A 259,999-nucleotide genomic window follows, 5' to 3' on the forward strand; every position below is an offset into this window, starting at 1 on the left:
GCTGAGGGCTGCAGAGGCGAGGGGGAGGAGCTCTGGTAATTAACAGAGGCACGAGGGATGGACAGGAGGCATTGGCCCTGACAGCCTGGAGCAAGATTCTAGAAGAGGAAGCCCTTGTGCCAGCCGTCTCCAAAGTCCTGCGGTTCACGTATCACACTAGCTTCGATAGTGCCTATCCCAGGACAGTCATGCGGCCAAGGAGAGCCATGCACCAACTCCTTAGGCTTGGGCTAGTACCTGAAAAGCCCCACCTAGACGACTTGGCTGACAGGGAAATCTGGGGCGTCCTCCTCGCAGGGTGTGGTGATGCTGGGTGGAACCGTTTACCAATGACTGCAAGTCAGCCTTGTAGACCCAGCCCCACCCCACACCTGCAGGTCAGAAGGACCTTCAATGAGCCCTCCGGGTCCTGGCGTGCACCTTCCAGGCTCTGGCTGGGCCCTGGGCCTGTCACCGCTGGTAAGTCCTTCCTATTAGGCTGGAGTGGGGATGTTCTCAGCCATGGGAACTTGGCCTCCCCACCCCACCTTCCCCAAGTCCTCGCCAGGCACTCAGGACCCAGCAGTATGTAACTCAGAGGGATCCCAACCCATAGTGGCTGCTCCTGTGCAGGAAACAGACCATAAATAAGCGAGTACACGTTATGTATAATTGTTGGAAAGAATCAGGGTCAGGGCAAGGAGGTCCTGGGGAACCCCAAGTTGCAGACGACAGGGAAGGAATCAGATAAAATAGCTGAGCTGACCTTGAATGAAGCCTCAGTGCTGAGCCCTCATCCAAGTGCGTCCTTCTGTCACGGGCTGGAAGGCACCTGGTGTCTCAGTGAGAAGTCCGTTCTGCTGCTGTTGTTGGTTTTTTCTTCTTTTGGCCATACCACATGAAGTGTGGGATCCTAGTTCCCCAATCAGGGATCAAACACACGTCCCTGTCCCTGGAAGCAGGGAGCCTTAACCACTGGACCACCAGGAAAGTCCTGAGAAGCCCTTCCTGGACTTCACATCTGTCCCTCCTTCCCCCTCAAAGAGCAGGACCAGCTGGCTCTCCTGCAGCTGATCACCAAGGTGGCACACCTGTCCCGCTCACGGGCTGCACACCTGCTCCTTCCTGGTCTCCAGGTGGAGTCACCGTTGGCACAACGACCTTTCTCAGCCATCCCATCTGGGGTCCCAGCCAGCGTGGCATCCTTTAGATCAGTCAGCATTCTGGGTTTGGAGCAGCAGAAATAGACTCCAGATGATCTACGCAGAGGATGAGTTTAGTCCAGAGGATGCTGGTTAGTTCACAGGTGTGGAAGACACACCGGGAAGTCAGAGGCCAGAGCATGACCAGTTCCCCAAGCTGGAGGACAGGCTAGTGAGGAGTGACCACGGCTTCCTTTGAAGGCAGAGCCCTCGACTGCCTCCCTGCTGACTCTGCGTGCTGCCCACCTGGAAATCCTTGCACATTTCCTGCTTGTGTGGGGTCCACAAGACAAGCTCACATCTGATATCCACTGAAAGTTTGGGGTTCCCCAAAGCCACCCTTAGGTTTGATGATTTACTGGGACTCCCAGGACTCAGAAAAGCTGCTATGCTTGGGCTTACAGTTTATTACAACAAATGGAATCCACAGGATGGAACCCACAAAGGGAAGAAATGCCCGGGACCAAGTCCCAGGGAGCCACGTGTGGGCTCCCAGTCCTGTCCTCCCTGGCGCAGCACTAGATTCTCCCAGCTGTGACGAGTGACCGTTCATCAGAGGCACAGTATTGCCGACCAGGGAAGGGTCACTGAGACTTGGGGTCCAGGGTTCTCACTGGGTTTGGTCATGTAGACATAGCTGGCTGCTCACATGGTTGACCTTAACATCCCACCCCTCCAGAGGTCAGGCTGATGCTGTGTGGCCAAAGGCCAGACCGTAAATCAGATAGTAGGAGAGACTGGTCCCAGGTAAACAAAGACACTCTTATCAGGCAGGACCACCCCAGCGCTCAGAGGTCACCTCCCTGAAGCTGGCAAGGGCCAGTCCTTAGGACCTTGGGAGCTTTTGGAGTGGGGACAAGTGGGACTTTCTGAGTTAACCCTTTCTGGCCCATGACTGCTCTAAACACGGCTTCTGCTCTGTGTCAAAACCAGGCACAAGTATGTCTGGGTGGCCAGAGCTGGGTCCCGTGTTGCGGGGGCTGAGAGGCAACATCTGGACTTAGGGTAGACAGTGAGACGGAGGCTGCCCCTCACCCCACTCAAACAGGGACTTGCCCGAGCACAGGAGGGTGCTTCTGCTCCCTCACGTCAAACGGTCCTTCCGCTGTGAAATGATGGATCCAGAATCTCACACGTGAAGGTTTGAGGTCCTGGTCTGCCAAGTGCGGGATCCGCCTCCATCTTGTTCTGATTCCAGAGGACCAGGCTTGGGGACACGCCTATTCCCCGCTGCTTTGCTGCAGTCCACATGGGTAGCAGCGACCTCAGATTCTTCCAGGCTTGGAGACCTGAGCCCACTGGAGCCTGGAGTCTTTGCCACGTGAGCTCTGGCGCCCTTCAGGTGCCCACCTGCTGCTCTTGGCATCATGGGGTCTCCTGGTAGGAGCAGGATAGCATCTTGCGTCCCAGGCAACACGACATAATCACATAGACTGGGGTCTGGGCTGCCCACTGCCTGGGTGTCCCCTTACTCCCTGAGGTGTTCAGCTCCTGGTTCCCCCACACCCGTCCACCCATCAACTGTACTTGAGTCACCCCTTTGGGTCCACAGAAGTGACCCTTCCAGCACGTGCATGCCCGGGTCCCCTGACCTCACCCCATGCTCCGCCTCATCCTGCAGCAGGGTATCCTTCTGCACCTCAGTTTCAAGCCCCAGCTCCAGAACCTTGTCCAGGTGTACCCCCTCCTTCCTCTGCTGCACCAGTTCCAACCTGTCAGCCCCACGACCCCTGCCTTCTCACTGTCCACTTCTCTCTCACCCGCTGCTCCTCGGCAGGTAAACCTCAGTGTCACTTCTGCACAGATGTGCTGACTCCCTCATGCTCCCCCTTCATTGTGCTTTGCTGAGAATCTATCACTCTGGTTAAATGCAACCATTTGCCTGCTCTCTGCGCCGTTCAGCTGAAGTTGGCTGTGGGGAAGATAAGAGCGAAGTGCTGATGGTTCTCACTTTAAACTCATGACTGCTGATCCCCCAGGAGGGCCGTCCGGAAACTGTCAGTCCTGCGTTGCCCAGATGTGTTCTCTCTGACTCTGTCCTGACCACTGTAGCACCAGTCTCCTCTCTTCTCCAACATCAGTCACCTCCTCCCCAGACTCACTCTTGCCCCACCACCCGCTCTCCTATTTCAGCAGTTGGAAAAGGGCTTTCCCAACCCCAGACACAGCATCTGCCTGCTTCTTGATCTACTGTGAGCCCACCTGCCCACAAGGGGCCAGCTGCCAGGCTCCTCTGGCTCCCTGGGCTGGGGCTGAGCATCCCTCACACCTGTCCCTCGATGTCCCAGCAACCATCTTTCTCCTGCATCATCCACGGTCTCTCTCTAGATCTATCTACATACATCAGCCCCATCCCTCATCCCTCATTCGCCCGGCTTCTGTTTTTCTTTCTCTAACCTCCTGTCTGTCCATGGCTGACTTCACTCCTCCCCTGCGTTCCCTCTGGGCTCATCCTCTATCCTGTTCATCTCTTGGGACCACACCAGCTTCCCTGTCTCCCAGGAAGCCCACCACGCTCCCTCCTTGGGCCTCGGCAGGGGACCACCTTCCTCCTAGGACTGAACAACACAGCTCTCTCCCTGGGCTTCTTTGATCAAAACTCTCTCCAAAGCCTAGGGCTGACCTCACAGAGTATCACCTGAGCAGGACCCAGGCCCCCAGCCCAAGGGACCACACTTAAGTTTAATGCTCTGTGGTCCCTGTCTTGAAACTTCTCATGATTTTGTCCTTGAACTTGCTTTGTGAGTGGAGTTGGATGGGATGGAAGGTCCGTCCCTCACCTCATGGACCCAGGTCCTGGCTCCCCGCCCTCCATGGGGCCTGGTGTGAGCAGAGGGACAAGTTGTCCTGGGAGCCTACCCTGCCGTGACTCAGTGTGGGGAAGGGGTGGCTGTCCTGTCAAGATGGTAGCTTGGCAGCAGGTGGGTGCAAGCCTTCTGCTTGGGGAACCACATGGTCCCAGTGAAGAAATGTTAATTCCCTGGAGATTACTCATCTGCTGTGGTTCATGGGGTGTGGGCCTGGGGGAAGAGGAGACACCTGGTCCACCTCCCCGAGACCCTGTCGCAGCTGTTGGACCTTAGGAGGAGAATCATCAGGTGTTAGGTCCCAGAGGACACCCATGTGGCAGGAACAGGCCCCACAGTCATCCCCGTGCCTAGGACTCCTCCGAGTATCAACCACACCCTCCATCTTCTGTAATTATGAGCATTCGGGGCCTCATCGACCCGGAAGGACTGCCTCTCCCAGGTTCCCGATTCCAGGAGGCTGTAAACTGCTCACCTGAGTGCCCCATCACGTGCAAACCAACCAGCCTGAGCCCCACCCCAACCCTCTCTGTGAGCTCTCACACCGAGGGCAGGGACAGTCCCATGTCCAAGAGCCCTGGAGTGACTCAACCAGCCACCGCTGGGCTCCCCGGCCTCCCCCATCCTTCCCTGGGAACCCCACTAAAGGCTCTGACCCTGGCTCCCCGACCCTCCGCCTCCTGATCTCCCCATGGCCCCTCCTCCTGGGAGTAACCCCCTCCTGTTCAGTTCAGTTCAGTTCAGTTGCTCAGTCGTGTCCGACTCTTTGTGACCCCATGAATCACAGCACGCCAGGCCTCCCTGTCCATCACCAACTCCAGGAGTACACTCAAACTCATGTCCATCGAGTCGGTGATGCCATCCAGCCATCTCATTCTCTGTCGTCCCCTTCTCCTCCCGCCCCCAATCCTTCCCAGCATCAGAGTTTTTCCAGTGAGTCAAGTCTTCGCATGAGGTGGCCAAAGTATTGGAGTTTCAGCTTTAGTATCAGTCCTTCCAATGAACACCCAGAATTGACCTCCTTTAGAATGGACTAGTTGGATCTCCTTGCAGTCCAAAGGACTCTCAAGAGTCTTCTCCAACACCACATTTCAAAAGCATCAATTCTTCGGCGATCAGCTTTCTTCACAGTCCAACTCTCACAACCATACATGACCACTGGAAAAACCATAGCCTTGACTAGAGAGAACTTTGTTGGCAAAGTAATGTCTCTGCTTTTTAATATATTTAACTTATATGCAGAGTACATCATGAGGAACGCTGGGCTGGAAGAAGCACAAGCTGGAATCAAGATTGCCGGGAGAAATATCAATAACCTCAGATATGCAGATGACACCACCCTTATGGCAGAAAGTGAAGAGGAACTCAAAAGCCTCTTGATGAAAGTGAAAGAGGAGAGTGAAAAGGTTGGCTTGAAGCTCAACATTCAGAAAACAAAGGTCATGGCATCTGGTCCCATCACTTCATGGGAAATAGATGGGGAGCCAGTGGAAACAGTGTCAGACTTTAATTTTTGGGCTCCAAAATCACTGCGGATGCTGATTGCAGCCATGAAATTGAAAGATGCTTACTCCTTGGAAGGAAAGTTAGGACCAACCTAGATAACCCCCTCCTGTTAGTGGCCATCATCTCCTGATCCGCCAGCCTGGTGGTACCTCACATTTCCCATCAGGACTCTGTGCTTTATAACATTGCTCAGACAGACTCCAAGATTTGTGGGTCCTCTCTTCCCTCTCTGACTTCCCTTGGTCTGGGTTGTATTTTCTCTTGGGTCCACTGAGGGACGAGCCACATACGTCATGTGTGTACGATGATGCTGTACACGGATTATATGCTCTGGCATGTGCATTACATGACATAAAAATGAAAATTTTTACAAAATTCATGCTAATAGTGTCAACTTTTTATTTAGTTAGAATGACGTTAAATAACAAATGAAAAACACCGTGACAATTAGAGAAACAGGAAAAGAAAGAAAAACTCTTGTTCAGTGCCTACAACTCTTTTCCCGTGTGTTTTCTTTTTTAAGAGTTTCTTTTTCTTTTTTTAAATTTGTATTTATTTATTTAGTTTTGGCTGTGCTAGGTCTCCATCGCTGCGTGTGGGCTTTCTCTAGTTGTGGTGAGTGGAGGCTACTCTTCATTGCGGAGTGTGGACTTCTCGTTGTGGTGGCTTCTCTTGTTTTGGGCTTCCCTGGTGGCTCAGATGGTAAAGAATCTGCCTGCAATCCAGGAGACCTGGGTTTGATCCCTGGGTCGGGAAGATCCCTGGATGGGTATGGCAACCCACTCCAGCCTGGAGAATCCCAAGAACAGAGGAGCCTGCTGGACTACACCCCGTGGGGTTGCAAAGAATTGGACGCAACTAAGCATGCATGCATGCTCTTGTTGCAGAGCCTTTGGCAGGCTCTAGGTGCGCAGGCTCAGTAGTTGTGGCCACTGGCTTAGTTACTCCACAGCATGTGGGATCTTCCCAGACCAGGGGTCGAACCTGTGTCCCCTGCAATGGCAGGCAGATTCTCAACTACTGGACCACCAGGGAAGTCCTCCTGCATGTTGTGAACAAGGGATTTTTCTGTTTAATTTGAACCCTGGGCCCCACAGATTTGGTAGCCAGCCCACAAGTGCTGTGTTTCATCACGGACAGCTGTTCACCATCTGCTCCACGTTGCTGGAACGGAAGCTACCCAAGGGTGGGAACTTTCTGAAGCCCCAGACAGCAGATGGGTGCTTCGTTTGTGCGGGTACCAGTGTTTTGGGTGTTGGCAATAGCGGTGCTGCTGTATTTGGGGTGGGGTGAATAACGGTGTCGGTGTTGGTGACAGTGATGGTGGTGAGGGAGTGGGGATGTCTGCTTGGTTTTGAGGAAAAGGACTCACAGGAACATCCCTCATCTCTGGTTCTTGTGTGTCTAGGCACAGGGCTCTTTCCAGGCAGTGGTGGAGCTCTTCTGGGTTTCTGCCTGTATCATTCAGGCTGCCAGCTGGAAACAGAATTCAAACAAAGAAAACTTGTAAATAGACGACTTCAGACATGCAGGCAAGGCAGAGCGGTGCTGAGGAGCCGGGAACTGGCAGGAATGGGAGGCTTCACCTCCGAAGTAACAGGGCAGTGAGCACTGGGGACCGGGAGGGGACACCCTCCTGGCTGGTCGGCTGGCCAGAGCAGAAGCCAGTGGACAGGGAGCCTGGCAGGTGCAGTTGTCAAGTTGTCTCCCCCTTGGCAAGGCGGCCGAGGATGGAGGATGGACTGGGCAGTAGGCTGGGTCGCACACTGACTGGTCGCACAGCAACCCAGCCCAGGAAGGACCATTCCCACATTCCTGCACCTTTGTGGGGAAAACCTGGAGTGAATTTGGGGATGGTGCTCTCAGCAAGTGCTCGTGAGTCCCAGTCACAGTGTTGGGTTCCCAGCCACCTTTGGGGACACTGGGGTCATGATGTGAAAAGAAAGCAGGTAGAGGTGTCCCCATGGTCTCAAACTCATCTTTGGAAGTCCCCCAGCTGATGCCCTACTGTTCTGGAGCTGGGCCCCCACCTCAGACTTCAGGGAAGGCCTGTCCAGCCCAGACCTGGGGTCTCATGACCCCCACCCTCCATGCTGAGGATGGTTGATCATCAGCGATCAAGAAACAGTATTAAGGCACCAACAACTCATCTGTTTTTTGTTGTTTTTCCATAACCAGCCCGCCCTACCCCAGCCCTTCTGTTTTGTTTCACAGCAGCCTCCTGACGCAGCCCACCAGGGCTGCAGGCGCTGCTCTGTCCCACCACCTCAGCTCTAGGCTAGTCCCGTCTCAATTGTGGCAAATTCCTCTTACTGGTGACCTAACCCCATCTTCGAAGTGGCAGCATTAAGACCTCAGGTTCCTCCAAGGGAAGCTTGTAATGGGGAGTGTTCCGGCGGTGAATAGGGCTGCTGCTCCCTCCATCCTGGGGCTGGGGCGGGACTCGGGCCGCTGGCAGGGCAGGAAGCCCTTCGGAAGTTGCTCTCAGCTGCACCTGCTCCGTTTCTCCAGGGGGTTTTCGGTTTCCTCTTTCTCTATACCTCACTTCTCCTCTGGCCTGGGCCCAAGCTAGAGAGACAGATGCTGGGAGCTTGGGGGACCTCTGCAGGGGGACCAGTGAGCTCTCAGCTGGCCCTGGTGCTGGCCTCTGGGGCCACCTCTCCACCCCTATTGCACCCGCTGGAGAAACACCTGTCCTGGGAGGGCAGCACAGGAGAGGAGAGGCTGGGTCCAGGTCACTCCCAACACTAGCCCTCCGATGGCAGCACAGGACGGACTCCCCACCTTGGAAGACCCGCCCCTGGCGGGTGCAGCTTCTTCTGCCCAGCCCCCCGTCCAGTAATGCTGTTCCATCTTGCACACGCCACGAACACACACATGGATATGGAGAGGAGGACACACGCAGATCCACATGTGTACTTCAAATGCAGAAACATGAGCACACCTGCACACACATACAAGACTCTCACATATACACACACACTCAAACACACACTCTCACACAAGCACACATGGATACACACACTCTCACACACACCCCCAAGCACATGCAAACACCCCCTCACATACACACACCCACACACACTCACGCCTACCCAGGCCCAGCTGCAACTCAGACATAGACGTCCACACTTATTTCCAGACGCTCACAAACACATGGGTGCCCAGATTCAGACTCACACGCCTGACTCCAGCCCCGCATGCGCAAATAGTAGCAAATCCACGTGCCTCGTGGGCCTCTGTGTCCATAAGCAGAGGCAGACATGTATGAACCCGCACGCACACCTGCGTCTCCTTGTGCACGTGTGCTCTGTGGGTCCATGTGCTGTGTCCACGTGTGCGTCCATGCGGCATGCACGTGTGATCACAGACAGACAGGCCGGAGGACACAGCCTGGGCACATAGCAGGGCCTGGCTCCAAGGCTTCTGGGGGGGTCTTTGTCTCCCCTTGGATTGAACAGCCCTGCTTCTGTTCTAGAAGGTGGGGGTGGGGCGAGAGGCTGGCTCCTCGCTTAAACGCCTTTGGCAAAACTCCCGAAGGCAGGGAGGAAGCAAAGGCTTGAAGGCCATGCTTTGGAGCAGAAGCCCCGGAACAGCTGCAGCCCAGCCCTGCCCCGGGCCCCACTTGGCAACGTCTCCCTGCAGTGGCGAGCAGCCTCAGAGCTGCCGGCTCTGGAAAGGCAGGTGGTGGCTGCTGGGCTGCAAATGCTAAGTCCCCTCCCTCCACCTGGCAACGCAGGAAGCAGAGCCTGGGAGCTGATGTGGGGTCTCAGGGCCGGGCCCATGCTTTGGCTGAGCTTTCCAGCTGGGGACCTGGGCTCGGCACAGGGTGGTTGGGGAGAGCAGCTGGCAGCAGTGTGTGCCTGGGCCAGGCGGGGGCTGGTCTTCTCCCCTCCGCCCCTATGCCCGTGGTGCCCGAGCTCGATGCCAACTCTCGCAAGAACAGCCCTATCCACTAAGGAGCAGGTGCTTGCTAGAGATTCCATCCCAGGAATCCCGTTAGGAGCTAGGGGGCCTGCAGCAAGTGGGATTTCATTTTATCATGACTTTAAAGTGAACATTTTCACCCAGCTGGGCTCCAGGGGCAGATCCAGGTGCTGGGCGAGTAACAGTGAAGACTTTCAGCCTTTGTACAAGGGAGTGACAAGCCTTGCAAGCCTTTGTCTGCTGTGATTTCACCACAAACCAGGCCACTGGAAACAAGGGCAGTTTATCCTCTTGCACTCTGCCCGCCAATACAGGAGATGTAAGAGAGGCAGGTTTGATCCCTGGGTCGGGAAGATCCCCTGGAGGTGGGCATGGCAACCGACCCCAGTATTCTTGCCTGGAGAATCTCATGGACAGAGGAGCCTGGCTGGCTGTGGTCCATAGGGTTGCAGAGTTGGACACAGCTGAAGTGATTTAGCACGCACACATGCACAGATGTGGAAACGTGCACAGAGGTACTCAGCGACTTGTCCAAGGTCCCTGAGGGAGCAGACACTTTCCAGCTCCCGGCTGTTGAGTAGCAAACCACCCCAAACTTAGTGGCACACAGCTACAACAGCACTGATTTTTTTTTATTGTGTGTGTGTGTGTGTGAATCTGCAGTTTGGGCAGGGCTTGTTGGACAAATTTTTCACTGCTCACTCGGCAGGAGCTGGGGCTGAGGTCATCTCCCAGGTCTGGGCTTGCCATGTCTCCAGGGCTTCCTCACAGCATAGTGGCCAGTTCCAGGTACAAGCATCCAGAGCACAGAGAGAAACCCAGGTGGAGACTCTGGTTATTAACAACCAAGCCTCAGAAGGCCGTAGCATCCTTTCTGACCACTCTCCTCACTGAAGCAGCCACAGGGGCCCATCCAGTTTCAAAGGGAGGGGACGAGGCTCCATCCATGGGTGCGTAGCAGGTTGCAAGGTTCTGAAAGCACATGGGGGATAGAAAATATTGGGTTGGCCATTTTAAAAATAATTTTTTGTATTTACTTATTTTTGGCTATGCTGGATCTTCATTGTTATTGGGCTTTTCTCCAGCTGCAATGAACCGGGCTACTCTCTAGTTGCAGTGCATGGGCTTCGCACTGCGGGGGTTTCTCTTGTTGCAGAGCACAGGATCTAGGACTCCGGTGCTCAGTATTTGTGGCTTCCGGGATTTAGAGCACAGGCTCAGTAGTTGTGGCACATGACTTAGTTGTTCGATGGCATGTGGGCTCTTTCTGGATCAGGGAGCAAACCTGTGTCTCCTGCATTGGCAGGCAGATTCTTTACCATGGAGCCACCAGTGGCTTCTGAGTTGGCCATTTTTGTTGTAATCTACCTATAGTCTGGGTATAAACCCAGGTTTTCTAGATCCAGAGCCTATGCTCTCAAACACGAAATGGTTTATTGAGCACTGACTATGTGCCAGGCCCTAGGACAGGCGCAGGCCTTTATCTGCACCATCACTGTCATCCAGTAAGCTGCCTGGTCAGGGGATGACGTCGCCTGGTCCTTTGCTCAGAATGTGGTCAGTGCAAACATGGAACCCACACACCACCTGAAACAGACGTCACACTCCAGGGCTCCTCAGGCCACATCCAGCTCACAGACACATTTTGCCTGGCTGGCAGGATGTTTCTAAAAATGGAATCTTCACCCCCAGGACCAGGCTTGCAGCTTCTCTTGGAGGATCAGATGTGTCATGCTGGTCATTCCTGCAGGATGATAGTCAGTTGGTGCCATGTGGAATGGCTGCCCCTTACACGTGGGTTCTTGGTCTGACTTGGAGAAATCTGTACCAACGCTCATTGGAGTCACACCAGGCTCTTCCCCTGCCTTGCAACTCCTTTTGAAACCTGCCTCTTCACTTTCTCCTGTGACCTCAGCTTTGGTAGCCTGTCTGGAAAGATGCCACAGTCAAATGAGAAGAGCATGGGAGTGTGCAGGTGTGCACAGATGTGCTCAGATATGTGTGTAGGTGTGCACTCAGGTGAGTGCAGGTATGGGGGGTGCCAGGCCCAGGAATCCAGGCACTTCAGCATGTCTTACCTTAGGCTCCTGCAGCCTGAGGTCTAGTGTGGGAGGTCTGCTAACATCTTATGACCATTTGCCCAGGAAGCGGACAGGGGTTTTGCCCAGCTCTTTGCCACGCCACAGACTCTTCTGGCCCAGGCAGGGCTCCCCTGGCTGGGCCCAGGCGGATGTCCTCACACAGCCACCTGGTGGTTTCTTCCGGGAGCGCAGGAACATGCCAGGCCACCCAGGATGGCCCCAACATACCTGTGGCTGCAACCGGCCCAGGATGCAGACTCAGTGGGGGTCCGTGCCCAGAGCCCTGCTCTCAGGTGCATGTCTCAGTGTCTCCCAGGGCACAAGAATTGGCCTGGCCCAGATGCCTCACCTCCCAGCCTCCCTTACCTTCTGCTTCATCCTCTTCTGGGCACTATTATTCAGGAGCTATTGGGAAGAATTTGGAGACTGAAGAATGGCAGGCACCTCTGGGCTAGAAGCCAGTGTGTTTATGCTCAGTCACTCAGTCGTGTCTGACTCTGTGTCCCCATGGACAGTAGCCTGCCAGGCTCCTCTGTCTATGGAATTTTCCAGGCATGAGTAACGGACCAGTTGCCATTTCCTTCTCCACGTGATCTTCTTGACCAAGAGATCGAACCTGTATCTCTTGTGCCTCCTGCACTGGCAGACGGATTCTTTACCCAGACCCTGTCGCTAAAACACAGAAAAAGTCCCGCTGACGGGAGGATGCTTTCAGGAAGTTGGTGTCCTGGAAGCCGCCCCAACAAAGCTTCCATAGCCCGGGAGGACTCCCTGACCCTCCAAGCAACCGTCTCCCTCCCTGGTGGGCGCCTGGGCCGACTCCTCATCCCAGGTGCAGGGGTCACCCAGCCACTGTGGAGTAGGGGCCCAGGAAGACAAACTGAGATGGTGACTGGTCTTGTGTCCTTGAAGAGGTGTGAGCAGCCTCAACTGCCCCTGACCTCAGTGCTGTTTGCCTGGACTGCCTTTCGTGGTCTGCTAAGGCGATGCCCTAGCATGCTGGCTTCTGATCTGTGCTGGCACCACACCACTTCTGCCTCTCCACCTGCTCCAGTCCTGACGGCACATGTCCTCCCAATTCTTTCACTCATTCACCCACTCATTCATCCAGTAGCCACCGCCCACCGCGCCCCGCCCCCCACCGGATCAGAAAAAGCACACACCTAAGGTCAGTTACCTGGGACTTCCACCCTGGGGAGGGAGTTGGTCACTGCGTAAAGAGATTCATTACAAGTTAATTTCAGGGAGTGACGAGTGCCCTGAGATGGGCTGCAGAGTGATGGGTGTGAGATGTTTCAGATGGGGTTCCAGGAGGAGGAGCTGAGTGAGCTCAGACCTGCAGAGGGGCACCCAGACAAGTGAAAGAGGGGAGGGCCTGGCAAGTGTAAAGGCCCCGAGGCAGAGGCAAGCGTGGTTAATGCCGAGGACAGAAGGCCACCCGGTCAGGGAAGTGGGGAGATAGCCTTGCAAGCCGTCCTGAGAGCTGCGGAAGCCCGTGGGGGTATGTGCAGTCTCCTTCTGTGGTAGAGCCCTCAGAGAATGAGCTCTGGTGGAGGGTGGTTTTCTCTGGCCTCTGGAGGCCTGCCTTAAACTGCTTCCCCAGAGAACAGAGACTGATGTCTTGGATCAGTTTCCTGTGGAATCTAGTCTTCCCTGGGGAGGTGCTGAGCATCTCCTCTGCTAGTTGGATCCTTGTCAGGGACACTCGGTTCAGGGAATATTCTAAACCAAAAGGTAAACGAGGAAGCTGAGACTAGCTGAGATGAATTCCTGACGTTGGTCTGCGTCTTTTCCCACATAAATCCTTCTTTGCGTTCATCAAACAGCCACAAATCCCTTCTCGGCCTCAGGTGGAGCGGGATAAAGTGTATGGATGAATCCACAGGGTGAGTAATCCAATCCCAGGCCTGGTGCTGAGCCTCATACCGTTGCCCTGGGCAACCGCTGGAGTGGGGATGTTGTCTGTAACCTTAAAAACTGATTACTGGCTCTCCCCCTGCGCCTTCAGTCTTAAAGCGGATTAAGTGGGAGGGCTAGCTGGCTTAGGGGCTCAGTTGAGGCATCTGCGTTCCCCTTTTCTGCAGCAATTAACTCACTTAGTACCTGGGAAATGTGACAGACAGGGCAGAGGCTGCTTGTGTAAAGGGTGCGGTGATTGGAGCTGGGGTGTGGGTGTGTATCTGCTCTCAGGGGGCTTTGGGATTTGGGGTTTCCCATGCAATCTCCTCACTTCCTTCCTCTGCTAGTAGGAGAGTCCCAGAGTGTGGGAGGGACCCAAGTCCAGAGGGAGGTCTGGGATAGTCCCATCTTAGGTCAGGACAACCTCATCTTCAAGCTGAAAGGCAATCAGACCAAGACACCTCGCAGTCTCCTAGCCCAAAGATCACTTTCAGCATCTTCAAAAAGTGGCCTAATCTGGCCACTTCTTACGTCCTCCACTCTGCTTCGTGCTGCTGCCATCCTGACCTGACCTGGAGCAGTAGGCAGCAGCTGCTCTCCCATCTCGACTCTTACCCTCTGTGTGGGCTTCCAGCTGATTAATGAACTTTCTCTGCCGGTGGTCACGCCCCATGTGATCCCTGCCCCTGGAGTGTGGGTGGGCCTGTGACTCACCTCCAGCCAATAGAAAGCGGCAAAGGTGATAAGAGGTCCCCTTCTAAGTAGGGTTGTAGAAAGACTCTGGCTTCCGTCTCCTCCCCTTCTCTTGCGCTCACTGATGAAGCCAGCAGCTGCCACATTGAAAGCAGCCTTGTGGAGAGGCTCATGTCACAAGGGACCAAGGACGGCCCTTCCCTGCTGAAAGCCGGCCAGGAACTGAGCCCTTGGAGGAAGGGTCCTGCCAAGAAACCCTGAGTGAGCCAGAAAGTGGACCCTTCCCCAGTGAAGCCTTCAGATGAGACCTCAGCCCACCGACTTCCACTGCAGCCTGCGAGGGACCCTGAGCGGGCAAGCCTGCTAAGCCACACCATGTTCCTGACGTGAGAAAATGTGAGGTAGTGAACTCAAGTTTTAAGCTGCTGATTTTGGGGTCATTTGTTATGCAGCCACAAATAACTAGTACATGCCCCACATGCTATTCTCTGCTGGTAGTCAGACTGCTCACATCACTCATCTGCACACAGTCCCCAGGGTCACCATCACACTCTGAGCAAAGACCTGAGCCCTTGCAGCAACCCTCACTCCTCACCCCTTGATGTGGACTCTAAAGTGCCACCCCTTTGCCCCTCTCCTCTGGCCTCATGAGTGTTGGGATGTTCTTTGGACATTTCAAACTGCATCTGCCTCAGGGCCTTTGCACTGGCTGTTTCCTCTGCCTGGGATGCTTTTCCCTGAGCTGCATGACTAGGTCACCCTCTCACTTTTCACATGGCTCCCTACTTAACCTTACCCCCTCCCACTGCCCTGTCCCTTCCTCCTCCTTGTCAGCACTCAACACTCTTTCCTGTCTCCCCTCTCTTGCTGCTGGGATGTGTGGGCCATGAGAACAGTGGTTTCTGTGTGTGCCTACTTTTTCTCCCTGCTGAATCCCTATGGCCCGAATCAGTGTATGACATAGAGCAGATCCTCAATAAGCATTTGTTGAATGAATTGATGAATGAATAAGGGAGCAGAGGATGAATCCAGTCAGCCCAGCAGCAACTGCCCTCTCAAGCTTGGAAACATAGATGCTCTACACATCCTTACTGAGTGGATCTGTCCCATGGAATACAGGTGAGGATGTGAAACTCTGACCCTCTCAGAAGAAACATAGCTCTGTTCCGATGATGCTCGGACAAAGAAAGTTGGGCAGGAGGGCGCCAGCATGCAGTGTCGGGTGGGCCAGGCATCAGGTACCCCCAGAGCCGTCTGGCCACGGTGCTGGCCGTGGATGGCTGAGCTGTGTTGCTGCTTCCTTTGCATGTTGTACAAATGTCTATTTTGCAGCAACACTCCAGCTCCAATTCTTTTCTCTTGATCTTCTTCTTAAAAAAAAAAAATCACAAGAAACAATTTTTAGCTGCACAAGTTTAAGCCTGAATCCATTCTCGTAAACAATTCTGTAACAGCAAGTGACTCCCCTCCCTCACCCTGTGACGTGTGTCGGGAAACCGCAGGCATCAGGAGACAGAGCCGAGGGCGGGTGGCCGGGGTCTCGAGCGGTGCACGTGCTGCTTGTCACCACGTCACCTTTTCCTGCCCACAGCCACGACCGGATGGGTGGACAGAGTGCCCATCGACCTGAGCCCTGAGTGAGTTCAAGGCACCCCCGGGAAGGCAGTGGCTTGAATGAGAAGAGGGCCTTCAGCACTTTTGTTCCATGAAGACCGGGGATGGTTGGTCAGGTGCAGCGGAACCTAACCAGCCCTGACTGCTACTGAAACAGCCACCCAGAAGCCATGCTGCCATAACAAGAAATAAACACTGGAAAGCATGTGTCGCTGGCTTAGGAGGAGGGTGGAGAGAAAGCTCTGAGCTCCACAGAGGGAAGTGTCTGGTCAGATGTGACTGCAGGGCTCAGACCTCAGATGGTGAACTGAGTGAAGCCATAGTTCCAGGGAAGAGACTGTCAGCAGGAGCTGATGGCAGCTGTCTGCGGCCAAACTCAGGCAAGAACTGGCCAGCTTGAGGCAGGAGTGAAAGTGAGGAAAGGGCTTCCACCAAGTTGAAAACTGACTGAATTTAAGACCCCTTCCCCAAGTGAAAGTCAATTATTTTTTTATTTTTTATTTTTAGATATAGTAACTTGTTTAATTCTTTTTTTTTTTATTTATTTTTTATAATTTTTTTTTTCTTTACAGTTAAAAGTATTTTAAAAAGCCGATTTAATTAGAGTTGAGTTAAGGGAGAGGCATCGTGGCTAAAGGCGTGTCCGAGTGCAGAGGTGACAGGGGCGTGGGGCTTTCTCTTGGACATGGCAGTGGGGGGCAGAGAATGTGGGTACTCACTGACAAAGGAGGACAGGGAACCTGGCCTTACAAACCTGAAGGCTTTGGTGCCAGGACTAAGGGTACTGTTGGCATGGAGCTGACCAGGATCAGAAATAAGACACTTGATAAGGTTCTGAGGGACCTTCCCAGGTGGTGCAGTGGTAAATAATCTGCCTCCCAATGCAGGAGACACAAGAGATCCGAGTTTGATCCCTGGGTTGGGAAGATACCCTAGAGTAGGAAACTGCAACCCACTCCAGTGTTCTTTCTTGAATAATCCCCTGGACAGAGGATCCTGGAGGATTACAGTCCAAGGGTTTGCAAAGAATTGGGCATGACTCAGCCACTGAGCATGCGCGCAAACACATACACACACACACACACACACACACGGTTCCAAGACAGTGGTGATGACAAAACAAGACCCGCTTAGAAGAAGAGAGGAATGGGCATGTTTGGGACAAGCTTGTACTAACTGCCTGCGACCGGAGGACAGGCTGAGAAACTGTCATCCCTGGGGGATGTCTGCCCCAACCCCATGTCACACAGGCCAAGAAGATGTAGGAAAGCCCCAAGTTCCCAGAGGGCTGAGCCAGGGCCTCAGAGGATGAGTGCATGGGGACTGCCTCCAGGCAACCCAAACTGTGCTGCAGGGAGAAACACACACTGCAGGGGCTCAGAGTGTCCATCCGGGGGGCTCCCTTTCCTATGACAGCTGGGCCTGTTGACGGTCGTTTTCCTGTCTTTGTTCCATGCAGCATTGAGTGTGTGCAAGGAAATTATTTATCTTTCTAGTTTCAGGGTCTTCAGATGCAGAGGTGCCCCATGTGAACAGGGTACAACAGTACGAACCCCCCAGGTTTTGCCCAGAAGCCCTGGTTGTATGTGGCTGGAATTTTGGAGTCATCTTGCTTGGGAAGATGAGGGACAGAGAGTAGAATTAGCTGGCCTGGAGTCATCCAGGCTGTTCACAAATTATTTGGTCTCCTTTTTCAGACATCCAAGAGAATTCCCCTTCCCTGCTCCCTTGAAGTTTGGCCTGGCCATGTGACCTGCTTTGGAAAATGAAACGTGAGCCTTTAAAGGTCAGTTTATGGTGTTTCTTAGTTCCTGCTTTGGTGATTGTGGAAGTGTGGGTCACCCTGGGTTCCTGGCCCCATGTGATTACCCAGAGCTGAGGGCCCTGTGGCCCATGCTGGACACATAGTGTGAGCAAGAGATGTACCTTTGATGTGTTTGGCCATTGGTATGGTGGTGGTGGGGTGTTTCTTACACAGAAGACCCTGTTCTAGCCTGACTGATATGCTCTGTTGAACACGAATATAGGGCTGTCACTCTGCTCTTGGTTCGGGGGAAGTGGGCACAGGACTGCTTCCCAGTGAGGTTCAAAACACCTTACTTCGAGGTTGTCAAAGACAGTGTAAAGAAAGTCTCCAGGTGTGCTCCGTGGTGAGGCACAGCTCTGGCTGTGAGAGCAAGGAGTCTGGAAAAATGGGATAATGAGGTACCCAGGGCTCTGTCATGGGGGAGCGGCAGGCCTGAGTCCTCTCCTGAGCATGTTCTGGATTGGGGCTGATGAATGAGCAGTGAATCTTGCCCTTCCCACCCTCATCTGGGGGACCCCCTAGTCCACCCACTGCCTGGGGTGATGGACCTTCCTTAGCAGCCCCCAGAGTTCCCGAGGGATCACACTCTTACAGAAGTCACCAGGAGCCTTGGCTGTGCACATGCTTTGAGATGCTCTGATTAAATTCTACCCACAGCGCATCGTGTTTACCAGGTTGTTAATAATCATGATGCTGGGTATGTACCTCCCCATGGAAGAAGGCTACTCCCCGGATGGATTATGGATCTGTTCACACACGATTTCCATACATCTTTAAAGATTACCACTTTAACAGCTCTTGGTATAGACACCAGGAGGCAGTTACATTTAACAGCGCATAAATCTAATTCCCTCTGCACTCAATTTTCTCAGGCTGCAGAATCAATTTGAGTCTGTCAGGATTTTATTCCAAAGTCTATTAACACCCGGCTTGTTCCCTCCATTTCTCGGCTCTCTCTCTCAGCAGTCTCCCCCCGTTTTCAGGGACTCAATCCTACAGAAAAAGATGCCTTGCTGATACACAGGAGCAGCCTTTATCTCTTTACAATGGGATCTAATTAGGCATAAAGCAGACCCAAAGCTTTGACAATTAGGCCTGGGCCCTGGAGGTCACGTCCTGGGATGCAGCCTGCCTGAGTCCATCTCACCTCTCAGGGTCAGCCTTGGACGCTTTCTCCCTGCACTGCAGTGGCAGGGACCGGCATGGAGTGGGGTTAGTTAGCAGGAGCTCTTTCCAGTGTCTTTTCTGGGGGGTCAGGGGTGTCTGACGTGTTTAAGTTAGCCCCATCTACTTCCAGGTGAATGTTTCTTCAGGGTGGGATGAAGCTTGTGCTGTCTTAATGATAACCTAGGGGCCCACAGCCATGTCTGAGCATCTACACGCAGTCGTCATTCAATGCACTCACATCCATCCCTGAGATGTAAGTATATTGTTATTCCCGTTTTATGGATGGGAAACAGACCCAGAAGGAGTAACTCACCCAGGGTCACACAGCTAGCAAGAACCAGAGCAATTCACTCTTTCCTGCTAATCTTTGTCCAAGTCCCTTCCTGTCCTGGGGGCACCACACCATCTTGTGTGTGCATCTGTCCCCTCTTCTGCTAACAGTCCCACTGTCTCCATTCAGAACTGTCACATCCCCCTACCCAGATCTGCTGACTGGCTCCTGCCCCAGGCCTGGTGGCAGGACTCCTCTCCCTGAAGCTGAGATAGGTTTAGGTGCAGGACAAGCTGTTGATCTGAGCTGCAGCAACCAAAGTTGGGCCTGGAGTTCTGGGTGGCACTGATGGAAGAGAGGCCTGGGGGCAGCAAGCAGGTGGCATTGCATCAGGAGAGCTGCTGGAAGTCACCTGGAGGAGGTCCCGGCTGAGAAGGGAGCCGTGGGACAAACAGGGCTGCAAGGGAGAGAAGAGGGGAGGGCGGAGGGGGAGGAAGTGGGGAACGGAGAAAGGGAGGAGAGAGGCAGAAAGAGAGAGGATTTTGTTCTGATAATATTATTTGAACCTTTCTCATTTACCCCATCCATTGGCCAAATGAGGCCGTCAGCCTGGGGTCACTGCTGCTCCTTCCGGCCCAGGAGGACCCGGGAAAAAATGATATTGTGATCTTTGTTGTTGTTCAGTCGCTCAGTCATGTCTGACTCTTTGCGACCCCATGAATCACTGCACGCCAGGCCTCCCTGTCCATCACCAACCCCCGGAGTTCACTCAAACTCATGTCCACAGAGTCGGTGATGCCATCCAGCCATCTCATCCTCTGTCGTCCCCTTGTGATCTTTAGATTAATGTAATCTCTTTATCCCGTGGGGATCACTTGATTCCCTGTGACTTGGCTTCTTTGGCTGTGAAATAGGGATGATGTTTGTGGTAGTGCTACTACTGATGGTGATGGTGATGATGACGGTGGTGATGGTGTTGATGACGACGGTGGTGATGGTGAGGATGATGGTGGTGGTGGTGATGGTGGTGATGATGACGATGACGGTGATGGTGACGGGCGGGATAGTGAGGATGTTGGTGATGATGACAGTGATGATGGTGTTGATGATGACGGTGGTGATGGTGAGGATGATGGTGATGGTGAGGATGATGGTGGTGATGGTGATGGTGGTGATGATGACGATGACGGGGATGGTGACGGGCGGGATAGTGAGGATGTTGGTGATGATGACAGTGATGATGGTGTTGATGATGACGGTGGTGATGGTGAGGATGATGGTGGTGGTGGTGACGGGATAGTGAGGATGTTGGTGATGATGACAGTGATGATGGTGTTGATGATGACGGTGGTGATGGTGAGGATGATGGTGATGGTGAGGATGATGGTGGTGATGGTGATGGTGGTGATGATGACGATGACGGGGATGGTGACTGGCGGGATAGTGAGGATGTTGGTGATGATGACAGTGATGATGGTGTTGATGATGACGGTGGTGATGGTGAGGATGATGGTGGTGGTGGTGACGGGATAGTGAGGATGTTGGTGATGATGACAGTGATGATGGTGTTGATGATGACGGTGGTGATGGTGAGGATGATGGTGATGGTGAGGATGATGGTGGTGATGGTGATGGTGGTGATGATGACGATGACGGGGATGGTGACGGGCGGGATAGTGAGGATGTTGGTGATGATGACAGTGATGATGGTGTTGATGATGACGGTGGTGATGGTGAGGATGATGGTGGTGATGGTGATGGTGGTGATGATGACGATGACGGTGATGGTGACGGGTGGGATAGTGAGGATGTTGGTGATGATGACAGTGATGATGGTGTTGATGATGACGGTGGTGATGGTGAGGATGATGGTGATGGTGGTGATGGTGAGGATGATGGTGATGGTGGTGATGGTGAGGATGATGGTGATGGTGGTGATGGTGAGGATGATGGTGATGGTGATGGATAGTGAGGATGTTGGTGATGATGACAGTGATGATGGTGTTGATGATGACGGTGGTGATGGTGAGGATGATGGTGATGGTGGTGATGGTGAGGATGATGGTGATGGTGGTGATGGTGAGGATGATGGTGATGGTGGTGATGGTGAGGATGATGGTGATGGTGATGGATAGTGAGGATGTTGGTGATGATGACAGTGATGATGGTGTTGATGATGACGGTGGTGATGGTGAGGATGATGGTGATGGTGGTGATGGTGAGGATGATGGTGATGGTGGTGATGGTGAGGATGATGGTGATGGTGGTGATGGTGAGGATGATGGTGATGGTGATGGATAGTGAGGATGTTGGTGATGATGACAGTGATAATGATGATGATGGTGGTGATGATGTTGATGTTGATGATGATGTTGATGTTGATGATGATGGTGATGGTGATGATGTTAATGGTGATGGTGGTGATGGTGAGGATGATGGTGGTGGTGAAGATGATGGTGAGGATGTGGATGGTGATGATAAAAGTGATGATGATGATGATGATGGTGATGATGATGTTGATGATGATGACGGTGATGGTGACGATGGTGATGATGATGATGATGGTGGTGGTGGTGATGATGGTGATGGTGATGATGATGATGATGGTGGTGATGGTGAGGATGATGGTGGTGGTGAAGATGCTGGCGAAGGTGATGGTGAAGATGTGGATGGTGGTGATGAAAGTGATGATGCTGATGATGGTGATGATGGTGATGATGATGTTGATGATGATGGTGATGATGGTGATGGTGATGGGATAGTGAGGATGTTGGTGATGATGACAGTGATGATGGTGATGATGGTGATGATGATGTTGATTATGATGGTGGTGATGGTGATGATGGTGATGGGATAGTGAGGATGTTGGTGATGATGACAGTGATGATGATGATGATGGTGGTGATGGTGTTGATGTTGATGATGATGGTGATGATGATGATGATGGTGGTAATGGTGAAGATGATGGTGGTGGTGAAGATGCTGGTGAAGGTGATGGTGAGGATGTGGATGGTGGTGATGAAAGTGATCATGATGGTACTGATGATGGTGGTGATGGTGTTGGTGATGGTGATGGTGAGGATGGTGGTGATGATGATGACAATGATGGTGATGGGATACTGAGGATGGTGGTGATGATGACAGTGATGATGATGATGATGGTGGTGGTGATGGTGATCATAAGACTGCATGATCTTAAGCTAGTGGAACAGGATGTTGAGGTGAATTTTCTCCTGTTGTCCTAGAGAAATAACTAAGACCCAAGAATTAGAACAAAGGAGTCAAATTCCCCCTGTTTGAAAGTACCGAGCGATCAAGAGATGAGACTGGCCCAAGGGGAGTGCATCCTGTCCTACCATCACCATCCCCCTGCCCAGTGAGTCCATGTAAAAGGGTCAAGGTCAGGGACCTTTGGGGCCATGCAGGATCCCTTCCTCCAAGTGACATCAGGGGCTCTGAGAGAGCATCTTGTGAGCAGCTGTTCCCAGAAGGGAAGTCTGCCATGCATTCTGTGGCTCGATGCTTTCAGAGTGAAGATGCCTACAAGCCACTCAAAGTGTGGCTACAACCCAATGTGGTGAAAATGTTCTTGCCATGTGCCGTGTAATGTTTGGGGACATGAATGAGTAGACTGGATTAAAAATGGCTTCAAAGCCCCTATACTTCAGTGAAGAGGTGGGGTCTGCTTCTCCTCCACTTGAATTTGGGCTGGCCCTGTGGAGCCTGACCAATGAAATGTGGTGTATAAGTCACCATCCAAGGCTAGGTCTTAAGAGATCCAAGCTTCCACCTTCTCTACTTGGAATGCTCTCTCTTGGATGTTGGCTGCCCTGCAAGAAATCTGACCTGCTGAAGAGAAAGGCCCTATAGAGAGGACTCTGAGCCACCATGGACTTTCCAGCCCCAGATGAGCTCCCAGCTGATTGCAGCCCCATGAGTGACCCCAATCAATGCCCATGGAGCAAAAGAACTGTCTAGTCGAGACTTGCCCAGTTCTCAATTCGTAGGATTGTGAAATAAAATGATTCTTTGGAGTCATCAAGTTTTAGGGTGTTTCCTTGTTTAATATAATTTTATTTGTTTACTGGCTGTGCTGGGTCTTTGTTGCTGCACGTGAGCTCTCTCTAGTTGCCATGAGCAGGGTCTACTCTCTGATGGTGGTGTGTAGGCTTCCCATTGTGGTGCCGTCTCTTGTTACTGAGCACGGGCTCTAGGCACTCAGGTTTCAATTATGATGGCTCCTGGGCTGTAGAGCACGGGCTCAACAGTTGTGCACGGGCTCAGTTGCTTCACTGCACGTGGGATCTTTCCAGACAGGGCTCGAACAGGGATTGAACTCAAGTCCTTGCATTGGCAGGCAGTTTCTTTACCACTGAGCCACCAGGGAAACCCCTGGGCTATTTCTTGTAGAGCAAGAATCATTGCAGCAGTAGACAGAGACCAGAGCTCTTTTCTGGTCTGGAGATGCCTGAAGGAGAGCCTGGTGCCATCAGAGCTTGGAGGAGCCGTGACACACGTGTCCAGGAGGAAATGGGGTAATGCCTACCCTGTCGCAGGCCTTGGAAGCTGGGGGTGATGAGTCCCTGTGACATCTGTGAAGGAGTCTCCTCAGGTGAGAGGGGGTGCAGGGGCCAAGAGGCTGCTGTCCTGTGGTAGACTGTGCCGTTCCAGAACCTTCTCTGCCCCTTCCCATGAGAGGATGCCCCTCCCCATCATGAACATTGGGCCTGGCTGTTGGACTCATTTTGTCTAACGAAGACCGAGAAGGAACTGATGGACCACTTACAAGCAGAGGTTTGAGAGCCTGGCTCCGCTTCTGCTCTTTGCCATGACAGTGAACGCTCCCGCCTGGCTGTTTTCCCTGCCTGAGTCCTGGAATTAAGAACAAATGGGAGTGAAACTGCAGCCAACCTTCAACCAACATAGAACAAAAGCGAGAGATAAAGCTATGCATGTGAGCTACCGAAGTACAACCTAGTGTGAGCCGATCAACACACATCCAAAGAGATGGACAAGCTGCCCTGTAAGGAACTGGGAGGACGCACCATTGGGGTTCAATGGCGCTCTGGGTTCTCAGTGATTGAGGGGGTCAGGCATGAAGTTGACCACCACTTCTGGCAAACACAGCCTCCCTCTGGGCAGGGCCACCCTAGCAAGGCTCCTTCTATCCAGCCTCATCAAAACATTCATCCTTGTGGAGTTCTTGCTTCTCTCACTTTCCAGGAAACATTGTCCCATCCTTGGTAATTGAGACCCAAGGCCCTTCTCTGATGGGATTTCTGAGGCTCTGGTGTCTGCTGAATCAGTGGAGGTCCCTGCCCCCATCTTCTGTGACCGAAGAGAGGAGAGGACTGAGATGGGGGCTGTGGTGAGGAAGGTCAGGAGAGATGGGGTGGGGGAGACTGGAGGGGGCCTGACTCTGCCCCTCCAGGCCGTGGGTGTTTACATCCTCGGCACTTGTTCATAAAGCGAGCACATTCCAGACTGTAGGAATCAATTTCTTTAGAAAAGCTTTGCTTTGTCAGAGCAAACCTTCCTGTTACTGCAATCACCAGGGTTTGATACCGCTGTGCCAGGCAAGCGTTAGCTCCTCCTCCTTGTCAGGTTCTTTTCCACCACCCTGACACAGAGGGCAGGTAATGTTTCTAATGGCTGTGGAACTGCCCACCTGTTCCGGGAACAGGGTCGCCCCTCCATCTCTTTATTATGTGGATCCATCCCATAGTTTTCAGGTGGGTTCACCTCCAGGGTGGCAAATGAGAGCTCCCCTTCCTCTTGACTGACTGAAGAAGGACCAATGAGATTAGATCAAAGATACCCAGGTCTCTTCACCTGGAATTAAAGGCTATAAGAAAGAGGTCAGTTGCACCTTATGGCTGTCTCTTAATAGCACATAGGGCTTCCCTGGTGGCTCAGATGGTAAAGAATCTGCCTGCAGTGAGGGAGACATGGGTTGATCCCTGGGTCAGGAAGATCCCCTGGAGGAGGGCATGGCTACCCACTCCAGTATTCTTTCCTGGAGAATCCCATGGGCAGAAGAGTCTGACAGGCTACTGTAGACGCTGATTTTTTTAAAATATTTTTTTGATGTGGACCATTTAAATAATCTTTATAGAATTTGTTACAACATTGCTTCTGTTTTATGCTTTGATTTTTTGGCCACAAGGCTTGTGGGATCTTAGCTGCCCTGTGCTTGTGGGTGCTCAGTTGCCAAGTCGTGTCTGACTCTTTGTGACCCCATGGACTCTAGCCCTCCAGGCTCCTCTGTCCATGGGATTCTCCAGGCAAGAATCCTGGAGTGGGTTGCCATTTCCTTCTGAAGAGGATCTACCCAAACCAGGGATTGAGTCATATCTCCTGCTTGGGAAGGTGGATTCTTTACCACTGAGCCACGAGGCAAGTCCCTCAGCTCGGCAACTAGGGATCAAAACCCACACCCCTTGCATTGAAAGGTGAAGTCTTAACCACTGGACCACCAGGGAAGTCCCTAGATGTTGGTTTCAAAAGAGAAAAATGATATAAAGAGAAGCAGAGACAGACAGAGGCCCAGATGTTTTAGCCCCTCATACATGATGTAAATGATCTCTTCCTTGGCTTTCATTTATTTGTTTGTTGGAGCAATTTGAATTGAATTTCTGTCACTTATAACTAGTCCATCTATTCAGTGGTCAAATTCCTACTCAGTTCAGTTCAGTCGCTCAGTCATGTCAGACTCTTTGCGATCCCATGAATCACAGCACACCAGGCCTCCCTGTCCATCACCAACTCCCGGAGTTCACTCAAACTCATGTCCATTGAGTTGGTGATGCCATCCAGCCATCTCATTCTCTTTCATCCCTTCTCCTCCCGCCCCCAATCCCTCCCAGCATCAGTCTTTTCCAGTGAGTCAACTCGTCGCATGAGGTGGCCAAAGTATTGGAGTTTCAGCTTTAGCATCAGTCCTTCCAATGAACACCCAGGATTGATCTCCTTTAGAATGGACTGGTTGGATCTCCTTGTAGTCCAAGGGACTCTCAAGAGTCTTCTCCAGAACCACAGTTCAAAAGCATCAATTCTTCAGCAATCAGCTTTCTCCACAGTCCAACTCTCACACCCATACATGACCACTGGAAAAACCATAGCCTTGACTAGACGATCCTTGGTTGGCAAAGTAATGTCTCTGCTTTTTAATATACTATCTATGTTGGTCATGACTTTCCTTCCAAGGAGTAAGCATCTTTTAATTTCATGGCTGCAATCAGCATCCGCAGTGATTTGGAGCCCCCCAAAATAAAGTCTGACACTGTTTCCACTGTTTCCCCATCTATTTCCCAAGAAGTGATGGGACCAGATGCCATGATCTTTGTCTTCTGAATGTTGAGCTTCAAGCCAACCTTTTCACTCTCCTCTTTCACTTTCATCAAGAGGCTTTTGAGTTCCTCTTCACTTTCTGCCATAACGGTGGTATCATCTGTGTATCTGAGGTCATTGATATTTCTCCCGGCAATCTTGATTCCAGCTTGTGCTTCTTCCAGCCCAGCGTTCCTCATGATGTATTCTGCATATAAGTTAAATAAGCAAGGTGACAATATACAGCCTTGACGTACTCCTTTTCCTATTTGGAACCAGTCTGTTGTTCCATGTCCAGTTCTAACTGTTGCTTCCTGACCTGCATACAGGTTTCTCAAGGACTGCCAAATGACGGTGGTGTGGGTGGGGCTGTAACTAACAGTCTGGGCCCCCTGTTAGTTACAACATTAGTTATAATGTTAATAGCCGACATACAGGTGGCCAGTCACTGGGGCTGAGTGCATCTCACACATGCCTCCATCCAGCCCTTTCAGTGGCCCCAGGCAGTGGGCACCACAGCCCATCTTCTGTGTTTAGATGAACAAGCAAGTACAGGGCTAGAGAGTAAGTGAACCCAGGCCTTCTGTCCTAGGCTGCTTCCCTTCCTTGCCCGCCCTCCCCAGCAGCTGGGCTTATGGGGAGGGAGGCGACCAGTTCATCTGACAGCAAGAGTGATGAAGGGACTAAATCAGGCATGCTCAGGTTAGGGATGGGTTTCAGAGCTCTGGATGGAAACCAGACGGAGTTTGGTTTCCAGATCCCAGCCCCCTTGGTAGCGTGGAAAGGTTACCACCTCTTTCCAAGAGGAGAAATTCCAGTTCATCTCTTCTGTTCTGGGGAACCTCTTGTTTTCAGAAAGGTAACAATTTGGTTTCTGCTTGCAGGGCCCCTCCTGTGGTTCATTGGGCGCTGAACCTACAGGTGGAGGAAAGATTTGCAGCAGATCAGCACTGACACTGTTAGCAACAACTCAGTTTCTTTTTAAGTGTTGATTCTATCTCACAGCTAATTAGTTTTCCTCCAAGATGCCAGCCTCTCATTTTCCTCTTGTCTTTTGGATACACTTATGTTCCTTTTCATAAGCTGATATAAGGGTTTTGTTGCCTGCTGACGGTGCATTTCACTTAGTAGGTATCTGCTTGACATACGGCATAGATTCTATTTGATGTAACTTCTTGTTTGCTTAAGCATTTGCATGGCTATTAGCGCTTTGAGGTCAACATCTGCTCCTCTGTGTGTGTGCATGGTGCATGTGTGTAAGTGTGTGCAGTGTGCGAGTGGGGCTAGGTAGGCGACTCCTGGGGGGACTTGCACACACAGTCACCAAGACTGTTCACAGAGCCTGGAGGACAAGGTGTGCATGTCAAGCATCCCACCTTCTCTCTTTTTATTTATTTATTGATTTTTGGCTGTGCTGGGTCCTTGTTGCTGAGCGAGAGCTTTCTCTAGTTGCGGCGAGCAGGAGCCACTCTCTTGTTGCTGATCTTGGTTTTCTCATTGCAGTGGCTTCTCTTGTTTCGGAACATAGGCTCTAGGGCCCACGGGCTTCAGCAGCTGCGGTTCCTGGCTCTAAAGCACAGGCTCAGTAGTTGTGGTGGACAGGCTTAGTAGCTCTGTGGCCTGGGGGAATCTTCCTGGGATCAAACTGCGTTGGCAGGTGGATTCTTTACCACTGAGCCACCAGGGAAGCCCCCACCTTCTCTTAATTAGCATCTGCCAGAGAGGCTAAGGTAGGGAGACCACTGCAACCATTTAGTTGCAACACCCTGATTACCCGGCCTGAGCTCCTGGGTAATGAGTCTAATGAGTCTGAGTCTCACCACTTAGGATTTGACCAGAGCCGAGCAGATGGGTGGTTGCTTAGGAGACCTGGTTGCGCTCGCCTCACTGGGCCTGTTCATTTCCTCTTCCATGAATGTTTAGAGAAAAGCTGAACCCTGAAGGACCTCCCTGGTGAAGACAAGTGTCTGGGTGTGCTTCGCTAGAACAAAGTCCAGCCCACGCTGCAACCATGTCCTGGGTGTGTTTGGAAAACCTATGAATCTGGGAGAGAGGGGGACCGGGAGCAGTTGAGGTGGGCCTAGGGGCCCTGAGTCCTGGAACATTCAGCCTCCCATGACACAGGCTGTTCATCAGTGGGCCTGTGACAGAATTGAACTTGGGTCTGCTTGCCCACGAGCAGTAAAGCCAGTCTACAGATACTGCATCGTGGTGAAGGAAAGCGCAGTATTTATTGCAGGTGCCAAGCATGGAAAAGTGGCAGCTAAAGTTTAAAAGACATGAACTCCCTGATGGGTTTCTGGAAGTCATTTTTTTTGTTTTTTTTGGCCTTGTGACATGTGGGATCTTAGTTTCACAACTGGGGATGGAAACTGCACCACTTGCAGTGAAACTGTAGAGTCTTAACCACTGGATTACCAAGGATATCCCCCCAGGAAGCATTTAAAATTTATTTATTTATTTTTGGCTGCACTGGGTGGGTCTCCATTGCTGTGCGTGGGCTTTCTCTAACTGCAGTGAGCAAGGGTTATTCTCTAGTTGTGGTGTGCGGGCTTCTCCTTGCAGTGTCTTCTCTTGTTGCAGAGCACAGGCTCTAGGGCACACAGGCTTCAGCAGTTGCAGCACACGGGCTTAGTTGTCCTGCAGCATGTGGAATCTTCCCAAACCAGGAATCAAACCCACGTCTCCTGCTTTGGCAGGCAGATTCTTAACCACTGGACCACCAAGGAAGTCACTGGGAGGCATTTTAAAAGGCCAGGTGGGGGGATGTCATGGATTTGTGATCAGCTCATGCACAGTTCTCTGATGGGTTGATGGTGATGTCATGAGGGTTCACACTGCTAATCCTCAGGCATCAGTAGGTTTGGGGGATACGTGCTCATGGTCATCAAGTAGTTAACTTCTTCCATTGGATGGTGGTTTTAGCATCTGTAAAACAACTCAGGAAGTGTGCATCAGATACTGTTATCTAAGGACTTCAGAGAGGAGCTACAGCAGAGGGTGTAGGGAAGGCCCCATTAAGTCCTGCTCAGATACAGGCCCTCCTTTAAGCAAAAGAAGGCAGAGAGTTACGAAGGTTTGGCAGCTTCCACACATGCACTTTTGGGAGCCCTGAATTGCCATGTAAGAAAGTTAGCTACCCAGACCGCGTGGAAAGACCGTAAGATGAGACCACATGAAGAAGCTGAAGCCAAGTCCTCCTAAAACCCAGTTCCTCTGTTGAGCGTATAATTAACCTCTCCAATCAAAACTATCCCCTTTTTTTGTCCTGCACTTGTTACCTACTCAAGATTAAAAGTGTGAAAGTGTTTGTCACTCAGTCATGTCTGACTCTTTGCAATCCTATAGACTGTAGCCCGCCAGTCTCCTCTGTGGGTGGAATTCTCTAGGCAAGAATACCGGAGTGGATTGCTGTTCCCTTCTTCAGGGGAATCTTCCCAACCGAGGCATAGAACCTGGGTCTCCTATATTGCAGGCAGATTCTTTACCATCTGAACCCCAAGGGAAACTCAAGATTGAGGAGTGTGAAAGAAAAGGGGGTGTTGTAACTGGATCATGCGGGCGGTGGGGAGGTGGATACCCAGACCACCCGTGTAGTCTCACTTGGGACAGTCAGGAATGGCCTGAGCATTTGCAGTCAGGAACATGAAAGCCTGCCCACGGTGGGCTGGGAATAGCATCTCCCCAGATTTGCTGGGAACATTTCATCACGGCTCTATCCTGGCAGGACAGGAATCCAGGCTGGATGGAGGACCTTACCCCTGCTCTCCTGTCAGCCAAGCCCCGATCCTGCACGGGGCCTTACCTGCAGGCCTCGGAGGCAGCCCTCCGCCCCAGGAACTGGTGGGCCTGCCAGGTCTTACTCCAGCCGCGACCCCCAGAGCCCCAGCAGAATGTCAGTAGCTCCTCCGGGATGTGGTGACCAGTCTGTGGAGCCATCTTCTCCCTCCTGATTTGTTTGGGACCCTAATTTACTATCCTGCCAACTGAGAGCAGAAGATCAGCCAGAGAGTGGGGAGCTTGGTAGAACAGAGAAAGTGTATCGAGAACTGGAGTCCAAGACACGCTTGTCTTGGGCAGAGCTCGGTGCTTGATCTACCTGGTGGTGGTGGTGGATACAGAGGGTTTGCAGATGAGGTGTGTATGGGTGCCACAGACTCTGGGAGGGAAGCCGGAGTGAGGGTCCTGCTTGGGTGGGCTGCAGGGGATTCACTCCACCTGTGCCCCTGGGGAGATGCTATTCCCAGCCCCCCATTCCCCTCTCATTTCACCCGTGGGAGGCTGAGGCTGGGGCGGACAGTGCACTGGGGCTGGACACTGGGTGGGACTATGCCTCCCTCTGACCCTGGCCTGCCGGGGTCCATGCGTGCATCATGACAGTCAGAAAATAAGCTTCAGACTTCCAGTCCTTGCTCTGCCCTCACTAACCACGCAGCTTTAACCGCGTTATTGACCTTTTGGGCCTCAGTTTCCTCATCTGTGAAATGGAGAGACTAATTTTATTCACCTCCTAAGGTTCCTATGAAGGATTCAGTGAAATAATCCAGAGGTCCCCAACCTCCAGAATCTAATGCCTAGTGATCTGAGGTGGAGCTGATGCAATAATAATAGAGATACAGTGCAAAATAGTTACAATACACTTGAATCACCCCCAAACCATCCCCTCCACCCACCAGGTCCGTAGAAAATTGTCTTCCACAAAACTGGTCCCTGGTGCCACTGAGGTAACCACCGAAAGGACTTTAAATAATGGCAGGCATGTAGGAAAAACCCAGCAAGTGTTAGCTATTACTTTATCTGAAAAAGCTATCGTTGAAGTGGAGGATGGTGATAATTTGACTTAGAAGCGGGACAGGGGAATCCTTCCTGTAATTAGCGGTCATTAGTTTTGTAAAATACGTGTTGGTTTCATTCCTGAGTTCACACACAGGGTATGAGCTCCTAGGAGATGTGTGGCCTTCCTGAAGACAGCTCCACCTGAGACCCCCCCAGTGTCCTGGGGTAGGGAGTGGCCTTCCCTGTGTGAGGACTTACCCCCCAGGTGCCCAGGGCATGGCTGGGGGTCCGATCAAGCCGGGCTCCCACATCCTTTTCCCGGGAGGGGCCTGGGTGGGTCTGCTGCTTTCACCCTCTAAACGGGCTTGTTAGGATATCGGCAAGGGCCCATGGATCATGCTGCCTCATTAGCTTTCCATTTGGACTCAGCAGCCAGTGGGAGCCCTCCCCATGATGCAGAGAGGACGTTTGGTGCAGGCTTCATGCACAGCCTCATAAAAGCCCCCCCTTGATATGCTGTCCTCATCACTTCCCATCACAGCAGCCTTGCCAGCCTAATCAGGGCTCTCCAAACCCTTCAGACCACAGCGGTTGCCACGGTGACAAAATGGCCCATAATAGTCCCTGCCTACTTCAATAAAGGAAGGATGGGATGGAGGTTTCCAAGGATAATGAGCACTTTGGAGGAAGTGGGAGAAGGGGTGCTGGTGAGGTGATGAGGATGCTGAGAGCCCCCTACTCTCAGTGGGCACCTCCCCATTGCCCATCTCGGGGCTGGGACTGTGCTGCTGGTACCCGTTCAAAAGCCGGCTCTCCGGAGAATGCCACCATAAACGTGCACTCGTGTTGCAGTCCTGATGGGGGTGTGGTAGCACGCAGCTCACAAATCAGGTCCACATACTGCGTCCTGATTCCACAGCCGGCAGGTCCCCACACAAAGCTCTTGCGGGTCTTTCCGACTCACCGCGGTCCACCCACGTTCTCGTCTGCTGCGAGTGTGGCTGGAAGGTGCACGCTGACACCCGCTTGAGCTCAGGAGCAAGAGGGAAGCGTAGCCACAAATGCTGAAGGCAGAACGTCCCCAGGCCCCCTGTCAGGACACGTGTGGCTTCTTTGCTCAATTGAGTACGAATTGTAGACTTTGGACGAACATCGTGAGGCTTCTGGGTGCTACTCACAATGTAATGGCTACAAACCTTTTCCGGTTTGATCTGCGTGGTTCACCTTTTAAAGTCTAGACAATCCACAGGGTCCTCTGGCCTGGCTGGTGGCAGATGCTAACGGCCCTGGTGTGAACACTCCCACATGGCCCGTTTCCAGCTTCCCTGTGAGGGGGGAAGGTGAAAGTGTTAGTTGCTTCAGTCATGTCTGATTCTTTGTGACCCCATGGACTGTAGCTCTCCAGGCTCCTCTGTCCTGGAATTCTCCAGGCAAGAATACTGGGGTGGGCTGCTGTTCCGTTCTCCAGGGGATTTCCTGCAAACCGGGGTCTCTTGCGTTGCAGGCAGATTTGCAGATTCTTTACCATCTGAGCCACCAGGGAAGCCCTCCCTGTGAGCAGGCAGCACCAGCCAGCAGCTCAGGGGCGCCTTCCCGTGTGCTTCTCCCTGAGAGACCAGAGCCATGCCTGGGCTTGAACTTGTGTCTCAGCCAAGGGCTCTGGCACATTTGGGAAAACACTGAGCCTCCTCACACCTCTGCTTTCTCCTTAGTAAAATGGAGGTGATTACACCTAAAAATGATCTTCAGACTATTCGGTGACCAGTTAAGCATCTACCAACTGGAAGAGCACAGGTTGGAAGGGAGAGGGTGGCTGTGGCTTTAGGGGCTCTTGGAGGCCAGAACAGTGGCCTTGAGCAGCTGGAGGCGGGACACATGCTGGTGTCTGACATCCAGGTCAGCCACACCGGCCTGCAGTGCGAGGGAGCCCCGGCCCACGCCTGCTGTCTTTCTGGGAGGCAGTGACTGCAGAGCGTGGAGGGTGTCACAGGATCAGCGGCACCCGGGAGGACAGTGGGAGGCAGCGGAGTCACCCGTCTCCCCCGACCTCCCAGTCTCTTTCCTTGCCTCCCTCCCGACCTGCTCCTGTCTCTCCCCGTCTCGTCCGTCTCTGTCCCCCCTTCTCTCTGTCTCGCTCTTTCTGTATCTCTCTTGCTGCCTCGCTCCTTCTCCCTCTCTCAGCCTTTCTTCCCGCATCTCTGTCTCCTTCTCTCCGTTTCTCACAGCTCATCTCAGGATGAGGGTGACAGGCTGAGCCTTGGGCTGCCCTGTGCTTGCTCTATGACCGATGGGACAGTTTGAGCTGAGGACTGGGTCAACCAGCATTTGTCTCGTCTTCACAGGGCTCAGGGCCTCGGCAGTGGGAGGGAAATACTACCTGATGCCAGTCATGAATCAAGATGAACCAAGGTGAATCCGCGGTGGACAAGAGCTGAGGCAGGGCCCCTCGGTGGTGGAGTATGTCATCAGGGAGGGCCACTCGGCTGCCTGGGGGATCCTGGGGATCCCTCCAGATAGTAGGGGTGGCTTGGGAGCGGCAGGATTGGGAAGAGGCCAGATCGAGGTGGAGGATGGATGATGACACCCTATGCCCATGCGTCCCTCATGGGCAGGCGGGGCTGTGAGAGGCAGCCCAAGGTCCTTGTGGTCGAGTTGCCTTGATGCCCCTTCACCTTCTGCTCAGAAGTGTCCTCCCATCTCAGGGGGCACCAGGATGGACCTCCACCTGCCCGCCTGAGGGCAGGAAGCAGAAATGGGGACCTGGTGTCCGTGTGAGGGGCAGAAACTGTGGGACTCGCCCTGGCTTTCGGTTGGGGAATCGGCTTCCTTGTCACTGTGTCATGCGAGGTCTGCGGGGCTACAATCTCTCCTGCCTGTGGTCACTCACTTGCTGCCCTGGAGGTTGTGTCTGGGCTCCTGGACACCTGCCTTCCTTGGTTGTGCCTGAACGGCACCCATAGCCTTGTCCACTTCTTCCCATCATAGCGCTCCCTGCCTGTATCTTTCCCCAGGGTGTCCTCTGCTTAAAGGGTCCTCTCCTTCCATCTATACTGCCCTTCCCCCAGCAGGTCCAGCTGCGGTCTTGCCTCCTACAGGCAGGCTTCCAGGACTGCTCCTCACTGTTGCCTTCTCTCCTTCCTCTTCCTCTAGGAACACCCAGCATGACCAGCTCCCCTGCTGAGGATTCCTGGGGGGGCAGGGCTAGGTTTTCCCTTTCAGGAGTATTGAAGTGGGATGATTTGGGTCCCCTCAGTTCACATCCATCTGGAGCCTCACTCACCAAGTAACCCACTTGATAAAATCTGTACCAGTTAGTGTGGGGAAACGTGCACCATGCCGATCTCCAGGGCGGAGCAGCTTTGCAGAGGCAGAGTCCCTAATGGATCAACAGGCCTTGGACTTTAAGCTGCTGCTCAGCTCTGCTGAATACCTGTTGGTTAAGTGAATAATTCACCGTGACATGGTCCCAGCAGACTGTTGGAGCAGTGCACTTGGGGTTCCAGGGGCCCTGGGTGGGCCGGGCTCCATGGCCCATTAAGGTTCTGGCCTTTCCCTGGGTCATCCCTCCAGTCCTCCCTGGAGTGAGCGCCAGGCCCCAGGGGACAGGAGCCTGCTGCCTGGTCCCCTGAGGCTAAGAGGCTGTGCTCTGCAGGTTCATCCTCAGAAACTCTGAGCCAGGACTACCCCAGTGCTCCAGTGGTTAGGAATCTGCCTGCCAATCCAGGAAACACGGGTTCGATCCCTGGTTTGGGAAGATTCCACATGCTTCGAGGCAGCAAAGCCCGTGCGCCACCGCTACTGAACCTGTGCTCTGCAACAAGAGAAGCCGCCACGGTGAGGAGCCCATGCCCCACAACGAGAGAACGCTCTTGTGCAGCAACAAATATCCAGGGCAGCCAAAATACATAAATAAAAACCTGAAACTTAAAGAAATGTAGAGCCAGTGAGTTCTTGACCCAAGCCTTTATTAAGCCCTTACTGTGTGCTGGGTACTGTCGTAGGAGCTGGAAGTGGCTGGAAACCAGAGGACACGTCTCTGCTTCATGGATGCCAGGCAGGAGGCAGAGAAGCACCAGGAACAAACACGTGACTAGGATGGAGGTGGGTTGTGCGCATCGCCCAGAACGGGCCAGACATCCAGAGACCGCTCCTTTGCCATCGGCTGGGAGCTCCGCGGGGCCTGCTGCTGGGAGGTACCTTTGATCATAAGGGGTGTCCCAGCTGCCCTGCATTGCCCTGAGATGAAGGCACCGGATTGATGCCCTGTTAGAAGGCAGCTCGGCCCAAACTGCCAAGCCATTGGCAGGTCCTAGGATGCAGAGGGCACTGGCCTGTGCCATTTCCTCCCCTGCAAACCCTAGGGCCAACTTTATCATTAATTGGAAAAAGTAATAGAGATTTGGTTAAAAACCGTAAGCAGTACAAAGAGAAAACAGAAGCGTAGCATGTTTGCTCCCACTGATGCACCTGAGCCCCTGCCTGGAGACAACTGCTGTTTCTAGAGTCCTAAGGTCACATGGACAGGGCACAGCCAACACCCCACATGGGTCCGCGGGAACATCCACCCCTCCTCCACCAGCCCTGCCCTGGGAGTCCTCAGGCGTAGACGGGACACAGCTGCTGCTTCCAGATGCTCCTTTCCTTCCACTCACTCCTCCCACAGACACTCATGTATCCCCCTCTGCCAGTCAGGCAAGCTTCTTGGTCCTGAGAGTGTGCCCCCGCCTGTCCCCTCAGGGGCCCTGTGGTCTAGGAACCACGGCTCCCCACCCACAGGTGAGGACACTGGGCACAGAGAGGCCGAGCCAGCGCTGTGGTTGCCCAGCCCCCAGGCAGCAGGGCTGGGATTCTGAGCTGCTGTCCACACTCACCGACAGGGAACACAGCACCAGTGCCCTGGGGACTTTCTCCTGGTGGAGACGGGCGAGGGTGCTAAGGGGTCCTTGACTCTCAAGGTGGACACAGGCAAGGCATCCTACCCATGGCCCCCTGCAGCATCGCCCCCTAGGTCCCCTCCCCTCAAAGAGGGGTGATTTTAGGCAGCTCTGTGAACTGACCGGGTGAGCCAGGTTCAGAACATCAGAGCTCTGGAGTCTTCACAGGGGTGGGCCACCTCCTGTCTTCTGAGAGCAGGGGTTGAGTTTTCACACCTGGTCCTGGATGGATTAACGGGGGCACAGGGAATTGCAGGGTTCCAGTTCCTAATTCCTACCTGAATTAGAAATTCAGGAGAATTCCTGCCCCCCTGCCCCAGATCAGGAGAATCAAAGTCCTTCTCAGGTCACTGCGTTCACATGAGGTGGGGACAGGACTGTGGCTCTGCATGGAGGTCCCTGCCACCAGGCAGGGCTGCTCCAGGGCTTCCGGGACAACAGCAGCAGAATCACCCTGGAGCCTGTTAGGACTGTAGCCCGTCCCCTCGCCCCACTCTGAGTAGTCGAGGTCTAAAGAGGGGCTGGGGAGACACGTGCTACATATGCATGAAGGAGTTGGGGGTGTCCATGGGCTCCAGTCTGAACCACTTTCTATGATCAGCAGACAAACCCCCAGCAATAAGGGCTTGCTGGTGGTGTAAGGCTCCAGTCGCCAGGGTCCTTTCTGCTCCAGAAAGGCTTGGTACACAGCATGGCCAAGCACGACACCTAGTGGATGAAGGGGACATTGCTCCTGGGGCTCCCTCACTCTGGGTAGACCCCCTCAGCCTGCCCAGCCCCAGTGGCTCTGGTTTTTCCCAGTGCCTTCTATGTATGTGTGTGGGGGGGAGTGGGGTGGGCAGGGGGCGGGTGAGGAGAGGGCAGGAGCAGGCACTAGAACGCACTGTAGGACTCAAGACTCAGGACTCTCTTCTTTCCCCAGAGAGACAGCACAAAAGCCTGGCCATCTGGAGACCAAGTCCTGGCCCTGGACACAAGGGGCTTGGCTGTGCTTTTGCCCAAAGTGGTGCATGCCTGGTCCCAGGAGATGGAGAGTTGGGACCGTCGAGCATGCTTGGTGTGGGGGGTGTCCCATGGCCTCAGCTGGGAGGGGCGGGTCTCATGGGGGAGCAGGGGGAGTCTCCCAGGCTGGGATGCTCCACCTTCTTCCTGGCTCCTGGCAGCTGTCCGGGATCTCGCTCAGGTGGGTCTTGCCCAGGTTCTTCCAAGACAGCAACCACCAGCTCTTCCTACTCCCACCTGGTCTGTTCTTGCGCCCACCTGGGTCTTCAGCCCTGCCTGTGCCTTCTCCAGGTGGCAGACCTGCTGGTGAGGACAGCCACATTCCTCGCCACAGCTCTGAGACCCAGCAAACCCGGAAACTTCCCCAGGGCCCAGCAGGAGTGACGAGACAGGCCTGTGAAGGCCCTGGGGTCACAGCCTACAGCTCCCCTCCCCTGAGGGTGGGCTGACTGAGTGACCTGCTTCTGGACAAAGAAGAAGCCTGGCCGACACCTTAGCCCAGGGGTCAAGATCAGCGACAGCGAGTCACACTGACAGTGAGCACCCCAATGCTACATGCTGGGAAGGCACCTCTTCTCTGTGCAATTACCCCAAACCCACCACCCCAGAGAGTCATGAGAAAGCTCCAGAGCATGTGGATGGAGGGATGGTCTGGGAAGTGCCTGGCCCCTGTTCCCCAGAGTTGTTAAGGTTGGACAAACCATGGGAAGACAGCTAGATGGCAATGTGCCATGGTCCCCTTCCCTTTTGACCTTGAACAGTGGGAGGTGAGGTGTGAACCTACCCACAGGCATGGGCCCATCTGCCAACAGGGAGTGAGGGCATCCAGGTGAGCTGGGCTGAGGCACCTGCTGAGGACTAGGGGCAGGAGGCCCTTGGGCACGCAGGACCCCATGTGGCCCCTAGATGGCAGCAGCGCCCTGCAGCCTGGACACTCTCCCCAGATCCTGGAGAAGGGCAGGGTGGTCTGGCTAGTGGTGGGTGGTCCCCGCCACCCTTCCAGGCAGGACTTGTGGGTCTGAGAGCTAAGACGGGCAGAGTCTTGATTTGGAGAGCAGTGGGGTAGGGAGGGGATTGGGCATGTGTGTGTGTGTTGGGGGGAGGACAGGCAGCTTCCTCTCTGAGACCTGCATTTTCCAGGAGGTTTGGCACTGAGTGACTGTTGTCTCTTTCTGATTTTTAGTTTTTCTGTCTCTCGTTCTCTTTCTCTGTCTCTCTCCTGACATCCTGGCCCCTTTACCAGACCCTGAATAGACCATCGGAGCAGAATGCCAGGTTCCCACTTTCTGTGCCTGGTCTCCTTGTCTCCCTGGAGCTGAGAGCCGTGCTACTGGGCAGAGCTGCTGTTGTAGGGGTTGGGGGAGCTTCTGGGTGACAGTGCTCAGACCCTGGGCTGGAGGACAGGAGCTGACCACATGTGTGTCCAGTAGTTAAGTGACACTTAAGCCCTCCTGTCCCTCCCCTGGGCACTGGGTCCCGTGTCCAAGCCCAGTCATGGGGTGACGTGTCCAGGCATGGCCCCCCACACTTCTGGAATCACACTGTCCTCAGATGGATGAAAAACCAAGGCCAAGCAGGTGGGCCCTGCCCCGAGCAGAGTCTGGATGCAGACCCGGCAGCCCGCCCAGGTCCTCATTTTACCACCTTGACCTCCAGTGTCTGTTATTTCACAGAGTTCTGCTGAAAGCTCCACAGGCTGAAGGCCCTGCTGTGTCCCAGCTCCGCACTGGCTCAGACCATGGTCTCTGGGTCAGACCCTAGGCCCTGGTACTCATGCCTTTGCGACACTTCTGACTTGTCCCTGAGACATGCTGAGCAGCCTTGCCGAGAAGCCCACGTGTGATTGGTCCAACATCTCCAGACCCACGGCTGTTGTCCCTGACCCCTGTCTGATGCCCCCTGACCCCGGACCCCTAATTTCTGGCTGATAAAGCCTCAAGACAAAGTGGATAGAGTTCCAGCCCAGCTGGGTGATTCATCCATACTCCCTTCCATAAGCCAGGGCACCTGCCTGGGGCAGAGCTGGGCAGTTTGGCAGCTCTCTAGTTTTGTTTGTAATTAAAGGAAGCTTCTGTCTGAAAATTGCTGGCTGCTTTGCCACATAGGCAGCAAATTATCTTTGAGTGGATTTTCTTTGTTCTGGGAAGTCACTTGATTTGCTACACTGTGTATTGTGTGTGTGTGTGTGTGTGTGTGTGTTCAGGGTGACCAGAGGTTAGGAAGAGCCTGAGGTGTCTTCCACCCATTCCAGCCCCACACCCTTTCCCCTCTACTTGTCTTGCTTGTATCAGGGGTGCCCCACTGCTCTGTAAAGTGCCCTCAGCCTTGGCCCCCAGGGCATGGGGGGACGAGGCTGGTTCACCGTGTGTCCCTGCTTCTCCTCAGCATCTTTCCTGAGTCCTCTTGGTCCTGAGGTCTGGGGCAGGTAGACAGAATGACCAGGAGCAGGGAGGGCTGGTGGACTAGTTGGGGGAAGATGAGCATGGAGGTGTCAGGTAAAACCGGAGATACCAATGACATGCTCGTGTTCCCATTCAGCAGGGTTGATGCGAGAGGAGTGGGCCTGAGGAGGAGGAGTGTCCACGGAGTCTTGAGTGGGTGAGATCTGTCCAGCTCTCCCAGTGGGTGAGATCTGTCCAGGCCAATGTTTGGGGGTCACCTCTGGTGGTTGCCATGCTCCAGCCCTGACCTCCCGAGTCCGTTCCATCGTCCAGGACGTGAGCGTCAAAGGGCAGCAGACAAGGATCAGTAAGCACCAATAGCAGGACCCTGGCTGGACCCTGGAGTTGGAGAACAGAATTCCTGGAAGCCTGGACTTTAATTACCTACTCAAATAAATTAATCCTTATTTCTTTTTTACTTAAAGCACTCTGATCTATATTTCTGTCCCTTGTAATTAAAAGACATCTGGTGGCCCGTTCCTGCTTTTGGTGAACGAGGCCCTACCTCCACACCACCTGTGGACTTCCCACCTGCACAAGCCAATGACTTCCCTTGTTTTACTGAGACCAGCTTAAAGAGAAGGTTCCTGCCACTAGCAGTGAGGACAGACCTATCTAATAAGTCACCTGGCCTTTGTGTTGTGGTTTGGGGCCCAAGTGAGCAGGTTCTTCCCATGGGAGCTTCAGGCACCATCTTGAACTTCTCATAACATGAGCATCTTAAATGGACCCTTTCCTTCCGCACGTGCTGCCCATACTTGCAGAGTGACTTCCCTCTCTCAGCTCCAGTCAAAGACTCCAGGTCCCGTTGGAGCCTGTGCTTTGGGTGCCCGCCTGCTGTCTCCGTGTTTTAGACCCTGGAGCATCTTTTGTGATGCCGACCCCACTCCCCAGGTGCAGAACGCCTTCTATAAATGGGAGAATTTCTCTCTTATCACACAGGTATTAAGTTCTTGAGGTCACAGAGGCATTAGAATCCACCAGATGTCTTTTAATTACAAGGGACAGAAATATAGCTCAGAGTGGTTTAAGTAAAAAAGAAATAAGGGTTAATTTATTTGAGTAGGTAATTAAAGTCCGGGCTTCCCAGGTGGCTCAGTGGTAAAGAATCCACCTACCAATGCAGGAGACACAGGAGATGCAGGTTCAATCCTGGGTCAGGAAGATCCTCTGGAGAAGGAAATGGCAACCGGCTCCAGGATTCTGCTGGGGGAATTCCATGGACAGAGGAGCCTGGCAGGCTACAGTCCGTGGGATCTCAAAAGTCGGACACAACTGAGCAATCAAAGTCCACAGGATTTTGGAGGGCTGGTTCAGGCCCTCATGGAGTGTGCAGGTCTGCTGTTTTCCATCTGCGGAATTTCTTCTTCTGGGGTGGCTTCACTCCCAGCAAGCTGTGGGTGGTAGTACACGTGGTCCCCACAGGTTACAGCCCTGCAGCAGGAAGTCTGTGCTCCCTGCAGTTTCAGCAACAGTCCCAGGATGACTCCAGTGGCTGCAGACCACGATCTTGTCCATCCTCAAGTCAACACTGTGACTTTGATTAGCCCGGCCTGGATTCAGTGGCCATCCCAGAGCCACAGGAAAAGAGTGGCCTGGAAGTCAGGGAGCTGCTGCTGGGAGGAGGGATGCTGGGCAAGCAGGCAGCAGGTAACTCTCACCTGGATGCTCCTGGCCTTAGGTTTGTGCTGTCACATTAGGAGAACTTGGTCAAAGGGCAGGAAATGAAACGCTGTGTTCAAAATTCTGTTTTTCATTCATAAATCACAATTAGCTAACTTACTATGAACAACTGTGCTTGGGGCAGGGGGAGTCTCAGCTATGGAAGTAGATGCAAGAGAGGACACAGGAGTGTCGTCGCCCAAGTGGCATCTGGGGATGTCCGAGGCTGCCGGGCCTGGACAGTGGCCTGCTTGGTCCAGGGGCTTACAGAGGAGATGGCTTAAACTTTCTGGATTCTCTCTCTAGGGTCTCAAGTACCATTCCATCCTCAGGCTCAGGCTTACTCCAGCACAGTGATCTCCTTCAGAGTCTGGTCTGCTGTGCACTGATTGATGTTGTAACTTACCCCTTAATGTGATGGTGATAGGAGAAGGGCTTGGGAGGTGACTAGGTGAGGAGGGTGCAGCTCTCATGGATGGAGTTAGTGCCCTTATTAGAGAGGCCCCAGGGAACTGCCTTGTTGCCCTTTCGTCTTGGCAAGAAGATGGCCAACTATGAGCAGGTTCTCATCAGATGCTGAATCTGCAGGTGTGTTGATCTTTCAGCCGCCAGAACAGTGAGAGAAAACTGTCCGGTGTTTTGTAGGCCACTCTGTCTGTGGTGCTTTGTTATAGCAACTGTTACAGCAGACATGATCCCAGCTCGCTTTCTGCTTGGTGTGTAATGAATCACCCCCATCTTCTGAGAAGGCTGTGGTGGAGAGTCCCCAGTCTCCATCCTCTTTTCCTCCATAGTCACAAACCCTCTGACTCCCACCTTCTAGCCCCTCCCAAACCCAGGTGTGCCCAGGTGACTAATTCAAGCCAGTGGTTCAGTCGGGGGTGGACCCCTCCTCAGTCCCTCCCATCCTGCAGCCAGATGGTGGCCTTGTGAGTAGGACGGCTGATCCACTACAGGAGCGCTGGGTGAGTCAGCAAAGCCTTCATGGCAACATTTCATCCCATGCGCTGTGCCAGGAATGCCATGCTTACGGTTCCGGGTGATGATCTGCACTCACCTGCTGTCGTCTCAGAGAGACACTGCCAATGGAGGTTGCGGTTATTTGCACTTGCTGGAATTCTCATCTTTTGTAGCAATGGGCATTTTTTCCCACTCTGAATTTCCATTCCTAACATTGCAGTTGATACCACTTTCTTTTTTCTTTCATTGAAAAGGGGGCTTTTATTAAGAGAAGCATTTCACTCTGAAATACGAAACAGGAAAATTAGAAATAAGGAAACAATTCCAGCTTTCTGAGCAAGCATTAAGATGGAGAATTTCTCAAAAGCAGAATCCTGAGGTCCCAGTGGCGTCTGATGACATCCTCTGACTGCCCTGATGCTCTCCGATGCAGGCTTTGGGGAGAGCAGTTTGCCACGGATTTCCCCATGTCCTCCTTTGTTCTCAAAGGATGTGAGTTTGCAACCAGCAGAAATCTGAGCATTGATGCTGCAGTGTGTGACTCTGTAAACAAAGAGGAGAGGTTATAGACCCAGGAGGGGGAGGAGCTGAAAAGGAGAACTTTGACCTCCCCTTTTCTTATTTTATTCTTTAAAAAATATTTATTTATTTATTTGGCTGGGTCTTAGTTGGAGCATACCGGATCTAGTTCCCTGACCAGGGATTTGGATCTAGTTCCCAAACCCAGGCCACCTGCCTTGTGAGAGTGGAATCTTAGCCACTGAGCCACCAGCGAAGTCCCCCTCCTCTTTTTTTGGTTCAGTTCAGTCGCTCAGTTGTGTCTGACTCTTGGAGACTTCATGGACTGCAGCACATCAGTCTTCGCTGTCTTTCACGGTCTCCCGGAGCTTGCTCAGAATCACGTCCATCAAGTCGGTGATGCCATCCAACCATCTCATTCTCTGCCGTCCCTTTCTCCTCCTGCCCTCAATCTTTCCCAGCATCAGGGTCTTTTCAAATGAGTCAGTTCTTCGAATCAGGTGGCCAAAGTATTGGAGTTTCAGCTTCAGCATCAGTCCTTCCAAGGAACATTCAGTACTGATTTCCTTTAGGATTGACTGGTTGGATCTCCTTGCAGTCCAGGGGACTCTCAAGAGTCTTCTTCAACACCACAGTTCAAAAGCATCAATTCTTTGGTGCTCAGCTTTCTTTCTAGTCTAACTCTCACATCCATACATGACTACTGGAAAAATAATAGCTTTGACTAGACTGACCTTTGTTGGCAAAGTAATATCTCTGCTTCTTATACTGTCTAGGTTGGTCGTAGCTTTTCTACCAAGAAGCAAGTGTCTTTTAATTTCATGGCTGCAGTCACCATCTGCAGTGATTTTGGAGCCCTCCAAATAAAGTCTGTCACTGTTTCCATTGTTTCCCCACCTATTTTCCATGAAGTGATGGGACCGGATGCCATGATCTTAGTTTTCTGAATGTTGAATTTTAAGTCAACTTTTTCACTCTCCTCATCCACTTTCATCAAGAAGCCCTTTAGTTCTTCTTTGCTTTCTGCCATAAGGGTAGTGTGGTCTGCATATCTGAAGTTATTGATATTTCTCTTGGCAATCTTGATTCCAGCTTATGCTTCATCCAGTCAGGCATTTTGAATGATGTACTCTGCATAGAAGTTAAATAAGCAGGGTGACAATATACAGCCTTGATGTACTCCTTTCCCTATTTGGAACCAGTCTGTTGTTCTATGTCCAGTTCTAACTGTTGCTTCTTGAACTGCAAACAGATTTCTCAGGAGGCAGGTAAGGTGATCTGGTATTCCCATCTCTTGAAGAATTTTCCACAGTTTATTGTGATCCACACATTCAAAGGTTTTGGCATAGGCAATAAAGCAGAAGTAGATGTTTTTCTGGAACTCTTTTGCTTTTTCTATGATCCAATGAATGTTGCCAATTTGATCTCTGGTTCCTCTGCCTTTTCTAAATCCAGCTTGAACATCTGGAAGTTTATGATTCACGTCCTGTTGAAGCCTGGCTTGGACAGGCTAGTGTGTGAGATAAGTGCAATTGTGTGGTTCGAACATTCTTTGGCATTGCCTTTCTTTGGGATTGGAATGAAAACTGACTTTTTCCAGTCCTGTGGCCACAGCTGAGTTTTCCAAATTTTCTGGTATATTGAGTGCAGCACTTTCACAACATCATCTTTTAGGATTTGAAATAGCTCAACTGGAATTCCATCACCTCCACTAGCTTTGTTTGTAGTGATGCTTCCTAAGGCCCACTTGACTTCACATTCCAAGATGTCTGGCTCTAGGTGAGTGATCACACGATCGTAGTTATCTGGATCATGAAGACCTTTTTTGCACAGTTCTTCTGTGTATTCTTGCCGCCTCTTCTTAATCTCTTCTGCTTCTGTTAGGTCCATAACATTTTCTCTTTTTTCAGTCTGCTAATATTTTGAATTACTTTCACCTCAACTCAGTGAAATGGCTTCTCCAGAAAGAGAAGCCGGCATCCCTCATCCCTGCTCCTTCTTCTTGCCCTTCCCTGGACCGTGGGGTCAGGACTCATCAGGACAGAAAGGCTGGGCAGGCAGGTGCCTCCTGGGGCGTGCCCCTCCCCCTCCCATTCCCTCCCTGTTTCCTGCTGGCTCAGCAGGCCTTGGCAAAGTCAGAGAGGTCTATGAGCAATGATCACAAAGGGCATACGCTGTGTGGGCAGCAGCTGGAAAATACCCAATTCTGACTCAGAGGGTCAGTGCCAGGCCCTACTGCTTTAGGGGTGATGCACAGGCCTGGTGCTGTGCAGAGGGCCTGAAGCCACAAACCCCTCAGGGGCTACCAGAAATCTGACAGCACCCTCTCTGCCCTCCTAGTCTGTGGGACGTGGCCACAGGCACAGCTCCCCGGATCTCGCCTCTTGCGGGGAGGGTGCCCTGGAACTTTCTGCTGTATCTTGAAACCACCTCTCAGCTCTGCATCCTTGAGGCTGCTCCAGGCTGTCCCAGGCTGCCACCGACGGCCGCAGGAACAGCCAGATTTCCTCCTCATGTGAAAGGCTCTGTCCTCTCGTTTCCTGAAAAACCCCATTGGACCAGCCGAGGGCATCAGCCACTGTGAACCAGTCCACAGTGATCCAGTGGGTCATGTGACCAGCCAGTGAATCTCCAAGCTGGGTCACATGACTGGCCTCTAAGGTAAGGGTCAAGCTGGGACCACGCGGCTCAATGAGGGAGAAGCAAGCCCCAGAGGGAAATGGGGGCTGTTGCTAGGAGAAAGGGTGATGATTGGTCAAAGTGTTCCCCCCTCAGCAGGGCAGCACAGGGGAGAAGATGCTATCCCCATGGACACACTGCTCCCCACGATGGTGAGTCCCGCTGCCCAGCTGGTCCCAGGAAAGTGGCTTCTGTGTGGGGCCACGAGGGTCCCCTCTTCCTCATCTTCCCCACCTGCACTTACTTGTTCCAGATCACGTGCATCCAGAGTGATGGATTCATGGGGAATGGGGAGAGGGAGGCTCAAGAGGGAGGGCATGGCTGGTGTGTGTTGTAAGGCAGAAACCAACACAGCATTGTAAAGCAATGATCCTCCAGTTGAAAACTTAAAAAAAGAAAAGTTTGAGGGGAGCGGAAATAAGGACGAAGTAAAAGAGGAAATTTTATCAAGAAGAGGAGCTGGGGGAGGAAAAGCACCTCCAAAAATCTGTCTGAATTGTCAATTCAAAAGTCCTGTTTCAGTCCGTGCGTGCATGCCTGATCGCTTCAGCTGTGTCCGGCTCTCTGTGACCCTGTGGACTGTAACCTTCTAGGCTCCTCTGCCTATAGGACTCTCCAAGCAAGAATACTGGAGTGGGTTGCCATGGCCCCCTCCAGGGGATCTTCCCAACCCAGGGATCGAACCCATGTCTCTTATGTCTCCTGCATTGGTAGGCAGGTTCTTTACCACTAGTGCCACCTGGGAAACCCATCAGAGAGCTCCCCAGATATTGCCCTCCTTCCCATTTTTCATCGGTCTCAAATTCTCTTTGGAAATAGATGCTGTATAAATAATAAATGAAGAAAGAAAAGAATGATGGATTCAGACCCATTTTACCCGGACCCCTCAGGCTGTTTGAAGATTCACACTGAGGTCCCACCTCTTGGGCACCCTTGGTCCTGTGTCTTGGCTGTTGCTGGGCAGGTGCTGTGCCCTGGCCTGGGAAGGACAGCAACTGGGATTCAATGGCAAACCTAAACCCCTCTGGTGACTTCGTTCCCACAGGTTGGGTGCTCCACAGGGTCCCTGACCCGTGAGAACAGGGTGCTGTGGGGCCAGACGTGGCAGGTGATGGGTTGAGAGCACCCTGTGGGCAAATGTGTTCTGGGAATGCCTCCCTCCAGAGGGTCGTGCCCCACAACTCCCAGCGCCAAGGGGCCTGAGCACAGACTGGGGTCCCTGGGGACACAGGGGTCACGTGGGGGGTGGGGGAGGATCCCAGGAGATTGTTCAGCTCAACAGGAAAGAAATCTGTATGGAGACAATGGCAGAACTCCCTCTGATATTTACAGAGGCACTTGAGACATTTGGGGTTGGAGGATTGACTCCACCCAGGAATGCTGTGAGAGTGAGCCAGTCTGACTTCTGGGGTGACCCTTGGGAGCCCCCTGACTCACAGGGCAGGGGGGCTGTGGGGTAGATGAAGGCACACTGCATTAGGGATGGCTGATATGGGATCAAGGTGGTGGTCGGAGCTGGCAACTGGTCATGAGTGGCCTTGACATTCCCCCCGCCCCGAAGCCCTGGGCTGTGCTGGGAGATGGAGGTGGGCAGAGCCTCCCAGCTCCCCACGTGGCCAGGCCCTCTACAGATCCATCACGCTGCAAAGGCATCCTTGGGGCCTCCCCCTGTACACATGGGCCATTTCAGAGGAAGAGGCCTTTGATCTGGGCTCCTCCTCTCCCTCAGGGGAGCAAGCTGGGCCTTGTGGGCCCCTCTGTCCATTGATGAGATGCACAGGACACCAGGTGTGGTTCCAAATTTCTAACTGCCTCAAATTTGCAAATTGGTCACGGTCACTGCTGCCAGGGGAGGGGCAGGCGGGGTGCACAGCCTTTGGGTGTGGGGTGAGGTCGAGCTGGTCTAGGAACTAGGTTGCCTGAAAAGAAAGCCTGAGAAAACTGTCTTGATAGAGGGAAAACCCAGGAGTCCATGAAAGTGAAGAGTAAGAATTTAATGAGCCTTATAAAAATCCCACATTTTTCAGGCTAATACCTCGAGAACTCCACAAGAGGGAGAAGTATTTCTCACAATCAATACTTCTTGCACAATAAATCCAAGCTGCCTCTGGAGAAAAGTGCTTTGTTATCGGCCAGATCGAGCATGAAGTCTGCCCACGTATCTGGGAGGATGCCTCTGGGTCAGGGGGCAGGGACTCAGCAGAATGGGGGCTTACCTTGTAAGAGGACTAGCTCTGCCCCTGACCTCCCCAGCCATGGGCAAACTCTGACCTGACAGCCCCGGTAATGGGCCAGCTCTGACCCTGATCTCACCGCCCAGGGTGAGGGGAGGGTGTGTCTCTCTCTCATTTGTTGTTCCCCATAAGACTTCCTCCGTGAGTCCCTCAGCTCTTCACTCTGGATGATCTCTGGGTTGTAATCTTAGTCTGCACTGTAAGGCTGGCCCCACCACCCTCAAGGCTGTGAGATGCCCCTAGTAGATCTGGAAACAGTACCCCAAATCTCAGGCTTCATGAACCGACAGACCAGGACTGATGCACTTCTGCTAATCATCTTCTCTGCCCCAGGGACCCAGGAGGGCAGGAAAACGTCATGTGGAATGTAAACTTGACCTGCCCTAAGCTCATAATTGCCAACCATAAGGGCTCTGGGCACCTCAGTCCAGCTCACGGGGGTGATTTCACACCTCTTCTCTCCTCAGGACCGTCAATACACGTCCCTATTCCTGCTCACTCTCAGCAGGCGACCTCTCCCACTTTACTGAAAGGATTAAGCCTCTAAGATGGAAAAGGCTTCAGTGAGAGTGGGTTCAGCTGCATAGAACAGAAACCGAGCTAACAGAGATACAACCATTAAAACTAGCGGCGTACCAGGGCATGAGGTTGGGAGGGGTCTGTCCTGGAAGGGAGGTGTGCTGTACATCATTGGCAGTGTATACAACTGTGCATAATTATAACAATAAGTAGGCTGACTTTTACTCAGTCTTATGATTAATATTGCATAGGAACCTGGAATGTTAGGTCCATGAATCAAGGTACATTGGAAGTGGTCAAACAGGAGATGGCAAGAGTGAACATTGACATCTTAGGAATCAGTGAACTAAAATGGACTGGAATGGGTGAATTTAACTCAGGTGACCATTATATCTACTACTGAGGGCAAGAATCCCTTAGGAGAAATGGAGTAGCCCTCATAGTCAATAAGAGTCCGAAATGCAGTTCTTGGATGCAATCCCCAAAATGACAGAATGATCTCCATTCATTTCCAAGGCAAACCATTCAATATCACAATAATCAAAGTCTATGCCCCAACCAGGAATGCTGAAGAAGCTGAAGTCGAATGGTTCCATGAAGACCTACAAGACCTTCTAGAAATAACACCCAAAAAGTATGTCCTTTTTGTCATAGGGGACTGGAATGCAAAAGTAGGAAGTCAAGAGATACCTGGAGTAATAGGCAAATTTGGCCTTTGAGTAAAAAATGAAGCAGGGCAAAGGCTAACAGAGTTTTGCCAAGAGAACACACTGGTCATAGCAAACACCCTTTTCCAAAAACACAAGAGAAGACTCTACACGTGGAGATCAGCTGGTGGTTAATACCAAAATCAGATTGATTATATTCTTTGAAGCCAAAGAGGGAGAAACTCTATATAGTCAGCAAAAACAAGACTGGGAGCTGACTGTGGCTCAGATCATGAACGCTTTATTGCAAAATTCAGACTGAAATTGAGGAAAGTAGGGAAAAACACTAGATCATTCAGTTCAGTTCAGTTCAGTTGCTCAGTCATGTCAGACTCTTTGCAACCCCATGAATCACAGCACGCCAGGCCTCCCTGTCCATCACCAACTCCCAGAGTTCACTCAAACTCAGGTCCATTGAGTCAGCGATGGCATCCAACCATCTCATTCTCTGTCAGCCCCTTCTCCTCCCACCCTGAATCCCTCCCAGCATCAGAGTCTTTTCTAGTGAGTCAACTCTTCGCATGAGGTGGCCAAAGTATTGGAGTTTCAGCTTTAGCATCAGTCCTTCCAATGCACACCCAGGATTGATCTCCTTTAGAATGGACTGGTTGGATCTCCTTGCAGTCCAAGGGACTCTCAAGAGTCTTCTCCAACACCACAGTTCAAAAGCATCAATTCTTCAGTTATCAGCTTTCTTCACAGTCCAACTCTCACATCCATACATGACCACGGGAAAAACCATAGCCTTGACTAGATGGACCTTGGTTGGCAAAGTAATGTCTCTGCTTTTTAATATGCTATCTAGGTTGGTCATAACTTTCCTTCCAAGGAGTAAGCGTCTTTTAATTTCATGGCTGCAATCAGCATGTGCAGTGATTTTGGAGCCCCCAAAAATAAAGTCTGACACTGTTTCCACTGTTTGCCCATCTATTTCCCATGAAGTGATGGGACCAGATGCCATGATCTTTGTTTTCTGAATGTTGAGCTTCAAGCCAACCTTATCACTCTCCTCTTTCACTTTCATCAAGAGGCTTTTGAATTCCTCTTCACTTTCTGCCATAAGGGTGGTGTCATCTGCATGTCTGAGGTTATTGATATTTCTCCCGGCAATCTTGATTCCAGCTTGTGCTTCTTCCAGCCCAGTGTTCCTCATGATGTACTCTGCATATAAGTTAAATAATCAGGGTGACAATATACAACCTTGACGTACTCCTTTTCCTATTTGGAACCAGTCTGTTGTTCCATGTCCAATTGTAACTGTTGCTTCCTGACCTGCATACTGGTTTTTCAAGAGGCAGGTCAGGTGGTCTGGTATTCCCATCTCTTTCAGAATTTTCCACAGTTTATTGTGATCCACACAGTCAAAGGCTTTGGCATAGTCAATGAAGCAGAAATAGATGTTTTTCTGGAACTCTCTTGCTTTCTCCATGTTCCAGCAGATGTTGGCAATTTGATCTCTGGTTCCTCTGCCTTTTCTAAAACCTGCTTGGACATCTGGGAGTTCACGGTTCACATATTGCTGAAGTCTGGCTTGGAGAATTTTGAGCATGACTTTACTAGCGTGTGAGATGAGTGCAATTGTGCAGTAGTTTGAGCATTTTTTGGCATTGCCTTTTTTGGGGATCAGAATGAAGATCAGTGGAGAAATAACTCCAGAAAGAATGAAGGGATGGAGCCAAAGCAAAAAAAATACCCAGTTGTGGATGTGACTGGTGATAGAAGCAAAGTCCAATGCTGCAAAGAGCAATATTGCATAGGAATCTGGAATGTTAGGTCCATGAATCAAGGCAAATTGGAAGTGGTCAAACAGGAGATGACAAGAGTGAACGTAGACATTCTAGGAATCAGTGAACTAAAATGGACTGGAATGGGTGAATTTAACTCAGATGACCATTATATCTACTACTGTGGGCAGGAATCCCTTAGAAGAAATGGAGTAGCCATCATGGTCAACAAAACAGTCCGAAATGCAGTACTTGGATGCAATCTTAAAAACGACAGAATGATTTCTGTTCATTTCCAAGGCAAACCATTCAATATTACAGTAATCCAAGCCTATGCCCCAACCAGTAATGCTGAAGAAGCCGAAGTTGAACGGTTCTATGAAGACTTACAAGACCTTTTAGAACTAACACCCAAAAAAGATGTCCTTTTCATTATAGGGGACTGAAATGCAAAAGTAGGAAGTCAAGAAACACCTGGAGTAACAGGCAAATTTGGCCTTGGAGTACAAAATGAAGCAGGGCAAAGGCTAATAGAGTTTTGCCAAGAAAACGCACTGGTCATAGCAAACACCTTTTTCCAGCAACACAAGAGAAGACCATTCAGGTATGACCTGAATCAAATCCCTAACAATTATACAGTGGAAGTGACAAATGGATTCAAGGAATTAGATCTGATAGACAGAGTACCTGAAGAGCTATGGATGGAGGTTCGTGATATTGTACAGGAGGCAGCGATCAAGACCATCCACAAGAAAAAGAAATGCAAAAAGCAAAATGGTTGTCTGATGAGGCCTTACAAATAGCTGAGAAAAGAAGAGAAGCTAAAGGCAAAGGACAAAAGGAAAGATATACCCATTTGAATGCAGAGTTCCACAAAAAATAGCAAGTAGAGATAAAAAAAGCCTCCCTCAATGATCAATGCAAAGAAATAGAGGAAAACAATAGAATGGGAAAGACTAGAGATCTCGTCGAGAAAATCAGAGATGGCAGGGGGACATTTCATGCAAAGATGGGCACAATAAAGGACAGAAATTGTATGGACCTAACAAAAACCGAAGATATTAAGAAGAGGTGGATGAAGCACAAGCTGGAATCAAGATTGCTGGGAGAAATATCAATAACCTCATATATGCAGATGACACCACCCTTATGGCAGAAAGCAAAGAAGAACTAAAGGTCTTCTTGATGAAAGTGAAAGAGGAGAGTGAAAAAGTTGGCTTAAACCTCAACATTCAGAAAACTAAGATCATGGCATCTGGTCCCATCACTTCATGGCAAATAGATGGGGAAACAATGGAGATAGTGACAGACTTTATTTGGGGGGCTCCAAAATCACTGCAGATGGTGACTGCAGCCATGAAATTAAATGACACTTGCTCCTTGGAAGAAAAGCTATGACCAACCTAGACAGCATATTGAAAAACAGAGACATTACTTTGCTAACAAAGGTCCATCTAGTCAAAGCTATGGTTTTTCCAGTAGTCATGTATGGATGTGAGAGTTGGACTAGAAAGGAAGCTGAAAGCTGAAGAATTGATGCTTTTGAACTATGGTGCTGGAGAAGACTCTTGAGAGTCCCTTGGACTGCAAGGAGATCCAACCAGTCAATCCTAAAGGAAATCAGTCCTGAATATTCATTGAAAGGATTGATGCTGAAACTGAAACTCCAATACTTTGGCCACCTGATTCGAAGAACTGACTCATTTGAAAAGACCCTGATGCTGGGCAAGATTGAAGGCAGGAGGGGAAGGGGATGACAGAGGGTGAGATGGTTGGATGGCATCACCAATTCAATGGACATGAGTCTGAGCAAGCTCCGGGAGATGGTGAAGGACAGAGAAGTCTGGTGTGCTTCAGTCCATGGGGTTGCAAAGAGTTGGACACGACTGAGTGACTGAATGAACTGATGATTAGTATCCAGTTCCCTCCAGGAAATGGACACCTCATCACCTTCACATAGGGCATGTTTCTCCTCACCCCTGAAATGTCACTGAATGAAGATTTGATATCATCACACATTATAATGTCTAAATTATAAGTCTAAAGGGAAGCAATTCTAAGTTTGGTGAGGGAGCCCAATTACTGTCACATGTCTGTTTTCACTTCCTCATTCTCAGTGTGCTTGCCTCATGAACACAAAATAGTTGCCATGGCTCCTAAGGTCACATTCTCATTCATTGACATTTACGGCAGGAGAAGGGGCCAAATGGAAAAGGAGGTTTCCTCTCAGGGTAAATATTCTTCTAGAAATCTTCAACAGACTTCTTTGTAGGTTCAATTGAACATAACTAGTAATGCTTGGGCTTCTCTGGTAGCTCAGCTGGTAAAGAATCCACCTGCAATGCAGGAGACCCCAGTTCAATTCCTGGGTCAGGAAGATCCCCTGGAGAAGGGATAGGCTACCCACTCCAGTATTCTTGGGCTTCCCTGGTGGTTCAGAAGGTAAAGAATCTGCCTGCAATTCTGGAGACCTTGGTTTGATCCCTGGGTTGGGTAGATCCCCTGAAGGAGGGCATGGCTACCCACTTCAGTATTCTTGCCTGAAGAATCTCCATGGACAGAGGAGCCTGTCATGCTGCAGTCCATGGGGTCACAAAGAGTCAGAAATGACTGAACGACTAAGCACAGTACAGCAATGCTTAGCTGCAAACAAAGTTTGAAATAGTTCATATTCATCAATGGGAAATGGTTTCTTATTTTGATGATGGCTTAATGCTTAACTAAACTATAATTTACTCCACAGCTCCTGACATTTGCCGTCCTGGACACAGTTGGGGTTATTTGCAAGGAAGAAGGAGAGCGGTGGCTGCAGGGAATTCTGCCTTCTCCCCTGCTGTGATGGAAAGGGTAACTCTCCTGTCAGCAGGCACACTTGCTGGTCCTGGGTCTCAGCCCTGCCGTCTTTTCAGGGCCTTTCTCCCTGTTTCCCTCCTTTCTGTCGCTCCATCTGTGTCTAGCTGCACCACGCTTAGCCATCCTCACTCATGGAGAAGGGCTGCTTCTCCAGCCCTTCACAGCCCACATTTTGAACAGGTTGACTCCTACTCCTGGCCTCTTATCACCCCCCAACCCCCGGGTCCCTGTTCACTCCCACCACACACAGCTTTGCACCTGCCTCCTCTGTCTGAATGTCCCATTTGTTCCCACATCGCGGAGCCAACCCCGCTCAGCCCTCCAATCCCATCTCAAACATCAGCTCCTCCACGAGCTCTGATCCCAGACCTAGACTCCCAGCGAGGATGTCTTTCAACTAGGCATGAAGTCACTGATGAGGATGACTAAACCCATTTCTCTCCTCCTGTACGCCTCCCGTAGTTTGGGGACCACTGTCACATAAGCTCAAGGCTGGTGGTGGGCGGGAGAGCAAGGGCCTGACCTTCCAGAAAGACCTGTGTCCAGCACACAGGGCTTCCCCGTCTGTACACAGGTTGTGTTCCTGAGGGACCAGAGCTCCTCAAGTTGTCATTTTGGTTTGTTGGCACTGAGGATTTTCCAGCTCTCACATAAGAATCAGTTTTTTTTTTTTCCTGACCTACTTTGTTGGAAAAAGAGGCTAAAATAAATCCACAGAGTAAAAACACCAGAGAGAAGTGAAGGAAAAAATTTATATTTGTCAAAGTAGCTCTTGTCTCAGCCTGCAGAAAAGCACGCTCTGTCTCCTCTCCTTCCTGGATGAAGCCGCTGTACTCAGGGCTCCAGAAGGACATGCACCAGAAGCACCAAGTGAGTCCTGACTAATGCCACCCTGGGTGGAACTGTGACGATGGTGACATCACAAACTAGAAACACCCAGATTCCCCAAGGCCCCTGCTGGTGCCCTTGGCCTGAACAACCCACACACAGATGGGGTGGCCTCAACAGTAGATACTTGGAGTCTCATGTCTTGGAGGCTGGGAGTCCAAGATCAAGGTGTCACAAGGCTGGTTCTCTCTGAGGCCTCTCTGGTTGGTGTATAGATGGCCGTCTCCTTGCTGTGACCTCATTTGCTTTCTTTATGTATATCTGCATCCCGATCTTCTCCTCCTCTTCTTTTTCTTTTTAAAAAAGGTTTATTTATTTGGCTGCGTCGTGTCTAAGTTGCAGTACTCTGGATCTTCACTGCTGTGTGGGGGATCTTTCATTGCAGCACATGGGTTCTTCGTTTTGGTTTAGTTGCCCTGTGGCATGTGGGACCCTAATTCCCGACCAGGGATCAAACCCACATGCCCTGCATTGGGTGGGTTCTGAACCACTGGAACATCAAAGAAGTCCCATGATCTCCTCTTCTTATAAGGACACCAGCCACACTGGATTAGGGCCCACCCGTATGACCTCATTTACCTTGATTATTTCTGTAAATATCCCATCTCCAAGTACCATCACACACTGAAGTGCTGGGGGTTAGGACCTCAACCTGTGAATTTTGAGGGACACAGTTCAGTCTACAACATTCGCCCTGCCAACACTTGGATCTCCAGACTTCTGACCTCCAGACTGTGAGAGAATACCTTCCTGTTCTTTCAGGTCCCTCAGGATGTGGTACTTTACCACATCACCCTAGAAAACCAGTATACCACCTAACTGAGAACATCCATAAAGGGCTTTGCATGAGCAAGATATAAGCTTTTATTGTTAAACCCTGAGACTTGGGGTTTGATGTTTCAAATAGCCACCTCTGAGTAACAAAACAACTTACAACTAGTCTTTATCTCAAGACTGCCTGTTTCCTACCCACAGTCATAGCGACAGGGGCCCCAGAAACATAAACCATACCCCACTGCTCCTTTACCCGCTTGCACTGTGCAAAGTTTAGCCTCTTTGCTCTGTTCTGACATACAATGTGCAAGCAGCCAGCCAAGGCCGAGGGACCCTTGTGGGAGAGGAAACCTTGGAAACTCATCTCAGAAAGAAATTGGCCCTCATTTAGTTTTAGACAGGCACGGAAGTCATTTTCCATTAGTGCAGCTAAATTTTCAGTGATTGGGGTCCTGAGGTCAGAGTTGCTGCTGAGGGAAAACGACTACTGGTGCTGAAACTCTAAGTTACTTAGTGGATGGGAATCCCATATCCAGGCATTATTCAAGTGAGCATGCCTGTGTGACTTTCTGGGTTCTGCTGACCCCACTCAGACCCCAAATGTGGTCTCAACACACAGCTGCCCATCCCCAGGGCCCATAGGCACCTGCTGCACCACTGCTTCCTGGGGACAAGTTTCTAGTCACCAATTTTTCTGCAGGTCCAGCGGTATGTACTCCTGCTTCTTTGCATGTCTACTAATTTGTGATTAGATGCTGGACATCGGGGTGGTAAGCAGTCAGTGACTGGATTTGTTAGCTTCAGCTCCTTGGTTGCTTGCTTCCTGGCCCATCCCTGTAGGGTGTCCCCTCCCATATACAGGAGTTAATTTTCAGCCAGACTCAAGGGGAGCCTTGTGCAGGTTTCAGGAGCTTTTCCACTCCACTTACCTTATGAACCCTGCCTCCCTCTCCAATCTCTGTCTCCCCAACACAGCCAGCCATCTGTGCTCTGTGTGGCTCCCTGGAGAGCATGCTCAGTGCCTCTAGCTTGAGGTCAGAAGACAGTTGCCTCATATACATTGTCTGGTTCTCTGGTTGTCGATGGCCACGGACACATTTGTTCTAGGGATTCCAACATGGCTGGAAGTGGAAATGACATTGTGGGTTTGAATCCTCCCAGGAAAATTGCTTTCTTGTCTTTTGAAACTGGCAGTGGTTTGGAGTTCAGGTGGTCATCTCTTGCAGCACCTCCAGGAGACAAACAGTCCCAGCCACACCTTCATGGTTGGAGCTCCGCATGGACCCAGCCAGTAAGCAGCTCAAAACGTCCCTCTGTGTGTCACTGCCCAGTACTTGATTTCACCAACACCCTCAGTGAGCAGCTAGATGTGTCCTCGTAGTTGGATGGGGCCATGCGGCCAGAATAGCCAGGGAGTCGTGAGGCCATGCGGGTCATCTCCAGTGCGTATGATTCCCGATGCTGGTGCCAGCCCATCTCTCCCCTGCCGGGACTGCAGAGTTTTGGGTTGGCACCACCCACGTCCCATCCCTGGAGTGAGATCAAGGCCTCAGCCACAATGGACATGCAGTGTGAGGAGGAAAGAAACCGTGTAGTTTGGAGCAACCGAGATTCGGAATTTACCGCAGCTGCAGAGCAGCTCATCCCACTCAGCTGACACTCTTCCTGAAACTGTTCAGGCTTTGAAGAGGCCAATGAACACAGAGGAGGCATGCAGTCCTTGTTGGGGAGATGAAGGCACACACGTTTATGGACTCCTTCATGCATGTGGGCCCAGAGCAGGCTCGGCTTCCGGGATGCAGTGTAGAAGTTCTGAGCTCAGTGACAAGGAGGGGCGCTGAGAAACAGGCTCAGTTCCCATCACTGCCCGGCCTGTGACTTGTCAGGGGAAACACTTCAAATTTCCAGATGGGATTCTGTTTCATTGTCGACGCCTGCAGCGAGCTTCCAAGACCCCCACTCCAGCCGCCCTCGTGGGGGGATTCCTAAGCTCCTGTGCAGCCAGATGGCCCTCGTGACGTCTCATCAGAGGTGCCCCTGACTGTGGAGCGAGGAAGTGGACTCTGTCCAGCTGAGCTGGCCCGGGGGCAGCTGTCAGGAAGCCATGGCTGTGGAGTCAGGCAGGAGGGTGGTTCAGAACCCGCAGCCATTTCTGTGGGGCCAGCTGTTCCTTTTCAACCCCCGAGAGTCCCAAGACCCAGCCTTGTCACCTGGCTGTAGCTATTCTGAGAGGAAAGAACTGTCTGGGTATGAGGAACTCCGAGGCCCTGTACTGTCTGTCTCCTAGGGGCCCCCAGCATTTCCCACTCCTCCATCCTCCCTCCCCGCCTACTGGCTCCAGGGCCCCCACAAGGTTATCAGTGCCCAAAGCTGCAGGGAGAAGCTGTAGTCTATTAAGATTTAAAGAGATTTAATGTAACGAGACAAGCAAGAGAAGGAATTTAATTTAGTGATAAAAAAGTAATCAAATCTCAACTTGTGGACAGAGAACAGTTGCCCGAATTGCCATTGTTCTCACACATCCATTATAAAGCAATTAACTTGGGCGGCAGCTGGTTTTCCAGAACCACAGGGCAAGGTCCCTTCTGGGGGCCGCTGGGCCATGGGGCCGTGGCCACCCGGGAATCCGCACAACCTGAGAACGAAACACTGCCAAGAGCCTGAGATTTATCGCGGGACTTTGGGAGGTTCCTCTGCTGTCCTGTCCAGCCCAGCCGCCAGGTTTCTGACCTCACTTAAAGGCTGTGTAGGACCAAGGTCGGGGCCTCCTGCATCCCTCCAGTTTTAGGAATCATGTCCGTGGGTTTGCTTCCATGGCGGCAGCGCCCACCGCTTCCTCCTGCTGGTCCGTCTGTCCGCAGTGGGCAGCCGGGGAGGAAGGGGGAACAGAGAGAAAGGAGGCGAAGGTGCAGCCTTGGCTCTGGGAAGAAACATGCTTTTCCAGGCTCCACGTCAGGGGCGGCAGAGCCTTGCTTGTTACCCCGTATGACATCCTCTCTCCTTTCCTCCACCCACCCCGTCCCCACGCTAGTCCGTCCAGGCTGGGGCCTGGTGCCCAGGGGTGGCTGAACCTTGGGTCCATCTTCCACACAGAAACCCCCCTGCTTCCCAGCCATGGCGCTGGAGACCCCCAGGCCCAGAACTCCCTGCAGGACCCTCATGGCCTCGTGGATTTGCCTCCACGCTACCCAGGCCACCCAGACGTGCGGAGGTCAGTGGAGCACCTGGAAGGGCAGCTTCAGATGGTCCCTCTTTCTGGGGCGGGGTGATTCCCACACTGCTGCAGAAGACTCCTGGATTGAGGTGAAATCCATCAAAACGAGAATCAATGGAAAACAGTCTGAAGGACCGAGTTGAAATCCCCCTTGCCTTCTGAAAATTTGAAAGGATAGAATAATACACAGAGATTCAGGAGGCTGTAACCCGGCATTAACAACTGGTCAAAGCTTGGCTAGTGCTCCTTAGACCTTCTGCATTTGTCCTTTGCAGAAAGGTTGTTGTTGTTCAGTCGCTAAGTCGTGTCCGACTGTTTGCGACCCCCTCGGACTGCAGCTTATCAGGCTTCCCTGTCCTTCCCCATCTCCTGCAGTTTGCTCAAACTCAGGTCTGATGGGTTTGTGATGCCATCCAACCGTCTCATCTTCAGTTGACCCCTTCTGCTCCTGCCCTCAATCTTTCCCAGCATCAGGGTCTTTTTCAAAATGTCGTCTCTTCCCATCAGGCTGCTGAAGTACTGGAGCTTCAGCTTCAGTCCTTCCAATGAATATTCAGGGTTGACTTCCTTTAGGATTGACTGGTTTGCAAAAAGGTATTCTATGTAAAAGGCAGGTTTGTGCATTACAAAGAATTTAATCAATGCAGAAAGTACAAAGATAAAAATGCAAAAACTCACTCCAAGTACCTTTGCTAAGGAAAATCTGCTGTTAATATCGTTAATATTCAGTGATGGTTACTCCAGGTAGGACCTGTGTGGAGAGAGACAAATAGAACTGGTGAAAGTGTGACTCGACTGCAGATATTATTCTCAGTAAGAGCTGCATTTCATGTACTTGAATTTAAGGCGAGAAATGGAAATTAAGGAGTTTTTGAAATGCAAATAAATATTTCTTTCTTTGTCAACTGTTACTTCTTGAAAGATCTCTCTTTTCAGTTTTAAAGAGTGTATGAGGGGGACTTTCCCAGTGGTGCAGTGGCTAAGACTCCGCACTCCTGATTCAGGGGACCTAGGTTTGATCCCCGGTTGGGGAACTAGATCCCACCTGCCATAACTAACAGTTTCATATACTGCAACTAAAGAGCCCTCATGTCACAGGGTAGATCAAAGACCCTGCATGCCGCAGCTAACACCTGGAGCCTCCAGATAAATAAATATCAAAAAACATTAAAAATTAAAATAAAAAGTTGATGAAGGACAGTCAAAGCTTTGCATCCTTTTTTAGAAATACATGGCTTAGTTTTAGATGATGTGGCTGTCACATAGGAAGAATTAGTGTGACATAACAAGAAATATATATGTATTGCAGATGCTGCTGCTAAGTCGCTTCAGTCGTGTCCGACTCAGTGACCCCATGGACTGCAGCCTACCAGGCTCCTCTGTCCATGGGATTTTCCAGGCAACATATGTATTGAGTCCTTGCTAAACCATCCCTTGACACCTCTGCCATGATGAATGTCTTTTGTGTATTGATAGGATGACCAGTGGCTGGGGACCCCTGAGAGCTTCTGGATGGAGCAGGTGACTAGGGAGCAACCACGTGACTATAGGACTGGACTGTAACAGCCCCACCCCCCAAGCCCTGGGTGGGGGAGAGGGCTAGAGATGGATTGAGTTCAGTCACCAATGGCTGATAATCTAACCAATCATGTCTACATAATTAAAAGTGAAAAGACAGCAAATGTTAGTCTGTCAGTCGTGTCTTACTATGTGACCCTATGAACTGTAGCCTGCCGGGCTCCTCTGTCCGTGGAATTCTCCAGGCAAGAATACTGGAATGTGTAGCCATTCCCTTCTCCAGGGGCTCTTCTCGACCCAAGGATCGAACCCAGGTCTACCACATTGCAGGCAGATTCTTTACCATCTGAGCCACCAGGGAAGTTCAAAGCCTCCAAAAAAAAAAAAAAATTCGCCAAAGGAGAGGGTTGGAGAGCTCCCAGGTGGGTGAATAGTCCAGGTGCTGGGAGGTGGTGCCTGGAGAGGCCAAGAAAAAGAAGAACAGTTTTTTTTTCATTGGAGAACAGTCTTCTTCCTGTTTTGCGCCCTTCTACCTTCTACTTTTGTTGGTTATATTCTCGCTTTTATGTGGTCCCACTTTTCGTGCACACACAGTCTATCAGTCATGTCCAATTCTGTGCAACCCCTTGGACTGGAGCCCATCAGGCTCTTCTGTCCATGGGATTTCCCAGGCAAGAATACTGGAGTGGGTTGCCATTTCCTCCTTCAGGACATCTTTCCTATCCAGAGATCAAACCTGCATCTCCTGTATTGGCAGGCAGGTTCTTTACCACTGAGCCACCTGAGAAGGCTCTACTTTATAACACTGATATTCTGTTCTCTAATGATAATTCCAAGATAACTTTTGATTGGAATGTTTCAGGAAAGGGGGCCCCTTCCAGGGCATGAGAGTGGGCCTTTGTCTAACACTTGTAAGTGAATTGTCCAGGGAGACACAGGAGCTGACAAAGCAAGGGACTTTATTGCGAACAGGCACCCAGGTGGAAAACAGCAGGATATGGGAACCCAGGAAGACTGCTCTGCCACGTGGCTCCCATCTTGGGTTTTATAGTAATGGGGTTGGTTTCCGGGTGGTTTCTGGCCAATCATTCAGATTCAGGGTCTTTCCTGCTGTTGCGTGCATTACTCAGCCAAGATGGACTCCAGTGAAAAGAGTTCTGTGAGGTTGGTAAGACATATGTGAAACAGGAGGGAAGGAGGCAGGGCACAAACAGAGAGACATAGTCTGAGGACACAGTTTAAATTGAGTAGAACCAAATAGGTTCAAGGTGGCAGATGAGTCAACTTCCCCTCGATCTGGAACCTCAGTATATGCTCATTGTAACACATCAGCAAGCTAAATGACACACCCACCAGCACCGTAACAGTTCCAAGCCTGGCCATCAAAGATCAAAAACTGGGCAGTGGCCCAATTCCCAGAAACCCTTGCCCCTTTCCTGAAACAGCTGGACGAATCCTCCCACTCATTAGCTTATGAGATGAACCAGCTCCTAAAAACTATCCACATCATATTCTGAAGCCACTCTCAACTTCTGAGATGGCCCACACTCCGTGTGTGGAGTGAGTTCCTCTCTAAATAGAGCCACTTCTTACCTATCATTTTGTCTCTCGCTGAATTCTTTCTGCAATGAGGCATCGAGAATCTGAGCTTCACTCTCAGCCTTACCGCAATCTTTTGAGAAACCTCCGTGCCATGAGAGCAAAGAGGAGGAAGAGGCAAGTGCACAGGCTCAAGTGCAAAAGAAGAAAGATGAGGCAGAGGCCCAAGTAAACTTGTACACCCACGGAAGCCACAGAAGCAGAAACAAGGGAAGCCAGGGGCCAGGGACGCTGGTACAAATTGTTGGACTGCATGCCTACAAACTAGAACTTGTCTCAATGGATCTGGAACATCTATAGCCATTCTGATTACCTCGACCGCCTTGGAGAGACTCACCTTGCTCATATCAAAGCAGTCCCTTTTGGTTCTTTGCCCTGGACCTGTGATATTATGGACTAGTTCTCTTCTCAGTTGTGGCTGAATGTAACATGCACAATAAAGCATCTCTTTTGCTGTCTTAGCTGAAAAAAAAAAAAGAATCAGAGCGTCATTAAGTCCTGAAACCAGATGTGTGATCTCAATTAAAAGACAGTGGTTTCAAGTCCCAATCTGAGTTACACAGTATTACATGGACTGATGTCTCCTTTCTACTTTTGACCTTTCTTGGATACTTCCATTTGGTGGTAGCTAGTCCATGGGGTCGCTAAGTGTTGGACACGACTAAGCGACTTCACTTTCACTTTTCACTTTCACACATTGGAAAAGGAAATGGCAACCCACTCCAGTGTTCTTGCCTGGAGAATCCCAGGGACGGGGGAGCCTGGTAGTCGGACACGGCTGAAGTGACTTAGCAGCAGCAGCAGCAGTTATTTCTGCATTCCTTACCAGGACCTCCTCTTGTAAGAGAACTCATGCCAATCGCTACTATCTGGCCTGGCTAGTGTGGGCAGTTTCAGCCAATGTTTCCCCTAACATGTATGTCTGTCAGTGGCTCCAATGCTCACCACTAACACTGTTGCTGTAGCTACTTTATTGCTGAAATTTGGCTCCACTCTGGATTGCATTGGTGGGGAGGCTCTGTGTTTTCAGGAAGGGTTTGTGGGTGCTTCAGTTCTTCATGTTGGGGAATGCATGCTTCTGCCTGTGTACTTGGGTGTATCTCATGGGTGTGATTTCTGTGGGTCCTACAGCCTTAGTCATGGTTTTCCAGTGGTCTTTTTTCTAAAGGTTGATGGGAACCTCTGAGGCCATTTTGGCTTTTCTTTTCTTTTTATGTAAATGATTTATTTTTTTACTGCCTAAAAGATTCTTCTTTGCCCTTGGTGTTCTTTAGCTTAACTATTAATAAGATATGTTGCAGTTTGGGCTACTTCCTATCAGAATTTCCTGGGAAACAATATCCTCTTTAGATCTGCCAGTTCAGTGTGGTTCACCACTGTTATCTCAGGGCAATTTCTTGGGTTCTGTCTTTGAAGACATTATATCTTCCACATGTTGGGTTCTTGCCTTCAGGGAAATTGATTTTCCTTATATTGAATTTTCTTTGTACATCTTCCATATTGATTAGCTTCTCTCTTGTCTTTTTTTTAATGTCTTTTATTTTTGGCTGCACTGGGTCTTCATTGGTGGGTGTGGGCTTTTTTTTCTCTCTCTAGTGTGGTGAGTGGGCCTACTCTTAATCGTAGTGTGTGGTCTTCTCATTGCAGTGGCTTCTCTTGCTGCAGAACTCCGGCTCTAGAGAGCGGCAGGCTTCAGTAGTTGTGGCATGTGTGCGCTTAGTTGGCCCACTGTATGTGGGAATCTTAGTTCCCCGGTCAGGGATGGAACCCAAGTCCCCTGCATTAGCAGGAGAGTTCTTAACCATGGGACCACCAGGGAAGTCCCTCATAATTGTCTTTTCCATCTATATTTAACTCTGCTTATCTCAAGCCTTTCATCTATGACAATAATTTGATTTTCAGTGGCAAGTAATACATATAGAAATGATAACTGAGCTAAAAAATTTAAGTTATGTTACCGAACTTAGGTTCAGCTGCTCACTGCTTGAAAGCCAATACTCAAGAGACAAGTATTGGTTGGAAAGGAAAGATTGCTTTATTCAAGAGGCCAGCAACCTGAGGAGAAGGTGGACTCACGTCCACAAACCAAATGTGAAGATTCCGCTTGGTCATGAAAGTTTTTAAAAGGAGAGTCATTTGGGAAGCAGGGTCAAAATTTCTGTTCTCTTCTGCTGTGTGTAGGCTTTCTTCTGATTGGTTGTTGGTGAGGTAACAGGGTGGGGCTCCAGGAATCTTATTCTCAGCCTGAAGTTACCATCCTCTACCTGAGTGGATGCCTTGGTTCCTACAGATCTAGGCAGGCCAAAGGCTAAAAGAGTTCTGTCAAGAGAATGCACTGGTCCTAGAAAACACCCCTTTCCAACAACATGAGAGATGACTCTACACATTGACATCACCAAATGGTCAATACTGAAATCAGATTGATTATATTCTTTGCAGCTGAAGATGGAGAAGGAAAAACAGTCAGCAAAAACAAGACCCAGAGCTGACTGTGGCTCAGATCATGAGCTTCTTATTGAAAAATTCAGGCTTAATTGAAGAAAGTAGGGAAAACTGCTAGGCCATTTAGGTATGACCTAAATAAAATCTCTTATGATTATACAGTGGAGGTGACAAATAGATTCAAGGGATTAGATCTGGTATACAGAGTGCTTGAAGAACTCGGGGGTTCTTCTACATTGTACAGCAGGCAGTGATCAAAATCATCCCCAAGGAAAAAAATTGCAAAATGGCAAAGTGGTTGTCTGAGGAGGCTATACAAAGAGCTGAGGAAAGAAGAGAAATAAAAAAGAAAGAAGAAAGGGAAAGATATACCCAACTGAATGCAGAGTTCTAGAGAATAGTAAGGAGTGATAAGAAAGCCTTCTTAAGTGAACAGTGCAAAAAAGCAGAGGAAAACAATAGAATGAGAAAAACTAGAGATCTCTTTGAAAAAATTGGAAATATCAAGGGAATGTTTCATGCAAAGATGGGCACAATAAAGGACAGAAACAGTAAGGACCTAGCAGAAGCAGAAGAGATTAAGAAGAGGTGGCAAGAATACACAGAAGAACTATACAAAACAGGTCTTAATGAGCTGGATAACGACAGTGGTGTGGTCACTCACCTAGAACCAGACATCCTGGAGTGTGAAGTCACATGGGCCTTAAGAAGCATTACTATGAACAAAACTAGTAGAGGTGATGGAATTCCAGGCTGAGCTATATGATTATTCGGGTCATTAAAAGATAATGCTGTTAAAGTGCTGTACTCAGTATGCCAGCAAATTTAGAAAACTCAGCAGTGGCCAAAGGACTGGAAAAGGTCAATTTTCATTCCAACCCCAAAGAAGGGCAATGCCAAAGAACATTCAGATTGCTGTACAACTGTGCTCATTTTACCTGCTAATAAGGCTATGTTCAAAATCATTAAGCTAGACTTCAGCAGTATATGAACTGAGAACTTCCAGATGTACAAGTTGGGTTTAGAAAAGGCAGAAATATCAACAACCTCAGATATGCAGATGCTACCACTCTTATGGCAGAAGGTGAAGAGGAACTAAAGATCCTCTTGATGATGGTGAAAGACAAGAGTGAAAAAACTGGCTTGAAACTCACATGAAGCAAACTAAGATCATGGCAAATGGAAGAGGGAAAAGTGGAAGCAGTGACAGATTTTTTTTTCTTATGCTCCCAAATCACTTTGGATGGTGACTGCAGCCATAAAATTAAAAGACGCTTGCTCCTTGGAAGGAAAGCTATGACAAACCTAGACATTGTATTAAAAAGCAGAAATATCACTTTGTTGACAAAGGTCCGTATAGTCAAAGCTATGGTTTTTCCAATAGTCATGTATGGGTGTGACAGTTGGACCATGAAGAAGGCTGAGCACCGAATAATTGATGCTTTTGAATTGTGGTGTTGGAGAAGACTCTTGAGAATCCCTTGGCAGCAAGGAGATCAAGCCAGTCAATCCTAAAGGAAATCAGTCCTGAATATTCATTGGAAGGACTGATGATGAAGCTGAAGCTCCAATCCTTTGGCCACCTGAGGCAAAGAACTGACTCATTAGAAAAGATCCTGGTGCTGGGAAAGATTGACGACAGGAAGAGAAGGGGATGACAGAGGATGAGATGGTTGGATGGTATCGCTGACATGATGGACACGAGTTAGAGCAAGCTCTAGCAGTTGGTGATAGACTGGGAAGCCTGGCATGCTGCAGTCCATAGGGTCACAAAGAGTCGGACATGACTGAGTGACTGAACTGAACTAAACTGAGAAGACACTTGAGAGTCCCTTGGACAGAGAGGAGATCAAACCAGTCAGTCCTAAAGGAAATCAATCCTCAAAATTCATTAGAAGGGCTGATGCTGAAGCTGAAACTGAAGCTTCAATACTTTGGGAAATACTTTTGAAATCAGGGAAGAGCTGATTCATTGGAAAATGTCCTGATGTTGGGAAAGACTGAAGGCCAAAGAAGAAAAGGGCAGCATAAGATGAGATGGTTAGATAGCATCTCGGACTCAATGGACATGAATTTGAGCAAACTCTGGGAGACAGTGGAAGACACAGGAGGCTGATATGCTGCAGTCCATGGGGTAGCAAAGAGTTGGATATGACTTAGTGATTGAACAACAACAACCTTTGTTACCGCAACCCCTTCCTTTTCTGATTAGCTAGTGTTTGAGTCTATCCTTTGGAACTCAGGGAAGGTCAAGGAGGATGGATGAAGCCTATTTACTACAAACAAAAAGCAGGAGACATGGAAAGGATTTGTATCCAGAAGCCTCACAGGATGCTGCTCTGTTTCATTAGTAGACTCTAATAAAATTACGAATCCAGGCAAGGATTATAAAATGGTGTTAAAATGACTCAGTGAATGATTAGTGAGGAGCTGTGTAGTCATAAAGTGGCAAAGTAACACCATAAAGACTACTTTCTGAAGGGGAGCTTTAAGAGATAAGTGAAAAGGGAAGGCTCAGATTGTAGTCTGAAATCAGGGGTTAATCTCCACCTCCCTAACTGTAGGACATTACCCTGTGATTCAACAAGAAATACACAAAAGAGTCTGTGGAGTATGAACACTCCAGAATTTTCATTTGAATGCATCAGCGACTGGAAAAAAAAAAAAGCACAACCCAAAGGTTGAGAATTAAGTTTCATTTGGTGGGCATGCTGGGAAAGATTGATGGCAGGAGGAGAAGGGGATGACAGAGGATGGGATGGTTGGATGGCATCACCAACTCAATGGACATGAGTTTGAGCAAGCTCTGGGAGGTGATGAAGGTCAGGGAAGCCTGGCGTGCTGCAGTCCATGGGGTTGCAAAGAGTCAGATACAACTTAGCGACTGAACTAAGGACTTAACAAAAGACTGAACTAAGGACTTAAGCCTGGAGACAGTCTCTCAGAGAACTCTGAGGGACTGCTCTGAAGAAGTAAGGGAGAAGCCAGGATATATAGGAGTTTTGCAAAAAAACAAAAAACAGGTAGTTGGAATATCAAAAAATCACTGTTAATTGAAAAAGATAAGACATCTCAAGTTAAAGAATTTAGTGCGTATGGGGAGTTTCAAAAGTCTGGCTTTATTAAAACCATTCCTTTGTTATGCACCTTAGCTGGTAAAGAATCCACCTGCAATTCGGAAGACCTGGGTTTGATCCCTGGGTTGAGAAGATCCCCTGGAGAAGGGAATGGCTACCCACTCCAATATTCGGCCTGGAGAATTCCATGCACTGTATTGTCCTTGGGGTTGCAAAGAGTTGGATAGGACTGAGGAACTTTCGCTTTCACTTAGCTATCTAGGGCCAATGTTCTGGTTTCTCCATCCTGAATCCCCTAAGGGTGCTGCTGCAGTGGCTGCTGGCTTGAGGGGTGAAGCATCCTTTTTTTTTTTTTTTTAAACTGATATGGCCGGTGATATGCTTCATCCACAGCATGATGCCACTTCTAGCTTATAGATAACACCAGAGATAGAGGAAAGAGCTAAGTTTCAAAAAGCAACCAGAAATATAGAAGTCAAGGCATTCTGCAGAACAAATGTCCTGAGTGTCTTCAACAAGGGACTCTGCTAGATTAAAAAAAAAAATCAAGAACATAACAACCCAGTGTGATGTGTAGCTCTTGATACTGTCTTCAACCAGCGAATGGGATAATTTTAGGTCAACTCAGAAAGTTTAAAAATGGTCTGGGTATTCAATGAGATTAAAATACAGATAGTGAAATGGAAAGATGGAAACCACTGACAGATAAAAACAGGTGACAGAGTATAGCATGGCCTCAATTTGGTATTTCGTAGAAAGAAAGAGATGCTGTAAGTATAAAAATAGAGATAGCTGGATGATGGATATGTGAAGCTCAGTTTTTAAAAATTTTGCTTGTGTTTCTTGATGTTCTACCGTACATATCTACTACTATAATAATAAAAGGGTTATTTTACAAATGAAAACAGGGTATGAAATTCTGAAAGAAAATAAATTTTCAGTATTATTATTATATCTCTTACTACTTTTAGCTTACTTATTAGACCCATAATGTTGTTATTTTGGTCTTCAATTTGTCTCCTTAGATCTGCAGTCTCTCTTTTCAACACTTTATTATTTTATTATCTCATCTTAAACCCTTAATTCTGCTTGTTGAATTTGTGCTACCCTTGTTTTCCCATGAAAAAATTACGAGAACCTTCCTCCAACCCTAGAATTAGGTTAGTTTCTTCTCTTTGTGCTCTCCTCTGCCCGTCTTATGCATGTGTTCTCTCTGTCTCCCCTGTAGTGTGCCGGGCTTAACTTGACCCAGGTATCCAGGCCATAAGTTCCCAGACCCTCTGTTTTCTCTGATGTGATGCCCCTGGTCTCCAGCTTCAATTTGGAGATTTGCTCTTCTGGGGAGATGGAGTTATGGATAAGAAGAGCACCCTTTTATAGCATATTTGATGTAGCAGTTGCCATTACACGACTATTACATATTTACTCTCATCTTTCTCTTTTCTTACAAAACCTTGATTTTGTTGAGGGAAGCAACATGCTCAGCTAAAAACAGACTCTGTTATCCACAACTTCCCCTTAGGCAAGGGTTGCCATGGTTATGGTCTGTATAAATTTGTGGGTAGTTTTCTTTACAGATCCAAATGCTATCTTTCTCTCTACTCCTTTCTCTTTCTCCTTTCTTCCTGAAACATAGTTTGATGGCTGGAGCTACAGCATCCATCTTGCAACCATGCAGAGATCAAAGACATTCTCTTGCAGAAATCTGTTATGACATCCTAAGACCATCAAAGCAAGGCCAAGCAACTGCCCACTTCTAGATCCCTTACTGTATGTATGAGCTCTCTGGAGATCAGGTTGAAATGTGGATTCTGGTTCAGCAGGTCCAGGGAGGGGCCTGGGCATCTGTATCACCAAGCTCACAGTTGCCACTGGTGCTGCCAGCATGGGCCACACTCTGAGTAGCCAGTGTTTAGGCGCGCTGTTCCATCACGTTTCTCGCTGAAGCCACACTCCTGCATAGTGTGTGGGCTCTGCTGTCATCTCCTGCCATAGAGTGAGCTCCCTGCAGGTTTCATTTCACTTGGGCTATGGGCTCTGTGTGGGGTCCTGGAGCTTTAGTTCCATCTCACCACCACAATCCCCCAGTCTCACCTGTGTCACTGGCTGTCATTTATTCAGATATCAGCTAGAAGAAGGAAGAAACAGAAAAAAGTATTTGCTGTTTTCCAGATTGGGAATGTTTATGAGAAGTCTTGGGGTTTTGCTAACTCACTAGTCTTCCTCTTTATAATAATTTATTTTAGTATCAAAATGACAATGAAAATTTGGAGGGTGTTGCTCTGAAGCTGCTACAGTGAGTTATCACCACCTATTTATCTTTTTGAGCACATATAATTTGTCCCCATCATTCAGTTTCCCTCTGGCGCATTGATGTTGGTAGTGAGCCCACGCCGTCTGGAAGGACCAGCTGCTACTCTCAGACTGGACAAAGATGCCTGTCTTTGTTTTGCAGAGATTCTCAACATCAGCTGGAGGGAGAGAAGAACGGGGCCACAAATCAAGTCTCTGTGACTGGTTGGGGCTTCCCTGGTGGCTCAGACAGTAAAGAACCCACCTGCAATGCAGGAGACCTGGATTCAATCCCTGGGTTGGGAAGATCCCCTGGAGGAAGGCATGGCAACCCACTCCAGTGTTCTTGTCTAGAGAATCCACATGGACAGAGGAACCTGCTAGGCTACTGTCCATGGGGTCACAAAGAGTCAGGCATGACTGAGTAACTAAGCACAAGCAGAAGACTGGGTTATGAGTCGAATCCATCAGACACATGCTGAGATGGATCAGGGAAGACAGCTATGCAGTCAGAGAGGCCCACTCTTAATTCTCTGGACAGTCTCCTCCCCTGGGAAGAAGGAAACGGACAAGGATATCACCACACCCATTGTTGAGGCTCAAACCAAATACAACAAACCACCCAAATATGCAGTTAGTCACTTTGGCCCTTTCAAGTTGTCAGGTTGGTTTATTTCTTTTCCTTGGTTTTGTCTCATCATAACAAAAATTTGGAGCAAGGGACCAAAGCGTGTAGAACAGACAAGTTACAGCTCAGTTCAGCTCAAGCAGACAGATCTTTTATTAGTCCAACACTCCCAAAGGAGTCCTCCTCATCTTTTTCATTGAGCCTGCTTGGCTTCCCCATTTTATACTTCCAGTCTCCTCCTTTTGGTTATGCCTGGTGCAAAGTAGGGCTTGTACCCACCACCAATCAATGAAAGAGAAAGCAAATGGACATATGTTCAAGGCTGATTGGCAATTATAGGTTATATAACAGCAAGTTGTATTGTTTATGTCTTTCCATAGTTCCATCTGTTATAATTAGATGTAGAATATTCCTGAGCCCTTAATGGGTTCCTAACTGCCTAAGGTTACTTGGGGAAGCCCCTGTGGTCATTTTGTACCCACTGTGTGCCTAGGGGGCATGTGCAGGAGTTGAAAAAGTCTCTGTGGCTATTCTGTAGCATATCTGTGAGCTCTCCTGGGTATGTCTGGGATGGAGTTTAGAGATGGGCCTGCATCCCTTTCAGCCAGGCCTCCCCTGGTTGCTCACGTCTAACTTCTTACCTAACAAAGCTGCAGGATTCTTTACTCTGCTTGCTCATTCATTTGGTCACCCACTGGCCACTGAGCACTGGGCACATTGCCCTCTGTGCTGGGAGTAAACATGATAAAAGTCTTGTGGGCTTTCTGTTTTAAATTTTTTAATTATTTATTTTTGGCTGTTCTGGGTCTTCACTGCTGTGCTCAGGCTTTTCTCTAGTTGCGGCAAGCAGGGGCTACTCTTTGTTGAGGTGTGCGGGCTTCTCACTGTGGTGGCTTCTCTTGTTGCAGAACACGGGTTCTAGGGTGCATGGACTTCAGCACTTGTGGCACATGGGGTTAGTTGCCCTATGGTGTGTGGAATCTTCCTGGACCAGGGATCAAACCAGTGTCCCCTGCACTGGCAGGCAGATTCTTAACCACTGGACCACCAGGGAAGTCCCCTCATGGACATGGTCTTCATCCTCAGTGGGCTTCTGGCCAAGGGTGGCTCATCAAAACATTGTCTGCTGTTCTACACTGTGGAAGAGCTAGAGGGAAGGGGTCAAAGTGAGTAGGAGGGTGCAGACCAGAGGCCCCTCTAGGTCTGGGGTGTGCATAGAGGCTTCTCCAAGGAAGTAGGCCTGACCTGAGTGTCACATGTGATTGGAGAAGGTGGTAAGAGTGGCCTCGGCCAAGGGCTTGGCTTGGGCCATGTCATGAGGAGGGACAGACTCGGCGAGGTCCCAGAGCACAGTGGTCAGTGCGGGGGACCAGCTGTGTTGTAGCCTCGGGACCCTACCCTCCTTTGCCATTGATTCGGCTTTCCATCTTGTCCAGAGATGATTGCTTAGAGAGGTGGGACTTGCTCTGGTCAATAGGATGACAATAGATGGGACACTGCAGTGTCTGGGAGAAGTGCTTGCACCTCTGCTTTCTTCCCTCCCCCCACCGTCACCATGACAACATCCAGGGCTGAGGTTGCAGGATGAGAGACAGGAAGCAGGGCCCAGTCATCCCAGCCTAGACCAGTCTAGACCAGCCAGCAGCCCTCTCACCCTCGAAGAGTGAAGGGGCCCAGGCTGGACCAGGAGAACCACCCCCCCTCATACACAGAGCCCAATTTACTCATGGATCTGCCGACTAGTGAGCTAAATGAATATTGCTGAAAACCACTGTGTTTTAGGGTGAATTGTTAAGAAGATGACTGTGGCAGAAGCTAACTGACTGCCCAAGGCAGAGTCAGAGGGGGGCTGATGATGGGGAGTTGACCTCAGGTGGCCTGTGGGGTGTGCACAGCGAGGCTTGAGAGGTACTAAGGAGTCCAGTCGGGTCACGTGGTTACTTTCACTCTGCAGGCACTTGTAAAGCATCTCTTATCGTGAGGACGGACTCAGGAGACTCTGTTCCATAGGTGGTAGTCCAGCTTTGAGGGACTGGGGAAGGCAGCAGGCATAATGATTTTCATCCTGGAAGTTAGTGGATTTTAGGAGGCTCTTAAATAAATTGCCTAGGAATAAAGATGAACCTCTTGGTTTACAGTGAAACTTCAATTGTCCTGACTGAAACATTTGCTGAGATGTGGTCCCAGGAAGGGGTGAGCTGCCCAGCTCAGGAGGAGAGCTGCTGGAGTGCTGGCAGAAAGGCTAAAGGGTCTGCTGTTTAAATACGTGGTGTGTAAAGAGGTACATTACTGGTGACATTTTGGCCATTCTTTGTGTTTTAATATGTGCAGAAGTAAAGCGTTCTTTTCCCTGATCAGGTTACAATAAACTTAGCTTTATTGTGGATAATTTGTAAAATGAATAGAAGTGTGAATAAGAGAATGTGTGCTGCCTGTAAGGCTATAACTCAGCAGAGATTCTATTTGCATTTCAGTGCAAACAGTGCTCCTTGCATTAACAAAATCCAGCCCAAATTCCACATGACATGTTTTCTTAAAAAATTCAATCTAGGACTTCCCCGGTGGTCCAGTGGTTAACAATCCACCTCCCAACACCGGGGACATGGGTTCAATCCCTGATCTGGGAAGATCCCACATGCCATGGAGCAACTAAGCCCCAGTGCCACAAGTACTGAGCCTGTGAGCGGCAACTACTGAAGCCCTGGTGCCCTGGAGCCTGTGCTCGGCAACTAGAGAGTGGACCCCGCTCACTGCAACTGGAGGAAGCCCGCTCACAGCAACGAAGACCCAGTGCAGCCAAAAATAAATATAAATAAGTAATTTAAAAATGCAATATATCCTGAACGTTGTATTTCTTACAACATGATTCTAATGGTCACAATGTATTCCTTTGTGAAACGGGTCCTGCTGGTTTGGACAGCCTCTTATTCCTGGACTCTCCTCTCTCTGACGCTGTTGGTGCTGAGTGAGTCTCCGTGGTGTGTCCCTATGGGCAGCTGTCCTAAAGATCAACGGTTACAACAAAAACGGGCCATTTCACACTTGTCTCTGGGCCCAGTGTGCTGAGCTGCAAGGCCTGATCTGGCCATTGCTGGTGGCATGGCAGAGGGGTGTGGGTTCTGCCACTCAAGGGCTCTGGAAGCTTCCGTTCACACCTCATTGCTCCAGGTGAGACCATATCAGAGCCTGCCATCAGGAGACAGAGATATGTAACTCTTCATAGAGGGCCAGGAAATATCAGGGGACAGTCATGCAATCTATCCCGTTATAAAGAGCACGGTGATACACACCCTTGTGTAGATTCATTGTGCCACCTCTGCCAGTGTCCTGGGGCTGCCATCACACAGCAGCACAGAGTGGGCTCAACATAGCAGACGTTTATTCTTCCATCATTCTGGAACCTGGAAGTCTGAAGTCAAGGTGTCTGCAAGTCTGTGCCCTAATGGGGGGCCTTTCTTGCCTCTCCTAGATTCTAGTTGGGTCCAGCAACTCTTGGCATCCCTGGGCTTGTGGCCACTTTCCTCCAGCCTCAGCCTCTGCGGACACACAGCTTCTCTCTGTGTGTGTCTCTATGTCCAAATTTATCTTTCATTTATTTTTTCAATTAAAAAATATTTATTTGGCTATCGGGTCTTCATTTTGGCACACATTTTCTTTGTTCATCATGATGGATCTTTTGTAACACACACGGGCTCCTGAGTACTTGGGGTCGGTAGTTATGGTTCAGGGACACAGTGGCTCGGTGGCGCGTGGAATCTTCCCAGACCAGGGATTGAACCCGCATTACAAGGTGGATTCTCAACTACTGAACCACCAGGGAAGTCCCCAAATCTCTCTTTTAATAAGAACACAGCTGTATTAGATTACGATGACCAGAACAACCTCATCTTAACCAATTATATCTGCCATGACCCTATTTCCAACCAAGGTCACCTGCTGAGTTTCTATGGGTTAGGACTCCAACATATGAATTTTGAGAGGACACAATCCAACCCACAAAAGACTGTAAATAAGAAATTTTCCTGCTCCTCATCACACTGGGAAACACTGGGGCACATGCCATCCTGTTTTGGGTCCCCTCTGATCAAGGGTAACTCAGAAGCATATAAAAGAAAATATTTTCTCTTGCAGTAGTGAATGCTTGGGAACTATATCAACAGAGTGTAACAAATTAAACCCCTCCCCCCCGCTAAGCCAAAGGGCTTCCCAGGTGGTGTTAGTGGTAAAGAATCCACCCGCCACAGGTTTGATCCCTGAGTCAGGAAGATCCCCTGGAGGAGGGCATGGCAACCCATTCCAGTATTCTTGCCTGGAGAATCCCATGGACAGAGAAGCCTGGCAGGCTACAGTGCATAGGGCTGCAAAGAGTCAGATATGACTGAAACAACTTAGAACACACACATACCCCCGCTAAACTAGCAGCCTAAATCATAATTACTATCTTGCACTTTTTTCTTTTTTTTTTGCATCAGAAATTCAGGAGAGGCCTGGCAGGGTGGCTCCAAGCTCAGGGTCTTTCCTGAGGTAACACTCAGGTTTCTAGCAGGGACTGCATCCTTTGAAGAATGACTGAGGCTGATCTACTTCCAAGATGGCGCTCTCACAGGGCTCTGTGGGGCCTTTCCTTCCACCCAGAGTGAGCAATCCCACAGGACGTGGAATATGGGGGAAGCTGGCACATCTTTTATGATCTGCTTTTGGAAGTCATGCTCCACTGTTTCTCCCAAATGCTACTGGTGTCACACATCGACCTGATTTTACATGGGAGGTGTTTCCCAGGACACAACCAGCAGGAGTGGGACTTTCTGGGGAGGCTGGACACCACGGTCGAGTTTCATGCCAATTGGCTCAATCATTGAAGCTGAGGATTGATGGTGACTGCAGAGTGACCCAGGATGCCAGGCCCTGAGAAGACTGATCAGGGAGCGGAAGCTTGTCTTGTCCAATCACATAAAAGCTTCCCTCCTCCATCCATCTGTAGTCTTGGCCATCAGTCCCTCATATGAACCCCTCTTTCAAATGCCCCCAATCCACAAATTTTCCCTTCAAATGACTACTCAGGATTTCCTCACTGGTTCCTTCTTCCCTGCCAGGCAAGGTAGTAAACTCAGCTGGTGTCCCTCCTTCCTCCTCCTTCTCCATATCCTCTCCCCATTCATCCACCTCTGCCTTGCATCCCTCTCCTCTTCCCTCTCCTTCCTCCCTTTCCACTCATGAGCAACAGTGAGAGATGCTCCTATCTTGCCATAGGTGAACTGACTTTATGGAGGGTAATCTACTTTACTCCAAGTCTCCAACTTTGGTCCTCTTTTTCAAGATGTGTTACTTTGGCTAGTCAGTGTCCGTTGAGATTCCATATGATTGTAGGATAGAGAAGTAGGACCTTATAAAAATTAAAAAAAAAACACCTCTTCTATGTTTTGAGAGTGATAGGATACTATCGAGAGGGTGAAAAGACAACTCACAGAATGGGATAAATATTTGTAAGTTATATAGATTAGTGTCCAGAATATAGCAAGAACTTCTAAAACGTAACCGAAAGCCACAGAAAAGCTGATTGAAAAATGGACAAAGAAGTTGAAAAGCTATTTCTCCAAAGAAGATATCCAAATGGTCAATAAGCCCTAAAAAAGATACTCAACATCACTAATCATTAGGGAAAGGTAAATCAAAACTACAATGAGATACCACCTCATACCCATTAAGACTGCTACTCTCAGAAAGAAAATAAATGGTGGGGGAAAAGTGGAGAAACTAAAATCCTTGGGCAGTGTTGGTGGGATGTAAAATGGTGCAACCTCTGTGGGAAAATGGTGGTTCTTTAAAAAATGAAAAGTAGAACTACCATGTGATCCAGTGGTTCGACTTGTGTGTATACCTCCAAAAGAATTGAAAGGAGGATTGAAGAGATATTTGCACACCTATGTTCACTATTATTCACAGCAGCATGGCTCACAATAGTTAAAATATAGGAGCTTTCCTTGGAAGGAAAGCTATGACAAACCTAGACAGAATATTAAAAAGCAAATACGTCACTTTGCCAACAAAGGTCTGTGTAGTCAAAGCTATGGTCTTTCCGGTAGTTTGGATGTGAGAGCTGGACCGTAAAGAAGGCTGAGAACCAAAGAATTGATGCTTTTGAACTGCGGTGTTGGAGAACACTCTTGAGAGTCCCTTGGATTGCAAGGAGATCCAGCCAGTCCATCCTAAAGGAATTCAACCCTGAATATTCATTGGAAGGATGGGTGCAGAAGCTGAAGCTCCAACACTTTGGCCACCTGATGCAAACAACGGACTCATTGCAAAAGACCCTGATGCTGGGAAAGACTGAAGGCAAAAGGAGAAGGGGTTGACAGAGGATGAGATGGTTGGATAGTATCACTGACTCAATGGACATGAGTCTGAGCAAACTCCAGGAGATGGTGAAGGACAGGGAAGCCTGGTGTGCTGCAGCCCATGGGCCTGCAAAGACGTGGACATGACTGAGCAACTGAACAACAACAGGAGCAACCCAAATGCCCATGACCAGATAAATGGATAAGCCAAACGTGGTATACACACACAAGAGAATACTATTCACCCTCAAAAAGCAAGGAAATCCTGACACTTGCTGCAACACAGATGAACCTTGAGGACAGGCTCGGTGAAATAATTCAGCTGTGAAAGGACAAATCCTGCACAATTCCACATATCTGAGGTCCCTACAGCACACAAATCCATGGAGACAGAAAGTTAGAATGGTGGGAGCCAAGGGCTGGAGGAGGGGGATGGGGAGTTGGTGTTTAGTGGGGACAGAGTTTCAGTTTGGAAGACGAAAACTTTCTGGAGATGATGGTGGTAATAGCTGCACCTTATTAATGTAATTAATACTTCTGAACTGCACACATAAAAATGGCTGCTGCTGCTGCTGCTAAGTTGCTTCAGTCCTGTCCGACTCTGTGCAACCCCATAGACGGCAGCCCACCAGGCTCCCCTGTCCCTGGGATTCTCCAGGCAAGAACACTGGAGTGGGTTGCCATTTCCTTCTCCAATGCATGAAAGGAAAAGTGAAAGCGAAGTCGCTCAGTCGTGTCTGACTCTTCGCGACCCCATGGACTGCAGCCTACCAGGCTCCTCCGTCCATGGGATTTTCCAGGCGAGAGTACTGGAGTGGGCCATTGCCTTCTCCTAAAAATGGCTAAAATGGTAAATTTTACATTATGTGCTTTTTTACCACAATTTAAAAAAAATGCTAATCACATCTAAAAATATATCTTTCCATCATCAACTAAACTGGTTTTGACCAAAAACTGAGTATGCAGAGATGGAGAAGGGTCAGATTCCTAGAAGGGAAGTTGGGTTCAGCTGCAGCTGCTTTCATAGATCAGTCAATAAAGAATCTGCCTGCAATGTAGGAGACCCAGTCTTGATTCCTGGGTCAGGAAGATCCCCTGGAGAAGGAAATGGTAACCCACTTCAGTATTCTTGCATGGATAATCCCATGGACGAAGGAACCTGGCAGGCTACTGTCCATGGGGTCGCAAGAGTTGGACATGACTTCGGGACTAAACCACACCACCAAAACTGGAGAGGTCAGTGCTGAGCAGCCAAACCCAAGGGTGGAGCAGGCACATAAAGACCCCCTGAAGCACTGGCCAGCCCCACGTGGGAGGTGGGCACATCCTTGTGCTGACATGGCTGAAATCCCACACCCCTGCACAGTTCTGTCTACTCTCTCTGGGAAGGGTTTAGGTAAGACTAACCTTGACAAGTCCGGTCCTGTCATCCCCACAAGGCTAGAGGGGACCAGAGGTGACCCAGTGAGAGGGGAGAGGAGAGCATGGTGGGAGGGCAGGTCCCAGTGGGCTGCGAGCCCGCCACCTCTCATCCCCCCAACCCTCCCCCACCACCTACAGAAGGTGAGCCCTAGGGACCAGTGGCCATGACTCCGGGAGCTGACTCTCAGGGAGCCACAGCCCGTTGTCTTGGCTTCCTCCTGGGGACAGTGTCCCTGAGGCCTGCCTTTTGTTTCTTGGGCTAGGGGAGGCATTGAAAAGCCAGGTGAAGGTGGACATAGTTGCCCCCAGAAACCTGTCCCAACCAACACTCAACCACAACCACACGCCTGCACTCCACTCCCGATGCCCACCCTCTCCCATCCTCAAAGATTTTCTTCCTGATGGGCGAACCTGGGCCCCTTCCCTCACCATCTCTCTGCTTTGCAACCTCCGTGCCTACTGCCTCGGGGGTTCCGCTAAGAAGGATCGCTTCTCTTTTAATTGAATGTGGAAATGTGTTCCATCCAAGCGGCGCTGTTATTATTTGGTGTTGAATTTCAAGTAAAATAAAAATTGAGATTCCCAGCACTGGCTCAACTGCAATCACGAATTTCATCTCTGTTTGCCACATGGTGAGTCATGCGTTTGTGGAACAGTCACGCTAATGCATTCAGAAATGTAATTACAGTTGGAAACATAAATTAGCTGCTTCTTTTGTGGGGCTGGATCCAAAGGTGAGGGCGGGGTATGTGTACTGTGTATGTGCGTCTGCACATGTGAGTGTGTGGGTGTGTGCACAGGTTTATGTGTGTGTGTATGCACACGTGTGTGTGATGCTGAGAGCTCAGCAGCTTCTCTGCACACCGGGGCCAAATCAAATCTCCAAGACAGAGTTTCAGGTGAAGTAGAAAAGAATAGCTTTACTGCTTTGCCAGGCAAAGGGGGCCACAGTGGGCTAATGCCCTCAAAATCCATGTCCCCACTTGGAGATGATAGTGAACAAGTTTTATAGTAAAAGAGGGTGTGATCAGCTCATGGACATTTTTCTGATGGGTTGGTGGTGAGGTAAGTAGAGTAGGAGTCAACAACATCAACCTTCAGGTTTAACTGGTGTGGAGTCTATTTGCTTGTGGGCAGCATACCATTAACTCCCCCCACCTGGAGGGGGTTTCAATATCTGGAAAATAGCTCAGAGGTACCGTTGTGTGCATTTGTTGATGGGGAAATAGGACCTTGCCCAAGGCTGCACTTGACAGTTTGTTTCCCCTGGGTCTTGCATCCCCTCCCTTCCCCAATTAACAACTGCTTTAATCTGCGCATTGGAACTCAGGGAAGGTCATGGAGGGTGAATGAAGGCTGTTTCCTATAATCAAAGAAATGGCGGAGGGCTTCCCTGTTGATTCAGAGGTAAAGAATCTGCCTGCCAATGAAGGAGACGAGGGTTCGATCCCTAGTCCAGGAAGATCCCACATGTTGCGAGGCAACTAAGCCTGTGTGCCACAACTATTCAGCCCGTGCTCTAGAGCCTGGGAGTGCAACTACCGAAGCCTGCTTGCCATAGAGCCTGAGCTCTGCAACAAGAGAAGCCACCTCAATGAGAAGCCTGCTCACCGCAACTAGAGAGCAGCCCCCACTTACTGCAACTAGAGAAAGCCGGCATGCAGCAACAAAGACCCAGCACAGCCAAAAACAAACAAATAAATTAAATTAAATTAAAAAATGGGGGACATAGAAAGGCCTTGAGCCCAGGAGACCCACAGGGCCCTGCACGGTATCATGTGTGCATGTGTGTATGTGGGGTGTGTGTGTGCATGTGTGTGTGTGTGTGTGTGCGCGTGCACCTGTCAGCAGGTATTTACTAAATGCAACTCTCCTCTTGCTCCACTTTGACCTGTCCCCGGGCAGACCAGGGTAAACCAGCAGGACAGCCCTCTGTGTTTGGATGGGGCCCTGGGTCTGGCTTCGCTCTTCTTGGCTGCAGAGGTGGGTATGCTGGCATTCAGGGAAGATGGAAGCCATCCCCAAGTGTCCATCTCAGAATCTTGTTGAGGTTCTGCTCTTTGGGACAGAAAGAGTGAGTGGTAATGGCACCAAGCTGGATGGGCTTGGGCCCTGGGTGCCCAGGAAGGCTTCACTGGGAGTGGCCGCCCACCCTCCTGGTGGGGCCACCATGCTGCCCCAGGCCTGGACTTGCCCCTTGAAGGCAGTGTCCAACCAAACCAACAGCAGTTGGCAAAAAGGTGGCTGACACTCTTGGTTGCCAGGCAACCTTCCCCCTGGCTAAGCAAGCCCTAGTTTTGCTCAGGCTTCGGGCAGCGCCAATGTGCTTGGGGGAGGTGGTGCCACACCAGCCTGCTCTTCCGTGGATGCAGCCCGTCCTACAATTCAGTTGGCCATGCCGGGATTGGAGAGCCCAGAAGCGACCCAACAGGCCACCGTGCCAATGGGACTCAGGGAGAGTCTGCCAGGAGCTTCTGGGAAGTTGACTGCACTCTTAAAAAGGACACAAGGAAAAGACCGACTCCTGGAGGCTTCCTTGGTGGCTCAGAGGTTAAAGAATCTGCCTGCAATGCAGGACACCTGGGTTTGATCTCTGGTTTGGAAAGATCCCCTGGAGAAGGGAATGGTAACCCACTCCAGTATTCTTGCCTGGAGAATCCCCATGGACAGAGGAGCCTGGAGGGCTACAGTCCACGGGGTCTCAAAGAGTCAGACATGTTTGAGCGACTCACACTTGGAGGATTTTAGATGCTGACACATGAGGATGGGCTGCCTGGAACTTGGAGGAGGCTGTGAAGTCCCGAGAAATCTTCATTAAACCACACAGATGGACCTGCCCACAACCAGCCGGCTTTTACAGTGCTTGGATAAGAGATAATTAATCCCTCATTCTTTAGGGGCTTTTCAGTTGGTTTTCTGTTCCAGCTGAGAGCATTCAGATGGGTTCAAGGACAGAGAACATCTCATGTGGAATTTTACACACAGTCCAGAGTTAAGGATTCCTAACTTGAAGGCATATCACCTTGTCCACTTTCCTACAGAACAGACGCTGACCTCATCAGAGGAGTTCATGAGAGCTTCTTTCTTCTCCATTTTCAGGGATGGTGTGAATAAAATATAAATTCTCTTCTTTACAGGTAAGGCTTTGACTGCCCACAGCTGAACAAGGCATACCTACCGGTGGATTTCAGGCCTTGCTGGACACTTTCTCTGGACCCCTGGAGACTCATTTGCAAATTCCTTCTTCAGCCATAACTGCTTTGGGTGTTAAGGTTTTGGAATGGGCCCCCAGGCTGGGGCTGGAGATGCTCTGGTCTCCCCGCAGAATTTGGCACAGTCCCGCAGAGCCCGCTTGTCTGGGCTGGGTTAGAAGAAGGTAGTTCAGCTCTCATTTTATTTGTCTGGAACACAGGTTGGACCAGATCAGAGGTTACAAAATGTCTAGCATGGGTCCCATCTGGGTCACAGGACATGGTTTTCTTTTTCCTATCTCTCTAGTGTGTTAGAAAAGTATTTAAAAATCTCAGATTTTTCTTAAAAACCAGGGTTTCTGGTTTTCTTTAAAAACCAGCATTCTAGCAATGTTGAAGTATGGTTAGGGCTGGCTGCGGCTAAGTGGGGGCTGTTGCCTTTTGTGGGACAGGCGTCCCCCACTTTGCCACAGTCCATGCCCTGCCACAAGTCTGGGCAAAGTTGACATTCATAATACCTGTGCTGGCTTTCCCCCCACCTCAGACTTTTCTATTCACTCATTCACCCAGCAGCTATTTATTGAGCATCTATCAGGTGCAGGCATGGCACACTCTGGGTGCCTGGTAAACCCACTGAGCATAGACGCCTGCTCCCTAGAGCTGCCCTTACCTGCCAAGCACATCTGGGCTTATGACCCTCAAGCCCAACTTTTTCAAGAGCTCCTGAGGTCTAATGGCCTGTGAGCCTGCCCTTCCCTCCCCTGTGGTCACTGCACAGGCATCTGAGACTGGCAGCCTAGGGGGCTGCCAGGGCCAGCTTCACTCACCTGGACAGGCATTTGTGCCCATAATACCTTGCAGTACTGCCAGTTGGGGTCTTCAAGACTGAGGGCACCATGTCCATCAAGTCACAAAGGGTCAGCGATGAGGAGACCAGTGCCCAGCATTGCCCCTTCTGCTAACAGCACCCTGGATCTCCTGTGAGGGCCCCTTCTCTCCCTTTTCCAGCCTGGTGTTTCAGGTGACATCATCCCTGAACCCACAGTTGAGCATGTGATCCAGCCTGGCCAATCAGAGCTTCAGCTTCCTCTGACCAGTTGGTTCAGGGAAAGCCATGTGACCCAGTCTGAACCAATCAGAGCTCTCCATCAGAAGCTTCTGTCCCAAGTGCTTGGACACTGCTGGTGGCATCTGGTTACCAGGAGGGGAGAGGTGGGAGGGACATAGAGCTAGTGCTGTGAAATCAGAGTCAGGAGAGACTTGGTCTCCATGACATTGGTGGGGCACCTGGATCAAGGTGTGCCTGAAGTTCATGATACCCATTTGGCCACATGTACCAGTATATTCTCTTTTCTGATTTAAGCCATGTTCAGTTGGGTGTGACTGCCACTTATAGTGACTGAACAAGCCCTGCTGATGAGACCTATATCATTTTATTTATTTAAAAAACATTTTTCTTATTTTTTAAATCTTTTTAATTGATGTGGACCATTTTTAAAGGCTTTATTAAATTTGTTACAATATCGTTTCTGTTTTATGTTTTTTTTTGGCCACAAGGAATGTGAAGTCTTAGCTCCCTGGCCAGGGATCGAAGCCACATCCTCTGCATTGGAAGGCATAGTCTTAACCACCAGGCCACTAGGGAAGTCCCACTTACACCATTTTAATATGAGAACCTGAACTTAAGGGAAGAGAAGCCTGTTGTCCAGGGCCTCATGGTGAGCCAATGGTGGAAATGGAGGCAGAATTTTGCCTCCTTGAGCCTCTGCTCTGTGCCCTGCTGGCCCACAGAGGCTGGTGCTTCCATCCACATCTGCAACCCCCGGGGGAATGTACACTGCCATGGATAGCCTCTCCTCATAGCTGGTGTGAGGCTGGACCCTCCTGTGGGGAGGAAGAAGCATTCTGCTGCCACTGATGAATAACCTTGGACCACCCCTCCTCCATCCCCTGGCGGCTTCAGGAAGAATATGGGAGTCCTCACCTCACGACTGGTTCAAAGGCAAGCACGGTTTGTTGAAGTCATCTTTGCAGAACTGGCCTCAAAACCTCAAGGTCAAGGCCACCCTCTGCCCTCCCCCTCCCTGACCTGTGAGCTGCTCTGAAATAAGAGGTTTCATCTGAGAAGGAAAGTGAGAAGTCTGTGCTGAGAACCCGTGATGTTGTTGGGCTTCTGGGCCCAGCAGTGGGGGAGGGGGCGGGCTGAGATGCACAAATGTTCAGAGAAAATGCAAAAGTTCCTTTTGTTTGGATTATGCAAATTAAGAGGAAGTGGTGCCGGTGCCTGTCTGCTGGCACCACAAGCACATCCTTGGCGCCCACGGGAGCATCTCCCTCTTCACTACGCTGCCCGAGACAGGGACCTGTCCTGTGGTGCCCAGGCTGCCGGCATTTGTGCTGCTCTCAGAGGTAGACCCTCCCCAGCTCTGCCTGCCACCTTCTCAGATGACCTGGAAGTGGTGGCCTGGCTCCTCAGGTCTATTTGTCCCCTAGGCTGAGCAGGAGAATTTCTGGGTTAAGCTGGAATGAACAGCTTCCCCCCTTCTCATGCTGGCTGAGGCCCATCGAAGGCCACCTCGACGCTTGCTTGTGCCCCAGCTCTAGAGAGATCTCCCACAAGAGAAAGCCTGTCTTTCTCTTATGTTGAGTCCCAATTACTTGGCACTTCTCATTATTTGGTTGGAAGCCTGTGTCATCAGGTTTCCTTGGCACTAACCTGGTCACTGGTAAAGGCCTGGGATTACTTTACAATATTGTAGTGGTTTTGCCATATATTGACATGGATCAGCCATGGGTGTACATGTGTTCCCCACCTTGAACCCCCCTCCCACCTCCCTCCCCATCCCATCCCTCTGGGTCATCCCAGTGCATCAGCCCTGAGCACCCTGTCTCATGCATTGAACCTGAACTGGTGATCTGTTTCACATATGAGTGTAGGGTCACCTGCCTGTGTGCCATGGTGTGTAGACCTGAGGGGGTGAGTCTCACAGGCAGCACATAGCAATTGAGATTATGTTTGGCCGCACCTAACAGAAACTCGATTAAGCAAATAGGGACATTGAGGATGTCATTGAGAACTCAGCTTCATTTCTTTCTCCACCACAATTAGTGTGTGTGTTTTTTTTACCTCATGGCTACAAAATGGCTGCTGCACCTCCAAGCATTATGTCTACATTCAAAACAGGAAGAAGGAAAAGGGGACGGACACATCAAATCAGAAAGAAAACCTTTCCCAGAAATACGCAGGAGATCTCTACTCATTGGCCCAAACTCTGCCGCATAGCCTTGCCTCACTGCAAGGGCACCTGGGAAATGTAGTTTTCTAAAGCTGTTCCACTGCCCCCCAGACCAAACTGGGGTAATATTAGGAGGGGGAGAGTGGATCTAGGTAGACACCTGGCTGCTGTTGCCACACACACTTTGGGGAGAAATTATATCAGGCTGGATAAGACCATGATACCAAGTTTTCCATTGAAAGGGGCCAGGTGGAGAGGGGGCATTAGGCATGAAGTCAGGAGGCCAGCATGAGAGGAACAATAGTAAAAAGTGAAAATGGATATTTTTTGGTTCATTACAAAAAGTTAATAGACTTTATTTCTTAGAGCAGATCTAGGTTTACAGAAAGATGAGGGGAGAGTGCAGTGTTCCCACATAGCCCCTCCCCACAACTTCTCTTCTTATTAACATCTTACTTTAGTGGGTACACCTGTTACAACTACTGAACAAATACATGATCATTAATTAAAGTCTGTAGTCCATATTAGGGTTCACCTTGGGCTGTACATTCTATGAAAGTGAAGTGAAAGTGTTAGTTGCTCAGTTGTATCTGACTCTTTGTTATCCCATCGACTGTAGCCTGCCAGGCTCCTCTGTTCGTGGAATTTTCCAGGCAAGAATACTGGAGTGGGTTGTCATTTCCTTCTCCGGGGGATCTTCCCAACCCAGGGATTGAACCTGTGTCTCTTGCACTGGCAGGTGGATTCTTTACCACTGAGCCACCAGAGAAGCCCTGTACATTCTATAGGTTTTGACAAAAGCATGGTGTCATGTCTCTGCCATCATAGCGTCACACAGAAGAGTTTCACTGCACTGCCTGGACCAGTGCCAACTCTGTTTATTTAATCCTCATAAAACTCCATGAGGGGACTTCCCTGGTGGTACAGTGAACAAGAATCTGCCTGCCAATACAGGGGGCACGGGTTCCATCCCTGGTCTGGGAAGATTCCACTTGCTTCTAGAGCTCTTGAGCCACAACTACTGGACCCTGCATGCCACAACTACTCAGCCTGAGTGTTGCAATACTGAGGATCAAGAGCTTAGAGCCTGTGCTCCACAATAAGAGAAGCCACCGCAATGAGAAGCCTGTGCGCCACAACAGAGTAGCCCCACTCACCGCAACTAGAGAAAGCCCTCTTGCAGCAACAAAGACCCAGAGCAAACAAAAATAAATAATAATAATAAACCCACAAGGAAGTTTGTGCTCAGTTCACAAGAGAGGAAACTGAGGCACGGAGATGTGGACTATGTGAGCCCAGGCCCATCTGGCTACCCAGGATTAGATTTCAGTCTGGCTGATCCAAGCTTGAACCTGGAGCCATTGCTCTGTGCAGAACTGAAGGAGTGAGACCCCTGTGGGGGTGGAGGTGGGGCTAGCAGGGACAGAGGATGTGCCCTGAGCCTCAGATGGCCCTGGAAGCAAGATCAGAGGAGTTGAAAGTGTTGCCAGCTTGGGACCCAGTCAGCCCTCTCCTGGTGGTTCTGCAGCTTCCAGTTCTGCTGGGGTAGAGGGAACCCAGGGTGGAAGGGGAGCCCATGTCATGGCCCACCCGCCCGCTCACTCGCCAGGAAGCAGTCACCAGGCAGAGCAAGCCAGCCCTGCCGAACAGAGGGATGTCACAGCCTTTTCTCTCTTGGGCAGAGGTGGAGAACAGAAATATTTCAGATGCAATTTTATTCGTCTGTTCTGCTGCCCCAATATGCCCGTTCATTCTCCAAGGCAGGGCCGGGTTTGCTGAGTAAACATCGTACCTGACAGTTGCATCAACAGCGCTTTGTCTGTAATTATTACACTTAGTCCAGGTGTAATTACCCATAATTTGAGGAGGGAAGTAATCATGTACTCGCCTTGCAATTTGCAGTAGTGACTTAGACAGATGCACCATCTCTTACTGCAGGGAGTCCCGGACTCCCAAAGAACCTGAGGGGCTCTTCTAGGAGGCGCCGGAATTGCATGCGGGCACTGTGCTGGGTTGAGGATGGGGTGGGGCAGCGGTTCTCAGCGCCACCCTGTGGGACCTTCTGGGAGTGTTTCCCAGGTCTGGACTTTGTGGCACTGCCAGACCTGCCCGCCCCCACACCCATTCCCAGATATGGCCAAGCCTTCTGTTCTCCCGGTCCTGTGGGCTGCCTTCGCGTGCACATCGCCTGGGCACCTGGCCGAGTGCCACATCCCGTTTGCAGTAGGAGCTCTTCCCTTTCCAGGTGGCCAGAACGATCGCCTTGGGCAAACGATCACTTGGAGCAAGCCCTCGTTTTGCAGGGAGGACTCACTGAGGTGGCCTCTGGTTGTGATGGGGCTGTGTGTCAGCGGACTCCTGAGGCTTGAGGCTGGGCAGGACAGCACCACCTCCAGGGAAGCAGCGACAGATGCTTGGAGCCTGAAATCTTGAGGAGGGGGTATGTGGGAGTGATGAGGGCGGTTCTGGGAGAACACATACTGCTGGGCCCAGTTTTTGGACTTGGACTCTCTTTAGCAATTTGCTGAGATAACCTGTTTTGGGAAACTTGAATGAGAAGGTGGAGAGGAAGCACACGACAGCAAATGCATCTTGCTGGACAAATGTGGCAGGTGAAACGATCAGGGGTCGAACCTGGTAACGTCACTTTTTTTGTCCCTGCTTCCCCATCAGCCAAAGTGCATCCCCTTCCCCGCCCTGCCCCCAGACCCCGAGCTCTCTGGGCAGAGCCATGCCTTGTATATCTTGTATATGTTGGTTTTTCCTGCTTCTGCCCCCTTCCTCTTTTAATACTCAAGGCTATCACACCCGCTCTGGTGGGAGGCATTTTCCATAGATGGCTGCAATGTATCTCCTTGGATCAGCCTCTGTAACAAAGTGCTACAGTCTGAGTGACTTAAACAACCTACATTGAGAGTCTCTCTCACTTCTGGAGGCTGGAAGTCTGACGTCGAAGTGTCTGCAGGGCCTCTGTCTCCTGAGGTCACTCTCCTTGGTGTGCAGACAGCCGTCTTCTCCCTGTGTGCACACATGGTTGTCCTCATGACCTAGTCTCTCCGAATAAGGACACTGTTGTGTTGGATTAGGGCCCACCCTCACCCTAACTGGATCATCGACAAAGGCCCTGCCTCCAAATAAGGTCACAGCTGACCTATTAGGGTAGGTGGTTGTTCACTTGCTCAGTTGTGTCCGACTCTTTGCAAACCCATGGACTGCAGCACGCCAGGCTTCCCTGTCCTGCACCATTTCCCGGAGCTTGCTCAAACTCAGGTCTGATGAGTTTGTGATGCCATCCAACCATTTCGTCCTCTGTCATCCCCTTCTCCTCCTGCCCTCAATCTTTCCCAGCATCAGGGTCTTTTCTAATGAGTCAGCTCTTCGCATCAGGTGGCCAAAGTATTGGAGCTTCAGCTTCAGGATCAGTCCATCCAACGAATATTCAGGACTGATTTCCTTTAGGGTTGACAGGTTTGATCTCCTTGCAGTCCAGGGGACTCTCAAGAGTCTTCTCCAACACCACAGTTCAAAAGCATCAATTCTTCGGTGCTCAGCCTTCTTTATGATCCAACTCTCACATCCATACATGACTATTGGAAAAACCATAGATTTGACTATACGGACATTTGTTAACAAAGTGATGTCTTTGCTCTTTAATATGCTGTCTAGGTTTGTCATAGCTTTTCTTCTAAGGAGAAAGCATCTTTTAATTTCATGGCTACAGTCACTATCTGCAGTGATTTTGGAGCTCAAGAAAATAAAGTCTGTCACTGTTTCCATTCTTTCCCCATCTATTTGCCATGAAGTGATGGGACTTGATTCTATGATCTTTGTTTTTTGAATGTTGAGTTTTAAGTCAGCCTTTTCACTCTCCTCTTTCACTTTCATCAAGAGGCTCTTTAGTTCCTCTTTGCTTTCTGTCATAAGGGTGGTGTCATCTGCATATCTGAGATTATTCATATTTCTCCTGGCAATCTTGATTCTAGCTGTGCTTCACCCAGCTCAGCGTTTCTCATGATGTACTCTGCATAGAAGTTAAACAAGCCGGGTGACAATATACAGCATTGACTGGGGTAGGACTCCATCCTATTTTTCTGAAGGATACAAACAGCACTCCCATTGTCCATTGCTGCCATTGAGAGGTGGGGTTCTGGCCCCCTCCCTAGGTAGAAGTGATGTCACGTGGCTCCTGGGGCTAGGTCATAAAGATGAGGCTTGTCTCTGAGGTACATGGTCTCAGAACATTTACCTTCACACTGTGAGGAAGCTCAAGCTGTGCACAGAGAGGCCACATGGGTTCAAACTGAGGCCCCAGCCAACAGCCAGCTCTAGCTCACCAATCTCCCAGTTCATGCCAAGCCATCCAACTGATGCCCTGTGGGACAGAGATGAGCCCTCCCTAGCAATCCAAGCCCAAATGCATGTTTGTGAACAAAATAGATGGTTGCTTTCATTGTATGCCATTAAGTGGCTTGTTAGTTATGCAGCAACCCCCAAGGAGGCCTCAGGTGAAGGAGTTGCGGGTTGGGGTGGGGACTGGGAGCTTGGATAACAAGGGACAGGGCTCCTTCCAGCATACTTGGTGGCAGGAGTGGGAATCTCCTTAGCTGCCTTCCAAACTAGCATGGCATCATGGCTTGGGGCCAACTGTCTGGACCACAATACAGAGCCCAGAGCCTCTGTGGGCCTGGACCAGCACCCTGCAGCATCCACAGGACTGCGCAGGACTAGCATTCAACAGTGCCACCTGGTGGCACTAGGCCCTATCCCACCTGAGCTCTCTGTCCAGCATTTGGAAACAGGGCTTGCTCCTTTGAACTGACCTCCCACCCACCACTACCACTGTGGTTTGTGGCAGCTGGGAAAGCCTCCAAAGAGATACAACAGGCTTACTGTGACCACAGTGAATCATATATCAACCCAAACTGGCAGAAACTCAGTTCAGCTGGGGTCACCAGATGGCTTATGTAACTGAAGATTCATGTTATGTAACTGAAGATTCATGAAGGACAGGTGGAGCTTCAGGCATAGCTTTATCCAGGCACTGAAATCACGCTGTCAGGAGTTTTCTCTCCCCAGCTCTGTCCTCTCTGGTTTAGGCTTCATCCTTAGGCAGGCTCTCTCCATGAAGTGGCCTCTGGAGGTCTTTCTCTCTCAATAGCTGGGGCAAAGATCCTATGGATGCATCTGACCTTGCCTGACTGGGTTGTGTCCTCTTGAACCAATCCCTGGGCCAAGGAGTGGAATGTGTGGATTGACCAGGAGACAATCCTGGAAGCAGATAGTGAGGCTGACCTCACTCACAGCCTGGGTACTGAGAGCTGGGGCTGACTCCCCCCAGGAAGCTGTGCAGCTGATACCCTCAGGAGGGGCACTGAATTCTGAGAGGGTGAGACGCAGGTGTCTGTCACACAGGAATGAGGTCAACTGCCTGATGGATGGTTAGCTGGAAACAAAGGGACTATGTGTCATTTTCTGTTTTCTGCACTGGTAGATGGTCATTGCTGCCACTTCTCTCTGTTGGAAACAGGGCTTCCTGCTCCAACTGCCAGACACCAGAGGTGGGAAGAGTCTGTGTCCACCTCTACCGCTGTTTCTCCTCCTTCCTGATGCTTTGGTCCCAACGGGGTGGGACCAGGCCCTTCTGTGTGTCAGCTGAGGGCTCCTGCTTATATTACTAATGACAATATCCCCAGGAAAGTCCTTGGGGCCCCCTTACCTTTGCCCTTCATGGAGTCAAGGAACAGAAGAGGTCAAGAGATGGGAGGAGAAGGTGATTCTCCTTCATGGCTAAGGGGGCTCCTTGGCAGAGCCGAGCCTGACAGCATACTCATTAAGACCAAGCATAGCCTCCTAGTTGCTTAATTATGGGCTTCATTAAAAGGGAAGATCAGTAACCAGGGTAATAAAAGCTGGAAGATAATGGAAACAATTAAACTGCTTTGTCTTAGGTGACATAAAAGGATACATCTGTCTGATGAATCCTTCCTTGAAGCCAAGCTTCCTGGCTTTTCCATATGGGCAATTTGGGTTGAATTAAAAATGATTGTATATCCAGCACAGTGTCAAGATCACAGACGGAAGCTTCAGGAAGGGTAACATGCCCACTCTGACAATTTCTCTGATTTGGGAGTGAATCCCTTGTTTGGAGATCAGTCCCCACGGAGGAAACCACAGAGAGCCCATCTGTGTCATCTGAGTCCACGGGGCCTGTGTGTGACCTTCCATCTTTCATTCATTCAACAAACATTTGCATTCTGAAGATGCAGTGGTGGGTGGGGATGTTAAGTGGCCTTCCACTGTAGCAGGAGAGACAGATGCTAATCGAATAAGCACACCATTACATTTCTGTACTCTTTGCTAAATGCTCTGAAGGAAAGCACATGGGACTACAGAGAGAAAAACAGGAAATCCTAACATGCTGGGAGGAAGGCTAAGATCTGAAAGATGAGCAGCAGTGAAGGTGATGGAAGGGAAGCAGATGGAGCGGAGCGAACCACAAATGCAAAGGCCCTGAGGCAGGAGAGGGCCTGGCACGTCCAAGGAACCACACGAGGACCAGGCAGTTAGAGCACAGTGAGAAGGGAAAGAGGTACAAGATTGTTGCACTGAGAAGGCAAAAGGAGGAATGAGTTTTTCTCTTTCCCTTTCCTGAAAACAAAGAAGATAAAGAGAGCAGTAAGCAGGCCTGAATATTCCTAGCTGGTTTGTTTGTTTGAACTTTAACTGCTCCTAACTTTGCATTCTGTAACTAAGTTTGTTTTTCTACCCCCTAACTTGGTGGGAGATACAATTCACATTTTTTCCTTTGACTCTATGCTAAATACATCCTGTATCTGGTGTTTACCCTTACAGCACCATTCTCCTTATAGTTACATATCACAAAGAAGGCTGCAGAGCCACCGAACTGCCAGACTCAATGACTGGGTTATTGAAGCCAGTTTATGACTGTCTTTGAAACAATGCAAGAGGAAGAAATCAAGATCCTATCACCTTTGTTCCTCATCACTGACTCCTGACTGTGAGCCCTTGCCTTATATAAACCCCTAGACTCCTCATGGACTGGGGGCACAGTTCTTGAGGCATGAGCCTACCGTGTTCCCCTCTCCACCAGCTAAGAGTAAAAGCCACCTTTCTATTTCCCTCAAACTCTGTCTCCATATTTTTCATTCAGCTTCAGTGGACAGAGAAGGCCAAGATTTTGGGTGGCAACAAGATGAGGTGAGGGGCAGGAGGCCTGGATCCCCAGGCTCTTGGGCACAATAGCAAGGACATGAATATTATCCTCAAAGCAGTGGGGGCTACTGGGACTGTTGGAGCCAGAAGCAAACATGTGGATAAGAAGTCCCATGAGGACAGAGGGGTAGGGGAGCCTGAAGAGTGTGAAATATACTCAGCTGAACCTCAAGGTACACTCTCGAGAACACTGGGCTCACAGGGACGCTGTTGCTTCTCCATCCACAGGGATGGCTCTCCAGAAGACGTGATGGCAGAAAGAGCAGGACTGGTGTGATTCTGCAGATGAGGGGGGAAGTGGAGGCGTGAGTTTGGGAAGGCTCTTCATCCAGTGGCCACACCTGGGGGGACCACCTGCCTGGATTACCCAGCGACCCATCACGCCTTCGGCACCCACTAAACAAACACAGGTGCTTTCTCATGAAGCAGGTCACTGGGTTACCTGAGAAGAGGGAGACAGAACTTGACAGAGTCCCAGGGACCCAAATCATCACCCAGTGGGAAGCAGGGCCCCAGAGAGGTCAGCCCAGGGAGAGAAGGTTTGGTCTGGAGAGAAGAGGATGCCAGTAGCTGGACAGGGCTCAGGCAGAGGGGATAGCTGGGTGGGACCTGTGTTCCGTGCCAAGCCTTCAGGGTCCCTGAACTCTGGGCTGTCACAACCTGGGGGACAACCGATGCTAAGATGACTGTTCTCTGGTTTACCTGTGATCCAGGGGCCATTCTCAGGTCAACCATGATATGTCCAAGACCTATGAAGGCCAAACATGTCTTCCAGTACATTCTTCTTCCTTTGTCAGATGTGTCTTCTCTGTCTCCACCTGTGTTGTTCTAAGGATGGCTTTCCACCAAGTGTGCCTCCCACCTGGGAAGAGAGGACTTCCTGCTGGACATCTGCATGGGAGAGCCGGCATTACTCTGTCACAGATGATTAACCAGGATGTGTCACATGACCATACTTTGCTGCAAGGGAGGCTGGGAAATGTAGTTTTTTTCTGGGTTCTGTCACTAGGTAGAAGACCCAGAGGAGAGATTTGGAGAATGAACTGCTCTCAGACTTTGCCATAGAGACCCAGTCTTGTGGAGTGTGGGTTTGGGGGTTTGACATGAAGGAAGCAGGGAGAGGAGAAAGTTGACAGAGGAAGTCAGAGAACCCAGGGCATGAGATGGAGAGGGGCTTGGCAGGACCCACAACTCTGGTTTCCAACACCCAAGGTTCACTCCATTCTTCTCCAAGTTAGAGTTCATGAGGTAATACATACTGCATCCAACTAAATGAGTTCAAGTGGGGCTTTTTCCACTTACCAGCAACAGCCTGAACAGCATGTGGGCCAAAGGATCAGCCCAAGCTGAGGCCCCGCACCCTCCTCTGTGACTCTGCAGCTTCCCCACCTCCCCCACCCCAGTCTGATGTCCCAGGCTGCTTTGTGGAATTCCCAGGGTGGGTCCTGCCAGTCTGGACCCTGCTCATCCCATTCAAAAGGCCCTTTACCTGACCCTCACCTGTTACCTTCCTCTGCACCAACCTGGCCCCTCAGAGTCACACCTGTCTTCACCTCTCAGAGCCCTTTCTGTTCTAGAATATGCAGGGTTCCTCCTCTGTGGGGAGAGTGTTTGATGAAGGCTTTTCTTTGTTTCTTGTTTCTTTTCTTCTTTTTTTGGTTTGTGTTTTTAAAGGACCGAAACCAAGCTGCTATGTGTCACGGGAACATATGAAAGGAAGCGCGTATTTTCCACACACAGTTGCTCCCAATCTCAGACCCCAGGAATGCAAAGTTTTAGAAAGTAAACACCAATGGATCTGAGACGGAACGTTCCAGATGGCGGGGCTGAATTGGTGGGACTGGCTCCCTCGGAAGTTGGAACGTTCCCCGCTGAACAGAAGGCTCCTGAGTCACTCTCCGCGGTGCCTGGGGAGCTCCCACCTCTCTTCTCCTTCCTCTTCTCTGAATGTCTCCCCAAGAGTCCAACAGAAGCAGAGAAGGACCATGAGACTCAGGTCCAACCTCCAGCATTCCTGCCTCCTCGGGGACATGAAATATAGGTGCCTGGGTCCGGGCAGTTCTTCCTATGAAGGAAGTGAGGTTGAGTGAGAGTCTGTGGCCATGGAGTGGTCCTGGCTGGATTCCCACCTGCAGGTTCTTGCAGGATCACCAAGTTTCCAAAATTCCACCTGCTCAGGGGCTGCTTGGTGAGTGGGGACTGTGGACCCACAGACTTCTTCCAGCTCACTGAGTTTTCCTGTGATCAAAGTTGAAATGGTTTCAGAGTCCTTAGAGATCTGGTAGCTCCGCACCCAAAGGGTAGGGTAAATGAAAGATATTTCCTGCGTATCAATAAACAAATGATGTTGCAGCCATCAAGCCATCACATTACAGGCTCCCCAACAGCAAACCCTGAGGGAACTCAGGATGGAGGCAGGATGACTCCCATCTAGCAGCCAATAGCTGTTGCCACCCTGACGGTGCACCCTGAGGGTACTCAGGATGAGAAAACATAGGATACTGGCCTCAGATAGCTGAAGTGCTTATCAGAGGAATGATTTCAGTGAGCCCAGACTTTGCATCTTTCCATACATGGAAAAGTGCTAAATCCCTTAACTTGAGATATCTGGTTTTCCTTAATTAACAGTACTCTTTTGATGTTCTCAGGACCAGATCTTTGGTGCAGAAACTCTTACATATCCTGATCCCTCCCTTGCCTCTTCAGAATTTTCTCAGAGGCTGTGTCCTGGGCTTGCGACCTCAGTTTTGTCTGCTGAATAAAACATTGTCTCAACTTTTAGGCTGTGAATTTATTCAGTCGACAGTAGGGTGCAGGGGCTCTGTCTGCTTTTAAATATGTGAGGAGATAACATGGGCATTGTCTATTAGAGACCAATGGAACCAGACACGTTTTCTAAAGCTACTTTTATGTAAGATTGAGAACATTTAACACCAATGAAATGTCAATAGTTCACGTCAAGGTTCGATCCCATGTTATGTTTACTGGGAGCAGGTTTAGGGTGTTGATGGGTGGTGGTGAGAGGGATCTGAGGACGCTTGGCAACATCACGAGGCCAGACTTCGAGAATTCTTGAGATGGCTTGGCCCCAAATGGCATGCAGGGGTCCATCCCCGGGCATGTGCAGGTCTCACTTCAGGTCACAGACTAACTGAAAGGACTTCGGGTAAACTGAAAGTTTCATCACACACAATAGAGAAGGAAAAAGTATGTCTGTAAAAGTCTGTGTTTTCAGGTTCCTTTGGCTTTGAGTGGTGAAAAATAGACTTGAACTACCTTTGGCAAAGAAGGGATGTGTTGAAGGCTGCCTCGGGGACCCAAGCGGGGACAGATGGCAGGGCTCTGGCTCTCTCAGTGCAGCTTTCAACTGATCCTTCACTACAAGGGGCTCCCTCCCAGGGAGGACAGGCTAACAGCCCCAGTCTCAGTGCCCTCAGGGTCTAGAGGCTCACTCAGGTCTCAGCCCCCCCCCCCCCAACACTCCCTCAATGCCCCCGCCGTGGAATAAAAACCTCAGGAGAGCGCTTACCCCGGGCTGGGTCAATCTGCATGAGTTATGAGTGGAAGTAGAGGCTGCTCCGGGGCCATTTGGTGGAATGGAGGGAGTCCCCAAGGAAAGCAGGTGGGTGGGCTTTCTTGCATCCAACATCTGCTCTGCCCCGCTACCCTCACCAGTGCCTGCATCTGCTGGCTCGGGCACCATGGTCTTTCCTGAAACCAACCAGAGTTGTCCCAGGATTCTCCAGTGATTGTGCCCCATCTCCATTCATGACTTAGAGCTAAAGGATCAGTGTGCCTCAGCCTGGACAATTAGAGGTTGTGTCCCCCTGCATATGTGGCCCCTCTAGAGAAGAGGACTCTGGAATGATGGTCCCTGCTGGGCTTGGCTAGGCACTTCCAGCCCCACAGAGGTGAGCTTGGCCAACCTGGAGCCAGTGTGACGATGTGTGCTCCTGGTGCTATTTTTGGATCCTTGATCAAGCCATGCCTGAACCCCACCTGCCTCTCAGTTACAGGAGCTCATAAATTCCATTTACTCTGCTCAAGCCCCTCCAACTTGGGTTTTCTGTTATTTGTCACAGATAATCCTGACCAGGAACTTCCCTGGTGGTCCAGTGACTAGAACTCTGTACTCCCAATGCAGGGAGCCCAGGTTCAATCCTTGGTAGGGGAACTAGATTTCACATGCTGCAACTAATAGTTCACATGTCACAACTAAAGATCCCGCATGCTGCAATGAGAATCAATGATTCCATGTGCCGCAACTGAGACCTGGCACAGCCAAATATATAAATAGTTCTGACCAACCTAACAAATATTGCCTCAGAGCATCACATCAGCAAATGTAAAACATGCTGGCTGCTGGGAGAGTTACAGTATGAATTCTCAGAAGCTTAATACAAAAATATTTAGTGCATTAAAACCTCATGTCTCTCTCTATACAATGGAATATTCAGTTCAGTTCAGTCGCTCAGTCGTGTCCGACTCTCCTCGACCCCATGAATCACAGCACGCCAGGCCTCCCTGTCCATCACCAACTCCTGGAGTACACTCAGACTCATGTCCACAGAGTCGGTGATGCCATCCAGCCATCTCATTCTCCGTCGTCCCCTTCTCCTCCCACCCCCAACATTTCCCAGCATCAGAGTCTTTTCCAGTGAGTCAACTCGCCACATGAGGTGGCCAAAGTATTGCAGTTTCAGCTTTAGCATCAGTCCCTCCAATGAACACCCAGGACTGATCTCCTTTAGAATTGACTGGTTGGATCTCCTTGCAGTATAAGGGACTCTCAAGAGTCTTCTCCAACACCATAGTTCAAAAGCATCGATTCTTCGGTGATCAGCTTTCTTCACAGTCCAACTCTCACATTACTCAGCCATAAAAAGTGAAATAATGCCATTTGCAGCAACATGGATGGACCTAGTGATTATTACACTAAGTGAAGTAAGTCAAACAGAGAAAGGCAAATTACTGTATGATATTACTTATATGTAGAATCTAAAACACGACACAAATGAGCTTATCTAAGAAACAGAACAGACTCTAGACATAGAAAGCAAATTTATAGTTACCAAAGCAGAAAGCAGCTAGAGCAGGGATAAGTTTGGGATTAGCAGTACACACTACTGTATATAAAATAGATAAACAACAAGGTCATAATGAATAGCACCAGGAAATATAGTTAATAACTTGTAATAAACCATAATGGAAAAGAATATGAGAAATAATATATATGTGTGTATATATATTAATACAAATATATGTGCATGCATGCATGCAAAGTTGCCTCAGTTGTGTCTGACTCTGCAACCTGTGGGTTGTAGCCCATCAGGGTCCTCTGTCCATGGGATTCTCCAGGGAAGAATACTGGAGTGGGTTGTTGCACCCTCCTCCAGGGAATCTTCCTGACCCAGGGATCAAACCTGCACATATTATGTCTCCTGCATTGGCAGACAGTTCTTTACCACTAGCATCACCTGTGAAGCCCCTACATGTCTATATATGTAAATAACTGAATCACTTAGCTGTACACCAGAAACAAACACATTATAAATCAGCTATACTTCAATAATAAAAAATGGTAAAAGAAAATAAAGTTCCTGTTATTATCCAGTGTAGGTCACCAGGGCCTGGTTGGCAGGTGTGGCTTGATCCTGAGTGGTCATGGAGTGACCCAAGACCCTCCCGTGTCCTAGAGCTCTGTCCTCTGACCTCTGAATCTTCTCCATTCAGTCAGAGGTGGGACAGAGCCAGGATCAGGTCCAGGCCTGGAAGGGAAGCGCATCATCTCTGCTCATACACCATTGGTCAGAACTCAGTCGCACAGCTACACCTGGCAGCAGGGGAATCTGGGAAACATAGTTCAGCTGTGTGTCCAGGTAGAAGAGGAGAGAAGGCAGCCTCCTCCCCCTTCTGCTGCTGGTCTGCCCATTTGTTGGTTTGTTCCTTGCCGCAAGCTGAATGATGCTCAGCGCTGGACACACCTCCTGCTCCTTCTCAATCCCAGATGTCAAGCTGACCTGCCCCAAATTTCTCACCATCCAACCCTTATTACGTAGCTTTCCACACCTGGGACCTTTTTAGACTAACAGAGGCATGTGGAACGTTCTGAAAAAATCTGGTCACGTTTTTGTGGAAAACATTCGAGGCACACATCAAAGGGAAGCTGTTCCCACTGGTAAGCCAATAGATCAAATATTTCCAAGTGGAGTGGCGGAGGCAGACTTGTTTGCGTTATTGAGGACGTTCATGGCTGCCTGGAGAGGGAGAGAAGCTTAGCAAAGTCATTTCAGAGCCTGAGCTGCTTGATGATGACCCTTTGGGAGTCCTGTTTTCATTGTGGCTAGCGAGCTTTGGAAGCCAGTTTGCAGAAATTCTGTCTCTTTCTCTAGGCTGGTCCTGAAAACATGAAAGGATAATAGTCAGAATAACACAGAGTCTAAGTGAGGCCCAAGCCCACTCATAGACCCACTTCTCGCATATGTCAGTTTCTCTATTTCTATTCCTGCCTCACTTCCTTCTTCCCTCCTGCGCTAGCTCAGGACCTGCAGCAGCTCTGGAACTGCTAGGCATGGGGATACTGGCAGGAGGAGCGGAGATTTAAATTCATCTGCTTGAGAAAGAGTTTCTTTGGGAAGGAACATACGGTACTGGTTCAGTCACCGTCCCTGATCCTCTTTCCTGCAAGGACAGAGTCTAGTCTTGGGGGCCGTGGGGAGGTACATAGAGGAGGGAGGAAGGAGGGAGAAGGGGCATTCCTGGGCATTTGACAGGGTCAGGGGAGGGATGGGGACCCTTGGTTCTTGGCTTGGAGACTCGGGGCAAGGCAGCTAGGAGTCTGAGGGAGTCTGACTCATGATCCAGCAAGAGAGTTGTGCACCGACACTGTTTTTACATCTGCTTCTCATTATTTTCAGCGTCTGTAAGTCAGTCTCTTGGTGCCAGTTTCTGGAATCTCCACCTTATCTGGACTTCCCAGGTGGCTCAGTGGTAAAAAATCCACCTGCCAATGCAGGAGACATAAGAGACATGGGTTCGATCCCTGAGTCGGAAAGATCCCCTGGAGGAGGGAATGGAAACCCACTGAAGAATTCTTGCCTGGAGAATCCCATAGACAGAGGAGCCTAGTGGACTCTACAGTCCATAGGGTTGCAAGAAGTCAGATACGACTGAAGCCACTTAGCACACACACACACCACCTTATTTATCTATTATGGCAACTGAAAGCCTCAAAGGAAGTGAGCTCTGCAGTAAAATCCCCCTGCTTCTTGTCTCATACTCGTAACATCTTGAGTGATTTCTGTCGTGGCCAGTGTGTGTGAACTGTGTGTGGGAAGCAGGTCCAAACTCTCTCGCTCATCTTTTCATCTTCAGACTTTAAACATCCATTTTACAGATGAAAAAATCTGACATTTGTTTCTGGGACCAGTACTTCTGAAACAACAACAGAAAAAACACTATACCTGGGAGGCTGACCATCTTACGATGATAGCTTGGTCAGGGAGGGCTCCTTGCATGTGAGGCAGGGGTCTTGGGTTTTTATATGACTCCCTAGGGCAGAGAGACTGAAATGATCCCGTAATCTCACTCCCAAGGCTGCCTCTAGAGCTGTGTCAGCCTGTCTGGGGGGCCATCAGGCCTTCCCAGCCTTAACTTCCAAGGAACCAGTGCTCATCCCCAGAGGGGCAGAGTTGGCTTAGCTGAGAATCCTGGAGGACAGATTCATGGTGAGGCAGGGCCCAGGGTCAGGAGAACATGCTGGTTTGCCCGTTTTGCCCAGGAACCCCAACCAGAGCTCAGTGGGTGGGGGCAAGGCAGTGCCCAGACCCCAGAGTATCCACCTCTTACAGATGTTGAAGAGACAACTTGGGTGACAGCTTGTGCTGTTCATCAAGGTAAGAACACGTGCCCCATTTCTTCGGGCAGGAACTTGAAGCTGAGAGGATAAGGTGACCTGTGAACCCTGCAGAAGCCAGGCTGGGCTGGAACATTGCCAGAAACCTCTTGAAGGAAAGGAATGGAATATTTCAAGCTATTTTGATTTTTAAACAAACATTTATTGATTAATGGGTTTGGCTCCCTCAGGTCTTAGTTGTGGCTTGTGGAATCTTCGTGCGTGATGCGTGATCTTTTGTTGCAGTGCTTATTCTCTCTAGTTGTGGTGCTTGGGCTCAGCAGTTGTGGATCAGGGGCTTAGTTTTACCATGGCATGTAGAATATCGGTTCCCTGACCAGGGACTGAACCTGCATCTCCTGCACTGCACGGTGGGTTCTTAACCACTGGACCACTAGGGAAGCCCCCCTAAAGCTATTTTGATTTTAAGTGACAGAAACCCAACTCAAAATGGCAGAAGAGCAGATTTATTGGTCATGAGAGTGAATTCAGGTATGACTCGGTACAGGGGCCTGGGGCCTCCCCCGCTGCCTGTCCCCTGCCTTCCCCTGCTGAGCTCTTCACTCTCAGCCAGGCTCCCCAGTTGCTGTGAAGATGATCCCCAGCTGCTCCTTACCCTTAGCCTATCAGATGTGCAAACTGCCTGGGCAAGAAGCACCATTAGCCAGTCTTCCACAAGCAAGTCCAAGAATTGAGTTGTGCTGACCTGTCGTGGGCTCAGTATCCACCTTCAAACAAGCTCCTGGGCCAAGGGCATGGAATATACTGACTGACTGAAGGGGCCCTGGACTGTTTTGGAGCTGGAAGTGGGGTCTACCTCACCTCTTAGTGGACTGAGAATAGGTGGTTCCTTGAAGAAATCCTGGATGCCCAGTCAGTACCAGACAGCTAGACAGAAAACAGTGGCAATGAATATCCTTCCATAGCCAGACATGGAGCCTAAGCAAGATGCACCATGTGAGCAGATTTCACCAACATATCTTTCCCAGGTCTGTGCAAGATGGGAGTTCTCAACACAGGGTTCCAACTCCGCCTTCGCCCACCATTGCTCTCACCCCCACCAGCTCTGACCCAGTGGCACGAACTAGTACTTGCATGAGCCAGCAACACTTGGGTACATTGAAAGAGCTCCGAAGAGGTCAGAGATAAAGAAGTGAATCTGGTGAAAGAATGACTCTCTCTCTCTGTGTACACATGCATATATATATGTAGATTGGTGGAGGAGGTGGAGATGGTGATGGTGATGATGATAATGATGGTGATGGAGGTAGACATGCTAATGGTGATAGTGGGATAATGATGGTGATGGTCATGGTGGTGGTGGTGGTGTTGGTGTTGGCGATGCTGATGGTGGTGGTGTTGATGGAGGTGGTGATGGTGACGGTGGTGGTGGTGGTGATGGTGGTGATGGTGTTGGTGATGATGATGGTGATGGTGGTGATGGAGATGGAGGTAGACATGCTAATGGTGATAATGGGATAATGATGATGGTGGTCATGGTGTTGGTGTTGGTGTTGGTGATGCTGATGGTGATGGTGGAGGTGGTGAAGGTGGGTGATGATGGTGGTGGTGGTGGTGATGGTGGTGGTGGTGATGGTGGTGATGGTGGTGATGGTGATGATGGTGGTGTTGGTGGTGATGGTGGTGTTGGTGGTGATGGTGGTGATGGTGATGATGGTGGTGATGGTGGTGGTGGTGGTGATGGTGGTGATGGTGGTGATGGTTGTGATGGTGGTGGTGGTGATGGTGGTGATGGTGGTGATGGTGGTGATGGTGATGATGGTGGTGTTGGTGGTGATGGTGGTGTTGGTGGTGATGGTGGTGATGGTGATGATGGTGGTGATGGTGGTGGTGGTGGTGATGGTGGTGGTGGTGATGGTGGTGATGGTGGTGATGGTGGTGTTGGTGTGATGGTGGTGGTGGTGGTGGTGGTGGTGATGGTGGTGATGGTGATGATGGTGGTGTTGGTGTGATGGTGGTGGTGGTGGTGGTGGTGGTGATGGTGGTGGTGGTGATGGTGGTGATGGTGATGATGGTGGTGATGGTGGTGTTGGTGATGGTGGTGATGGTGGTGGTGGTGATGGTAGTGTTGGTGGTGATGGTGGTGATGGTGATGATGGTGGTGATGGTGGTGGTGGTGGTGATGGTGGTGGTGGTGATGGTGGTGATGGTGATGATGGTGGTGTTGGTGTGATGGTGGTGGTGGTGGTGGTGGTGGTGATGGTGGTGGTGGTGATGGTGGTGATGGTGATGATGGTGGTGTTGGTGTGATGGTGGTGGTGGTGGTGATGGTGGTGGTGGTGATGGTGGTGTTGGTGGTGATGGTGGTGATGGTGATGATGGTGGTGATGGTGGTGGTGGTGGTGATGGTGGTGATGGTGGTGATGGTGATGATGGTGGTGTTGGTGTGATGGTGGTGGTGGTGGTGGTGGTGGTGATGGTGGTGATGGTGGTGATGATGGTGGTGGTGGTGGTGGTGGTGATGCTGATGGTGGTGGTGGTGATGATGGTGATGGTGATGGTGGTGATGATGGTGGTGATGGTGGTGGTGGCGGTGATGGTGGTGGTGGTGGTGGTGTTGGTGTTGGTGATGCTGATGGTGATGGTGGTGATGGTGGTGATGGTGATGGTGGTGTTGGTGATGATGGTGATGGTGGTGTTGGTGTTGGTGATGCTGATGGTGGTGATGGTGGTGGTGATGGTGGTGATGGTGGAGGTGATAATGGTGGTGATGGTAGTGGTGATGGTGGAGGTGATGATGATGTTGATGGTGGTGATGATGGTGGTGATGGTGGTGGGTGGTGGCGGTGATGGTGGAGGTGATGATGGTGGTGATGATGGTGGTGATGGTGATGGTGGTGTTGATGGTGTTGATGGTGGAGGGTGATGGTGGAGGTGATGATGATGGTGGTGGTGGTGGTGATGGTGGTAACAATTTTGCTCTTGGCACAGCAGATTTGAAGAGGGGGTAATGGTTCTATAAAGATGATCCAAAACTTAAAAGGTAAAGTAACAGACTTCCCTGTTGGTGCAGTAGATAAGAATCCTCCTGCCAATATAAGGACATGGAGGTTCAAACCCTTCTCCGGGAAGATTCCACATGCCTCAGAGCAACTAAGCCCATGCACCACAACTAGTGAAGCCCATGAACCTAGAGCTTGAGCTCCGCAGCAGAAGAAGCCACCACAACGAGAAGCCCATGCATGACACTGAAGATTAGCCCCTGCCCTCTGCAATGAGTAAAAGCCCGCACAAAGCAATGAAGAACCATTGCAACCAAAAAAAACCAAACAAACAGGTAAAGTAACTGACCGAAGTGGGCCAGATGGGAATTGTGGCAAACTGGACTTTGCACATCCTTCTAAAAGGAACAGTACTTTCTCAGGCCCATCTACTTTTTCCATGAGGAAATAGGAGCCCTATGTGGTGACATCTCTCAGTACTTCTAGAGACACCAGAAATCCTGTTTAATGTGAAATATTCTGATTTGCAAGTATTGACAAATATTTCAAATTTTTGAAGAAATGTTAGTGGACAAGAGAAAACAGATCTGCTGAGAACACTTGTAAGCAGTCTTTGAAATGAATCTGTAGTGATGGAGGTAGAGTAAAATCAGCAGGACTTTGTAGGCAAGAAGACCCTTAACCTCTACTGCCCCAGTCTGGGGAGGCAGGGCAAGGTCTCTCCCACGGCTCCAGCCTCCAGGGACTCCATGATCCCCCAAGTCCATCTCCTCCTCATTTCCAAGGCCTCGGGGTCCAGACCCCAGGGTCTCCAGGGCATCCTCTTCTCCCTGGCTTGGTGGGAATCATGGCAGTAAGCTGTGTGTATAATCTGGTGTTCACACTGAAACAGAGAGTGTTTGGGAAAACTTAGTTCCACAGAAGCCTGTAATTGGAGCCTGTGGGAACACTCACACTTATTGAGCAATAACGGAAAGCTCTCTTGCTGTTGTCAGGAGAAATTTTGGGAGTTTCATTACAAAGCTCTCCGAGAGCACCCTGCCCCCACTTCAGCCCCTTGAGAGAATGAGGAGGACGTAGAGCCCTGAAAGGGGCTTCCCAGGTTGCCCAGTGGTAAAGAATCCACCTGCCGATGCAAGAGATGTGTGTTCAATCCCTGGGTCGGGAAGATCCCCTGGAAGAGGAAATGGCAACCCACTCCAGTATTCTTGCCTGGTGAATTCCATGGACAGTGGAGCCTGGGAGGCTACAGTCCATGGGGCTGCAAAGAGCTGGATACAACTGAGTGACTGAGCACACACCTACAGAGCCCTAAAAGGTGATCTTCGCTGGGCTGGGCTGAGAGGAATCCCCCTTCCCTGGGCCATGACCAGTAAAGGAAGGAACTCTGGGTTAGGGAGATGGCAACAGATGAGCTGCAGTTTACTTGAAGTGGCAGATAAAACAGGCCAGGAGCTGGGGGCTCCATTTTCATCCTGATTAGTAATCAGTGATGGCTGATATTTTAATATTAACACACTGGGTTCCTCCAAAGGGCCCGGCCCTGTTATTTGCCTTTTACACTCATTCATTCTTTTTTTTGTAGCCCCAGACTTTAATTAGGGGAGGAAGGATCTACTAGAATAAGAAAAGGTACAGTGAGAGTGGGAGCAAAAGAGCCTTAGTAGGCGGGAGACCTTGGCTGGGACATTCCGAAGGACTCACCTATCCACCTTTAGAGTGGGCACTGCACTGACAGACAAGGAGAAACAGCGGCCACTCTCTGCTCACATCATCATGAAGCACGTGAACTTGTGGCATAAAATCTTCTCCACCTCATCAGCCTGTTCCACAGCAATGCTGACCTGGATGGAGCTGATGGAGCCCTCAGTCAGAACTTTTCCTTCTTCCTGCCAATGGTCATGGGTGATAGCAGGAGCTCTCGGCTACTCCTGACTCCCTCTTCCGGCTTGCTATGTCATTCCATGACCTGGGAGGAGCAATTCTCCAGGCAGAGGGCAGCCTGAAGTGTGGCCCACACTGCCCTCACCTATGCATGGAGAGTGTCGGTCATTGCAGGTGCTGGCCTGGCTGGAAATCCTACATGTGTTTATTCTTCAAATCTCACAACCTGGGCTTCCCTGGTGGTCTGGTGGATAAGAATCCGCCTGCCAGGTTAGATCCCTGGTCCAGGAAGATTCCACATGCCCCAGAGCAACTAAGCCCATGGGCAACACCTACTGAAACCCTAGAGCCCGTGCTCTACAACAAGAGAAGCCACCGCAGTAAGAAGCTCAGGCACCACAACCAATAGGAGCCCCTGCTCACCGCAGTTAGAGAAAGCCCATGCGTGGCAACAAAGACCCAGCTTGACCAAAAACATGTAAATAAATAAAAACGCATTGTTTCTTTTCTATTTAAAAAAACTCAACAACGTTAGGTAGAAAGCAAGCTCTGTTTCTCAGTCCCAGAAAGGGAGTCAAGAGAGCTGAAGTGCTCTGCTCAAGGCCATGAGCTCCTCATTGGCTATCGTGGGTCACACTGTGCGTGTACCCATGCATGCTAAGTCCCTTCAGTCGTGTCTGACTCTGTGAGACCCTATGGAGTGTAGCCTGTCAGGCTCCTCTGTCCACGGGATTCTCCAGGCAAGAATACTGGAGTGGGTTGCCATGCCCTCCTCCAGAGGATCTTTCCAACTCAGGAAGATCGAATCCATGTCTCTTATGTCTCCTGCATTGGCAGGCGGATTCTTTACCACTAGCGCCACCTGGGAAGTCTGCATCATACCTGTATTCCTCCCCAAAACGCACACATGGACAGCCCAAACCCCAGTGGCTCAGAATGTGACCCCACTAGGAAATAGGGTCCTTGTGATGTAATTAGTCAAGTTAAGATGAGGTTGTTCTGGAGCTGGGGAGGCCCTAGTCCACGGAACTGGAGTCTTCAGAAAAAGGGGAGGTTTGGACACAGACATGCACCAGGGAGAGGGCCACCTGAAGACAGGTGCAGAGGAGGCGAGACACCAAGCCAAGGACTCCCAGCAGCCCCTGGGGCAGCCTCAGAGAACCAGCCCTGAGACTCTGGATCCAGGAAGCTGCCTCCTCCAGTGAGGGGGCCATGGGCCATTCCGTCAGCAAGTGCTGATCACTGGCTGCTCCCCAAAGCTGCGTGGGTCTCCGAGTTGTGGGGATGACGGTTTCCACATGCAGAGCAAGTCCCAGTGAGCAATTTCCTTTGATAAAGTCGTTAAGAAAATTATATGTAGTACTGAAATTATATAACTGTTATTACAGCTTGTTTAAAAATTATTTGGATTTAATTGATCAATTAGATTAAATTATATAGTAGTGAAAGTTGGCAAAGCCCCAGGCCGGAGCTCGCAGAATCGAGAAGCCCACGCTCCTGGCTCCGGAAGGAGCCATTTTTCCCTAATGAGATTGTTACAGGTTATTTTAGATGGCTTGTGTAGAATGACATGCAGGGGGCATTCCTGTTTCTGAATGGCCTCAGGATGTCCGGGTTGGGGGGGGGTCACGTGACGAGGCTCACGGTGAAGTGTGCACCCTGTAACCACAGCATTGGCAGTCACTCTGTGATGCACACCCAGCAGAAGGCGTCCAGGGGCAACCCCTACTGTTTTTCTGTCTTCCTATTTTCCCACCTTCTTAGGACACCCTTGCAGATGACTGAGCCCCTAGAGATCCAGAGACCCACTGTGGGGAACACTGGATGGCCAGCTTTCTGACAACAGGTAACTTTGTATACAGGTGGCCCCAGTCGCCCCCACCGCTGTGATCTCCTTCAGCAGAGTCTCAGACCTGGGGCCCACACTGCCGGTTGCAGTGACCATTGCCTGGAGCATCATGGGTGAGCCCACGGGGGACACATGTGTGCAGGTGTGTGGGGCTGTGTCTGCAGCTGCTGCTGTGGGCAGAGGACAGGTGAGGTCTGGGAGCTCCCTCTTGTCCATCTGCTGTCCTCCTAGGTACCCCTTTGGCCAAATATGATCCACTGGGTAAGCAATGGGAAGAACTGCACAACTGTTTTCTTTTCCAGCACAAGAAAGCATTGATTGACTCTAAAAATTAACTCATAGAGCTATGACAGGGTGGGAAGCCTGGTGTCCTTCAAGGCTTGGAACAATTCAGCCACCCACACTCTCTCTCTGATGTCTGCTCCAGCACCAGCTTCTCTGTTAACTCAGTGAGTAATTGAGGGTTTGATTAGAACTCACTGCCAGCTCGCCTTCAGCAGCATCCCAAGCTGGCCCCTTCCCCTCCTTTCTGGATCCGTATTTGCAGACACTCCAAAACTCCAACTGGGCAACTTCTCAGAGGTAAGCCCCCTGCCTCAGGACTAGGTCTCTACCCTGACAAGAGCTTGTTAGGGTCCTCTAGAGACCTTCAGATCCTCAGTAGGGGTGCTGGTCCGGGGTCAGGTCTATGCTGGCCACCCCGTGTGTGTGTGTGTGCGCTGGCTTCTCTGAGAAACTGTGCAGCTCACCTCTCCTCTGTCCCAGGAAACAAGTGCCAGGCACTGTTCCCACACTCAGGAAGACCAGAGTCTGAGCTGAAGGCAAAGCCCAGGCACACACACCCAGAACCCCTGAGATCCTTCTTCTCTGTGACGAGAACAGTGAAGGACAGTAAGAGAGACAGACTGTGGGGGCTCAGATGAGGGTCAGGGCATGCTTGAGGGTGATGACACTGGGGTTGGGGCCTGACAGGAGAGTCAGATGAATACCGTGCACAGTGGTCAGCAGATCAAGGGCGCCTGGAGCTAGGGCTCTGAGATAAACAAGATGAATCGCTTGTGGGGATGTGAACGCCCACTCAAGTGTTCTTCCTCCCTTTGTGCACCACAGAGGGTTCAGGTGCATTGACACCCACCTCTGCACTTTGGAAGTGTTCTCTGCATCCACCGGTTCTTGGGACTGCTCCTGTTGGTGAGAAGAAAGCCAGAAGCAGGGCAGTGACAGCGACAGCACTTGCCCAGAGCTGGCTGTCCCAGCAGGTGCTCAGAGATGTCTGATTTATGAGCAATGCATACGTGCATTTGGGACCAGGTCACTCCTTCACACTAAATGAAATGAAAGGCAGTGGCTGGGGCACTGTGTCCGAGAACACACGCATGTACAGACAACAGTCGTAAATCCTCCAGCTGATGGCTCTGTTCTGTGGCCTATCTTGGGGAAAACAGAGTTGGGGAGACTGACCAGAGGAATGGCAGAACTTGCAGGGGAGCCCACGTACTACCCCGACTCCTGCTGCATGGCTCCTCAATGTCACCAACAGTGCTGAGCCTTCCTGCCACCAGCTTGGACAAAGTGCTTGGGAAGTAAAGGTCCTTTTGTGATTCCTGGGGAGACTCTCTCTTAGAGCTAAGAAATCACCTCTTGGAACCACAATACAGCTGGGTTTGTTAAGAAAAATTTTGTTAACAAGCACCAGTCCCAGTCCAACAAGCTTAATCAAAACAGGAAAGGTACTGATTTATATAATCAGGGGTTGTATGAAGGAACCAGGGCTTCAGGAATAGCTGGATCCAGGGGCTTAAATGATGTTGTTACAATTTACACGCGTGTTGTGTGTTTGTGTGTGTGTATGTAGTCTATTATCATTATTCTCAGTAGTTATATTCTATAACGTCATTGCAAATACTGAATTAGTGGATACTGAACTATTGTTCTTAGGGGTAAAACAGACTTAGGTTCCCATGAACCTCTGGTCATAGCATTTTTATCAACTAATCAGCGCATAAACTTACTTATGTATGTTTCTGTTTGTGCACTGAGTCGCTTCAGTTGTGTCCGACTCTTTGTGACACTATGGTCTGTAGCCCACCAGGCTCCTCTGTCCATGGGATTCTCCAGGCAAGAACACTGGAGTGGGCTGCCCTGCTCTCCTCCAGGGGATCTTCCTGACCCAGGGATCTCTTACATCTTCATCTCTTACATCTCCTGCATTGGCAGGCAGCTTCTTTACCACTGGTGTTAAAGATACTTTAATCTGTGTTGTTTATTCAGGAACATGGGCCTGGCGCCCACAGGCTGTAATCACTCCAGAAGAAAATCCATCTAATATGCATTTTCTCAGTGGTATGTCACAGCTTTCTTATCCTTAAGACACCAGATGACACTTCAACTCTGTGCTTGAGGCTGTTTTAAACAATGAACTCACCCACAAAAAAGCACAAAAATGGAAAAAACATGACCAAAAACAGACATGAAGGGCACTTGCTTACAGTCCCAGAGCTGACACAAAATAGCAGCATCACCTGGCTTCACCCCTGCCAGGAACATGCCTGTCGGGGCCAGTCACATATCTCCTGCTCTGTCATGTTCTGAGTGACTAGCAAGAACCATGAATATTGATTGTGGATTGATAGATGGTATTGATAGATGGATTCTGCTGGGCAGGCACATTTGCAAGTACAGAACCCTTCAACTGTGGGGAGTGAATGCAAGCATGTGGATGAATGCATGATGCACGGATTACCTATACTCTGTGTTGTTTATTTGTGTTTATTTCCCTCTTCCTCCCCCTCCCTCCAGCCCTCTGTTCTGCTGCCCTGGGTACTGACTATATTCTCAGGCAGGCTCCCTTCTGGAATTGCTAGCAGGACCTCCATATGGACATTTCATTTTCTTAGTGACCCCAGGAGAGACAGCAAGTGCAGGCAGCCCTCCAGCCACAGCCAGGCGGGTGTCCCACCGCACCCCAGACAAAGAGTGAGTCAGCCCATGTGACCTGGATTCTGGTTTCTGGGCCCACAGATTAGAGGTGGGGAAAGTCTGACATTAGCCCACCTTCCTGTGGTCATTACATGGAAGAGTGCCTTGTTTGTGGGGAAGAAAGGGCCATGCTGGCCATAGTGGGGAGGGCATCTGGGGCCTGAATGCCGGTGTGATGGGGAGCAAGGGGTTAACAAGGGGCCAGGGTTGTGGGGTTGAGGTAGCATTGTGGCTGGATCCGTAGCCTCTGCCGGTGTCTATGGTGTGGACACTCCCACCATGACCAGTTTCAAGCCCCCCAGCGTGATGTCTACCAGCTCCCAGAGTCCTGAGAACTGAGTGATTGGCTCCTGGCCTGACTGTGTTCCCACTTACTAGGCAGCTGCTCCGGGTGAAGAGCAGGCACGAGCCCCATGGGGTCTCCAGATAAGCTGCCCTGGGTGTCTCAGACACAATGTCAACCCCCATGCTGCTTCTTGCTGACACTTAAACACAGAGAAATTTCACATGGAATTTGAAGCTTCTAGTTTTCTTGAAAACTTTGGAAGCTCTGACAACATTGGGGCCACAATTGGCCAGCCATGAGATTTGTGAATCCCTGGCACCAGCGAGGACCATATAAACATCAAGTGAGGGACTTCCCTGGTGGTACAGTGGATGAGAATTCACCGGCCAATGCAGGGGATATGAGTTCCATCCCTGCTTTGGGAGGATTCCATGTGCTCTGGAGCAATTAAGTCCCTGTGCCACAACTACTAAAGCCCGAGTGCCTAGAGCCTGTGCTCTGCAACAAGAGAAGCCACTGCAATAAGAAGCCCGCACAGCGTAACTAGAGAGCAGCTCCCGCTTGCCACAAATAGAGAAAGCCCTCATGCAGCAAGGAAGACCCAGCACAACCAAAAAAAAATAAAATGAAATAAAGTCACTCCCCTCCTCCCACCCCCGCAGACATTCCCTGTCTAATCTCTCAATGGCAGGGACCACCATAGACTATACAGGAAAGCAAGACTTCCTTCATTTATTCTGATGTCAATTGTTACTGTTTATATTTGAAGCTTGTTTTAAAGTCTGCATACGTGTTTCCTGAGGGCTGAAAACCACTGGAGTTTATCCTCTCATCTTCAAAGCCAGAAGCCTGAGACCTGGGTGTCAGAGGGCTGGTTCCTCCCAGGCCTCTGAGTGTTTCTGGAGTGGAGGTGGTCCCGGGTCTGTGTACCACGCACTCCAGTCTCTGCTCTGGACTCTCCTGGCCTCCCTCCTGTGGGCCCCTGCCCGCTTTCTCTCCTCTTTTAGGGAGCTGCTGCAGCTGCAAGGCCCACCCTAACCCAAGATGATTCATTTCAAGATCCTCACTCCAATTCCATCTGCAAAGACCCTGTCTCCAAAAGTTGTCACCACAGGCTCCCGGGGTTGGCACGTGGACATGCCTTTGGGGGGCTGCCATTCAGCCCATGGCAGTCAGAGGCCACTGGGCCTCAGGGTGCCCCCACTGCTGCTCCGTTCTCCTGCTTCAGTGAGGCCCCTGGAAGGCAGTGCAGAGGCTTCAGAGGAGAAGCCATGTCTGCCCCCTACTCCTGCTCCTGGTCTAGGCTCGGGGTCACCCGAATCCCCAGGAGAACAAGGCCCACCTCCGCCCCTTCTTCCCGGACATCAGTATGCACCTCTTCCAGGGAGAAAACTGAAGCACAAACCCCCACAGTTCCTGCCACCAAACCCCAGCCCTGCCTTTGCCTCCTTTCTCTATTGGGGAGCCCCCCAACGTCCCCCGCCGGGGAGCCTCCTCCTGGCTTCGGAAGCCCCACCCTCTGGCAGCACCTCCGTCCTCTCTTAGCTCTCCTGCAACTCCAGCCTCTCGGTGGAACACTCCCCAGCCACACAGAAAACGCCCAGGTTTCTCCTCCTTTGATGAGCTCTCACTCTGCTCCCCGCCCCCTGGACCACCTGCCGCACCGCAGAAAGCCTGACCTTTTCTAATACAGAGTGAGGATGCCCTCCATGATTAGAACGTGCCCTTCCCATCTGGGACACATACAAGCCCTGCCATGGGCCGCACACGTCTGGCTTTCCTGCCTCATCCTGAACGCCCCTTCCCCCTTTCTTGCGGAGGCTCATCTGCTCCATCCTGTTCTAGTACCAGAAGATTCCCTGACCCCACGTAGAGCCCGTCCTCACTGAGCCCTCCTGGGACAACCCTTACCTTCTTCACCTGTCAGGGCCCCCTGTTCTGCCTCTTCCTCAGGGAGCTGGGGGCCCCCGCCGTCTACTCAGATCCCGTCTGCTCTGCACAGTCGCGGCTCTTCCCTCCACGCAGGATCCGATGTTCTGTGTGAGTGAGGCTGGGTTTCCAGCTTCTGAGGGTCGAGTAGGGGTGGGGGTGGGGTGGGGGTGGATGGGAGGTGGCGGGGTCTATGTCTGCTTCAGTGAAGGGGCTGGGCCCCCTCTGATGGCACTGGGGCCCCCATGGCTCCTCAGGCAGGGCTAGGGCTTCTGCACTCAGATGGCCTGTGCAGGGGGCGGTCACAGTCACCCTGGGATAGACATAGACTGTAGGATGGCAGCACAGGGAGGGTGGGGTGGGCGGATGCTCGTGTCAGGGGGCCCTTGAGAGTCGCTGGGCAGCCTGAGCCCAGGATTACGGAGACGTGAGTGATGCGCCCGAACACAGGCCGCCTGAGCGGTGAATCCACTTTCAGACCAGGCTTCACGTCTCCATGGCCTGACGACCCTTCCAGGCTGTCAAGGTCAGATCCCGGCTCCCACTCTCCAGCTCTACTTGCTCAGGGCATGGGAGGCTTTAGATGTGGTCACTTCCACACAGCCCAGGCATGGCGCCCATCCTTTGTGCTCAGAAGAACCCAGATCCACCCAAACATCAGGCTTTCATCCTGAGATGGTGCGCTGGGGCCTCACGGCCTCTGACTCTGGCCTTCCTTTCTGCAAAGCAGACTTGGTGATCTGTGCAAACCAGCATTTCCCCTGCCCACCTGGCAGCGCTGCCCACTCCTGCTGAATCAGTCAGGTCCCCACCATGAGAGGGAGGCACACAGGAATGCACACACACAATCACACACACTGCATGTGTGTGCAAGCACATACAACATACCTCCACCCACAATACGCCCCCCACATACACACACTGCCCACTCAAACACACATACACATATCTGATAGAAAGGGGTCCCCACCCCATCTTGAAACAGCACTACAATGTCCTTGCACACCTGTCTCTGTTCATGCTTTGGAAGGACAAATTGCCAGGCATTATTTTACTGTCAAAGGTGAGATGTAATTGCAGGGACTTGGGTCGGTGTTGCTAAGTCCCCCCCAGAAAGTGCCCACTTACTCTCCCTGCAGGGGAGATGCAGTCCCCACCCTGCACCCTCCCCACAACCTAATGTGTTCTTTTAGCTCCAGTTAGATTAGTGGTTGCAGAGATAGTTTACGGATATTTTATTTTAGATTTCTTTACCAGCGAGGCTGACTGTTTCCCCATAAATGTGTTGGCCGTTTGTCTTTCTTCCTTTGTGAGCTCTGTTTCTAGGATGGGTGCAGACCTTCCTGTAGGATATAGGACAGCGCTGGCTCAAGGACACAGTCAACTTGGCTGAGACATCCAGCTGCACTGCAGACAGGGCTCCTCAGCCCTGGGGCTCCTTCCCCCTGTTGACCCGCAGGTACCAGACTAGTCTGAAGGCATCTCTGCCCACTTTGGCTTTCTCCCTCCCTCCCTCTGCAGGCACTTCTTCCAGTAGATTTGCTGTACCTGTCATCTTGGCACTGAACTGTTCCTAGTCTTATAATGGCTTCAGGTATAGATCGATCCAGGAGCTCAATCACTTCCTCAGGGTCTTAGCTCTTCCCAACCCAAGATTCTAGTTTCCCTGGGGCTTGGCTGCCTTGTCCTTTATTTCCCTGCAATGGCACGGTTTGCTCCAGGGTCACAGCTCACAGCCCCCCAATCTGTCTTTCCTGGTCACTCAAACAGAAGTCTCGGGTAAGCTCTGACCAGATCTGACAGCTCAGCCAGTGTCTGTCTGTGAGCTGACCAGCACAACGCACCATCTGATCCACCCACCTGATGCCTGCCTGGTGCCAGGGTTGACCCAAGACTTCTTGCATGACCCAGTCATGCAAATCCCTGGATAAGGCTGAATGAGGGGAGGTCCTCCCAAACAGACACCATTTCCAGAAGAAGGAGTGATAGGTGAGTAGGGAAATCAATGAGTCTCCAGAGATCACTCTCCAATCAATCTCCAGTTGCCCCTGCCAAAGCTTCCTTGCTGAGCAGCCAGGGGGCCTTTTAAGATAGTTTCTGTTTTCACATGTAGTTTAAAAAGAAGACTGCATTAAGAAAATGTGTGGTGTGGGTGTGTGTGCACGCAAGTACAAAGGAATGTTATTCAGCCTTAAAAAATGAAATCCTGCCATTTACAACAGCATCAGTTCAGTTCAGTTCAGTTGTGTCCAACACTTTGCGACCCCATGGACTGTAGCACGCCAGGATTCCCTGTCCATCCTCAACTCCCAGATCTTGCTCAAACTCATGTCCATCGAGTCGGTGATGCCATCCAACCATCTCATCCTCTGTCAACAACATGGACAGACTTAAGTAACTAAGCCAGACCCAAAAAGACAAACACTGTAAGATCTCGCTTACAGGTGGAATCTGTAAAAAACTGAAAACATACAAGCTAAGAGCTGGATGGCTGCTGTCAGGGGCTTAGGTGGGGGAAATGGGGAGATGCTGGTCACAGGGTACACAGTTTCAGCTGCAAGATGGTATCTGATGTACAGCATAGAGACTACATGTTAACAATACTGTATTGTGTACTTGAAATTTGCTGAGAGTAAACACTAATTATTCTCAAGGCATGTGTAGAATGGTACTGATGTGGGGTGATGGATGTGCTAATTAGCTTAATTGTGGGGATTGGTTCACAGTGCTTACGCACATCAATTCATCATACTGCATACCTTAAGTATCCACAATTTTTATTTGTCAATTATGCCCCAATAAGCTGGGAATGGAGCTTCCCCAGTGGCTCAGTGGTGAAGAATTCGCCCACAAATGCAGGAGGTACAAGAGACATGGGTTCAGTCCCTGGGGTGGGAAGATCCCCTAGAGGAGGGCATGGCAACCCTTCTCTACTCCAGTATTCTTGCCTGGGAAATCCCATGGACAGAGGAGCCTGGAGGGCTATAGTCCATGGGGGTTGCAAAGAGTCAGACATGACTGAAGCGACTGAGCATGCGCAGCACGCAAGCTGGGAAAACACCTTAGCTTACTGTGTGAGTGTTCTGTGTCTACCTCCTTCAACTCTGCCCTGATGTTGGAGCTGCAGGGCACGCCCCCAGGAGAGGGGACCTTTCCCGCAGGCCTGCTCCTCACTCCCACGCCACTGTGTGTTCTTGAGCTTCCAGGCCACGAAAGTCCAGGCTGAACAATCCCAGCCTCGCAGGGCTGTGGGTGGTGTGAGGCCACTGTCACTCATTCACCTGAGCCCCATGCTGCTCCGGGAGCCTCGGCCCATGACGGCCGGCCTTGGCGACTGCAAGGGTAACACACTTAGGCTGTCAGTGACCCACTGGTTTGCACTGGGGTGGCCCCCTGCAAAGGCTTCGCGCCTCCCCCTGCTTGGACAGAACCTCACGAAGGCTGGGTAGTGAATCCACTGGAAGCCCTGGGTCCCTGCAAACCGAGAACAGTGTATTTTCAAGTCAGCCTGGGCTATTAGAATCTTTCAAAGAACTCAATAAGGGTGGGCTGGCCAGCTTACAGGTCTACTCCAGGCCTGAAAGTCGATGAGAACGAAAACCGTTTGATGAATATTTCTTCCTCTGACAGAAAGAACAGCATCCAGTAACAGCCTTTTCCAGCTGAAATGTTCTCTGTAAGCTTTGAGCTAATTCTACCTATAGCAGGAGGGAAATCAAAGATCTCCCTCTGGGGACGATGGTAATTTCATGTTCCCAATGCAAAGATGTCTGGTTCTTTTTGATGATGCGCAGACCAAGGTTACAGCACTTCCCAGCACGACAGCAGCAGGAACCCAGGACAAAGGCCCTTTATCGTGGTCCTCCCTGGGCCTCAGGGACTGGCTGGAGCCCCCACCTCCCTTATCCTGTCCTGGCAGCAGAGGAGCACCTCGAAATGTGCCCTCCAGGTAAGGGAGAGGTGGCAACCCTGGGCCTGCATAACCAAGACCCCTCACTCAGGATGTCTTGAGATTCAAGTTTGCTTCCAATGAGGCAGATCCTGCTGGTGGGGGTGCAGACGTGGGTACACATATAACTGGGGGTATAACTGCCCTCATGCCAATCTGGGCTGTGTGGCTTCCCCATCGTGTGGCCTGGCTGACCACTTCGTGTCTCTGAGCTTCAGTTTCCTTGTTTGAAAATTGAAAGTGACAATACCCTTGCCAGCCTGCTTCCCAGGAGTTCCCAGAAAAGGACAGCTGAGCTGGAGCATGGGGGCACAGGGCAGGGTGTTGGAGAAACTGCCATTTATTGAAGGCGGTGATGGGGTGATGGGGAGAAGCAAGAGGATGCTGGGAACGTAGAGGAGGGCAAGTGTGCAGAAGGTCTGGGGCTGGGGGCAGACTGTATCCTGAGGCACTAAGGAGCCACAGAGGTGTGCGAGGAAGAGAGGCACCCTGGATGGAGTTGTGCTTTAGAGGGAATTCTCGTGCCACTACTGGTGATGGATGGCAGGAGGGACTGGGGTCAAGGGAACTGACTTAAAAGGTGATGAAGACCTGTACCATGTAGTCTGCTTGGGAAGGAAAGCAGGGTGTGGTGGGGATAAGGAATGACAAAGTGGGGACCCCCAAACCACAGGAAGGATGGAGACTAGGATGGACCACTCGCCTGGATAGACACAGGAAACTGGGCATCTCCATCTCGTGGCGGTCTTTTCTATTCTGGTCTTGTATCTGCAGGCCTCTCTCCTAAGCTCCACAATATGGGAAGAAGATGCCAACTTGGGACATTCGGACAGAAACGGAAGCGAGAGTGGATACTGTTGGTGGAGGGTGTTAAAGAAAGATCTGAAAACAAGGCCAGAGGGGTGCCACACTGCAAAGCAGAGCAGGTAGACCAATCCCCAGAGGAGACGGGGAAGGTGGGCCATGGGGGACAGGAGGGAATGCAAGGAAGGTTGGTTCTCCAGCCAGAGAAGAGAGCTTCTGAGAAAGGCGAGTGCCCTGGTGTCGGTGCTGCTGAGATGGGCTGGGCCAGAGTGGCTCCGACCAGTGCACAAAGCCAGACTGGACATTTCCCCAGCTGTACGTTCAGTGGTGTCACATTGCCAGCTTGAAACCAGCCATGATGGGAGAGTTGACAGCATGGAAATTTTCAAACCTTGCACTCGGTCCTCCCCGCTATGCTCCAGAGCCAATTGCTAAACACTTACCAGCACAGTTCAAGAGAGCAGTGAAGGAGGAGCTGAGAGGAGATCCCTGAGTCTAGCGAGTATCTTCAAGAAAAGCCTTCTGGTGGAAACATGGGGGCATCACCAAAGGGAGAACCAAGGATGTGCGTCCAAGCAGGAAGTGAAGGCAGCTGCACCAAGTAGCTCAGCTGCAGAGGGCAGAAGGGAGGGACAGGGATGCAGGAGGCCCTGGGGTCTCTCTGCTTCACAGAGGCCAGACTCCAGGTCAGCATGGACCACAGGAGGGGCCCTGGCAGACAGAAGCAGGTGTGGGCAGAACCAAGCCCACACAAGGTGGGCATAGGTAGGAGGGAGGTGGTGCCTTGTGGGCCCTTGCAGAGTCTGAAGCAGTGTTCCCACCTAAGTGAAGTTTCCCCTCCTCGACCAGCAGGACACTCAACTGGCTCTGAGGGCAAGGCCAACCAAGTTCATGGGGGAGCTCCCTTGCTGCCTCTCTCACAACAAGGGCACCAAGCTGCCTGTAGCTTCTGGCCTTGGAATGCTCTGGGCATCCTGGGCAAAGTGAAGAGGCTGGCTGCACATAGCTCTGAGCAGAGGCCCCGAGTGCTCAGGGCAGATCCAGGTCAAAAGTGTTGGGTTTGTAAGTGACAGTCACTAAAAGCTCCTTGCTCACAACACGAGAATGGGAAGATGCATCACCCTTGTTCTCCAGTGAGGATGATAGATGCTCATGGGGGTTAATGAGTCAGGCAACCACAGAAGCTGTGCTTGTGGTGGATGATTGAGTGGTTCAGCCAGCCCCAAACTGTGGAGCAGCTTGTTAGATGTGTCAACTAGGAATGCAGGGCGGAAAGCCTGGCTAATAGTGGCTCAAGTCACAGCAGTTCATTTGTCTCACGTAATAAGATTCCACAGGCAAGCAGCCCAGGCCTGGGGAGCTGCTTGGTGATGCTGTCAGGGACCTTCCTCCTTCATCTTTTCTGTTCTGCCTTCTTTAATGGGTGTTGACCTTCATCCATATGCTTGTAACTTCATGGTCACCAAATGGCTGCTGTTCCTCCAGGCATCACATTTGAGCTCCATAAAGGACAGAAGAAGGGGCAAGGGGAATATTGGTCAGATCAGTAGAATCAGTGCCTTTTAACTGAGAAGGAAATCCTTTCTACAAGTTGCAGCCTGCAGACTTCTGTCTACACTCTAGGCCACAATTGTCTAATACAACCATCTGTCTTAGTGCGTTCTTTCTATAACAAGATATCATAGACTGAGTAGCTTATAAACCGCAGACCCTTATTTCTCATAGTTCTGGGGACTGGAGGTCTAAGATCGAGGCACTAGCATGGCTGGGTGAGGGCCCTCTTACGGGCCACAGACTGCTGACTTCTGGCTGTGCCCTCACCTGGTGGAAGGGGCAGGAGAACTCTCTGGGGCCTCTTTAATAAGGCCACTAACCTCAACCATGAGGGCTCCATCCTCATGACATAAGCACCTTCCAAAGGCCAAATCTTCTAATAATACCATCACCTTTAGGGGTTAGGATTTCAACACATGAACTTCTGGGGAGACACAAGCATTCATACCACAGCACCATCATAGACCTATCAAGGGTTGGTTTCAACTAATCAAGATTTACTTCTTTGTCTGAAATAGGTGCTTGTGGCCAAGAGGCATTTGTTGTTGCTCTTACAGCAGTACTTGGATGCAATCTTAAAAATGACAGGATGATTTCTGTTCGTTTCCAAGGCAAACCATTCAATATTACAGTAATCCAGGCCTATGCCCCAACCAGTAATGCTGAAGAAGCCGAAGTTAATCGGTTCTATGAAGACCTACAAGACCTTTTAGAACTAACACCCAAAAAAGATGTCCTTTTCATTCTAGGGGACTGGAATGCAAAAGTAGGAAGTCAAGAAACACCTGGAGTAACTGGCAAATTTGGCCTTGGAGCACGGAATGAAGCAGGGCAAAGGCTAATAGAGTTTTGTCAAGAGAATGCACTGGTCATAGCAAACACCCTCTTCCAACAACACAAGAGAAGACTCTACACATGGACATCACCAGATGGTCAACACCGAAATCAGATTGATCATATTCTTTGCAACCAAAGATGGAGAAGCTGTATACAGTTAGCGAAAACAAGACCAGGAGCTGACTGTGGCTCAGATCATGAACTCCTTATTGCCAAATTCAGACTTAAATTGAAGAAAGTAGGGAAAACCACTAGACCATTCAGATATGACCTCAATCAAATCCCTTATGATTATGCAGTGGAAGTGAGAAATAGATTTAAGGGACTAGATCTGATTGATAGAGTGCCTGATGAACTCTGGACGGAGGTTCGTGACATTGTACAGGAGACAGGGACCAAGACCATCCCCATGGAAAAGAAATGCAAAAGAGCGAAATGGCTGTCTGAGGAGGCCTTACAAATAGCTGTAAAAAGAAGAGAGGCGAAAAGCAAAGGAGAAAAGGAAAGATATAAGCATCTGAATGCAGAGTTCCAAAGAATAGCAAGGAGAGATAAGAAAGCCTTCCTCAGTGATCAATGCAAAGAAATAGAGGAAAACAACAGAATAGGAAAAACAAGAGACCTCTTCAAGAAAATTAGAGATTCCAAGGGAACTTTTCATGCAAAGATGGGCTCGATAAAGGACAGAAATGGTATGGACCTAACAGAAGCAGAAGATATTAAGAAGAGGTGGCAGGAATACACAGAAGAACTGTACAAAAAAGATCTTCACGACCAAGATAGTCACGATAATGTGATCACTGACCTAGAGCCAGACATCTTGGAATGTGAAGTCAAGTGGGCCTTAGAAAGCATCACTAGGAACAAAGCTAGTGGAGGTGATGGAATTCCAGTTGAGCTATTTCAAGTCTTGAAAGATGATGCTGTGAAAGTGCTGCACTCAATATGCCAGCATATTTGGAAAACTCAGCAGTGGCCACAGGACTGGAAGAGGTCAGTCTTCATTCCAATCCCAAAGAAAGGGAATGCCAAAGAATGCTCAAACTACCGCACAATTGCACTCATCTCACATGCTAGTAAAGTCATGCTCAAAATTCTCCAAGCCAGGCTTCAGCAGTATGTAAACCGTGAACTCCCAGATGTTCAAGCAGGTTTTAGAAAAGGCAGAGGCACCAGAGATCAAATTGCCAACATCCGCTGGATCATGGAGAAAGCAAGAGAGTTTCAGAAAAACATCTATTTCTGCTTCATTGACTATGCCAAAGCCTTTGACTGTGTCGATCACAATAAACTGTGGAACATTCTGAAAGAGATGGGAATCCCAGACCACCTGACCTGCCTCTTGAGAAACCTGTATGCAGGTCAGGAAGCAACAGTTAGAACCGGTCATGGAACAACAGACTGGTTCCAAATAGGAAAAGGTGTACGTCAAGGTTGTATATTGTCACCTTGCTTATTTAACTTCTATGCAGAGTACATCATGAGGAACGCTGGGCTGGAAGAAGCACAAGCTGGAATCAAGATTGCTGGGAGAAATATCAATAACCTCAGATATGCAGATGACACTACCCTTATGGCAGAAAGTGAAGAGGAACTCAAAAGCCTCTTGATGAAAGTGAAAGAGGAGAGTGAAAAGGTTGGCTTGAAGCTCAATATTCAGAAAACAAAGATCATGGCATCTGGTCCCATCACTTCATGGGAAATAGATGGAAAAACAGTGGAAACAGTGTCAGACTTTGTTTTTTTGGGCTCCAAAATCACTGCAGATGCTGATTGCAGCCATGAAATTAAAAGACGCTTGCTCCTTGGAAGGAAAGTTATGACCAACCTTGATAGTATATTAAAAAGCAGAGACATTACTTTGCCAACCAAGGTCCGTCTAGTCAAGGCAATGGTTTTTCCAGTGGTCATGTATGGATGTGAGAGTTGGACTGTGAAGAAAGCTGATCGCCGAAGAATCGATGCTTTTGAACTGTGGTGTTGGAGAAGACTCTTGAGAGTCCCTTATACTGCAAGGAGATCCAACCAGTCCATTCTAAAGGAGATCAATCCTGGATGTTCATTGGAGGGACTGATGCTGAAGCTGAAACTCCAATACTTTGGCCACCTCATGAGACGAGTTGACTTACTGGAAAAGACTCTGATGCTGGGAAAGGTTGGGGGCGGGAGGAGAAGGGGACGACGGAGAATGAGATAGCTGGATGGCATCACCGATTCTGTGGACATGAGTTTGAGTGAACTCCGGGAGTTGGTGATGGACAGGGAGGCCTGGCGTGCTGTGATTCATGGGGTCGCGGAGAGTCGGACACGACTGAGCGACTGAACTGAACTGAACTGAACTTACATCGGGGAGGAAAGGAGGTTGGGTAGCAACTGACAGCATCTGCCCTGCTGAGACACCAGCCCAGGGTTTATGATGTTAGTCTCACCTACTCAGGTGGTATAGTTGCTAAAACCTAAAAGCAATCAAGAATCATTCCCATTCAAATGAGACTCTTGGACCCAGCAGAGGTCAGTCCTCCAAGCAGCTGACTTTGAGCCACATCCTTCCAACAGCTGGGAGGTGTGCAGCAAGAGACATTTCATCAGACTGGTTATGGAGAGGCCCCCTCCAGGTGTCCACAAAGAAATATTGTCTGTGTCCTTCCCTTGAACCTGGGTGGTGGAGGCAACACTATGTGACTTCTGAGGCTAGTTCACAAAAGACAGTGTGGCTGGCCCTCTCAGAAGTCTTGGTCTCAGAACCAGCCTCCATGTTGTGAGGAAGCCCAGGCCACACAGAGGAACCAGTGTGAGAGGAGGAGCCAGCATGGGCGCTCAGGCAGTCCAGCCCAGATCCAGCCAACCACTGTCCACAACTACAGACACCTGAGCAAATGAACCTTCAGATGATCCCATTCCACTGCTTATTGCCGATAGGGGCCTCAGAGATGAGCCTATCCTGTGAGTCCTGCCTTGGTTGTAGACACACCTGCTGAGAGATTGAATGCTATTGATTTAAGCTGATGTTTGGTGGTGGTTTGAATACCCTGAGGGAGTAATGATTCAATAGCCCAAGCCTCTGTGATGAAGGGACATCGTGAAGTTAGCATCATGGGCCAGTAGGAAACAGGAGAGATTAGCCTTCAATATGGCAAAAAAAATATATATATATATATATATATATATATTTTAGGGTACTTTATGGGCAGAAGAGGCAGCTGAGTGTAGAGTTTAAAAGCTGAAGCCAGATGGCCTGGGTTGAAACCCACCTCCGTCTCTAATATTTGTGTGACTTTGGGCAGTTATAAAACCTCTCTGTGCCTCTATATCCTCATCTACAAAATGGGCATAATGGCATCTCCCTTTGAGGGTTGCTATGAGAGTTAAGATAGCATATTAAAAAGCAGAGACATTACTTTGCCAACCAAGGTCCGTCTAGTCAAGGCTATGGTTTTTCCCATGGTCATGTATGGATGTGAGAGTTGGACTGTGAAGAAAACTGATCGCCGAAGAATTGATGCTTTTGAACTGTGGTGCTGGAGAAGACTCTTGAGAGTCCCTTGGACTGCAAGGAGATCCAACCAGTCCATTCTAGAGGAGATCAATCCTGGGTGTTCATTGGAAGGACTGATGCTAAAGCTGAAACTCCAATACTTTGGCCACTTCATTCAACGAGTTGACTCACTGGAAAAGAGTCTGACACTAGGAGGGATTGAGGGTGGGAGGAGATGGGGACGACAGAGAATGAGATGGCTGGATGGCATCACCGACTCGATGGACATGAGTTTGAGTGAACTCTGGGAGCTAGTGATGGACAGGAGGCCTGGCATGCTGTGATTCATGGGGTCGCAGAGAGTCGGATACGACTGAGCGACTGAACTGAACTGATGAGAGTTAAGTGAGTGCATTTTGTACAGTACTTGGACCAGCATCTGCATGAGGTCAGATACTCTTTACGTGTTTGGTAAATAAATTAAGAGTCAGATACCGAAGGTCTCCCAGATGAAGTTTTTTTTCCTGTGTTATACCAGTGAGAAACAGACATTTGAACCTCCTGACAATTACTGTTGGGAAGCAGACGATGCTCTTCTGCTGGAGCAGTTGTGAAGCTGGGTCAGCTTTGGGACCCACGAGATAGAGGCGATCAGCTGTGAGGACACTCACAAATTCTATCACCCTTTTAGAATGTCTTGGGGAGACAAGGTAGCAGAAAACAATACCCAACATCTTTCATTCGGATTAATGCTTCCTTATTCCCCACCTCCCAGCAAAATCTTTCTCTCCCTCCTTTCCCCTCTTTCTCTCCCTCTCCATCTCTCTGACACAACCCTCTGATCTCCCTCCCTTCCGCTTACATGCACCTTTCTGTCATCCTGTGCTTCTTTCCTCTCTTGACCCAGTGAAGGCAGGTGGTGGCCTGGCCCGCAGATCTCAAATCTGCCTGCCTCTCCTGCCCACTGGGAGCCTGTATCACCTACCCGAGGACTGATGTGTCCATCCGTGTAGTTAATGGGCTGTGGGCCGACCAGCTGCCATGGGGAGGGCATCCAAGAGGGGATCTGTGCTAATGAATAGACTGCCAACATCTCTGCTGATTCTTTAAAAACAAAACAGATTTTTTGATGTGGACCGTTAAAAAAATAATTTTATTTATTTATAGCTGTGCTGGGTCTTTGTTGCTGTGCAGGTTACTCTCTAGTCGCAGTGCACTGGCTTCTCATTGTGGTGGCCTCTCTTTTTGCAGAGCACGGGCTCTGGGGCACACAGGCTTCCGTAGTTGTGGCACATGAGCTCGGTAGTGGCTCCCAGGCTCTAGAGCACGGGCTCAGCAGTTGTGGCGCATGGGCTTAGTTGCCCACGGCACATGGGGTCTTCTTGGATCAGGGATTGAATCCGTGTCTCTTGCATTAGCAGGTGGATTCCCACTGAGCCATCTGGGAAGCCCTCTGCTGACTCTTTTAAGCTTCCTAGAGTCAAATCTAGTGGCCTAAGTTGCAGTTGGGAAGGCAGGACTAGAGTCGGAATCCTGGGGTGTCATTAGCTCCCCACTTCATCTCTGGGAATGAACTGGAGCTGTCAGGCTGTTTCTGCAGCTCAGTGTTTGGAGGTCAATCACTCAGGGAGAACTTGGCCCGCACAACCTCTGCCCTCACCTCAGGCCACTGCCAGCTGAGAATCTCCACTGGGAGGAGCCACGATGATTCAGAAGCTCAAATTTCAATTCTCAGAGGATCTTGGCTCAGGAGCAGATGCCTGAGATCCAACCTCATCAATGAATCTGGTCTTAACCAAAGTTCACCACATATTATTTTTTCACCTTCATCTTCTCTTCTATAAAATGGTTGCTTTAAATTTTAATTTGACAACAATCATGCATTGCTACCCTGGGGAGCCTGGTGATTGGGAGTGTCGGTGTGGGGTAGTTTGGAATAAAATCCTGATTTTCTTGAAGGTTGCTGTGTGGATCGTGAAGGCCTTTCACCCAAATAGCTCCAGACTGCCCTCTTCCAAGCTCACAGTAGAATTTCACTTCTATCCCAGCTGTTGGTGCTGGGTGGTCCACATGATGCTTTCTGGATGACACATTTTGAGTGGAAATAGCAGGTGTCACTTTTAGACTGGGTATTTAATGACTTTGTGAGGCCCTCCTGAGCCATCTTCTCCCCTCCGTACAGCCATGGGCAATGCTCAAGGTGGCTACTCTCTGAAGACTGGGTCCTGAAGCGAGTGGTTAGCAGAACGTCCCTGTTGATCTCCATAGATGTAAAGCATGTTTGAGAAATAGCTCTCCATTGTTTGAACTGTTGAGATTTGGGCATTTGTTTCCATATCACCCAGCCTCTCCTGACTGATACCTTTAGATAATAAAACACAGCATGCCATATACTCAGGCTGAATCTTGAATAGGACCTGTCTCTCCATGAGCCAGGAAAGAATCATCAGTGAGTCCCGACTTTCAGTGTGTGGTCCACGAAGGGGCAAGACCCAACTCAGAGTGAATAGTGTTCAGACCCCAGTGACGTCTCAAGGTAGACCTCGCAATGGAGGCTGACTTCAAAGACATTAGAGGACCCAGCACGCCCCTTCTGGGGGGGCCATTTCATGTTTCCATGTTTCCACCCTCTTGTGGCCTGCACCAGCATGGCGTCCACGCTCCTCAAGGTTGCGACCACAAGACTCCCTTAGTCCCATGCATACCTTCCAACGTGGTATCTGAATACCAGTGAGGGTTTTCCCAGGCCAGCAAACCAGCACTCTGGCCTTGCAGCTTCAAGGGCCGGCATCTGAGGGAAACCTGGGAGGCCAGAGCTTTGTCAGAGGGAAACCAGTGGTGGTGGAAAGGGGGTGGGGTGCTTCTCCTTCCATGGTCTTGCCTCAGATCCACATTATTGGTAGCACAGCTCATAGTTAAAATATATTCAGTATATTTTACAAAATCAAGTGAATACCAGGTTGCTAGCCTACTAGATGCATTCCCCTTCCTGCAAAGCAGTCCCCGCCAACTTTCCCAAGTCAGTGTGATTATATTTCAAATGAAATGTCACCAAATATTAAGGCATATTGGAGGCATCATATCCTACTAAACCTCAGAATGCAGAAGAACATATTTACATGGACAAAATTACGTTTCCTCCAGCAAAACCACTTTAACATCGCATTCAATAGACATACAATGAAAAGTGCTTGACTTTTTTTTTCTTGATTGACAGTGGCTAATAAATTTGATTCTGGAGTCAAGATGTCTAGCCTTGAAGCCAGGATCCATGCTTTGCCCTTGATGTGACCTTGAGCAAGGCGTTTGCCCTCTCAATGCCTCAGTTTCCTCATAGTTTAATTAGATCATGCCAGCTTGTACTGTAATGCTATTGGTCTTAATCAGTTAATGGCCATAAAGGACATAAAACAGGGCCTGGCAAAATCTTACCACTGCATAAATGTTAACTGTTTGTATTATTATTCCAAAAGTCAACCCTGTAAAATGGGGAGACATCCTAGAACTTGGCATTTTATAAACAGGAAAAACGCAATATTTCTTAAGGAGAGACAAGGGAATGGCTATTTATCAAAAACAGACCAGTGTTTATCTAACTTGCTGCATTGTGAGACTCTCCTGGAATGATGATGAAAACAGAATCCAGTTTTCTCTCAAAGGAAGTGATTTATCTGGTGAGCACCCTGTGGACAGCTGGCCTCAAGTCCCAGTGGCTATGTCCTTCCTGGTGATGGTCTTCTGAAATTCTTGGGCTAATGTCCTGAGAAAGAAAAGAGAGTTTTGATGAGGGAGAGGAGCAAGGAATCTTTCAGCTCTCAAGAGTATCTACCCAGAGGCACAAAACCTCCAAGCTGGATAGACTGGTATGACTGAAGTCTAGAAATGCATGTTTGCAAAAAGAACACTGAACTAAGAGCTGGAAGACCCCCGAAGTCCCCCTGTACATTCATACGTGGATACACACACATGGACACACACATAGACACATGCCCATGGACATACACACAAATGCATACACGGACACACACATAAATGCACACACAGACAAATACACACATGTACACATATGGATGCACACAAATGCACTAATGAACACATAAACGCACATACATGGACACACACAGGAGCACACACTCAAGTGCACAGAAAGACACATGCATACATGTATACACACATATGCATATGCACACACACACACACGCACACCAAGAGCTCCCTGAAGCCCAAAGGTCCTTATTCATTTTTTTGTAGTGAGCGACCAACACAAACCAGCTCTTAATGAATGTTCCTGCATTTATTCACTGAACAAATATTTACTGAGCACCAAGCATCAAGCACTGGAGAGAAAGTGTGAAGCGGATAGAGCCTCCAGCCTTCTCGGTGCTCAGGGTCCAAAGCTGGGTCTTCACTCTCTTGAACCCCTGCTGTCTCACCTATAAAACGCGGGTTTGAGGCTGTATTCGAGATTGATGTGGAGGCGGGGTCAGCCAGGTTTGCTCTTCCCTGAGGTCTGAGGACCGCGTCCTGGAGCACCCGACGCCCAGGAGCCTGCGCCTCCCCCGTCCCCGCAGTGGGTTTTGTGGTTCTGCCTGGGTGTCTCTGGGTACTACGGACTCTCAAGCCCGGTGCACCAGTTCTTGGACTCAGCTCTTCCCAGCCCTCTGCCCTGCAGAGAGGGAAGGGGAGGGAGGCCGGGGGTTGATTCAATTTGAGTGAGGGAAAGGTGAGACAAACCACCAAGGAGGCTTTGACCCTGCTGTCCCCGCTCCTCACAAAGACCCTCCCCTCCACCTACCCCTGCTCATCCACGCAGACTACACCGCCTTGACCAGACACTCACTCCCCAAGATCCTGCTTCCGCTGGTCAAGTTTGGGGAGGGGGCGTGTGGGGAGATTGTTCGCGCGCTCCGCCCCGCCGCACCCGCCGGGACGCCCTTGGACTGGGTCCCCTGAACGCGAGGCCCCGCCCCACCCCACCCGGTTCGGCCGCCGGGAGGGCGCGCCAGACCTTGCGCCCCACCGGGTCGGGTAGGGTGGGGGTGGTCCCTGAGGGGGCGGTCCCGGAGGGGCGGGCCTGCGGGGGCGGGCACGGGGCCCCGCGTGCATGCTGATGAGCTGGGCCGCCGCGTCACTCCGCACCGGCGCCGTGGCTGCGGGGCGGGCAGCAGCCGCACACCAGCCGAGCGCCTGCCGGCCCGCGCCTCCCTCGCTTCTTCGGGCCCCGAGGCCCTCCCCGCCGCCCCTGAGAGGGGGCCGCGCCCCTCTGAGGAGGATGCCAAGTGCCCCCTGCGCCCACGGCCCCGGGCAGCCCCTGCGCGTGGGGAACCCGGGAGGCAGAGGGGCGCGCTGACAGGGCGCGGGTGGTGCTGAAGGGACAGCTCCCGGGCGCGGGCGGCAGAGCGCGCAGCCCTCCCGCAGCATCCGCCTGCAGCCCCCTCCTGCAGTTCCCGGCCCTCAGCCCCTCTCCTTCAGCACCCCCAGCCCGCAGCCCGCGGTGAGCTGGGCTGGCTCATGGTCCCCGAAGCAGCGGGCCAGACGGAGGCTCCTGTGGCCACCGGGCCCACGGGGATGCCCCGCGGGTGAGGCAGCCCCCAGCTTCCAACCGCGTTCATGGCGGTGGCCAGGAAGATCAAAACTTTGCTGACGGTCAACATCCTGGTGTTCGTGGGCATCATCCTCTTCTCCGTGTACTGCCGCCTGCAGGACCGCTCAGAGGGGCTGGTGCAGATCGTTCGCAGCGCCGACCGCCGGGTGCGCAGCCGGCACGCCAAGGTGGGCGCGCTGGCGGAGCGCGAAGCCATCCTGCAGCGCCTCGACCACCTGGAGGAGGTAGTCTACAACCAGCTGAATGGTGAGCTGAGCCAGCGCCCCGCTCGGGACAAAGAGGATGGGCAGAGTGGTTGCGGAAGAATTATTCCCGGGCTTGGGACGCTGAACTGTGTCCCTGGCGCTACAACCTGCGAGGACCCCAGGGACCTGGTGGCCAACCAGGGCTAGGATCGATTTCCTGTTACTTGGGAAGTGAGTCAGGTAGAAGGCAGATGGGAATAGAGTCTCTGTGTAGCTGAGGGTGCTGGCCTGAATGACTATGCATACACTTATGTGCCCAGAGGACACTTGAGTACCCCAACCCACCAGTACACATGAAGGGATTCCACCTTGTTCCCAGAGGAACTGAGAGAACTTCTAGAGGCTGTGGGACCTGTGTTAAGAGCAGGCAGTGCCCAGATCTAAGAGCAAGGGAGTCTGCCGTGCTGCTTCAGGAGCTGTGGGGCATCAGGGCTAAGCCCAGACTCACTTCCATCTCTTGGGGAAGAAGTGGAGAGAGGCAGGATGGCTATGCTGCCCTTCAGAGGTGTTCTTTAGATGCTGGTGGAGAAAAGTGGGCTTCCCTGGTGACTCAGACAGTAAAGAATCTGCCTGCAATATAGGAGACCTGGGTTCAATCCCTGGGTCAGGAATATCCCCTGGAGAAGGGAATGGCAACCCACTCCAGTATTCTTGCCAGGAGAGTTCCATGGACAGAGGAGCCTGGTGGGCTACAATCCACGGGGTTGCAAAAAGTTATGCCCCAACCACTGGCGCTGTTCAGTTCCCTATCCTGGGGATGCTCAGGGCTCAATCAACCAAGTCCTGTGGGCTGAGTATGAGGCTGTGAACCTGTGACTCATGGACAAATAGAGTCTAGGTCCTGGCAGGGGCTTGGCAGATATTAATTACCTAAATGCACCCTGAGCCATGGTGCTTGGGAACCTGGAGTCCTTGGAAGCTTCTACAGGAAATGGCTCCTGGAGGTGGGCTCCTTGTTTCATCCCAAGCGGATGTGAGTCACCCTGAGGGTCAGCGTGGGAGTCAAGGAGGGTCAGGGCCAATGTGGAGCCAGGTGGTGGGGGAGGAGGAGTACTTTTCCACATTGGGTTGCAGCAGAGCAGAATAAAGCAACTGCTGCTCCCTGGGCTTACTCTGTGCCAGTGTGCAAGGAGGAAAGGGGAAAGTTTTTGTTTACCCCATTAGTAGGCTTTCCCCTTCTGTCCTGTGCTATTCTGGTTTCTGCACCAGCAGCCCCTGGCAATGTTCTTTAGGAAGTGTCTGTAACAGGCTCCAGCAGGAGCTGTCTGGGAGCCAGCTTGCATAGACAGGGCCTGTTCTGCACATCACTCAGTCCAATGTGGAGGTCCTCTTGGGATTTCCTTCTGGATGCCCAGCTGGCCTTGGAGCAGCAGCTCTGAACCCGAGGCTTGGTGATGCCCGGGATACGGGAGTTGTCTGCAGCCATGCCTTCCCTCTCTGGGAGAGTAGCGCATCCTCTGACTTCCCAAGTGCCTTCTCACCACCCCTGAAGTCCTGGGTTTTTGTCTGGAGGTAGTTCTGGTGGGTTGCTCAGCTTTTCTGATCTTCCCTATTCAGCTGAAACCACGAGGGGAGAAAAGTTTAGTTCAGCTGTCACTTGACCATCCCAGTGGTGATTCATCTCCAGGAAGGCAGTGTGCCCCGGTAATAGCACACAGCTTTATTGAAGTGTGTTTGCCAGGGTGTTATGGTCTGTTTTATGGGGAGAAGTGGAGGATTATATAAAAACATTGGCAGCACGTCGCGTTGTGTAACATCCTGACGGCCAGCTCAGCGCTGAGAGCCGTTCTCCCCCCTCCCCCTCGTCAAGGTGAGAAAGAGCCGGGATTCTTGGAGGCAGAAAAAGCCAGGACCTTCGGCCGACTTTCTCGGCACTGGTGGGAGATGATGAAGTGTTTTGAGAAAGTGGAGTGTCATTCCCAGGCCCACCCCAGCCTCTCCCCCTCCTTTCTCCTAGCTTCTTCCTCCTCCCTCCCCTCTTCTCTCTTCCTACTCATCTTCCCACCCCTTTCTCCTTTTAAAAATCTTTTCTCCCTTTTCCCTTCACCAAATCTCTTTCTCCTATCAATTTCACTCTCTTCTCCTTTCTTCACTCATCCCTTAGCCCAACTGTTCTGTCTCTCTCCAATCTCTGCTGTGTCTCTCCCACCAATCCCACTCTATCTTGCATCCTTATCTAAGACCATGTGCCTAGCATAGTGTCTTACCCAGGGGTCATTCAGTATTTGTTTCTGGATGTAACAAGAGAGCCCCAATCTAGCACTTAGCCCGGGTCAGTCCCTAAGGAGAGGACAGTGCAGAAATGGGGTTGACGTTTGTTCACAAGAAGCCCTTTGAGAACAGTGCTCATCCTTCAAACTGGCATAGATTCCTCTGTTAAAGGATTTTAAAGAACGACAAGGAGAGTGCTTCCCAGAGAGGCAAACCACAGCCCTTTACACTAGTGTCTGTTGTATTTTAGATCCAAGAAATAGGATATGGATTCCTAGGAGCTTCTACTTGATACGAATTCAGCTCAGTTTAGAAAGGAGAGGGAGAAACCCCAACAAAATTGATTTATTGCTTATATTTCCTTTGCCTTGGCTGCTTCCTAGAAACACTTCTCCTGGCTTGCAGTAGCTGGTGGGGAGGAAAGATTGTCCCTGGGGAGCAGGGCCCAGAAGCAAAGCATCCTCCCCAACACCCCCCACAGCCTTTCTTTAGCTGGTCCAGTGCCCTTTACTTGAAATGTCTTGTTGACTCAGCAAAGACTTATTAATGGTGTGTGTAGGTTCAAATTCACAGGACCTGGGGTGGGGGCAGATTTTCTTTAAGGAAAGGCAGTGTAGTCACATGCTGTATGTACATGAGAGTTTGCTTCTTAGTGCTCAAGGCAAGAAAAAATGTTTATAGGCAAAAATCATCCTTCCAAATATCTTAAACTGCACATCAAGTACAGCATCCCTGGTTTCATGCCTGCAACTGGCACAGTAAGTCTTATGAAGGTGAAATTGGAGAACCTCTAAGCTCAGTGGGCTTCCCTGATGGCTCCGGCAGTAAAGAGTCTGCTTGCGATACAGAAGGCCTTGATTTAATCCCTGGGTTGAGAAGATCCCTGGAAAAGGGAATGGCTACCCTCTCCAGTATTCTTGCCTGGAGAGTTCTATGGACAGTGAAGCCTGGTGGGCTACAGTCCATAGGGTCGCAAAGAGTTGGACAGGACTGAGCAACCGACTTTCAATTTCACTTTAAGCTCAGTGAGAAGGGAGAGGAAATCCCTTTCAGTTGGTCATATGTTCAAGCCCTTCTGCCTTCTATGACCCCTTAGGAACAGAGGCTGAATTAGAGCTGGGAATGGGAGGGGGAGGTTTCCTTTTGGGTTGGTTGGCTGCTTTTTAAAATTCAGACACATATGTGTTAATTCCCTCTAACTTGACCCTCTAACCAGCCCAAGTCCCTCACAATCAGAGGTCAAAGCCATGTATCCTTTGTACAGATGGAAAAGCTGAGGGCCGGTGAGACAGCAGGGCTTGCTCAAGGTTGTTTAGGAAGTTAGTTGTGGCAGCTGCTAGAAGCATACTTGCTTTAGAATGATCTACATTTCTTAACTTATCAAAAGTTCAAGTTAAAATAACAGAAGCTCGAGTTGTGGTATGTTGGATGATGGCCTTGCACATCCCAGGTGCGGGCCGCCTCCCACCAGCTCTGCCAACACCACTTCCCCTCCAGTGGGAAGAAGTACTTGCTGGCCCTGCTCTCTCAAACTAAAGAAATTCACATAAGACTGGTGCTGGGTTTTGCCATAATTGTGTACCACACCTGTTCTATTGTTCATCTGAGGGTGGGAGTTTTTGTCTGTTTTATATACAGTTCTAATGGTGGTACCTTGCACACAGTTCATGCTCCAGAAATATTTGTTGGATGAGAGAGTGAGTGGATCTTTCCCTAAACGATTGATTGTTTTTGTTTAGAATAAATTTATTTTAAAAGACATTTGCAAATCACCACCATACCCGTAAGCAGGAGGGGACTAGGCGAATGAATGTAACGAAAACAAAATCATGCTCTTTAATTCCAGCGTGACAGGGCTGTCAGCAGAGGCTCAGAGCCAGAAACCTGCCCTCTCTTTGTTAGAAGGGAGATTCTCAAGTGTGGGGAATATATTGGCATGAAACCAAGACTTTCTCCTTGAAGAAATCAGGGGATTGAGACAGCCTTTAAGAGGGGATAAGTCTCACGGTGTGAGTCAATGTTATTTAATGCTGTGTTTGTTTTCTGCCAACAATCCTGTCCCACGTGCTGGTCCTCCCAGGATTCCGACTGCACACTTTGGGAAGCCTGGGTCTGTAGCAGAGTATTGCTTAAGGGGATGTGATGGGGGGTGAATTGGGTGGGAAGAGTGGGGAAGTGGCTGTCAGGTTGCTAAGGGGCACTTGTCCCTGAGGCTGCATCCACTGTAGGGGGCCCAGATCAGGAAGCTGAAATCCTAACAATAGTTTGAGCACACATGAGTGGTTTTTTTTTTTTTAAGTCTTTATTGAATTTGTTACAATATTGCTTCTGTTTTTACCTTCTGCTTTTTTGGCCATGAGGCGTGGAGGGGGTTGTTTGACTTGAATCACTTTTTCTGTTCTCCTCCATTGGATCTCAGCTCCCTGACCAGGGATCGAACCCACACTGCCTGCATTCAAAGTCTTCACTACTGAACTGACAGGGAAGTCCCCACCCTGAGTTTTAGTAATTGAAGAATTTTGGAGTTGAGACCAGGAGGTGCCTGGGGAGAGGCGAGAAGGAGGAGGATGGAGAACGCCAGGTGGTCATCCTGTGTTTGCCTTGGCCCCTCAGGCTGCAGGGGGAACAATCCCCTCCATATGGAACTGTCTTTCCTGCACTGTGGTGCTTGCTTTGGTGGTAGGCAGGTGTCAGAGCTGAGAAGCTGAATTTGGGGAGGTGTCTAAACAGTCCCCACCTGGCATGGGAATTCAAATATCACATGAGCGCACAAGCCATGTGAGGACAGCAAGTGCCTCAAACCCTGGCATGGGGTGGATGCCCGATCAGTGCCCTTCAAGTGACCAAAGGATGAATGCCACAGGTGGGTGGAGCCTGCAGGAGAGTGTGGTGGAGGAGGGGCAGGGTGGGTGTCTGAGAGGGACCTGTAAGGTTCCTGGGGACGGCTAGGGGCTGGTTGCCCCTCTGGACCACTCCTCACCTCTGTGGTATGCCTGTCCCAGTCTGCCCATTCCCGAGAGCCCATGTACATAGAAGGTGCTGATTTCTCAAGAGGGGTTTTCAAGCCCTTTTCTATGCACGAGCAGCTCCATTTTGAAGATGCCTAAGATATTGCACTTGCAGGGCATGTGTGTTTCATCAGAAAGATTTCCCTAGTCATTGTGAATTTTAATTCCAGAAGTAGCTCCCCGCTGGTTACTGGGCCCTTCCAGCTCGAGTTCATCAATCTCCTCCATCTTCCTCGAATCTGCTTTATGAGTTAAAACGTCCTGCATTGCTGATCCCAGCAGTCAAAGCCACCATGGCCGGAGAAATAGTTGCCATTCGTTCAGGATTTAATCACGGGTCTTGGCAGGTCTTGCCTCAGAATGGCAGCAATTAATTGGTTGGCCATTTCCTCCCCCAACCCCCGCCCCCACCCCAGGTCATTAATTGGCTGGTCTCTCCCCCTGCCTCTGTCTCACATCCCCCACTGTTGTTGATTTACTACAGAAAGTGAAAAAATAGTTGGTGCTCGCAACTAGAGCCCAGGCTTTTACGCAACCACGGCCAGCGGGGAGGCTTTTGACATGAATGGCTTTTTCCCGTTCTCCTACATGGGAGCCGCCTGCAATTACATTTCACTCACCCTGAGAAGATTAACAGCATGTTGGTTTTGTTTTTTTCCCCCTTCTTTGCCTGTGCTCTTCTGCCTGCTGGTCTGCCTGTGACCCCATCCAACCACCAACCACCCATGTCAGAACAGCCAAAGCCACTTCTAGTCACAGAGGTTAGTGCTGTGCAGTCCTGGGCCTTGGCATCTTGGGGTGACGAGAGGCAGGGGTGCTTCACCCTGAGATAAACTCCCCTCACGCAATTCCCCTGGGAGGAGCAGACCTCACTCTGGAGGGGCTGGCTCTATCCAGAGACTTTGCAGATTCAGCAGGGGCCCCACTTCTAGGAATAACTCAGGCCAACGGTGACCCCCACCTTGGGAGCCTGCTGGGGCTGAGTGATTGCATTTACAATTCAGCTCAGCCATTTGCATATTTCAGAGGTTCGGCACTCTTTTCTGAAAGGACAGTTTATCCTTCGTTGGCTGGTAACGCGACAAAAATGTCTCTATGCACTTCCATATCCCATGTCCTTCTGGGGACTTTCCCGCCTGGGATCCAGCTCTTGGAACAGCTTTTCTGCTCTTTGGTCAGTTTTTCTGTTCTGCTCTCAAAAAGCACAGGTACCCTCAAAGGGAGGATAGCCAGGTGTCAAAGGAGGGATAGGGAGAGGCTGATTCACGGTGAGATGGGTCCTTGGAAACTGCTCTGCAGGCTGAAGCGCTCCCGTTCTCTGGAATGAAGGCACTATCTCCTTTATCCTTATCAATCACTCCTCATGTGTTCCTGATGCTGAGTCAGGGTGGAGGCGTGAAGGAGATGCAGGTCCCTGCCTCTCAGGGCTGACGTCTTAGGGGGGAGGCAGGTGAGCAACGAGTGGTGTGAACAGGGCGACTCCAGACAGAAAGACCACCAAGAAGAGCGATGGAGAGTGGCTGGCTGGGACGGGGTCCCACTTTAGACGGGGTGTGGCTTGAATAGCATTTCCCCAGATTCATGTCCTCCGCGAACCTCAGAATGTAGCCCTGTTTGCAGATGCATGTAGATGAGGTTGTCCTGGAGTAGGGCGGGCCCTGATCCAGTGATTTATGACAGTATTGTCCTTGTGAGATCAAGAGGGACACAGACATAGAAGACAGAAGGCAGAGAGAGAGACTGGGGTGAGCGTCTACAAGCCAAGGACTCCAAGGACGCCAGCAACTCCAGAGGGTGGAACAGGCAGGAAAGACGCTTTCCTGGAGCCTCCAAAGGGCGTGTAACCATGATGCCCTGAGTTCTGACCACCAGAGGACCACAGTGGCTGTGTCTGCTGGGACACTGACTCCGAGGGTGGGTGGGGAGCTCCTCTATGACGATCGAACTCAGATGTGAATGAGCTGTGAGGGGATTGGGGAAGGGCATCTGGGCAGGGGCCAGCCGCACGTGAGTGGTGCTCTGCTTAGTCACTCAGTCCGACTCTTTGCGACCTCATGGATTGTAGCCCGCCAGGCTCCTTGGTCCATGGGGATTCTCCAGGCAAGGACACTGGAGTGGGTTGCCAGGACCTCCTCCAGGGGATCTTCCCAACCTATGTGAGTGGAGAGCACTACGAAGGAGGAGAGGACCTCCTCCAGGGGATCTTCCCAACCTATGTGAGTGGAGAGTGCTACGAAGGAGGAGAGTGGTGTGTGGCTATCAGGGAGGACATGGGACTGTGCTCTTAGGAAGGTGTGCTCACACACCATAAATGTCCTGTGTGCCAGGAACGCTTGGACTTCATCTGCAACCATGGAAGTCTGTGCCTCCGTCTAGCTGGTTGGATTTTTAAAGCACATTTATGATTTCACTCAGATCTCTGGGACCGAAATGAGACCCACAGTGGGTGGCAGTACATGATCTCTCCAGCCACCCGAGGGTCGGGACAGTCTTGATTCTGTACCTGCTCAGCCTGTGACCTCCCTTGGGGTCCCCAGTCAGGGCTTCTCAACATATTGCTGTTGACATCTGGACCAGGGAGTCTTTGCACATGGTGGTAGGTGCTGGTAAGCTGTTGAGCAGTGTCTCTGGCCTCCACCCATTAGATACCAGTAGTCCTCTCTGCTCCCACCTCCAGCTGCGGCACAAGAAATGTCCAGACATTGTCAAGTGTCCCCTGGGGGCAAGAAAACTCCCATGGAGATCCCTGCCTTCTGTCTAGAGCATAGGGATTGACTGACTGGGTTCATACTCCCCTCCACCTCTCAGGCAAGTCAGTCAGCCTCCTCCAATCTCAGTTTCCTCATCTGTAAAGTGGGGATGATGGAAACACCAACCTCAGCAGAACCTTGTAGAGGCAAAAAGAATTGGCTTGAGTGAAGGGGGTCATCCCTGTGTCCAGTGTGATGGCTAAGCCCACACTGCTCAAAGTTCGGGATCCTGCTGGGCACAGGAAGATTGCCATCCTGAGGGCTGTCCCCCATCCATCCTCTGTTGACCTTGCTGACTGTACCAAGATAGTCTCAATTCAGTGGCAACATTCCTGTTGCATGCTCTGAACTTGCCTATCTACCTTTAGAGCCACCCCCAGGCTCAGCATCCTTGGCTGGCTGTGTCTCCAGGTAGACTTTAATAGCCAAATGCTGTTTCATTTTCTATTGATTAACATTTTGGGCAAAGGATAGCGGTCTCCTATCTTGCGTATCAATACATCACTTATTTAAGAAGCAAATTCACTTGATTCAAAAGTGCATCAGTTTAAAGGAGGCTATTAAGCGACGTGAATTTAGCGGTCTACAGAGACATGGATACTGCAGGAAGGCTGAAGGAAGGACCAGTGTGGGGCTGCTGTCATGGATGGCCTCGGGGCTCCGGGCTGTAGCAGCTGGTCTTGGAAAGTGGCCTCCCCTGGGGTTGCGGATTGATGGCTTCAGAACTGATGAAGGGAGATGCTGGACTCTGGAGCCATGCTCTTTCCAAGGCTTTCCAAAGCTCCGAGTCTGATAAAACATAAATAAAAATAAAATAACCAACTTGTGCAGATATAGCCCTGACTCCTGGGTCCTGAGAAGGAGGCAGCCGCATTGACCACACCCCCGGCCACTCCCCAGCACCCCCCACCCTGCCTCGCTTCGCGGGGGTGGTCCACCTTGGCAGGCAGTCCTGCCATACACGTCTGGCCTGGCTCAAGGCAGCGACCTTCAACCTTTCGGTCCTCCAGAGAGGAGACTTGCTCAGAAGCCTCAATGTTGGGTTTTATTTTTAAGTAAATGAGGCCAAGTACAATGGCTCTTAATATGCTGCCCCAGGCCTAGCAGTGTGCCAGAGAAATAAAATCTACAGGTGCCCGGCCTGTGATGGATCCTGGTCCCTGGTAGCCGCTCCAGTAGCCTCCTGGCTGGCCCAGAGTAAACCCCTTCCTCCTCCCTGAGTTTTCCACCTTGGTTAGAAGTGAGGCTTGGCTTCAAGGGTAGAGGGCCAGTGTGTGCCCAGAGCCAGACACAGGGCTGGTACAGAGGGAATAATTGCTGGGACGAGGAGAGGTCCTGATGGTCCCAATTGTGTGTGGACTGAATTGCCAGATGGGACCTCCTGGAGGTTGAGAGGCTCAGGGCCACAGCTGGTTCATGAGTCTCTAAGTATATTTCTTCAAAAATGGAAGAAATCTCAACAGGAAGTTACCAAAATAGTCATATATTTTAGACATTTGTATGTAACGAGTTAATGCTTTTGATACTGGAGTGAAATGTAGTTGTGCTGTTCACAGGAAGATCATGGAATTTGTAGAAATACTGGTTCTTGCAGACGTCCTGGTCCGAGAACACAGCATGTTTAGAGGTGTGTGATGAATACCTTCTTCTCAGGCTCCTGCAGGTCAAAGGCTGACATGGGTCTCCTGGGGAGGGGGCCCTGTGGAGGCTTTTCCTGCCTGTTTTCTTGCCTTTCCTGGGGGTTCAGCACCCATATCCTGCATCCATATCTGGCCTCCATCTCTGAATCCAGCAGCATTTTGCCTCTTTGTGCCATTCTCCCAAAGTCACATCCCAACCCTCACTCTCCTCTTCACCTCCGTCTTCCACCTTTAAGGGTCCTTATGATCACAGGGGCCCACCAGATAATCCAGTTCAAACTCAGCTGATGAACACCTTTAATTCTTTCTGCCATGTAACCTAACATATTCCCAGGTTCTGGGGGCTGGGATGTGAACACCTTTGGGGTCCATGATTCGGCCTATCGCAGAGACTACTGAACATGGAGACATGCTGGGGGCAAAGTAAGGCAGGAGATAAAGTGTCAGGGGAGAGACACTGGCATCTCCATGAGGTGTCCAGAGAAGGCTTCAGGAAGGGAGTGACTTTTAAGTGAAGTCTGAAAGTAAGGGAGGGGGTGTGAGTTGCAGAGATCTGAAGGAGGGAGCTCCAGGCCCAGCAAGTGCAAGAGTCCTGAGGCACAGTGTGTGCTGGAGGGCTGGCTAGAGAGCTGGTTGGGGGAACTCGTGCTAGAGACTCACAATGGGAGCTGTATGAGTCTGCTCCAGCTGCTGTAACAAAGTACCACACATGGAGGGCTTAAACCACGGAAATTCGTTGTCTCACAAGTCCGAAGGCTGGAAAACCAAGATCAAGGTGCTGGCATGGCTGGTTTCTGATGAGGCCTCCCTTCTGGCTTGCGGATGGCTTCTTCTGTGTGCACGAGCATTCCTGGTGTCTCTCCCTCTGTAAGGCCACAGTCCTATTGGTTTAGGGTCTCCCAGTGACCTCATTTAATCTTAATTACCCTCCTGAGGCCCCTCTGTAGGTCCAGTCACATTGAAGTTAGGTCTTTAACATACAACTCTTTTTTTAAGTATTTATTTATTTGCCTGCATGGGGTCTTCATTGTGGCACACAGGCTCCGGAGTGTGCAGGCTCATTAGTTGTGCCATGCAGGCTTCGTTGCTCCTTGGTATGTGGGATCTTAGTTCCCTGATCAGGGATCAAACTCATGCCCCCGGCATTGCAAGGTGGATTCTTAACCACTGGACCACCAGGGAAGTCCCCTCAATGCTCGGCTTTTAAGAGGACATAGTTGAGCCCATAGCAGGAGTTAGCACATGCAGATGCTATCAAAACCCACGTAGCCTTATGGTCTCACCCAGACCAGGGAGTGAGTACAGGGGAAGAGATAGGTTGGCTGAGCTGGGACACTCTACCAGGAGATGAAGAGTAGCCAGAAGAGAGGTGAGGCAGACCAGTGTCTGATCCCGGGAGTCAAGGGGACCAGCACTGCTGAGTGCTTCAATGGGTCACACTCCATGAGCACTGAGGGCTGACTGCTGTTCCAAGGGTGGGGGTGACTTGGACAAGTCAGTTTAGATGCAGGTTGGGGTGAAGTTGGAAGCGGCAGACATGGGGCCCTTCTGCAAAGCACTGTGGCTGTTGGGGCTGGATGACTGTTGGTGGTGGGACCCCCATGCAACATGGGACATGGAGAAGTACTGTCAAATTTCCCCTGGGGGCATCTCCTCCCCCAACTGAGAACGAGTCCTGTGAAGGAGGATGAGATGAGAGTCTGTCCTGGAGAGGGAGATGGGGCTGACAGAGGATGTTATTTCCAAGATAAAAATTAGCTGAACGGGAAGGATTGGGTGCTGGAGCCCATCCTGGAGCCCATGAGAGGGTGCCACCCCAGCTCAGGAGCTGGGGCCTGGCCAGCACCTTGGACAGCTCCTTCTGCTCCTGGACAGTAGGTGAGCTAGCAGGGTGGGGTGGAAACTGGGGTGTTCTCTTTTTTTCCATTTTATCAGAGAGGCAGCAAATAAAGTTATCAGTTGAGGTTTTGATTCCTGGGTTAGGAAGATCCCCTGGAGAAGGGCATGGCAATGCACTCCAGTATTCTTGCCTGGAGAATCCCTTGGACGAAAGAGCCTGGCGGACTATGGTCCATAGGGTCACAAAGAGTCGGACATAACTGGAGTGACTTAGCACACATGTACTATTAAATGGTTTTTTTTTTTTAAAATATATGTCTGGTTATGTATTATCTACATCTTATTTCAGAATAAGGGCCACTACAGATGTGTGTTGTGAATTGGGACACTGAGTTGGTGGGGCTGAGAACACCTCATAGGACAGGTAGGAGCCTGGGAGAGGCCGCTAAAGGCCTGGGGGGCTGCAAAGGCCTGGGCACAGAGGGGCCTCCCAGCTGCGAGGGGAGCTGATCTCCTCCCTCTTCGTTCCCCTCAAGGGTGGTTCATCCCCAGGCCTTTTCCCAGGGGGAAAATTTAGGAAAGATCCATCTCGCTCCAAGGGTAAGTGGGCACTTGCGGGGGGCTGCCCGGCCAGCTATACCTCCTCTGGGATTCTCATCTTGGACACCCCTTCCTCTCTGGCACTGTCACCCCCACCATCCTTCTCCTCCACCCTGAAGATGTTGCCACCTCTTGGAGAGCGTTCTCGGGTGAAGGGCTGCTCTTCTTCCCACACCCTGACCCCTGCTTCCCAGCCTTCACATTTCTGGGGGAGACCCCAGGACAGAGCTTGCTCACAGCTCCAGTGTTGAGGCCCAGCTATTGGTTGGCATTGTTCTGAGATCATTCACACTCACCTGATGGTAACAATAACCAAGGTGGTTGCACCATGCTTTGGGCTCGAGGTCTGTGACCACGTTTGGCACTCACAGCAGCCTGTGCAGGAAAGAATCTATCTTCAGTTCGCTGATGAAACCATGGCCCAGCAAGGTCAGCCCCCACTGGCAGCAGTGGGACTGGGACCCAGGCACACTGGTGCCAAGGTCCCTGCCTTGCACCGCCTCCCCGACGATGTGCTGGGAAGACATCAACTTAGAGAGCTCGGTGGTGAGGACCAATACCTCCTGCTTGAGCAAAAAGGACTACTTTTACTTTTAACAGAATAGTTAAGTCACATCGGTTCTATGTGCAGCCCGCATCTGAAACCCAGCAAGCTTCAACTTTATTCCAGAGAAAGACAATAACAGAAAGTGCCTGGGATTGTTTTCACACTATTTGAGCATATTGTGGAAAATGTGTTAATATTCTGTGTGCTTGAGCACTTTGCAGTGGACACAGGGAAGCAGACACGCTTATATCTTCCTTGATGGGGGCAGAGCCTTGCAGCTGCATTGTGACTGCGGAGTCAGAACACCCAGGTGAGCAGCCCTGCTCCCTGCAGCCTTGTGCAGGTTCCTTCACAGCCTTGCTCCTCAGTTTCCTCACCTGTACAATGGGATGAAATAGTAATTATCTCTTGGTTTTATTGTGAGAAGTAAGTGGAGGAAGCATGTAAGCTCGTGGGGGTAATGCCTGGCATGTGGTTCTGGCTCGGATGACCTGGTTCAGCACCAGCTCTGGTTTCTGCTTGTCCACAGTTTCTCTGACCTCCCCTCACCGAACTCCACCAGCCCTGTGGTTCTCTTTCTAATGCAGCCCCACCCCTGCAGAAAAACACCATGCTCCAAGATGTCCACGGGAAGTTGAAGAAGGGGGATCAGAGAGATGGCTTAATCCAATTAATACTTTACTCACAGAACATGATCTGTTGTGCAGAGCACAGGAGGGGGTGCCCAAAGCTTGGAGGTTGGGTGCCTTCCTCTGAGAATTTACAGTGAGGTGGGAAAGAGGCAGCCAACTGGCATTCTCTGGCCTCTAAGGCATTGAGTATCAGCGACAAAAGGGATCACTGTGTTGATGGGTTGTGTTGAAGGTCAGGAGGGCTTCATGGATGAGGAGGAGTTTGGAGCTGCACACTGGAGTTGGATGGACCTGGGTCCAAACCCCTGCTGGATGACCATGTCAGGCCAGTTCTCCTTGCTGAGATATGCTTTTCCCATCTGTGAAATGGGAAGCATGATTACCCTTCCATGAAAGGATTTTGAGGAGTTTAGACAAGGTGATGCATGTGAAAGTGCCTGACACATAGGAACTCCTCAGAAATGTCAGCAAAGACAATGGAAGGAAAAGAATTGAAATGGGGCAGAGTTTGAACAGATGGGTAGCGTGATGCCTGATATATAACATTTTCTCAATAAATTTTTGTTCCCCGGATGGGTGGGTGAATTTATGGACGGGTGGAGGGAGGGGGGAAGGAAGGATGCTTGAATGGATGAGTAGATGAGTGGGAAGGTGGATGGATGATGCATGATGGACAGGTAGACCTTCACAAATCCACTTGACAGTGGGCCTATGAGTCTCACATCTTGTTGGTTGTTGGGATGGAGTGAGTTTATTTTCCATGAGAGAAGGATGTGAATTTGGGGAGCTGGGATGAAATGCAATGGAATGTCTGTGTCCCCCAGATTCCTATGTTGGAGGCCTAACCCTGGTGGGGCCTCTGGGATGTGATTAGGGTTAGGTGAGGTCATGAGGGCAGCCCCCGTGATGGGATCACTGGCCTCCTAAGAAGAGGAGGATGGGAATCTCATTCTCTGTGCATACACACACCAAGGAAGGACCCTGAGGACGCAGCAGGAAGGCTGCTTTCTGCAAGCTAAGGAGAGGGTTCTCATCAGGAAACAAACTGTTCTCACCAGGAACCTTGATCCGGACTTCTCGTCTCCAGAGCCATGAGAAAGAAATGTCTGCTGTTTGGCCCCCTTTTGGTGGTACTTGTTATGCAGCTTAAGCTGACTGAACTGGGGGGCCGCACTGGGAGGGGGCACTCTGCCTTTTCGAGGTCAACATAAGCTCTCATGCTTATCTATCATTCTTTGTCTGGAAGGTCAGTCTCCAGGACAGAGCTCGGGGCAGTACTCCTGGTTCCCATTCTGTTTCCTTTTCTTGGGGGCCTGTGGCGGCCCATTCATTCATTCCTGCGTTCATTCCTTCGTTCATCCATAAGCACCTCCCGTGCACAAGGTCCTGGGGCTCTGGCCTGAGCATGGCAGGCAGCCACTGCCCGGAGGGCAGCATGCAGGCCAGGGCGGAGCCGGGCCCTGTCCCCAGTGGGGCTGTGGGCACTGAGTCAGCCTCACTCTCTGGGCCACCCAGGCTCTCGGCTCCCTAAGGACCCAAGTGTAACCTCCGAGGTCTCCTCCTGCCTGTGACCCCCAGAGCTGGGCTGGCCTATGGGGCAAGCATTTCCTGGGAGACTCTGCCATCAGGACTGGAGTTTGATGCCATGGGCATGGGGGTGTAAGGCCCTGGCCACCCTGACGGTCTTGGGAGGCTTTACTCAGAGTCAGGTCATCTTGAAGTGAGAGGACACCCAAACATCCCCCATTCCTGCTCCCCAGTAGCAACCAGACCCAAATCCGGGGACATATTCCTGCACAGAGCTGACAGAGGGATGCTCCACGGCCCCACGTACTTAACAAAGTGAAGGAACCAGGAAATCCATTTTGCCAGATATTTCCAGTCATTCCTTATCTCCCTTGCTTTGGTCCCATAAATATTCATATTGGTTGAACACAAGTACTATGTGTGAAGATTTATCAAATACTGTATTAGTCTCAGTGAGAATATATTTTACAGGTACTGCCATGTCCTGCGAAATCTTCATGACTTCATAGTTTCAGAAGGGCAGTCAGTCTTCCCGCTATTGACAATATGTTATTGGTTTGGGTCCCCAGGGAATCTTAAAAGACCTGTCTGTAATGAAATTACCCGTTGTGTTTGGAGAGCGTGGATAAAACAGAAGCTGGGAGGGACGTTATCTTCAAAGGCAAACCAGGGGCTCTTGCTTTTATCTCCGCTTTGTAATCATTAAAATTAATAGCCAAGCACGTAAAATCGGCCTAAATTCTCACCAGGGAAGAGAGAGGGAAGCCGGGGTGGTGGGATGTTTGGCTTGCCATCGTTGCCACCCCTCAACCCTCAAACCCATGCTCTGTGAAGTCACTGGTCAAGGTCACGGGTACATGGAGGACTGTCAGGAGCCTGGTGAGTGATGAGTGGGTCATGGGGGGTAGGGTGTGTTTCTCCATTGCAAACTGTGGAGTCCCACTTTCTGGGTGATGCTAGGAGAGGAGACTGATGGCGTCTTTGTTTTGTTCTGGCTGCACTGTGTCTTTGCAACACATGGGCTTCTCTAGCTGTTGTGTGTGGGTTTGATTACCCCACGGCATGGGGGATCTTAATTCCCCAGCCAGGGATTTAATCTGCGTCCCCTGCAGAGGAAGGTTGATTCTTAACTGTTGGACAACCAGGGAAATCCCCTGATACCTCTTTGATCCCAGAGGAGTGTAAAGATCCACCACTTGGTGCCACCCGTCTGGAGTCTGTTCTTCTCGAGCATCCCAGTATGTTTGCCGTGTGCTGATCATCTTCAGAAAACATGGATTTATGGTCTCATTGGAGGCCTGGAAGGGTAAGTTTTGCATCTCCTCCTCCAGGTTCATTGGGGGTGAGGGGCTGGAAGGAGGAAGGTCTTTAGTAGAGCCCCTACTTCCCATACCCGTTCAAGGCCTGTGGGTCCCCAAGCTGCCCAGAGGCTATGTGCCCCTCACAGGGGTCCATCTGGCCCACTGTCTTCCTCCCCTTTGTGTCCCTAAGTTCCCCATGTTCAGAGCATCCTCAGGGAAAAAAGAAAGTTCTGGACTCAGTCATCTCTCAAATCCCTTCTGTTCTTCAGGTTTGTCCTAGTAATTTCTTCCCATCTTGTCAGATACTTACTGCTTTTTCACAATTGATCTTGCTACTTTGTTTTAAATCTAACATTCTTAGGTGGTTTTAGGGGGCAAGTTGGCCTGACCAGCCTGGTCTGACCCTATGGGTCCCCTACTGATGGAGTCCCCTTATCTGGGCTGCCAGCTGCTGTGTGTCCCCAGGGGTGTCCTGTCCAACCTTCTGGTGAGGACGGCCTCTGACTTCCTGAAGGTGTCTCCATCCTAACTCTTCCTCTCAGATTATCTTGTGACCGGCAGCCTCTTCATTTGGGCGGCTTCCTCTCTTGGAATATTGGCTTAAGTTGCCGTGACAGATGGAAATCAGTGACTCAAAGACAAGCTGGAAGCTTGAAAGCCACGCTTCCTTCCAAGTTGAAAAATCACAGCCACCCACATAGCCCAGGTTTCTGTGCTGGAAGGAGTGGGTTGGCCAAGTGTGAAATGACTTTGCCGGGGGAGAGGAAGTTTGCAGGGGCTCCTCTGGAGCTGGTGGCTTCGTCTACGTACCTGGAAGGCTCTTGGCCCTGGATGGACAGCCAAGTCCCTCTTGGGTGGGAGTCCACTGGGGAAGGTGGACTGGTCTTTCTTGTTGTGGTGTCCTCTTGTTCCTAACATTGACCCCCTTACTTCTCTGGGGGCAGAATTCAGAGTTCTGACAAAACCCTGATTGATAAGATGTAACTGCACCACACTTTGTTTTTCTTATGGAACATGAAATCCAGAGGATGGTGGACATCCTCAAGAGCCCAATCCCATTTAAGTTCCAGCCCCCACCTTCCTCTTGTGTGACAGTCAACCTCATGGTCACGCAATGGTTGCTTGGACCCCAGGCATCGAGTCCTCATTCCAGGTAGAAGAAAGGGGGAAATAATGTAGATAAAAGGCAAAAACCAAAAGCAAACCCCACATATACTAGCTGAGCCTGTGCCTTTTAGACCCGTTTCCCAGAAATTCCACCCAGAAAATTCCATTTAAATCTTAATAACCAGATCTTGGGCATATGCCACTTCTAGCTGCAAGGTCAGCCCAGGGAGGCGAGCGTTTTAGCTTTTTTTTTTTTTCTATCCAAAACAAATTGTGATTCCACTAATAAAAAGGATGGAGAGAGTAGATGCTAGCCAAGCAACCATGGGGTCTGCCGCTGGCCTTTTTCTTACAATTCCCCCCTCCCCTCCCCCTTCCCTCTTGTATGAGTTTCCTGGGGCTGCTACATAACAAAAAACCACAAACAGGGTAGCTGTAAACATCCAGAATTTATCCTTTCCCTGTCCTAGAGGCCAGAAGTCTGAAATCAAAGTGTTGGCAGATTGAATTCTCCTGGAGGTGCTGAGGCAGAATCTGTTCCAGGCCTCTCTCCAGCTTCTCTCGGCTCCTGGCAGTCCTGGCTCCCGGGCGATCCTTGGCTTGTAGGTATTTCACTCAGATCTCTGTCTCCCTCCTCATGTGGCTTCTCCTTCTGTAAGTGTCTCTCTGAACTGTAAGGACACTCATCGTTGGATTTAGGACCCACCTCATCCAGATGACCTCACCCAGAGTCCTTAGCTTACTTAATGTCTGCGAAGACCCTGTTTCTGAATAAGGCCATGGTCACAGGTTGCCTCTGGACAGGGTTTTGGGGCCACCATTCAACCCACCACCCCTGTCCATTCACCTAAACCGAGGGCACAAGCTCTTGACTTCTCAGGGGGCTGTGCAGAACCCGCAGCGAGGGTGGGGCCGTGGCCCTGCCTATGTAGGGTTGGGGCCCTAGGCTGCAGCCTGTGAAGAAGCAGACCTGTGAAGCCATCCTGCCGGATCCTTCCAAAGGAAGGCTTCCCACAAGACCTGCTTGCATTGATTTCTACGAACACCACGTGGGGACTTGGTGTGCCTCTGGGACTTGATCCCCATGCCGGGCTACCTGGTTCTTCTTGTTTGCTGCTCCCCTGCAGGGTCTGGGCTGTCTGCTGAGGGTCAGTGCCCAAGTTTCCTGAGGTACACCCAGCCTCTGGGCACCCCAGAACCCAGGCTCCTGTACTCTAACTGTCTACCCTGAGGTTCTGAGGAGTCCAGTGGCTGGAGCATCCCTCTGGACTCTAGGGTCAGGGTACCCGGGACAGCTAGAATCCAGGCCTGGCCCTGCCTCCACCTGGCTCCTCAGCAGATGCCTTCACCCCTCTCTCCCTGAGCTTCTACATCTGACAGTCTGTCCCCCCACCATCCCTAGGGCACTGTGGTTCACATGTGCTGACTGTAGACAAAAGTTGTTGGACTGTCCAGCCCAGGGCTCCTGGGAAGTACTGGTGAGAGCAGACTATCCCAAGATCCCAGTTCTGGGGGCCTCCCCACTCTCATGAGACTGCACTTCGGCAGGCAGGTCTCCACCCAGCTCTCTGCTTGGTCCCTTGCCCTATCCTGAGGATGTCAGGATGTCAGGCCAGGGGCAGAGGAGTGAGGAAGGGACCACCCAGGATATGAACATCAGTAGCTTTTACAGCGGCTTCTTCTGTCAGGTGCATTTCTCCACTGCTGCTGTGACAACTCATTGGCTGGGAGTTGCTTAAAACCACACAGATATTTTTCTCTCACGGTTACAGAGATTGGGAGCCTGAGATGGGTTTCCCTGGGCTAAAATCGGGATGTCGGCAGGGCCGCACTCTCTGAAGGCTTCAGGGGGATCCTTCCTGCCTCTCCTGGCTTCTTGGGGGTCCAGGGGTCCCTTCCTTTGTGCCTTTGCTGCTGGCTAAGGCTCTATGCCACGGGCCTCCTCTCTGTGTCAGATGCCCCCGCCCTCTCCATTCAAGGGCACTTGTGATGGCATTTGGGGCCCTCCTGGGTAAACCATCTATCTCTCATCTCAAGGGTCATACCTTAATCCCACCTGCAAAGTCCCACATAAGGCAACTCGTTCACATGTTCTGGGGATTAGAACCTGATACCTTTGGGCTTCCCTGGTGGCTCAGAGGTTAAAGTGTCTGCCTCCAATGCGGGAGACCCGGGTTCGATCCCTGGGTCGGGAAGATCCCCTGGAGAAGGAAACGGTAACCCACTCCAGTATTCTTGCCTGGAGAATCCCAGGGACGGAGAATCCCATGGACGGAGAAGTCTGGTAGGCTACAGTCCACGGGGTCGCAAAGAGTCGGACACGACTGAGCGACGGAACGGAACCTTTGGGATACATTACTAAGCCCGCCACGCCCATCCCAGCTAATAGACACAGACCCTGTTTGTTAACTTAATGTGATTTTTTTCTAAAATATGAATGAGTCGCTGATATTTAGAGATGCGAATATGTACTGCCGCCTTCTCTGGGAAGTCTGGAAGATCCAGTGCTTTTGGACCCGTTAGATCTGGAGCAGTGGCTGCTGCACGTGGGGCGTGTGCACCCACTCACCCCATCCCCACCACTCCCTTTTGCCCCCTGACACATGCCAAGCGACAGTCCTATTTATCATTAACAGCCGTTGTCACTTTTCTCAGGGCACAAGAGAAAGGGTCTGGGAAACGGGATCCGAACTCCTCCTAGCCGCTCCCCCCTCCCCACCCCCCACCCCCACCCCCACTATCCTGCCTCCAGACCCAAGTCAGTCCCCCCTGCCCCCACACTGCATGAATAGCATCTCACACCCGTGCTCTGATAGAGCCGTCTCCTCCTCCCCGTGGTGTCTTCCAAATTATCTCTTCTAATTGGAAAAGTGCGTTCCCTCAGGTCAAGGGAAAGGAACTTCCAATGATTATTCCATAAAAGTAGAATTGCTGTGGGCCTTCAGCAGCCTTTCACATCCGTGTGCGATCTCTGCCAATTACAGCCGTGATGATGAAATTGAGAGGGGAGGGCCCTCTGGTCACCCCAATCCTCAAACGGAAGCCACTTTTCCTCTGGAAAGTCCAATCTCTGCCTCAGAAACCAAATGCGTTTCACTGGAAGTGTCCCCTCGGGCTCTGGACAAGAGCACCAGAGCAGAGAGAGTTCTGGATGCACACTCCATCTGCAGGGGCGAGGTGGGACTTTGGATTTGAAAAGGGCCCGCGAGTTGTGCCTGCCCCCTTGGAGCCCAGCCTTGACGACTTGCTTCCTTTAGCCCGGGACCCACCTCTGTTCCCTGGACCTGGGCTCCCAGTGGTCTGGGCTCCTAGGAGAGCCACCCACCCACCAGGCCTCTGTGTTGGGGCCTCAGGCACCTGTTCTGCCTTGGTGAGTCTAGCTCCTGTCTACCTGGGCTGAGCTGGAGCACACCTGAGCACACCTGGGCTAGAGCGCAACTGAGTGGGCCACCTCCCTTTGTGTAGACAAAGATGGCCAGCACCTGGCCCGGCGCTTGACATTTGAGACACATCATATACTTTTGATGAATGGATGAAGAAATAAATTGTACAACCACAAGATGAGATTTTATGTTTGCAGCCATATAAAGTTACACTTATGCAGAATTTTTAGTGACATAAGGAAATGCTTAAGAGGTAGTGATAAGAACAGAACATGGACTTATATATACATCACTTGTATTTATTAAACTTGTTTGAAACTATTATATGTAAACTTATAAAAATAATATAGGGCACTAAAATACTGATTCTGGTCTTCCCAGTGGAGTGACATCCTGGGTGATTCTGTGTGTATATGTTTTCAGAATTTTCCACGATAAGTGACCTTTTCAATCAGAAGAAATGCACTTTCTAATTAGAAAAGTAAAAACAGATATTGCTGGCCACAGTATAAAGCAAATCTAACCCTTTTGGAAAGTGATTTGGCACTAAGATCCACAGCAATATTTTATCCTTGACCCAGTGGTTCAATTTCTGAAATAAGAACATGATCCTAAATATGTAAAATAAGTAAAGGTATAAGCATAGAGGAACTGTTAAGTAAATGTTTAGATATCATGGTGATTTAAAAGATGGTTATTAACTACAATTATTATTGACTCACATACAACAGTGTGGGAGACACTGACAGTAACTTTTTCCTTTTTCATATTTATTTATCCATGGGGTCTTAGTTGCATTAATACGAAACCTTTCGTGGTGCTGGGCAGACTCTTTCATTGTAGCACAAGTGCTCCAGAGCTCTCAGACTTCAGTAATTGCAGCACATGGGGGCTTTGTTGCTCCAAGGCAACTAAGTTGCCTTGTGGGATCTTAGTTCCTGGACCAGGGATCGAACCCATGTCCTGTGCATTAGCAGACCGATTCTTAACCAGTGGACCAACAGGGAAATCCTGACAGTAACTTGAAGTGGCAGCAAAAGCAGGATGCAGCTTTGCCCCTCGCGCTCCCCTGTGCTCCCCTGACCCCTCTGCAAGGGCGGTGCAGAAGCCCGGAGCCAGCGGGTGCCCGGGAAGCCTTGTTCATCCTGGCCTTCCTGCTGAGCTGGAGAAGCTCCCTGAACGCCAGCTGGCAGCTAATTTTCTGAGTGAGATGTGATGCCCTACTGGGCGTGCAGAGAGCTTCTGCGGATCCCCTGATTAGGCTTGTATTCAGTCTAGATGCTGTGACGTGGCCACACTGGTTATCCACTGTCACTTAGTTGGTCCTCAAGCTATGCTAACTGTGAGTGTTTCCACCACCATCCTTACCTCTAACCCCAACTGAGAGGTTAAAGAGCTGGTATCCACCCCGTGGAGGGAGCCCTTTAACCTCCTGGAGGGGAATTATGCAGCCAGGAGCATCATGGACCAGCAGGTGACCTTGAAGCCTTCTGTCACTCATCTGTAGTGAGGGCCTGGTGTTCACCCCCATGCTGTCCACCAACCTGGGCCAAGGGACAGCCAGAGGCCCTCCACTAGTATACTGTCATGAGGGGGACTCCTTCCTGCCCAGGGTGTAGTGTAGCCTCTTCTTTCTTGAGACGACAGTGATAGTTGTTCAATCCATCAGTTGGATCCAACTCTTTGAGACCCCACGGCCTGCAGCACATCAGGCTTCCCTGTCCTTCACCATCTCCCTGGGTTTGCTCAATTTCATGTCCATTGAGTCAGTGATGCTATCCACCCATCTCATCCTCTGTCGCTCCCTTCTCCTCCTGCCTTCCATCTTCCCCAGGATCAGGGTCTTTTCTAATGAGTCGGCTCGTTGCATCAGGTGGCCAAAGTATTGGAGCTTCAGCTTCAACATCAGTCCTTCTGATGAATATTCAGGGTTGATTTCCTTTAGCATTGACCGGTTTGATCTCCTTGCAGACCAAGGGACTCTCAAGAGTTTTCTCTAACACTACATTTCAAAAGCATCAATTCTTTGGCGCTCAGCCTTCTTTATGGTCCAACTCTCACATCTATACATGACTACTGGAAAAACCATAGCTTTGACTATATGGATTTTTGTTGGCAAAGTAATGTCTCTACTTTTTAATACGCTGTCTAGGTTTGTCATAGCTTTTCATCCAAGGAGCAAGTGTCTTTTATTCTCATGGCTTCAGTCACCATCTGCTGTGATTTTGGAATAGTAATAATTGTAATTAAAATGTCCCTGGTGTCAAAATGAAAAGCAGATGATCTTTATGAGTCTTCTCTAAGATGCTTCTTTGAGATACTCAGAAGTTTAGAGCATGTGTCTAAGAGGCTGGGTGGCCAGGGAGAGCCTCAGGGCTCTCTGTGAAGTGGGCAGAAAGAAAGCACTTGGCACAGAAAGCCTTGTGGTGGGTAAAGGAGACAGATGTGGGCTGCACCTGTCACGGCCCAGCCACAGCAGCAACCTCCGGTCCCAGAAATACAGAGAGGAGGCTGGCTTTTGTTGGTCTCCTTTGTCGGATTGTCTGAAAAGTTGTCTGATGGAAGTTTCAAAGGCTGAGCTAATGAATGCAAATTTCCCATTGTTCCCCAAATCACATCTATTCAAGGATGAAATGAGAAGCTTGGGTCACCCTCCCCTGGAGGAGGAAGTGGAGGATTTCAAAACAGGAAAAACCACCCCTCCGCTCTTGTTAAGGAAGCCCAGCGCCTCTGAATCTGCACCTGCGTCGGCACAGATCAGCTGGACAACAGGCTGTGGGATGTGACTGTTGCTCCACCCGGGCACGCCCAGTTCTCGGGATCCACGTCCGAGCGGCTGGGGTGAGGTCGCATCTGTGTATAGGTTTTCTGGTGCCACTCTGACAAAATGCCACAAACATTTGTGACTGAAGCAACAGACATTGCCCTCTCACGGTCCAGGAGGTCAGATATCTGAAACCAAGGTGTCAGCAGGGTGAGATCCCTCTGAGCCTCCAGGGACAGATCTGTTGCAGAAAGGGGGACCCCTTTCATGGCCTGAGAGTGGGCTCTTGTCTAACACTCAGATATGAATTGTCCAAGGAGACACATGTGTTGGCAAAGCAAGAGATGTTATTGGGAAGGGGCGCCTGGGCAGAGAGCAGGAGGGTCAGGGAACCCAAGAGGACCACTCTGTCACATGGCTCCCAGTCTCGGGTTTTGTGGTGATGGGATTAGTTTCCAGGTTGTCTTTGGCCAATTATTCTGACTTAGGGTCTTTCCTTGTGGCACACGAGTCACTCAGCCAAGATAGATGCCAGTGAGAAGGATCCTGGGAGGTGGTAGGACACGTGGTGTCACCTTTTGACCTTTCCTGAACTCTTCTGGTTCAGTACAGTTCAGTTTAGCTCAGTTCAGTTGCTCAGTCGTGTCCAACTCTTTACGACCCCATGGACTGCAGCATGCCAGGCTTCCCTGTCCTTCACCATCTCCCAGAGCTTGCTTGAACTCATGTCCATTGAGTCGGTGATGCTATCCGACCATCTCATCCTCTGTCATCCCCTTCTCCTCCTGCCTTCAATCTTTCCCTGCATCAGGGTCTTTTCCAATGAGTCAGCTCTGGTTGGTGGTGGCTTATTAGTTCCGTGTTCCTTACCGGGGCCTCCTGTCGTAAAATAACTCACACAAATGGTTACTGCGATGCCTGGCCAGCATGGACCATTTCAGTCAGTGTTTCCCCTAACAGATCCTTCCTGCCTCTTTCAGCTCCTGGCTGCCCCAGGTGTCCTGGGCTCCTGGCCACATCACTGCTGTCACCACTTCTGCTGTCATGTGGCCATTGTCTCTGTGTGTGTCCAAAATTCCATCTTATATAAGGTCCTAGTCATTGGGGCCCCATTCAGGATGAGCTCATTGTAACTACATCTGCAAAAACCCTCTATCCAAATAAGTTTGCACCTACGGGTCTGCAGGGTCAGGACCTTAGCGTATCTTTGGGGGTTGGCGCATGGTTCAACCCACAACCGTCTGCAGAATCTGGTCTTTTGCTTTTTCAGGGGCCCTTGAGCCAAGGACAACTAATTGGAAGAGGAGCCCCCAGAGGCAGGGTGGGAAGGAGGGCACCTGGCTGTCCCCCCACACCCACCCCTACCCCCTGTGCCGGTTACTTGGTGGAACTGGGAGTTGGCAGGTGTGAGGAGGAAAACCCAGTGCAGGTGTGACTCCAGAAGGCCTTGGCAGGCCCTACCTGACCATAGGTTCAGGGAAATGTGGGTCTCAGATCCCACAGTAACGGCCAAGCCATCTTTAATCATTACAATTTCCCTCTCTCTCCGTTTGCCCTCATTTCCTGGGGGGATCAATCAATCCTGCCTCTTTAGAAGGAATTCTTTGTGAGAAAAGATGTGAGTCAATGCTGGGATGTGAGAAAAGAGAGATGAGAGCTCCAGGAACCCTGCAGGGAAGCACCGATGTGCGTGACTTTCCTTCAAAGCGAAATCGGATCCGTGGGTTTTCAATCAGGGGAGCTGTGACAGATGTCTCCTGCTCCAGAGGACTGTGATGAGGACTATCAGAGACCCGAGGCCAGCAGGGCTTGCCTCCCTGAGGGGGTGCCGGGGTGCTCTGGAGGGCCAGCCTCTCAGAGCCCATGCAGCCTCCCCTGGGTCAGCCATCCACAGGGCCAAGAGGGCCCAGGGAGAGGCCCAGAAGTTACCCACTCAGGACCCTGTCCTGGCTCTTGGCCCCTCTAGAACCCAGAAGCAGTGTCTGTACATTGTTTCTGTCGGCAGTGCATCACGTACCCTTGAAAAGGGGAGAGGCCATGAGTCCCTGTTCCACGCATGGCAGAGGTCTTCCACGTGGGATCCCCAGCCAGCAGCATCAGCATCCCCTGGGGGCTTCTCAGAGATGCCAGCTCTCTGGCCCACCTGGACCTGCAGAATCAGATACTTTGGGTGGGTCCCTGCAGCCTGTGTCCTCCAGGGGGCGCTGCTCTAGATTGATAACCGCCATTCTAAGGGCAGCTGTTCCTCCCTCCTCCAGGGCTGTCTCAGGGGTGTGCACCCATGGAGTCGGCTTGCTGGTTCACTGCCCACCCTATCTGCTGGGCTCAGCCACTCCTTCTCCATTCACTCTACCAGCTCATGTCCCCTCCAGGCTCCATGGCTGTTGGGAGATGAGCAAAGAAGAACACAAGCAAGGCTCCTGGGGCTCTGGTTCCAACCGTAACCATGTCCAGCTGGTCCCATCAGCATGTCCATAGTGGAGGCTAAAATATTGTCAACTAGAAAAAGATGCACACAACATGAGAGTTGCGAATTAAGTTTTATTTGGGGACAAAATGAGGACTGCTGCTTGGGAGACAGCACCTCTGATAGCTGTGAGAAAACTGTTCCAAAGGTAGGGGAGAGACAGTACGTATATATGTATAAAGGCAGTATGTGTGTGTGTATATATATATATATAATTAGAAAAGGCAGAGGAACCGGAGATCAAATTGCCAACATCCGCTGGATCATGGAAAAAGCAAGAGAGTTCCAGAAAAACATCTATTTCTGCTTCATTGACTATGCCAAAGCCTTTGACTGTGTGGATCACAATAAACTGTGGAAAATTCTGAAAGAGATGGGAATACCAGACCACCTGACCTGCCTCTTGAGAAACCTGTATACAGGTCAGGAAACAACAGTTAGAACTGGACATGGAACAACAGACTGGTTCCAAATAGGAAAAGGAGTACGCCAAGGCTGTATATTGTCACCCTGCTTATTTAATTTATATGCAGAGTACATCATGAGGAACGTTGGGCTGGAAGAAGCACAAGCTGGAATCAAGATTGCTGGGAGAAATATCAATAACCTCAGATATGCAAATGACACCACCCTTATGGCAGTAAGTGAAGAGCTAAAGAGCTTCTTGATGAAAGTGAAAGAGGAGAGTGAAAAGGTTGGCTTGAAGCTCAACATTCAGAAAACTAAGATCATGGCATCCGATCCCATCACTTCATGTCAAATAGATGGGGAAACAGTGGAAACAGTGGCTGACTTTATTTTGGGGGGCTCCAAAATCACTGCAGATGCTGACTGAAGCCATGAAATTAAAAGACGCTTACTCTTTGGAAGGAAAGTTATGACCAACCTCAGTTCAATTCAGTTCAGTTGCTCAGTCATGTCCGACTCTCCGCGACCCCATGACCAACCTAGACAACATATTAAAAAGCAGAGACATTACTTTGTCCACAAAGGTCCGTCTAGTTAAGGCTATGGTTTTTCCAGTAGTCATGTATGGATGTGAGAGTTGGACTATAAAGAAAGCTGAGCACCAAAGAATTGATGCTTTTGAACTGAGGTGTTGGAGAGGACTCTTGAGAGTCCCTTGGTCTGCAAGGAGATCCAACCAGTCCATCCTAAGGGAGATCAGTCCTGGGTGTTCATTGGAGGGACTGATGTTGAAGCTGAAACTCCAATACTTCGGCCACCTCATGCGAAGAGCTCACTCATTTGAAAAGACCCTGATGCTGGGAAAGATTGAGGGCAGGAGGAGAAGGGGACGACAGAGGATAAGATGGTTGGATGGCATCACTGACTCAATGGAAAAGAGTTTGGGTAAACTCCAGGAGTTGGTGATGGACAGGGAGGCCTGCGTGCTGCGGTTCATGGGGTCACAAAGAGTTGGACACAACTGAGCAACTGAACTGAAACTGAAATATATATATGATTTTGGTGAAGGGGGAATACATGCTATCAAGCATATATTTTTCCAGAAAGTTTCTGCTGGTCTCGCGAAGCTTCTAGGTCATGAGAAACAGTTGTCACCATGAAGGATCTTAATGCTTTTCTAGATATGAGGAGATACAAGAATTTGGCTCATAAAGTCAGCTCCTGAGGATATCTAAGTATCTGAAGATGTGTCCTCCCAGTTCTCCCCTCACTCAAACACAGAGTGCCTCATCTCTACTCTCCACCCTGAACTCCTTTCAGGGGTGTTGAAGGTCAGCAGCTGCAGCAGCACATGACTTAATCCTTGTAGAGGTAGCTGGCAAGTGCCCGTGGCAAGTGCCCACTTGTAGCTAACAATATCGAAGGGCAGCCCTGCCCTGATATTCATAGATTCTGCGTTCGTGAACCCATTTGCTCAGTAAACTTTATTTATAACCCCCAAATCAACACGCACGGTGCCTTTGTGGTCATTTGTGGATGTGGGCACCTGGCAGATGGCTGACTCACGGAGTAAAGACATGGAGGGTTTTCTGAGAGGGGGGACCCTCACAACAGGGATTTCCTTGAATCTTGCACCCCAGGCACCTTAGTCTAGTCTCAGCCCTGCTGTGAGGAGAATCTGTAAGAGGAACTTGTACCCCAGCCCATAGGCAGGGGTTCAGAAGCTCTTGAGAGGCAGCAGTGCATAGCAGCAAAGCACCTCCCTATGGTGCCACGTTGCCTGCCTGCAGATGTGGGTTTTGGTGCTTGCAAACTGCGTGACCATGAGCAGGTCACTTGATCTCTCTGTGCCTCAGTTAACTCATCTGCAAAAGGGGCGAATTATAGCCCTACCTCACAGGGGTGCTGTGGGAAATGAATGTGCTCGTATCTAAAAGATATATGCTACCTGACTGTTACTTTTATTGTCCTTATGTTTGTTGTTGTTTAGTCACTAAACCATGTCCGACTCTTTTGCAACCCCATGAACTGTAGCCCACCAGTCTCTTCTGTCTATGGGATTTTCCAAGCAAGATTATTGGACAAGTGTGTGTTAGTTGCTCAATCGTGTCTGACTCTTTGCAACCCCACGGACTGTAGCTCACTAGGCTCCTCTGTCCATGGGATTCTCCAGGCAAGTTACTGGAGTGTGTTGCCATTCCCTTCTCCAGGGGATCTTCCCAACCCAGAGATCAAACTTAGGTGTTTTGCATTGCAGGCAGATTCTCTACCAACTGAGTCACCAGGGAAGCCCAAGAATATGGGGCTTGCCATTTCCCAAAATGTTGCCATTTCCTTCTACTTTCACCCTATAATGCTGTACAGAAAGCCAAGATGCAGGGACTTCCCTAGAGGTCCAGTGGTTAAGAATCCACCTTCCAATGCCGAGGACATGGGTTCAATCTCTGGTCGGGGAACGAACGTCCCACATGCCCTGTGGCAACTAAGCCCCTGCACTGTGACTAGAGAGAAGCCCTCTAGATGAAATGAAAGATCCCATGTGCCACAACAAAGACCTGATACAGTCAAATAAACAAATATTTTTTAAAAAAGAAAGTCAAGATGCAAACCAAAAAAAAAAAAAGATGCAAACCAAAATATGCATACTTGGGGAAAATTAACAGAATGTCAGAAAAAGCCATCAATACTGTCTTGATATTCGAAAATTCTTCACTAGGTGCACAGGTGCAGTTACTGATAGAATTCCACTTTGGTCCTCATGGACCCACATTGCCTGGCTCCACAGAGAATAGTATTTACATCATCACCGTGTAGCAAATGTGGCCTCCTCTCTTATTTTAGAATCAACACATGGACCAATCTTTGGAAAGCTCGATCGTAGTTACAGAGCAAAATGTAGATGTTACAAATGGTCTTTAAAAAAAAAATTATTTATTTGGCTGCACTGGGTCTTGGTTGATGCATGCGGGATCTAGTTCCCTGACCAGGGACCAAACCCAGGCCCCCTGCCTTGGAAGTGCGGAGTCTTAGCCACTGGACCACCAGGGAAGCCCTCAAATGATCTTTGAATCATCACCATAAAAGTGATGGCAAAGCTAAATGAAAGATGCAGAGAGAAGTATGTTAAGGTCTTTTCTGTGTTTTGCAATTCAGCATTTTATGTTTTTATTTTTATTGTGGTCAGAACATTGAAATGAGATCTGCCTTCTTAACACATTAAAAAAAATTTTTTTTAAACTGGAGTGTGGTTGAATACAAAGCTGTGTTGGTTTCCGGTGTACTGCCAAGTGAATCATTAACACATTTTTAAGTGCACAAGGCAGTATTCGTAATTAGGCACAGTGTTCTGCGGTAGACCTCCAAGTTTGTTCAGATATATATGTGTATATATATATATCTATCCCTGAAACAACTGTATATACTGAAACTTCCTACCATTGAACGGCAACCCTGGGAGTATGCTAATTTCTCATCTAACCTGATAGGGAGTCCATAGACAGCAGCTAAAGTTGATATTTCCTGAAATAGATCCTTAAGTGTTCCTTTTAAGGTCAGAAAAGTAACCATTAGAATAACTAAATATAATAACATAGCTGAGAAAAATCAAGGGAGGGAGGGAGGGGGACAGGGATGTAGGCGGTAGGACTAAATCCTCATCTTTCATGCCAGGAAGTCAAGGGAAATTGTCTCAGGCTGACAAAGCAAGAACTAGATCCATAAAATTATTATGTGTGTCTGCAGTGGACAAAATGAGAAAACCGAAAAGCAGAAGAAAATTATCTCCTTTGAAGAGAGGGAGACAGCACAGGAAACGTTAAGTCCTTGTTTTATAACTTTCTGGATGGTTTGAATTTTTCAGTGTGTGCTTTCTGCTTTTGTAAGCGGAAACTGGTGTGAAGGAGTCTGGTCACCGCTGTCAGGGTGACACCGCTGCCAGGCCCCACCCTGACCCCCCTACACACAGTCTCTGGCCCCCATGAGCCGTAAGATGTTCTCTTTAGGTCTGCAAGTACACGCGCCCGTGGGAGACATCTATTTACAGACCTTTCAAAGAAAACTGCAAGTACAGTACAGACGTTTAAAAACAGCATGATTATATATATTTTGCAGTATTAAAATAACTGGAAGTGATTTGAGTCATGTGATTTTTCAATTTTACATCTGAGTATCCTTCAGTTCAACATAGATACCAATGCTACATTAGTCATTTAAAATGGAATATTCTGGATCATGGGAGTTCCCTGGAGCCTGTGGCCATGGCTCTGGTGAGCACAGGAGCCCCTTGGGTGTATGGAGGAGGGAGGTCAGCCCCCCACATTCCTGCCCTCGCTGGGAAGTGTTAAAAGATAAACTGAGGCAGATTACAAATCTTAAGATTATATTTGGGCTGGGGAATTCCCTGTTGGTCCAGTGGTTAGCGCTCCATGATTCCACTGCAAAGGGTGCCAGTTTGGTCCCCGGTTGGGGAACTAAGATCCTGAATGCCACTGGACCAAAAAGAAAGAAAGATCATGTTTGGACAAAAATTGACTGGAATGGGACAACCTCCAACAGGAAGTGGTAGAGTGCCCCACCCCCAGGAGCTGGAGAAAGTATAGAGAAAAAGTGTAGAAACAAAGGAGGTTGCTGATTGGTAGGGCTTAACGCCCAGCTTTGTGTAGTTAGCTGTGATTGGCTGTGTGTGACTGGGATTTCCGTTTCTTAACCTTGAGGTCGGAGAAGGCAATGGCAAGGCACTCCAGTACTCTTGCACGGCAAATCCCATGGATGGAGGAGCCTGGTAGGCTGCAGTCCCTGGGGTTGCTAAGGGTCGGACACGACTGAGCGACTTCACTTTCACTTTTCACTTTCACACATTGGAGAAGGAAATGGCAACCCACTCCAGTGTTCTTGCCTGGAGAATCCCAGGGACGGGGGAGCCTGGTGGGCTTCCGTCTGTGGGGTCACACAGAGTCGGACACGACTGAAGTGACTTAGCAGCAGCAGCAACCTTGAGGTATTCACAGGCTTAGGTTTGGGTTTACTTGCCTAGGCACCATGCATTAGACCCTCCAGCCAAGTGGACTTCTTGTTTAATTAATTTAAGATCTCAAGGAGGGAGTGGGTATCACAAAGAAAGAGCCTGATATCCAGTGTAGAGCAGCATGTGACATCAGTTTTAGATATTTCTGAGTTTGTACTTCTAGTGGCCTGAACTAAGACCAGAAACTTCTCTGTGAAAGCTAATAAATGCATTTCCGAGATGGGAGTTCACTTCAACTCTTTCTGTCTTAAGCTTCTGCTCCCTGGACCTCACTCTCAAAGCCAAGATGCCCCACAGAAGTCCATCCTAGGGAGAGCAAGGTGTGTGCTCCTTGCCTGGTGGGCACTGCTCTGGTCCCTGATTCCCCCTGGGATGGTGTCTCCTCTCCTGGCACAAGTGACCAAATAGAACATTCCAGAAGAACATTCCCCTGGCTTGTCCTTCTCAGGCACTCACAGGTCCTTGGCTCTGGTAAACAGAGGAGACCCTTGGGTATGTGGAAGATAGAGGTCAGCCCTCTCCCAATCCCTGCCCTGGGCACCCTAGGAGGGTTCCTTTTCAGCAAGTGCCACCCTCATCCTGGAGGTCTCCTGGTGTCACCATAGAGTAGCTTCATCTGTTCTTAACTTTTGTAATGTCAACTTTAAAAAAAATGCACAGCACGAGAATTGCAAGTTAGGTTTTTATTTGGGGCAGAATGAGGACTGCAACCCAGATAGAGCACCCCAGATGCTTCTGAGAAACTGCTCCAAGAAGGTAGTGGGGAAGACAGTATAGATGTGATTTTGGTGAAGGGGGAGTATAGGCAATCAAGCACTTATTTTTTTGGTAGGAAGTTCCTGCTTATCTCATGAAGTTTCTGCTAGTCCCAAGAAATAGTTGCCACCATGAAGAATTTTAGTGCCTTTCTAGGAGATACGAGTTGGGCTCATAAAATCAGCTCCTAAGAATATCTAACTATCTGAAGACCTGTCCTGCTGGTTTTCCCAGAGCCCAGAGCGTTGAGGTGGTCTAAACACAGATTGGAAAAGAAATTCCAGACACAGAGCATTTCAGAAGGGAGTGAGTTTATTAAGAAAAAAGAGCAGAGATAATGTGGGCGCTGTGAGTGTAGCGGGCCAACCTCCTGACAGACCTGGGAGAGTCGACAGCTTTCATGAGTTAATAGCCAATTTTCGTAGCCTCAAGACAAAGAAAATGCCTGCTGGAAGGTTAGCATCAGGTGATTGACTAGGGTGCTGTATGGTGGGTAACAGGATGGGCACTTTTGCCTAATTTGGACTTAGGAAAACTGCTGGTGGTGATCAGAGGGGCTTTTGGCAAATTACAAAGGGGGTTCAGGCAGTTCCAGAGAGGACCTTGTTTCTGGGCTTTGCTTATATGGTCTTGGGGCAGGACTCAACAGAGTGCCTTGTTTCTGCTCTCCACCCTGAACTCCTTCAGGGGGTGTGGAGGGCCAGCAGATACAGCAGCACATGACTTAATCCTTGTAGAGGTAGATGGCAAGTGCCCATGGCAAGTGCCAATCTGTAGTTGATGGTAAACAGAATTGTACTTACGTTTTCCTGTGTGCCTTGGGAGGCTTCTTGCTCAACGATACTTTTGAGACTCATCCAGGTTGTTGTATATTTGGTAGTTCCTTCCTTTCCATCCCAAAGTAGCATTGCATTGTGTGGATGTACAATTAGTTGGAATTACGAAGATTAACAATATTAAGGATTGGGAGCAGCTGCTTTACATTTTTAAAGTTCACTTATTTTTATTTGACATTTAAAAAAAACCAATAGAGTTTGCTTCTTCGAACAGTTTTGGGTTTGCAGAAACATTGAGTAGAAAGTACAGAGAGTTCCCGTGTAGCCCCTCCCTGACTCAGTTTACCCCCTTATTATTAATGTGGTACATTTGTTACAATCAATGAACCTACACTGACTCATCCTAATTACTCAAAGTCCACAATTTACATGAGGGTTCACTCTTGGTGTTCTACCTGCTCTGGGTTTGAACAAATGTATGTTAACATGTATCCATCATCATAGAAAGTTTCGCTGCCCTAAAAATTCTCTGTGCTCTGTCTGCTCATTCCTACCCTGAAACCTTGGCACTGGTCCTTATACAGTTCCCACAGCTTTGCCTTCCTGCAGTGGCCTATAGTTGGAATTCTGCAATATGTGAAGAATTGGCTGTGCTTGCATTTGAAAGAAAGGGGCTGTCAGGGTGAGGCTGGGAGGAGGGCGGGGGGGAGGGACATGGTAGGGCCTGGGACCTGCCTGACCTCCTCTTTTCTCTCACCAGGCCTTGCCAAGCCCATTGGTCTGGTGGAGGGGCCAGGAGGCCTGGGCCAGGGCGGCATGGCAGCTACCCTGCGGGATGACAGCCAAGAGACAGAAGGCAAGTTCGAGGAATACGGGTACAACGCACAGCTCAGCGACCGCATCTCCCTGGACCGTACCATCCCGGACTACAGGCCCAAAAAGTGAGTACACGGCCCCTCCCACAGGCACCTCCAAGCAGCACTCCTGCAGGCCCGGGCTCCTGGCACCCAGACATTTACAGGGCAGAGCGAAGGGAAGGGTGCCCTGGCTGGCAGGGCCCTCCCCATCTGCCTTCTCTGGGTTCTCTGCCCTCGGAGTCCTGCCCCCCGTGCCCTGGGTGTCCTCTGCAGGTGCCCACCACAGGACTGAGTCTGGACCTGCCCAGGAAGCTGGGCCTCACCAGCTGATGCTCCAGGTGCCACCACTTTAGATGACACAAGCAACAAGTGACACAAGCTTGAAGCATCAGACTCTGCCAAGTACATTTGTCCTCCCTGCTCTTGGTCCAGGAACTGAGATGGTGGGTGAAGTGTCTGCCTGAAATGAGCCTTGCCTATGTCTAAAAGATATTCCCATGTCTTTCAGTTGCCTCTAAACCCCAGGCCCACTGATCCCCAAAGTCACAGCAGTTGAGTCAGAAAAGTCAGACCCACGGATGGCTGTGGCCTTGCCTTCTGGTTCCTTGACTGATTCCTGGTCTCAGACCACTGCATCCTGTACTAAAGCTCACTAGGTCCTTTGGCAGAGGTGAGATTGGAACAAAATGCCATACTGAGTGAACATCATTGCTTTAATAAATCAGCCAAGCAGGGTGCCTGGGCCCTGGGCATGAATGAAGAGTTTGGCCAGACTCCTTGCTGTGGTTCCAGCCACAGCTGGGAACCTAGAACAAGCAAAACACTTTCAGCCACACCTTTCCAGCAGAGACCAGAGTTTAGGCTAGGTTGGGCTGAGCAACCGTGTAGTCAGAGTTGATACTGTGGGTCCTGAGTTGGTGACAGGTCATGCCTTGGCCTCTGAAGCAGTCTTTCAGGAAAGGCAGATGGGGGGTGGGAGTGTATCTACTTTTAGCTCCTGTCTTGGTTTTACCCCTCTTCCTGCTGTGGCCTCTGAGACAGGACTTTGGCTTGTAAAGTGGTCCCAGAAGCTCTTCCCAGATGGCTCAGTGGTAAAGAATCTGCCTGCCAATGCAGGAAATGCAGGAGACATGAGTTTTATCTCTGGGTCAGGAAGATCCCCTGGAGAAGGAAATGACAATCCACTCCAGTATCCTTGCCTGGGAAATCCCATGGACAGAGGAGCCTAGCAGGCAACATTCCACCAGTTTGCAGAGTCTGATGACAGCAACGGAGCACAGACACACACCCAGAAGCCCTGGGAGGGAATGGGAAGGCTGACAGGGACGGGCTGGACCCTGAGAGGGTGCATCATTATTGCGGGTTCAGATGGACGACGGCAGATCAGTTCCACTGGGGATGGGGGCAGCTATGGAGTTGGCCTCGGGGTTACCCCAGCCTACGGAGGACCAGGGAGCGGTTCTCACAGACTCCTCATTTATCCAAACTTGAGGGCTTGCTGCAGGGGCAGTGAGGTGGGATGCCAGAGATCAGTTTAGGGCTGGAGTGAGCACGCGGCTGCAACAGGGAGTGCTGGAGCCTGGAACGTGGTAACCAGCCTGTCTCTGCCCCATTCTGATTCCATGTAATCCCCCCACCCTGTCCCTTAAACGTGCTGGTGTGTTCCCTGGACAGCTTGGAGCCACACGGTGGGAGCTTAGGCTCCCTTGTGTCGCCATCCCTAAGAAAGTACCCTTCTGTCCCCGCTACAGTCAGAGAGCCTAGAGCAGGCGGCTCCCACCTGCTCCACCACGCGCTGCAGGTGACGGTGCTGTTTTATTTTCACCGCATTTATTTTCATGGTTACCACTGAAATAGCACAAGTAGTGCCTCTTTCCATTTGCAGGGATGACATAAAGGTCCCCTTTTGGATGGAAAGTGCATTTAGGTGTAAAAAGCCCAATTTGGAGACACATCCTAAGTAAGTAATAAGGCAGGGGGTGCCGAGATTGACAGCAGACAGGCACGGACCTGAACGAGTCAGGATTGGGAAGCGCCAGTCTGTGCTCTGAGGGTGCGTGAGCGCGCGCATGTGTACGCGCAAGAACGCGTGTGAGTGCGCCTGTGTTCCAGTGTGCGTCGATTTCTGAAAGCCACCCCCCCCAACCCTTCAACTGTGTCCTGATTTTTGGAGAATGACCCCAGTTATCCAGTCAGCAGAGTCAGCAAAGCTGCTGGAATTTAGCACCATTCTTGGCTCTGAGCCCCGGGGCAGCCATGGTGTCATTCGGAGGACCCCCAAGGCCAGCTTCAATAACTCACTGAAGGACTCGCAGGGCTCAGCAGAGCTGTTACACATGTGGCGCAGCTTGTTGTCATTGAAGGACAACAGGAAGGAGTCCCAGATGCCCCTCAGAGCCGTGGGGCTCGCGGGGACAGTGCCTGATTCTCCCCGCAGTGAGGGGTTAGCGCACCGGGACGTATCGCCACCAGGGGCGCCCTTGAGCCTTGGTGTCTGGGTTTTTTACTGGCTCACTTCAGTCTCCAAGCTCCTGCAGAGGTCAAGCTGAGACCCCACATGAACTTGCTTGCAGCAAAGATTACCCTGCGAGGCTCCAGGCCTCTCATCAAGCAGAATGTTCCAAGGGCTCAGAGGTCACCTCCCAGGAGGTACAGGGCGTGGACAAGCCAGACTCCCTCCTGTGACCTCTCCCCGTACACGTGGTCCTAACGGGGACACCTCAGCTGACTTGGCTCAGAGGTGGCGCCATGCTCCACCTCCCTGTGTCACATGGCATATCGGGACACAGGACCCCGTCCCTGTGACTCCAGGAGACTTGCAGCCACTGGACGTGGGTCAGAGACAGTAGGAGAGTGTTCCTTCTTCTGCTGCATCCCTTCTTTTACCTCATAGCATTCGTTGTCATGACTGAAAGAAAGAAAGGTAAGTCCTTTCTTATCCTGTTTCCCAGTTACTACATCCTTTCTGTGGTTCTGTGGAACTTTCTAGAACCCTTCCACGCTGCCTCTGTATGGCTGTACTCCTTGCCCAATAGGCATCAGGCTTGTGTCCAGTCACAAAGAAGTTACCGCGGTGCTGAAGCCTCTGTGATCCCCTGATTCCCCCAGGGCCTGCTTTCCAAGTGGTCCCAGCCCTCAGGGCTCAGGGTGACTGGACTTCTGGCATTCCAGACCCCCCAGCCCTGGGCCCAGGGCAGGGGTCTCCCAATGGTCTTGCTACCTGTCCAAACATCAGAGCAGCGGCAGTTATAAAACAGATGAGAATCTGCCTGTAACAGACTTGTCCTTTGCCTCCTCCAAATCCACTTCTCTTTCTTTGGGTAGTAGCTCCCGGTTCAATGTGGGGACCAATGGAAACGCCCCACTCCTGCTGGAGTTGGTCACATGACCCAGTGCTAAGCCAATCAGAGCTTATGGTCAACCGGGCACAGTGATTGGATCAGGAAGATCACACGGTCTAGACCAGTTGCCAGTGTGTCTTGGAATTACTTGAGGCCATGAGGGAGAAGTCAAGCTTTCCCCCGCAAAGTAAAACTGCAAGTTTAGGAGCCTGGGGAGCGATACCATATTATCAACAGGAAGGAAGAGCTTGAGCTCCCAGGGGTCACATGCAAAACCCAAGAAAAAAAAATCCAGAGTAGGGCATGGCAGAGCTGGGAGGTGGGGAGGAACTGGGTTCTAGTGTCATGCTATGAGCACCTGGATCCAGCTGTCCCTGAATCCACTTGCAATAAATTACAAATAAATGAAAAAATAAATCCTGTAGACTCTGCAGTAAATTAGAACATGCACACATTCATTGTTGTTGTTTTAGTTCATTGTTGTTGTTTTAGTTACTAAGTCACGTCCAAGTCTTTGCAACCCCAGACCCCTCTGTCCATGGGATTTCCCAGGCAAGAATACTGGAGTGAGTTGCCATTTCCCTCTCTAGGGTAGTCTTCTTGGCTCAGAGATCGAATTCACATCTCCTGCTTGGCAGGTGGATTCTTTATACCTACATGTGTATATTTAAATTTTTTGCTTAAGCAAATTTGCATTCAGTTCAGTTCAGTTCAGTCGCTCAGTCGTGTCCGACTCTGCGACCCCATGAATCACAGCACGCCAGGCCTCCCTGTCCATCACCAACTCCCAGAGCTCACTCAAACTCATGTCCACAGAGTCGGTGATGCCATCCAGCCATCTCATTCTCTGTCGTCCCCATCTCCTCCTACCCCCAATCACTCCCAGCATCAGAGTCTTTTCCAGTGAGTCAACTCGTCGCATGAGGTGGCCAAAGTATTGGAGTTTCAGCTTTAGCATCAGTCCTTCCAATGAACACCCAGGATTGATCTCCTTTAGAATGGACTGGTTGGATCTCCTTGCAGTCCAAGGGACTCTCAAGAGTCTTCTCCAACACCACAGTTCAAAAGCATCAATTCTTCGGCGATCAGCTTTCTTCACAGTCCAACTCTCACATCCATACATGACCACGGGAAAAACCATAGCCTTGATTAGACGGACCTTTGTTGGCAAAGTAATGTCTCTGCGTTGCATTGGCCTTTCTGATTTTTAAGCGGAAAGTGCTCCACCTGATGTGTGTGGTGTGTCACTGCACACCCTCCTGTCCTCAGAAGCACCTCCCAGGTCTTGTTGGGCCTGGGATTTGCTTGAGCAGCAGGAGCAATTCTGACTTTCCCTCTGAGGATTCAGACCTGCCCTCCCTTCACAGAGCAGGCGGGCCACCTGTGAGAAACCTCAGTCTGCCAAAATAAAAACTGACAGAGCGATCAATCCCAGTTGTCATTCTCACGTTACAAAAGAAGACATCAGGGCAAACTTTGAAAGAGCTGACATTTACAATCCACCTTAATTGATAGAAACCTGATTTACAGAAACTCTGATCTGCAGGGGCAGAGCTCTCTGCCTCTCTGAATTAGAGAATGTGGATTTTATTTAGTTACTTGTTTGTTTATATACAAATTCTTCCCCCAAAAAAGAAAAGAGAAATCTTTGGCACCAGGCGCCCCTATCCCCATGGGCAATGTGGTCGGGGAACTAGAAATAAAAAGAGGCCTTCCAATTCCCTTCCCCATGCCCCTCCCTCAAGTCCCTCCCCCATACCCCTTCCCCCTCACCCCTCCTGCCCCATACACTCTTCCCTGGGCCTCTCTGGAGCTTATTGCCTCCAGTCACTCAGCCCAGAGCTTCCCTCTATGCTCAGCGGACTACATCTAGGGGATTATTCAAGGCATCGTGAGAACATTGCATAAAACATGGGCCCCAGTTTGCTGAGTTGGTAAGACTTAAAATCCAATTTAAAATGACTTAAGAAAAAAAAAAAGGAATTTATTGGCTCAGGCACTGAATGGTAGGCTTTCAGGTGTGGCTTGATCTAGGGGATGCTGCTGTTAGCCATCAGCTCTGCCTGCCTTCAAGTCAGCCCCAGGATCAGTCAGGATCCTGGAAGGAAACTGATGGCATCCCCAGGTGGGATGTAGGCAGAATCTAGGAAACCCATGAGGGATGTTGAGGCATCAGAGTACAGCAATAAGTGCTCAATAAAATGCAGTATCCTTGTGCCTTATGTTCTGCAGTGGGGTGGGGGAGTGTCAGAAAATCTTTTCTGAAAAAGGCCATGAGTTGAAAATAAAACAAACCCCTCACTATTTACTCTCACAATGATACCACACTCACAACAATTCTGGTATCAGATGTGTAAGTTTTCCCCACACTGACCAATTCTCTGAAACCAGCTGCATGTCCTACAGTTGGATTCTGTTCTGACACCATCTGCTTGGAGTCAGTGTTAGACCTCACAGGTGAAACTCAAATGTCAATCTTAAATCTAGGCTGCCCTTGGCATTTCTGACCCCTCCTTGGCTTCAGACAGTTGCTAGAACTGTTCACAGAACTCAGGGAAATACCTGTGTTTACTGGCCTCTTCTGTAATAAAGATATGATTAAGGTCACAGAGGGACAGCCAGATGGGGAGTGCTCAGGGACATCTGGGAGGGTCCTGAGCACAGGAGATTCTCCTGGAGGAGTACCCACCCTCCCAGCTTCCCAGGCACTTGTCATAAAGAACCCTCCTGCCAAAGCAGGTAGATGTAGGAGATGTAGGTTTGATCCTTGGGTCTAGAAGATTCCCTGGAGGAGGGCATGGCAACCCACAGTATTCTTGCCTGGAGAATCCCATGGACAGAGAAGTCTGGCAGGCTACAGTTCATGGGGTCACAAAGAGTCAGACACGACTGAAGCGACTTAGCATGCAACCTCTTGGCACAGGTTATTTGGGAACCCAGAAACTCTGAATCACCTACTTTAGAGACTTTTATAAATGCTTCATCACATAGGCACAGTCCATTTTTAGCTTTGCTTTCAGCCCCTTCCTCCCTGGAGGGTGGAGATGGGGGTGAGTGTTCTAACTTCTAATCATGGTTTGGTTCTTCTGGTGACCAGTCCTCAAGCAGGACCCACCCAGAATCACCTCATTAGAACAAAACTTCTTCCCTATACCCAGGAGCTTTCAAGGCACTCAGGAGCTCAGTGTAGGCACTCTGACTTCGCCCATCACCCTGGAGGTTCCAAGGGTGTCGCCCTGTGTCAGGAAATGGGGGCAGAGACCAGTATACATTTCTCATAATTTCATGAGGCAGAGAGTAAACGTTTCAGGCTTTTGGGCAGGGTTAAGAGCAGCCAAAGAAAGGGAATGCCAAAGAATGCTCAAACTACTGCACAATTGCACTCATCTCACACGCTAGTAAAGTCATGCTCAAAATTCTCCAAGCCAGGCTTCAGCAATATGTGAACCGTGAACTCCCAGATGTTCAAGCAGGTTTTAGAAAAGGCAGAGGCACCAGAGATCAAATTGCCAACATCCGTTGGATTATGGAGAAAGCAAGAGAGTTCCAGAAAAACATCTATTTCTGCTTCATTGACTATGCCAAGGCCTTTGACTGTGTGAATCACAATAAACTGTGGAAAATTCTGAAAGAGATGGGAAAGCCAGACCACCTGACCTGCCTCTTGAGAAACCTGTATGCAGGTCAGGAAGCAACAGTTAGAACTGGACATGGAACAACAGACTGGTTCCAAATAGGAAAAGGAGTGCGTCAAGGTTGTATACTGTCACCCTGCTTATTTAACTTCTATGCAGAGTACATCATGAGGAACGCTGGGCTGGAAGAAGCACAAGCTGGAATCGAGATTGCCGGGAGAAATATCAATAACCTCAGATATGCAGATGACACCACCGTTATGGCAGAAAGTGAAGAGGAACTCAAAGGCCTCTTGATGAAAGTGAAAGAGGAGAGTGAAAAGGTTGGCTTGAAGCTCAACATTCAGAAAACGAAGATCATGGCATCTGGTCCCATCACTTCTTGGGAAATAGATGGGGAAACAGTGGAAACCGTGTCAGATTTTATTTTTTTGGGCTCCAAAATAACTGCAGATGCTGATTTCTGCCATGAAATTAAAAGACGCTTACTCCTTGGAAGGAAAGTTATGACCAGCCTATATAGCATATTAAAAAGCAGAGACATTACTTTGCCAACAAAGGTCCATCTAGTCAAGGCTATGGTTTTTCCCGTGGTCATGTATGGATGTGAGAGTTGGACTGTGAAGAAAGCTGATCACTGAAGAATTGATGCTTTTGAACTGTGGTGTTGGAGAAGACTCTTGAGAGTCCTTGGACTGCAAGGAGATCCAACCAGTCCATTCTAAAGGAGATCAATCCTGGGTGTTCATTGGGAGGACTGATGCTAAAGCTGAAACTGCAATACTTTGGCCACCTCATGCGACGAGTTGACTCACTGGAAAAGACTCTGATGCTGGGAGCGATTGGGGGTAGGAGGAGACGGGGACGACAGAGAATGAGGTGGCTGGATGGCATCACCGACTCGATGGACATGAGTTTGAGTGAACTCTGGGAGTTGGTGATGGACAGGGAGGCCTGGCGTGCTGTGGTTCATGGGGTCGCGGAGAGTCGGACACGACTGAGCGACTGAACTGAACTGAACTGAACTGAAGAGCAGCCACAGTTGATATGTAAGTGAATGGACTTGGCTATGGCCCCACAAAACTATTTACACCATCAGGAAGCAGCCTGTGCCTGGCAAGTTTTCCTGGTCTTACCTTCCTCACATCTCCCGGTTGACATATCACATTTTTCAAAAGTGGATTCAAAACCCTCCTCTGGAGCCCTGCCCCGCCTTCATCAAGAGGTGGAGAGAGTGTGTCTCCGCTTGCAATCGGATGGGCTTGTATGGCTGGTCATCCCACTGAGGAGGACAGAGGGGAAGCAGTAGGGCTTCGGGGGTCCCCACCCAGCCAGCCATGGCCCCTGGCCCACGAGCCATCATGTTGTAAGGAAACCTCAGTGTGTTCTGTCAGAGTGTCCACCTGGCCAGGCTCTGAGAGCCAGGCTCAGAGACACACCAGCCAGCGCGCCTGCCCCAGGCCCCACCCAACAGCCCAGCCTGCAGTACCTGACCTGAAATCGCCAGCTGAGGCTTCTAGGGGCCATGACAGGGACTCAGAGGACGATGTGATGTGCTAAGGATGCCTGGCGCCAGAGGGAGGAGGTCCAAGCCTGGCCCTGTGGCAAGGCTGATATGGGGCTTATGAGGCTGACAGTGGCAGCTGACATGTCATGGCCATGCCTGGTGCTTTCGAGGCCCTCAGCAAACATCCATGGAGGATTAAATGAGCAAATGCACAAACGCAAGCTCAGGCTCTATGCCCATTGGAAACTTTCAGACTTTGGTTTCCTGAGCAACCTTTAGCTCCCGGAGCCCATCCATCCAATCAGAAACTGCCCTACTGACTGGTTCTGGCAGGTGTAGTCCTCAGAATCCCACGTGAAGGTAGGAGCGTGTGCATGTGTGCACTGGGCCTGCACACACGTGTGGATGTGTGCTAATCCCAGCTGACAACCCCTTCCACTCTCAAACCAAAGTTCTCTCTACCTTTCTCCATTAGGTACACTATCGATTTCCCTTTGTCTGGCGGTAGATAGCTTTTCTCATTAAGCAGCAGCTTTAATTATGCCACAAAGCACATAGTATAGATCTTGATTATTAAGACTGGGCCTCAGATCATGGTAGGAAGACTGGCAAACCCAAATTAAACAGCATCATAAAAATCAATGGCCTCATCTGAGACCCCATCCTGCCCCCCGTTAGGTGCTGGCGAAGACTTAGTGCCTGTTAATCGTCTCCGCTGCGCACGGCTTGGCTGTCAAGTGTAATAAGTGCAGATTTAGTGGATGGCGACTGCAAGGCACCGGAGGCAGGCCCCGCATGCTGATCCGACTCCACTCTGTGGCTCCGACACCGCTGCTGGTGGGCTGAGGGTCTGCGAGTGGAGGCGTGTCCCAGACGGATGGGATGGGATGGGAAGTGTGGGGTTGTCATGGAAACATGTCGGTTTCTTTCCTCCTCGGGTGCAACTGCTGCAGCCAGTTGATCCTCTTCCCCTCCCACCAGCTCCCAGAGCCCCCGGAACCTCATCTGTGCTCAGGGAAAGAGGTGTCTAGGGAGGGTGGGGACCCATCAGGTGAGCCTGCTTCTCAGCTTGGGATGGTCACTGCTGGGAACAGACCCCCACCCTCTTGCTCTCCTGCGGACTGGGCTCTTCCTTGGAGCCGTCTGGTCCCCTGGCAGCAGGTCCAAGGCTTTATTAGTTTCAGGAGACAGGAGAAGCAGGGGCCGCCTGCCGCATGGCTCCATCTCAGATGGGGATGTGCTGGATGGGGGAGCAAGGGCCCAGTCAATGTGGAACTGGATGAACAAACACCTGGGGTCCCGTGTTTCCCTTCCCTTCCACTGTCCTCCCCATGGGCTCACCGAGCATCCTCAGAGGCCCTGCTGGGGCTTCTGAAGCAACAGAATGAAGACATTGGTGCCGAGCTGGACTCCTGCATGTGGAGGGTCATTGGTTTCTGACCCAGCGACCTCAGGGACTGTCTGAGGGAGGGCCTGGAGGGACCGGCGGTCATAGGCCCTGAAGATCACGCACTTGGGACCTGATGGACCTTGCTGTACAGGCAGAGGCACTCCAGGAGGCCCAGGACTTCTCTGTAGCATTGCACCTAGGGATTTGCAGCCTGGCCCCTGGTGCAATCCACTCGCTTTCCTGGGTGTGGGCAGGCCTCAGGGCACCTAGATAGCGACCATGCCCTTCAGCCCACAATTCCAAGTATGACTAGCCCACCGGGCCTCTAATGAGGGGGATGTGGGCCTTTCTGTGCATGGCCCAACATTCTGTTTCTCACTGGCTTTTGCTCTGAGCTCTGAAGGTGTGTGTGCTCAGATCTCCCCAAATATGTGGTGCCAAGATCATGCATCGCAGCCCATGTGTCCCTCCGAGGGTTCGTGCAAGCCAGCCTACAGCTGCTTACTGCATGCAAGTGGGGGCCTGGGTGTGGAAGAGCGAGTACTCGATCTGTGCTTGCCCTTAGCTCCGCGTGCAGGTGCCTCCAGTAAACGTGAGCCATTTGGCTTCCCTCAAATCTGCCTGCTAGTGCAGGGGACACGGGTTTGATCCCTGGTCCGGGAAGATGCCACATGCCTCAGAGCAACCAAGCTCTTGTGCCACAGCTGCTGAGCTGGTGCTTTCAAGCCTGAGAGCCAAAACAGGAGACACCAGCATGAGAAGCCTGGGCACCACGACTAGAGATTAACCCCCACTTGCCACGACTAGAGACAGCCCTCCGTCAACAACGAAGACCCAGCAGAGCCAAAAGTCATGAAAAATAAATAAACACATAAAATGTGAGCCGTTCACATCTCCACGGTGTGTGGCCGTGTGCAAGGTGCACGCATGAGAATGCACACACGGGCATGAGTAATACATGTGTGTGCATCTATGTTGTATGTGTGTGTGTTTGCATTGTGTTTTACTTGTATGAAAGTGAAAGTTGCTCAGTCATGTCTGACTCTGTATGTGGGCTTCCTTGGTAGCTCAGCTGGTAAAGAATCTGTCTGCCATGCAGGATACCCCGGTTCAATTCCTGGGATGGGCAGATCTGCTGGAGAAGGGATAGGCTACCCACTCTAGTATTCTTGGGCTTCCCTGGCAGCTCAGCTGATAAAGAATCTGCCTGTGATGTCGGAGACCTGGGTTTGGTCCCTGGGTTGGGAAGATTCCCCGGAGAAGGGAACAGCTACCCACTCCAGTATTCTGGCCGGGAGAATCCATGGACATGGGGTCGCAAAGAGTCGGATACGACTAAGCGATTTTCACTTCACAATTACTTGTGTGCATGTGTGCTTATACATCTGTGCAGTGTATGCACACAAGTGTGTGTGTATGCACATACATATTGTTTCTGGGAGGTCTTGTAGCCAACTGCCTGAACAGAAGGATGGACTCAGTCTTGGAAAGACAGAACCCCCAAGCAGGCAGCTCCAGTGTTTCTCATCCTGCTGGTCTCCAGTTCCTACCTTCCCTAGCGGCCTCATCTGTGCTGGTTTTCTGTGCAGGCTGCTCTGCCTCTGTGCCCATCAGAATCCTGCCTTGGGCATTGTTGTGGCCCGAGCTAGTTGGGGATTCCAGGCTCACCTTGATGTCCGCGAGAGGGCAGGAGCATGTTTACCCAGCAGGCAGATGCCACTGCCTTGGTGAGAGGCTTCCTAGAACCCTCCTGGCAGCGGTTCCCTGAAACATCAGTCTCAGCTTCCCTGGCCTGTGCTCAGCCCAGATCTGTCTCCTCTGCCCGGAGATGGATGTGTGTCCTGTTGTCACCAGGCAAAGCTTGCTGTCCCCCTGGGAGGCCACTGCCACTTCATCCCCTCTCCATCCTGCGTTTATCTCTCCGGCGGCACGAAGGGCGTCCCCATAAATTTCCATTAGTGTCACTGCAGTGGCCCCGCTTCCCGTGAGGCCAGCCGGGACACCGCCTGCTGCGCATTCCAGCCACGACCTCGGAAGTGGCTTCGAGAGCTCATAACCGCCTGCTGCTCTCCGGGTCTATAAATCCTCTGCCAAACAGCTTGGTGGTTGAGGATGTCTGACTTCTCTGGCTCTGGGTGGGGCATGCCAAGGCCGAGTCAGAGCCTTTTGGGGGGTGGCGCACAGCCCAAACCGTCCTGCAACTGTGATCTGGTGGAGGTGCGGGTGAGTGTGAAGCCCGCCAGCCTGTGGGAAGCCTCCACTGTGTGCCCAGCACACGGAACCTTGTTGCTCTTCATGGCTCAGCTCAGAAGCCAAGTGGCATCCCTTCCCTGTGTTCTGTTGGCGAGAGGCTGCTGAGTCCCTGAGGTTCGAGGGGAGGGAGGCAAAGTGCCAGGAGGGTTGGGAGCTGATGTTGCAGCATCTTTGGAAAGCATAATCTGCCAGAACACCCATCTCAGACTGTCGTGGGGTGACGTTTGGGTGTACAGGGGCTAGATGACATTTCAAGGTAGAAATGGGATTCCCCCTAAAAAGAATGGATGTTCCATGTCAGAAAGAATGCTTTCAGATGAAAAACCCAGCAACTCAGGAGTGGCTGCAACTATAATGGAATTCCTAATCTCAGATAACAAGAAGTCCACAGGCTTGAGGGGGAACAAAGCTGTGCATTGGTGGCTCAGTGACATCACCAGGGACCTGTACTCTTTCCAACTTTCTGCTCTGCCACACTAAGTGCGTTGGGCTTATGCTCCTCATGGTCACAATATGACTGCTGCAGCTCTCAGCATCACATCTTCATAGGTCAAATTTCCAAAGGGCTAGAGTAAGTACGTTCCTACATCTTGTCGCTCTTTAAGAACAGAGGAGGCTTTCCCAGGGCCCCCAGCAGGCTTCCCCTCATGTGTCCTGGGTCTCACCTGTGTGTCTCACCTGTGAACCATGAAAAGCAGGGATGCTTTCCTGCTCCTTCTCAGAGCCCCTGCAGAGTTTGGTTTGTTCAGTCTCTGCCCCACAGAATGATGGGGACACCCGAGTCTTGGAGACGGGAATTTGCCGAGAATTTAACTGAAGGGGTTGGCAGTTGGCTCTCCACTCCTCTTGAGGGCAAGCAAGATTCCAAGCTGGGACTGTGCGTGTCCCAGACAAGCACAGGGTTAGGATGAAGCAGCTGGTGTCATCTCCACCAACAATATGATAAAAGCCCCTAGTTCACCTGAACAGGGACATCTTGAGATGGAATGTGCTATGGCCAAAGCAGTGGCCAGGCTTACCCCTGTGAGCACCAAGCCCACCAGCTTCCCTGTCTTCCCCTCTCTGCACAGTCAGGGACTCCAGGACGCTGCAGCCAGGCAGACCCCTCCTGAGGGGCATCCTTGATTTCAGACAAGTACGTCCCTGCATCAGGCACATTTTGTCTTAGTCTGGAAAAAGAGAGAGACAGGGAGGGGATATATGATTCCTGCGACTACAAAGTCTGGAGGAAGCGCTGGCTTCATGTTGAGTTGGATTTGAGGATCAATTGACTTCATCTGGACCTGGCATCTCACCGTCTCTCTGCTCTGCTCTTGCCTCATGGCTTCATCCTGACCACTGGAAGCAAAATAAATGCAGCTGCTCCAGCCTCACATCTTATCTCCCCAAGGCCTCAGACAACATTTCTGTGGCTCTGTGTGTCTATTCCTGAGGCTATTGTCTATTCCTGTGTGTCTGGTTCAGACCTAGTCACGTCCCTCACTGCATCCAGGGGCTGGGACTTAGAATGTGATGATGGGAATTGGCCTTCATGTGTTACTGGGGAAAAAGGAAGGGGCTGAGCTGGACCACAGCAAATGTCCTCACCCTGAGACAGGATGGACAGGACTCTGGCTGGCGTTAAATTTTCAAGGGGAGGAAGGGACCTCAAGAGGGGTCCCTTGACACTCCAACAAGTGTCAGTCACCAGGCACACTGGGATGGGTGCTGAGAGCCTGATGATGCTAGAATGGTTGCCGAATTCAAGCCCTCCAGGGTCAGACCTCAGATCCTGGACCAGGGCTCCTTACTGGGTAATGTCACCTCAGGGCACATTTAGAGATGTTTGGAGGCACTCTGGATCATCTCGACCTGGGTGGGGGCCAGGGATGCTGCTAAACACTATCATGCACAGGACAACCCCCACAACAGAGAATTAACTGAATTATCCCGCCCCGAAAGTCCAGAGGGCTGAGGCTGGGAACACCTGGTCTGGATGGATTACACATGGCTCAGCAGGGACTGAAGAGTCCCCCAAATAAGGCAGATGCCCCCAAGGGAGGCACACAATTCCTCTGTCAAGGGCTCATGGGTGTGTGTGGCGTGTGTGAGTGTGGGCATGCGTGTGCCATGTTGGGTATACGTGCTCACGTATCCTCAAATTCAGCTTGAACCTCACTCACGTTTAGACTTCTGATGTTTCCCCCATACATAATTATCCAGAGGTTTGTCCACATGTGTCATAGCTTTAAACGTGCATCTCATAGTCCACCTTTGAGTCCACCAGGAGCTATGATGATGCGTGTTGAAGCCTTTGGAGCGTCTGCAGTCCTAGGTGCTGGTGAAGCAGTGACCAGACAAATGGGAAGCGCTGCCTGGGTCTCCCAGCCCGGAAGGCAGAGCGGAGTAGCAGTCAGTGATGTGGCCACTTAGGGGAGACGTGTGCCAGGAAGGGAGGGCATGCAAAGGCCCTGAAGCAGGAGCAGACTCTCGTGCTCCTGGAAGCACTGGGGCCATGAGGGGCCATCAGGTGAGCAAGAGGAAAAATACAGAGGTCGAAGGGGACCCAGCTTACATCCTAGAGATCGTGCCTTTCTTAGTGGGTGGTAAGCACATGCAGAAAGAGGGTCAAGGGAGAGGTAGGGGAGACCAAAGTCAAGGCCAAGGCTTTGCAGAGCAGGTGGGGCTGGAAAGGGATGAGTTCATCGCGAAGGGGAGCAGGGAGGGTAGTAGCAGGAGGGAGGGGGTCAGGGAGACAGAGCTCGTTCTCTCCTGACCTGTGGCTGTCTAGGGAAGGGTGGGGACACCCCGCTGAGGGTTTGAACATAAAAATGTTATGTTGATGTAGCATTCAATGTCAAGTTGAAATCATTATAGTGTATCACCCGGTCTTCCCTCCGTTTCACAGTAAGCCAAGAGCGTGTGGGTGTACCCTGGGTCTCCCTCCCCCTCCGAAGGCCCCGGGTGGGGATGATGGAGGTCCTTCTCCCTCTTTGTGTCCTCCCGTCTGTCCCCTGCATCTGCCCCACTCCTGGGTCCATTCTGGGTCACTGTGATTACAAGCTCTCAGAGCTGCCCTCTTGCTGAACTCTGATTCTTTCCAAACTCCATCAACTTGGTTTATTTTCTGTCTGACAGAAGTAGGGCTTTTAATTACAGAGAAAAGCCCTCTGGTTCTACTTAGACAGACTTATTCCAGGACTGCCGCGTGGTGGTCAGTTTTGTTTCCACCATCACATCCAGCCCCTCCCTGGCTCCAGTGCGGGGCGGGGAGGTCACTGAGCCCTGAAGCTGAAAGCTGATTCGGGCATAGAAGGAGATGTGGAAACACAGTGCCACTGCTGGGAGGAGAAGCAGGCACATCGTGAGACAGGCTGGCGCGGCAGCCAGTGGAGCTTGTGCTGGTACAAAGGCAGGACCAGAGAAGCTCGACCTAAGGTCAAGTTCACATGCGCTGTGGGCTGGGTACCTGGGATCAGAGACTGTAAAGAAAAGCATAGAGGGGGACGGTGCACTTTGGACAATAACATTCCTGGTCTCCAGGTTTCTTACTGCCTCACTGACATCTTACCTACTTGTGTGTGATAAACAAACCCTTCTATCGGCTCAATATTTATTTTTTGTGGCTGCTGCAAAGCTTGTAGAACCTTGGTTCCCTGATCAGGCATTGAACTTGGGCCCTCAGCAGTGAAAGTGAAGAGTCCTAACCACCGAACCACCAGAGAACACCCTCTGCTCAATATTTAACACAAGCAATTTTATTTTCCAAGTGAGAAGGGGATTATACGCTAAGGAAAACAGATTATTTTTTATGCAAATTTGTGCTGGAGAAAAATGAGCCACCTCTGTTGCACGATTTCTAACTTAAACCACAATTTGTAAGCTGCAAATGTTTGCAATGGGTGTGATTTGTTAAGTGTAGACAAACAATAAAGTGAGAGCTCATCGCCCAGTGGGAAACATGCCCTACACACTCCCAGCCCATGGAAGGGCCCGGTCCTTGCCTGGCTGGGGCTTACTTATCTTTTGAGTTTTGCTGTGGGCTGAGTTGTGTGTCCCCCCAAATCCATATGTTAAAGTCCTAACCCCAGGACCTCAGGAGGTGACTGTGTGTGGAAACGGGGCCTATAAATGGGTGACTGAAGTACAGTAAGGCTGTAAGTTAGGGCTAATCCCACAGGACTGGTGTCCTTATGAGAGGAGATCCGGACGCAGACACACAGGGACGCAGGGAGGAGATGGCTGTATACATGTCAAGGAGTGAGGCCTCAGACAGAACCAGCCCTGGGGCACCTAAGCCTTGGACTTCCAGCCTCTGGACCTGAGACTATAAATATCTGGGTGTATGTTTCCGGGGCCCCTATGGACTGACTATTCTGGGACCCCCACGCCTCCTCCTTTGCCTTGTCCAAAGACACCTCCCTGTGACCACTCTTCATCCCATCACCCTGCTCTATTCTCTGCAGTCAAAACCTTTGTTTCTGTGCTCACCCTCCTCACCCCCGTGCCCTCACAAGTGGAAGCCGTGGGGGCGGGCACCTCGTCCCTTCTGGCCAGTACGGCCTCCAGCCCCTGGAAGGAGTCTCATCTGAGGTGTGTCCCCAGGAGACGGCTGCAGACGCTGGTGGCTTCTCCACAGGCAGCGCCAGGTGGCTGTTGCTGGTTGAAACTTCTTTTAGAACAGAAGTTTGTGGCCCAGTGGCCAAGCTGGAGAGGTCCCTGGCCTCCTAACCTGGTCAAGGAGGGAGAGGAAGGGGAACGAGAGCTCCCACTCCCCCCAGACTCCGCCAGCTTCCTCCACACCCTGAACACAGTGGAGGTTCCTGCTGCGCTGAGGTGGCTGTGCGTTGAGACTGGGGCGGGGGAGCCCATGAGTGTCAGGACTCGGCCATGCATGACCCATTTATTCTTTCCTCCCCTTGCCAACAAGTGCTCGTAAGCCCTACTGTGTGGCCAGCTCTGGGGTCTTGGGGTACAGCAGTGAAGGAGCCTGCTCTTGGGGGGCCTGCAGTGGGAGGCAAGAGACCCTAAAGAAGCCATGTGAGGACACCTGATTACGGTGGGCTGGGAAGAAGTTGCGGGACTGACAGTGCCCAGGCCTTTGGGATGGGGAGGCAGTAAGGGGCACTGCAGTCCCTCCCCTGCAGGCCACCAAAAACCCGTCCTCCAAACACGTCCTTTCTGTCTGCAACTGCAGCCGCAGTCACTCTCAAGATAGATTTCCTTTCTCAAGATGTGTTTTTTTTTTTCCTGTTTTACACATTTTGCAAGTTCATGAAAATCGAACATTCCAACTTTCTTCCTCCACAGAAAAATGGAGTGAAGTCTTCTTGTCAGAAAGCATTTTCCTGAGTGATGAACTCTCCCTGCAGCACCGCAGCCCATACCAATGTGACAGTGACGCAGGGCCCTCCTTAGTCATAGAGTCAGGCTGGTGCTCTAACCCCAGCTGGGAGCAGGCAAGGAGGAGGGCCCCCCTCAAGGCTCGCTCCCCGCTGGCTGGGGGCAGCCAGCACCACCTCTGAGGGCAGCACTCACTACAGGAGCGGGGAGTTAACTGCCAGTATCCTCACATTTCTGTTAGGGCTGCTGAGGGAGCTGGAGGGCTGAGATACACAGAGCGGGTGCTGTGCGCTGGGGACCCTCAGCTGTTGCTAGCCTCCCGATTGGTTGTCATCATGATTGATTATCCATTAGTATTAGTTATTATCACAATTGGTTATCATCAGTATCAGTTATCATCATTATTATGTATCATTATGATCAGTTATTCTCATGATTGATTATTATAGTTATTGGTCATCATCATGGTTGGTTATGCTCAGTATTGGTCATCTTTCTCAAACAGTTCCACCTCGTTCTCACCCTTAGCCCCCAACAACTACAGTGACGCCCCATTTTTATTTTTATTAATATTTATTTTTGTTTATTTGTTGACTGCACAGCGTCTTAGTTGCAGCAGGTAGGATCTAGTTCCTTGACCAGGGAACAAACCCAGGAGCCCTGTCTTGGGAGTGTAGAGTCTTAGCCACTGGACCACCAGGGAAGTCCCCCCCATACCACCATCTTTAAATAAAGCTCTTTCTCCAGTTGTGGGATAGGCATGACTGATCGTGGGCTAAGTGTCTCCCACAAAAGATGTCCAAATCTACCTGCCAAGACCTCAGAATATTTCTGATTAGGAAATGGGTTGTTGAAGGTGTAATTAGTTAAGATGAGGTCATACTGGAGCAGTGTGGCCCCTAACCTAATGACTGGTTAGCTGATGAGAATAGGAAGCACGTGGGTGGATGGGGAGGAGGCTCTGATGGGAGTGGGTCGCTCCCAGTGTGGGCCCTGTGGGACTGCCCAGGTCACAGGCCCACAGACCCAGCCCAGCCCGTGAAATTCCTGCTTCATAAAAATCTAAAGTTCTCTGTTTTGCAAAGACATGACCGCTTTCTGTAAATATCCTATGAGCCTAAGGAAAAACAAAATTTCCCTGAAGGAATTAGGGGCTTCCTTATGTAAATTCCTTCATGGTCTTACTTTTTCAGTCTGCCCAGTCTGAAGGTGACACACACTTACGGTTTCATCAAACTCTCCTTACTTTTCTAGTAATTTTTCCTTTTATACCCAGCTGCCAGTTCATTTTGGGATAACGGTTTATAATTATTCTGCTTCCTTCATAAAGAGCCTTCTCCATCCTATGTGATATCTGCGCCGAATGTCTGGCTTAGGGAGGTAGTATTTGTCTGGCATCTCTTTCTCACTTGTTTATGTTTCCAATCTTTAAAAAAAACCACTCTGCTTTAATTGTGTTTATTATAAACCACAAACATCAGAGCTGTGTGTGAATGAATATGTGAGTGAATGTGTGTGTGTGCATTAGTGTGTATGTATCTAACTTCTTTGAACAGCCTCTGCTATTTTAAAGAGAGAATTGGTTTACTTACATTTATTGTAGCAGCCAACATACTTGAACTCCTTCTGTCTTACTTTATTACCTACTTCAATTTTTGTTCCTTTTCCCCCCACTTCTCTATTTTTCATAATTCCCTATGTCCCCTTGTGAATTTATTCCACTGTATTATTACATTAACAGGCACTCACCGGCCTCATCCTACACTCAATTATGGAATATTTTGCTTTCCCTGCTCCCTTCATTTCCCCTCCCACATCCCCACTGCCAAGATAAGACCTTTGGAGAAGATCCTTCATCATTCTATTTTATCTTGACGCCGAGGTTAGGCGGAGGCCATGACTAGGCTGTCCCATACGGGCATCTCTCCTAGCTCCACAGCCCGCATCTGACACTTGTGTACTTGTCATCACTATTTACTCAGATCCCACTTCAGAGGGCAGTGTCTGTTGAGCACAGGACCTTCCCGGTAGACGCCCTCTGTCCAGCAGCCGCCAACACCATGAGCAGCTGGGGCACAGATAGAGCTGGGCATGGGGAGTGGCTGATGTGGGCTCCAGGCCGGGGCTCTCCTGGACTCTCCACTGGACTGCACTAGGAGATGCTCACCTCCCCTTCACTTCTCTTTCATGCCTCCCAAGGGTGTCAGAAAAATGTTCCATGTGCTCTCAGTTCAGTTCAGTTCAGTTCAGTCGCTCAGTCATGTCCAACTCTCCGTGACCCCATGAATCACAGCACGCCAGGCCTCCCTGTCCATCACCAACTCCCGGACTTCACTCAAACTCATGTCCACAGAGTCGGTGATGCTGTCCAACCATCTCATTCTCTGTCGTCCCCGTCTCCTCCCGCCCCCAACCTTTCCAGCATCAGAGTTTTTTCCAGTGAGTCAACTCGTCGCATGAGGTGGCCAAAGTATTGGAGTTTCAGCTTTAGCATCAGTCCTTCCAATGAACACCCAGGATTGATCTCCTTTAGAATGGACTGGTTGGATCTCCTTGTAGTCCAAGGGACTCTCAAGAGTCTTCTCCAGCACCACAGTTCAAAAGCATCAATTCTTCGGCAATCAGCTTTCTTACGTTAATCCCTTACAGGTGCAATTTCCCTGTCTTTCTGCAAGGAGACAGCAGGGTCCAGGCTCAGAGTGTGGAAGCCAGGGTTTCTGAGATGAACATCAGCCGCCTGTTTCTCTCACCGTGCTCCTTCTTTTTCTAACCGTGGCCTCCCTATTGCTCTTCCATCGGTAGCGGGATTTAGCAGTGGCCTCCTGTGGGGCTCCAGGCTCCCGCCTCCCCGTCCTGTCCCGACACTGACCTCTGCCCCCCACGCCGTCTCCCCTGCAGGTGCAGACAGATGACCTACTCGGACGACCTGCCCCAGATCTCTGTGGTGTTCATCTTTGTCAATGAAGCCCTCTCAGTCATCCTGCGCTCCGTCCACAGCGTGGTCAACCACACGCCCTCCCACCTCCTCAAGGAGGTGATCCTGGTGGACGACAACAGCGATAACGGTGAGTGGGGCCAGCTCAGCGCCCCAGCGAGGGAAGCATGTTGGAGCCCTGGAGCCCAGAATCCTGAATTCAGGGTATGGCCAAGGCCACGTTTCCTCCAGAGGCTCCAGGAGAGGGTCCCTCCTGCCTCTCCCAGCTTCTGCTGGCTGCTGGCATCCTTGGTGTCCTGGGCTTGTGGCCGCACCTCTCCCGTCTCTGCCTCCATCTTCACAAGGCCTCTTCTGGTGTGTTTGTGTCTCTCCTCTTCTTATAAGGACCTTTATACTTGAATTTAGGGCCCATCCTAATCCAGAAGGTTTTCATCTCAAGACCCTTAACCGTTTACATCCACAAAACCCCTATTTCCAATTGAGGTCACATTCTGAGGTTCTGGGTGGACCTGAGTTTGGGGGGAGTGGCTATTCAACCCCTACAGCCATCATCCAGAAAGGCCCCCTGTGTGTTGAGTCTCCCTATGCTAATCACATCTCACTTCTTGTTTGTGGACAAAACTCCAGTGGGAGGCTTGCTGATGGGGAAGGGGCCAGTGCTCACAGCTGGAGCGCAGGCCCCAGGGATCTCTTATCATGGCCCCACGTCAGCCTCCATCCAGCCCAGGCATTTATCCACACCCACCAGGCACACGGGGCTCCAAGCCCCCAACAAGGGTCTGGAGGTTCCTGGCCTGTCCTCATCTGTTCCCCTGCAGAAGCAGAGAGGAGCATGGACCCCGCTAGGGGCGGCTCCCACACCGAGGTCCCGGCGCGCTGAGCTGTGACTGTTGGGTCTTTCTGTCATTGCAGTCTCTCCTTCTCGCGTCGGGAGTCAGGGGGAGAGTGGAGGAAAGCGGGAAGCCCTCCTGGCCTGAAGGAGTTCCAGCCTCACCTGTGCTCTGTCTATGCCAGGAGAGCCCTTCCTGACACTGTCAAGGGAGCAAGAATGAGGCCTGGAGAGGGCAGGACAGAGCACGGGGACACTGCTCTGGGACCCACTGGCTATGCAGCTGGAGCCCTCCATGGGGCCAGGCTGCCCTCCCGGGAGTATCCACTAGATGGGCATGTTGGGGGAAGGCCTCTGGGTGGTGGAGGTCTTCCGCAAGAAGTCCCCATAGCCAAGGCGTGAGAGTATTGACAAAGGCCCAGGGGCAAGGATCCGGTTCAAACCCTCTCGGCTCCTCCTGCTCAGCCCCGAGCCCACCCCCAAGCCCTCTGCTCCTCCCTGCACCTCCTCCCCATCCCCTCCCCTACCCCTGAGAGCAGCCAAGGGTGTCCCCACACTGCTCCTTTCCTATGCCTGTAACGTCCTCCTCTCTTCCCCGCTGGCCCCCTGTCCTGTCACAGCCCACATGTCCCCTTCACAGGCCACCCCTGTCCCTGCCCCGCCGACCTGGAGAAGCCCCTGCCCCACTCAGACACCCACTCCCTTTCCCCTTTTTCTTTTTTTCATTTTGGTTAATGTTTGCTATTATTGTGACCTATTTTGTTGCTTGTACTTTTAGCCCTTGGGAGCTTTCTCACAAAGACTCCTGGGCCCTCATCTGTTTTATCAATGACTTATTAAGTTGAAATTCTCATAACGTAAAATTAACCATTTACAAAATAACTGTAGAGTTCAGGGGTATCAAGGACGTTCACATCATTGTACAGCCAATCACTGCCATCACCACCAGAACCTTTTCATCTTCCCCAAATGAAACTCTGTCCCCATTAAACACTAACTGCCCACCCCGCTCCCATTCTGACTTCTGTCCATGTGGACATGTCTGCTCCAGGAACCTCATGCAAGTGGAATCACACAGGACTTGCCCTTTGGTGACTGGATTATTTCACTGAGCATCATGTTCTCAAGTTTGTCTACCTTGTAACGTGTCAGAGTTTCCTATCTAAGGCCGGACCGTATTCCACTGTGTGGATGCACCACACTTTGTTTATCCATCCATCTGCCCGTGGACTGCATTCCTACAGTTGAGTAATTCAGCCCCGTTTTCTCTTATTCTCATAACACGTGCTTCTATCTGGATCAATCTGGCTTGATAGCTCATGGTCTCTCCCGCCGGAACACAGCTCCACCAGGCGGGGGTCTTATCTCTCCTAAGTACCCCCAAGACCTTGAGCCATGTCCAGCTGTGGTGTGTCCTCTTGGAGTTTATGAGGTATGGATCCAGAGCACACAGTGCCCGTGGGTCTCAGTGGCCTCAGGCTCTCCCACGGTGTCATGCCTGAAACTTCTCTGTGTTCCTTGCAGTGGAGCTCAAGCTCAACCTGGACCAATACGTCAGCAAGAGGTACCCAGGCCTGGTGAAGATCGTCCGCAACAGCAGGCGGGAAGGCCTGATCCGGGCGCGGCTGCAGGGTTGGAAGGTCGCCACGGCCCCCGTTGTCGGCTTCTTCGATGCCCATGTGGAGTTCAGCACAGGCTGGTAAGGTTGGGGCCTGGGGCCAAGTGGAGCTGTGCCCTGGTTGGGGTCTGCTAGGGCCTGCAGGAGCCGGGCAAAGAGGATGAGCCTGGTGGGGGTGGGGGTGGGGCACAGCTGAGTCCAGCCACGTGGCCACTCCATGTGCAGTTCCTAGAACCCAGAACCCTGTTTGTGATGCCTTGTATGAGGACTGATCTGTCTCCCCACCTTGTGACCAAAGGAATTTGAATTGGCCAGTCATTCCAGCAGGTGACAGTTCAAATGAGGATGTTCATGTGACCTTAGGTCAGGGAGGTACACACAAGGTTGGGTCTCATGTAAATGAAATGTGGTCTATCGGGTCTCAGTTAATAGAAACTCAAGTCTAGTTGGAAGCAATTTCTCATCCTTATGAGAAAGTCCTAGGGCACAGCATCTGCTCATTTTCTCCCACCCATCCATTCAGGGGAAGGTGGGCTTCTAATGAGAAACCTGGAGGGGGATCTGGCCAGAGGAGTGGCTGGGACACTGAGGAGTGGCCGGGATACAGGATAGTGGCCGGGAGGAGACACCCAAGCACATGTGCAGGACAATCTAGAGGTGCCCCGGGGGGGCAGGGACCCTTCAGGGCCTCGGTGCTCAGTGTGAAGCCCAGACCAGCAGCATCTGACGCCCCCGAGAGCTGGCAGGAAGTACAGGTCTGTGGGATACAGGGTCTCAGGGTGGGGCCCCAGATCTGTGCTCTCTCACCTGGGGAGGTTCATGAGGCTGTGCCCAAAGGCGGCCAGTGATGCCTTAAGAACAGAATCATTTGTCCAGCAAATTATCCACACGGGACTTCAGAGCTGCAGGTGGCCCTGGCGCCTCTACCCAGATCCCTGCTGTCCCTAGACAGGCGGTGAGCTGATGCTCTCACAGCAGGTGCCTGAGGATGTGTTGCTAGAACAGAAGGATGTGCTTCAAAGTTTTCTGGAATGCACCCTCTGGGCTCTTGGTATGTTTCTCTGGCGGCTGCATCTGGGAGTCGCCCCCTGAGCCCTCACTCCCACCAGGCCCTGCAGAGGACCCGAGAGGAATAAACGGCAGCTGGGTGGGGAGGGCACAGCTTGGCAATTCTGCGGGAAGGATCGGGACAGGACAGTTGGGCCACCAACGTGATGCGAGTGTTTGAGCCCCAGGCAAGCCTTGGTTTCCAAGGTTACATGTGGGATGCTTGTGAGCTGCCTCAATCCCCAACAGTGCCTGCTCCAGCACACGAGTGTCAGACAGGTGCCCAGCTGGGACTGAAGACTGAGACCCCAGGGGACCACCTGTGTTGCAGGGGCTGGGACACGAGCAAGTGGAGAGAGGGTCACCCAGTGCATGTCCTGGGGCTGCCATAACAATGACCAAAGGCTGGTGGTTCAAAATGGGAGAAATTCATTCTCTGGCTCTGAGGCCAGAAGTCAAAATCAAGGTGCAGGCAGGGCTGGGTCCCTAGGAAGCCCTTGGGGAGGAGCCTCCCGTCTCTTCTAGCTCTGACGGCTCCAGGCATCCAGGGCTGTGGCAGCATCCCTCCATCTCTGCCTCCTCCATCATGTGGTTTCTCCTGTGTCCTGGTCTCAAGCCTCCCTCTCCTTTCTCCCAGAAGGGCATGTCTTGGATTCAGGGCTCATGCCAATCCAGAGTGATCTCATCTTGGGTTTTTTAACTGAATTACCTCTGCAAAGGCTCTATTTCCCAGTAAGGTCACATCCCGGGTTCCAAGTGGACCATCTTTGTGGGAGGACACCGTTCACCCCTCTTCCAGCTTCTGGAGGCCCCGGGCTTTTGACTGCATCCCTCCAATCTCTGTGTCCGTCTTCACATGACTTCTCCCCTCTGTGTGACTGCCTCTCCCCTTCTCTCTTCTAAGGACCCTTGTCTGTGGATTTAGGGCCCACCTAGGCTTCCCTGGTGGCGCAGATGGTAAAGAATCTGCCTGCAACACAGGAGACCTGGGTTCGATCCCTGGGTCAGGAAGATCTCCTGGAGAAGGAAACGGCAACACATTCCAGTATTCTTGCCTGGAGAATTCCATGGACAGAGGAGCCTGGTGGGCTACAGTCCATGGGGTCGCAAAGAGTCAGATACACCTGAGCCATAACACACACACACACACGGGTCACTCAGTGTGATCTCACCTGAAGATCCTTAAGTTAAACCCACAGTGGTAGGGTATACAAGGGGTCCACAGTGGGCAGGGAGCATGAACCCCTCACCCAGGGGCAGCCTGCAGCCCCTACCAGTTGAGCAGCAGGGAAAAGTCAGCCCCGTGTAGCCAGCTGGCCACATTTCGAGAGAAACTAAAACTCGCTCTTCTTTATATCAAATCTCCCAAGTCACACCTTTAAACTCTCTGAAGCCTAAACTAAGAGGTTCACTGAGATATTCCCTCCAGGGAGATAAGAGGGTTATAGGGAGGGGGTTCGTGGTGGGTGTGCTGATCAAGTCCCACAGTGCCTGGCCGGGTGTCCCCAGCTGGGGCCCCTGAGGGTCTGGCCTTTGGGACCTCTCAAAGTTCCTGGTTTTCCTAACTGCAGTGTGTTCTCAGGGCTGGTTCTGACCCAGCACGTGCCTGACCGAGATGCGACTTCTGACTTTCCCTGCTGTCCCCCATTTCCCTCTCTTCTGCCACCCTCATGAAGCGACTCTTCCTTTGCCATGACATCTGTCGCCTTCTATCAGCAAGGACATGTTATGGTCTGCCCTCCACCAGGGCTACTGCATACTGTCGCATAGGTTGTGCACTGCACAGCTGGACTCGAAGGCCTTTCTGTCCCTTTCATGCATGTTAAACCCCCTGGCGCATTTGGAGGACGTTTGGGAGAGTCACAAGTCTGTCACATCAAAATGCCATTTGAAACTACTGTAACTTTCATTTTTACCACTGAAAACCCAGTTATCCATCTGCAAATAGCCCTCCCCTCCCAGAACTGCCTCCATAAAGAGTCTGCCTTATTAGCACATGTGGCATTTGCAGAGAGCTTTTCATCTCTGAAGCACTTTGCTAACAGTAATTAATTAATCCTCCTCGTGAAGCTGAAAGGCAGGTAAATACCAGGCTCTCGCTTGGAAGGATGGGAAGAGAGGTTGGCTATAGGGTGAATCTGGCCAGACAGGGTCAGAGAGCTCGCACCCTGACCCCAGCCCCCGCTGTCCCTCCCTGAGCTTGGCCCCTGTCCCCCTGTTCATCTCTCTGGTCCCCCAGTCAGCAGGCTGCTTATGACCATGTTGAACTCCGGCCCCTTGGGCAGCATCTCATCCTTGCAGGAGACAAGGTCGTCTTCAGAGTGAAACGCTACCTGTTTGCCCCTGGGGACTCCTGCGTTGAAAATTCACAACCCCCAGCCTTTGTCCTCTGGTCTCTCTCCTCTACGCCTTCATTGCCTGCACGGCCACCATCTCTCCATTCCAGCTGCCTGGCCTGCTTCCCAAGCACACCAGCACATCCCAGGGGCTCAGCACTGGCTGCTCCTTCTGTGTGCAGCACCCCACCTGCCTCCTCTAACAACAGCTGCTACATCCCACACCACCTCTGCTCAGGGCTCAGTGCAACCTACCCTGACCACCCTATTTAAAACTGCAATTCCAAATCACCCTTATTTTGCTCTCTTTTTCTGTCATAATACATATCACCTCCTAATATATCATTTACTTATACATTTTTGTCTGTCCCCCCATACCCACTCAGTCAGGACCACCACATACTGTTGTATAGGTTGTGCACTGCACAACAGCACTTGTTAGCCTTTCTGTCCCTTCAGTATATCCTAAGCTCCCTGAGGCATGGATTTTTTTTTTTTCTTTTCTAGTTCATGGGTATGCTTCAATGTGTTACAAGAGGGTGTGGCACATTCATGCCGCTATTCCTGCTTGTAAGTGAATGTACCTTCCAGCCCTGGAGGGAAGACCTGCCAGGTAGTAGGATTCACTTGTGAGAAAAGCCAGGCTGTGAGGCAGGCCTGCTGACAGACTGAGCTGACTCACAGGGCTCTCTGGAGCCAGGCCAGCCCATCAGAGATGTCAGAGATTGGGCCTGGATGGTGTTTATATCTGTAGTGTCAATCGGTGGTTAGCCACGGCCTGCCTCGGGCAGAGCAAGACCTCGGGCAGGTGGGTGTGCAGCCCAGACAACTCTGGGGCTTCCAGAGGTGCAGTGCTTGAATCTACCCTCCGTAGGGCTGGTCTAGGCCAACATTAGATGCGGGTGTGGCCACCTGGGTCCTGGCTCCCTATCTAGGGGGGCGGGGCGGGGGTCCCTGGCATTCGTGCCCTTCCTCAGGGACCTGAGTCTCCTTGCAGGGCCCAGCCTGCCCTTACGCGGATCCGGGAGGACCGCCGGCGGATCGTCCTGCCAGCCATCGACAACATCAAGTACGACACGTTCGAGGTGCAGCAGTACGCCAGCGCGGCCCACGGCTACAACTGGGGCCTTTGGTGCATGTACATCGTCCCGCCCCAGGACTGGCTGGACCGCGGTGACGAGGCGGCACCCATCAGGTGAGCCGGCCACCAGGGCCCCTGGGGTGGGGCCTGCCCTGGAGGCGTCAGGTGGGCCGGGCCACTGGGCGGGGCCTGCCTTGGAAAGAGCCAGGGCTGCAGCAGGGGCCTTGGGGACTGGAGGGACAGGTGGCATTCCTCTGCAGAAAGCCAAGGCCTGGCACCAGGTGGGAGAGTAGAAATGGCGGGATGCAGTCGGTACAGGGTTTCCCTGGGTGTGCAGAGGGACATGGCGATGTGATGGGGAAATGGGAGGTGGCTCTGGATTGTGACCTGAGTGATAACCAGGTGATCAAGATGACAGAATAGAAGGACATGTGTTCATCTTCTCCTGCGAGAACTCCAAAATTACAACTTGCTGCTGAACAACCATCAACAGGAGAATGTTGGATCCCACCAAAAAAAGATACTCCACATCCAAGGGCAAAGGAGAAGTCCCAGCAAGATGGTATGAGGGGCGAAATCACACTTAGAATCAAACCCCATACCCACCAGAGATGCTCGAAGAGCTCAAACAAAACCTTGTGTATACCAGGAGACCCCACAGAGACTGAACAAGACCTGACTTCGAGTATTTGAGGGTCTTCTGCAGAGGTACGGGTCAGCAGTGGCCTGCTGCAGGGGTAGGGGCTCTGGGTGCAGCAGATCTGGGTGTGGCATAAGCCTTCTTGGAGGAGGTCGCCATTAACCCCACCATAGAACCATCAGAACTTACACAGGACTGGGGAAACAGACTCTTGGAGGGTACAAACAAAACCTTGTGTGCACCAAGACCCAGGAGAAAGGAGCAATGTCCCCAGACTTGCTTGTGATTGTCCAAGAGTCTCCAGCAGAGGCGTGAGTCAGCGGTGGCCTGCCACAGGGTCGGGGCACTGAATGTGGTAGTGCGTGCACGGGGCCTTTTGAAGGAGGTCGCTATTACCTCCACCAGAGTTTGGTCTCAGGTCAAACCACAGGAGGGGAACACAACCCCGCCCATAAACAAAACTTCGGATTTGGCAAGCCACTCCAGTACTCTTGCCTAGAAAATCCCGTGGATGGAGGAGCCTGGTAGGCTGCAGTCCGTGGGGTCGCTACAAGTCGGGCATGACTGAGTGACTTCACTTTCACTTTTCACTTTCACACATTGGAGAAGGAAATGGCAACGCACTCCAGTGTTCTTGCCTGGAGAATCCCAGGGACGGGGGAGCCTGGTGGGCTGCCGTCTATGGGGTCGCACAGAGTTGGACACGACTGAAGTGACTTAGCAGCAGCAGCAGAGCACGGCCCCACCCATCAGAACAAGACCTAGTTTTCCCCACAGTCAGCCTCTCCCATCAGGAAGCTTCCATAAGCCTCTTATCCTTATCCCTCAGAGGAAAGACAGAATGAAAACCACAATCACAGAAAACTAATCAAACTGATCACATGGACCACAGTTCAGTTCAGTTCAGTCGCTCAGTCATGCCCAACTCTCTGCAACCCCATGAATCACAGCACGCCAGGCCTCCCTGTCCATCACCAACTCCCGGAGCTCACCCAAACTCATGTCCACAGAGTCGGTGATGCCATCCAGCCATCTCATTCTCCGTCGTCCCCTTCTCCTCCCGCCCCCAACCTTTCCCAGCATCAGAGTCTTTTCCAGTGAGTCAACTCGTCACATGAGGTGACCAAAGTATTCGAGTTTCAGCTTTAGCATCAGTCCTTCCAATGAACACCCAGGATTGATCTCCCTTAGAATGGACTGGTTGGATCTCCTTGCAGTCCAAGGGACTCTCAAGAGTCTTCTCCAGCACCACAGTTCAAAAGCATCAATTCTTCGGCAATCAGCATTCTTCACAGTTCAACTCTCACATCCATACATGGCCACGGGAAAAACCACAGCCTTGACTAGACAGACCTTTGTTGGCAAAGTAATGTCTTTGCTTTTTAATATACTATCAAGGTTGGTCATAACTTTCCTTCCAAGGAGTAAGCGTCTTTTAATTTCATGGCTGCAATCAGCATCCGCAGTGATTTTGAAGCCCAAAAAAATAAAGTCTGACACTGTTTCCACTGTTTTTCCATCTATTTCCCATGAAGTGATGGGACCAGATGCCATGATCTTTGTTTTCTGAATGTTGAGCTTCAAACCAACCTTTTCACTCTCCTCTTTCACTATCATCAAGAGGCTTTTTAGTTCCTCTTCACTTTCTGCCATAAGGGTAGTGTCATCTGCATGTCTGAGGTTATTGATATTTCTCCCAGCAATCTTGATTCCAGCTTGTGCTTCTTCCAGCCCAACGTTCCTCATGATGTAATCTGCATAGAAGTTAAATAAGCAAGGTGACAATACACAGCCTTGACGTACTTCTTTTCCTATTTGGAACCAGTCTGTTGTTCCATGTACAGTTCTGACTGTTGCTTCTTGACCTGCATACAGGTTTCTCAAGAGGCAGGTCAGGTGGTCTGGTATGCCCATCTCTTTCAATGTTTTCCACAGTTTATTGTGATCCACACAGTCAAAGGCTTTGGCATAGTCAATGAAGCAGAAATAGATGTTTTTCTGGAACTCTCTTGCTTTCTCCATGATCTAGCGGATGTTCAGCAATATGTGAACCGTGAACTCCCAGATGTTCAAGCAGGTTTTAGAAAAGGAAGGGGCACCAGAGATCAAATTGCCAACACATGGACCACAACCTTCTCTAAATCAGTGAAACTATGAGCCATGCCGTGTAGGGCCACCCAAGACCGACAGATCATGGTGGAGAATTCTGACAAAATGTGGTCCACTGGAGAAGGGAATGGCAAACCACTTCAACATTCTTGCCTTGAGAACCCCATGAACAGTATGAAAAGGCAAAAAGATAGGACACTGAAAGATGAACTCCCCAGGCTGGTAGGTCCCCAATATGCTACTGGAGAAGAGTGGAGAAATGACTCCAGAAAAAATGAAGAGACAGAACCAAAGCAAAAACAATGCCCAGTTGTGGATGTGACTGGTGATGGAAGTAAAGTCCAATGCTGTAAAGAGCAATGTTGTATACAAACCTGGAATGTTAGGTCCATGAATTGGAAGTGGTCAAACAGGAGATGACAAGGGTGAACATCGATATTTTAGGAATCAGTGAACTAAAATGGACTGGAATGGATGAATTTAACTCAGATGACCGTTATATCTACTACTGTGGGCAAGAATCCCTTTGAAGAAATGGAGTAACCCTCATAGTCTACAAAAGAGTCCAAAATGCAGTACTTGGGTGCAATCTCAAAAATGACAGGATGATCTCTGTTCATTTCCAAGGCAAACCATTCAATATCACAGTAATCCAAGTCTATGCCCCAACCATTAATGCTGAAGAAGCTGAAGTTGAACGGTTCTATGAAGACCTACAGGACCTTCTAGAACTAACACCCAAAAAAGATGTCCTTTTCATTATAGGGGACTGGAATGCAAAAGTAGGAAGTCAAGAGGCACCTGGAGTAACAGGAAAATTTGACCTCGGAGTACAAAATGAAGCAGGGCAAAGGCTAATAGAGTTTTGTCAAGAGAACGCACTGGTCATGGAAAATACCCTCTTTCAGCAACACAAGAGATGACTCTACACATGGACATCACCAGATGGTCAATACTGAAATCAGATTATGTTCTTTGCAACCAAAGATGGAGAAGCTCTATACAGTTAGCAAAAACAAGACCGGTAGCTGACTGTGGCTCAGATCATGAACTCCTTATTGCCAAATTCAGACTTACATTGAAGAAAGTAGGGATAACCACTAGACCATTCCGGTATGACCTAAATCAAATCCCTTACAATTGTACAGTGGAAGTGACAAGTAGATTCAAGGGATTAGATCTGATAGACAGATTGCCTGAAGAACTATGGTCAAAGGCTCGTGTCATTGTACAGGAGGCAGTGATCAAGACCATCCCCAAGAGAAAGAAATGCGAAAGGGCAAAATGGTAGTCTGACAAGACCTGGCAAATGGCTTATAAAAGAAAGTAAGTAAAAGGCAAAGGAGGAAAGGAAAGATATACCCATCTGAATGCAGAGTTCCAAAGAATAGCAAGGAGAGGTAAGAAAGCCTTCCTCAGTGATCAGTGCAAAAGATTAGAGGAAAACAATAGAATGGGAAAGACTAGAGATCTCTTCAAGAAAATTAGAGATACCAAGGGAACATTTCATGCAAAGATGGGCCCAATAAAGGATAGAAATGGTATGGATGTAACAGAAGCAGAAGATATTAAGAAGAGCTGGCAAGAATACACAGAAGAACTGTATGAAAAAGATCTTCATAACCCAGATAACCACGATGGTGTGATCACTCCCCTAGAACCAGACATCCTGGAATGCGAAGTCAAGGGGGCCTTAGGAAGCATCACTACAAACAAGTCTGGTGGAGCTGATGGAATTCCAGTTGAGCTATTTCAAATCCTAAAAGATGATGCTGTGAAAGTGCTGCACTCAATATGCCAGCAAATTTGGAAAATTCAGCAGTGGCCACAGGACTGGAAAAGGTCAGTTTTCATTCCAATCCCAAAAAAAGGCAATGCCAAAGAATGTTCTAACTACCGCACAATTGCACTCATCTCACTCAATAGTAAAATAATGCTCAAAATTCTCCAAGCCAGGCTTCAACAATACATGAATTATGAACTTCCAGATGTTCCAGCTGGATTTAGGAAAGGCAGAGGAACCAGAGATCAAATTGCCAACATCCACTGGATCATCGAGAAAGCAAGAAAATTCCAGAAAAACGTCTACTTCTGCTTTATTGCTTAGGTCAAAGCCTTTGACTGTGTGGGTCACAACAAACTGTGGGAAATTCTTCAAGAGATGGGAGTACCAGACCACCTGACTTGCCTCCTGAGAAATCTGTATGCAGGTCAAAAGCAACAGTTTGAACTGGACATGGAACAACAGACTGGTTGCAAATTGGGAAAGGAGTACATAGAGGCTGTATGTTGTCACTCTACTTATTTAATTTATATGCAGAGTAAATCATGTGAAATGCCGGGTTGGAATCAAGCTGAAATCAAGATTGCTGGGAGAAATATCAATAACCCTAGATATGAAGATGACATTACCCTTATGGCAGAAAATGAAGAAGAACTAAAGAGTCTCTTGATGAAAGTGAAAGAGGAGAGTGAAAAAGTTGGTTTAAAGCTCAACATTCAGAAAACTAAGATTATGGCTTCTGGTCCCATCACTTCATGGCAAATAGATGGGGAAACAATGGAAACAGTGTCAAACTTTATTTTTTTGGGCTCCAAAATCACTGCAGATGGTGACTGCAACCATGAAATTAAAAGATGCTTTCTCCTTAGAGGAAAAGCCATGACAAACCTAGACAGCATATTGAATAGTAGATAAATTACTTTGCCAGCAAAGGTCCATCTAGTCAAAGCTATGTCTTTTCCAGTAGTCATGTATGGATGTGAGAGTTGAACTATAAAGAAAGCTGAGCACCGAAGAATTGATGCTTTTGAACTGTGGTGTTGGAGAAGACTCTTGAGTGTTTCTTGGACTGCAAGGAGATCCAAGCAGTCCATCCTAAAGGAGATCAGTTCTGAATGTTCATTGGAAGGACTGATGCTGAAGCTGAAGCTCCAATACTTTGGTCACCTGATGCAAAGAACTGACTGATTGGAAAAGACCCTGATGGTAGGAAAGATTGAAGGCAGGAGAAGGGGATGACAGGATGAGATGGTTGGATGGCATCACTGACTTGATGGACATGAGTTTGAGTAAGCTCCAGGAGTTAGTTATGGACAGGGAAGCCTGGTGTGCTGCAGTCCATGGGGTCGCAAAGAATTGGACACGACTGAGTGACTGAACTGACTGATAACCAGGTCAGGTGGAGGAGAGAGAAGGAGGGAGACAGACAGAGCGAACATCTAAAGAGAAAGAGCCAGTAAGAGACAGAAAAAGAACACAGACTTGGAGAGAGCAGAAAAAGGGAGGCAGCAAGGAAAGAGAGAGGGGAACAAGACAGTGCATCTCAGGGAAGCAGCAGTGAGCAGTGGTGTGAAGCAAGATCTTCATTCCCTGCCCAGGAATTGAACCTGGGAAGGCTGGATGAGAACCAAGAATTCTAGCCACCAGACCAGCAAGGGCTAGAGGCTAGAAGCTATTTTTCTCTGGATCTTTGCCCCCAGTGAAAAATGCATTTATCACAGAGGCAGAAACTGTAAATGCAGGTACAAAGTTTATTCTTACAGACATAGCACAACGAGTGGGAGACCACATGGAGAAAATGTTTGCTTGGTTAAGACAGAAGCAAGGCAGAGACAAACGCCCAGAGAGAAAGGGTGGGCCCCTCCTAGCGGTGAGCTGCGCAGCAAAGAGGTGGCTAAGTCATTTATACAGGTCAGTTCTTCTGGGCCTTTGTCTTCCTTCAGGCTAAGTATCTGGTTCCTTTTTCCACACCTGACCTAACCTGGGACCCTCCCCTGGGTGCGCACACACCTCTCAGCCAAGATGGATCTCAAAGTAAAGGCTTCTGGGAAGAGCAAGACTCATTATGGCCTGGCGTTATCCCTTGACTTTCACTCCCATAAAGGAGCCTTTTGGGGGCATGTGTAGTGTCTCCTTTGTCCCAAAAAGGGGGAAGCAGAGATCCCTTAATCCTTTACTCAAACAGCGTTTGCCCCTCTTTGTCCTTGCCATGACTATTACTTTAGGCGTTTACAAGAGACATACAATGGCTGTTTACCCTGTTTCCGCTATTACTTCCATCTCAGAGGGCAAACAGGAGGCTGATTGTAAATGCCTGATCTGGAACCCACCTATCTCTTGTCTCAGGAATCCAGCCTGAAGCCCCCCTTCTTCCTGCCCCCTGAAATGCAAATAGGAAACCCGTTGTAAATGTCTAACCTGGGGCCCAACTGTTGCCTACTTCGGTGGAGGGTGCACACTAAGAAGCAAAATGAGCAAGGTGTCAGGGAGCAGAAAGGAATAGGGATGCAGAGAGGGAGTGAGAAGGAGACCGAGACCCAGACAGAACAAGGGAGAGACAGACAGACAGAGGCAACACCACGAGAGTCATAAAGGAGCAGAGGACAAAGAAACCAGCAGACCCAGGCTGGTGGGTGTGCTATAGAGAACGTCCTCCAAAGCACTTATTTTATTTTGAATTGGTTCCCACACCTGAAAATGGAGAGTTTTTCCCAAGTTAAAAATGCATCTTTATTAAGATGAGAAGGTGCACGTTCTCATAGGGCAGCCAGTCACTGGAGCTGAGAAGTGACCCCCTGTCTAAACAGGGCTGAGGTCTCCAATTTGCTGCAGTCCCCACCACTCCCTAATGTCTCTGTGTTGCTCTGCCTTCAGGCTTGCACGGTCACTCTTCTTGCACCTGGCTTGCTTCGTTCGTTTCCATCACTGACTGACCTTCTGCAGCTTTCAGCACCACCCTTCTTTTCCTTGGTCTGTTGAACCCCTGGGAAATCTATGCTTCAAAATCAACAGGGGCTGCCACTTTCTCCTGGGGGCCCAACAGGCTCGAGGTATTTTTCTTGGAGTAAATGTTCATCTCCAGGGTCTGTTGATCCCCTGGAGCCTTGGCCAGTTCTCCCCACAGAAGTTTGGGATTTCAAGGCCTCAGGCAGGGACCCCTCCTGCCTCATCTCTACAATCTGGTGTGTCCCTGCTGAAACAGGCCACTCTGCCCATGTGTGGCCAGAACTGTCCATCATGACACCTTTACAAGTTGTTTCTTCCCCTAGGAGGGTCTTAGAGGGGCTTCTGGGCACCTACCCTCCATTAGCAAAGAGCTGTCCAGCAAGAAATTAAGTCTCAGAGCAGCCTGGATGCTCAAGCTGAAGAGAGAATGCTCTGGCCAGACTGCAAGTTGTCTGAAACTTTGCTCCTTATTAATACCACCTGGAAAGAATTAGAAAACCCTGATGCCAAAACCCCAAATAAAAAAACGGGCAAAGACCTTAAACAAGTACTACACACGAGAAGGTAGACAAAACACTAACACACCCATGGAAAGCTGCCCACTGCAGAGTCACTAGGGATATAAGACACAATGTTGGTCAGATAGACCAACGGCAACACGGAGCAGTCACAACTCAGCGTGGCCAGTGGGAGCAGACATTAGCAAGACCGCTTTGGAAACCTGGCAGTTTCTCCTAGAGGTAAAAACACTTCCTACATGACCAGCCGTTCCACCCCAGGTATTTGCCCAAAAGAAATGAAAACATGTCTACACAAAGATGCGAACGTTCATAGCAGCAGCTTTATTCACAATAGTCCTGAATTGAACCCAAATGTCTATCAACATGTGAATAGATAAACGAAGTGTGATCTAGCCACGTATCAGGATGCTTCTCAGAACTACAAAGGGACATATGGTGATGCCCATAACAATGAGGACGAAACTCAAAGTGTGGCAAAAACATGAGACACGGAAGAGCACATGCTGTGTGATTGATGTACAGAGAAATCCAAAGAATGCAGACACCTGGTGGAGGAGGCAGGGGCGGGGAGAGATCCTGGAGGGTCCCAGGAGCCCTGGGATGGGCACGTTCTCTGCCTGGACTGGGTCAGGTTTACCCCAGTGTATCCGTCAGTCAAGCCACTCGAACCACACACTTTCAATGGATGTGTCCTGTTTTCGTGTGACTTTAACTCTGTTGAGTTGACTTTTTAAATGAATTTTAAAACATACAAAAAGGTAATAATTCTAATGCCCAAGCTACTTATCATTCCATTAAATTAGCATCGCTGAGCTGAGATCTGGGGGATTCCAGCAACAAGAGAAGAACGCCAGCCAACATGAATCAAAGCAGCTTTGTGGAGACATGAGCACCCAGTTAGAGGAGGAGCCAGCAGAAATGCCAGGCGTCTCCCTGCACACTGGGAAGAGGGTGTCCCCTCCACCTCAGTCACCCCAGGACAGTCTGCAGGGTAAAAACCCCTGCCCCTATCTTTCCTGGAAGTGGATGGGAGAAGGGCCCTCCACAGACCCAGTGACCTTCACCGAGGGGAAGTTCTGGAGACTCACCATCCCACAGGGAGTACAGCAAGGAGAGAGATGGTCTCCCGAGAAGATACTACAGGGTTTATAAGAAGGCCAAGATGGAAGGCTGGGCGCAGCAGACAGCCATGTCTATGTCCTGACCACCCAGAACCCATGAATTCGACCTCATTGGGAAAAGGGCCTTTGCAGATGTAATTAGAATGTTGTGATGGGGAGATTACTGTGGATGACCCAGCTGGGTCCTGAATGCTGCTGAAAGTGTCCTTGTAAGAGATACACAGAAGAAGAGAGACCATGCCACTCCGGAGTCAGAGATGGGAGGGATGCAGCCACAAGCCAAGGACACCTGGGGCCACCAGGAGTTGAAAGAGGCAGGGAGGGTCCTCCTCTGGCGCTTCAGAGGAAATATGGCCCTGCCCACACCTTGACGTCAGACTTCTGGCCTTCAGAGCTGCTGTTGCTGCTGCTGCTGCTAAGTCGCTTCAGTCGTGTCTGACTCTATGTGACCCCATAGACTGCAGCCCACCAGGCTCTGCCGTCCCTGGGATTCTCTAGGCAAGAACACTGGAATGGGTTGCCATTTCCTTCTCCAATGCGTGAAAGTGAAAAGTGAAAGCAAAGTCGCTCAGTTGTGTCTGACTGTTAGCAACCCCATGGACCGCAGCCTACCAGGCTCCTGCGTTCATGGGATTTTCCAGGCAAGAGTACTGGAGTGGGGTGCCATTGCCCTCTCCGGCCTTCAGAGCTAGCAAAGGACAAATATCTCTTGTCTGAAGCCCCAGTTCATGTGGTACTCGCTTCACAGCTGCAAGAAATGAACATGCCTGTGTCCAGAAGAGGGCCCTCTGCAGAGCCCTGCTCCAAGGTTGGGAGATCCCAAGCCTCGCTGGGCATCTCCCAGCAGGGTGACCCCACGGGAACGGAGTCAACACACAGCCATGTTGAGATGAGACCCTGAGGCCATTCACATCCAGTAATGCGTGTGACAATCACAAATATTCCTCAGGTCCACATGGTGCCATTGTCACAGCTAGTCCCCAAGTTGTATCCTCCATGTGCATGAGTGCAGCCCACTGGGGAAGCAGAGCCCTGACAGGGGCCTCTCAACACCACCTTCAAGGCTGGTGGCCAGCTGGCCCATGTGATCGCTTTAACCACACCCAGCCAAGGCTTCCTGCAAATTGGAGACAAAGCCAACCAGCCTCTCCCCAGACCCCGCTGGGCCCTCGGCAGGCTCCATGCTGGGACTCATTGCCCTCCTAGTGATGCCTTGGACAGTTCCCAGACGCCCAGCCATTCTTCTTGGGGGGAGAACAGGGCGTTCTGAATCTTCTACTGTTAGTGTACACAGTGCCAGGGGAGCCTGGAGTGGCGTGACCTTGTCCTTCAAGTTCTAGGGAAGCCACTTGAGTCTCAGTATGTCACCTTATTTGTCATATAATTCTCAAACTTGGAACCAATGTTTATACTTAAGAGATTTCACACGAAATTGGTATCTACTCTTGGAAAAGCAGAAGATTCTGGAAAAACCCAGGTCCCCATTCCTAGCTGATAATGATCCACTGGAGCTGAGTTGTTACTGAGCTCTCGGGGTGGGGGAGGGGGGTCAGTGCTGCAGTCTCCACTGCTCCCAACAGCCTGCTTCACACGCCCTTCAGGCTGGAGGGTCTGGAGTGACAAGATTCCAAGGGCAGCCTGGAGGTCTTTGCTTCCAAGGTCATTATCCAGAGGATGGCCCTCCTGTCCACCTTCTCAGGGAAGGGTCTTCCCACAACCTCCCCTCAGTGGCAGACCCATGAGAAGAAGCCCTGGTACCCCAGCTCCTGCAGCAAAGGCTCCTGGCAATCCTTGTGATGTTGCCCCTTACCGCATCACGAGACCTGACCCCAGGCTGGGAACCTGCATCCCTGGGGCCAGTCTGTGGGCCTGAAAGGGTCTTTCCTGATAATTGCTCTAGGGTTTCTGGTCTCCCTGAGACCTGGGAGAGGGGCTGATGTCCTTCTTCTGAAGGACACAGCTCCCACACCTGCTCTGAGGAAGTTGGCCTCGGAGAGGCTGGTGTGTGAAGATTTACCTAAGGAAATTTCCCTGCCAGTCATTATCCAGGAAGCTCAAGGAAGAAAAGGGTCAAAAGAAGGCTTGGATTTCTGCGGAGAAGTATCTCAGCCTTGACAGATGGAAAAAGAGAGGGCAGTGAGAGGCTGGGAGGCCCTCATGGTCCCAGGGGTCCTGAGTGCTGGAGGTGGCTGCCCGCGTGAACTGTATCATTGAAATGGGACTATTTCCTGAATTCTGAACAAGGTCAAAATGGGACCCATGACCAGTGGCGTGTTTGTCACCGTGTGGCTCTGAGCTGCGAGCAGAACGCAGGTGTGGGGCATTGGCTGCATTGTGTGGGCCCCCCGCCTCTAGGAGGGCAGCTGTAGCCCCTCAGCTCACCTGGCTTGCATCTTCCTGGGACCACAGAGCCCACATGTGGGTTTGCACCCCTGTTCCTGGGGCAATCCAGATTCATGCCAGTGTGTCTGGTGGATGCAGAGGCACCATGGGTGTAAGCTGGCTTCCAGTGGGGTCAGATGAACCCAGAGGAAAAGGGGATGTTGTGGGATTGGTGGAGGGGCCCACACCCAGCGCCTGCTCCCCTCCACAAGCAGAACATGGAATGAGGGTCTGAGTCACACCCGTACTCACACACAGGTGCACACTCATGCATAGAGATGCACTAAGATACAAATGCAAGCACACAGACATGTGTACATGCTCACACACAAAAAAAACACACATAGATCTGCACACACAGACACACACATAAGAACACACATAGATCCGCACACACAGACACACATACACACAAAGCCACACATAGATCCGCACACACAAGACCACACATAGATCCGCACACACAGACACACATACACAAGACCACACATAGATACACACACAGACACACACACACAAGATCACACATAGATCTGTGCGTGTGCACACACACACACACACAAGATCACACATAGATCCATGAACACAGACACACACAGACATACACAAGATCACACATAGATCCATGCACACAGACACACACACGCACACACACAAGATCACACATAGATCTGCGCACAGAGACACGCACACACACACACACAAGATCACACAGATCTGCGCACAGAGACACGCACACACACACACACAAGATCACACAGATCTGCGCACAGAGACACGCACACACACACACACACAAGATCACACAGATCTGCGCACAGAGACACGCACACACACACACACACAAGATCACACAGATCTGCGCACAGAGACACGCACACACACACACACAAGATCACACAGATCTGCGCACAGAGACACGCACACACACACACAAGACCACACACAGATCCGTGCGCACATTATAGACATGCATGCATGCATGCTCAGTTGCTTCAGGCATGTCTGACTCTTTGTGACCCCACGGACTGTAGCCCACCAGACTCCTCTGTCCATGGGAGTCTCCAGGCAAGAATACTGGAGTGGGTTGCCATTTCCTTCTCCAGGGGATCTTCCCAACCTAGAGATCGAAACTGCATCTCCTGTGTCTTCTTCATGGCGGACGGATTCTTCACCACTGAGCCACAGGGGAAGCCTGTGCATACAGGCACACTCGCACATAGTTGCTTCTCTGGTCACAGTGGTAGGTTGGTGACATTTTCCTTGCTGACTTGTCACTTACCCTCTCCCAAGCATCACTTCTTACGGCACTGGGTGGTCTTGATAAGCACCTCACCTGCTGGGTAGGAAACAATTCGTCAAAAGAACGGCTTGAAACCCATTCGACCATCTACACTGATGGACTCTGAGTTGACTTCCCTTTTGCCACTGTAACTCACGCTGCAGCGCATAGCTTTGTGCAAATTGCTTTTGGATCAGTGTCCTAGGATAAATGCCAGCCATGGAATTAGGGGATAAAATAGTAACAGTAAATGGTCCCCAGGCTCCAGACCCTCCTCCATATAGTTTTCATCTGCACAGCCGCCTTTGGAGGAGGCACCATTCTGCCTCTCGTGTTACTGGCAGGGAAGCTGAGCACAGAGAAGCTGAGCAGCTTGCCCAAGGGCACACAGTTGGTGTGCAGGGAGCTGGGTCAGCATTGCATCACTGCATAAGTACTGCTGGCTCTCTATCCATAGCTTCAGACTTCCAGGAGGGTTGAGCCAGTCCACACCAGTTTCTCCACCACCTTGTCACCAATGCATGTGGCCCCTACACCCGGTCGGCTGTCTTCCCCTGTGTTTATGCTGATCACCTGGCAGTGCCCTGCCTGTGAGCCTGTGCTTTTCTTCAAGACATCGAGAACAGGCACCTCTCTTGTCCCTTGTCACCCTCCCAAAAGCTGAAGAGTCCATTTGTGATCTTCATTTTATCAGCTCCTATTCATATAGAACTCCGAGGCTTCATGGACCAGGGGATGTGTGTCTATGTGTGAATGCCTAGATGTGTGTCTGTGTGTATCTCTGTGTGTGCATGTGCTGTATGTATCTCTCTGTGTTTGCTGCAGGTGTGTATCCATGTTTATGTGTGTGCACATGTCTGTTTCTGTGTATTGTGTGTGTACAAGTTATGTGTGTCTGCATGTATCTGTGTGCATTTGGGTGTGTATGTGTTTGTGAGTACATTTGTGGGACTATGTGTGTGTTACGTGTGTCTGTATATCTGTATATCTGTACATGTTTATTATGTGTGTGTCTGTCCTTATGGGGTATGTGTGTTGCGTGTGTGTCTCCTTGTGTCCATGTATCCATGTGTGCCTGTGTGTCTGCTGCGTATGTACGCTTGTCCATGCATGTGTGTGTGGTGTGTGTGTCTGTGCACTTGTGTGTGTCTGCTTGTCTGTGGCCTCTGCAAGGCAGGAGCCCGGGTGAACATCCTCGTGGAGAGGCTGTATCCAGGCGTGCAGCACATCGGCCCAGATGTAAGGATGCTCCCCAGGGTGACAAAGTTCCTCCTCTGCCTAATCTGAGAACCCTCGGCCTTTACTGTTTCCTGTAATCACAGCAAGAATTTCTCATGCAAATAAATTCAGAGCCAGCTGACTCTGCTACCGTCGCCTTGTGAGGTTAAGTTTATTTTGGAACTCGGAGCAATAATAAAAAAATCATTACAGCTGTAATAGACTTGGCAGGGACTTAGCAGTTCAATTCATCAGAGATCATCCTGAGATTTTTGTGTTGTCATTAAGAAAATGAAAGAAATAGCTGTCGTCGCCGGTGAACTATAACTTAACCAGTTAAACGCTTGCTACACGTCACAGATGACATTAAAATTTCGTTACTATTAGATTTGTGGCCCAAATGTCATGACAGAACAAATTGGATCTTTACACAAACAAAAGGATAATTGCCTTATAATGCCTCTGTTATTCTTGGACAACTCATGGGCACTTGCTTCTGATGTCCCAGTCACTGTGAGCAGAAATGCTTCTTTTAAACTGTGATTAAGAACATGGGGTCGCAAAGAGTTGGACACGACTGAGCGACTGAACTGAACTGAACTGAAGAACAACTTTTTGTGTTGTTTTCATTGAAGAGAGATTTCATACCTGTGAGAGCAGTGGGTGGGCACAAGTGGAAGCAGAGGAGAGAGCAGCCTCAGCCCTGTCTTTCGGGGGTCTTGGGGAGCTTTCGGGGACAATGGGGAGCCTTTGCCGGTCCTCTAAGAGCTTGGAAGAAACTGAGCCCTTAGCCTACAAGGTGGTTGTCTTTGTTTTGAAGCAAATTCTTCCATCCAAAGCTTGGAAGGGGACTTCCCTGGTGACTCAGTGGTAACTAATCTGCCTGCAAATGCAGGAGACCTGGGTTCAATCCCTGACCCGGGAAGATCCCATATTCCTCAGAGCAACTAAGCCTGCACAGCTACTGAGCCTGGGCCGGGAGCCACAACTACTGAAGTATGCACACCCTACAGCTTGTGTTCTGCAACAAGAGAAGCCATCCCAATGAGAAGCCCACGCACTGCAACTAGAGTGGCCCCCACTCTCTGCAACTAGAGAAAAAGCCTGTGTAGCAAGGAAGACCCAGTACAGACAAAAATAAAAGTAAATAAATTTTAAAAAAAAAGCTTGGAAGGTTCTGCTTTCTTACAAAACAGAGATTATGCCTATTGCTAGAAAGATATTTTTCCTTTATGTTTTTTTTTTCTCCTCCAACTAATAGGTTCTCAGTGTGCCCTGAGTTCATGATGTGAATGCATCAGGGATGAACGAATGAGCCAGTGAGTGTGCAGGTCCATTCACAGTGGTACCGCCCACTTTTCTCCGCGACTCTGTCCGTTCCCGACCTGCTTTGATCACCACTGCTCCATGAGTCCAGGGGAGGTCAACACTGATAAACTGCTAATACATCTTAGAGGAAAATATAACTAGCACATTGACACGTGATTTTACAGATACAATTGCTTGGGGCAAGGCAAGATTTACTGACATTTTTAAAATGTGTAGATGTAAATAGAATTATTACAGGAATATAGTACAGCTGGCAGTCTGTTGCATATAGCTGCAGAGGCTGTACACTGTACAACTTCAAGGTGTGTCATTCAGAGAGAGCCTGATATTGAGGACGTTCTGTAGAGTTGAGCAGTGCACAACCTGTGTGACTGCCAATTGCGGCCCTGATTCCCGATACACAGATAAAATAATGAAGGAGGTAGGTAAGTGACTGAAGCTTAGGAAATTATGATCAGGGCTACGAAATAACTCACTGGGTAATCAGATTTTTAAATTTTTAAAATCTTCACTAAGTTGCCTGAATTGAATGCTGGTTTTTTTGGTCATCTCTGATGGGTGCAAAGACAAGCCTGAGGCAAGCCTTGGGCACAGTGACCAGGGAAGACAAGGAGCTCAGGGATGATGTGTGAGGACTTGGAAAGAGGGTGGCAGCCCCCCGCCAAGGCTGCCGGGGTCCGCACCACACACTGATGACCCGCTCACTCCCTGTCTGCTTCTCCCCAGGACCCCGGCCATGATCGGCTGCTCCTTCGTTGTGGACCGGGAGTACTTCGGGGACATTGGTCTGCTGGACCCGGGCATGGAGGTGTACGGTGGGGAGAACATAGAGCTGGGCATGAGGGTAAGTGTCGCTCGACCACCGGGGCCACTCACGGGGATGGTTTGCCCAGCAGACCTGTCGAAAGTTGTGCCTGGCTGGTCTGTGAGCTGCTTGTTACGGGTCAGGAGGAGGTAAAGCCCCCAAACTTAGGTCAATGTAAGAAACCTCTGTGGCAAGGGGACTGGGAAGCATTATGAATGTGGTATTAAGAGACTGTATTTCAGATCTTACTTTATTTCTCAAGCCACTCATTCTGTTGCTTTACACTGAAGTCGGGGCTAGTGGGGAGCTTGGAAACTAAGAGCTGGTCCTGTGCACAGGGAGTTTGTGCATCAGTGGTGAGGAGACCCAGGAAGATCGTGGGCTTGTCTCGGTGGAAGTGAAAGGCAGAGTGCCCATGGGCACTGTGGGCATTGGAAGCTCCCATGGCTTCTCCAGGGGGCCAGTGTGTAGAGAAGACTCCAGGCAGGATGTTTTCTTCTAGTTAGTTTCTTTTTGAATTCACTTTAGTTTTGCTTTTTAATTGGAGGATAATTGCTTTAGAATGTTGTGTCAGTTTCTGCCATACAACAGTGCAAGTCAGCCGTATATCTCCACCCTCTTGGACCTCCCTCCCTGCCAATTCACCCCCTAGGTCATCACAGAGCACTGAGCTGAACTCCCTGTACTATACAGTAACTTCTCACTGGCCATCTATTTCCCGCATGGTAGGACGTATCAAGGCTACTCTCCATCCGTCCCACTCCCTCCTTCCCCTGCTGTGTCCACAAGATGGTCCTCTATATCTGTGTCTTCCAGGAATGTTATGGTTCCAGGTCTTATGCTCAAATCTTTAGTTCATTCTGAGTTAACTTTTGTGCATGATCGTGTAAGACAGTGGTCCAGCTTACTGTTTTGTGTATAGGTGTCCAGTTTTCCCTGGACTGTCCAGCAGCATTTATTGAGGAGACTCTTTTCCCTGTTATATATTCTTGGCTCCTTGGTCATAAAGTCACTGGCAATGTGTGCCTGGGTTTATTTCTGGGCTCTCTATTCTATCGCATTGATCCATGTATCTGTTTTTATGCCAATGTCATATGTTTTGATTATCGTAGCCTTGAAATATAGTTTGAAATCAAGGCATGTGATGCCTCCAGCTTTGTTCTTCTTTCTCAAGATTGCTTTGGAGTCTTTTGTGATTCCACAGAAATTATAGGAATTATTTGTTCTATTTCTGAGGGGAAAATATCATTGGCATTTTGATAGGGATGCACTGAATCTATAGATAACTGTGGGTAGTATGGTCATTTTAGCAACATTTTTCCAATCCATGAGCAGGGATACATTTCCATTTATTAGCATCTTCTTCAGTTTCTTTCATTGCGTCTTGTAGTTTTCAGAGTGTAGCTTTCACCTCCTTGGTTCAGTGTGCTCCTAGGATAAAATGGGATTGGGTTCTGAGCCAATGCCCAGTCGAAGGCTGGTACTCTGGGCTCCATTCTCAGCTCAGTGGGACGGTCACAGCATGATTGACACAACATGACACAGCCCATCCAAAGAGGGATGGGCAGGACTTTCAAGGACTGTGCACCTGGGGTGCCATAGGACCCTGCTTCCAGGAGAGTGTGGGTTTGACCCCTCAGCCCCTGATCATGGGTCACCAAGTCCTTGCCTCACTCCTGCTAATACTCCTTCCTTTCCTGTTGCAACTGCAGCCCAGTGACCCTGCTCAACCCCGAGTGCACAGCAGCCCAGGATGGGGAAACAGCTTAGCCAGGTGTACACAGGGCTGGAAAGCAGACTCACACTAGCTCAAGGCTCACTAACCAATGGTTAGCTGTCTGTAGCCAGTGGCAACACTGGAGGTCCTGAATCAAAACACATTTGACACAGGATCTATCAGCCTTGACAGAGCGCCGTCACTGGGAGGCTTAAGCCCACAGACCAGTCTGAAGACCCAGCATGGCTGCGGGTTGCTGGGGAGGACCCCTCCTGCCTCTCCCAGCCCCTGGTACCTTCTGTCAACCCTTATCTGATGCAGTGACTGGTCAACGAGGACAGAACAGCAGGCAAGATGCCAACAACTTCTTTTTTAATTTTTCAATTTATTTTTGGCTGTGTTGGGTCTTTGTTGCTGTGAACGGGCTATCTCTAGTTGCAGTGAGTGGGGGCTACTCCCTAGTTGCAGTACCCAGGCTTCTCATTGTAGTGGCTTCTCTTGGTGTGGAGCACTGGCTCTAGGGCTCATGGGTTTCAGTAGTTGTAGCACATGGGCTCAGTCTTTGGCGGCATATGGTCTCTCTAGTTGTGGTACTCAGGCTTAGTTGCTCCAAGGTATGTGGGATCTTAGTTCCATGATCAGGGATCAAACCCATGCCTCTTCAGTGGAAGCATGGAGTCTTAACCACTGGACCACCAGGGAAGTCCCCTCTGGTCACACTTGCCCAAGAATCCTCCAACTATTCTTAATTATCAGGGTTGCCCCATCCAAGGGCAGAGGAACTTGGAGAGCTATGGATGACCCCGGTTGGTGATGCCCTCTCTTAGGGGAAGCTGAATGAGCTTGGTCATGGATCCAAACTGTGAAGCAGGACAGCTCCCACGGCCTGTGACAGTCGACCCACGGGCTCTGGCTGTGTGGGAGCAAGCCTGCCATGGGCAGGATAGCCAGAGCCTGACAGGCATGCAAACCCACACTGCCACCTCTGACCTCAACTCCAGTGCCCTCCTGCCCCTCTTCAAAGAGGCCAAGACCAGGGTTTGGGGACAGCCAGTGAACTGACCAAGTCCTGCAGCAGTGGATGGGCCGGCCATGAGTCGCTCACCCACCAGCAACCAAGCCTGAGGCTCAGAGCTGTTTCTGATTTAAATAAGAGGAAGCCAGCATGGGCACTGACTTCCAATTTTTAGGACATTATTTGGGATAAGATTCATCATTAGCTGTCATGCTGCATCCTGATGATCCGACCAGCCTCCCTAATCAATAGCAATTAACCAGAGGCCAAACAAAAAATTTAGGCAAAGCTTTATTGGGGCTTCTGTGGCTACAGAAGGCAGTGAAAATAAGCAACAGTTTCCCTAGCCTGCTCCCCTGAGGTGGGGGCGAGCTGAGCTGGTTCCCTATATGTGGTGAGGGTAGGGGTGTGTCCAAGGGTTCAGGCTGGAGGAGTGGCTTAGGTGGTCTGTCCACCCCGAAGATGGTGCTGTGTGCAGGGGAGCATACACAATACCCTGCTTTTGCTCCTGGCTCTTCAGAAGTGGCAGTTGGGTTTCAGTCTTTTTGTATCTTTTGTCCAGAATTTGCCCCAACTGCGCATGCTCACAGTTATTTTTAGTCCCTTAGAGTTTTTTGTGTTTTGTTGCCCAAGGAGACCTTTGTCCAGGTACGAGCACTGCAGCAAAGGGTCCCAGGTTCCAGCTGGTCTCACTGTGGCCCCAGGATGCTGTGACAGCCGCTCCACCACTCAGAGTCCTGAGCACAGCAGGTTCACAGGCAGATTGGGAGGGACTGGGAGACCCACCACGAGGATGCGGCAGGTCCCTCAGTCTGGTTCTGACTCCAGCAGCATCAGAATCACCTAGAGGCTCCTTACAAATAGACCACTGAGCTCTACCCCAGAGATGTGGATACAGTATAGCAGGGTGGAGCCCAGGAATCTTCATTTTCAACAAATTCTCAGGGGCCACTGACTCCACTGGAACCCACTTTGAGAACCAGCTGCCTACCGTCCCCCACTTCCCCGCCCCGACTGCCACTCTGGGGTCCCTGAGCCAGCCAGGCTCGCATGCTGCTTGCTCTGCAAAGGGCCTGGCGCATTACTGAGCTCACTCCATAAATACAGACAGAGGGGAAGGGGCCAGGGGCCAGGCCTCGGGGTCTCCTGTGTTCAGGCTGTGCTGAGGTGGGGTTGAGCTCTGATTGACTTAGGGCCCTTGGGCTTTTATGTTTTGTTTCTGGGCTTTCATTTAGGTTTTTATTTGTCTGGGGAGACTTTATTCACAGGAAAGATTGTTTAAGACTTATTTTTTACATTTTATATACAGTTTATTGAAGTTACACTTTTTCAAACCTGTCTGTTTTAAGATTTTAAAGTGAAACCTAGAGGTCATATCATTATGGTTATAAATATAATAAAAGAACACTCAACTTCCCCTTTTCTTTGATTAATGTTTGATTAACTCAGATCGAATAGATTAAACACTATTAAACAATGATCAGTTCCATTTCTGCCTAGTTAAATTCTCTTGAACCTTTTAAAATGACACTTATAAATGTGTCATATTTTCTTTTCTCTTTAAGAACTTCGAAGGCCTGATATCACTGCAGAAGCTCCCCTAAGTGCTTACAAAATTCTCCTGTGTCTAGTATATCAAACTTATACCACATCTCAAATTCTCTGAAGCATTTCAGGATTGTTTGCAACTGTTTTAAATTCTCTGACAAGGTCCAATTTTAAACCACGAATTTAGAATCAACCCTCAATTATACATGTTAAAACAGAATCAGAGGATTAATCTGGTAGTCTTCAATATGCTGACTTTTCCCAACTGGTTTCATCATTAAAGACCAAACCTTTTCAAATGATTCTTGAACCTGGCAGGAAGTGCCAGTTCTCCGTATTTGGTCTATTCCTCCTACTCTGCATTGGATTTGAATCTTTCCTGGAGTTAGATGATGGCAGCTCAGGGAGCAGTGTCAGAGTCCCAAGGAAGCTGCAGTGGTCCTGGGGGATGGGGGAGCCCAGCTGCTGCCCCCTGATGCTCAAACTGGGTGGGGGGAACACAATGCTCAGTGGACAGGCACCTGGGCAGAGGGACCCCACCCTGGGAAGGATGAACCACCACTGGAGACGCAAGGCATGCATGCAGGGCTGGACAGAGAAGCACCCCCGCGACCTTTCCCTTCCTGTCTCCTTCCAAACCAAACTCAGCTGGCAGCTAAGGGCAGTTGGGGCCGACTTGCCAACCAAGTCAGGTGGGACCAACCAGGGGTTGTGGGCTATGAGAGGCAGGAGGAGGAATTTGAAAGCAGGGACCCCGGAGGCGCTTTGCAGTGGCTCAAGTCAGGGGCAGTGCAGGGTCAGGCAGAAGCCAGCCTGGGGGAGCCGACAAGGGAGGGAGAAACAGGGTGGACCTGGTCCAGGTGAGCAGGCACCAGGTGTCTGGGAGCCGGATGAGGGCAACAACTGTATCCTGCAACCCCAGAAGAGAGAGAAGTCAGGCTGGACACCACCACCTGAATCTAGGAAGCAGGCCATGTAGGGGGTAAGGTAGGGGCAGGGTCTATCTAAGACTTCTGAACTGTCCAAATGAGAACTGGACATGGGGGGTGGGGGAGGTACTGCCCTGGGTGTCGCCATGTAGGCACCTGGGAGCGGGCGATGGAGAGACAGGCATGTCTCCATGTCTGGTGGTGCCTGGAGCACCAGGAAGACTGGTGGGAATATCCTCCTAGAGAACGGGAAAGGAGGTGAGCCTCCACGGCCGGGTGGTGGGTGCGTCTCCTGAGGAAAGGCAGGAGCTGGAGGCTGGGGTACCTAACCACGGGCACCAGACACCCTGCTGGGAAGAGAGGGCACCCCGCACAGGGCTGGGGAGACAGAGAGGACAGGTAGGGAATGACCCATACATAACATGAGCAGTGCCCACGCATACCACATACAGTGTGCCTCCCACAGTAAGGGGGCTCCCAGAAGTGGGGTAGCTGCCCAGTAGTCCTGGGGACAGCTGAGGCTGTGTGGGAGACACGGGGTGCTGATAGGCTCAGGGGGAGGGCAGAGCTGGGGAGTACCCTGGTCCTGGCTGGTGAGGCAGGAGGGGGTCCAGGTGTGACACTCCCCTGACCCACCGTGCTCTGTGAACACACAGAGACCACTGCAGGTTTGGCCATTAGACAGCAGGGAGAGGGCCAGGACGATGCTCACATGGGTCGCTTCTCACAGGCGGTTACAGTGACAAGGGATGGGGAGGCCAGGGGTTATATCTGCAGGAAGGTAGGAACCTTCAGATACGGAGAAGGAAATGGCAACCCACTCCAGTGTTCTTGCCTGGAGAATCCCAGGGACGGGGGAGCCTGGTGGGCTGCCGTCTATGGGGTCGCACAGAGTCGGACACGACTGAAGCGACTCAGCAGCAGCAGCAGCAGGAACCTTCGGATATGTTGAAGAAGGGGCATCCAGCAAAACGGGACCAGCACCAGCCTCTGTCTGTCCCTGGTGCTTCGACCACAGGCAGGTCCCCAACGCCCCCGACCTGGGTCTCCACTTTGTAAAGGGGGCTCCGGGCTCTGCGCTGGGCAGGTCCTCCTCGCGGTGGGGGAGGTGCTGGGGTTGGCGCTGCTGGTGGGACACCAGGGCCAGTTCACTAACTGAGGTGAGGCAAGTGTAGGGGGAGGTGTGGATTCGGTGTGGAGGTGAGTGTGGACTCGCGTGTAAATAAGGATGTAGCTATAGATATGGTTGTAGGTATTCCATCCCATTCGGATATAGATCTGGATATAGAGAGATACACCAGCATGCAGATTCAAACACAGGCGACAGAGCTAGACATACATATACAATATTTATTTTTGTTGTTGTTTAGTTGCTAAGCTGTAACCAACTCTTGTGCGACCCCATGGACTATAGCCCTCCAGGCTCCTCTGTCCATGGGATTTCCCAGGCAAGAATACTGGAGTGGATTGCCATTTCCTTCTCCGGGGATCTTCCCCACCCAGGGATCGAACCTCCATCTCCTGCACTGACGGATTCTTTTACCACTGGAAGGTGGATTCTTTTACCATTTATGTAAAATAATATGGCATGCTGTGCTTGTGCTGTGTAGTCACTCAGTCGTGTCTGACTCTGCGACCCCATGGACTGTAGCCCACCAGGCTCCTCTATCTATGGGGATTCTCCAGGCAAGAATACAGGAATGGGTTGCCATTTCCTTCTCAGGGGATCTTCCCAACCCAGGGATCAAACCGGAGTTTCTTGCATCGGCAGGCAAATTCTTTACCAGTGAGCCACCTGGGAAGCCATATTCCAATATAAGTGATATTATATGGTATTTATCTTTTCCTGATTTACTTCACTTAGTATAATAATCTCCAGTTCCATCCATGTTGCTGCAAATGGCATTACTTCATTTCTTTTATGACTGAGTAATATTCCACTGTATATATATATATATGCCACATCTTCTTTATCCATTCATCTATCGATGGATATTTAGGTTGTTTCCATGTCTTGGCTATTATGAATAGTGCGGCTATGAACACAGGGGTGCATGTATCTTTCTGAATTATAGTTTTGTCCGGATATATGCTCAGGAGTGGGATTGCTGAATCATATGGTAGTTCTATTTTTATAAAGTTTTATTATTGACCAGATTTAAGGTAGCTTGCCAGGAAACAGAAAAATTCCAGCAAGATAAAGTAAATTATAAATAGCAAGAAGAAGAAAGAAAAAATCAGGCAGGGACATGAAAGGGAGGCAGGATCTCCAGGGGCAAGCCTGGCGGCCGGGATCAAGGACCCCAGGACAGTGACTCACCCTGGTCCATGAGGAGCAGGCTGTCCTCACAGCAGACGGGGCCTGGGGGTAGGGAGGGATGCCCGCCCTGTGGTTTGCAGGCTGTCCTGTGCTGTTAACAGCTAGCAGCAGGATACCCGTGGGCCTGAGGGCAGCAGCGTCACCCTGCCTGGGGGCTCCTGACCAGTCCTGAGTTTTAGGGCAGGGTCTCCCTACAAGCCGAGCAGCCCATGGGCCACAGCAGGCTGCAGAGGAGCAAAGGGCAAGCCCAGGCCTTGGGGGGATCAGAATGAACAGGTGTGCCTCCCCGACTGCCTGTTTAGGGCAGAGATCAGACTCATTTCAAGTGACCTTCCCTGAGTGCTATTCTCAGTGGAGCCGCTGCTGAATATCACACACCCATGTGTCCACACAGCCATCGCCGACCGGAAGCAATGGAGCAGTTCCACATACCACCACTAGGGGGCAGGGTGGGCCCCTCGGTCCTCTTAGTCCCGAGTCTGGGGGCTGTGCCCACTGGGTCCCCTGCAGGCTAATCGCCCAACTCCTGGAGAGGCTCTGGCAGGGCCAGGCTGCACATGCCTCCCCCTTCTCTGGGGCTCCAGTTCCTGCCCTCACAGACCCTCGGTGCTTCCAGCGGCTTCTGGGGAGAGGCCTGTGCCCTGTGCGCACCAGCCCCCACACAGCTCGGTTCTTTTACTGGTGGCTGGCTGCCTCCTGAGCATTGTCTTCCTCACAGCCCAGCCCACTGGGGACCCCTCCAGTACCGCACCCCTGTTTGAAATGACTAGAGCAGTTTCTGTTCTGGTGGGAGCACCTCACAGCCCTGGCATCAACCTCCCAGAAAAGCTGTGTCCCTGGAAGATGGGCGCCTGGGTAGAAGGTTCCCACCTCACAAGACACGAAGAGGGGCAGGAAGTGAACAGAACACTGCCCAAAGCTCAGGAAGGAGGTTGGACTGAGAATCCACCCTGAGGGACGCCAGCATGGGAGTCAGGTCAGGGAAAGCGGCTGGTTCCCCTCTGCCACCCCTGCCAGCTCAAGTCTGCAGCTCAGGGGCTTTGTCAAAAGTAAGCCCTGGTGCACCCTCTCCCACATCGATACATAAATTATCTGCCACCCCAAGTGCCCCCTCTCTCTTTTAACTTGATTATTTCAAGTGGAAAATCTCAGATTGAATTCTAGGCTCCACCTCCCTTTTGAGTAGATCCAGGGCCCCTCCCTGGAGAAGAAAATGGCAACCCACTCCAGTACTCTTGCCTGGAAAATCCCATGCACGGAGGAGCCTGGTAGGCTGCAGTCCATGGGGTCGTGAAGAGTCAAAACAACTGAGCGACTTAGCAGCAGCAGCAGCAGCAGGGCCCCACCCACTGGACACCAGCTCCTCGCCTCCCCCAGGGCCCACCTTGATGCCTCCACCTTGGTCTTGGCTAATTCATCTGAGATCCCGCTGAGTCAGGAAAGCTGACATCAATGCATCAAAGCCCAGGGAGGCTGACCTTGACCAGTTGGCCCAGATATATAATATGCATAGAAAGTCCCATATAATATACATTGAGCCGATATTTAGAGACTGTGGGTCAAAGAGGCATTTGCTTGCAGTCTCCTGGGCTGTGCTGTGTCCCATCCAGTACTGTGAGTGCTTAGCTGTGTGGCAAGGCCCTGGGTGAAGGGTTTGGGCAGTTGGATGAGTTAGCAGGGCTCCCCCAGGAGAATACAAAGATGGGTGGGCACACGCTAATGAAGCTCTTTCTATGCCTGTCAACCTGCGAAATCAACACAGGACACACAGACATGGGTCCCCAGTTACAGCTAGTCTGTGTACCAGTTACTCTTGCCGTGTAACGAATATTCCTCAATTTAGACACTTAAAATTACCCCCTCATTTTGCTCACAATTTGGTGGGTCAGGAGTTTGGGAAGATAGCTCAGCTTATGGTTTCTCACCTGGGTGCTGTCAGAAGGTGGCTGGGTTTCACTCATCCGAAAGCCCAGCAGGACATGACATCCGAGGTGGATGCTGCCTGTCTTAGAGTTCAACTGGGGCTATAAGTGACAAGGCCTCCCCGTGGCTTCACACGTGGTGGCCCCAGGCCCCAGCATCCATGTACCAGCAGACAAGGCAGACACTGTGAATCTCTTTCACATCCCAGTCTCGGGAGTGGTGGAAGGACACACAAGGCAGACCAGATCCAAGGCTCAGGAGAGGGACTCAGGACAGTGGGAGAGTCCAAGGACTTTGCATTCTTTAACTCCCAATGTCATGGTCTCCTTCTCCTATTTGCTTGTTCAACACAGTGTAGCTCTTCACACCCCCACCCCCACCCCCACCACCTGTGACCTTGGGCACTTTTCTCCTTCTGCTTCAATTCACTCATCCCAAAGTGTGGTTTTGAGACAGGCTGGGGCCTGGGACTCTGCACCTGGACAGCAGAATACAAAGAAACTATAAGGAACTAAAAATGTTTGCACCCACGTTCAGTTGGGTCAAACTATGAACAATAAGATACAAAAAGGCCACAAACCAACTGCCATTTCTGAGGCGGGGGCAGCAAAAGCAGGGTCCTGCCCATGATCCCTGCACATAGCATCACCAAGGGGGTGCCCACCTAAGCCATCCCTCCAACCCCACCCACCAATCAATCCACTCCCACCCTCACCCTATCTAGGGGAGCAGCAAGGGCACCTGTCACTGGTTTTCACTCCCTGGTGCCACGGCGCGAATCCTAACAAAGTCTTGCCTGAATTTCTCATCTGGCCTCTTATTAATGTCTGATGATTTTAACGAGTCCGAGGACCCAGGTCGGTATCAAGCCCACCTGGAGTTGGGCTCCTCCGCAGTCTGCACCCTTCTTGTTCATGCTACACAGAAGCCAAGAGAGGGGGCTCTTTCATCATCACCCTGAGAATCCCAAACTTCCTCCCACAGTGTGTGACGGTCCCCATCCCGCTCCCTGTGTGTCCCAGTGCCCACCCTCTTACCACCCGCACTACCCTCCTGCCTCCACCCTCCCTGGTTCAAGCCTGAGCCTTCTCTTACTCAGCGCAGAGCCCCACCCCGCCTGGTTGCCCCCACCCCCCGCCCCCGCTTCGCCCCGCCCACCAAAGCTAATCCTTGTCTTCTCACTCTGGCTCTATGTGGCTCTATCCATCACTGTCTCGTCTAGCTTATTAGCTTACGTTTTACTGCGGGTCTCCTCCCCTCCCTCACTGGTTGGGATGTAAGTCATGTGCGCTGGGCTGGGTCCCCTTCACTGCTGCATGCGACCGCCTTCAGTGTTTGGTTTACTTATAGAATAAAAGATGAACCATCCGTTCTAAGTGCTGGGTTCCGGGGCATCAAAGGGAAGCGAGGTGTTCATTGGCTGAACAATCGCCTGTTGAGGAATAGAGTGTCGACCGCCGTCCTAGGTGCTGGGGATTCAGCGGGGCACACGCGTCCCGTCCCTTCATTCCCAGTGTGGTGATACCTGGGATCATGGAGGCTGTCATTTTAAATGGGATGATCAGGGGAGGGGTGCTGAAATGGTGACATCTTAGCAGATGTGAAGGAGGAGGGGAAGAAGTTATGCAATGATAGGGAAGTGTTCCTGGAGGAGAGAACCGCAAGTGCAAAGGCCCTGCGGCAGGAGTGTGGCCTCCCTCCCCCCACACACACCCTGAGTGGCCCCGGGCCGTGTATTCCTCCGGCCTTCTCAGGACCCCGCTGCCACTCAGACAGGCCTGGCAGCCACCACACTTTCTGATCCACTATTAACACAGGTGGCCACACAGCCCTTCTGATCGATTCAGTCCAATTAGAGGAGTAATTCTGTGGTCTCGGGGCCAATTTACATTTCTGTGATTGTAAAACTGCCAACTGCTCAGCGCCTAATGAGGAAAGTCCTAGAGCCAATTAGGTGGAAATGAATCCGTTGCGTCCATTAGGTTTAATAAAGGTCAGGACAGAATCAAACGGGGAGCGCCTGCTCAGGAAAGCTCTGCAGCGCAGAAATTGGAAATCGTTTGTGTCTCTATTTTAAAGTGTTCCCAGTCACTGCCTCCCCGACAGTGTTACAGGCAAAACCTCGAGGCACTGAGGGTAATTGCTGCGCCTTCAACTCCAACCCTTTGAGGGGTATGTTAGCTGGGTGGCAGTTTACCTGTTCTCCAGGAGTGGACCCAGAGCAGGGAAGTGGCCTCGTTACTGGTGGAGGGAGACTCCGAGGCAGGGGAGGTGGGGGGCATGGGCAACCCTCAGGCTGATTCCTGATCTTTCTCAATGAGGGCAGTGAACAGACTGTGAAGGCCCATTGCGGTTCTGCTTCAGGAAGGGCTTGTTCTATCTAGTCTTGGGTGGGTCTGTCTGCCTGCTCGGTGAGAATGAATGCATGCAGGAGAGGGAAAGTCTCAACCCACTGAATGTCCTGGGAGAAAACCCTGGACGACATGGGGTCTTCAAAAGGGCCCTTGAGACTTGCATTTGGAGGCTATCTCTGCCTGTTAGGCACCCGGGCCACCTCTGAACCTCGGTTTCCACTTTCGTCCCCCAGGGGCACACAGGACGTGACTCCTGGGGCCGTCTGGGGATTAAATGCAATGTAACCGGCATGGGATAGTGCTCATTGTTTTGCAAGGATTTTTGCAATACTATTTTTTCCCCTTTATAAGAGCGACATTTATTAGAAAACTACAAGGTCGGCTAATGGGAACAAAATTAAGTCACCCAGGATTCTGTCTCTGCCTTGCTGGAGTGGACGTCTTCCCAGAGGCCGCGTGTGTGTATCTAAACGGTCTCCCCATGTGCACAGGTATGCACACACATGATGTGCCCTGCAGGCTTGCTCATGTTTTCTGTGTGTGCATTTCTTGAAAGCCCATGGCCATGCGTGTCCTTTGTTCACCTGCTGTAGCAGTTACTTGATAGTGGGGCTCCGTGACGGGGCAGCCCCTCCACCCCACGCAGCCCTGAAATCATGTTCTCTCGTCTGGATCTTTCTTCAGGTTTCAGTATCTCCTCGGGATAAAATTTCTAGAAGTAAAATTGCTAGGTCACCTGAAACATGTTTTATGGTCTTTGATACAATTTGCCAAATCCCCCTCTATACGTGTGTGTATACATGTCTGTATGTGGTGTTTGGGGGTCTATGTCTGTGTGTGTGGTGCGTGTGTGATGTGTGGTGTGTGTGTGGTGTGTGGCGTGTGTCTGTATATCTACGTTTCTGTGACATGTAGGTATGAGTGGTGTGTGTCTATGTATGTGGGTTGTGTGTGTGGTATGTATGTGTGTGGTTTGTGGTGTGTAGGTGTTGTGAGCATGCGTGTGAGCACTCAGTCCCGTCTGTCTGACTCTTTGCCACCCCATGGACTGCAGCACACCAGGCTCCTCTGTCCTTGGAGTTTTCCAGGTAAGAACACTGGACTTGGCTACCATTTCCTCCTCCAGAGGTGGTGTGTGTGTGTTCTCAAATGGTACATGATGAGATAGTTTCCTGGGCATAAAACACACACGTGTGTGTGCGCTAAGTCGCTTCAGTCGTGGCCGACTCTTTGTGACTCTAGGGACCATAGAGTCCATAAGGACCATGGACTTAGGGACCATAAGTTCCTGAGGCTCCTCTCTCCGGCTGATTCTCCAGGCACCGATACTGGAGACTTGATTAAATATTTGTTGTCGTTCAGTTGCTAAGTCATGTCCGACTCTTTGTGACCCAATAGACTGCAGCACGCCAGGCTTCCCTGTCCTTCACTATCTCCCAGAGTTTGCTCAAATTCATGTCTACTGAGGTGGTGATGCTATTTGTCTCATCCTCTGCTGCCCTCTTCTCTAATTAAATATACCCGTCCTTTTTTCACATATGAAAGACACACAGGGAATGTTTTGTTGGTTAACTTGCATTTCTTCAATTACTAATGAGCTTGAACATTTTTGGACATTTGTTAACCGTATGTTTTTCTTTCTTTGCTAATATTTTCTTGTGGCATCTCGTGGTAGATTTTAAGAGCACTTTATACAGTAGGGATATTGATGTTTTATTGTGTGAGACAAATGCTTTCCTGTTCTTAATTTTATGATGTTGACTTTTTATATAGATAATTTTTTAATGTAAATATCTACTTTTTTTAATGACATACATTTGCTCTCCTTCTTAGAAAGGCCTATTTGAAAGACTATTTGATCACATCTCCTTCTGACACTTTTTAGTTCCTTTGTTACATTAAAAGCTTTAATCCATTTGGAATATGTTCATTATATAAGTAAGGTTGTGATCTGTCTTTATATCACTTTTAAATGGTAGACTAACTCTTTTCATATTATCCATTAAATAGTCCATCCCCTCCCACTGATGGGAAAGGTGCTCTTGATCATATTCTAAGTGCTTCTAGAAGTGTTTGTACCTATTTTAAACTTTCAGCTCTTAGCCTGCTGCTTTATAAAATATGCTAATGTCTACTAATTGAATGCATCCTCATTTTTATTTATTTTATTATTATTTTTGGTTGCGCTGGGTCTTCGTAGCTGTACATGGGCTTTCTCTAGCTGCAGAGAACAGGGGCTGCTCTCTTGTTGTGGAGCACAGGCTTTAGGGCGTGTGGGCTTCAGTAGTTGCAGCTCGTGGGCTCAACAGCTGTGGCTCGCAGGCTGTAGAGCACAGGCACAGTAGTTGTGGCACGTGAGCTAAGTTGTTCTGAGGCATGTGGGATCTTTCCAGACCAGGGATTGAACCCATGTGCCCTGCATTGTCAGGCGGATTCTTATCCACTGTGTGTGCGTTCAGTTGCCGAGTCATGTCTGACTCTGAGACCCCCTGGACTGCAGCACACCAGGCTTCCCTATCCCTCACCATCTCCTGGAGTTTGTCCAAGTTCATGTCCATTGACTCCATTGACACCATCCAACCATCTCATCCTCTGTCACCTTCTTCTCCTTCTGCCTTCAATCTTTCCCAACATCAGGGTCTTTTCCAGTGGGTCAGCTTATCCACTGTACCACCAGGGAAGTCCATGTATCCTCATTTTTATTTTAGAATCTTTCTGGCTGCTCTCTTGTTTTTCCTCTTTTGTGTGAACTTTAGAAACATTTTATCAAACTCTGGTCCACTTGTACATCAGTTGAGTTTAGTATCACACAGGAATGGATAGGAAGATAGTTCTGGGCCCTGAATCCCTTGTGTTCTGTGACCCTTTGCCTTGTATTCTTCTTGAGTCCTGGTTTAGGTCATCAACCTGAGGTTTAGCTTATGGATCTAGAAAGTGCTCGGGTTCTTGTATGTGGCCTCACCTCATCTGGTACTCCTGTTGGATACCCGGTGGGGCTGCTCATCAACCCTCTAGATCTCCTCAGATCTCAACCACTTTACTATATCTTCCTCATCCTGCCTTGTGTTCTGGGTAATCTCCTCAGCTCCGTATTCCAATGAATAAATTCTACCTTTAGCCATGTCCAGGTGACTATTTAAGCCACCTCTTTAGCTTTGGATTTTGGTTTCAATCAATACACTTTATGACATCTTCCATTAGTGCTTTTAATATCTGGTAGTTCTTTTTTTATAACTGCCTGTTTTGATTCCTAACCTCTTGTTCTTTATTGATGACTGCTTTCCCCTCATTCCTTCATCTCTGAAAATCTTAATAGCCTACTTAAGACCTTTTTAGTCACTCTTTTCTCTCTCTTTCCTTCAGTTTAAATTTACCCATCTTTGGATTTGTTGATGACTCTCCTAGAGTTGGATTTCCTTGTGTGCCTTGCAATTTTTTGACAGCTCTTCTTTCATGGGAGTTGTATTTTCACACCACACTCGCTCGTTCTTGGAAGTTTCAGGTTATCTTATCTGAGCACTCCCCAGATCAGAATTTAGGAGCTTAGGTTTTCTTTTTTCTTTTTATTGAACTCTAGTTTTCACCCTGAGATCTCCTGTTTCATTTCTTATTCAGAACCAACCTGATTCCAGGTGTTGTGTACACCTCTGCTTCCTCTTTCAGTTGATTATTTATGGCTGAAAACCAGGGAGCAATCAGAGCTGATCTGAGCTTCTTCTCATAATCAGGGAGCCTAGTCTCAACCCTGGTTTCCTGCAAGGATCCTGGCTACTCATTCAGTCCCTATCTCCTCATAAGGCTTAGATGACTGTGCCTTAGAGCTTCAGCCTCACTACACCATCACGTTTGTGCTTTTTCTGAGCTAAGGTGAATTTCATCTTGTTTTCTGATATGTACTTTTAACTTTAAAAATCATTTTGTCTATCACTCCTATATGTTTGGGGGGTGGGGCAGGTAGGGAAGATTTCCATATCCATGGTACTAACTTGCTGTTGTTTAGTCGCTAAGTCATGTTTGACTCTTTTTCAACCCTGTGAACTAGGACCCCTGCCAGGCTCCACTGTCCATGGGATTTCCCAGGAGTGGGTTGCCATTTCTTTCTCCAGGGGATCTTCCCAACCCAGGTATCAAACCTGTGTCTCCTGCATTATAGGCAGATTCTTTACGACCAAGCCACCTGGGAAGCCCCATATTAACTAAATATCTCCTTTGTCATTTCTCCTAACTAGAGTGGGCTTGGGATTCATGACCTAAAATTACAGCCTCACTTATGTTTGAGGATAGAAAACTCAAGAAGATGTGGTTCCACCTTCAATTAGTGTTCAAAGAGACGGAGCTGCTGAAATAGACGAATATGCCAAGCACTTGAAGTACTAATGAGAGCGGGGAGGGGAGGGGTGAGAAGACTCAGCCTTTAGCACATCTGTTCTCAAACTCCAGCAAACCTCCGAACTCTCCGAAGGGCTTGTTGAAACACTTGCAGAGTGCCTCCTTTAATAATTTATTTATTGGCTGTGTTGGTCTTCGCTGCTGCACTGGCTTTTCTCTCGTTTCCGCAAGTGGGGACTGCTCTCCAGCTGTGGTGTGCAGATTTCTCATTTTGGTGGCTTCACTTGTTGCAGAACACAGGCTTTAGGGCTTGTGGGTTTTCAGCAGTTGCAGCACTTGGGCTCAGTAGTTGCAGCTCCCAGGCTCTAGACCACAGGCTCAATAGTTGTGGTGCATGGGCTTAGTTGCTCCAAGGCTTATGGGATCTTCCCAGATCAGGGATCGAACCCATGTCCCTGCATTGGCAGGTGGATTCTTTACCATTGTGCCACCAGGGAAGCCCCACTTGCAGAGCTTCCGATTCATCAGGTTGAATCTGCATTTTTAAGGAGCTCTGGGTGATAATGATGCTTGTGGTTCAAGGACCACAATTTTTTTTTTTTTGGGGGGGGGGCTGCCTTCCCCAACCAGGGATTGAATCCGGGCCCCTGGCAGTGAAAATGCTAAGTCCTAACCACTGGACCACCAGGGATTTCCTCCAGGATCACACTTTGAGAACCACTTGTTTAGAAGGAAGGAAACGAGTTTTTTCTTTTCTTTTGTTTGAGATGTTCAAAGTGTTCAGTGAAACAAGTGGGAGGAATTTGGAATGAAAACTCAGCTCGAAAGTTTCTGTGCGTCTGGCGTAAGAACAGAACACTGAAACAGCTGTTTTTTTATAGCATATTTGTGTGTATATAAATATATGGCCTGAGATAGTCCAGGAAGAGATGTTTTCTTGTCAAAAATTTACGAATTGAGTCCAACTGAGTCCAGGGAGCTGCGTCTTGCTTTTCCAAATCTAAATCCAGTCAAATTCTGCCCTTGGAGATGACTCGGTCCTGCAGAGTGAGGAGTTTGTGTGTCAAGAGGGAGGCATTGCCTTGGCTGCGCTCTAGGAATTATTTCCTGAACTAATTGGGCCCGCGCAGAGTGTGTGTGTGGGCGGGGTGGCAGGCAGTTGAACAGATTGTAAATCATTTTTAAAAATTAGGTTCAGGTGTGAAATCTATAAAAAAAAATCACGCACACGGTTTTCTGCAGAGTGGATACGAACCCCGTTTTTTTTGTTAAAGGGAGGAATTCTGTACTGTCAAAAGGAAGATGATGGCTGGTACCTTTTGGGTGTGTGCCAGGTGAGACAGTGTGAGGCAGGATATCTAGCCTTTCAGCCTCAGCCTATGTTATAGATAACCTTTTTCTAGCGGTCTGGGCTAGGAACACTGAGCTTGCTTCGCCTCTCAATTTGCTCTTAATACAGCTTTGCACAGTGCCTAGAGTCATGTTGATTTAAGGACTAATACAGATGAATGGGTGGGTGGGTGGGTGGGTGGATGAATAAATATATGGATGGTTGGATGAGTGGGTGAGTGGATGGGTAGATGGATGGATGGTTGGATGGATGGCTCGGTGGATGCATAGAGACTGGATGGTGGCTAGGTGTTCAATAAGTGGTGGATGGGTGGGTGAATAGGTTTATTAATGAGTAAATGGGTGGATGGATGGACAGTTTGATTGGTTTTGGATCCATGAATTATTACAAACGCAAAAAAAAAAAAAAAAAGGAGAGTGAAGCCAATGTGAGTATATATTGGCCATAGCTTGATAGGTAAAGTCCCATCCTCAGTATTTTCAAGGTGAAGATAAACTCTTATGCCTAGTGGATTAGGACACCCAGAAGGAAACATACACAGTTCATCACACGTAAGCCTAGCAATCAAGAATAAACTAAATTCTGCCCAAGTTTTCCTCACCATGTATAAGCGCAGGCTGGAAGATGCTCCTCATAGCTGGCCTGGACAAAGCCGGCTTTAACCTCAGAATAACACTAGTAAAGCATCAACTTTGGCCCCTCGGGCTCTCTCCGGCCCTGCCAGTGAGTTCCCTGCTCTTAGGTCCAAAAAGAAAGCATTTTCCCCCCACAGACTGTGGAGTCGCTTCCCAGAGTGGTGATCTCAGGAGGAAGATGGCCAGTGAAGGCCCGGGACACATCGGAGGGAAGCGAGGAACCCGTGCTACAGGCCTGGGGACCCACCGCCATCTGCCAGGAGCCTCCCTGTGCCGGAGAAAATGCCGTTCAGGGCCGCAGGGTGGGACAGTGCCAAGACGCCAGGCCGGGCTCCCGCATCCCACCTCTGGCTGCTCCACCCTGCCGATTACCCTGCTGCGGTGCCTCTTGTGTGGATCCAAGTAATAAGCCCACGCGGACAAGCCCTCCCCGGAGAAGCCTGGAAACGCCGGCCCCTCGCCCTGCTCCGGCACAGCTCCCACGTTCAAAGAGACGCCAGGAGGTGGGCCGCCAGGGGCTTCTCATTTGCTCCTCCAGCCTTCACTCAGCGGCCGCCCCTTCTTTTCCACCAGGCTCAGGCCGATGGTCCCGCTCCCTTTTGTTTCTCTCCCGTCTCTTTCCTCCTCGCCCCCTCCCCTCCCCGCTCTATCCCCTCCCCATCTCCTCTATCCTCCCCCTTCCTCTCCTCCCTCCCCCTCTCCTCTGCGGGCTGCAGGGCCGCATAGCCCCGCCTCCCTTCCCCGGAGCCTGGCACCGCCCAGCCCTGCTGGGTGTGGTCTCCCCCCCCACCGCCCCTTGACTCCCCGATGGGGCAATGCTGGGAGGCGGCGGCGTGCTCCGCCTTTTCAGTCTGAGCCGTGAGTCCTCCAACGCCACCTTCCACACCCGCGCTCCCTCTCCATCCACAGACAGTGGGAGGGCGCGGAGCCGCAGGGAGGTGCCGGTCGGTCCGAATGGCTGCTTGGAGCAGCGCGCCCTCCCCGCGCCCCCCCCTAAACCCCCAACCTTCTGTGCACACTGGCAGCAGCCAGACGTGCACTCTTGCCCGGATCCAGTGAAATCCGGTTGCTGATTAAAGTGATCAGTCAATCCTGATACCGAGAAGGGTCGTTCTCATCATCCTCAGATCTCGGGCCTCAGAGACTAAACGGCCAGCTGGGGCCGTCGGGGTGGACTGGGCCGCGCCACCCTCTGCGTGGCCGCTCAGAGAACCCAGAGGACCTGAGCTCCCTGGGAAACGAGGGAGGATGGCTCTGGTGGATGAACTTGTGAAACGGCATCACCTGAAGCGGAGGGCCTCACTCAGAAAGCCCTTCCCACCTGGACTCACGGCAGAGTCCTGGAGATGGGCGGGGGCTCAAATGCCAGCCAGAAGTCATCTCCAGGCACATAAGTTCATAATTGATGCGGCCTGCAGGAGGTGATACAGCTGCAGCTCCGTCACCAAAAGCCTCCAGGTGTCACCTACAGATCATTTGAAAAAGACTAGGGTCCTGAGCAGGTGAAACTGATGACTTCTGTCAAAGTGGCTGGGGCGGCGCCCCTGTGTCTGGGGTCTGCACCTTCAAGAGCCAGCGTTTCTGTATAGTTTCCTCCCAAGTGGGCTTCAAACAGGCTGGACCGGAGCGAGGTTGTGAGGATGCTGGGACCAGCAGAAAGCTCTCCGAGGTCCTCATGTGAAAGTCGGCAGCTTCTGAACTCTCAAAGCAGGACACTTCGAGTTTGCCCAGCAGCTAAAATCATCCTCCAATGCAGTCATAGGATAATAATAGGAATGGGGCATGGAGTGAGGTGTACCCTGCTCTGCAAGATGAAATCTGAGAGGGAATTGGGGTCTCAGACCCCTTGTCACCTGCTGTCCCAGCCCCCAGGTGGCTGCCAGCCCCGGCCAGCTGTTTCATTATTCACTTATGGGGAAGCCAGCTGGTCTGGAGATGATGGCCACTGACAGGAGGGGGTTACTGCCAGATTCCAGGAGGAGGGGCCACAGGGAGGTCAAGGGGCAGAGGGTGGGGTACACCAGGGTCAGAACCTTTATTGGGGTGCCCAAGGAAGGATGGGGGAGGCAGGGGAGCCCAACAGTGGCTGGTTGAGTAACTCCAAGGCTCTGGGATGTGGGACTGGCCCTGCCCTGGATGTGAGAGCTCTTAGAGGGGGTTGGGATGGGGCTCAAGCTGGTTGGTTTGCACGTAAAGAGGGACACAGATGAGCTGTTTACAGCCTCCAGGAATTAGGGACCTGGGAGAGGCAGTCCATCCCAGTCTGCAAGGCCCCAGATGTCAAAGCGTCAGAGTAAAGAGAAAAGACAAAGAATCAATACGTGTATATGTATAAACGGATCACTGTGCTGTACACTGGAAACTAACACAGAACTGCAGTTAAACTATACTCCAATAAAAATAAAAATTTAAAGTAAAAAGACAGTTAATACACAGGCCAGCCCTCCTCTCTCCTCTTCAGCCCTGACCTGCAGAGCTCCCCTCTGGCCTCTCTTGAGTCCATGCAGCTACGCCAGCCATCTCCTAGTGAGCCAGGTGTTACAGGTCACGGATGTGCATTTGGGCACAGGAGTCAATGGCTTCTTTTCCAGTGCCCTTTGGGGTAATCTTCTTGAATAATCCTGAAGGAGGTGATGTCCCCAGTTCCTCTGAAAGTGCAAGAAGGATGGACAGACATTTGGGGAGGCACTCACGGCTCAGACTGTGCCTGTTTCCAGGCTGGTGTTTTATGGCCAGCATCTGTTTGGACAGTCATTGACCGCCTGTGGGGAGATCAGATGTATAAAAAGGAGCTCAGCCATTGCAGTGGCACCTCCCTCCCGGTCTCCCAAAGACACTTCAGTTCTGATCAAGGAAGGCCAACTGGGCCTGACTGCCCACACTGCTGACCAGCTCCCAGACCACTCGTAAGAGTAAGGATTTGCAGTACCCTCGGCCTCTCTCCAGCTTCCACCCTGGGACCCCTGAGGCCTTCGGGATCAACCCTGAGTCAGCAGGGAGCAGGTGTCTGGACCTTGCTTCCTCCTCCATCCTGGGAGGCGACCAGGACGGCGTCTGTGAAAATCAGCTGAGCCTGTTGGCTGGGCCGCCAGCTCTGAAGGACCTGAGACTCACTGGGTCTCTGGGCCTGATGTGTCAAAACAGACCTGCCTTCTGTCCCACTGGCCGGGACATTGGACCCTTGGATTCCACTGCTGCCGGGAGAGCAGAGGCCCCGGTGGGCTCCCAGATGACCCTCCTGAGCATCCCTGCCACGGGGTGGGGGTAGCTCCACAGGACATTGCATGTCCACAGGGCAAACTATCCCTGTGGTAACTGTGAGTTGGGCGTGTGAGTAGGTCTCACTGCAGGGCTGAACCTGCAGGCCTTGTCACTTCATTGCCTCTCTGGAGGGTCTCAGTTGGAAACCCTGGTTGCAACAGCAAGGACCCCTGAGTTCAGCTTTATCCAAATAGAACCGCGGGGCTCGCTCCCTCTGCCTCCCAGGAGGCCCCAGGGACAGCATGGCCTTCTTCCTGAGTGCAGATTTCAGTCCCCAGGGACTCAACCATCTGATCATCAGTTCTGATGTGGTCAAAGGGGGTGAGGCCCAGACCACAGAACTTTTAGTTCCACCCGGAGATCCTACTATGGAGCAGGTTGGGGAGCCCCTGTTTCGGCAGCACTTGCAGGCCCCCCACCCCCATCCGTGTTCCCCAGTCCAGGCTCAGCACCCTGAAGACAGATTGGCTCACAGAGAAGTAGGGCTGGCAAGGGGCCGCGTGCCACACTCTTGGCTGCAGGGAGGCTGTGTGGTTAAGGAAATGAACTCAGAGTCCAGAGAGAAGCGTCTCCATAAAAATGATGTATAGACCCATCGCCTCCCACCACCACATGGATGAACGCCAAGGCCAAACAGCCAGCACTGTTTTCCTTTTCCACTCAGGCCACAGGAAGCACTGGCTTTTTGATAGCAGGGCACTCCAGGAATGTTGTGTTGATCACTGTGGTGCAGGAAGAAGATGGAGAAGAAACCACAAGAAATGGGAACTTGATTCACGATGAGCATCCTTAGAGGGAAGGCACCAGGCACTGTCACACACCCTGCCGTCCCCAGGCCATACTCAGCCCAGTCACCATCCCAGGTCACCGTCCCAGCCCCTTGGCTTCTACTGGGGCACAGGTCAGGCTCATGATGGGGCTGGAGGATGAATAAGCTTTCATTGGCATCCCTGCTGGCAGACCATTATTTCCAGACTTTTTAAGGAGAAGGGCTTATGTGTGAAAGCTGCAGCTCTGGAATTCCAGCCCTAAGGCTCCAGGAGCTGAGGAGACCTGCTGGCTGAGGGACAGGGGTCCCTGCAGGCAGGGGGGTCCCTCGGGTGGGGTAGGCAGGTGCTTTGAGCCTCCTTCCAAGCAGCTGCTTGCAGGCCTGACCCCTGACCCTCTGCTTCATGTCTGCTATTCTGTTTGGGTGGCAGTTAACCACCTTGGTTGAGATATTAATAATTAGCGGTTATGACACAGAGAGGGTGTGACCAGGACATTTAGATCGTGTGGGTCAGCCCCGTGACACCTTCCACAGCCCCAGGTGAAGAGCAACTTCAGGGGCTTTGTGCAACCATTCTGAGTCCCTGCCCCACCACGAACTAGCTGTGTGACCCTGGATGTGCTTCTTAACTTCTCTGAGCCTCAGTTCTCATTTTCATCTGCACTGAAGACAGGTTAATCCCCCGCCCATCCCACGTGGCATTTGGGGTTTATCTTCACCTCACTCCTTTCTCCTGGTCCAGCTTTATCAGTTGGGAACGTAGCAATGGAAAACCCCACTGACAAGCCTTACATTTTAGTGGGACAGACAGACAAAATGAAGCCAGCAGTCCAATGGTGTCCCGTGTGAGCAGGAGACAGAAGTTACAAAGGTAAATAAAGCTGGTCAGGGGAATGAGGCAGGAGAGGTTGCAGTTTTAAATGGAGTGCTCAGGAGGGAATCACGGAGGAGGTGACATCTGAGGAGTTGAAGCTGGAGAGGCAGCCAGACAGGAGTACGTTCCTGATGGAGGCAGCAGCCAGTGCAAAGGCCGTGGCAGATTGTGGGGCGGGGTCTGAGACCAGCAGAGAGAGAGCAGGGGTGAGGGGTGGTGAGTCCTGGGAGGATCAGTGGACTGGACGGCTGGACATGGGACGGCTGGGACCTCTAGCCTGAGGTGGCGACTGGGTAGGGATGATGGACAGCGGGGAGGCCCCTTGGAAACGTCCGGTGACAGTGGCCACAGAAGATGGACAGATGCTTGCCCTGCAGGTCTACAGAGCTTCTTTTGTTTGTTTCCATGTTTGGCCTCCTGGAAGGTTCCTGGCTCACCGTGTTCATCTGCATTCCCAGGCTCGTGGGCAGCTGAGCCTCGTGCTGGAATTTGATAGAGATGTGTGAGTCAAAGTCATGGCTAGGCTTCCCAGGTACCTCAGCTGGTAAAGAATCCAGCTGCAATGCAGGAGACCTCGGTTCAATTCCTACATCCTGAAGTTTTCCTGGGGAAGGGATAGGCTACCCACTCCAATATTCTTGGACTTCCCTGATGGCTCAGACAATAAAGAATCTGACTGTAATGCAGGAAACTTGGGTTCAATCCCTGGGTTGGGAAGATCCCCTGGAGGAGGGCATGGCAACCCACTCCAGTATTCTTGCCTGGAGAATCCCCATGGACAGAGGAGCCTGGCAGGCTACAGTCCTTGGGGTCACAAGAGTCAGACATGACTGATTAACTAAGCATAGCACAGTGAGCCAAAGGGGTGGGAGTCGCACAAGGGCCTGGCCTTTCAAAGCTTCCACAGTGCCCTCCACCCTCCCCCTGCAACTCCCCAGGGTCAGGCCAGGATGGGCAGCAGTCCCTCCTCCGGTGATGTGGAAGCAAGACAGTGCAGACACAAACCTCAGCCAGCATCTCTGACACAGAGCAGGCGAGGTTCTCACCATCCAGTGAGGGAGGCAGACGCTGACCTCTGCCCTCTGCAGGGTGCAGAGAGGTGGTCCCAAGTGGCCGTGAGCTGAGCCAGGGGAGCAGGTGCTGGGTGCATGCTCAGTGAGCCATGAAGAACAGGCAGCTCCCCCGCCCCAGGATGTCTGACTTGCTCAGACATGATCTGTTATCCTGGCTGTGGGTGATGTGAGGAGGGGCCATCGACTATCCACTGAGAGATTTTTCTTCCTCTGTCTGGAGGCAGAGTGGAGACACAGGAGGAATAGGACTAGACTGTCTTCTTTCCTGAAGTGAAAGCTTGGTGGCTATGGTGGGTGAGTGGCAACCCCAGAGATACATCCTCCCGGAATCTGTGTGGGGTCTCAAGATGGGATCCTCCTGGATTTAGGGTGTAGAGGGCTTCCTGGAGCCTGTTGGGCTACAGTCCATAGGATCGCAGAGTTGGACATGATCAGCAGCAGCGGCAGCAGAAGTGACTTAGCACAACACAACAGGGCTTTCCTGGTGGCTCAGTTGGTAAAGAATCTGTCTGCAATGCAGGTGACCCAGGTTTGATCCCTGGGTTGGGGAAGATCCCCTGGAAAAGGAAATGACAACCCACTCCAGTATTCTTGCCTGGGAAATCCCATGGACAGAGCAGCCTGGTGAGTTACAGTCCATGGGGTCGCAAGAGTTGGACACGACTTAGCGACTAAACCAAACTACTGTAAATTTGACAGCTGGTGTCCTTACCAGAGAGAGGAGAGGGGAAGGCAAGACACAGACCCACAGAGAAGGAGGCCATGTGGTGGGAGGGACGGGGCCACCAGAAGCTGGGTAAGGCAGGGGGATCCTCTGCTGTAGCCCCCGAGGAAGCAGGGCCTCTGGAGCTGTGAGAGAGTAAGTGTCTGTTGTTTATACCTGGTCTGTGGTCCTTGTTTATGGCGGTCCCAGGAAATGTGGGCGGCCTCAAACTGGAGTCAGGCTCAACTTTCCACGCCTCTCCACAGGGGCCCCTGAGGTGGGCTCTGGTTGCTCAAGCTGGAGCCCCGAGGCACCACGGCCACTCTTCACAGTCACTATGAGTGAATGGGCTTTGAGGAAGCTGGTGCCACTGAAACTGGGCATAAGGGAGCACCTCTAGGCTGAAGAAGGCCAAACAAGAGGCCAGAGGGACCTGCAGAATGAAATCCATGCTCAAGGCTGAGAGACACCCTATTGTACTTGTCATCAAGACTTTAGCTTAAAACACCCATGCCTGCCAAGTTATGGTGAAGGCTTGTCCCAAGAAAGCATTTTCAATGTAGATTGCAGCGTTGTTTTGAATAGTGAAGGAACTATTGAAGGAGGAAGATTTAAATGTCTAATAACTGGGAAGTGAATTAAAACTTATCCTCACTGCAATCAGAAACTGCAACTCTTAGGTGTTTGGCTGAGCGGACAAATGCTTGTGAACTGATGATACATTTCAACTATAAAAGATGACAGTTTCCAGGAGACAGTGTCTGTGTGTGGGAGGCATGGCAGCACAGCATTGACATTAAGAGGCTGTGGATCAATCAGGCCTGGTCATATCCCGTGATCTCGTGTGACTGGCTTAACCTCTCTGACCCTCAGTATCTTCTTCTGTACAGTGGGGAGAATGTTGCCTGTGGTACCCGTCCTTCCTGGGTAATTGTGGGGGTGAGTGAGATGAAGTAAGGTGCTGAGCATGTGCCTGGCACCTCCAAAATGTCTAAATTAGAAGAGGCTTAGGGGTAACAATCTGATTGAAGAGAGCTTGGGCCAAGTTGATCAGACCGATATGTTCATGGTGACATCAACCTGGTGGATGGTACTGGCATTTTTCAGTGGGATGGGGTGGGATGTGATATGGTAGGATATTAGTCTGGATTCTCCAGAGATGATAAAAACTTGGCCCACACAGTGATGGAGGCTGAGAAGCACAAGACCCACAGCTGGCAAGTTGGAGGCCCAGGAGAGCCGAGGGTATGTTTCCAACCCAAGGCTGAAGGCAGGAGAAGACCAGCATCCCAGCTCGATGACCATCAGGCAGAGAAAAAGAACTGTGCCTCTCTCAGCCTTTTTGTACACTCAGGCCTTCAACTGATTGGTTGGGACCCACCCACACTGAGGAGGGCAATCTGCTTTATTCAGCCCACCTACCTAAGTGTTCATCTCACCTGGAGACATGCTCCTGGACACACTCAGAGTAATGTTGAGCTAAATATCTGGGCACCGCACAGCACATAAAGTTAACCATCACACAGGAGCGGGGTTTGGAGGAGAATGGATCCATTTCTGTATCGGAAATGGATCCCTGGGATGGGATCAAACCCATGTCCCTTACCTCTCCTACATTGTCAGGTGGGTTCTTTATCATTAGAGCCACCTGGGAAGCCCCAATACTGTATATGTATGGGTGAGTCCCTTTGCTGTTCAGCTGAAACCATCACAACATTGTTAATCAGCTGTACCCCAATACAAAATAAAAAATTCCGAAAAAAAAAATTTAACCATCACAGGCAGGATGGGACAGAATAGAACAGAATAGACTAACAGTCCATGTCTAGTAAGGCTGAATTTTGTTGAGGTGAAGCAGTACAAGAAGTAAGCAGGCATAAAAGATCATGATGCAGGCTGCATCAGTGAAGGACTTTGGGGAGCCCTATTTGCACAGGAAGCAGTTGTTTCTTTAGACTGGGATTGTGTCTGGGGTGCTTGAAGCCATTGTTTGCATAGCAAGTGCACCCTTGGATTGAAGTTATCTGGAGTGGTTTGGGTGGTGTTTGCACAAGAAGCTGCTCTTTTAAAATTAGACTGCAGGTTGGTTTTTCCAGCTCAGAGGTGGTGGAGGCAGCTGCTGGTGGGAAGTAAGCCCTCTAGGACCAGGCTCCGGGCCCAGAGAAAATGTTGAGTGGGGGCGGGGGCCACAGGAAAGGGATAATAATGAAGTGTCAGGGTGTCAGGAAAAATCCCTCCATTGTTTAGATCGTGGAAAGTGCAAAAGAAATGAGATTTGGTAGGAAATCCAAAAGGGGAGGCGAGCCTGAGCCCAGGCTTTGGTGAACTTAGTCCAAGGCCTCAGCTTCTCGTTGGCCTCTTCCCCTGAACAGCCCAGGCGGCCAGGCCTCCTCACGCTTGGGAGGGAAGACCTGTCCTGGGGACCGTGGGCAGGGGATGCAGGGAGGGAGGAATGGTGCCCTCGTCCCCTGGCCCTGCTCCCTCCCGGTGGCTGTCGGGAGGGAGCGGGGCCACTACCCAGGGCCCTCGGTGCCCCGCAGGTGTGGCAGTGCGGCGGCAGCATGGAGGTGCTGCCCTGCTCCCGCGTGGCCCACATTGAGCGCACCAAGAAGCCCTACAACAACGACATCGACTACTACGCCAAGCGCAACGCCCTGCGAGCGGCTGAGGTGTGGATGGACGGCTTCAAGTCCCACGTGTACATGGCCTGGAACATCCCCATGACCGTAAGCTGGCCAAGCTGGGCGGGGAGGGGCCGGGGATGGGGGCAACACCTGGGGACGGCCTCAGGGTCATCCAAGGGCATAGCCCCTCCACGCCGTGTGGGGCCTTCTGGACAGCTCCATCTCAGAAACATCACTCCCTTCACCAAGGAGAGCCTGTTTCCAACAGCCATGACACTCATTGGCAGCCCCCTCCACCACCACAAGAGCTCCTTCACTAGATATTTCGAGCCCCTGAGAGGCTGCGGAGGTGGCACTGAGGAGAGAGCTCCCCCGGGGTGACCGCAGCCCCTCCTGGGATGCACGAGCATCCCCCTCGCCCTGCGGAAGCCTCTCATGTCAGTTCTGCAGGAGTCCACAGTGATATGATGACCCCGTGCCTTGCACACACAAGTGTGCACAGCTGATGAGCGGCAGAGCAGGCATGTACTCGGTCCTCCACAGGACCCTGTCACGAGGGTCTCAGGGCCGGGGGAGGGCGGCTTCTGTCACGTGTGGTGTCTGCAGCCGGATCTACCCATCCTACGGGGAGTGGAGGCAGGAGGCCCACGCCAGGGGTCTGCCTGCTGCTGCTGGCCAGAAGCAGGAGCTGGGTGTGAGCCAGAGGGTCCTAACTGGTGCCTGGGGGGCAGGGCAGCCTGAGAAGGGGGCTTGGGGCCTTGTGTGTGTGTGTGTACCATGTGCATGCATGTCCATACATGGGCATGTATGTGCTGAGGACAGGCTCTCCTTGTCTCCCAACCCCGACAGGCTGCAGAACCAGGCTTCACACACAGGCTGCTTCCTTGGACATGGGAGGATTTGAGTCTCTGGGGGTAGACTTGTCCTAGGAACAGTTTTTTTTTTTTTTACACTCATCCACAGGAAAAAATGGATCTTCTATTAGGATCCACACACACATATAGGCTCACATGCGTGTGTGGATTTTTAGCTGTCAAAAGATAGAGCTTTGTGTGTATAACAAAAAAGTTACGAAGCAATGATTATCTTCATTATGTGCAAAATGTCCTAATATTTTAAACAACTTCACTGGAATCTTCTGAATTGAATCAGATCACAGCCCAGCATCTGGTAACATCTCCCAGGGCCGCTTACGCCCGAGTCCAGCCAGAGTCGGCCCTTCTCTCCAGGCCTGCAAGCAGTCCTGAGCTGGCATGAATGCCTCAGGGACCTGGGCTTAGGGAGTGGGCTTCCTCCAACTCACCCACATCCCCCACCTGTTATTGAGTGCCAAGGACTCCGGGACCACCCTGAGCTTCAGTGTTTGGCTACAAGGACTCGGAATTCAGGAGAGCTGTCACATGGGGGTTGGGGTTTGTTATGATGAAAGAACAGACGGTGCTGAATTCTCCCAGCAGCAGGGCATGTAGGGTGTCACCAACCAGGGAAGGTCACCGGAGTCTCAGCGTCTGGAGTTTATGGGGCTCATGTGCATGTGGCTGATCTCTGTGTGCCTGGACTTGGTCTCAGGTCCCTGCAGAGGTCAACCCCCATAAATCGTCCTGTAGCACAGACCCCCTGGCCCAGCCCAGGTAAACAGCAGTACTCAGGATGTTCTAAGTTACCTCCCAGGTGAGTGTGCAGGGCATGACAAGCAAGCCAGGCCCACACACGCTGCCAGTGGCCAACTGAAGGCCAGGTTGGTCTCCAGCAGGAGCTGCTGCAAACAGGCCAGAGATGCCAGGCCTTTGCCATCAGCCCCGCTGCCCTGGACCTTGCAGGATCCTGGGAGAGCAGGAGGCTCCCAGACAAGGAAGCCTGAGGGCGGGGGCGCTCCTGGAGGGGTGCCTGTGGGTCCCGCAGCTCCCCCACCCTGGGTCGTGGCCTGAGTTGTCAGGGCTCCGCACACCCCAGCGCCTGCCCTGCCTCACTTCTGGCCTCGCAGAACCCAGGCGTGGACTTCGGGGACGTGTCCGAGCGGCTGGCCCTGCGCCAGAGGCTGAAGTGCCGCAGCTTCAAGTGGTACCTGGACAACGTGTACCCGGAGATGAGGACATACAACGATACCCTCACGTACGGAGAGGTACCGCCTCCGCGGATGGATGGCACCCGCACCCCGCCTCCCAGCTCCCTGGCCTGTCCCTGTGCAAACGCCCATGACAGCAGCAGGCAGAGCGCACAGGCACACTCACACGGCAGTGTAAGAGCTGCATGGACACACTCGCATGCCTGCCACCGCCGATCCAAAGTAGATTCAGAGACACGTATGTGTGTGGACATGTGCCATATACATGTGTTTATACGTGCCCACATGCACATGCGTGGATCCATGCAAACGCATATACATGTGTAAGTCTGTGGGCTTCCCCGGTAGCTCAGCTGGTTAAAGAACTTGCCTGCAATGCAAGAGACCCCAGTTTGATTCCTGGGTTGGGAAGATTCCCTGGAGAAGAGATAGGCTACCCATACCAATATTCTTGCGCTCCCCTGGTGACTCAGATGGTAAAGAATCTGCCCACAATGTGGGAGACCTGGGTTCAATCCCTGGGTTGGGAAGATCCCCTGGAGGAGGGCATGGCAACCCACTCCAGTATTCTTGCCTGGAGAATCCCCATGGACAGAGGAGCCTGGCAGGCTACGTGAAGAGTCAGACATGACTGAGCGACTAAGCAAGCATGCACGTGTAAGTGTACACAGAGACAAAAGTACACATTCGCACACATTTTTGCTCACATACATACACACAAAAAGCTACCCATACATCTTCCCCTCTGTACACAGACCCCATCCATCGAGCCTGCTCTGCACGTTACAAATACTTGTTGCCAAGACAAAATGACATGTGAGCACGAGCAGACCCGTGCAAAGGCCTGCATCGTGTGCCGCCAATGCCTGCATGTTGAGAGGATGGAAGGACCCAGAGACACACCAGGAGAGGCACCAGCTGTGGGAAGACCCTCCTGTCTGCCCCAGCCCCCACATGCATGGCCATACCCACCTCTCCTTAAAGCCGGGAAGAGCGATGTGTTCCTGCCCTGGTCTGTGCTAGGGGACAGACCTCCTCTCCCCTGTCTGTCAGCCCCAGCAGGGCGGCCCAGCTTGCTCTCAGGGTGGAGTCAGGGTTGGGCAGAGTGGGAGCCGCAGGAGTCCCGAGGCTCAGAGCTGCACAGAGGCATCTCTTGCATCTCTCAGCCATGCAAGCCTCTAGGCAGGCCCAGATGGGGACCGTGGAAATAGCAACACCCCTGCCCCCAACCCTACCACTGTTAATGGGAGGAGCTGGAGTCATACAGCCAAAGGCCTGAACTCAGGGAAGCCATTCACAGGAGCCAGCCAGGCCACTGGTCAGAGCGCCATCCTCCCCTCCCCATCCCGTTCTTCCCTTCCCCTCTTATCCTGGGAGGAATACCCCTTCCTGAGACTGCTGGCCCTGGGCAGGGGATGGGTGAGTAAAGCCCCTCTAGCCTGCTTTGGCCTTAGGGGTCCTTGTGATGGGCTTCTCCTTTGGCTTCTGGTCATAGGTGAGAAACAGCAAAGCCAGCGGCTACTGCTTAGACCAAGGAGCGGAGGACGATGACCGTGCCATCCTGTACCCCTGCCATGGAATGTCCTCCCAGGTAGGGAGGATGGTGATGTCTCTCAGGGACCACAGCCAGAAGTAGCACTCAGGGAACGGGGTCAGGCTGGCTGGGGCATCCTGATGCCACAGTGGCTGAGTTCAGGCCCCGGATAAATTAAGAGCAAGAGCTTTGGTGCCAAACAGGCCTTGAGCAAATCACCTAACATCCATGCCTCAGTTTCCCCATCCATTGGATGAGATGATCATGGTACCTACTTCTCAGGCTGCTGTGTGGAGTGAACTGGACGATGAGGGTAAACAGTGGCCACAGGGTGGACAAAACCCAGGAAGTGTCACACTAACCACCAGTTCTTATAGCTGAACACCTGCCAAACCATGCTGCAGCTCAGAGTCACCTGGAGGGCTTTAAAAACATCCATGCCAGTGTCCAGAACTCAGGACAGTGGAGTTGGTGGGTGCAGGTGTGCAGACTCCAGGCTGGTGGAATCAGTGGGTTCAGGGGTATGGGACAGCTTGTAGGAGAAATGCTTTTTCTCAATGGGTGTTGAGTGTTCATTAAAATTAACCCCTGAAATGACACTTGGCCCCCTCGAAGCTCTCTGAATCTGTGCTCTAGGACATCCGTGGAAGCTGACGTGTCCACGCAGCTGCCCAGGGGTGCACTGCAGATGGGAGGGACCCCTGGGCCTATAATGATGACGGAGCCCATCTCTCTCCCTCCCACCCTGCCGCCTCCTCACAGGACCCCCGATCATATATGGCCCATCAAGATGCTAATGTGGCCTCCAGGAAGAAATCCGCTTTGCTGGGCCCATCAGACATGGGAGGGGAGTCCTCTGGCTGGCATAGACCCTAAGTGAGGGGCCATGTCTTGTGGGGTGTCTTTGGACAGGCTCTGTTTGTCTGTTCCCTTGAGGGGAAGCAACACAAGGTGATAGGTGGACATGGTCATTTCCCATTGAGCCCTGCTGTGGAAAGAAGCAGTGCAGGGCCAGCCTCGAGGTGTTTGGGGCAGGGACTCGAATGGCTGGATGAGGTGTGGGTGTTTCAGCGACCCTGCTCAATTCCCCGGGGAAGCCCCCTCCACACGGGGACCCTAGGGCAGCCAACAGAAGAGGCCTCGCCGCTGCTGGAAACGGAGTGGAAGTGGAGGCAGGTGGATGGGGAGGCCAGCTCACATGGCCGAGCCCCACGGAGAGATCTGATGGACCTGTGTCCACAGCCGAGCCACACACATCTGCAGTGATTTTTTTCTTTGCAAACAACTTCAGTCTGTTTGGTCTCCGTGGAGGCTGTTGAAATGTTAAGGGGGACAAGCTATGCCCTCAAACCCCAATCTCCAGCTGTGTGAGTGTCCTGGGGTCACCACGATGAAGTACAGCCAACTGGGCACTGGCTTAAATGACAAATGCTCATTATCCTCTCAGCTCTGAAGACCAGAAATCTGAAATTCAGGTATGAGCAGTGCTGTGCTCCTTCCTGAGGCTCTAGGGACATTCCCTTCTGCCTCTGGTGGCCCTTGGAGTTCTTCTCTTGTGGCCACTTCCCTCCAGTCTCTGCCTTCTTTGGCACATGGGTTGTGTGGCCTGTATCTCCATCTTCCCTCACCTTTCTCCCATATCTCTGTCTTCTCTCCTTATCAGAACACGAGTCGTGTTGGATTAGGGCCACCCTAACCCACTATGGGGCTTCCCAGGTGGCTCAGTGGTAAAGAATCCACCTGCCAATGCAGTAGACCCAGGTTCAATCCCTGGGTCAGGAAGACCCTCTGGAGTAGGAAATGGCAACCCAGTCCAGTATTCTTGCCTGGGAAATCCCATGGACAGAGGAGCCTGACGGGCTGTAGTACATGGAGTTGAAAAGAGTCGGACACCACCTAGCAACTAACCCACAACAACAAGCCCAGTGCGACCTCATCTTCCCTAGAGCGCTTCAGCAATGACCATATTTCCAAATGAGATCATATCCAAAGGTACTGGGGGGTTAGGACTTCAACATGACTTTGGGGGGGCCACAGTTCAGCCTATGACAATTGTTGAGTCACTCAGTCGTGTCCAACTCTTTTCGACCCCATGGATTGCAGCATGCCAGGCATCCCTGTCCTTCACCATCTTCCACAGCTTGCTCAAACTCATGTCCAGTGAGTTGGTGATACCATCCAACCATCTTGTCCTTTGTCATCCCCTTCTCCCCCAGCCTTCAATGTTTCCCATCATCAGGGTCTTTTCTAATGAGCCAGCTCTTCGCATCAGGTGGCCAAAGTATTGGAGCTTCAGCTTCAGCATCAGTCCTTCTAATGAATATTCAGGATTGATTTCCTTTAGGACTGACTGGTTTGGTCTCCGTGTAGTCCAAGGGACTCTCAAGAGTCTTCTCCAACACCACACTTCAAAAGCATCAATCCTTCAGCACTCAGCCTTCCTTATGGTCCAACTCTCACATCCATACATGACTACTGGAAAAATCATAGCTTTGACTAGATGCACCTTTGTCGGCAAAGTAGTGTCTCTGCTTTTCTTTCTTTTTTTAAATATTTATTTATTTGGCTGCATCAGGTCTTAGATGAGACATGTGGGATCTAGTTCCCTGACCAGGGATCGAACCCAGGCCCCCTGCATTGGGAGTTTGGAGTCTTAGCCACTGGACCATCAGGAAAGTCCCTGTCTCTGCTTTTCAATATGCTATCTGGGTTTGTTATAGCTTTTCTTTCACAGAGCAAGTGTCTTTTAATTTCATGGCTGCATTCACTATCTGCAGTGATTTTGGAACCCAGGAAAAAGTCTGTCACTGTTTCCATTCTTTCCCCATCTATTTGCCGTGAAGTGATGGGACTGAATGCCATGATCTTCGTTTTTTGAATGTTGAGTTTAAGCCAGCTTTTTCATTTTCCTCTTTCACTTTCATCAAGAGGCTCTTTAATTCCTTTTTGCTTTCTGCCATAAGGGTGGTGTCATCTGCATATCTGAGGTTATTGGTATTTTTCCTGGAAACCTTGATTCCAGCTTGTGCTTCATCCAATCTGGCATTTTGCATGATGTACTCTGCATATAAGTTAAATAAGCAGGATGACAATATACAGCCTATAACCATGGCCATAAAGAAATCCAGTCTTGGACCAAAATCTTCACACCTGTAGATGGTTAGTCAACAGTCTTCAGCTAGTGGATACAGACGAATGCATGGACCCTTCATGGTAGGGCCCAGCCCTCTGTCCTCTGTCCACTGTGCTGGTTTGACCAGTGTGCCTGAGAAGGACACAGGGCAGGTGCATCCACCTCCATGTAGGCACGGGACCCCTCCCGGGCTGGACTCGATAGCCTGGGGGTCGTTTAGAGGCTCTTACTTTAACTCGTCAGGTTTTATTCTGATAATTTTCAAATATCCAGAAAAGTAGAAAAGTCTTAAGATGACCAACCACACACTCATGGGATCAGCAAAGAGCAGCCTGCCAGTCAAAGAATGGTTTTTAGCTTTTTAAAGGTTTATGGAGGGAAAAGAAGAAAAAGAACATGCAACATTGTTCACAGAGCACGCTTGCTTGTTCTCTGCCCTTCACAGACACGGTTTTCCACCCCTGATCCAGATGCGATGGTGTTCAGATTGGGCTGTGTTTGCATCATCTACTTTTTTCTGAGTCATTTTAAAGCGCATTGCAGACGTTGAATCCTTTCACCTCTGCATACGTCGGGTGCATGCTCAGTCACTCAGTTGTGTCCGATTGTTTGCAGTCCTGTGGACTGTAGCCCACCAAGCTCCTCTGTCCATGGGATTTTCCAGGCAAGAATACTGGAGTGGGTTGCTATTTCCTGCTCCAGGGGAATCTTCCTGACCCAGGGATCGAACCCACGTCTCCTGTGACTCATGCACTGAGCCACCTGGGAAGCCCCTCTTCTCTTCTGAATCTCCTCGTTTAGCAGCTAATTATCCTGCCCATGTTCATACAGTTTGTTTACTACTCTCCTTCCTGGAATAGCATATCTTTCCGCTCCCTATTTTCCCTTTGACTTTATTTCTTCAATACTTTGTTTTATTATATTGCAGGGTTTATTTTTTGTTGTTTGTTTTTGTAAGTTGCCTTCAGCCCTCTGTGGACCAAGACAAGTGCCTGTGAACCTTTTGTTGTCCTGGGCTGGACTCTGAGCTTTTGGACTCCTATCTGGCAACTTCAGTCACATTAGACCCAGCACTGTATTGAGAACACAGTAGGTGCCTAATTCTTGCCTGACTGGCAGCTTGATAAACATCACTTAACCCACTCCCAGCCAGTGCTCAATGACTGGCCCATTCACACACAAGCCTGGATTACTGAAATCCTCTCACCATCCTTTCTACCAGGGCATTGTGACCCACCAGCTCTCAGGAGAGCCCAAGTAATCTGAGGGTGAGATCCCAGAGTCGATGCTTCCTGAGGATGCATATCTAAAAAGTATGTGGCTTCCCCGCAAGCCAGCAGCAATGCCCTACCCATGCCCTTCTCAGCCCAGTTCACTCCCCCAGCTGGGTGTCTGAGGCAGGGCCAGGGGAGCCGCTGGCCAGAGGCACAGGAGTGGAGACTCCTCCTTAGTGCATAGCAGCCTCCTGACCAGACCCTCCGGCTGTCCAGTCCTCCACGGGCACAGGGTTGGGCCATCAGCTTCACCCACCCTGCTGGCCCTCCTGAGCACCGAACGTGCTCGGCTCCGCTGAGTCTTTACCTGCAAGGCTGAAGCTACAGACAGCCCACCTGGAGCTTGCCCTGGACATTTCATGGGCTGCAGGTCCTAGATTCAAACCTCCTCAGCGTCAGAAAGTTAACAGAGAAGGGACATGAGCATATCTGTGATCACCTGTCCCCAGACAAAATGACCTGAAAGGACCACTTTGGTCACAAATCTGCAGCAGGGCCTGTCATCAGCACAGCATCGCCCAGGCCACCCGGCAGGCTGGCAGGGCCCTCTCTGAACTGCCATCAGCTGGCTGCTCTGGGGTCTTGGGCCCTCCCCACATAGTCTCCACCCCCACCCCACCGGGCTGCCCCCGCCTCCTCACTGCAGAGCAGCCATCCCATCAGCAGTGTACAAGGAGATGCAGGAGGTGTCTTGAGTGTTGACACCTTGCCCCAGAGTCGGTGGCACCATTTCTGCGATGTTCACACGCCCTCCTCCACCCCTCACAAGAGGACTTAGGAGAAAATGTGGGCCCCAAGCTCAATGGGGGTGTCAGAGTCACAGGGCCATGTGAAGGTGCAGGGGAGGTGGAGTTCAATCAGATTGTACTGGAAAATACAGCAGTGTGTGTGTGTGTGTGTGTGTGTGTGTGTGTGCGCGCGCGCGCTCTTATGTAAAAGCATACAAGAGAAAGGCAAGGAGAGAAGCACAGTGACCTCTGTGAGCTCAGCACAGTGACCTCTGTGAGCTCAGCGCGCTCTGCGTGCGGTGCCCCAGGGTCTTCACGGTAGCCCCCCTGCCAGGCAGGCACTGCCATTATCTGCTCACAAATGAGGAAACCGAGGCACAGAGAGGTGACGTGACTTGCCCAAAGCCACACAGCCCAGGCGCGGAGGAATCTGGAGCACTGGTTTCCTCATTAGCGCACAGATGTTGCTTACCTGGTGTTTGGCAAATAACGTGACCTGGGATTGTAAACTTGGGGCTGCTTGTGGTTCAAGGGGAGACGGGTGGCCTGCGCAACCGTGGAACCCTCTTCCTCCAAGGCTGGACATGGGGTCTGCGCGGAGCTCAGGGGAAGGGGTCCGAGGCGGTCCTCCTGGGGGGATTTGCAGAAGGAACGGGGCTGGGGGCGTGGGGCCACCAGACACGGTCTCCCCTGCATCCCGGGGCTCAGCGCTCTCCTTGGAGGGCCAGCCCTTCCCCTGGTGACTAGGCTGGCCCCGCCCACCACCACCAGCCCGCCCCGCCCCGTCCACGATGCCCCGCCCACCCCCTTCAGGGCCTAGAGCCCAGCCCTGCGCAGGGCCACCCTGTGTCCATGAGCCCCGCTCTCGTGGCCTCTCCCCAGCTGGTGAGGTACAGCGCCGAGGGCCTGCTGCAGCTGGGCCCCCTGGGCTCCACCGCCTTCCTGCCTGACTCCAAGTGCCTGGTGGATGACGGCAGGGGCCGCACGCCTGCCCTGAAGAAGTGTGAGGATGTGGCCCGGCCCGCACAGCGGCTGTGGGACTTCACCCAGGTCAGCGGGCTGCTGGGACCCCTGGGTCTCTGGGCCAGCCCGTGGGGGGAACTGAGGGCAGCGGGGGCCGAACTTCAAGGCCCAGGGGGGCTGGATCAGCTGTTCCCACATGAACCCCCTCCACAGACGTTAGGGGATCTGCTGGCAGTCACGGTCAGGGAAGGGCTGGGCTGGTCCCAGTGCCCTTGCTGTCTCCTCAGGGCCTGGCTGCCCCACACTGCCGACTCCTCCAGCCTCCTGGGGGTGGGGGGAGGGTTTCGGCAGAAGGGGTGGGTTCTGAGTGCCCCATCTGCTGATTGAGTGAGACCGAACTGAACTTGCCCAGAGATTTGTTGAGGGCAAGCATGCTAAGTTGCTTCAGTCCTATCGACTCTTTGCGACCCCATGGACTGTAGCATGCCAGGCTCCCCTATCCATGGGATTCTCCAGGCAAGAATACTGGAGTGAGTTGCCTTGCCCTCCTCCAGGGGATTTTCCCAACCCAGAGATCAAACCTGTTCCTGCTTCTCTTAAATCTCCTGCATTGGCAGGCGAGTTCGTTACCACTGCTGCTACCTAGGAAGCCCCAGAAATTTGTTGAGATTGACCCAACTCCTCCCAAGCAGGAGACCCTGGGACAGACGTGTGCACAGTGCTGTCTGGGGGCTCCCGGTTACAGCAGGAATGAGCTGTCACTGTGTCGCGGAGAGTCAACAAAATCAGGGTCCCCAGGAGGCTGGGTTTGGGGCAGTGAGGTCCAGAGTGCATGGAAAGGATCTGTCCGGAGGACAGAGAACAGAATATGAGCCTGGGATCCTCAGGTTTAGGCCAGAGCCCTTGATGTTGGAAGGACCAAAGGGCCTGCAAAGGTGGCCAATGGGCAAATCGGACCTGCCAGGGGTCAGGGAGGCAAATTGCGGGGAACGCCCATCTCAAGGGCCCTGGAGTCCATTGTCTTGATCATTCCTGGGACCCCAGGAGGAGGGAGGTGGCTGTTAGGAGGCAGTGTTGGAGGGCAGACGGTCAGTGGGGACAGAAGGATGGGAGACAAGAGGGCTGGGGAGAGTCAGGACCCTGACCCTTCGGTGGCCTTGGCATCACCCCCACTTCCGGGCAGCTCTCGGGATGGGACCCGTGGGCTCACTGGGTCTCCCTCCCTCGCAGGGTGGCCCCATTGTGAGCAGAGACACGGGCCGGTGCCTGGAGGTGGAGATGTCCAAGGATGCCAACTTTGGGCTCCGCCTGGTGGTGCAGAGGTGCTCAGGACAGAAATGGACCATCAGAAACTGGATCAAGCCAGGGCGGCACTGACCCCCAGCCTCACCCTGCGCCCCTACCCCAGTGAAGAGTCCAAGGACTTGGGACAGGTGTGGGGCCCTCCCATTCAATCCACCACTCGAACCCAGAGGGCCTTGGTCGTGCCTGCACCACCTTGGGTACTGACTTCTTCATGGCTGCTGGCGGGCCCTGTCACCTGGGACCCAGGGACCTCCCTGTGCTCTGGAGGCCGATGCCGGGACCAGCCCCCTTTCCAGGAGCGCGGACCCCCCTCAGCTGGTAGCTCTGCCTGAGCACGTCAGCTGACAGCCAACTCCAGCTCCAAATCACGTGCCTTTTCTACGGTATTCCTGTCCAGCCGCCCGCGACCACTTCTGCATGTGCTGAGCCCCTGTCCATCCCCCAGGCAGAAATAGCCCCATGTGAACTCTGAGCTTCCGATGTCTCCAGCCCTGGGTGGGGCTGCCCCTGTGACTATCTCCACCTAAACCCTGGCTGGTGAGGGGAGCGGGGCAGCAGCAGCTGCAGTGACATCAAAGACAATCCCAAGGGCAGCGCTGGGTGAGGAGGCGGCTGTGACTGCTTTGGTCCAGGAAAGAGCAATTAAACATACAGACCTGATGTCTCATCCAGAGGAGCTGGTCAGCAGTCCAGGGAGGGACCCCTGTTCTAGCGGCTAACCCAGGGCCAGGCACTTTCTTGTGTTGCTCTAAGGCAGGGGTCAGCAAACGATAACCCATGGCCCCTTGCCTATTTTTATAAATAAAGTTTTATTGGCACACAGCCACACCCTTCTGTTCATGTATTGTCCACAGCGGCTTTCACGCTCCAGGACCAGAGCTGAGAAGCAGCACACCCCCACCAGGGCTGTCCTAGGGCCTCCAAGATGCCCTCTTGGGCAAGAGGATGCTTCATGATTGAACTTAGAATTGCAGGACACTGGGAGGGAAACTGGACAAAAAGTTCTGGCTGTCTCTTTCCCCCATCAGGCCCAGTGCCAAGCAACAGTCCAATCCTAGCTGCTAACTTCCTTCCCGATGATGGGAGTCTTCAGCTGTGCATCAGTGAGGGGCCCCAGGGCAGGCGTGGCTCACCCAGTCATGGAAATGAACAGCAGATGAGATGCCAAGCTGCTGAAAGCCAACCAACTGTCTCCTCCTACACAGAGGGTCTCCTGGGGACGGAAGTTGGGGGCACCATCAGTAACTTCCTAGTTTCTCCCCATTTTTTTCTTTTATTTATTCATTTATTTTTGGCCATGCTGGGTCTTCATTGCTACATGGGCTTTTCTCTAGTTGCAGTGAGCAGGTGTTACTTTCTAATTGTGGTGTGCTGGCTTCTTATTGCAGTGGCTTCTCTTGTTGCAAAGCATGGGCTCTAGAGGGCTTAGTTGCTCTGTGATGCACGGGGCTTAGTTGCTCCACGGTGTGTGGGATCTTCCTGGACCAGGGATCGAACCCGTGTCTCCTACATTAGCCTGCAGATTCTTTACCACTGAGCCACCATGGAAGCCCTCCTCCCCATTCTTATAGAGTAACCTGGAAGGCAGAGAGGCTGGGGTTCCAAACAACAGGGCTTTAAACTGGGGGGAAATTGAAGATCTCTGTTCTCACCTTGCTGTAGCCAGGTAGTCTGTCCTCCCAGAAGTGGGAGATTGGCCCTTCCCCCTTTCCTCCTGGGTTCCCCCATCTTGCTCCCTGCCTCCCAGCAGTGGTTCTTCCTAGGAGAGGAAAAGTCACTTCCGCTAGAGTCAGGGATCTCATATCCTGTTGGTGAGGGGGGGAATTTTTCCCAAAGATGAGCTTCCAAAAGAGATGAAAGAAGCAGAAGTGTTACTGAAGCAAACTTGGGTCCACTCGCCCGCACACACAGTGAAGCCAATGTACTAACCCGGGTTTGTGGTGAAGGATAGTGCAGGCGCCAAGCAAGGAGTCTGGGAAGTTCATGCTCAAAAGATGCAAACTCCCAATGGCTTTCAGGGAAAGATTCTTAAAGATGGGATGGGGGGTGTGTGTGGGGGGTACGTGATCAGCTGGTGGACATTCTTCTGGTTGCTTGGTGGTGAGGTGATGCAGTTAACTTCTCCCACCTAGTGAGGGTTTCAGTATCTGCAAAATAGCTCAAAGGGAACTTCCCTGGTAGTCCAGTGATTGAACCCACCACCGTCTAATGCAGAGAAAGGGTTTGATGCCTGTCTGGGGAACTAAGCCTGTGCACCACAACTCCTGAGCCCTTGTGCCACAACTATAAAAAAATCCCACATGGTTGAGAAAACAAAACATTAAAAAAACAAAACAAAACCAGAAACAATATTGTAACAAATTGAATAACGACTTCAAAGCAAAACAGTTACTAGCCAAGGACTGGTCTTCAAGAATTCAGAAGATTCCCAAGTGAAGTTACAACACGTTGCAGCCATTAGCATGCCAAATGTATTGCCTATGCTTTAAAATAGAAAACATCACAGTCTCGAACTTATAAACCTCGCTCATGTTACAATTCATTAGGCAAATTGACAGTCCCGTCAAAGCTGGGTGGTTTGCAGCCCACACAGGATCCCACAGAAGCCTGACAACTGGAAAATTGCCTCTCAGCGTCTTGACAAATCTTTCATCCTCTTGGGAGACGGGGAGTTCCCGTGTTTTGAAAGCCTGCTCTTTCTGTCAGGGTCCTGCCTGCCATCAGGACACGTGAAGACCAAGGCATTGACTGGGTGGGCAGTAGCTGGGTCCACAAGCAGTGGGACTAAGGTCAGCCCACAACTGCTCAGCGCCATCCATGCTCTCATGCCAAGAGGCTGCTGTCTATCAGAACCAAGATGGAATCTAGCATCCTTCTTCCTAATACACGGCCAGGCAGCACTTTTGTTTCTGTTGCCTCCAGTCCTTACCTGCCTCCTAAGCACGTGAATCCCTCATGAGGTTGGCCCTTTTCCAGAAAAACTGCCATAGAATCCAGGGGGTAACTCCATGCTAAGAGCCCCTGCCCAAAGTCAGTTGGGAAGAGAGATGAAGATGGACCATTATTCCCATGCTGCCATGTGGGGCCAGCCACATGGTGGAGCCACTGGGAATGATCTCTGCATTTTCCTGGTCGACAATTGGTAACAGCTGGTGGGACGTCCCTGCCAGTCGAGACCCTGCCTGCGCTCCAGGCATACGCTTGTCTGGGGCAAAGTTCACAGAGCGTTCTAATTCATGGTGACATGCGCTTTCATCATCCCCCTCTGTAATCCTGGGTTCAGAATAGCCACTAATGTCATCCATGGACTGTACTGAAGCCAACCCAGTCCCCCTAAACCCTCTACCCCTTTTGACCACCGGTCCATAGTTGAGATCACCCCAATGGTTACCAGCATGCATCGTATCTGTCAAACAAAGGGAATTCAACACAAGGAGTTGATCACACAAGTTACAAAAGGGCTGAGGCATCTCAGGGACTCATCTTCCATGGGCTGAAGGGACCCAAGAGAGGGCAGTGTTACTGGAGCCAGGAGTCAGGGCCCTTTGTGGGGACTGGGACTCTACAAAGAGGGATTGAGGAGACACGGCACTTCCAGAAATTCTCCTAAAACCAGAGATGGGGACAGAAGCAACATGGTTTCTCTCTACTCTCCAATTTTCCAGTGTTTCCTTTTGGCTGAAACTATCTGGAGCTGAAGGACAAGAAATCATGGGATACAGAACTCTCCGTGCAGCAGAGCAGGGACGTAGGGGCAGGAGGGGCATCTGAGCACAGACCTGAAGGTGGTGACCACAGGTCATCTCAATGGGACAGGATTCCTGACTCTGACAAGTGCAAGCTGGGCCAGAGGGGCACCCTTCTTTCCAGAGGGCCCAGGACAACCCCCTCCCCATCACAGGGCCAGGACTGGGCACCAGAGGCTCACGGAACAGCACCCTTGATGACATCAGGCTTGCTTTATTCCCTCCAGCTTCACCTGAAACTGGACCGCTGTAGCTGGCAAGAGTCAATTTTGAAAGTCTCAGAAATTTTGTGCACCAATTGGGAAACGTTGTTCAGTCACTAAGTCATGCCTGACTCTGCAAGACCACGGACTGCAGCACATCAGGTTTCCACGTCCTTCACTGTCTCCTAGAGTTTGCTCAAATTCACGTCCGTTAAGTCGGTGATGCTATCTAACCGTCTCATCCTCTGCCAACCCTTCTCCTCCTGCCTGCAATCTTTCCCAGCATTGGGGGCTTTTCCAATGAGTGGGCTCTTCGCATCAGGTGTTGAAGCTTCAGCATCAGTCCTTCCAATGAATATTCAGGGCTGATTTCCTTTAGGATTGACTGGTTTGATCTCCTTGGAGTCCAAACATGGCTGTTACTAAAAATAAACTGTTTACAACTCAGTCAATTATAATAAAAGCAAAGGCAATAAATACTCAGAACTCAGCACTTACTCTATTTTATTATACTCTGTGCTTCTCAGATTATTGTGTCTACAAATCTGTGTGGTGGGGACAGTGGGGAGCTACCTCTTTTCAACTCCACGCTCCTAGAGGGCAGGTTGGTAGCTGGAAATAGCCCCTGGTGGGGGATATTTGTAAATGGAAATTGGCCAGGCTGCAAACCAGGTCAGGTGTCACAGGGCCTGCAGGTAGGCTCTGCCCAACGCACCCTTGCTGTGTTCTCCCTGGGCCCCTGATGAGTCTTCTCGGTCTCATGACCAGGACTAGGACAGACACAAGGAACAAAGCGGGCCTACTGCTGTGTGATTCCCCAACCTGTCTGCTTGGGGAAAGTGCTGGTGACCATTCTCAGAAGACGGAAGCCGGGGAGGGAGGAGCAAGGGAGGGAGCAAGGGAGGGCTCAAGTACACACTTTGCTGAAGCAGGTGGGGGTCACACTGAGACCTGCTGACTCCAAGCCTCTGCTTCTTCCACTCTGCCCAACTGCCTAGTGGATGTTTTTTTCTTTTTAAACAACAGTCGTGTTTTAAATGGCAAAGATGCAACAAATAGCATTTAGTAAAATCTAATAGCAGGCCCACTTCTTTCATTAATTCAATTATTAATTGGCTCTGCAGCAAATTCATAAAAATCCACATCATCTGTTTAAAACGGTTCGTTTGTAACCCAACCTAATAAATGGGTTTCTGGGAAAGACCATTAATAAGCAGATGCTTCTGGTGGAAAACAGTGAACGTGCAGGGTTCATTTTTTTTTCACCACTCTTGATAGAGATGATGTATACCAGAATTTAATTTTGTCTAATAAAAATATTCATCATTCCTATGAATCTTCATTTATGGCTCAGACTGAGTGAATGACCCTGAGGGAGAAGACTGCAGTGGGATTGGGCCCAGGGGGTGGGGTTCCCAGAAGAGAGGCAGGGAAGCAGGCAGCCTGCAACACCTGGGAGTAGGTGGGAGCAGCAGCCCCCAGGGGTCATGGATGCAGGCCTGGCAAGGGCTGGCCAGGGACCCAACAGACACAAAGAATGGAGAGTCATCTGAGAATCCAAGAGAAGCATCTTGACCTTGTTCATAAGTAAAATTTAGCTAAGAGGGAAGCAACGTTGACGAATAAACACAGGGGTGGTTCTGGGGTCTGTGGAACATTTGGGAATCAGCCCTGTGTCCTAGAGAGGGAATTCCAGGAGCAGACACACCTGGATTCTATTTGCTATATGGTTTTGGTCAATTTCTTTCCCTGTCTGACCCTGAAAAGGAGAAGTAATACCTGCCCCAAAGTTTGCCCTGAGGATTAGGAAAAAACAAATAACTCTTATCCATGGTGGTTTTGATTTTTTTATTTGCTTCTTTTTCTTGTCTGTATGTATTTATTTTTCTGCCAAGAAATGTGTCTGCTGTGAACGATAATCTACTCTCATTCATTAAGGTACTCAACACCTTCTGCACTCTGGGCACTGTCCCTGGTGCTGAGGACTCTGCAGGGAATGGAACAGAGTAAAATCCTGCCCTGTCATGGAGCTGGGCCTCACCTTCATGGAGTCAGTAAAAATGATAAGCAGTAGACAAAGTGCCTGTTGGAAGCTGGTAGGTGCTGAGAGAAAAATAAAGCACAACAGAAGAGGGAGAGGCTGGGGTGAAATCGTTAAGGATTCATTGGGGGAAACCTCATGGAGAAAAGAACAGATGGGACAGCCTGTGCAAAGGCCCTGGGGCAGGAGCAGCCAGAAGGCAAGGGCCGTGGGGTGAGGCAGGTATGAGGAGAGGAGTGGAAACGGTCAGACAGGGCAGACCTGTAGACCCTTGGGGACTGCCTCCAGGTGGGATATGGGGCCATCTGGGGTCAGGCAGAGCAGTATCACTGTCTGTAGTGGCAGGGACCACCAGGATTGGACTTGGGGGTGAAAGAGAAGAAGGGAGCTCTTTTAATTCAGGTATCTGAGCTTAGAAGGGATGGTGGTGGTGGTTTAGTTGCTAAGTTGTGTTCAACTCTTTGTGATCCCATGGACTGCAGCCCACCAGGCTCCTCTGTTCCTGAGATATTCCAGGCAGGAATACTGGAGAGGGTTGCCATTTCCTCCTCCAGGGGATCTTTCTGACCCAAGTATCAAACCAAGGTCTCCTGAATTACAGGCGGATTCTTTGCCATCTGAGCCACCAGAGAAGCCCTAGAAGGGATGGAGTCGCTGTCAACCAAGATGGGGGTCTGGGGACGGTGAAGGTAGGGGAAGGTTCACTGAGGATACCAATGGAGTCTGGGGTTGGGGGAGAGGTCTGGGCTGGGATCAGGGATGTCTCAAGACGTCAGACTGGGTGAGAGCACTGAGGAGTGAGTGTCACCAGGAGGAGAAACCAGGAAGGGTTCATGCGTAAAGGTCTTGGAGACAAGGAGGCCCTGGGCAAGGAGAACAAGTTTGCTGCGGCTGCCAGATGAATTGCAATAGAGGGGGTGCCTTCAGCAACAGCTAGATATGTCTCCCAGCTCTGCAGCCAGAATTCCAAGGTTGAGGTGCTGGCAGGGCTGGCTCCTCCTGAGACCGTGCAAGGGGGTCTGTCCTTCCCCTCCCCCAGGTCCTGTGGACCACGGGCAGCACCCCCTGCCTGTAGAAGCATCACCCCCATCTCTGCCCTGCTGCACGTGGCCTTCTCCCTGTGTGAGCGTCTGGATCCAAATCTCGCCTTTTATAAGAACATCAGTCCTGTTGGATCAGGGCCCACATTAATGATCCCCCTTTAACTTAATCACCTCTACAAAGACCTCATCTCCAAATAAGTTCACGGCCTGAGGTGCTTGGGGTTAGGGCTTCAACGGGTGTTTTTCAAGGAGGGTGCAGTTGCACCCACAGCAGGACAGCACCAGGTGCCAGTGAAGAAATCACTTCATGGGCTTCCCTGGTGGTCCAGTGGTTAAGAATCTGCCTGCCAATGCAGGGGACAGAGGTTCGATTCCTGGTCTTGGAAGATTCCACATGCTGCTGGACAACCAAGCCCGTGCACCACAATGTACCGAAGCCCTTGCACCTAAATCAACAAAAGAAGCCGCCGCAATGAGAAGCCCATGCACCACAAATAGCGAACAGCCCCCACTCGTCGCTACTAGAGAAAAGCCCTCGAGCAGCGATGAAGATCCAGTACAGCCAAAAATAAAATAAGCTAAATAAATAAGTAAATGTAAAAAAATAAGTATGCTGTGTGGGAGAAACTATGCCTGTGGATGGACTAAGAGGAAAGCTAAATGACCGTCAGATAGACAGTAAGAGTTGTATAAAGGGCTGCCCACCAATGCGTGGAGATAAGCACGGCACGGTCATTGATAGTCCTCATGCAGGCCTGAGGGAGGGACTGGCCTGAAAGGGGAAACGGGATGAGGGGGCCCCCAGCACCCACCCTGTCCTTGGGTCCCTGGGGTCCCCAGCCCAACTGTAGACTGGAGAGGGGCCAGCACTATGGTCTCACCCTCCAGGGCTTTCTCTCGAGGGTAGACCTTGCCCCCAAGGACACTCACTAAGAGTCAGCAGGGTGCCACCTGACGTCCCCATGGGGCCTCCCTTCCTGCTCACAGAGGCCTCAGCTTTATTTAATACTTATCCAAATTCCCTAAACATGATTGAACAGGGAGTCTGGTAATTCGTGTGGTTTGTCCCCCACACGTCCACTGCACCCCAAAGCCTCTCCCAAGATGCCCTCTCGATGGTGACTAGAGGGGAATTCCACCGGCCTGAGCATTCTTTCATTTATTCACTTGCTCAGTTATTCAATGAATGTGTTCTGAGCACCCTGGCTGAGAGTGGGTAGGTGGGGAGCACACACCAGGGAGTCAAAGGTACCAGGAACCCCCCAGCACGTGACTGGGTCCCCCACAGTTAGGGAGCAGGATGCAGGACCTCCCTGACAAGGTGAGTTACGAGTGCTTTCTCAACAAAAGTCTACAAAGAACTTTATTCAGGACGAGGAGCCTGGGCCAAGCTTTTATTAACCCACAGCACATCTGGTGGCAGGAGTGGGATCGGGTGGCCAGCTGGCAGGCACTGAGTTAACACCTTCTGTGCACTGGCCTTTGGGGAATGCACAGCTAGTCTGTGGATCCTTGCATTGTAAGCCCCAAGGTCTGTTATTTTCCAGAGTCATCAGAGTTCTCCAAAAGGAAACAAGAGATCCCCATTGGAGTGGCTCTCAGCCACCAGGACACTGCCTCCATCACCCCCATCACGGCATCTGAAGGCCTTGCTGTCTACCTGGAAAGGGCCCCTGAAGCACCCCTGAGGCTTGGAAAAGGAAACATCCTTCCCTTCCTAGATCCAGACCATCACAGACCCTTTTGCTTCAAAATGCTCCTGCTCTGAGCTGTAGTGCATGGATCTCTCACCTGCATTGCTTCAAGGGAGATGAATGACTGAGCAGAAAGAGCAAGAGAAAAATCGATCACCTGTCTTTGAAAAATGTCTTCTGTGTTTGGCAGCAGAGGACTAAAGATGAGGACATTAAACTGTCCCAGGCCCATGGGACTTCTGGCACAGGGTTCCAAACCCACCCCTCCCGGGCAGGCAAGGGCACCATTTGTCCTGGGACTCTGAGTAGACAATGGAGGGAAGCCCCCCAGAGGCTGAGACAGCTCCTTCCACAGCTTCGAGAGAGCACGGGGACCTCCCGCAGGGAAGAGGTTTACTCAGGGCCATGCGGTGGGTGCAAGGACCCCTGGTTGCAGGGACAGGTCTCCTGGACAGTTTAGAATCCTGCTTCCTTGGCCCCTGGGAAGTGGACCCCAAGAGACGCCTTCCAGCCCCGAGGCCCAGAGGGGAGCATAAAATGGGACCACACTGCTGGCTGCCAATGCCCATCACCCCCAGGGGTGCCCAGGACCCCTAGGAGGCACATCCCAGGTACCCCTGGGGACCTTGCCCACCTGACTGCCCCGCCCTTCAGGCCAGCATCCTGCTCCTGTGTCTGCCCTTCCCCCTCCCCCTGAGGACACACAGCCATGGATGAGACCCGCACCCCCGCCCGCCAATTCTCCCTGGATGGCGTCCATACGAGGAAGCTGCCAGTGCAGATGCCAGGGACTGAACCTTGGGAGTGGGGGTCACAGTTCACATCGCACACTGATGCTTTAACTTTCTTTTTGTTTGCTTTAACTTTCTTCTGCAGCAGACAGAGCTGTCTGGCAGCCAGGCCCCCGCGTGGGGGAATGCAGAGGCCAGGGTATTCGCACTCAGAGATAAACTGTCCCACGGAACTCAGACGGCAGACAAGGCCCCGAACCCCAAACCCCCCGGGTTCGTCCACCCTGATGCAGTCTTCCCCCGCGTGAGACACAGCTTTGACACCGCCCTGCTGCGGCCTCGTGCAGACGGACTGTCCTGGCAGAACTAGAAAGAAAGCTGGGGTGCTGACTGTTGATACTCACAGCACCATCGGCCCTGGGAAGCAAGACCCCAGGGAGAGCAATGAACGGAGGGGCCAGAGTGGGAGCCACATCCCAGCACAGTGATGAGAAGCCAAATTGGGTGGACAGATGCTACAAGCCCGGTTCCCTGGGTGGGAGGGCAGAGCTCTGGGGGGTTGCAGCAAGTGGTAGGGGAGAACTTGTAAGGTAGGAGATTGAGCTCTCAGACACCCCGTGGACACCCATCCTGGAGCCTGGTTTCCCTTCCTTCTGAGAACTTCTCGCAAGCTGCAGGAAGTCATAGCTTGACCAAAGGCAGAAACCATTCTTGGGGGCGAGGACTTACCTTAACTTTCAGGCTTGGTCTTCCTTTGCCCAAGGTGTCCCAAGCCCATGACAGGTCCAGTCTCCAGCAGCACCCCAGGTCCCCTCCCCAGAGCAGTGGGTGGAGAATGGAAGCTGTCCCAGTAGGGACAATATGGGGACAAAAGTGGGGACATGAGCCCGAGTTGCATTTGGCTCAGAAAACACAGGCTGCAGAAACACCAAATGGGCATGGAGTAGGCAGGGAGGTGGCCTGAGCCAGCAGGAGCCCACGGGTGCAGAGGGACGCATCACACAGCCAACTCGTTCTGGGCAATTTAGGTGGAAACGATGCCTGTCTATGGGCTTCCCTGGTGGCTCAGTGGTAAAGAATCTGCCTGCAATGCAGGAGCTGCAGGAGACATGGGTTCAATCTCTGGGTCTGGAAGATCCCCTGGAGGAGGACATGGCGACCCACTCCAGGATTCTTACCTGGAGAATCCCACAGACAGAGGAGCCTGGCAGGCTGCAGTCCATAGGGTCGCAAAGAGTCGGACACAACTGAAGCGACTTAGCAGGCAGACAGGATGCCTTCCTGGGACACAGTTGGGCCAGGGAGACAGTCACTCCCTGTGCTGGGATCAGCAGTGCTCCCAAGATGGGGTCCACATGGAACCTCAAAAGGTGACCTTCTTTGGGACTGCGGTCTTTGTTAGTGTAATTAGTTAAGATACAGTCAGCCAGGAGTCAATGGACTCTGATCCCCTCGCAGGGTCCTTATAAGAAGCGATGACACACAGACACACACGGAGAATACAGCCTCGCAGAGATGGAGACAGAGCTGGAGTGCTATAGCCACACGCCCAGGACATGAAGAGTGCTGGTGGCTCCAGGAGTGGGCGAGGGGCCTGGACCAGTTTCTCCCTCTGCCCCCAGGAGCAGCCAGCCCTGACGACACCTGGGTCTCAGACTTCTGGCCCCGGGCTGTGATAGGAGAAACTCCTGCTGTTTTAAGCCAGCACATTTGTGGTCACTTGGTAGAGCTGCCCCAGGACACTGATACACTCCATTAGAGGTAACTCCATCTCAGAGATGCGTGAGGTGACATGCTCCCCTCCCATAGCACCTAAAGGACTGAAACAGTGCCCACAGCAACCCCGGAGCTCAGCTGACGTTCCTTGTATCACGGATGCCCCCACCCCTACCCCTAGCTCCTCCATACTCCCTGCCAGCATCGCAGCATCACATCACAACCCTAACTCCTCCCCACTCCCTGCCTACTCCCTGGACCAGCACACGACAACTGCCTCCAGGGGGCGCAGAGCAGAAGTCAGATCTCCCCGGCCTCGTGGCTGAGGGTGTCCATAGCAGGACTGAACAAGAATGAGGTCCAGTCGGAACATCATCTCCACTTGGGAAGAGAGGAACCTCGGGGGAGATGCACAGCTATTTTGTACCAGAATCAAATAAAATACATAGGATTATAGAGGAAACCGATTCTACTGGAATCCAGTCAGTTGTCAAAATATTTAAAACAAATGCAGCGTGAGAGGATAGACTATGCTGCTATATTCATGCTTCGGACATCAAGATGCAGCCACACGTGTGAGAGCGGTGACCAGCAGCCGCCAAGATGCAATTCTTCGGCAGTGGCAACGACGCAGATTGAAACTCTATGATTCCGCTGACAACAACATCGCCATCAATGTGCAGCTAGTAAAAGTGAGGTTTGCCACCGTGCAGCCACCCACATCATGCACAGATTCTGTATTTGTGAATGCACCTGCTTGTTCAATCTATCTGTAACCCCAGCATCAGTAGGTGGGTGCTTCCGTGGTCACTCAGAACGTATCAAAGCAGGAGAGACGTGACTGGCTGGCCCCACACGTGTACTCCTGGTGGGCGCGGAACCAGCTGACACAGCTGATTCATGTCAGCTCTGAGGCTGTAAGCAAGTGCGCTTTGGGTCTGTGTAGGGTTTTTGGTTTGTTGTTTGCTTGTTTGTGTGTGTGTGTGTGTGTGTTTCTGTTTTGTTGTTTTGCTGTTTAAACTGGCCCTAAGCCGGAGCTCAAGCGCCATCCAGTGTCCTAAGGACTAGAAGGCTGTGATGTGCCACCGAGAAGATGCGTGTTAGACGGGCTTCGTCCCAGCATGATCGCAGGGCTGTGGGCACTGTGAGGTCCCCGCTGAGTCAACAATGTAGATTAAATGACGTGTCTTTAAACAGAAACGCATCAAATAAAGTTGTCTGTTGGTTGGTGGACAAAAATATGGTGTCCAGGGGCTCAGGCTTTCCCTGGAGCAGGTTTGGTTCCACTAATTTCATGATCTCATGACCTCACAGCGCGGGACCCCCAAAGCGGATATGAGAATTAAGCGTGATTATAACTGAAGGAAATGCTGCTTTCCATTCAGAATTTAGTGAAGACAGAGATTTGGTTTGTCCCTCTCCTGCTCGCCGGCCCTGGGGACTGCTGCGAGGGCTCACTGTCATCTGGTTCCTGCCACACCCTTGCAGCCACAGGAGCTTGGCCCAGGGGAGGGCTGCGAGGAGCCCCCTGCACTGGCTGAGATGCGTGTCTCTCGGGGCTCCGGGCTCCCCCGTAGAACCTCAATTAGGCTCAGATGCCTATCCTCACAAGCACTGGGCTCCGGAAAGTAGGAGGGAGGGACCAGCCCTGGGGGCTCCGGATCTGAGGCGGGAAGAAGAGAGAGCGGCCCAGGAGAGCCGCACCCGCGTGAAGGGGCAGGACCTGTAGGGCTGGCTCAGCCACGCTGCTCCCTCCACTTGAGGAGAACTGCCTCCCAGGCCAAAGTTAATTAAACCAACAACCTTGATAAGTCGTATAAGTAACTGCTCGGTGATAAATAAGATGAGAAGCCTGTTTATTTCTTCTTGCCCTTTTAGACACCCAGTAGACATTTTAAAATTAAATGGCTTATCTGTGCTAACACAGATGGACAGGGTGATCTTCCTTCTGTAACAAGTGACGGCTGACAGTGTCCTCACCCAGCGAACATCCTCCTCTAAGCGCAACACAGCCTGGCCCGAGCTTCTGGTTGCTGACTTTCAAAACCAGCTTTGTTTCCCTCCTGAAGGTCACAGTTGCGTGGCTTCCAAGGTTTGTCCTTTCTAGCCTCAGAACCCTCCTTCGTGTGTCCCGTGTGGGGTCTGGAAGCCACAGCAGTGGGATCTGCTTCCAGCGTTCCCACAGAATCAGGAACATCCTGGTGATGTTCTCTGCAGGGCTGTGGAGCTGCTTCAGGAAAGACCAGGCGCTCACCATCAGGACCGTGCTGGGGACCAACTGCCCCACCACCTCCCCTCCTCCTCTGCCTGGCCTCACACAGCAACCCCTCCACTTACTTCCACAAAAAAAAGAAGGAAAAGGAGAAGGGGAAGGAGAAGAAGAAGAAAGGAAGGTGCAGAGGATGAGAAAAGGGGGGGAAAAGCAGGCAGAAGACAGACAAAAAGCATTCTAGAAAAAAACACCCCAAAATAGAAGAAAACTTTCTATAAGTGCTTCTCACTTGAGAAGAAATTGAGAAGCTAACTTTTTTTAAACTTAGAAAAAATTGAATTATAGTTGATTTATAATGTATTAAGTTCTGCTGTGCAGTAAAGAAACTCAGTTATACATATACTGACATTCTTTTCCGTTATGGTTTATCATAGGATACTAAATATAGTTTCCTGTGCTATATACTAGGTCCTTGTTTTCTGTTCATTCTGTATATAATCGTTTGCTTCTCATAACACCAAACTCATACTCCATCCCTTCCCGTCCTGCCTCTCCCCTGGCAAGTTTGTTCTCTATGTCCATGAGTCTGCTTCTGTTTTGTAGACATGTTCATTTGTGTCTTATTTTAAATTCCACATATAGTGATATCATACAGTGTTTGTCTAAGAAGCTAAGATTTCAAAGAAGAGCTTACAGATTAGACCATAAAACTAAGGAATGAGATGAAAACCACTGATTTCAGAGTTAAAGAAACAAAATAAGGCTCAGAACAGCATCATACAAAACTAAAGAGTAAATCAAACAAAGAAAACAAGCATGACCAAGGAGGAGACTGCTGATGCAGCAGGAAAACTCAAGGCAGTCACACTGGTTAGAGAATAAAACAAACAAACAAAAAACCCTTTGAGAAAAGCACTAGAGAAAAGATGATAAACCACTGGGAATCCACACAAAGATGCATCAGCCCAAGGATACCTGGTGTCCAGAAGAAGAAACTTCAACAGAAAAACCAGGAAAACTGGACAAAGATGTAATGAAAGCAAAGTTGCCTGAGATGAAGGCAGATGAATGAGTTAAATGAATTGGGCTCATGTTGAACAAGTCCACAGTGCTTCGAGGACACGTGATACAGACTTTTTACTGACTGGCAACCCAGGCCGACACCTACAGGGCAGGGGCTGACCTCAGACACAACAGCACCAGCACTCATGGTCAAAGACGAGCCCAGTCAGACTCGCCTCCAGCAAGACAAGCAGATATACTGTCTTCTATTCCTCCCACAAGTTCAGCCTAAAACTCAAGTCATTCCAGAGAAAGTAAGGAGAGACTCTGGAAGGCAGAGAGAAGGACAGGCTGGCTGAGGGCCTTGGGCCTGAGGGGTAATGGGTGGGGCGTGCTGTCCAGACTCAGCCTCTGATCACTGGTGCTGAATGGAAATGCGGAGACAGTGTTTTGGGTGAAGTAGAAAAGAATAGCTTTATTGCTTTGCTAGGCAAAGCGGGCCATGGCAGACTAATGCCTGTGAGACTGTGTCCAGCCCTGAAGCGGGTAGTGAGGAGTCTCATAGTGATGGTTCAAAGAGGAGGGTGTGAGTAGTTCATGGACATCCTTCTGATGGGCTGGTGGTGAGGTAAGTTGGAGTCAGCATCATCAAGCTTCTGGTTCCAACTGGTCTGGGGTCTAGTGTTTATGGGCAGCACGCAGTTAACTTCTTCCACCTTGTGAGAGTTTCAGTATCTGCAAAACATCTCTTAGGACGTAGCTCAGAATATTACCTATAACCCTTGAGGAGGAAATAAAGGTCCTTGACTTTGCTTAATGGCTAAACTATTATTCTCTTGTTTTACATGACTGTTTTCCTCTCTGCATTTTCTCATTTTTCTGATTAAATTTATTCTTTGACTAAAGTTTCTCTATAGGCAAAAGGCAAGCAGAGGACATGGGGGAGTAGGGGTTCTCTATTTTGAGAAGGCCTTGTAGGGTCATGCTTCATTACAGGAGTGAATTTCTTCTTGCCTTGTCATCCTACACAGACTTGGAGCCCAAGAAGCTGGCAACCCAGAAACCATGATGAGCCCAGCAGACAAAGCCTGCTGTCAGCCAAAGGACCAAAAACGCACAGACACTAACTATTCTCCTCTACCCAAATGCTGAGGAAAGTCTGGACCCCTACACGCATGCATACTGCCCCACCAGGAAGCTCTGAAGCCCAGCCATGGAGTCAGTGGAAAACACCGAGGGAGCTAGGACCTCCACCCCCATCTGCAACACCAAGCCCTCCTTCTCCTGCCAGAGTCCTCTTCACAGAGGCCATCAGGGACTAGGAGCCCCCCACTCCAGACAGAGGTGGGAAACAATATCTCAGATGTGGGGGCATTTGGGATGTGCAGCCCCCAACCCTCATAGGAAAGAGGAATTTTTCAGATCCGTCATCTAAGCATCCAGCCCAAGAAACTGGGAAGGAGCAAAATGAACCCAGATCAAGTAGCAGAAAATAAAGAACAGAAATCAGAGACCTTGAAAACGGGAAAACAGTACAGACCAACAAAGTCCTGGCTCTGTGAAGAGATCAATAAAGTGCACAAATCTCTAGTGAGAATGACAGAAAGAAAAGATGGAAGACAAATCACCAGGATCAAGAATGGAACCAAGACACCACTACCAACCCTACAGATGCTAAAAGGATCAGGGATGCTGCTGATGGTTTAAGGATACAGGCTCCCCTGGGGACCTGGCCCCATGATGTCCTGCTCTGTCTGCATTCCACTGGTCAGGCTCCCAGTCAGTGCTGTGGGAGGATGGTCTTTGCATGAGGGGCCAGGAATTTCACCTGCCACCTGGAGTTCTCCATTCCTGACACCCTCAGCTGAAGGTCTACCCTCAGACAAGGACCCACTCTTGAGCAAGCACCAGATCCCTGGAAGGCTTATGAGAACAGACACAGGACCACCCCCAGAGCTCCTGATTCAGCAGATCTGGGTGACCTGAGAATCTCCATTTCTGACAAGTCCCCAGCAGATGCTGATGCTGTGGGTCCAGGGTCCCCACCTGCTCAACCTCTGCCTAGATGAAAGCTGGAAATAAATAGGGTGTAAGTTCAGAGAATAAGGATTCACATCTCTTAAATGCCTCTGTGGAGGACAGAAACTTGCACACATGTGAGAAAGGGCAGCAAATAGCAGTGGCAATGGTCACAAGAGTGAGCTCTTGCAGGACACAGCACTCACTGCTCTCAGCACTTTCATACTTCACTTCTCAAATCTTCACAAGGAGGCTGGGAGGAAAACGCCAGTATTAACCCCCATTTTACAGAAGGGGAAACTGCAGCACAGAGAGGCTTGGTAACTTGCATGAAGTCACACAGCCAACAAGAAGTTGTGTTTATTAGTCAGGGTTCCCCAAAGAAGTTGAACCAGTATGGATGGTACATGGATGGAAGGATGGATGATAGATAAGTAGATGATAAATGGATCAATAGATAGAAGAGACTTATGAGGGATTGGCTCACATGGTTATGGAAGCTGAGAAATCCCATAATCTGAAAGATCTGCAAGCTGAGGACTCAGGAAAACAGGTGTTGCTCAGTCCAAATTCAAAGGCCAATTTGCCTTTCTTCTCATTTTTTGCTGTATCCAGGCCTTCAACAGACTGGATGATGCCACCCACACTGGAGAGGATGGTTCTCTTTATCCACTGATTGAAGGGAACGCCCTCACCCAGAAATAAGTTTTACCAGCTCCCTGGGCATCCCTGTGGCCCAGCTGAA

At 50.8% G+C, this 259,999-nt stretch overlaps 1 protein-coding gene across 1 annotated transcript; it reads left to right on the top strand.

Moving 5' to 3' along the window:
• Positions 1-127,154: 127,154 nt before the first annotated feature.
• Positions 127,155-243,446, top strand: GALNT9 (polypeptide N-acetylgalactosaminyltransferase 9). Its single transcript, XM_055405089.2, has 11 exons — positions 127,155-127,395; positions 160,894-161,074; positions 181,337-181,503; positions 183,727-183,901; positions 188,201-188,398; positions 204,342-204,459; positions 231,762-231,947; positions 233,830-233,967; positions 235,406-235,501; positions 241,462-241,629; positions 242,773-243,446. The coding sequence occupies exons 1-11, from the start codon at positions 127,155-127,157 to the stop codon at positions 242,917-242,919; spliced, it is 1,815 nt and encodes a 604-aa protein (XP_055261064.1). The 3' UTR covers positions 242,920-243,446.
• The last annotated feature ends 16,553 nt before the right edge of the window (positions 243,447-259,999 follow it).

Source organism: Moschus berezovskii, chromosome 19 (genome assembly GCF_049115385.1).
Source record: "Moschus berezovskii isolate FMDL1 chromosome 19, NW_MosBer_1.0, whole genome shotgun sequence".
Taxonomy (NCBI): Eukaryota; Metazoa; Chordata; class Mammalia; order Artiodactyla; family Moschidae; genus Moschus; species Moschus berezovskii.

What these genes read in the sequence shown, in the direction of transcription:
- GALNT9 (XM_055405089.2), top strand. Translation starts at nt 127,155, where the DNA reads ATGGCGGTGGCCAGGAAGATCAAAACTTTGCTGACGGTCAACATCCTG. An exon ending in GTGGAGTTCAGCACAGGCTG is followed by an intron (nt 183,902 to 188,200) that starts GTAAGGTTGGGG and finishes GTCTCCTTGCAG; the next exon opens with GGCCCAGCCTGCCCTTACGC. An exon ending in ACATAGAGCTGGGCATGAGG is followed by an intron (nt 204,460 to 231,761) that starts GTAAGTGTCGCT and finishes GGTGCCCCGCAG; the next exon opens with GTGTGGCAGTGCGGCGGCAG.